Source organism: Carettochelys insculpta, chromosome 5, assembly GCF_033958435.1.
Source record: "Carettochelys insculpta isolate YL-2023 chromosome 5, ASM3395843v1, whole genome shotgun sequence".
Lineage (NCBI taxonomy): Eukaryota > Metazoa > Chordata > Testudines > Carettochelyidae > Carettochelys > Carettochelys insculpta.
The window spans coordinates 33,800,492-34,088,849 of NC_134141.1; the positions used below are offsets into that span (position 1 = coordinate 33,800,492).

Sequence of the window (288,358 nt, forward strand, 5' to 3'; positions counted from 1 at the left end):
TTCGAAGGGGGAATGGTAAAGTTTGACGAGTAAAGGGACTTCGGAGTAGCGTGGGCACTTCGAAGTACCCGCGTCTGACCTGCAGCTGCACGCAACCCAGCACTTTGAAGTTTCAAACTTCGAAGTTGCCGCAGGGGAGATTTAGCCTAATGAAGTGCTGCACATGCACCGCAGCACTTCATTAGTAATCTCCTGACACCCTAATTACTATGCCTCCTTCGAAGTTGGGGGCCAGTCTAGACACAACCTCCAAAATCTTCATTCTTGTAAAGACACGTAGAGCATCTGATGAAGGCAATTAAAATTCTAAGACAAGCTACATGGAACATAGTCCTATAAAGCAGAAGACCTGTGTTTTATTCCCTTTTCAGGCACAGACTTTCACAAAAAGCTTTCTGTACCGCTCAGTGACCTTTCCTTATGGAAGTAGCTTTACAGATTAACTCAGCAGTGTCTATAGAATGCTTTAAGATCCTGAGATGCACAATGCTATAGAAATGCAAATTATCATCTGTAATTAGGGTGATCATCCATCCCATTTTGGGTTGGACAACACTATATTTCGGGCACCATCCCAGTGTCCTGATTTATTTTGCCAAAGGGGCTAATTGCTCCATATTCCACTTTCTTACGAAGCAGATGGCTTCCCCCCAGTTCTGGCTTCCATGTTCAAGGAGCCAGGAGTTGAACCTGTGTGGTGGTGCAGCTGCTGCCCAGCTTCCCCCAGCTAGTGGAAGCTGGGAGCTTCAGTGCCAGGGTAGCAGTTCCATTCCCATTGCCCCAAGTCACGGGGCAGCTGAGAGCCACAGCTACCCCTGCAGGCCCCCCAGCAGGGTGGCAGCCCCCACAAGGTAGCCACCACCTAACTCCCAGGTAGGATGACCATCTGTCCCATTTTCCCATTTATACCATGTTTGGCCAAGGGATATGGTCACCTTAAGTTTGTAATTAACTCTATGGGGTGATTTTAAGACAAGCCTTTGTGGAAGAACTGGTGTAGGACAGAGTAAAAGGACACCTGGACTATATGGTCATTTAAAATGAGGCATAGAAGGGATTGAGAACTGAGAGTTCATGCTTGATGTTATAGTTTTACAGAAGTAAAAGAGCTGATGGAGGACAAATTGGTATGATTTCTCTGTTTTGGTAAAACTTCTAAAAAAGTAACTTGACAAAGACTGTATGTTCAATTAGTACTTAAGAAAATAATTGGTTTCTGTATCAAAGGCACACAATACTCGTGAGTGAAAGCAGTTGGTTGTGGGAAAAGTATGTATTTGGGAACAGGGTGGAGGGCATGTGACTACAAAATGAGAAGCAGAATGAACTAGTTTAGCTTTTAAATACTAGTAATCTTGAGTAAAGAACAGCCCATAATGTGATGAAATTTGATCTTAAGGAAACTGTGGTAGGGCAGTCAACACATAGGGACAAAGCACAAAAAATCATACTGCCTTAAATAGGTGATGAGCAGTAATCATAAGTAGCTTACTCTATTCGTGGTAGGGAAAATGTTAGTAATGATTGCAGGGACAGAAGAAATTAAGAGTATCTGCCTTGCATGATTATAAAACTGAAGCTCAAAGGGTATCTAATAGTGGTATAAATGTGCACTGGTCTCTTTTAGTCCAAAATGTATATTTCTACACTATGCAGTAAGTCTTTATGTTTTTGGAATTAAACTGCAAAGCTGTAACAGTGTACCTTAAGTAAAAAATATTACACACACACACACACACACACACACACACACACACACACAAAAAATGTGATTTCAGGGCGACTAGATTCTGTCCATGGTTTCCAGTACAGACTACTGATTCAGCATAATTGCACATTCTGTGATTAGGGTATTACTCACATGGTGTTTGGATGTGAATGACATTAAGAACCTCACATCCCTTGAAACATGAGTCTGCATTTTCGTACAGTCTGAAAGGATAAAAAAGCAACCACTCAGAAGTTACAGATAGGATTGTAGTGCCTCCCCTGCTCCAGATTTGTCTTACATTTGTTCTCACAAACCACGAATGGACACCTCATAAATAAAGAACAGAATTTTCAAACATAGGACTCAAAAATAGTTTCTGAAAGTTGATAAATAGGTATTTGCAGGCAAAAGTTAATGGCTGTCACATATAAAAAAAACTTTTCTAATGTTTATTATTATTTGTGAAACCAAATCCTTAAGAGTCAATTCAATTATTCAGCCAAAAGACAATGGGATTTTTGCTTAAGTAACAATTTTCAGATTATGCCGATTACAAACTTGAACATTTCTTCTCTGATTCCTGTCTCTGAAATATCTGGGTGCATTTTATACCCCAGCCTGCTACAAAGGGAAAAGCACTCTCCTACCCTTTCATTTCTAAATCAGAGCTGCCTTGTTAGATGGCTCAGACTTCCAGTAGAGCACTGCCTAGGTGACTCCACAAACCTTTCATGGATATTGCACAAATAAAGGCCACATGTAGTTACACAAAAGTAGAAGGTCAATATAGTTATTTAATGCTTTGCATTATTCTAAAATACTCCAGATAATCATGGGCAAATAGACTAGTAACCTGTGCAAACCATTGTGACCCCTGGAGTACAATCCTGCAGTGCTCATCAATTCAAGGCAACATGCCTTATGTTTGTCAAACCCATAAAAACAACGCAAGGTGTATAACACCTTGAAAATCCCAGAGGGACAGCTGTGTGCACCAGTGACAAAAGGACTATAGAAGTTGTGGAGGATGAGGCAAATGTGATTTTGCACCTGTAGCCAGAGAAGCCACTAGAGAAATGAACCTATGGAGGATCTCAAGCCATAGCAGGAGGAGAACCTCAAAGCTGGGAAGTTACAATAGACCACCATCTTTCCCAGTCAGCACCATTTCTTGCTCTAGTGCTTCATTCATGCTATTAAGTTCAGCCCCCCCTGCACTCCATCCCACCCCCAAATGGTCTCAGAGCAAGACAGCTTATATTGATTTCCAGTGAACCACTACTCGGTGTAAGGCTGAAGCTATGTCTTAAAAATACATTCTTAATGAGCTATCATTGTGCCTCTGTGTCTACTGGCCAAGAAATGCACTATCAGGCAGTGATAGCTCCACAGTTGCATGGCCCAGGGGACAAGAGAATGCACATTGAAAAGGTCCCAGTTGGGGGTAGAACAGCTGTAGAGAACTTTGACTGTAGAGTTGTTTGTCTAAAGTAACAGCTGTCTTTTGCCCATTAGAAGATAGTTTCGGTGCTTCACCTATCCACATTCTTGACTTTACCAACTGTTTTCAAAAAGGAGTTACACAAAATGTGATGTGGGGATGGCTGAAGTGGACGGGAGGTGAGTTGAGTTATGTCCAGGAAGGTGGTGGGAACACTTGGATTGTGGGGAGAAAAAGTTAGTCACAGCAATTCTTTTCTCCCATGGAAAATTACAAAATTGTTACAATCCCTGTACCTTTATTGAGCCACACTGCACAAGCTGGGGGGAAATGGGAGAGAGAGAAAGATCTTGTCTGGCAGCTGCACAAACACTTTATGGTGTCTCTGCAGTGGAAAGGTGAGAGATCTGATGCATAAGGGAACCAGATGGAGTTGTGGCTTGTCTTATTCTTCCCCTGTTCTTTTCACCATTGCTGTGCGGACACAGGGGAAGACTTCCTAGCGATCCTGGGGAGTAAGTAGTTTTTTTGGTTCTCATCTTCCTTTGCACAGAAATGCCATATGCTAGTTGAAACTAGAGTCTCTTTCCAGTTAAATTGCCTCTGTACATTTCTGCAGATATCTGGGGTAGCAGAAACTTCAGATAGGGCTTGAAGTTCAAAGGCAGTGCAAATCTGCTTGGTTCAGCCTCAGAGCTGATCAAACTCCTCTTTTCAGCCATATGAGGTTTGACGTGTATCTGCAATAGACTGCCTGGAAAGTCACCTCTTTTTTCTATTCTGGTACTTGAAAATTGCTATGGTGTCCAAACGATGGGCAGCCTTTAAACAAGAAATTGCAGACTGCTAACCTAGTGTCTGGAATTAGCCACCCTTCCTGCTCCACTCTACCTTGAAACAACATGAAAAAAACACATTAGTACATTTATCCACCACTTTCTCATGGGCTGCAAAAATTGTCTGGAAACCCTGGATCATCTTAACACTCGCATTCCTGGAATACTGAAGAGAGTTCAAATTTGGGCTTTCTACATCAAAGTTATATCATGTGGAGGAGATTGCTCAATTTCTTCCAAAAGAACAAAAATATATTCTAGTCTTGTCTTTGAATCGTCAAGACATTTAGCTCCTTAGAGTGAAATCTTTCTGGCAGGAACATCATCCCAAAGACACCAGAAGCAATTGGACAAGAACCCTGGAAGACCTACTTGGAGGGATAGACAAGAAGAACCAAGAACCATTTGAATTGCTGTGGGCACTGGAGGACATGGTTCTTCAGAGGACAGTTTAAAGAACTGGTCCATGGAGCAAGAAGCACAAAGGGATTTCTCCATTGCCTGATGGAGAGATTCATGGAAATTGTGACCAAAGTCAAGGATCACCTGCTGCCATGACCATGACACCTGTTCATGAAATGCTACTTCCTGCTCCAGCTGCCACCCAGACTGTCACTGAACTAGCTGACCCAATCTCCTTGAGTGACTAGAAGAAAAACATGGAGCTTGAAGTATTACTGGAACTATGCCCTCCATCTGCACCCAAAATACCTCAGTGGGAATTCCCCCACCCAGGAGGGAACACTGAGTCCTCAGGAGTCCCTGATTGCTACCAAGTGGCCTCCTCAAATTTTCACAGGAGCTAACCCTAGTTATCCTCAAGAACCATTTCCCTGTCTTCCACCATCAGGAAAGGGGCAAGGAGACTGAGCAGAGACAGGAAAATTAGTTCATTGTTCACAGATTCAGTCCCAACGTGTTTCAAATAACGTTGGTGGACACTTCAAAAACATTTTTATTACTTGTTCCCTATATTACTCTTAATAAGCTACATACATTTTTGTGAGGTGCATGGACCCTCCTTCCAAAGTGTGAAGAATTTAAAATATTTTCACATTAATGAATAGGCCCTATACCTCCATGGCACATGAATTGGAATAGTATCAATTATTTTCATGTGTTATATTGCAAACATTTTCTGTCTATCCTAAACACACACTCGGCCCAAATATCCAAGTCCTAATGATACCTGGGCAGGATGGAGAAAGTGCAGTTAAAGTTGTAAGCTTACAGAAAGCATGACTCATTTGCAACACAGGTAAATCTCCAACACAAAAAATGGGTAGATAAGACTTTTTATGTTGACATGTAGAACATACAGGCATCTGCCACTGGCATTTTAAAAGGTCCTTCCTTAATCCCTCTATCCGCCTCACCCTCATAACTTGATCAGTTTCCAGCCATAGTAGTGGCTCCACAACAACTGCTATGGGTAATTAGACAAAGAAATGTTTATTTTTAAAAAACGAGTACACACACCACCCTAAAGCAAGTGTTAAGGTCCTAAAGAGAGAGACTGAGTGCACTAGATAAGAGGTTTGTAAGCAAGTCTGAACCATGAAGACAAAAACATTGCACAAACACTCTCATTACAACTCTGCCACCCTTTTTCTTAGTCAAGCCCAACCCTGAAGAGGTAATTCAGGGCAAGTGCTCTTCTAGAATTGTTTTAATATGTGAGTTGTCCCCATGAACAAATGACCCTCCACTATGGGTAACAAAATCATTTTCAAACTATGTAGTCCTACAAATACATGCCAATGTTCTATCACATGCTTATCTAGCAGCTGCACAGCAAGGCCATTTCCCTAATAAATGGCCCAACAAATGCTAATGACATGCGGATGTAAATTTTCAGGAAGGAGGGGATTCCAGACAATGATTTCCTTCTGGGAGATCCCCCAGGGGCCACGCCTTTACATGCTGTTTTTGGGTCTGGAAGAGCTTCTTCCAGACTCCAAATCATGTGACCCTATGCTAATGAGGCACCAGAAATTTACATCCACACCTCATTAGCATTTTTGGGCCATTTATTAGCATGCCACTTTTGGAGAAAGTGTCATGTGTAGAAATGGCCCAAGAGAAGATATCTCTTGATGCAGGAAGATGTCATCCTCTGCCTCTCTGCTATACCACGATGTGCACATATAACCCTGATTTCCCTGGCTTGCTAGAAACTAGCAGCCAGTGAGTATGTGGGTAGGATCTGGCTAATAGTACAGTTTGCAATCCAGCCTTAGCCAACTTACGGTGAAAACATTCCCCTGTCCTCACAAACGCAATGGAGCATATAGCAGGCAATAGTTATATGAACAGCATGTAACACATTGTGCGTCTGTCTGGATGCCACGCAACATAACAAGACATCAGTCTACTAAGAGCACATTTCATAACCTTTCTGCAGTTACTGGGTTTGTAATTCAATTGTAAGGGAATGTCCTGGAATGATTTCAGAAGCCACATTAGGAATGACTATGCATGATCCCCCAAAATAGCAACACAGACACCATTCAGGAAAAAGTACCACTTTTGGGGAAAACAAAGTGTAATCCTGACCTGCTTAGTACCCCGCTGTCAAACCTTTCCATTGGTTTTTACAGCTGTATTCATGAACTTGCCTCTGTCATTCACTAAGCAGAACCTTCTATGTTTCACATGCACATTTGCCTCTTATAATGACCGACGTGCTGCTTGGAAACCCCACTCACCCAAATATCGCTATTTCTGAAACTTTTCTTATGGCAATCACATGTTGGTGGAGGACAGTATTAATTGCAGTGGACCTTCCAACCCCATGAGTGGTTTGCATAGATCTTTAGCAGCGTACTTATTTCACAGGGCAATAGCCACCTACTTTGACACTCACATGGCTTCCTTCATTTGAGGGTTTGGTGCAAGCTCCTCATACATCTCCATGGAATTCTGTTTTCTTTTTCAGAAGTTCTGCACCCACTGAAAGTAAACACATATTTCCAAAATTATATACTCTCACTACACAATGCTGGGTCTTGTGCAACAGAAGCAGTGGTCCACCCAAAGACACACACGGCAATATCAGCATTTACCACATCTATAACAAGTGGGTTGGAGGAAATGTTGAATGAAATGAAACTAACCATCTAATGCAGGGTTTTAAAATGATGCTCAAAACACCACATTCTCTAAATCAAATCCACAGCTGGCCTTCACTTTGTTTTGCTCCTTATTTCCCTTGAAGTAGTTGGGTGATTTTTTTTTAACCTTTTATTTTCTTCTGCTCTCTTCTTCCCAGCATTTGTACACTAGTGACCAAGCATGCTCAGTTGTTCTGCGTCTAGTTTTACTATTATATTCCTCCTTCTATAAGGGGATGTCTACGCTACAGAGACCTTCTGGAATAGCTTATTCCAGAGTTGTTATTACAAAATAAGCTATTCCGGAATAATGCACCCACACTACAGGGAAGCCCCAAAATATGTAAAACTTATTCCAAAATAGCGTGTCCACAACAATAAAGCACAATAGTTCTTCCAAGAGTGTTAATCCAAAAGACTATATCTACACAGCAGCATTATTTTAGAATAAACTATTTCAGAATAGTTTATTCTGATATAACCACTATTCCCTGTCCGCACAGCCCCTATTCTGAAACAGGTGCTATTCCTCATTGAATCAGGTTTGCCAAATTTAAAATAAGCCAACCACTGTTTTGAAATTAGTTTGAAATAGAAGTTACATTACATAGATGCTTGCAAAGTTACTTCAGAATTGCGGCCATTTTCTAAAATAACTTTGCTGTGTAGACACACCCCATATGTGTGAGAGAGAGGCATTAGTTTGCATTTCACATTACCCTTGGGCTACTTCCAGTTGATAAATCACATCCATGCAGTGGATGTGGCATACAATGTTTTTTAGAAGAACCAAAATTAGTCTGAGGTTAGTGGAGATTGGGAAGTCCTTCCAATGTAATAACTAAACGTATTTATTAAGAAGGATTAAGTTCTCATAGTGCTGCAGAGAAAGGTAGTTTGTGTACAGCTAGCCTTGTGATAACAGATAGACAATGGAAATCAGATCTTTGGAATTCAGTTTAAAGCAAATCTCTTCTCTTGCACTGAGACAGGAGGAACAGGAGTTTCTCAGAAAGCCACTGTAATCCTACTTTACCCTGCTCAAATATCTTCCACATATTTACAATAACCTCTGCAAATAACAATTCCATCAACATAAGCAAGTGTACAGGCAAAAACACACGTATCTTGAAGTTAAAAGTGACAGACTATACACTAAGAAAAACTCTATTCTCTCTCATTTTGATGTACCATTTTAGATCTTCATTCCTAAAGTTTAAAGGTTTCGTTTCACTGCGCATTTAAGTGAAATATTTGAAATCCCACATGTTGTTTTATCATATCAGACTAGTCAAGTCACACTCATTTGAATGAGTGAGATTTGAAACATTTGGAGTGTTATGTTATTTCCTCATTGATATATGTGGTGAATCTATATGACTGCATGAAAAGAATTCCAAAAGTAAGAGAAGACAGCTCACTTGAAATGAAAGAAGCTGAATCTGTCTGTTATATGTTCTCTCAGGTGCTCAGACCTTAGCATTTCTAAGCAGAGGAGAATGAGGGAGTCAAGAGTTTTTCCATGGATTTCCCCAGGAGATTCCAAGCCTGGTCTCCAGGACAAAAAATATTTGGATAAGGAAGAAAATCTGCATTATACAGAAGAAACCAAGTTTTGGATTGATATCTATGATGAACAAATACCCATGACTTTTAAGGCATGAGGCAATGCTGAGAGAAAGAGCTGTCAAACTCATGGTCCCTTAATAAAGCAATGCTTTCCAAAGCTCACCAGAACATAGAGAGAGTGTCTGCCTTGGAAGGTGGAAGCATATGCACCCAGACATGGCAGACAAAATCCACTGACTTCTGAGCAGAGAGAACACTGGCCCCACATTCTCCCTATCCCCTTTGCTATGGCTACAGCAGTGAAGAGCAACCTAGGCTAGCAAGTGGGCGATATGAGTGGCCCCCCTTCATTCCAATTGCAAGCTTATTATAACTAAGACAATCTCCCAGGATAAGGTAGTTTTGCAAACTGTGGTTGTATACCTAGAATTTGCAGGGTGTACTGATTGAACCATAGAAATACCTTGACAGCAGAGGGAGTGCACAGCTGTCCCACTCACTGTTGTGTGAAATCAGCACACACCTCACTTCACATTCATATCACTTTAGTAATGCTGGTAGGAAAAAAACCTATGCAAGCGAAAACCAGCAGAATCTTGTGCATGGGTAATGGTAAACAAATGTCTCATGGACCATGTGGCCCTCAGGCCACGTATTGACTACCACTGGGCTAGGGTCTTAGAGGGTGCTAGCAGTAAGCCAGTCACATCACTCAAGAAAAGGTAAGGAGTACCATGGGCTTGGCCCCTGTGTGGGTTGTCAGGGTAGAATAGCCCCGGGGTGCTAGTGGAGCCAAACAAACAATTCATTACATATTTTAATCTAAACTTGAATCAATATTTTTACTGATTTTTTTAAAAGTTATTTTCAAGTGCCTTGTGGTGGAAAATGAGATTTTCTCTACCAACACAACTACTGATTTTCTCTTCAACAACCAGGAGAGGGAGATGTTGGCATTTGTTTTGTTGTATCAGTTGACTTTCTTGTTTTTTGCTGCTTAATTAATTCAATATTTGAAATCAAACCACTGTTTAAAATATAATGGTATTAATATGCAAAGGTAGACACAAACTTGGAGGAGAAATTCCTTTAAAACTTTCTACACACCACAAATTTTTAGTGCATTTGTGGAACATCTTTGGAAAGTCCAGGCAGCAGACATGGTGGCTCTCATAACTAAGCCCTCTCAGAAGTGGATTCATGCTCTGAGGAACTGGTTCAACACTTCTAAGACTGAACACAAATCAAAGGTTTTTCTTAGGAAGAAAGGATCTGACATGAAGCAGTTTTTACTTGATCCAAGAATGTAAAATACTAATTTAGAGAGGTTTGGGGGGATACTAAGACTAAGTAGCTAAAATGTAGGGCATATTCAAAGCCAGACTTGTGAGATCAAGCATATATGGTTAGCATTACCCGTCAAATCTTTGGCCAGTTTCTTGGCTGATGTAAATCAGTGTAACTCAAAAAGATGCAATGACCAGTTATACTGCCTCAGAATCTGGTTCTTCTTATCTATTATCCTGTACTGAGACTGTCTAGAAATCTAAAATTAGGACGAGGCAGTAGAAGGCGTAAAGTGACCATCCGTCCTATGTTTGACGGGATGGTCCCATATTTGGGATGCCAAAAAGGCATCCCAAATTTATGTTTTAAAGGGGACTAATTGTCCCATATTTAGGCCCTGGGAGGGTGGGGGTGGGGCCGGGAAAGCCTGTGGCTGTCGTTTTCCCCGGGGGCTCTAGGCCGGCCGCCACTTTCCCAAGGCTGGGGGAGGGAGGGGAGCAAGCTCCCAAGGGCTTGGTGCAGCAGGGAGGAGACACCCCTGCCCCCCCCCACAATATCTCCCTGTCCTGTATTTGGGACAGGGAGATATGGTTGCCCTAGGAATGAGTTACCAAGAGAGGTGGTGGAATCTCCATCCCTACAGGTTTTTAAGTCCCAGCTTGACAAAGTTCTGGCTGGGATGACTTAGGGTTGGTCCTGCTTTGGACAGAAGGCTGGACACAATGACCTCCTGAGGTCTCTTCCAGCCCTGTGATTTTGTGTAGTTTTCCATTCTGAAAGGTTTAAAAATAATGCTAATGCTAAAAGTAATGCTATTTCTTTTTCTTACCTTAAAAAGAACTATCTGAATGTTTAATTTGGCTTTAGACCAGGCATGTACAACCTGCAGCCCATGGGCCGCATGCAGCCCTGGACAGCTAGTAATGCAGCCCACAAGATCGTAAACTTTTAACATTATTATGTGATTTATATACATAAACTATATTATATATTTTATATGCAGCCCAAGACAATTCCTCTTCACTCAGTGCAGCCCAGGCAAGCCAAAAGGTTGGACACCCATGCTTTAGACCTTAAACTGAAGTGGACAAACAGGGTTCACTTCTAATCATACTTAAATCGGGTTTACACTGGTATAACTTCACTGAAGCTGCACATGTTGACACTGATGTTAAGTGAGATTAGAATGAGGTTCACATACTATACTAAGTCCTACAACCTTTAGTACCCAATACTTTTCCTGAAGGGGCAGAAGGGCTTTGTGTTGATAACTCCTCTTTCTCAGCCACTCTGAAGACCTACTCATGAGTCTGTTAACCTCAGTTAAGGTTGAGCATGGTGAGATTAACCAGAGAAAGAGAGAGAGAGAGCGGGAGAGATTGATTCATCTGGAATTATTTTACTTTCAGAGCTGGAAAGTACATTGAAACAACCTTTTTCTTTTTTTCTTTTTTTTTTAAATTCTCTGCCATTAGATCCTGAAAAATGGATTTTCTTCAGCTGTAAAAGAGCTGAATGGACAAAAGATTTCTTCCAGTTACCACTGCCATTAAAAAGCAATTATCTGAAAACTACAAGTATTAGATGAGGGATTTAGCCACTATATATAGACACTATCAGATAGCCCTAACTGAGCAGATATAATTAAATAACTGATCATGGGCATTGCTGGTCTCTAAGGTGCCACAGGACTGCTTGTTATTCCTGATCATAGAGTCATTCAACCAATTCAAGTTCATTCTATTTGCCATACTCAATGGTAAGCAACACCACTCTTTTGATGTCCTACGTCAATACTTGTGAAAACACAATTCTGTTACTCAATAGTAGGTGGTATTTCACTGAGGTATAAAATTAGTGCAATTTTATTGCCCTTTATATTAATGTTAAACTGGAGTAACTCAATGGAGCTACTCCACGTTCTGATTAGTATAACCAAGAGCAGTATTTGATCCAGTATCTTGGTTTGCAGTAGTGCTAGCAGCCACTGCAGGCCTGAGGGCAAGGTGGGAGTGGGGCTCATCTCCTTGCCCCTGGAAGGAGCAGGGTTCAGGGCAGTCAGCCTTGGGCCCCCCCATGCTCTCTCAGACTCACGTGCAGAGTGGCAGCACAGCACTCTGTGTCATTTCAAAGGGGCCTGGAGGTCCACCTGCTGACGCTGCTACTTTGGCAGTGGTGGCGGCCAGCGCTCTGGGCCCTCCTTAGGCTTCCCTTTGGTGGCCCATCTACTTGCAAACAAGTTTCAATATGACCGAGGTCAGTTTCTATACTGGGAGAGATGGAATCTCAGGATCAGTCGGCATCACACAGTATGCAGGAGGTAAAACGTGACACAAACACTGACACTGAAGCAGGAACACAAGTTGTTTGAGGGCAGTGGTTTTCATATTAGAAACAAGCAGCTACAGCATGGGAGTGGGAAAAGTAGAAAAGAAACAGCTGTACTGGACGAGTTCGTTCACTGAGTTCCTGAACTGAATTATTTTTTGAAAGGAAAAATGTTAAATATATGACTTAAGGGTGGGAATTAGCTTCATGTGAAGCATTAATTTTAACTGAAGCTTTAGATTTAAGATCTCTCTTGAATAATAATACAAAATTAAATTTAAATTGTAAATAGTGTCCAGATTTTAGTTGTTTCCTGGCTCAAATTCTTCAGCACATATGGCATTAGCATAAGCTTATGCCAGTCTGCCTACTCTGGGTAATTTTGCATGCGAATAGTTTAGTGGCTATGTTGAGGTGCTAGTACATGTTTAGTACACTTGAAAATATTTGCATTGCAAAAGGAGAGCTAGTCTCCTGAGGAAAATTAAAATTGATATTTCGTTTTAGGAGAGTACTCTGAGTGTTGTGTGGCGCTGTTCTATGGAATAGGAGAGTCACAGTAAAGATTGCATTTTTAATTGCCTTTGGCTTTGCCAAGTTCATAAGCTATTGGAACACCCCCTAGTTTTCATTCACTGTGGTACTCTTCTGCTACTTTGAATCTTTCCAGATAATTTCATTCCTTTCTGACAAGACTATTCCTTCTAAACAGGTTTAGTAGTGATTGCTACATTAAGTAAGTATTCACAGGGCAGATAGGTGCTGTTGTCTTTCCAACCAATGATTGGCACGAATAATTAGCACAGCTGAGGCCACTCAGGCTTCTAGAAATGTCTATTTCACATTGGAATTCTCAGAGGCTCAATCCATAGCTACCTCTGTGCTTCAATAATATTGTCTCATGATCCTGCTAGGGGTTCAGAGGGGTAGCACAGAGCTGATAGCACTTCATTTGTGGTTTTCATCAAGTTCCCCTTTGCACAAGTACTACTCAGTGAGGAGGCTTGCGTCTGTGCTATGGCCATTTCCAGCAGAATGACTATACATCTGCCCCCAGTCATTGCAGCTTCAGCATCCTATATAAGAGGTCAATGGTTTTATAGGCAAAGATTAAAAAAAAAATACAACAATCCAACCTCTCATCTTTCCAATAATTTATAATCAGTTTCTACCAACTTTTTCTTTCATCATTATATTTACACACAAGACATGAAATTATAGGCAACCAATTGCCTTTCAATCTTCACATAGTTTCTTCTTTATTTAGAGATCTTAACTCTAATACAACTAGCTGTACTTCCTATATAAGAAATGCACGTGGGTCCAAGAGACGGCTGCTCTGTGGAGCTGGCATAAATATGCCATTAAGACAGGGCCTACGCACCCAATGGGATACCCCTGAAGCAGCACCTCCAACTTCAGGGGAATTTGAGGTCATGGCCAAAGGCAATGTGGCCAACCATGTGATTCACAACCCTGTAGTGGTCCTAATAGAATTTCCTTATTGAATACAGTACAATTAATGTAATATTCTGCATATTATTTTATGGAAATGTCAATTTATTTTATACTAGGAGACATTTCCAGTTGTCAGTAGCTATAGCTTTTTGTTTGTTTGTTTGTATACTACAGTGTAATACTGTACTGTGGTAAAGAAATGTTAGCAGGAACCTGAAGGTTCTTAACTTCTGCATGTTCAGGGCTTCCGGCATTTAGGAAGGCATGAGAGTTAGGTGTGGTTTTCAATTACCAGTTATGGAACCTGGTTGTGGTGATGCTTCTCCAGTTACTGCCCTCTTTTGATAGAGGACAAAAGTGAAGTTGAATTCCATGTTACTCATGCAGCACCTCCTGAAAACAAACCTTTTTAGTTTATGGGATTAACATTTCTGTTAAACAGACAATGAAACACTCAATATGTTAACATTTACATTGTCAGTAAGCTTTTGAAATCAGAACTTTGAAAAATTAAACGGGGTCAGTTCAAAGTCCTCTCTACATTAATGGTTTGAGCAGTTTGCAAACTCAGGCAGGAATTACTGCAGGTCAGCAATTATTAACAATTTGAAATTTTTCAATCATTTTTGAATCATCCCGTCATAAGTTCACATTTTGAAAGTTCTCTTTACCACTGTGAGACAAGAATCAATTTAAAGAAAATAAAGCTGATCTTCCAGAGTACAATTATTCAACAGCTTTAAAAAAAAAAAAAAAACCCACACACCCCATCTCAAATACGCAGCCATGTAAGCAGGTGGATAATGACATTAATGCATGCATTAGCATAAATTACTGTGGAAGTATCATTACCTCATCATTAGTATATTCAATTCCATACTCCTATCTATCCATGCTTGCAGCAAGGGGCTGAGCTAACCACAAAGATTGATGTGGTACAGCAGTTGTTCATTTGGAGCCCTCAAATGACCTTCCTGATTTGCTGGAAACCAGCTAGTTTAGAACGTTGGACTCCAAACGACATGCATTTCTTGTGTATGCCATCAGCTGTGCTGTTCATAGATGCATTACCTCAGATTAGGAGTAATGAAAGGATGATCTAAGTATTGACTTGAGAGCCAGGATCTCCAAGCTCCAGGTCTGGCTCTGACATTGGCTACTCTGTTACATTTGGCAAGTCACTTAGCCTTTCTGTGCCTAAATTGTCCCATCTGTAATATGGAGATAAAACTAACTGCTTTAAAGGCAGTGGTGAGAATTAATTAGGTCATCTTTATGTGACAGAGAACGCTTTCCTTTCCCTAGCCCCCACAGTCATGATCTCCATCACTTCTGGCCGTGACTATTCAGTGAAATGCACAGGATGCTCATCAAAGAAGCAGATAAGCTGAAATCCCCATTTTAGTAAATCAAATTGTGGACTTCTCTGCCTACACATCTCTCATCTGCTGATAAATGATGCCAGATGGAACGGTAATAACTCCCATTGTTCTGAAATGGCTCTATTATTTTTGGGAAAGCACAGTTTAAGCAAATTGCTTGCGGAAGGTGCCTATGTTGCCTTAAAACCGTTGCCCATGTTCTAGGGCTTTCTGCAATATTTTATTGTTTTGTCTCCGCCATGGCTAACCACGTGCCTGGTGTAGGATTCAGTTTCAATGGCTAGTCAGTGACAGGTACTCTACAAGGACCAAAAGGAACTCATTATAAACAGAAGAGTAAGAAAGAAAGGTCTGATTTAGTGTGTTTGTGAAACGCTTGTCTGTTAGCAATTGACTTCCTTTTAAAAAAAAAACAGAAACAGGGGGCCTCTGTTGCCTGAGGGAAGCTGGCACATCAATCCACCCCCCTAGGTAAGTAAATAAAGCAATAAACTAAAAAGTAAATCATTTTTGAATTCCACAAGCAAAAACTTTACACATAAATTACCAGACTGAAATGACTCATGAATAGTTTGGAGGTTGCAGTGTGTTTTCAAAGAACTTGGGCAGGGCAGGGGGAGGGGAATGGGTAAGAAGGGAAGAAAAAAAACAGCAGCACAAATTGTGAAACATTCCTCTTTCTTTGATCCCCCAAATCCTTCTTTACTTTCTCTCATTCACACCCTATTGGGAAGGGAGGGAAACCCTGCAGCACACTTCCCCAGCACAGAGGGTGGGCAAAACAGCTGCATCCACAGCTGATGCCAGTGTTAGCTTCCTCTGCTTGCTCCACTAGCTGAAAAGCACATACTAGCTCCTGGCTGGCACACAGCACTGCACTTCAAGCAAAGCACTGAGCTTTCCAGGTGCTGCAGCATTCAGTGTCTTTGCCAGAAGACACAATAGGCATATGAAATTGGGCCGCATAAATAACTCATCTCTGCGGTTGGACAAAACAAAGAAATGGTACTTTTGGTGATTGGTAACTTCGGTAGTATCTATATATATAGCCCAATTGGACATTAGAATTGCTCTGTTTCAGTGGATTTGTATGTTGATTAAAATTGAAGAGGTCAATATTACATTTTAAATTTAAGGTTTGCAAGTGAACCATCTGATTTTTGGGAGAAAGGGAGAAGACAGTACAAAAGACTATTTAAAAGCAAGTCTCAAGATTTTAAGGCACTGAGTATCTTCAACTTCCAACCAGAATTAAAGCAGCTCAGCCCTTCTGAGGATGTGTAGAGCAATGCTAAGTAAGTAATACATTGCAAGACACTTCTCAGCGAGGTGATGTATTTTAATTGTAGGCAACTGGCATCATTTCCAGGATGCTTACTAATAAAGTGGCATTACCGTTGATTAGAAAACAATGATGAATTGAACAGTACTCTAAAGTGCAATTCTTTATTTGCATTTAAATATTACAGGAATTGATACTTTTGTGAATTGGACCCTAAATTGTTTTAGTGACACTTAAATACCCACTAATTTAACACCAGTTAAATTGGCAATAAAAACACCCCCAACTGTGTTAAGCTGTCATCCTATTTATGTAAAATAGCTTCGAATCTTAATACTAACTGCACCAAACAATGCCACTGGGATAAAATTGATGATGCATGTGTGTAGTTTTTTTCCCCCAGCCAAGTTTTATTAAGTATTATTTTAAAATATGCTTGCATAGTTACTTCCCTGAAAACAAGCATCATGGTCTCTTTTTTTTCCACTGACTTTGAAAAAAGTCTTCACGGGCAACACTTTCCAACTCACATCATCCTCTGCCAAATTTTAATGAGTGCCTCTTTGCTACCTTGTAGCTCTGCACCTTCCTCAGCAATTTGTCAAAAGAGAAGCTTCTAGCATAATGACCTTTAATATCCGACTTTCAAGTTAATCATGAATTGTTTCATGTTCAAAAGGTGAAAGGTTTAGCGGTTAGAACAAGTGACCTAGAGTCAGAATTCCTGGATTCTATTCCCATCTTTGCAGATGAATCACTGTGTGACTTTAGTAAACTCATTTAACTTTCTGCCTCTGTTTGTTCATCCAGAAAAAAAAAAAAGAGTGTAACGATAGTTCTCTACAGTACATGGCAGATGTGTCTTGAAAAGGTAGAAAAGATGAACCCAAAGCTTTGTATCTGACCAATATGAATTGTGGTTAAGTAAAATCCCAACCTAAACCTTTCATTTTACATGCAACAGCAAAATCAAAACCACTAGTCTGAGGCACCCTGAACTGTGATGAGATTTGTCTAGAGATACAGATCTGAATATTACAGTTGATGCCTATCACTAATATCAATCCTTCTTAAGTGCTTGGAGATTTTTGAAGGAAAGGTGTGATTGTGCTGCACGCAATATGGGAAACAATATGCATTATATTACAAACGCAACTGTTAATTAATAATGTTTATGATCATTCACTTTCTCCAGACTGATGTATTTTGCATTGGGGAAGCTGGTTTTGATGCTCCTGCAAACCAAGAGCTGCATGTAAAGAGCTCGTCCATTGCATCTTTGACTAAAATAGGATTCTTTGTTGATATCAAGAGACTGCATAGGTGTTCACTGTAGATAGCACTTCAGGGTAGTGAGCACACTTAGTTATTGATATTCTTTACCCCAAGGCAGTAGCCTGACTTCTGTCAAGCTTCTGTGTGAAGTGGGGAATTAAAGTATTACCAGCTTCTGAATGAATCCCCACTTTCCCTAGAACAGTTAAGGCACCAATGATTGAAGTTGATCTAGCTCTGCTGTAGCAGATTTGTAGACACATTTGGAGGATCAGAAAGAACGTAAGTAGTGATAGAGCCCTGGGAATTCTTCCGGGGGGGAGGAGAGGGGGGCTGGGGAGAGAACTACACATAGCTAAACCTCTTGCTTTCTCCACACCTCCTCCCCATCCCCAAACTCAGATCTTAACCCTTCTCCAGTAGAGGTTGCTAGTGTACAGGCAACTATCACCTTCCTATGAAAGGCTAGGGGTTTTGTTTTTCCAATAAACTTTGTGCTACAGGCATGTTCCACCCATCAGCCTGAAGACAGAAGTGCTGGAAACTGTTGTGCTTTCGTTCTTGACCTATGGCATGGTTAGGTTGTGCCTTTGACACAGCCAGCTGGTAAATTGCAAACGTCACCTGCATCTATGATCTACTTTTTGCATGAGTGTTAATCGTTTGGGTTTATTGAACCTAGGAGTGGTGTTTTCAGAAAATAAAATAAAGCAAAGCACCTTAGCATTGACTCAGGTAAAAATCACAATCAAAAAGGGGTCTTTTCCCCTTTCAAATAAAAGAGCCAGCATGAGGAGCTTCACATTCAGGAACGTTTGCACTACAACAGAAAGCATAGAAGGAGTTTTAAAATGATGGTAAAGAAACTGATTTCATGTTAAACATAAGTGTTTGAAGTAATTATTTTAGAAATTTGGTTAGTGAGATACCACTTTCTCAAGATTTCAACATGGCCATTTTGAAATCAACCTGAAACTCTAGGTCCCAAGGGGGCCTCCTTGCTCTAGGATTCTTGTTGTATGGAGCGGTCATTATTTTCAAGGGACGTTCTGATAATTTCACTTTACATTGACCTTCCTTGTTTGCAGTGCCATATCCCAATAATGGTTTGCTTTTAGGGTGGAGGATGGCTGACGAGATTTATTAGCAATAACGTACTTGGCAAAATTAGATCATGCTACTTACCCTCACTCAGCAAGTTTTTCTCAGAGGAAAAAATCCTAGCAAATTTACCACAACACACAATTCCAAGATACCATACAAGTACTTCAGTGTTTTTAACTGCAACTTTAAAATATATTTTAATAATTCACATCAATAAATTCTAATTGAGACGTAAGCCATTCTTGAATCTTACAGAAGTCTATAGGTTTACTTCTGCAAACCCCCACTCAATCAAGTGAAAATTACTTCTGTGCTTGTAGAATACTGTGCTTAACATGGTTTGGATTAACTATTTGTGATTAATTGATTTTTATTCTTAACCTCTGTACCTGTATCCATGCAGGTACAGAGAATAAGAATCAGTCTTTTCCTCAACGAATGCCTGTACATAATGAATTGTGTTTAGCCACACTAGGCCAAAACAAAGAATCAATTTCTTTCTTACCAGTTTTGTGTGTCAAAGCTTTACCATACCACATTTGAAAAAGAAAAAAAAAACACTGTTAAAAAGGTAATTTCTACTATGGTCATGGTTCTCCAAAATTGTCACACTTACTTTTATGCTACCTTCAAAGCTGTGCTCCAGGTCAACAGCAGCTGCTTACCAGCCACCCAAATCTGAAGACAGCACCTCAACCACCAGCTGCACTGAAATAAGGCCAGCATTACCATACCCCTACATGATAATCTTGTGATTCTTTCACCACTCCTTTTGTGATCAGGACCCCTACAATTACAAACACTGTGCAATGTCAAATTTAAACATCTGAAACCTAGACATTTTTTAAAATCCTATGGCTGTGAAATTGACTCAGATGGCCAGTGAATTTGGTAGGCTCTATATATATGGCTCTCTCACACAAAGAGGAAACCTTTGTCAATGGATAGTAATGGCATATAGACTAACATGCCTCTCTCTCTATCAAAACAAAAATGCAGTCCAGTAGCACTTTAAAGACTAACAAAATAATTTATTAGGTGGTGAGCTTTCATTCTGAAGAAGTGGGTCTATTCCACAAAAGCTCATCACCTAATAAATTATTTTGTTAGTCTTTGAATGCTACTGGACTGCTTTTTTGTTTTGTCAATGGATGTTAGACCTGAAATTCCTTGTATTCACAGTAAACAATTCAGAGAAAGATCTCACCAACAGTTTACTGGAGGGATTAGTAGGTGGATTAAGGGACCGTCTGGACTTTTAGGCTGTCTAAATTAAAGGGTTTTGTTGACAAAGCAGCTGTCTTGTTGAAAAAAAAAAAAAACCTGTGGAGTGTCCAGATTGCCAAGCACATTCTCACAACAGTAATTTGACAGAACACAACACTTTTGTCAACAGCTGTACCCAGTTCACCACAAGGAAGAATGCCACTGTCGACAGAGATCTGTTGATAAAATGCTGGTCTGGACATTCCTGGGGGCCTTCTATCAACAGAAAAGGCCTCTGGATGCTGTACAACCCTGTTTGCTGTGGTTCTGGGGGGCTGTTTTGCCAGTGGAGTGGCTGGGCAGCCTGGATGCTCCCCATCAACAGAGCAGATAGCTCTTTCGATCTGCCCTGCAGTCTGGAAGGGATCTGTTGACCGACATTTTGTCACAAGATATCTTCCAATACAAACTTATGCTCATAAATCCCCCTCGTCTAGACATAGCTTTCTACACCAAGAAGTCAAGTGGGCAATGTCTCTTATATCATTGTAAAGGAGTTCTGCACTCTGGTATATCTTCTAGCAACTGCAAGCTAAGATTTTTGCCCTCTTTCTCTTTCAGAAGCATGTGAGTATGAGCACAGCAGTAGCAGTTCTTGAAGCAGATAAGGACTGCAGTATAAAAGGAGAGGGAAAGAAAATGTCTAGCATTTCTAGGAAGAGTTACTACAGCTCTATCATCCAGCAACCACTAGCACAGTGAATTTGCCATTTCAGGTTGAAGGGATTTGTCCAGTTTTCTACTCAGTCCCAAAAATATAACCACTGTTGGAGGAACATACATTAGCCAATAATATATAGTAGTGGAATCTTGGAGGAGGATCCAGACACAGCCCAGACTAAAAGTCTGTGGACGGGGCGAGGGCTATGGAACAAGATTTTTCTTTAAGTACACCAGGAGAACATTTTTAGAGGGAGTGAAACTTTCTTTAAAAAATACCATGATAAATTCTTGGCCAGCCAGAGGCAGAGTGAGAAGAAGTGTGTAATGAAAGATGTACCTTGTACCAAAGAGGGTCTCTATACGTTTCAATAGAAGACTGAGACATGGCCATAGCTGACCATATGTCAGATGGCTCAGGATCATGGGGCTAAAAATTGCAATGTAGATGTTCAGGTTTGGGCTGGAGCCCAGATTCTAAACCCTATGGGGAAGGGGAAGAATTCAGAGCTTGACCTCCACCTCAAGGGAGAGCCTGAGACAGTTGACCCAGGGTCAGAGAATTGGTGCCATGAGTTGTTTTGGTTTAGTTGCAGTATAGACATACCCTGTGATAATTTAAAGAAAAAAGAAAATCAGTGAAGAAAAGTTCCATAGCCCTCACTTTGCTTCAGTCTCCCTTACTGCCTCCTTATTAGTTACCTATTACTGCTTAATGTTCATGTCACAGTAGCATTCAGAAGCTGCATGGGAGACTATCTCCCACTGTAAGGGGTGCGGTGCAAAGGAAGAAAGACATGGTCCCTGCTGTGAAAAGTATTGTTTGTTGCTCATAATGCTTTTCTCCCACTGCAGACCCACAATAGAATTATCACAGCAGAAGAGACAGTGCAGCACAAACACTATACTCCAGAGAGGACTTAGCGAACATACTTTACTCACTGTGCTTTCCCCAAAGCACTATGGTGTCTTACTCCAGGCTTTTTGGCAAGATCTGAGAAAGATCTTGTTTTGAAAATAGACAATTCCCTCATCAATAGGATAATGTAATGGCTGTGTGCTGGAAGGACTATGCATTTTTATTAACCACTTGAATTTTCAGGGAAAAAAAAAAAAAGAGAAGAACCACCCCACACTGTCTGCATTCCTGAAACAATTGGGTACCTCTTAAGATTTTATTTACTTCAGTAGAATATCAGTACAGAACAGCCAGTTCTGCACTTGGTTCACCCAATGCGGTCACCGCCACCACCAAAGAGAATTTAATGGGGATACCATTGCACAAATATGCTGCGAAGTATGTAAAATTCTATATCCATAACCATGCACACAAACCAGTGACAAGTTTAACATCTAATATCAGTTAATCCAATGGTGCTAAACTTGGAAGTACAATCAGGGCTGGACAGAGCAGAGATTCACAGCACTAACTAGCTTGCTCTGGAAGAGCCCAGACTGATATATATGATATGAGCATGTATGAAAAAGCTGGTTTTGGTAATCTGAGAGGTTTTTTGTTTTTTTTTACTATTGGCGCAACATTAATTTTTAGCACTTGGAGGACTCTGAGATATCCATCCAAAGAGTTGACAGCATCCTGATTTATGGAAAGGCTATTCCAGATAGCCTGTAGACATTCAAAAAAATTAACATTTTTCTCTGTCTGAATAGTTAAACTCACAGCACTAAGGGAATCTAGTTTTCCATGGGGAAAACATGAAAAAAAAGTGAATTAACATGAACATCTAAAGAGTTCTATTATAGCTTTTCTGTAAAATACACTGTATTAAAAGAAAAAGATTCAGCATGGCATAATTGTGCTGCTGGCCCTCCTATGCAGGAGAGGGGTAAATATGGCTATCTCCAACATATGCCAGTAAAGAGGATCATCACAAAAGAGAACCAATAAAACCTTTCCAAAAATGAAATATATTCGTATTCCTTAAAACTAAAGGAAAATCTGAAATTAAAGAAGAGCAAAGTTTCTTTTAAAAAAAGGCTTACAGTCAGCAGCCAATGGAAGGCCTCCCCTGGAGGCAACTCCATTGCTATTAGCATTGGAATTGGGCTAAACAAATTCTGGAAACTGTTTCAGAATTTTGAAGTTGTTTGCATTTCAGAAGATTAAAAATCAATGGATTTTTCCATATTGTTGTATGTTTTTAGAAATTATATTTGATTTAAAAGCTTAGACTTATTAAAAAAAAACAAAACATTCCCTCCCTTTGCCACTGACTATAATACGAGAAAAGGTTATCCAGGGCAGATTTCCCCATACACACATCATCCACCACCTGGCCCCACTTTTTTTCCTTTCTGTAACAACTCAAAACTTTCTACTTCAGAAAAAATCTGGATGGGCAGAATTATACAGCTGGTTTTTTAATGGTCACTCTGATTTTCTGAATATTGGGAAGTTTTGGAACATTCCAGAGTAGAAAAAAGAAAATAGAAGAAAGTGGAGATTGCATATACTCATGCCTGTGATGAATCACCACATAGGTATCTCTTACATGGAGAAAACAAAGCTGCGCAGTCCTCCATTGTAGGCTGTCTGCAGTTCCTATACACTTGCTCTGATGACCATTGAACTCATGTACGGTGCCCCATATTTAGCTCATGACTGCTACTGGATCTTCTCATATTGTAAGCATGTACACTGCCCTGTTGTGAGTATTGCAGACAGCAGGTTGAAGTCTGAATTTTTATACCCAGACATTTTTGGTATGTGTATTTACTGCTTAACTGGCGTGCAATTGGAATAAGCCCCTTGAAACACTTATCACTATAACTACTTAATACCAGTGCATCGTGAATGACTGTAGCTCCCTAATCACTCTTTCTACACACAGATTGCCTTACTGAAGAAGTTGGGTGTGTTCACAAGATAGTGGCAAGGAGAAAGGAAATCTGTAAAGAATCTGCAAGGTTAACACAGATTCCTCCAGGAGTATGCAGTGGGCCTGTGTTACATTTTAAAATGGGCAGGATTAGAGTGGTCAAAGGCAGTTTCTTTTCTAGGGAGCAAGAAACCCTTTGATCTGCATGCTTTCTATTTTACAACTTCAGAAATCTAGAGTCACTGTGCCGATATCTGGCTTTCTCTATTGTTTGTATTGGATATCAAACTTGAATGCTGCATTGGGAGATTATAACAGAAAGCCTCACATGATCAAGTCTGTCTTTGTGCTGTGGCACAGCATCATAGGTGAGGGAAAACAAAGCAGAGGTAGCAGAACTATGTTTGAAAAGTCTTTATTGGCTTTCTTCACTTACTTTACATATCTCAGTCTGTGGCATCCTTGCTTTTCTCCCTTCTTCTCACTCCTTTCCATTTTGTTGGTCACTTTGATTAAAAGCTATATTTAAAATTTGGCTGTTATTCACTAAGGATTCCCTCCCGTAAATTTCAATGGGAATATAAATACCTCCTATCTATCATATGGCTACTCTGCACACCTCCTACACAGCTGACTGTGCGTGCAGCTCTGGATAAGGAATGGACTTCAGGATTTTGTCCTTAATAAGTCACTATATAGATTTATGTAGAGATTAGGGGACAAAATCTGGTTTTATCTGCAACCTGCATCTGTCTAGTGACTCCAATGAGATTTCAGGGAATGATAAACTAGAGTAGAATTTGTATAGCTTGGTTTGACAAAAAGTCACAGATCTGTCAGTTCTAGTATCTGCTGAAGTTTTATGTACTTTTTAAAAACAATAAGAAAAAATTACTACTAAGGCAAAGTAACTCTTCTGTATTAAATGATGCATTTCTCTTATCCCTAGTTGAGCTGGTGGGACATGAGATTTTCAAGGGCAAATCAACAGTCTTCAACACCTGAATACAATCTTGTACCATAACAATCCACTTGGATTTTATTTTATCAGGCCACCTTCCATACTTAAATATGATGAATTTAGTTTGTTAGGGACCACCTCTTCCTCCTATAGCTATTAATGGGAGTTTTGCCATTTAAATCAATACGCGCAGGAGTCAAAAGGATTGGCACTTGGAGCCCTGAGGAACATTGTTTTCTCCAATCTGTGCTAAAGGCTCGCTCCTAATCCACTATAATGTATGGCAAAAATCCCATTGATGGCCATGGCAGCAGGCCTCAAAGTACAGTCCCTGTACTTACTGTTTTTAAAGTGAAACACAGAAGGTTGTGTGCAAAGAAACCACAACTGGTTTCTAATGTTAACACAGGCCATTTGTATTAAAAACACCGAGTACTAGGGTAGTTATCAAAATTCTGCTGGGTTTCAAAGAAATTCACCCTGGCACAGTTAAATAGCAAAATAACCCTCCACTGTCTGCCTAGGCATCCAGTGATATGTGAACTATGCATAACAATGCTTAAATCAGCATGACAGTTACATTTCATATTAAGTGGTTTGTTATTTATCTCAAGATTTTAATTGACAAAATATATTAACTGCAAGCTTGCAGCTATTCTACTTCAGGGCTTTTCCCTTATCTTCTCCACCTGAATTCAAATAAATAAAACCAACCAGAATTACGCTGTAACCTTTAGCACAAACAAACTGTTAAAAACCTGCTTCAGAAACTATGCACATATTAGAATTAATTCCACTTGATTGAAATCAGACTTTTTTTGCCTAACATTTTGCATAACCTGTTACGAGGTTTTGCCAAAAGAATATGAGAAAAAAAACCCTTCTTCCTCCTAAAGAGCTTCATATTGTTCCATTTTTGTTGCTATTTAAAGTAAAAAACTCATTAAAATATTATGAAGCACATAGCATAATTATATGTCAGCATTTGCCAATGAATAACATCTGCAGCAATGTGTATGTATATTTATATTACAGTAAACTTGAACCCGCTCATTTATTTTTTTCTGCTTTGCCTCTGTTTTAAAATTCTTTGTCCCAAGTAAAGCACTAGGCAATTGTATAAACCACCAGGCTACAGTGCAGCCATTGTTGCTGAGTTTTATCTGCTGACCAATGCCAAATGTTATTATTCCATCATTAAACTACGGTTCATGCCAGGGTAAACTATACTGCCTCAGATGTCTGCAAAGTGTTATTTGCTCTCTATATATTATTCATATTATTTTAAACTTATCTATATTGGGGTTGCATGTGTGCATGCACATGCGTATTCAGTGTCTGGGCACTGTATCCCACAGAGACTGCCTTTTTGAAAATCTGCAGATATACTCACTATTCTCTGTCCATCTCTCACAAAAACAAAAGCTGAGCCCTTCTTGTAATAAAAAAGATTGAGAGCAAGCATCTCACAAATATTTACCTAAGTACACTACCAGTTTTGTCTATTGTTATTTGTTAAACTGAGTTAATGGCAGCATGATTCTAAAACGAAAAACACATAAAACACCAAAAATCATTTGGGGCAGGAGCATGAGCGGAGGGGAAAGCCTGCAGCACCAGAAAGAGATGATAATTACCACAATCTGTGTAACAGAGACAATAGAACACACAAATTCTTTTTAGCTAGATGCATGAAGCTACCTCATCTATAGCATGCTGTATGTGGGTAGATTATTTTTATTTTAAAAACCTAACAAACAAGCTTGAGGTAGTGGGTTGTCATCAGAATTGTCATAGTGCTAAGGTCCTTTCAGGACTGTGTTCTCTTTCTCTCCCTGACACCACCCGAGAGCTGCAGTATCAACCGTTTGCCAAGAATCTGACACACACCTACCCTTCACTTAAATCTGTCCATCATTTTCATGCTTATAAATAAAAACACAACTCAAAACACAATTTAGATCTTCGGACAACTGATAACAGAGCTTAAAAAGACCATGGTGCAACTCTGGTTTATGCCTTTTATTTCACTATACTATTCTTCCTATTGCTGCAAATATTGTCCTTTGGAAATGTTCTTGGAGACTAGACTGTTCCCAGTTTTTCCTCCTTTGTCTGCGAGTTGTTTCTAGATATAAACCATTTTGCTAAAATTACTACCATATGCATTTTTAAAATAGTTTTTTTATTGAATTAAGTATTAAAAAATCTAAAAGTATTCCAAAGAGGTTTGCATTCCCTCCACAACATGCAGTTAGATTGCTTCAGTAAACAGGAAAAAAAGAGAGCCGGCAACAATTCCATATCGCGTATGTTTAGGAGCAATGAACCTTGCAGGGCTGACCTAAGCTTTCTGGTATGTTTCAGCCAAACCCAGATTAAAGACTATTCATTTTGAAAGTTCCATCACCCAACTTTCTCAAAAATCATCACCACAATTCCCTGTTTGAATTTCATCTGGACTGTCTTTGACAGCCCTAGTTGACCCCAACCATTTCCTTCACTTATTACTAACATGCCTTTCCCCACACGCACACATCGTATGATACTTTTCAGAATGAAAGGGTGAAGTTATGGGGCTCTCTTTTTGTTCCAGATGTAGAACTTTTACAAGCAAAAGCAATAGAAAAACAGAAAGCTAATCTTGTAGAACTGTGTACAGAAAATGTTAACTTGCTATTCACAGATTTAGGAGAATTAACTGACAAGGACCCCTGGTCATAATTCTACTTCCTGACGCAGCTGGCGTGTCAGAGCTGGTTATGGTCCACAGAGCTGGCGAATGGGGCGCGAATTACTTTATTTCGGTGTGTGAGTCCTAAAACAGGAAGTGCTGGAATGCACTTTTGGAGCTATTACTCAGTATAGGAACACCTTTCTGGCTCCGCAGAAAAGTTATGAAACAGTGCTCCAGGGCATTCTGGTATGACTCAAGCCTGCTTTATATATCTAAAATGTATGTTGCATTTCTATAGCACTTTTCTTCAAAGGAAGTATTAAGTACCAATTAAGTAATTGCCTACCCACTCAAAAACCATAAGGCCACTGGAGAATATACAATGATCAGTGCAAATACCATTGCTGGCATCAAACACAGCACTTTCCAATGCCACAGGAATAATACCAAGCAACAGATAGTATTAAGGGAGGAGGAATGCTATTGCTGATGGGGGGGAAAGAATCGTGGAGGGTTTAGAGGGGTGGAAAGTAACTGAACATATGAAAATAAGTCCAGAAAACCAGAAATACCCTTTATCTTATGCAAAGAGCTCTGGGCTCATAATGGCTATACCATTTGATGTGATTGTTCATAAACCATAAAACTAAGAATATGGTTTAAAAATATGCTTAAATATGCTTTAAAATAGCAGAACAAACCCACAATCAAACTGTAGTAAGTTGTGCACAGGGCAATATGAAAGAGGAAAGAGCAGGAAGATACATGTCACAAATACTGACCAAGTACCAATAGAAAAATCAAAAGGATTACTCCAGAGTTGAGAGATTTGAGTTACTCTGGATAAGCTCCCGAAATGTCTGATACTAATCAGAAGTTCTGAACCCCTTGAAGCCTCTTGTCCTCTCTTCTGCTTTTTATTACCTCTTTCAGGACTTCCAAGGTTAAAGATTGGAAAACAGCAGCTGGCCCATCACAAATGGCTAGGTTTAGTGAGATTCCATAGATTGAATAGCAGGAAATATTTGCTGATTGACAAGGGAGTTATCAAGTTATCAAAGATGTGTCAAAGACGTGTCACTTTCTGGCACTTGCCTGAGTCACAGTAAGTGAAATTGAAACGGGCAGGGGGAGGAGGGAGAGAAAGTGTCACGGTGGGGAAGAAAAAGAATCTTGAACACAGACAGAAAAGGACAAAAATAAGAAAGATTTGGGGACCAAAGTAAAGTGAAGTAGTTGAAGACCAAGAGACAATCTTGGTGGAAGTAATTTTGAGCTAAAGAGCACTGTCAAAGGATGTGGTGCAGTGAAGGGTTAAATTCTCAGCACAATATGTGGTAAGTAAGTGAGAGAAAAAAGTAAAAAACAAAATCTCTTTTTTCCCCTCTTTTCTATTCTATGTGCTTTCCTTTGAAAGGTCAGCAGTGTTGTCAGCATGGGATATTGCATATTCACCAACTGGGGAAAAATGCCAATGGAAAAGTTTGGTGTGGTTCTTCTGAACAAGTGAAACGCCAACTTGCCCCTCAGCATGCTGGCGTAAGTATGGTGGAAAGGAGCAGTCTTATCTTTTGAGCCTTTCCAGCAGATTCAGAACTCCTTGACGTTACATTTTATTGAGGGAGTGGAGGGAGGTAGAATCTTTTTTTCACAATCGTAAGCATTTAAGTTTGCTGCTCAGGTCTTTCTGTTGGGCTGTGTCCCAAGATGTAATTGGACAACTAAGGAATGAGTAAGGATGAGAATGCTTTACAACAGACACAGCAATATTTAAACAGACAGCAATACTTATGCTCTTCGCTGGCTACAAAAAGGGCCATTCTGTAAAACTTCACGCTGGCAATCACTTCTGGAAATCTGAGTGAAGATCTGGTTCCAAATTTTCCCAAAGCTTAGAACCAAGTCCCCAGGCTCAATCAAGAGACACGAGAGGAACAATGTAAAAACAAAAACCAAACAAACAAGAAAATTAAACAGGCAGTATGGAGAACAGTAGTCAACTCCCAAGGGAACTGGTGAGATACCTTAAAGTCAACCTGCCTTAAAGTGAAGTTGAACAGTTATCCCTGACATACAAATGACTGCCTGTTCAAAAGATAACGCATCTACGTGCTCCGTCTCCTTCTATTAGCAAATTATTACCGGACTTTTCAGAAGAAAGCAGCATACATAGGCACAATTATGTGTTGCACCAAACCCTCAGAACAGGGGAAGAAGATCTCTGGTGACTTTAAATAACTTTTCTGCCCTCTCAATTCTGGAATGCTCCAGAGGCTAGAATGGCCTCCAGAACAATTAAGACAGCCCTGAGGACCCAAGTTACAACAGCATCCCAAGATTGCTCCAAGAACACTGACCTTTTGTGCAGCATACAGAGGCCAGAGCAGAGGAGAGGCTTTTATCCTTCAAGGCCAGTATCTTCCCAGGATTCCAGAGGTTTCTAAACACATGGTACTTTGGTAAAACACAGGCTACCAGATGGCTAAGCTCAGGAAAATTTTATATAACATCTCCTAGCTCTTATGTAGCAGCACTTTTTGTAAGTAACTCTCAAACAGCTAATAAAGGGAGGCAAGTGTCAGCCCCATTATACCTATGGGGAAGGTGAGGCGACAGAGGGTTAACAGACTTGCTAAGTGTCACCCAGTACGTTCATCTCCTCATGTACTTCCATCACAAAGAGAGGTTTTCACATATTGGGTACATGACACAGCCCAGGCTGTGGCTCCAGCTAGCTTTTCCATTCTGCATGTTTCCTTCAGGAGCTGGCAGACCAACAGACATCCTCGCATTTGTGTTTCATCATAGTCACATGTCTGGATCTTTGAGATAACCCCGCTTCCACCTATTGCACATCAGCTCTTGCTGGGAACCAATTTACAGATCGCCAGATTGCCCCATCGTTTTCTGAGCCAACGTGAATGTGTCTGGCAGTGCTGAAATGTATGTCAAGGTGCAGGTGCCACATGTCTAATCATGCAGCAGTGATTTTTTTTAACTTGTTCTGTGGATGCTAGGAAGCTTTTCTGCAATTTCAGGCAGCTAACTGCTGCAGAAAGGCCATGTAGTCGATGTCAGATAATCATTCTGTTTTACTTGTGACTGCTCTCCTGATATCTGGTGCAGTGATTCCCATTAGCATATATAGTCTTTTCACATTTGTTGGTTTTATACATTTTGGGATTTTCAGCAGATGTCATTCAGAACAGGGTCAGCTTCTTTGCATGAGTTGAACTTTTACCACACTGGTCATAGGAATTCAGCTGGCAAGTAGCAAAGCACAAGTGTGGTGACTCTTGACACTGCTGAGCAAATTCCACACTTTGAATTTGCAGTCTTCCTCAATATGCTGTTCTAGGCGCTATCTTTGCCTTTTATCTTCTCCACACATGCCCTGAACGAGCACATGCAGACTAGGGTCACTCCAAGGTAAACAGGATTCTAGCAGTCGGCAATTGATACTCCTCCATTAGATGATGCTGAGTTGTCTATTGTCTTCATAATTCTACACCTGGAAAAGAGTCACTTGCATTTTGGCTGGGTTGGCATGCAACTGACTCTTGCTGGAATTGACTGAGAGCCCAGACAGTGCTGATGTCTGCATAGCTTCATTCTATGCAAAATCCTTGGCATGGCCAGTGATGCACAGGTCATCGTCTGCATAGATGAAAAAAACTTTCTGCGTCAAGATGAACTCATCATTCATATAGATGTTGAAGAGTACTGGCAAGAGTATGCTACCCTGTGATAGGCTGCTTTTTGTTGTTGCTGTTGCCACTATCTCTTCCACTTTCCATATACTTGGATATAAAAATCCGACAAGGGTTAGAGTTGCAGATTTACGTGGTAGAAGAGTACTCATTCTACATCTGGAAGGTGGTTTACAACACTTCAGTTCCCTTGCTGTGGAGGCTATATGCTAGTTACTCACTGTGGGACATGGAGTTCTGACATCTTCTTACAAGAGAAGATGATGCAGCAGGGCAACAGAAGAGCAGAATCTAGAACCTAAATCTCCTGAATCCCTCCTCACTGGTCTAGCCATTAAGAGAAAGTGTCTAGCTCAAATCTCATATATTTAAGGTTTGCCATTTGACTAAATAAAAATATTATATTGTTTGTAATTTATGATGAAACATTTATATAGTATTGAAATTACACAATTTTATAAACCATCTCTGAATTTCCTGTTCCATTTTACAATAACAATGTCTTCACTTTGCTAGAGTTAAAGAAAAATAAAAAAAACCTGATTCTAGTCCTGAAATTGAGTCTCAAAAAGTTAACTAGTCAAGAAATAGGCTAACAATGGAACATCCTCATTGCCTTGTACATCCAGCCTATATTCGCTGCCATATGAACATCCATGTTCAAAATTGCAACCTTGCTTCAAGAGGTGGGCAACATTTCTCAGGAAATAGTGATTAACAAGCTGAGCTGTGATGCCCTTTCATTTAAGCTATAGGTAAAAAAATGTTTTCCTCAGCAGGATTTTGAAGAAGTATTTGAGTCCCACTGGAGTACTATCCCCATGTGTCTAAGAATGTTCAAAGAGGTAATCTTCCATGTGATTCATTTCACTGTACAGTGATGAGAGAAGGATAAGCCATTCCTATATCATAGTCATTGACTGTACTGATAACACAGTGACAAATTTTGCTTCTAAAGAAACTAGTTTAAGTGAAGAGCAATAACCCTTGCAGATTTAGGACTGGTATATTTACACTCAAATTCCAATGTTTGTGTTTCTGTTTTCATTTTACTTTCAACTTTTTGCGTAGATAGTGAGGTTGGAATACAGCTCAGCTACATGCTCTCATTTCACATAGCAATCTCATCCATTCAATTGTATTTCTAGTCAGAATAGATCACACAAGATTCAATTACAAATAGTGCCGTTTGCATTTTAGGAAAGTAACCCAAGCTCTTCTACCTTCATGAATTTCAGTTAAAAAAGTTGTACTTGTTTCAAACATCTCAGAATCTGGGGCAACTGGTTCCTATTTTACAAGTGATTAGATTGACCGAACGCTTCAGCAGTGGAGCCATAGAAACTCCTGGATGCTCTGTGGTCAAAACCACAAACAATGGGACTATTGTCGAAACAGTCTACAATGAAGACTTTACAAATAAAGTGCACAATGTACAATATAACACAATAGCTAGAAACTTTATTAGCCACCTGAGTCAGTTCTACTACACCAGAATGCATATGTCAGTGACAATTACAGTAGTTTTGACAAGCTGATTTAGAGCTAAAACAGTATACACAAGCAAGACACAAAAGCATTATACTTTGTTGGCTTAAAAATTACTTTAATACATGGGGGCTTCATTCTGCTCTTTTAATGCAGTAAATCAGAGCTGACTCTATTGAGGTCAATAGCATTAAAGAAGCAAAAGCAACAGGAGAAGCAGGCTCTCTGTGTGTAATTTGTTCCTTTCCCACAGCAAAAACATGTCTCATGAGTCAGTTCACCGCAGTTACAGGAAAACGGTGTGAAAGTGGATAAAGCTGGTGTGATGCACAGCACCACCGCGTCAAAGCTATTGAGAAAACAAAGAAAAGGAAAGGGATAGACAACTGACACCACCAGGAGATTCTTTCCAGAGGCTGTACATCTGGATCCCACAGCTGCTGTGCTCACAAAAACTGACTGGTTCTAATACTGGAGGTGAAGTACAGCAAGCAGCACATCCATAGAGGACTTTTAAGAGATTTGGGTAGGAGTGTTTGTGTGTTTCTGTGCTGTATATTCCAGTCTGGTTTGAAATAGTAAAAGTGCATGTGTTTTCAGACACCATTTGTGAGAGGAGACTGAAGCTATGTGCCAATACACAGAAGCCTACCACTCCTAGAATCCAGAAGGATAACAGCAGTTTATCAGTGTCCACTTTTCTAGAGCAGAAAAATGCCATTAACATATTATGAACTGTCACTTATGAGGACAGTGATCTGGGATGTCATTCTGCGTTTCCATTGCCATAAGTGCCATTGGTAGAGTTGGTCCAAAAACACACCCTAGGCCTAGAAATTTAAACGAAAACATAAATATTTCTTTGTCAAAATTTTCAGAGTAAACTTTTCAATGTCAACCCCTTACCCCATCAGCCAAGAAGACCCCTCCCATCCCCCACACATCTGGAAACCATACATTGAAAGCTAGAGGGCACTTAAGGAAAAAAAAAAGCCACAAACAGCATAACCTCTGCTGTCCAGGAAAAAAAAAAAAAGGTAATATGAAAACTGTCAGCTAACCCTACCTCATGATTTCATTTGACTTACTTCTGATTTACACTGGTGAAAGATAAGAATCAGATAATGATCTTGCACTATTTCCATGACACTCAAATACTGCTGCACAGGTGGAGTTAAGAATATGGAGTTAAGGATATGGTTTTGTTTTAAACCTATGATTGTTACCTTTTAAAAATAAAAGCACACCTCCTCAGGTAGGTACAATCATATTCTGATTACAAAGAATGTACTTCTGGAAAATACATATGTCCTCTCAATGTTTGTGGCTTTCATATTCCCAAATGGACTTGGAAGTAGATAAGCATCCTCAGTGGTTGTTACCAAGATGTTCATTCCAAGTGCACTGTTCAAGACCAAAAGTGAAATTAATGTTTTGAACTGAGGTAATAGCATCCATTAATTTCCTGAAAGGATATGGCTAGGTATTTTCAAATAACCTTTTTGTGTTACAACCAGCAGAGTCAACAGTCACCTTGGGCCCTGGGCCAAGTGGGAAGGGGGCCTGGCTGTATGTGCTGGGAAGGGGTGGGGCCAAGGGCAGTCACCCTTAGCACCACTGGGGCAAGGATGGGGACTGGAACTTCAAAGGAGCCTGGAGCTCTGGCTGCTGAACTAGCCTTGGTGGCGGCAGCCACCAGAACTCCAGGCCTCCTTGAATGGCTGAGCTCTGGGCCAAGTACCTCCGCTTGACCCCTTCCACACCCTACATTGGCAGGCCTGGTTGCAGCCACTGTTATTTCAGTTTGTGGTCATGATCAGGGCAATGTCAGACCCAATACAATTGTGTATAGCATGCAGCATGGCTTGCTTTGAGTGAGAGATGCAATGGCCTGAATTATAGAACACTGAATGGTACAATGCAGCAGTCTGTGACAAATGCTTCTATTGTAAGGCAATCGGGAATAAATGCAAATAGACATCAAAATACAACTCAGTTGTTAGTAATTCCCTTTTATTTAAATATCACTTTCAATCTTTTTCCTCACCGACTGCAGGGAATGCTGGAACTGGCCCCTTATGGGTCTAGCTGCATTTGGAGTATTTGTAACGTTCCCCCAGTTTATAGGATTACAGGTACCATGCTGCTTACATGCAGACAGAGTAATACTTAGTATCTTTATTGTACTTTGTATATTCAGAGCACTGCACAGATTTCACAACATCCCAGAGAGGTGAGTATATAAAATGGAGGTCATAATGCTGTCAAGGAAGCAGTCAGAATGGTGACCTGTCTTCACCAAGGCCACACAGTGAGCGTCAGTGGCAGAGCCAGGAACAGAACTCAGGATGCAGACCATGGATAATGGAAAGCTAAACACTATTTAGACAGAACTCGAAGTCACATGTGGGCATGTAGAACAGTCGGACATTTCTAGTCTTGTACCCATGTAATCCTCATTGCTTTCCTGCCTAAGAACCTCAGACATTACATTACTTTTATCCTCAACACTTCTGTCAAACATGGAACCATTATGCCCAAAAGATGAAGCCCTGGGAAGATTAAGTGAGCTGCTAAAGGCCACAAAAGAAGTCTGTGGCAGAACCGACCCAGGGTCTTCAGTGTTCAAGTCCAAGCATGGTGCAAAGTTCATTGTAATAGGTGGGAGGGAGGATGAGTTCTCTTTTGAGAGCTGGCGTGAAAGAGATTTTGAGTAGGTTCATAACATTTGCCAGTCTGGGGACTGGAAGAGGAGGTGAATGATACTAATTTGCCTATTTAAAGCATTTTGTATTATATTGTTAATCAATGTCAGGTACCTGTAGTCTCCAGATGGCCCTTCTTTTACATTTAAATGGGAGTCCTGTCCTATGTGCATAAGAGGAAAGCAGCTGAGCAGACTTATAGTGGGGTAGGGAGAGACCCTGGGAATCACTCAGTCAATACAGTACATAGCCAAGTGAGTGCTAATGAAAAGAACAGCCAGAGAAACAGGACAGAAGCCTCAGGCAGGAGCAGTTGTGGGAGAATAGAAAAAAAGCGTAGGAAGCACCTCACACAAAGATGTTCTTTATATTCATACTGTAATTCAAGTCTAACTACAGCACCTAGAATATTTGTGTTGTGTATCACCTGCCAGCTCTCAAAGAATCATTTTTAAATTAAGAGATGTCAGTGAGGGAGTGTTTATTGGGGACCCAAAGATTAAGACGTCTGTGAACCCTAGTGCTTGGAATGTCTATAATGTAGCCTAGGAGCTACACAGAGCTAGGATCAAAAACCAAGAACAAAAACTTCTTACCCCAGTGTTCATAGTGACATCTCATTGTGGGGCCAAGTTACCACTTTTGTATACTTTATGAATAGCCAACCAAGTGTACTGCTACTATAGGTGTGGACTGAAAAAAATACTCTACTGTATCATTGTCTTTCATATTTTATTTGTGCCATGCATCTGCCCATTTAAACTGATGTAGTCCACATTTGGTTTTGATTAAGAAAGCATTAAAACTACCTTCCTCCACAACCTATGGAGCATAATTGGCTCACTCATCATTTTCTTTCCTTTCTTAAAGCCAATCAGCTTGATCCAGCCAAAATTATCCAGCCTGAACAGACCCCTCTCTGCCTCACATCAGTCTTACATTCTTCTATTTCTCTCTCCCCTTCTGACAATATCAATGTTATTACTACTCTCGTGCCCATATCCTGGGTTTCTGATTCCATTCAGAAATGGTAATTAGAGAAAGATATGGTTTATTTTAAAAATGCATTCCTGTACCATGCTGCAAAGAAGAATTGCTGATTTGAAACCAACTGCTTGAACTCATCACCACCTGGTTTATATTTGTTATCTGTCCCTGAAGTATTAGGGCCTTGTTCTAACTTCAGATGCACACATGGAGCTCCCACTGAAGCCTTTTTTTTAGGTCTGTACATGCGTATCAGAGATTTCATACTTTGGCTCAATAAGTACACTCCCAAATAACTTCAACAAGCAATAGGTCATCTGTCCTTTTTGTTTTGTTTATTCTCTGGTTCACTTTACTTCATAACTTACTTGTTAATTTGCATCGTGAGCTGCACTTATGCTGAGGAAATTAGCTCTAAAAATGGTTTCCGTACAATAGAATGGCTCCTTGTTTGTATTTAGTCACATATTTAATCTTCTGCCAAACTCAGTTTTTCTCTTCTTGTTCCAATGAACCCAACCCAGCGATAGGAGAATGAACATTTCTTTTCTTATCCATTCATTACCAACAAAATCATTAACTGAGCTCCAGGTGTAGCATCTTTTGCCACTGATACTGGAACAAAGTAATTCAACTTGGCTTTCAGAGTTTGGTTGATTTTACAAAGGTGACAGCTAAAAATAAATGAAAAGGGTGGTATACCCAGAATCTAGAAAAGCAATCAATGTAGACTCACATGACCTTCTTATCAATAAGCTAGGAAAATACAATGTAGATAAGGCTATTATAAGGTGGGTACATAACTGTTTGGATAATCATTCTCAGAAAGTAGTTCCCAATGGCCCATAATCATGCTAGAAGGGCATTACCAAGTGGGGTTCCATAGGGATCAGTTTTGGGATGGTTCTGTTCAACACTTACATCAACATTTTAGATAATGGCAGAGAGAATATGCTTATAAAGTTTGCAGATGGTGTCAAGCTGGGATGGGCTACCAGTACTTTGGGAGGGTAGAATGATAATTCACATGACCTTGACAAACTAGAGAATTATTATGAGGTAAGTAGGATGAAATTCAATAAGGACAAGTGCAAAGTACTCCATTTGGGAAGGAACAATTAGTTGCACATATACATAATGGAAGAGACTAGCTAGTAAGGGGTACTACAGAAAGGGATCTAGAGTTCACAGTGGACCACAAGCTAACTATGAGTCAACAGCATGATGCTGCTGCTGCTGCTGCAAAAAGCAAAACATCATTCTGGGATACATTGACAGGAGTGGTATAAGCAAGACAAGCTGTAATTTTCACTGCACATTGTGCTGTTTAGGCCTCACCTGGCTTTTTTACCTCCAGTTCTGGGCACCGCATTTCAGGAAATGAGGAGGAGGGAGAAAAATTATTCTCCATCTCTTGTAAGACAAGAAGCAATGGAATTAAATTGCAGCAAGGGAGATTAAGGTTGGCTATTAAGAAAAGCTTCCTATTTGACAGGGTGATTGTGCACTGGAATGAAATTGCCAAGGGAAGTTGTGAAATCTCCATCATTGTAGATGCTGAAGAACAGGTTAGACAAACATCTGCCAGGGATGATCTAAGTGGTTCTATGTCCTGCCATGAGTTCAGGGGACTGGACTTGATGACCTCAAGATCCATTCCAGTTCTAATATTTTATTATTCTATTAATTCATCCAGCTTCTCTTTGGTTATGTCAACATAAGAGGCTTTTCCTGCCAAAACTAGGCTTTTGTTGGGAAAAACCGCAGAGCGTCCCACATGCAAAATGCATTTTGTCAACAGTTTGTTGACAAAACCTGTCATATCTGCTGGCAGTGTAATGAGCGAGCTGGGAAGATGCTAATGAGGTGCTCTCATGAATATGCAGTGCCTCATTAGCATAATGGCAGTCACATGCAATTCAAAAGTGCCACTTTTGAATCACACACCACCAGTGTAGATGGGGGCCTTTCAAAAGGACCCTCCAGACTTCAAAAGCCCCTTCTTCCTAAAACCAAATAGGAAGAAGGGGCTTTTGAAGTCTGGGGGGTCCTTTTGAAAGGCCCCCATCTACATGGGGAGTGCATGATTCAAAAGCGGTGCTTTCAAATTGTGTGTGGCTGCAATTATGCTAATGAGCATCTTCCCAACTCACTCATTACCATGCTCCTTCTGAAAGGAAGGGGCTAGTGTGGACATAGCATAAGTGTGCACTCACTGACCTTTTATTTCAAGTCACCTCCACTTCCCTGCCTCCCTCCACCAATTTTATTAGTCACCATGCAACAGTTTGTTTACAATATCTATAGTGTTTCTTTTCTCTCTCTCTCTCAGACCTAAGATCTCCCTTCCCTAAGATCTCTGTACGACTGGGTACAGTTAGAACTTGTTCATGTCTTTCTCGTGCCTCTATCAGACTTGGGCGATGATCTAACTGATTTTTTTATCCAACCCAGCAGACCTACATAGTTAGATAATTACCCAACTCAGCCTGCTTCGTGCAACTAAGAAGCATTGAAGTGATCAGAGTGCAGGCTCACCTGTTCACTCCTCACACAAATGGTAACTGCTAATTTAGAACCCATCATTATATAGTGTAATTTAGGCTGCTGTGATCACTGAAAAGGTCTCTTTAACCAGCTGTTGTCATTGAGTTGAACAAATGTATTGAGGTGTGACTGCCCTCTCTAAATTTATTGGAATAAAACACTAGGGAGAGAAAGTTATTTAAGCTAAAGAATAATGTTGACACAAGGACTAACCTTGAATAATTTTAAGATGGAAATGAGAAGGAGGAGTCCTGGAACAGCTTTCAATAGGAAGAGTAAGGGTAAACAATCCACCTACCTTTCTTAAGATAGAGCTTAATAGTACATGATCGGCACAATGACCCAAGAGCTGCACCTACGCTAGCATGGTCTTCCAAAAGATAAATCAAGATCCTGGGCCTCCTTTGAAAGAGTGTACTAGATCAGGAAGAACAGCCCTTTTTGAGGGACGTTTTTAAAAAAAGAGTGTAGATGCTCCATGTCCCACTCTTTCGAAAAAGGAGTCCTCTGTGGTGCTGGCCAACTGGTGTCCAGAGATGCCCCAGATGGCAGCAGGACTCTATGATCTCTGCATCCAGCTGCTCTTAAAGCTGCACAAACCTAGAAACCCTGTGACAGGAAGCTGAGAGCATGTTAGTAACAGGAACAGCATGAGCTCCACACAGCACATCCTCCCAGCTGTCCCCAGAGGCCAGACCAGGCAGATGGACAGCAGCCAGCCCTCCGGGAGCTCCAGGGTCCCCCCTCAGAGACCTCACAAGGCTCACAGAAGCCTAGCCAGCCCACGAAGAAGTGGGCACTATCATGGACAGATCCAGAGCTGCAGGACTTCTTAGGACTGTGGCAGGAGGAGGAGGTGCTGCAGGAGATTGGCAACAAGCACTGCAACATGGCCTCCTTCACCCAGCTTAAAAATGGACTGACCACCCGGGGACACCCTGCCCACATGCCTGACCATGTGAGAAGCAAGGTTAAGGAGCTGTGTCAGGGCTCTGCCCATGCCTCAGACTCTGCCAGCCACTCGAGTCAGAGCCCACATCCTGCCCCTACTACAGGGGGCTATGCAGCCTCCTGGGTACCAGTGACAGCTCTACCCCACCTACTGTCCTGGACATCACAGCAGATAAGCCACACCCTGGGGACAAGGAGAAGCCAGGGGACAAGGTCTGCCTCATGCACCTTTAGCCAGAACTGGCCACTGATGTTTCCAGCAAGGAGGGGAACCTCTTTATAGACCTCCCATCCCAGCCATCAAGCCAGGCGATGGCCAGCCAAGCATCATCAGACCTCAGCGAGGGACCCTCCGGTAAGTACCCAGGGGGAATGCAAACCCCAGCTCATGGGGAAGAAGCTCCACAGCTGCCAACAGCCCATTCACACACCCAGTGGACCTGCGCCAGTCCAACTGGCTGTGGCTCCCAGAATACCACAATGGCCATCAGCAACACTTGGCACCCACCCCATGGTCAGTGACCTGAGCTGCATGCATGGAGAGCAGGTGGGCAGGGCTGGACTGCAGGCAGGGACTTCTCCACTTGGGTGAGAACCTCTGCAGTATGCATAATACCCCACATCCGCTTGCTGCTGGAGGGGGGCTGGTGTCTGCAGGGGGTTGGCGAGCACAGCCCTCATGCCAGTACCAAGGGTCTGACCATCTCTTCCTCTCCATCCCTGCAGTCATGCCACAGGAGGATGGGGAGAGCCCTGACCTGTCTGTGGCCCCAGACAGCCAGTGGAGAAAGGGGACCGGTCACCACCCCCAGCACCACCATGAGGGACCTGGAGCAGGAAGGCAAGATGGTGGGCCAACAAGATGCCAATGCCACCCATCACAAGGCAGAGGTGGTGGAGCAGTACCTCTGCATGCATGAAACCCACCATGCATAGCGGAGGGCCTTATGGAAGGACCTGATGTACCCCTTACAGGACATAACAGCAGTCCCGTGAGTTTCCTGCTCAACTGTTTCAAAAGAGTGCCTGTAACTGTTTCAACACTCTTTTGAAAGAGCAGAGCGGTCTTTCAAAATGGCGGATCAAAAGAGCAATCTACTCGTTGTGCATGGACATGCTCTTTCAAAAGGTGATCTTCCAAGGGATATCTTCCACGTGATCACCTTTTCAAACCACGCTGTAGTGTAGATGTAGCTAAGAAGTCCCTTCTAGTCCTGCGTTCCTTACTAGGATCAGTCTAGACTCAATTTAAATTTAGTAGATTAGACTTTCCTGGTTGCTGTCTGGTACTTCATGGCTGCACAATGTAGGACACAGTCCAGGTGGAAAAGACAATAGTCTCGTATTAACATTTCACAAGGTATGCAACATATCTAGCCAGTAGCCGCTTGATATGACAAAGCAAGAAGTTCAGACCAGTGTTGCAAAGACACCTCATTCAATTTCAAAAGCAGACTCCCTTGCTGGTCAATACTTATGGTGGAGAGAAGTCTAAAGCAAGATCTTATACTATTTGATCACCAAGAGCCAGCAATCTGCTTTTATGCCTCCTCCATCCCCAGATTGTCTTTCTTTTCCTTTCATTACCCCCTGCAAGAAGTCAAGCTGGGTGGAGCACAGTATGCAAATTTAGCACATATCATAGAACCACAGGGTTGGAACAGATCTCAGGAGGTCATCAATCCAATCCTCTGCTCAAAGCACAACCAAGCTCAACTAAATCATCCCAGTTAAGGCTTTGTCAAACCAGGACTTAAAAACCTCTAGGGAAGGAGATTTCACCACCCTTCTATGTAACCTATTCCAGTGCTTCACCATCCTACTTGTGAAATAGTTTTTCCTAATATCCAGCCTAGACCTTTCCCACTGCAATATGAGACCATTGCTCTTCATTCTGTCACCTATCACCTCTGAAATCAACCTCTTTCCATCCTCTTTGTAAATCCCCTTCAAGTAGTTGAAGGCTGCTATCAAATCCCCCCTCACCCTACTCTTCTGTAGACTAAATAAGCCCAACTCCCTCAGCAGCTCCTCGTAAGTCATGTGCTCCAGCCCCCTAATCCTTAGTTTTGCCCTCTGTTGGACTCTCTCAAATGCATCCACACCTTTTTGGCCTGAATTGGACACATTATTCCAGATGGTCAAAGGAGCATAATCACTTCCCTAAATCTGCTGGCAGTGCTGCTACTAATGCAGCCCAATATGCTATTACCCTTCTTGGCTACAAGGGCACATTGTTGACTCATGTCCAGTTTCTCATCCGCTGTAATGCCCAGGTCCTCTTCTGCAGGATTGTTGGTTAGCCACCCAGCCCTCAACTTGTAGCAGTATTTGGGATTCTTATGTCCTAAGTGCAGGACTCTGAACTTGTCCTTGTTAAACCTCATCAGATTTCTATTGGTCTAACATTCCAGTTTGTTTAGGTCATGCTAGACCTTATCCCTATCTGCCAGCATATCTACCTCTCCCCCTAGCTTAGGGTCATCTCCAAAATTTCTGAGTGCAATCCATCCCCTCAACCATGTTATTAACAAAGATGGCGAACAAACTGGCTCAAGGAACAACCCTTGGGGGACTCTGCTTGATATCGAGCACCAACCAGACATTGAGCTGTTGATCACAACCCAGTGAGCCCGATGATCTAACCAGCTTTCTATCCACCTCACTGCCCATTTATCCATTCCATATTTTTTTTTATCTTGCTGGCAAGAATACTGTGAGAAACTATCAAAAGCTTTGCTAAAGCCCAATAATACCACATCCACCACCTCCCTTCATACCCACAGACCCAGTTACTTCAGCATAGAAGGCAGTCAAGTTGGTCAAGCATGATTTGCCTTTGGTGAATCATAATTTGTAACAGATCTGCAACCAGTCTAATTTAAAGTTGATACCAATAAATGCCTTGGTAATTTACAACTTCAGTGGGGTTGGTTCTGAGGCATTCTGCTGTGCTTCAGTTATACTTTAAGATGCTAACTTTAAAATTAGGAAAACAAGTGTCATTTCAACCCATCCTTGCCCTTCGAGAATACCTTCCCACAGGATACTTTGGAAACTAGGAAGAGTGTGTTTGAAGCATATGGATTGATAAATGTAATCTATTGGGGGGTGGATCTTTTTGACTCTTACATAAATCAACTGCTCTCACACAATGCTTTCAACAGTCAAGATTCAATGATTTGTCAAAAAAATAGAATGAAAAAGAAAAAGAAAAAAGGACCATGTGTTTTTTTTAGTGCTAATTACTAACTTGTCACAAAAACCCAACTGAAAAGAAAAAGTTTTCCAAAGTCATCATTTTCTTCGTTTTAACATGGTGTGCTCTAGATCCCAAAGCCTCTAGCATATGGTAGAGGCAGCATGACTCTGTACCTGATTAGGTTAAGCTTTTACTTACAGGCAAAAATGTCAGGTGTGTGTTACATTTGCCTTAAGGAGTGTGAACTTCACATGCTCATTACTTTTCAATCTGTGTCTTAAATGAAGAAATAAACCATCTTCCAAGAGGGAGGAGGATTGGATGTCAGTATGTCAAAGTTGGCACTTTTTCTCTTCATATTCATCAAACATGATTTTTTCATTGTTTTAACAATTACAAAGAGTTTTATGAATGTTTAGGCCTCAAGATCAAACAGAAGTCCTGCAGCACCTTATAGACCAACAGATATTTTGGAGCATAAGCTTTTGTGGGCAAAGACCTGCTTTGCCAGACGCATGGGATGAAATGGGTCATTGCCCACAAAAGCTTATGCTCCAAAATATGTTAATCTATAAGGTGCCACAGGAGTTCTGGTTATTTCTGAAGATACAAACTAACTCAGCTGCCCCTCTGATACTTGGGCTCAAGATATTCACAAAGTATGCACAGCAAGCATTGCCGCAAGCAATTGAGATTTGGAATCCAATATCCATTCTGTTCAAATAGCCACTTAAATAGTATGTTATGGTTTTATAACCCCTGATTGGAGGGCTTAATCATTATAAGCAGAAGCTGTGGGTAAAGACAATATCAGGGCCCTGAAATTCTCAGGAAGAAGTGAGAGTATACTTTAGAGCAGAGGGTGTGCAAAGTGGGGGACCGACCCCCTCAGAGGGGTATGCAATTTCCTAAGAGGTGTGCAGCATGATCGGCTGCTGGGTCTCAGGCTCATCCAGCTCATTCAAAATGTTGAAATCTTAGTTTTTAATGTATGTGTATTCACATTTATATATGAATTAATAAAGTTTTTCCATTTTACATCAGCGCAGAGGGGTAGCTGTGTTAGTCTGTGTCTTTGCAAAACAAAGCAAGCAGTCTTGTAGTACCTTAAAGACTAACGATATTTATTAGGTAATGAGGTCTTTGAGGCACTACAGGACTACTTGTTTTGTTTTACATTCTACATACTTATTTTCTTACAGATGTTAAAAGTCTTTTTTTTAAGTATATGAACATAACCAAAATTTCCATCAGTTTGCAATACATTAGACAGGTTGAGGGGCCCTGCTAATTGCAGGTATGAAAAGTGGGGCCCAATGTAAAAAGTTTGCTCGCCTCTGCTTTAGAGAGAAGCACAAAGAGATTTAGCTAATTTTAGAACATTTAAAATCTTTTCCAGTCCACTTTTGCACATGAAAGCTTCCTATATTGGCTACATATATGGATGCCAGATTTTAAGTATACCTGTTTTCTTTCCAGATGGAGGGAGAGAAAGAGATAAACCAGATTTATTGGCTACCTAGTATGCTTATAAGGCAGTTTTCTTGCCACACTGTAGCTCCCAGGTGGATTTTGTGGACAAAAAGTAAAAAGGCACCAAGGTCACATAAAAAGGACTCTTTAAAAGGGACTAAGTTAAAGGTACTTAGTTGTCCACAATGCTGCAGTTCACGCCTCCCATAGTCTGAATTTAGATAATACTTTGGGTACCAAGGTTAGGCACCAATCTACAGAATACTGTATTTGAGTATTGAAATTACCAGATCTGCAGAAGCCCTAACCAGCTACAGCTCCTACTAAAATATGCGGGAATCGCAAATCAGCAGAAATTCTGAATATGTTATAAATTCCAGCACAGCAACTCATTGTTATGAATCTCAGAATACGAACTACCAGAATAAGTATTTTTGAAGAGATGGTGACTTGGAATACATAAATTGTATGACTTTATACAAAAAATATAATATTTTCCTGGAGACTCAAGTCTATATAACAATAAACATTAAGAACAGCAGGGGCAACCCTAAACCTTCATAATGATTCAGGCATCCCAAAATTGTGTGATTTAAAAGAATAAAAATCAAATTGACCAATTTTAGGATTTTTAAGCCATAGTTGAGTTTCTATTTATTTGTCTCCATTTTTGAGACTTTAGCGTGCCCTCGTGTCACATGTTAGAGTTTTATCTCTGAAACCCAGTGGGCTAGAAACACAGTTTAAAAAGAAAGTTTTCTTCAGGAGCTGGATCTTTAAGTTAAATGTTAAATATTGTGAGACTTGCAGTGGAGTCACAGGAGGCTGTGACTCTGGAATAGTTCATTAGCTGCTTCACAATGTCGACTGTAATTTGTGTTCTATCAGCATGGGATTAGCATTTGTTTTACTAAGACAATCTTGTTAACCTGGAGGAGCACTTAGAAACTAAGCTTAGCTTTGTAATAGAATCAGTGCAATAGATTACAGTTACAGGACAACTCTATCATGTATCTAAAATCTATTTCTGATTTCTAGCTTTTGCTGTGTTTCAGTGAGAGTGGCTGTATATTAACGTGTGATAATTTTATTGAAGTTTCATTCCACATGCCCTCATCTCAAAACTCATGGAAGCTGATTGAGACTAGTGAAAAATGGATAGTTTTTGAACAGCTGAAATGGCTCAAGGATTTGAATTTTGGCAAAGGGATAGTCTGCAGACATTAAAAGGTACTTTTTGTTCTTGTGAAATTCCCACCCAGATCTGGCAGACATGGAAGCCATATTTGCACATGATCAGTAGATACCCAAACTTGGCCTTGAATTTTGGCACATTTCATCTGTACTGTATATGCTCTCAATCTTATTCTCATGGGTCACATGGAAGTAGTTAACATTATCTTCTCAAAACAAAAAACAGAATCCTGTAGCCCCTTAAAGACTAGCAATATTATTTATTTAGTGATGAGCTTTCATGGGACAGACCCACTTCTTGTTTTCTCTCCTCCTTTCCCCTCTTCCTTCTTCTCTAGCTAGCTGATTCATTAGTTCCCCCCACCCCCGGTCATTTTTTTCAATTTCTCTTCCTCTCAGTTATCAGTATTCTCCAGCTCTGAAGAAGTGGGTCTGACCCATGAAAGCTCATCACCTAAGAAATAATATTGTTAGTCTTGAAGGGGCTACAGGACTGCTTTTGTTTTGTTTTATAAAGATAGAGACTACCTCTCTGAGATTATATTCTTAAGTGCATTAAACAGAACTGAGAAGGGAAAGGACCTAAGGTGAAGGATCTGCTGTCCTTCTCTACAACCATCTTAACAAGGGGGTTAAAGCTCATCTCTCCTTTGCCTTAAGCGACTGGGGGAAGGGAAGAATAGGAATCTCAATGTTTCCAGCAAAACACACAGTTAATGCTTTACTTTAAGCTTGCCTGAACATTAACTATAGCAGAGATAGTGTTCTGCCATAATTTTGATATATATGTATTTCTTTGTCATATCTGTACTACGTGCAGATGCACACACGTGTGCAGAAACGTGTTAAAATGACTTCTTAAACCATTTCATTGGATATAATTTCTGAAAGTCAGCTAATAGTGGTGGCTACCCCAAGCATACTGTAGCCCAAGAAAGGTGTATGGTATATTCTGTATTTGGTGCATCTATTTAGGAATTAGGGGTTAGATGCAAAAATAGCCAGAGATACATAAAACCAGTGGTTAGGCACCAATGAGATCTTCAGACCGCCTGATTAGCTGCCATCAGACCCAACATGCAGCTAAAATCCTTAGTTACCCAAGCTGTTACAATCCAAGCCTCCTAGGTGCCTACATTTCTGCCAGTGAGTATATGAACAATCATTCGTCTAGGCATCTGACATCTAAATATGATCTTCAAACTAGGCATTGCCCTCCCCACCACTGATCTTGTCTCTGCCCATGGTTCAGTAGGCATATTCTGAGCCCACATAAACTCAAGCAAAACAGCCAGGGAGGTCACCATCGCCTCCTTTTATAGCCTTAAGCCTAGTGCCCTGGGTGAGTTCCATAAGCATGGGACACTTGGGTTCTGCTCCTCACCCTCAGCCACCTGACGGTGAGAAGGGATTTACATGTAGGTTTACCACCTCTTAAGCGAGTGCCCTGCCACTAGACTTTGGAATCCCTTGATGAGGGTCTCTCAAGTCTCTCTTGTTGGCTACTGAACTGAGAGAGTTGCTCTCTTTTCACAAATTTATACTTAGTATGTAATAATGCAACAAATTCCACAAGAGGGACTGAGTGAGACCCACATCAAAGGATCACACTGTCCACTGGCAGGGCACTCACAGGAAAGGTAGGACACCCAAGTTCAAATCCTTTCTACCCCATCCACTTGAAAGAATTGAACCTGGGCCTCCTTCAGCCTAGCTGAGTGCTCTACCATTTAGAAATAATTCAAAAGACTACTTCCCCCACCCAAGCATTTCTTGGGGAAAAAAATAGTTTGGACACTAACTCCAGCTCAAGATTCACGTCTGAGATAGCCAACTCCCTCCAGTACCAATTTCCCTTCTCTACTAGACATGATAAATCCACCCATGATGGACTGATTGCAGCCCATTGATCTGGTGGGTAGTATGGGCATGCCCTTACGTGCTTAATGCTCTTGTACATTATATAGGGATCTATGAGCTGTGTATTTCACTGGGTGGCAAGACACTTAAGTCCCTTTATGGATCTAGCCCTAGAATACTTATTTTCTTCTCCATTACTTACTACTCGACTTTGACTCAATTGATAGCAATTATTTTCATATCCATTATGTGCCTTCATGTAACGCTATGTTATCTGTCAGTAGGACCTGCAACAAAAGAGCTATTAATTACAGCGCCACATGTGAACATGAGGTCACGTGTTTACGAGATTGTTTCAAGACAATCATAGGCCTGCCCACTGCATTTTTATGTGAGACAATTGCTTTATTTTGGCCCTTCTTGCTTTTAAATACATAAATGTTTGCTCAACATGCATCCAATTAGTAGAATTCAGTTAACATGCATGCACAAGTTTCCCATTTTTAATTAAGCACTCAGACTTATTTCAGAAGTAGCATAAATATGCAGTCAACGGTAAGATAAATCAGTGTTTGAGGTTAAACCTATTTTTGGACTTGTGGACAATCTACTATTTCCACCAAGATTCCCCCCAATGACTTATAGCTGTATTTAAAGTTAATGAGCTTTTTCAATTAAAGCCTCAAATATTTAGCCTTTGGATAACATTTAGATGAACCAGGGAGTATCTAATTATGTTGGGTGAATTTTTAAGAGGCTCTGCATTACTTCATTCATAACAAGCACATGTTAAGTTGCAGACATGTACTGGACATAATTTTAGGCTGAATGCAAATCACCCTTCAGAAAACAACATTACAAATCAGTCTGAGAGTTCGAGGAATGACTGCACTAACAAATGACTTTGAGAACGTGTACAACATCAACTACTCTGTCTGGCAGGAAAACTGGAGTTGCTTTCAGGTCCAAAACTAGCCAAGGAAAAGGAGACTGAGCAAATCAGGGGAATGTTGCCTAAACTGGTCAAAGCATGCCCCCAAAAGATTGAAAAATTGCTGCTTGCTTAGACAATGGTTTCAATATTGGTCTAAGGGGACTGAACAGAAAAGACCATTCAAACATTATCAAAGGGAATGAAAGATGGCCCGGTGGTTAAAGCACTCAATTGGGATTCAGGAGATAAGTTCCAAGCTTTGCCTTGCACAAGTCATTTAGTCTCCCCATGCCCACCATGACTGTACCTTGCTACCTCATGAAAGTGTTGCAAGGATAAAGCCAGTGAGAAAAGTGAAGCACTAACCAGTGATAGGGACCATATGAAGTATATACAGCCACAACAAGACATATCCAGACCAGGATTCTGAACACTTCAGAGCTGGGGGCTGTTGAGGGTGTCCAGTGTTTTGGTTCAGCTGCATTATAAAAATAAGAATTTGCACATTCTGGAAGATTAAGATAGGAGTTCAGATTTCAAACCCCACCACCTAGGGAAAGAGTAGTCAAATTTGGAGTCAGCAGCATCTCTAAAAAAGCATGGAAACTCTGTCAGCTAAAGGACAAGCCAATCATTTAAAGGGGGATTATAATATTGCCCAAATAAGAACATTCCATTTGTCTCCTAGATTTTGTGTTCTTACAAGTAAAATGTTATGAAAGATACCCTAGCATTCTTCTTAAAAAGCCAAAAATTGACACCACAGATTTCTGATACTGTGATGCGTATGAATGATACTTTCAAATTTGTCTCATTGGTGTGTGAACTGCAATATAATTAGCTTTATTTCTATTTCAAGCTTAACAATTGTTGCTTCATGATGAATCAGAGGATATGTTTGATACAGAAGAAAATGACACCATTTCCCTCAGTGAATATGGCTTTCCATGGCAGAAATGGAAAAATTCCATCCTCTGGCCAGAACTGTTAATCTATGGCCATGTCCTTTCCACCAAGGAAAAATGCCAATATTTTTACTGAAAATTGAACAAAACACTTTATAGAAATCAAGAAAGTGCTATTTCATGACATTTTTCTCAGTATGATCCTCTCTACTACTTAGGCCCAACCACCTGTCTTGACATCTCTCTCCACTCCATTATCTTCTGGATCATGGAAGTACATTTAGAAAGGTGGTGATTTTCATATCTGGTTGTGGCAATTGAGCCATATTTCCTGTGGCAAACAATGGCTACAAAGAGTGCTCCCTTTAAACCGTGCACTTCTTTGGTCACCCAGGAGAGATGAAGATGCCCTTCAGCTGATTAGCAGAGTGTGCACAGCTAAGTTTTGTTTCTGCTGGTGGTGCTCATTCATGTGTACATTGGTGCACAGAAAATATTTATTCTGCACGTAGATGGGAAAAATCCACACATGGATGGAAAAGATTCAAGAGAAGAAGTAATAACTCACAATGACAAATTGATGCTTTGTCTCACACCATCATAAGATAATTTAAGTCCCCCCGTATTTGTGCTTGATTCTTAAGACTAGCTCTAATCAAGTTGCAATGTAGAGTGCTAGAGGGAGGTCAGCTGTCAGAAAGAAATTCTATATACAATTATATTTGAGAAGCAACAGGCCTTCATTTATGCCTTCATTCATAATCACAGATTGGCTTTTTGAAATGTTTTGTGTGATTTGATTGCATGTAGTGAGCTACTTGGCTTTTTCTGGCTGGTATATGGACTGGAAACAGAAATAAACAAACTAAAAAATGTAAGCACAGTTGGAGTAACAAAGAAGTGAAAAAGAAGCTTTAACAACCTACCAAGGTACCTTTGTCATTCTTTTTTGGGCTTCTGTCCCAGTGATTTCAGCCTCAAAGCATTAAAATGAGTTCCTTATACATGTTTTGCAGGTGAGGGTTTTTGAGCTTTAATTTGCTGTTTGATTCGCCCCAGGATTTTCAGGTGTTGCATGAGAGAGTAAAGAACAGAAAGTACCTCAGTTCTTGGTTCTGAGCCATTGGACGATGGCCATAGCATTATTAAACCATCTAAGCATGCTGGGTCTCAACCACAAAATTTAATTTTCTCTACTGCAGGGACTAATCAACTACCACAGGCTTTAAGACCTGAGGAGACTGTTTTTATCTTTTTTGTTTTCTTTCAAAGACTGAAGTGGAGTTAATTTTACTGTTTTGACTGTCCTCGGGGTTACTAACAGTGACAGAAATTTAGCTTGATGAGAAACAGATAAGAGGTGGAATTTATGCTTATGCTATGTCATAAATAAAGATAAAAGGGGCAAGGTAATTAACGGCACCTCTGTAAGGAGGCTGGGAAGACCCCACTTCCTTTTGAGTGAAGAAAAAAGTAAGACCACAGAAAAGCAAGTCATGCTGAATGGCATCAGCAGTTAACCTCCTTCACTGGCCGAATGTGGGCTAAGATGGTTTCTACTTCAGGAGCTCAATGCTCAGAGAAAGCCACCTCCAGAAAAAAAACTAAGTTACAGCCCTGTGGGTTACTGAACTTCAGTCTTTGCAAAGCCCAGAGTAAGCATACAGCATCATTTTAAAAGTGAAGTTTGTACTGTAAAATTCACTGAATAACTTCCCATCTCCTTCTTTAAATGGCTCCTGACATTTTCCTCTGCAGAAACTCCATTTGTACCATCTCTACCCTAGCCATATAGCTAAGAAATTGAACCATGCAGGTTTCACTCACAGAGAGGCATAGCTTTTTATACCAAAAGGGGAGGAGGGAGAGAAATACTGCAGTTCAGCAGCACCACAATATTAATCTACATTGGTTTTAATCATGGGAGCCATTTCTTGGAGTGCTCCCAGGACTGATGAGGGGGGTTAAAAGAATCCACAATGAAATAATGATCACTTAAAATGTACCAGTCCTGGTGATAAAGGCTATACTACACACATGCTAAATTTATTTAAAAAAGTGGTTTTACACAGCAGTTCACATGATTAAGAAAGGATTCTTTCAAAATGACGGTTGCTTTATAGGAAACATTAGCTTTAAAAGAAATTTGGAAAGAGAAGTTCCTACCAAAGAAAACAATTATAAATATTCTTAATTGACTGGAAATAATTTGTCATACAAAATTGGACCAAGATACGTTTATACAAATGCTTCAGATACACTGATGTTGTAATGCCTGTTAGGAGCCCAGCATACTTTTTCCACAGAGTGTTCAAATAACATGTTCAAGAAAAGGATATGACTTTCACTTTTATCTTCTGCCTCCCTGCCACCCGCTCTCCTCTCACCATCCCTCTTCTTCCCCTGCACCATTTTTTTTTTTTTTGGGGAAGCATAAAATAACTGGAAGACTTAGTAACTGCTACTCAGTATATTTTATTATTTCAGGAATTCATTCCAAGCTGGGCTGCAATTACATTTAAAACTGGAGAATAATGGGCTATTGACATGTATATGGTTTTAGAAATATAAGGCCTCATTTTCTCAGCTGGAATTTCCCCACAATGTGCATTTGCATTACATTAGAGATGCTCTTTTTAAAAAGAGCATCGCATGCATTCAGACGTTTTGACATTATCTGGGTCAGAGGCAACATTTAAAAGCAATAGCCCTACATCTACTGTGAATCTCTAAGAGGCAGGCACAATGCATTAGTGAAAATGAGGGAAACACTGAGAGGTTCTCCATATTAAGCCATAGTTTATGACAAACCTGCCTGCACCAGACATTAATCTACAGGAGATAGATTGTCATGGTCATGGTCCTCTGCACCACTCCAACTGCATATACATTACCTAAATTGAAATCTGTACTTCTTCACGCCATGTGCAGTTTGATGTGACTGTACTAGAAATGGTAGGGTGCATAAACCAGCAGTTTTCATGGTGCATATAATCTTCATTTTCCATGTATTTACCTACACATATAGCAGCTGCAGGCTTTTCCTTCCAGCTTGACAATGAAGGCATTATTCTCAGTTACTTAGCTGAAGTCTAACTAGCTTGTCAGGCTCAAAATTGCACAGCACTGGCCAGATACGTAAACAGCTCAGCACCCTTCCTATTCCCAGAAGTGCCTAAGACATAATGAAAAAGGAATGCAGAAGTTCTTCACCTGTTCTAATTGTTTTACAAAGCCCTTTTCAACAAATTCTTTGTCATTTTCCAAGATTAAGTCAGTTGTGAATGCCAGCGGCTATGAGTGTGAGCTTTATATGAATAGACAGGCCCATCTAACTGGTGTGATAATGCAATAAACACCCACTGGTATCACACAAAATATCTTTACTTCTCTAATCTACCACTTCCTACATTTCCAGATATTGTTTTCCTTGCACTTACGTTTCCTTTTCTGAATGAGCATGAGCTCCTCAGCTGTATTGTCCCCATCTGTAATTACTGAGATATGAAAGTACTTAACACCCATGTCTCACTTGTACCCAGTCCCTCCTCCAAGTCTTCGCCAGCACATCTGCCTTTCCTTCATGTGCTTCTGCTCCACCCACACACTCCCTTTCACTTTCCCTAGCCCCAGCAAGGAAAGGCAAGCTTTGTCACTGGCCTCCTTCCCCTTAAACACAATTCAAGTGAAAGGATGACCCTGACAGTTCCCCCTCACTGCACATGCCACTCTGGGAAGCCAAGGACACAGAGAAAAGTGGTGGATGTGGGGAATTGAAGCGCTCAGGATGTTCCCCTCAGCTACAAACTGTATATGTATCTAACCATGTAGGCAAAGATGCATTTGACTGACTAGGAGCCTGTTTGTGGATATGAACTCCTATCAGATACATTTATTCCCTTATCCTCTTTTGTTCTCTGTACTATGTCCCATCAAGCAAGATGATGCAATGTCACCTTGTCACATGACAGCAACACCCAGGACAATATATTCCAGTAGGACTGCTGAGCTTCCTCCTCCTATTTTTATCTTCAATCACTGTACCAAAGAATCACCTGACAGGCCTGAATGAAGAAAAGTGACCCTGTTTGCAATGATACACTACAGCCTTTGTGAAAGGAGAAAATCCTGGTCAGCAGAGTCCTAAAGCTTTGAGGCCTGTGTTCAAAGGTTTAGGATTTGATAACCTAAGTTTTAAAAGCCTAAAAATTTCCAAAAAACTTTCATCACACCTGAATTCAAATTGACTAGTGGGATTAATCAATTGTGCTCAAACATTTCATTCTGCCGTCAACCTAGATATGCATGGCTCACAGGAGGACTGCAGTCACCTACCTGCAACCAAGTTCTTGCAGCCGATATGTCAAATTATAATGAAAAAGTAGAACATTATTCACCAACAAGGAAATGCCTGCTTATTTCCACAAGGTACACATTTTTCCTGCCTACAACATAACTTCTTGGGTGAATCTAATTCCTTGAAGTCACTGATTTACTACTAATTGCTAGTTTTATAAGAATACATGAACTTCATAATCCCAACTAAAACCTATTTATACCAGAAAAGTGGGGGGCAGGTGTTAGGCTCTACATACTGTTATTTTAAGAACTAGTGGTAAGCGAGCCAAAAAAGGCCTTCAAAATTCCTGACCAAAGGGCATTATTGTGGACATCAGACAGTCTTCCCTGTAAGACAAATGGTGGTATTTACCTGCAGTCCTGAATGTGAGGCAGTGGGGAGCTCCAACAGCATTTGCACCTCATGGAACAAGATGTCGTGCTCTCCCTCGTTTGCCTGTCCAGCTCCAAAGAGTATGTGGCCTCATTCCCATACACCTTGGGTTTCATAGACAGACTCTTCACATCCTTCAGAACAAGAACTCCTAGGGATCTTTGCAAAAGTTAGGACCAATAACTCTCTGCATCTTTCCATTCCCCCTCCTTCAATATACTGCACAAGGCCCAGCACCAATGTTCTCTTAAGTATCCTAACTGATTCCTCCCATCCCCTCCCCAAAATCCCCAAAGCCATGAGGGTCCCTGATGGATCTTTGAGGATTTGGAATGATGCAAAACCAAAAATACATAAATGCTCTCCATCTGCTCTTAGGTAATTTAAAACTCTTTGTAAAATTGTTTAGGACAGAGTAAATCATGGAAGATTCAATAAGTGTACTATGGTCTCGGACGTCCTGGCTATGATTACATGTTACTTAATACTATGACTCAAAGCTACTTATGTTAGAATTTTAAATGAGCAAATGCTGTTACTCCCAATGCAGATATTGGTATGGTCTGATGCTTAGAGAAAACTGGGGAGTTTGACTCATAGGACTAAAAATTCAGATGGCATGTAAGTGATGGTGTTGCTGAGACAGGTTTCTGTTTTGTTTTGTTTTTATTTATCATATTTCTAAGTATCTGTCATCTAGAATATTCACATATAACCCTAAAAATAAATGTTTAATTTCAAAATGACTGAATAACCAAGTGTTAGCTCTTTTTAAAAAAACAATAAAAAAACCTAATAGCCATACTTTTTAGTCTAATTCTTAACCAGGTCATTATTTATATTTAGCATAAGTAACCTAAAATATTGTAAACCAGGTACAGCATAGTAGATGAGTATACATTATAAATTTAACTGGTCATAAAAATGCTGACATCCCCTTAAAAGCACCATTAACTTGTTTAGGCAACACCTGTTGTTATGTCTCCCTGGTATCATCCAGACATTCTAAGAAACTATTGGTTTAGACATGGTCTTCCAAACATAAGCTATATCAGTCTCTGCGACTTAAAGAACCATCAGTTCTAGCGTGGCTGGTGGTGAGAGGATGACAGTGAGGTTTTGTTGTGTCACTTTATTGGCATAGCAGAGCTAACTTTCTCATAGAGCCTATGGGACCTATGCCTATAGAGAGCAGTGCCTGTGTGCTACTGTTTCCATGGACTCTACATCCCTCAAGGGTAGCATGGCTGCTATGGGGAAAACTGATATGAGCCAATGAATGAGTTGCTGAGAATAACAGTTTTTAAAAACTTTTAATCAAAGCAAAAACAAAAAACAAAAAGAAAACCAGAGCTACCATAATAATAATGGATCAGATAGAGAATGATTTTTCTACTATGAAAGGCAGAAATACTAGCTTGTCTTTGCTTTCATCTAGAATCTCCATTGTGCCACAGACTTTCCTCTCTCCCTGCAGACTCTTTATGCCTGATCCACAGCCTAAAGTCAAGAGTCCCACTGACCTCCAAGCACTTTTAGTCACATGTTTTGAAATGAGACAGGTTGTGCAGACTGTGAATAGTTACAAAAGGATCCCACAAAGCTGGATGACTTGATAAATGCATTTTTGTTGCCTAAGCTGAATTTTATCTGTAAAATAATGCACACTGGAAAACAATCCCAACATGCATATAAAATGATTGGGTCTAAATTTGCTGTTACCATTCAAGAAAAAGACCTTGGGGTCACAGTATATAGTTCTCTGAAAACATCTACTCAATGTGCAGCAGCATTTAAAAAAATTGAACAGAATGTTGGGACTCATTAAGAAACGGATAGATAAGATGACAGAAAATATATTGCCTCCATATAAATCTCTGGTACGCCCACATCTTGAATACTGCATGCAGATGGGGTCACCCCATCTCAAAAAAGATATATTGGAATTGGAAAAGGTTCAGAAAAGGGTAACAAAAATGATTAGTGGTTATGGAACGACTACCATATGAGGAGAGATTAATAAGGCTGGGACTTTCCAGTTTAGAAAAGAGACAACTAAGGTGGAAATATGATAGAAATCATGACTGGTGTGGAGAAAATAAAAAAGTAAGTGTTATTTATGCCTCCTTCCCATAATACAAGAACTAGGGGGTCAGTAAATGAAATTAATAGGCAGCAGATTTAAAAACAAAACAAAAAAGCCCCCCCCCCACCCCGCATATGCGCACAAAGCACTGTCAGTCTGTTGAATTCCTTGCCAGAGAAGGTTGTGAAGGCCAAGACAGTTAACTGGGTTCAAAAATAGAGCTAGATAAATTCATGGAGGATAGGTGCATTAATGACTATTAGTGAGGGTGGACAGGGATCGTGTCCCAAGTCTCTGTTTGCCATAAGCTGGGAATGGATCACTTGATGATTACCTGGTAGACTCATTCCCCCAAGGGTGCCTGGCATTGGCCACTGTCAGAAGACAGAATACTGGGCTAGATAGATCTTTGATCTGATCCAACATGACAGATCTTATGTTATGTGCTTTCCTGAGTCTAGGAATACTGGGTTTGCTTTGGTCCCCAGCCCTACAGAGCTTTGGAGAACAGGGAGCTGCCAGGACACCAGACTGCCCAAGCCACATCTACCCATTCCTCTTTCCTCTAGATACTGGGAACTCCACCACCACCAAAGGCCGCCTCTTTGAACTGGCACAGAGAGGCAGTGGGACAACCACACATCAGTTCTTTTGAAGGGGTAGTACGCACAACATGTTAGGTGCTCTATAGACAGACAACAGGGCACCATCCCTGCCTGAAAGAGCTCACTATCTAAAACAGATGAGACAAATTTAAAGCAAGACGTCTGCATTTACAAAGGTATCACATCTGATTTTCTCTCCCCTATATCATCCCTTTCCATTTCCCCCTGTGTATAAGTGGCCAAGCAGGCTAGTTGAGGCTCTGTTGCTCGAAATGGCCCTTCCTTCTAGCACCAACTTGACTACCTCAGCATCATTAGGTATGGAGATATACCTGTCTCTGGCTGTTTCTACATATGTGACTTTCTCCAAAAGTGGCATGCTAATAAATGGCCTGAAATATGCTAGTGAGGCATGTATGTAAATTCCTGGTGCCTCATTAGCATAAGATCACATGATTTGGTGTCCAGAAGATGATATTCCAGACTCCAAAACGGCGTGTAGATGCACAGCCCCCGAGGGGGGGGCGGGTCTTCTTGAAGAAAGCCCTCCTCCTGGAGGTCCCTTCTTCTCGAAAATTTCCGGACACCAAATCATGTGATCTTATGCTAATGAGGTGCCAGGAATTTGCATACATGCTTAATTAGCGTATTTCAGGCCATTTATTAGCATGCCACTTTCAGAGAAAGTGGCATGTGTAGAAACAGCCTCTTAGAGCTGGAGGGAACCTTGAGAGGTCATCAAGTCCAGTCCCTGCTCTCGGCAGAACCTACCACCATCCCTGACAGATTTTTTTTTTAAATTACTTGCTCCAAACCCCTAAATGTCCCCCTCAAAGATTTAACTCACAACCCTGGGTTTACAAGGCCAATGCTCTAACCACTGAGCTATCCCCCCCCCCACAATTCATGTTTGGTGTAGTAGCTTGAGGTGGTGTCCATGTAAAGAAAGACTGCAAAGGCAGGCACACACTACTGAGGCAGGAATCCATTTGACTTACCCTGCCCCCCGTTAACTGCAAAGTAACTTCTTGACAGCTGCTGTAGACCCGGGATCTGAATTCCAATGATGAAATAGGGTGAAATCCAGGGCTCACTCAAGTCAATAGGACTTTCTTAAATGCGGCCAGAATTTGACCTCTACTGCAAAGAACACAACTTATCTGTCTCTAACATCTATGATTGTGTTCTTTCCCATCTGTGGTTTTGGAGTAACTTTTGTCAGCCACAAATGGCTTTCTTTTCCCCAGCTGCACTGCAGCTTCTGGCGGCTGTCCTTTAACTCTGTGCCTCCCACTGTACCTTGCTTATTGCTCTATTGTGAAAACATTTTTTTGACAATCTTCCTGGACTCATCCATCACCTGCTTCCCATTCACTCAGCTAGAACAAAATGTTCCCCTGGTCGGATGCTGCCTTAATTAATAATTTTTAGCTAAAGTTCTTTTTCTGGCAGTTTATTCATGAGTCCCACTTCTTTTGGGAAGGTGGAATGGAGTACACGTCATCCTCCAGTACACGCCTCTGGTATAAATTTGGCCCCTATAAGTCTAACTTCATTATTAAATGTAGCTGTTAGCAATAATTTCAATTTGGATGAAGTTCATATTTTCCATGAGGCATTCACTAACCTCAAAAGCCATAGCTGCAGTCCCATCAAATGTTGAGAACTGGCACAGTGTTTCAGATGCTGTCACAAAGGAGGCGAAGTATTTAAAAACCACAAATCTCAAAAAAATTGTACTTTTTAATCCATCTTTCTTCAAGGAGGGTAACTCCCAACTTTTAGTTTCTTATTCATGGATGACAAGTCCTCAGGAAGGAAATAATCCTTCACTGGGGTAATCAGAAGCGATTCATCACGAGGATGACACTTTACAGCACATTATTGTTCAGTCAGAGAGTAACTACTAATTCTGAGGGCCCCTTCCCTTCTTGCAGTCACTGTGTTTTTTCAAGGGAGCCATTTGGCAATTGTGAAACGTTAGCCTTTATTTCTAGGTATAAATCACAGGGCTGTCCCTTGGGTTGACAGTTTCTGTATAAAATCTGAGACTTGCAAGTGTTCCAGTGTATGAAATTTAAGAAATTGCAGAACTCATAAATCTAAACTTTTTATACCCAGATCAATTACTTGCTTTTAACATAATGCAGACAGGATACAAAGGTGCCAAGAGTGACTGGGTGCAGTGTAAAGTAAGAACTATATTCAGAATAAATAGCTTTTTTTTAAAAAGCTACCCAATTGCCAAATGACAGCAATGTAGAAGGATGTTATAGATGTGGACAGCCAGCTTCACAGGGTCTATTGGTCATCTAATTAAAGAGAAAGAAACATTCAAATATAAGATCCAGCTGTAGATGGGAATGGAATTTAATTAACTGTTCCCCATAATATTCTGGTCAGCAAGATATACCCCTTCCCCAGGGGTACTGGCTGGACTGGTTCGACCTGTTCTCCCCCACATCTCCCATTCAAACGGAGCTAAATAGGCTTCATTAGGAGCCTCTTTTTTATTTATTGAGATAGAGCTGTGTTTCCGCTCCAATAACTCAGAGTTAAAAATCACTGGGAGCTGAAATCACTGGAGACAAGGCAATATTTCTGTACAGCCCGAAGAAGAGCTAAAAATTAGGAGATATGCAAAGGTCACAGCTGAGAGGTCAATAGCCACAGATGATGAAGGACAGCCAGCAACATGCTAGCAGAGAGGCAGGATGAGCTGCCAGGTGTCCAGTGAGCAGCCAGCAGAGTGACTAAAATGCCTCTTCACCTCTCTCCACCCAGGGTGTGAGGTGAACTCTGGGGATACACCTCTGAACTCTGGGTGTGCACTGGCCAAGAGCAGTAACTGTGAGTGGGGTGAAGAAAAAGGTTGGGCTTGTGATGGGGATGTTTAGATTGCTAGACTTCAGAACCTGATGGAAAAGAACACTGTCCAAGCCACTTGGGGTAGAACTTCTATTAATGGTTTATGTTTCTGAGCCTTATTTGTGGGTTTTCCCAAAGTAATGCCATGTCACTTCCCACCCTTTTAATAAATGCAATTTCTACACATAGACTCTGCTTGTGGGTAGGGAAGCACTGCCTATCAGAGGTGTCTTGGATGTAAATTTCCCAGGTTACTGGATTGGGGCTTGAGCCAATTCTGTGTTGGACTGTTGGAAAGGAAACCCTAGATACGGAACATAGCCCTGGTTGCTGCTGGTTTCAACAGGCAGAAGGGTTACAATTGCATATTTTGTAACCAAAATCTTATTGATCAGGTTGCTAGTTCTGTGGACTTCTTTTCCATCCTATTTTGAACTTACTGCACATGTTGTGTTTTTCCCACTATAAAAGACTGGATCTGAGGAGTTAATACATCAGACTATTTCATTCATTTCAGGCTAGAATTTTAACCTACAAGTTCTGATCTCAAGGAGGTTGATTGGGTTGGCTGTTCGATTCCTTTAGAATAAAATTAGAATACTGGCCCATTGAATTTCATTTTCTTACCTCGGGGCAGAACAGAAAATATTTTCTGGATAGATTACTGATGAAAAATATTGTAGGCTCTTCTTAACACAGAATGGGCTCAAAGTTCTTTTGCTCTTTGAAGTTAAATGCTTCAGTGACTTCCTATGAAGTATATCACCCATTATCCATGCAATACAACATTTAAAACACAATTACAATATCTAGTCTGTTATAAATTACAATATAAAATAATTGTCTGCCCCCTTCTCATGGTGGAGAGGTTTGCATGGGCTAAAGACCCTCCAAATTATCTGGTCCAGAGCTGTTGTGCTGTTTGTAGGGGTCCCCCCAGTGAGCAGATCTGAGATGAAGCACATGAGTAACCACGGTCTAAACTTCAGAAGACCCAATGCTGGATTGGGTGCACATAGAGGACCTTCTAGTACAAAGAAGCTTTGAAGGCAAATGTGGGTTGGAGCAGGAGGGAAGTTAGATTGTCTTGGATTGCCTTGTAACTGGGTCTTGGTTTTCCTCCTGCCAAGTTTTGTATGATTAATACCTGTGCACTGGTTCCCCTCCATAAAAGATTTCACAAGCACGTCTCTGCCAAAGAGTTCACACCCACATAGAGTCCTGTGGCATCAGATAGGTGGTGGTGAAGATGGAGCCATGACTCTCTGGGAGTCATTACTCACAAATTTTCATACTGGCAGCAGCAGCAGCAGCAGCAATGACTGAGAAGGCCTTTTCAAAATCCTCTGCTCACCCCAAATGTGGGATGCTAGAAAAGGTGCCCCAAACATAGGGTGTCTCACCCTCTTCCCAACTGGATGGCTGTACCCATTGGGCTCATTCAACTCTGCAACTGAAACTAGAGATAAGACAATCAGTTTCACTATCAGAGTGACTGCACCATTAAGGGCTCTCAGCACAGTGAACGCTAAGAAAGAATTGTCATAACTGCCTGAGAACTGGCAAGACTCAAAAACTGAAATTGCATCTATTAGTGAGATTTGATGACAGCCAATTTAAAGAAAATGAAGGAGACTACAACTTCTTTTGGAAAGGAAACAGTCACAGGATTAGCTTTGCCATAAAAGTAAGACCACCAGTCAGCTTCTGGAGCTTCTTGTTGGGATCAATAAGCATCTCATGACACTTCTGCTCAAGCCTGGCAATAATCAATATGACAGTCAAAGTGCATATGCCCCAAAACTCGAAGAAGATAACAAAGAGCAATTTTGTAGAATTATTAATGCAATCCTTACAACCACTGCTAAGGCAAACAAACTCATCTTCCTGGAAGATTTTAATGCCAAAGTCACATGGGATTCCCCAAATCTGGAAAGGCACAATTGGAAAAGATGGGAGATGTAAATGCCTAGTGTATACTCCTCACCAAATAGATGGAACATGACCTGCTCATCACAAATACCAACTTCAGTCAGAGTAACAAACTTAAGACTACCTGGAAATATCCTTGGTCCAGCCCCTGGCACCCGCTCCACTACGTTACAGACTATACTGATATCTGTATAACACAAGCCATGAGAGGTACCAATCACTGTTGGACAGCCCATTGATTAGCAAGATCAGTCATGTAACCCATAGTTTGCTCCACCACATGGTCAACACCCAAAGACTAAGCAAAAGTATCCAAGCACTGCCAAACCAAGACAATTGGGAGATATCTGAGAAACTCTCAAACCTGCCTAACATCATCATTGACATTCAAGAGCACTGTGATCAACTTAAATACCATTCACAGCCTGTACGCTGAAACCAGAGCATATTTCACTCACTGGCCCCAAGACAGGTTTGACTAAAAACAATGAGGAAATCCTAGCATTAATTCAACATAAAATAAATGCATTTCATAACTGGCAAGATAATTCCTCTAACAACAGGCAGTTTATCACCTGCTTACAGCCAAAGTCCAAAAGGAAGCTACGTGACAGCAAAAAAACAACTGGTGGCAAGATCCAGGTTTTCATAGACAAGAACAAGACCAGGAGCTTCTTTCACGCAACAAAAGCTATATATAGACCAGTCTCCAAAGGCACAACCCCTCTTAAAGGGGTTGGTTACCCTCCTTAAGAATACTTAATGGACCACTGACAACCTACTAAACAGTGAATCCACGGTCTCTGAAGAGAATATCAAGTTTATTACACAATGCCCTACAATGGAACACCTTGATGATCCCCCCACCTGAGGAAATCTGGAATTCCGTCATGCAGACAAAAATAAATCAAAAGGCAACAGACCCAGATGGTATTCCAGCTAAGGTTTTTTAAAGCTGACAAACTTTGGCAACTCTTCAAAAAATCTGGACCAACGAAGAACACCATCATTGTTACAATATTTAGGAAGGAGAACCAATCTTTGTGGCATGATAGATTCAGTAGAATTACAGAGATCAACATCAGGAAGTGCTCATGGCATTTGTCAATCTAACCCAGGCCTTTGGCTCTGTCAATCATGATGCCTTATGGAAGGTGCTGTGTACATTTACCTGGCCACATAAACTTGTTTCGACCATCATACCATGATGGGATGATTGCAACAGTTCAGAGACCAAACTATTTGTCATTTGCGAAAGGTATGAAACATGTCTCTATCATTGCGCTAACGTGTCTCCATTTACATTACCATGATCCTGATTCTTATTCATGAGCAATTCCATCAAGAAGGTGAAATTGAACATCATATGGAAGGCCAACTCCTTAATCTCTGACATCTCCAAACACACATCTAAGATAAAAAAAACCTGGCATTACTGATTTTAATTATGACAGTGTCAGTCTTGCACACATGCACACATACCGCTTGATCTGCAAAACACTGTACATTTTTCGCATATGCCTATCACAGCCGGGGCGCTCTCAACATTGCGAAAACCAAGGTACTCTATCAACCATCACTTGCACAAACTATTCTTCATACTCCGTAAAACACCTCAGGTGGTGGAGAACATCTGGAAAATCTGGACCATTTTCTGTACCTTAGCAGCCACCTCTCCCAAACACCCAGCACTGATGTTAACTGAATACAAGATCCACTGCACTAGCACATCTTTTGGAAGACCACTCAAACAAATTTTCAGTGATAAAGATCTAAAAACAGGATCTAAAGATAAAGATCTAAAAACAAGATCTTGTCATCTATAGCCTTCTCTATGGATTTGAGACCTAGGTAACCTACACACAACACTTCAAGTGGCTGGAGTGGTTCCAGCAGGGCTGCCTCTGGAACCTGTGAAATCTGTGGCTATTATACCAACTTGCAAGTATGCTAGATTATATCTGGTTATCTATTTCCAATTCTTTTCTGCTTTCATTTACCAGGTAATGCTGCATTCCAAATCCCACATACAAATAATTTATTTCCAGTGAAGTCTAAGGCTAGACCTATACTACAAAGGAAATTGGAATTAAGATACACAATTCCAAGTATGAAATTTGCACAGTTGAAGCTGGTGTACCTTAAATTGAATCTAGCACGGCCCCACTGTGGAAGATCGAGGGAAGTAAGGAAGTTGATGGGAACACCCTCAACATTTGATTTTAGCATATCCCCACAAGGCATGCTACATCTAACCCTGGACGATTACTTACATGAAGATTGATGGTCCAGAGGTCACAGGTGCACCCGTACAGTAGCATAGCAATTTTTGGTATATTTTATTTAGAAGTTGATTTGGAATTATTATTTGTATTGCTATATCACTTATAGGTACCAACGAATATTGCGCTAGGTAACATACAATGAAATAATCTCTCTGCTTTTGCCAGGCATGTGCCACCAGTGTGGGATTGGTTTCTTTGACCAGCAGGACTTTCCCAGAGATGTTTTTGTCAAGGTATTGATAAAGCTGAAAACGTGGACAGAGAAAACTATGCTTAACAAAAATCAATTCATAAATTTAAATCTCTAATTTTGAAGTTTATTGTTGTCCACAAATGTACTTTTAACAGATTAAATTTCCCTTTCTAATACTGCCTGTGCTTGCTTGAGCTCTTGATCTGTCTTATGTTGTTAGCTGAGGCCTTATGAGCTATGACTTTCATGTAATTTGTCTGTTTATTGTTATTTTGGGGAAGGATGTAGAAAGTTTATTAAACCTCGGAGCACTCCTTGACTCTGCACTATACAGAACGTTCATTATCTTGCACATTACATCTCTATGCTTTATCTTAACAAAACAAAAAAGCAGTCCAGTAGCACTTTAAAGACTAACAAGATAATTTATTAGGTGATGAGCTTTCGTGGGACAGACCCACTTCATGGCTATGATCTGAAGAAGTGGGTCTGTCCCACAAAAGCTCATCACCTAATAAATTATTTTGTTAGTCTTTAAAGTGCTACTGGACTGCTGTTTTGTTTTGATAGTATATAGACGAGCATGGCTATCTCTGTGTTACTATTCAATGTTTTATCTTGTTTTTGTTTTTAAAAGTAGAGTATACTTCTTTCCTACTTCTGGCAATGTCACGAACATAACATATTTCGTTCAAAATTTTTAAAAAGCGCAAATTCATAAAAATGATAGTGATTTAGGAGAACAAACTGATGTCTCCAGAACCAAGTGACTTTTACCACCCTTATATGCCTCATCCACACAGGCAAAGCCTGAGAGAACAAATAGGCTTTGAAGTTTAGCTTGAAACTCAACCTGAATTTAAAAAAAATTAAGCTTGTTTCTATGACCACAAGTGTAATTTTAAAGTAGTTGCTGTATAATGGATCCCAGAGCTGAACCTACTGTCATTCTAAATCTGAGTTCCCTCTTCAGCTACACAAATGTACTCTATTTTGGAGCTACTCAGTCTTCAGACTTGTTCCTAACCTTCCCACCAGAACAGGAACAGAGAGGTAGCCATGTTAGTCTATACTCAAAGAAACCAAAGCAGCAGAAATGTAGCACTTTAAAAACTAACAAAATGATTTATTTGGTGATGAACTTTTGTGGAACAGACCCATTTCTTTTGATCTGAAGAAGTGGGTGTGTCTCACGAAAGCTCATCGCTGAATAAATCTTTATGTTAGTCTTTAAAGTGCTACATTTCTCCTCCCACCAGATCGTTCAACTTAATCCATGCAAGCCTCATTCACTTGTCACTGCACCAGGTCAAAAAAGGTGTGTGGGGGGTGATTGTACAGAAAAAGTCATGAAAAGTTTTCTAAACTTTCAATCATTTGAAATCTAGAGGTTTCAAAAAGGAAAGATATTTTCAATACATAATCAATGTGGTTAGGAAATGCTCAGTTATTGTTATTGTGAATGGTTGGATTTTTATTTTTATTTTAGTTCCCCCCCTCCCGCAGCACCCTTTTCCCCTGGTCTTTTCTTATTTACATTCTTGCACCTAAAGAAGAAGAGGGGAAAACGGGGGAGTGGGGAGGGAAGGACCCTCAAGAAGAGTCTACCTTTTTTGTTTTATATTGCAAAACCAAAAGATAATTTTCAGTAAAATATCCAGTTTTAGACAGTCCCTTTTCCAGTAAAACATTTTGGATCTGAAAAAATTTAACCAACTGTAAACCTCACTTTAAAAAGACAGATGCAGCATTTTCTCCAGGTCTTTCCAGGAAACAAAAAGTTAAGTTCGTTTAAATACTCTAAAACTTTTCAAGCTGCTTGAAGCCCAGTCCCAAGAATTCAGAAAGGACATAGGTGAAGTTGAAACTAGTAAACCTAAAAACCACCCTTTGTTATAAATGCCTGTGGTAACAGAGGTTTATAAAATATTTGCTGGAAATATTGTCACTCTCTTTGATACATCTTTAATTAATTATGCACTGAAAGCACCAATACTCCTCAATTTTCTGTTACATTTTTCCAAAATGAATATATTTCCAGAAGGTTGGTCTGGCTACAGACTAGGAAGATGGGGTAAAACTCTTTGGTAATTACAGTCACTAAAATTCTGAGCCTGACAGAAAGGAAAGGAACCTGTAAAAGAAGCTGACACAAGCTTTGCTTTCTGTGATAGATTCTTCCCCACCCCACCAATGCTTTATGAAAAATGTGTTATGAATAACAGAATCTTTGGACAAAATGCCTTTTGTAATCTAATATTTTAATGGTATAAACTTCCGGATCTGTATGTCTTATTTTTTGTGCATCGATCATTTTGAAGTTGAGTATTTTCTATGCATTTGTATTCCAAATGTTTGCTTCTGTAAAAACCTCAACAAGAGGTGTGGCTACCCTATCGTAAAAGGATGACTTGTCAAGCAAATAACAGAATTTAACTGAGAGATGATCTTAAAAGATGCCAATACACATATAAGGAACTTTGTAGTTATGGCAAAGACAAGCACATGGGCAATGTCTGTAGTTTAAGAAAGGGATGAATCATATACAAACAGGTGACTTGCTCATGTGATAATCTCCATCCTGAAGTATACTTTTACCCAAAGACAATAATACAGTTCTCTCAACAAGGGAAACATATAAAGAGAGACATGGAGCTCCTCCACCTTTGTCTTCAGTCTGCTTTGGAAATTGCCTGACACCCCTAAGAGGGAAAAACAGCTTTACAGTGTACTGGAGACCTGGGTTAGGATAAGAACTTCTGAGCTAAAGCTTTCATCTGATGTAAGAACAGCTGTTGAGGGTAAGAATTCATAGGAAACTAGAGTCTTAGAGGAACAGACCTACCTATGCATTTTCTTTTATTTTAATTTGGAAATATACTTTGAGCTGTCTTTTTTTTTTTTAACCGACAACCACTTAAGTCCTACTGTTTTTGCTTACTTTATCTCTTTTGTTTATAATCAACTTCAGTGTAAACAGTTATTGCCTGAGGAGAGTTACCACTGTACATCTCTCACTTTCATTGATAAAGAGGGCTTAACTGATGACCCATGCTCGCGCAGATCTTTTGCACAGGCACAGATTCATTTGGTGTTCTGAACCCTTCTTAGAGGTGGATTTCCTGGGTGCTGTGCCATAGAACTACATCCTCCCAGAGCTGTAATAAATCAGTGTCTGAACTTTTCTGCAGGGGAGTGATAACTCCAACTCTGTGCCTGGGCTGTGGGAGACAAGAAGATCTGACTCAGCAGGACAAGGTGGTGGGGAACCCCAGACAGCAAGAAGTCAGGTGTCAATGGCATGATCAGCACACCAGAGAAGACCCAAGGGGTCTTCTGTGATTGTACCTGGTCATATGTGCATTACCAAGAACCAGTATACGGAAGCTCAAGGAGTGCTAAGAGCATACACTCTAGAGAATGATTGTTTAAAAGGGGACAAATTCACCCCTTAAAGGGCCAGAATGTAGTCTGAGCACAAATGTACCCCATAGGCTTTGTAGGTGCACAGGAGTGAATTTCACCCACTTCATACAACCATTTTAAAAAGCAGTAGATGCATGGGCCTGTTCCTAGGAATGTGGGCCCATATCCAATCCACATTTAGTCCATAATAGCAGCTGCTTTAGGGCAAAACACTCATCAATATATGCACAGATCTGAGAGCAGGATCAGCCCCAAAATGCCTAGGTGAAAGTATGCATTATTAACGTATGTTACCTCACAGCAGTTGTGTACAGTGAAGAGTTATGTAACCTTTTTGATTTCAGCTGCCACTTTCATTAATGCAGTAATCTTGAATGCTATTATTTATTTCCATTTGGCTTCTTACCAGTTGAAACTGTGACTAGTCCTATATATCTTGGCTAAGAGTAGATGCTAGCTTAGTAATTTATATATCCTGTTTGCGTTCTTTCATTTTGTTACTAGACTTCCTACATGCTTATACAGTATTCTCTCTCTCCACCCTTTCCCCCACACCCACAACTATAAGAAATACGACAAACACTAGGTGTTGATGAAATTCCAGTCTCAGAGAAATGAATGTCAAATTTTAAAAGTAAAATTCTGCATTACTTTTAATAGGATCGATTACATGCAAACCTAGAGAGCTTCATTGCTCAAACAAGCAGAATTAAAAAGACACGTTTAAATATTTTCAGGTGAAAAAAGATGTATTGTAGAACGTTTAATATTAAAGAGAGTCATTCCCAACCTTCTCTGTCAGGCTGCGTCCACACTACGAGACAAATTTGAATTTAAGGTAGTTAGCTCAATATTACCAGGTGACTGTCTTCACTGAGATGTTTAGAGCATGAGCTTTCGTGAGTTAACTCACTTCTTCAGATGCTCAGTTAACTCACGAAAGCTCATGCTCTAAACTTTTCTGTTAGTCTATAAGGTGCCACAGGACCCTTCGTTGCTCTACAGATCCAGACTAACACGGCTACCCCTCTGATACTTGTCTTCACTGACTATACCATTAGCTCAATTTAGGGTGCACTAATCTCAAAATAACAGCATCACAGTTACCTGATGGGTACAGCATCAAGCTCAGATTCAGAGGTTCGATTAAAGGCCAGTGTGGAGCACCACGTCCTAAAATCAAATTTATTAGCCCCCACAGGTGTCCCCTATCCATTCCACAATGCTGTGTGTTCTGCACCTGGCTCCCAGCTCCCCACTACTAATGGGTGCTGGAAAACTAACCAGGCTGCTGCACCTCTTCTGGCAGAGACCAGGCACTCCAATGCTGGGCTGCTCCAGCCACCATGAGACCAGGCGCCCATGGGCAGGCACCCACCCCACAGACACCCTTGGCCACCAGCGCCCCCAGCCAGCGGGCTGCAGCAGCTTTTCTACCAGAGCCAGTGAGTAGCAGGGGTTTGGAGTTTTTTTGGAGAAGGTTTTTGTGTGGAGTAGGGGTGTGTTTTCGGGGGGAAGTTGGGGTGGGACTGGGGATGGGGAAGCCTGTGAGAAGAGGGAGTAAACCCTCACTTTTAAGGGACTATGGGAAGAACAGACAGCCCTATTAGTCCATTAAATGGACTATTTACTATACTAGCGGAGCTGGGAAATTGACCAGCGCTGCTGCACTGTCAGTCTCCCCGGGCCCCCAAGCTGTTGGACATGGGAAACCAACAGCGCTGCTGCTGCTGGCTCAGAATGCGGGGCTGAGGGAACTGTGGGATAGGTTCCTAAAATGCACTGCTGCTACAGTCAGTGTTTGGCGAGTTCAGTATGGAAACAATGTGTCGAATTTTTTGGGATTCTGTGGGAAGTGAGGATATTCAAAATTGAATTTAGAAAAACTGGCATTATAAAATTGATTTTAATACATTCAAATTTATCTTGTAGTGTAGACATAGCCTTACTCTGTACTTAGAAATAAATCGATGGATAAAACCACATGGTTAATGTGACACCTATGTTTGATTCCCCTAACCCGCCCCTTCACGCATCCCAAAAAGTCTCCAGAAAAGAGGGCAACTAAAACAACTACTTTTCTTTGGTTATACCTCAATAGAAGCAAAGTCATTTTTATCACTTTGGTGAAGCCAGCTGCTGCAGCTTACCACAGATTTGTAAGAGTTGTGTTCTAGTTTTTGTAAACAAAAACCTATCGCAAAGCACTAAGGGTGTTAATCTGATATGTAAAGCTCTCTAGAAACTAGGCCCTGAGAACTTACGGGTCTGTTATTGCAAGGTGCTAAGCACCCCAATAGTGCTAGATCCTTTGCAGAATTAGATTGCACATGATTTCCACCTCATGCACCTGATGAAGCGGGTCTTTGCCCATGAAAGCTTATGCTCCAAAATATCTGTTAGTCTATAATGTGCCACAGGACTTCTTGTTGTTACATGATCTCCATTCACCTTATCCCCTACCAGTGTTTACTGTAACATTGCACCCAAAAAAAGTTTGTCGTCTGCAAAGTAATTTTTCCCTTCCTTCTTTGTGCTAATTGGGAATTATTCCTGTGTGTCAAATGGATGGTCCACTACAGGATTATTGGGTTTGCCCTTGTGTCAAATTCATTTGATTCTGGTTAGTCAGTCAAGACTGGCTGGGTCTTTAACTTCATGTTTTGTATAAAAATTTTTATATGGTACCAATGCCATCTGACGGGTGCATTACACACATAGTACAGGTTGAACCTCTCTAATCCAGAGCACTTCCATCTGGCAACCTCTGTAATCCGGCGTCATTTTAGTTAGCTGGATGACCACTTATCATGGGTGTGGCCAAGTTTCCCTTGCTTCTATAAAATTTGTTTGCAGCCACCAGTCTTGGCTCTCAGTATTCTGTGCTCTTATTTAGCTGTAATTTATCCCCATATGTCCTGTAAGCAGTGAAAGTGCTGGTAATGTGCTAGACAATATTGACCTCTCTTGTCCAGCACTGGTCAGGTCCCAGGCATGCCAGATGAGAGGGGTTCAACCTGTAGATGCTGTCTGGCATGACAAAATATTCTAGATAGAAAATCTGGAAAAATACATACAAAATGTGAAACCTCTAAAGCACATAAAGTTCCAATATTTGCATATGCATTACATTGTGAATGTGGAAATATGAAATAATTTACTCTCATTCGGAGAAAACACACATTTCCTGCAACAGAAAATGGAAAGGCACAGTTAGAGAACTGATTTTGTCCTAACACTAACCTTTTCCATTTCTGAATATCTCTTGCAAAGAAAAAAAAGCAAGCCATTTTTCAAGGGGAACATGATACATCATATGATATATTTACAGTAGGATATGAATGTTTGTGGCCATAAGTTTGTAATGGGGAGACCATTTCTCCTTCTCCAGTACTATAAGATTTCAAATGGCGGATTATAATTTTTGGATGATGTTCAAAATTCAAAGACTGATGACTTAAGACCCCTCCATCTACAGTTTCATTTAATAGGTCTTGGCTATATTACCTTTTTAATAGCTATATTCTTTGCTGCCTTATTACTGTATTTGCTAGTCAGCTCAGTTTATAGAAAATGTATCCTATTAGCAAGTTCATTACTTCATTAATGAGCTATTGTGCTTTGGTTAGTTTTTATATATATATATTCCTTTGACCACTCACTGGTTTAAGCTTTTAATCACACACACAAAAATTGCGAAGTGCCCAGAATTTCAAATGCTTTCTTGAGTGCCAGAGAAATAAAATCAGATAAATTATGGTAGCATTTAGCAAGCAACAAGTCCTTCAAGGAGTAGTATCCCATTTGTTGGGTTTTGATGTATTAACCCTTCAGAACCTTGATGCTCTATTTCAGGCTGCCAGTTCTTTTCACTATTTAGGAAGATATAAGTGCAGGGATTGAGGTTAAAGGGATCAAGCTAATAGAAGAAGGATGTTCTACCTCTTTGGCCCCAGGGAGCCTTCATCCCTCTAAAACACTTGCTATCCAGGTGGTTTGAGAAGCCCACATCACCAGAAAGAAGGTAGAGTTAATCAGCCCTCCTTAACTCCCACATTAAGTGCTAACCAGGCAGCTTCTTATTCTATACACTTGAATGGGAACAGAATGCCCTCTGCACCTTTCCTTCCTCCAGTATGCAAGAGTCTCATTAATGATATAGGTGCATACTGCAAGTTAGTGGAGAAGTCATAGGAAACAGAGCCAACAAAAAGTCAACGCACAAGGCTTGAAGGATCCCAACAGATGAAGTGACTTCCAGACAGTGCTCCAAACGAAGCTGCCAACAGTACACCCAGAAGACGTTGAAGAACACTGGTGTCAATTGAAAAATGCCATCACTGGAGCTTATGGAGAAACCATTGGCTACCAGACCAGGAAGCATCAGGACTGGTTTCATGAGAACAATGTGAAAATTGAATACTTGACTAAGGCAAAAAGGAAAGCCTTTAGGGCCCGGCAAAGTGATATCAGTTGCACAATTAAGAGAGAAGTGCATGCCAAGGCCAAGGCAGAAGTGAAACCAAGGACTCTGAAAAACCAGTGGCAGATTGAGAAGGTGCATGAACACCAGTATCTCACAGACATCAACAATAGAAGAGGTTTCTTCAATGCTACCAAAGCTGTTTATGGACTGAGAATGCATGGACTCAATCTCCCGAGATCAAAGTAGGTATCCAAATCTTAAAAGACAATGACGCCACTGCTTCTAGCTGGAGGGAGCACTATAATGAGCTCTTGAACTGCTCTTCCACTGTGGTCCTTAAATTCCTTGACCAAATCCCTCAGCAACTACCTAGAAATGATCTTGCAACGCTTCCTACCCTGAGTGAGGTCCAAGCTGCCATCACAGTGATGAAGTGCAAAAAGGCAACCAGACTAGATGGAATCCCCACTGCAATCTTTAAAGAAGGTAGGCCAGAGTCCCAAGATCTGAGATAGGGAGCAGATGCCACAAGATTTCCTAGACACACTGAACATCTGTCTTTTCAAGAAGGGCAACAAGTCAGACTGTGGAAATTATCATGGCATCTCCCTGCTGGCAACAGCAGAGAAAAATCTTAGCTTGAATCCTTGCAAACCAACTCCTGCCACTCTCAGGAGAAATTCTCCCAGAATCCCAGTGTGGCCTCCAACCATTCCGGGGAACAGCAAACACAATCTTCACTGCCCAACAACTGCAAGAAAAATGTTGCGAATACAACCAAGCCTTATACATGGGTTTCATCAACCTGACCAAAGCATTTGACTGTCAATCATGGCACTCTGTGGACCATCCTCTCAAAGATCAGCCGCCCAAAAATTCATTAGCATTTTAAGGCTGCTTCATGACAACATTCCTGCCACAGTATTGAGCAACAGTGATCCGAAAGCGACCCCTTTGAGGTCAAAACGGGAGACAAGCAAGGCTGCATCATTGCCCTATCACTGTTCTGCATCTTCATCGCCATGACCCTTCACCTCATTGATGGTAATCTTCCAGAAGATTGTCTATAGAATGAATGGGAAGCTTTTCAATCACAGGAGAATAAAGGCTAAAAGCAAGATCTCCACAACCTCAATCATGGAGCTTCAGTACGCAGATGACAATATGATTGTTGCTCTTTCTCCCACAGCCCTTCAGACCATCTTAAGTGCCTTCACTGAAGCATACAAGAATCTTGGCCTCACAATGAACATCAAAAAAGACCAAGGGTCTCCACCAACTTTCATGAACAGGACAATCTCATGCACTTTCTGTTAAAGTCAGTGGAGAACTGCTGGAAAACATGAAGCACTTCCCATACCTTGGAAGTCATCTTTCCACTAAAGTCAACATTGATGCAGAAATCCAACATCATCTGAGCCATGCAAGCTCTGCCTTCACCCATTTGAGACAAACAGTCTTCAAGAACAGGAAAATCTATCCCAAGACAAAGCTTCTTGTATACTGTGCAGTGATTGTTCCAATGCTACTACATGCAAGTGAAACCTGGACAACATAAAAGTGTCATTTGAAGACACTTGAACAATATCATCAGCACATTATCAGGAGAATCCTATATATCTACTGGGAGGACGGCATCCTGGAAGAGTCCAACATGAGTCCAACAAGATTGAAGCCATTATCATTCTACAAGAGCTCTGTTGGGCTGGTCACCTGGCTCAGATGTCTGACCAGCACCACCCAAAAAAAGATTCTGTTTGCCGAATTGGAGGAAGAACAAAGGAGCACTGGGGGGGCCAGAGGAAGCAATATATGGACATGCTGAAGCAACACTTGGGGGAACCTTGCCCAAGACCATCCACAGTGGAGAATGGTAATCTGTGAGGGGGTGGCGCAATTTGAGAGGTTCCACCACAGTGCAGAGGAGGTGAGGTGGAGAAGAAGAAAAGAGCATCCAAAAGTGCCCCATGCCCACTCCAACAGTTACTAACACCTGCCTCTTCTGTCGTAAGATCTGCAGCGCCAGAACTGGGCTGATTAGCCATCAAATGACTCACAAATAGGAGGGTGACATGAAGACACCCTACTTGTTATTGAGTGACCACGAAGGAGAGTGTGATTATAGCACAAAAAAGATGTTTAATCTAGCTAGCATGGGTAACAATAGTAGCATAGATGTGGCACCATCGGCTAGTAACCCTAATACACCTCTCCCATGCAGCCTGGGAATGTACTGAGTTCTGCTGATAGTCCACACTGAAGTTTGTTCCACCACATCTTTAAGACTACTGTTACCTGTGCTAGCTAAAATAAGGAGATTTCCATTCCAGTTTGGTTGAATTCACACATGAAGATACATTTGTTTCATAAGGACAACCCCAGAACTCAGCAGGAATGTTTCTGAGCACATGGGTAGCTCATGTTTGCATTGGGCTTAGCCTGGTAAGGCACTGTAACAGCTCTTGGAGCTGCTGAGTCAAGGGGACTAGAGAGCTCAATACATCCAGAAGTTGTAGGATCTGAGCGTTGTCCACTCTTACAATATTGTCATACATCTCGTTATCTTTGTTGTGTGTTTTTTAGTTGTCGTCATTAGCTTAGGTGAGGATCTCAGCTTTCATTTGAGATTTTAGAAAAAAGTGTATTTAGTTGTTATAGTTGTGGAAGAGAGCTTATAAAAATACAATGGTTTGTGAAAGCTCATCATTTCTGTGCCAATTGCATGATTTTGCAGGTGCTTGGTTCATGATTTTTAGCAATTCTGGGACTGTTCCCATGACACAAAATTTATCCTAGGGCTTCATGCCTTGTGCATTATGTATGAGCCTAGTCCTAAAAAAACATTTAGTAGCTTCAATTCCCATTCATGAGAAAGAAGGTGAGGGCTGCATAGCACTTCCCAGTCGGCACAACTCAGCATCTTACAAAATCAGAGTCTAAATCTACTTTTTCAGGGAAATATACACTACAGACAAAGACAGACCCGAAGACATAGCATTCTGGGTTATTTTTGATGGGCAAGAATCACGAGTGTACGGTAGTCGGGGAAGGAAAGCAGGGAAATGAAATGTAAATGGAAGACTGCAGTGCTATTTCACATTGCCAAGGTTTAGATATTGCAAAGTTTGAGTTTTTTATTTAATCATTTCTTTTGCTAAAAACCCAGAACCTTGTCATTATTGTGCTATTGCAGATAAAGAAGAAACTGGCCAGCCTAGATTCATTTTTCTATCTGAAGTGCAAAACAAAACAAAAAAAACCCAGCATAATTGGCCTCAGAGTGAGATGTGTTGAGAAAAAAAAAATCTTACATTTATATTTTCCCTGTCAGTTCTCACACCATAGCAGTGAAATGAGGTAGAGAGGCAGATCTGTGAGCAGGAGGGTTGGAACCCAAGTCCAAATGTTCTAAACTGAAATTTTATAGCCCCATAGCCCAAGTTAGCAGACTTGAGCTCTGAAAGTCAATACTGTGAGTCTTAATCACAGGATAGATATAATTTCCTTTTATGTAAAGTATCTGAGGTTAAAGAAAAATACAGAATCCATTTAATTACAATGCAAGTGGCACAGCTCATCTGTATCTTTAAGAAGAAATGTAAATTCTTGGCACCACTGTTTCCTGCCTGTTTCTTGTCACAAGGCAGGATACTACAGGCCTGAACTGGTGACATGGCACAGTAGAGACAGAGACTTAGGCTGTGTTCCCAGGCCCTGGACTAATGGAGGTGGGAATTTCCAAAGGGGTTTGCTGGAGGGGGCAGCCGGGGCGGGGGGAGGATGTGAGGGAAAGGGGCACATTATGAAGCAGATGCTCTCAGTCTCGGAAGGAAAGCTGCTATAATCAGCATACAGCATTCTCTCAGACAATCCACAGCTTTGCGGGGGGAAAAAAAAACTCTTTTAGTTCAGTGTGTAAATGTAAGAGGATTGTCAGACTAGGCATGCAGGAGTCTATCATGTTAAAATATTATTCAAGTTTAAAGTAAAGCTTTGTTTAGATTTTAATGGAAGCATCAGAATTTTAAACAACAGAAGTACTGTTCTCTCTCCCCCCACCCCACCCCCATTCTGTTTCTCTTCCCCTGCACCTGCTTCCAGTTTTGGCTTCTTGGCAATGATGCTTACAGAGACATCAGCTGGCAGCAGCAAACTGCTAAAAGCTCCCCTGCAATGCAGCTTTGCAAATGCCAGCCATTTATCCACTGGTGCATGCCAGCTTCACACAAGGTCTGTCTCCTCTCCCTTCTGTCCTCTGAGGTTTCGCTTCCAAATGACAGTAAGAGGCCTAGTTCTGTGAGTACCCATTAAATGTGGTCACTTCTATTTACTCTGGTTGTAACATTTTGATCCAAAGAGCATTTCAGAGAATTTGCACTGCTGTACAGTTTATTCTATGCAGAAACAGCTATGGGACAAGCTTTTTTGTTTTCCTTCTACCATATGGTGGGATAGTTGAGCTCTGAGTTTTCCTTTAATTTTCAGTTTCCTGACAGCTGGGGCCCCAAAATACTAAACAGAAAACCTAGAATAGTTAGGGTCAAAAAGGGTAGCAGCAAACTTACATGTGCAAACACAAATGTTGTTCTGATGAAGCCTCAATTACCACAGTCCAAAATTCCGTTCTCTAATAAATTGATGTATCTACTGGCCTCAGCTTTACTGAAGTTATCCTGGATTTTACACAAATGTCACAGAAAACAAAACTGGGCTCAACTCTACAATTCCCTGACTTTTTTTCAGCACAAAGAAGGAAAAGATCTGCAGAGAACATGTGAGAAATTCAACATATTTTTTCTTGGAAATTAGAGATATCTGCAGTATACAGTCTGAAGACTTGTGTTTCTAATAAACTAGACTATCTAGGGAGTTGATAAAGAATGTTACTTTCATAAGCTGAGCTAGCAGAACCTTTCACTAAATCACAAACTTTCAGGCAGCCTACAGATAAAACTGAGTGGGAGTGAATTTCTCCAAAGCTCTTAATATGGGTAGGTTAAAAAACAAGGGGCTGCAACAGCTGTTTCAGCTACAACATGGCATGGTGCTGCACTTCTAAAGAATCAGAAGCATCCTGGGATTCCTGATTCCTAAGTGACTGAGCCAATTCTCATTAAAAGAATCAGTGGAAAGACTCCCATTGATTTTAATAGGAGTTGGACCAGACTCCACACTGGTGGCAGCCAAACACCTTAAGGAAGTGATGCATCAAATGGGATGAAGGAAAGGAGCAAGCAAGAGCAGTGTTTTGGAGTAGAAAAAAGGGGTGTCAGAACAGCCACTGGAAACAGGAGCCCAAGGAAGTCTAGACAAGTTGAAGGAAGGAGAAGTGTCTTAGATAGATGAGGTAAAGAACAGTTCTTTCTGAAATGCTTGGGAGGGGCCATCGCTAAAATTAATACACAGTTTCAGTGTGGAAATATATCATGAAATTGCACAGGTGCAATCAAGAGAGTCTGTGGTGGTGAAGGGATGCATTGGTTACTCTGGTGGGAATATCCTTTTCAATGCAGTGGCAGAACTCATGCAGTCTCATGCCTGTTTCAACCAATTACTATGAGCATAAGAAACTAATGGAGATGCCTGGAATGGAGAAAGAGAGGAAGAAAAACAACACATGGCAAACTCTGTCCCTGTGTCTGAATCCTGTAAGATTCTTATGCCCACTTTGAATCAGAGTTTGGGAATGGTGTAAAGTTTTGAGCGTAACTTTTTGTGATGTCAGTTGTCCTGCTAGAAATGAGGATAGCCTCTTTAATCACACTCCTTCTTACAATTTAGATTTGAACTAAGGTCCCTAGCTGTTAACCCTAACATTACAAGGTGAAAGAGAAGGTGTACCATCAGCAAACAGATTTGACTTTGTTTACTGGGGAAAAAATATCACATTAAAATTATGTTAAAAGAACCAAATTTCTTAAGTTCTAGTTAAGCTTATATTAAATCTATTTCAGAGTTGCAATTGCCCAAAGAGTGCACTAGTAAATATTGCAAATGCATCTTTTTTAGGGTTTTTTTTTCAAATACAAAGTAGATAAACTTTTTGCTACCTTTGACAGGGCACAGATTTTTCAACATGAAATTCTGTAATTTCATTTTGACTTTATATCAAAGCCATGTGGTCATGTATTGCACCTCCCAGGTCAAATAAACCCTTCTGAAACTCCTCAATGCAGGGAGAACCTTTCCAAACCTAAATGCAGTACAGCACGATTAAGAGAATTGACTAGTTTCATTTTGACCATGTCTGTGTGTGTGGCTTTTGCCAGGAAAAAAAAGAAAACCACCATGAAGTGTCTACACAGCAAATGCTTTTTATGTACAGTTTGTTGCCAAAACTCAGTACATCCACCATCAGCATTATACCTCTCCCTGTCCAGGTATAACGCTTCTCTCAACAGTTTCCTGTTGACAAAACAGCCTTGTAGACACTCTGGGGCCCAGTTTTCAACAGACAGGGCTTCCAGTTCACTGGGCAGTCCTGTTTGCAGAGCTTCTGGTCAGCCGTTCTGTTGAGAGAGGGCCGGGTAGTCTGGCTGTCAACAGAGTAGATTGCTCTTTCAATCTACCTTTGTGTGTAGATGCAATGAGTTGGCAGAAGTTTTGCTGGGGAATCCCTTCTAACAGTGACATCTGTCGACAGAGGCTTCTTGTGTAGACGTGGCCTTTGACTTTTCCCTTCACCCTATTGGCTTGAAATGTAATTTAAATGTACAGTGAAATTCAAGGAGTATGAAACCCCATGAACACATAAGCTGCGTCTACACGTGCACGCTACTTCGAAGTAGCGGCACTAATTTCGAAATAGCGCCCGTCACGTCTACACGCGTCGGGCGCTATTTCGAAGTTGAAATCGACGTTAGGCGGCGAGACGTCGAAGTCGCTAACCCCATGAGGGGATGGGAATAGCGCCCTACTTCGATGTTCAACATCGAAGTAGGGACGTGTAGACGATCCACGTCCCGCAACATCGAAATAGCGGGGTCCTCCATGGCGGCCATCAGCTGGGGGGTTGAGAGATACTCTCTCTCCAGCCCTTGCGGGGCTCTGTGGTCACCGTGGGCAGCAGCCCTTAGCCCAGGGCTTCTGGCTGCTGCTGCTGCAGCTGGGGGTCCGTGCTGCATATACAGGGTCTGCAACTAGTTGTTGGCTCTGTGTATCTTGCACTGTTTAATGAAAGTGTGTCTGGGAGGGGCCCTTTAAGGGAGCGACTTGCTGTTGAGTCCGCCCCGTGACCCTGTCTGCAGCTGTGCCTGGCTCCCTTATTTCGATGTGTGCTACTTTGGCGTGTAGACGTTCCCTCGCTGTGCCTATTTCGATGTTGGGCTGAGCAACGTCGAAGTTGAACATCGACGTTGCCAGCCCTGGAGGACGTGTAGACGTTATTCATCGAAATAGCCTATTTCGATGTCGCAACATCGAAATAAGCTATTTCGAAGTTGGGTGCACGTGTAGACGTAGCCATAATGATGAAAGCTAGTCAAATCCCCCAGGGACCAAGGCCAGCAAATTTTACACAGCTTTAGTGTCCTTCACTATCTTGCAATGCAGTAATACAACACATGCATATAAGGCCCAATTCTGGCTATCTAGAATAACTCTACTGAAGGCAGTGCAGACTCACTTGGATAACGAAAAACAGAATCAGGCCCAGCGTTTTGACTGTCTCCTATGTGTAGTTCTAATTCTAACATTTATTTTAATAGCAGTACTTAGCACAGGAAATGGCTGCACAAAATGTCTTGTGAGGTACAATACCCCTGTCAAGATTTTGTCTCCTTTGTGTATAATGAAAAATAAAAGCATGGTGGATTGAAATGCCACAACTGCACAAAAAACAATTCCATGCACAGTCACATGTAAATCTTAATACGGTATTTCTATAAAAGCTACGTGACTGACTACATGGTCTGTCTCATGTAGTGTCAAGGCTAGCATCACCTGAGGTGTTCAGATTCTACTGTAGTAACACATAGTAAAACTGATGGTGAAATTACTCAGGCACAAACTTGTCAAGTTTTTTAAATGCATGTTACACCCATTAAAACCAAATATCTTTCCAGAAAATCCTCTTAACTATCAATGAAACTTAGCAAGAAAAGTTTAAAAAATGGAAACAGACAGGTTCTACTGGCTTTGATAAAGCTGTTTCATTCTTTCGCCTAAGAAAAACAAATTTCTCAAAAGTGAGAAAGACTACACAGACTCGGCACACAGAAAAATGACGTTCAAATGCTGTCTGTTGCCCTTAATGATGTCTAGCATGATATGCACAGGACATAGTCATATCACAGGTATGGAAGTTGAATGGTTAACTAGTAAGTCTACTAGTAAGCTTTTGGCATGCTCTTACCAGTTAACGTGAGCAGTGACCAATCTCACTGGGCCAGAGCAGGCATAGAGGAGCCGGTGGGACCCCACAGCCACGGTGCAACCAAATGAACTGGTAAAGTGCTATTTTTTAAACCAATGAATTGTTTTAATATCTCTAATAATCGGATAACACAGATCAGAGGGGCGGGAGAGAGAAAGAGAGAGTCACACACGCGACAAGTGTTAAGCTTTGGCAAAAGCTATAAAAGATTAGAGACTCCTTCCAAGAAGCAGCGTAATCTTATCTGCACGTTTACTCAGAATATTACTGAACTAAGAGAATCAGCCATCCAGACTTCAATGTATGCATTTCTGTTAACATGAAAAAATACAAAATAAAAGGATGCCTTCTAATAAATTGGCTTTCAAGAACCCTTTGGAAGACCTGGTGTACCTTTAATCCCTGATTTTAGCTATACAAGAGTACAAAATAACCTGACTCAATGCAGTCTTAGAGAGGAATAGGGATTTCCCAAAGAGCTTTGGAGGCAGAAAGACTGTATAACAAACATTTACAGCATAACCCTTCACGGCGCAGTACAATGACTGAGATTTTTAAATCTATGGAAGTGCTCTTATCCTATTAATGTGCATTTAAAACCAAGCACATTGCTAACTGACTTGTGTGGAAAAATGTCAGATGATAATTGGGTAGGAATGCTGAAGAACTGGGAGCTATCAGAACAATGAAAACAGTGGCAAGATAGGAAAGCTCAGGAACTACAGAGCTATTATATTATTGGAAACCAAACGCTGTTTTGAGAACAGAATGGTCATAGATGGAAAAGGCCAATCCTAAATGAAGTATGTGTTATTTTCCAGGCCCTCAGTGTACTAGCCTAACCCAGTGGCAATACCCTGCCTTCACTGAAACCAATGATAAAACTCCAATTGTTTTCAAAGAGGCTGGGATTTCATCCTGTTCTCTTGGTGAAATTCCAAACGAAGTCATATTTCATCTGCTTGCAATTCCATTATACTTTCAAAATGCATATGGCATTCTTCACTGCGTCTTAAATTGTGGTAGAGCATGACTGCGTATCACTAAATAGTTACTACATTTTATTAAACAAGGTACCTGCACTTCAGCAGTGGCCCCAGAATTCTACATGATGCTTTCTACAGCACAAATTTACAAAGGGACATAAGAATATAAATTAGACCAGGGATCTAGTGGCTACTGGATAATGGACACCAAATCACTTGGCAATAGACACATCACTAATACAGATTGAACCTCTCTAGTCTGGCACACTGATCTAGCAACATCCATAATCTGGCATGATTTTAGTTAGCTGGATGACCACTTATCATGGGTGTGGCCAAGTTTCCCATGGTCCCATAAAGTTTGTTGACAGCCACCAGTTCTGGTTCTCAGTGTTCTGTGCTATTATTTAGCTGTAATTTACCCCTCAGTGTCTTCTAAGGGCCCAGTAAACAGTGAGGTGTTAGTAATGCTGCTAGACAGTATTGACCTCATGTGGCTCTGGTTCTCTATGCCTCAAGTGTCTGGTTCAGCATCAGTCATATCCAGAGAGTGCCATACTAGAGGAGTTCAATCTGTATTTCAAAAGCTATTCAAGGCACGTTGACTAGTCACATTCGAAAGTTGCAAGTGACAACATTTTTGTTTTATTCCAAATGCTTTCAGGACATTTAACTTGCATATGTATTCAAAGAACAGCATTAACTGTCTCATTCACATAGCTTTGCATTTTGAAAAGCCACTAGTTCAGGGCCTACACACCCGAGAGGGAGCCACATAAATACATCTCCCCTTTTCCAAGTGGAAATTTGGGTGGGTTCAGCTACCTCTGCAGTTCTCTCTTCCTGGGACTCTGAAGAAAGTTCTCACTGGATCCAGCATCCGTGACTGGGGAAAGGGCCAAGGGAACATACACTCTGCTGTGTAGCACATCTACAGGGAATCCACTCGTTAGTTAATGGTGCCTGGGGTCCCTTCGCCCAATGTCCTTTCTTCCCCTGTTCAGAGCTAGTCTAGTAGGTGTGCTCCTGGTTGAAAGAGCAGACTGGAAAAGGAGAAGGCCACCCTCAAATTACCATTGATGTGGCTCAACACATCAGCCAATAGCTCTTCCCCAACTCTGCCCCGAAGGAGTCAAGCAAGACTAGTAATGATCCAATTCCATCAACTCATTCTTTCTGGGAATAAATTGAGGAGGAGGAGGAGGAGGAAGAGCAGGGGAAAGAACTATTTTTGGTAGCTCACTGCTCACATATCTCCTCATGCTGGACGTTATTGGTTCTCCAGGCTGCATGACTGAACCTTCCCTTCCCCCACCTCACTTTTTTTTGAGTTATAGATACTGTATCTGGCATGTTTAAAGCTTTCAAACTGAGTAGCATGAAGTCCTCTGCAGTGGCCTCTGCTAAACCTCACTTAGCACATGGTTAGAATCTCAAGGCAGTTTGAATTTCCTTTGACCCTCCCCCCACTCCGCAAGAAATCAGAGGCTGTAAAACGACTAACCTTTTTCTGAGCACAGCATTTTTAAAGAAGAATTTATCACATTTTTTACTGGGGTCTGAAGGGCCCAAAGATAATCTTGTTTCAATATGTATTCTACAGAGCTCTGTGAAATGTTGTACTTCTGTATGAAACCCTGGTCATTCCACAATTATTTTCATTTATATTTAACTTTCAAGCACTTCAGTTCAGCTCTAAGCAAACAATCCATCATTTCTCATGTAATCAAAACAAGGTAACACTTAAAACTTCACTGACCAAACAAAATCCACTGCTCATGGGGATGAGGTTTTCAGCTCTCATGTGTCTCAGGTGTACTAAAAAGCTATCCCAATTTATTTTTACATTAACTACTTTAGATTTTATAGTATAAACTCTTGTTGATTCACAATTTATAATTGAAAAGGACACTTCAGTTCCACCCATGAAAGGAAAAAAAAAACTATTATATCCTTTAAGAGAAATATATCAAATCTTGACTCCTCTGCCATATCAATGCCAATACTTCAATGTAAGAGGTGCAATAGAAACAAACCCTGTCTCCTTTTATTGACTATTTCTATTTAAACCACTTGCCCCAAAGTTGCAGTTCAGCTACCCCAATAACACTAACTCTCTGCATTACAATTCTGCAGGAAGGAGTCAGTTTCACTCAACTCTGACAGGATGCTCAGAAAGGTCCTTTGAAAGAAGTGATAAATAACCAAGGGCCAGTTTCATTCGGTTTTACTCTGGTGTTTACACCAATGGTTCTCAATCTATTGAAAACTGTGAGCAACATGCAACATGTGTCCCTTATATGGGCTGTATACACACACTACATGGATGGCCCAGAGAATGTCAAATGGGCCACAACTGTGTCCTGATAGGGCCGCAAGTGGCCCAGCTGAACAGTAATGTTTACATCAGTACAACAGATCAGAATCTGGTTCACATTGTGTCGTCCTCCTTTTTTCTGTAAAGCCTTTTAAATGCCATCAACTCTGTTGGAAGACATTTCCAGTTCCATGTTATAGGGATCTTGCTTTTCCTGTCTTTTATTTAAATCCCTACGTATAATGCATTAGTGAAAGCCAGATCCCTATAAAACCCAGCAAAATCACTCCTTGGATTGGTGTCCTCTTATTTAAATTCACAAACTTTGGTCAGGGTCATCCTAGGGTGTTTTCCAGCTAGAGCAGGCCCTTCAGGAATACCATTTCCCCTCCTCCCAAAACACAGCTCCCCAGAGGGAAGTGTTCTACCATCCCTTCACTGCTTTGCCTCAACTGGATGAGGATTCACACAGAAGCAGCAGGGCGATATAGGCCTTGAGGATGCATAAGACGTCTCAACCACTTTTTGAGGTGTAGACCTCACCTACTTGACCAGCTGACCTGACCAAACCAAAACACTCCAGGGAGGGAGATCAGTGTTTGCCATTTCCCCAGACATCCATAAAAAAATCCTTGTACCTCAGCCTGCCCCAAGCTCTTATCTTTTTCCAGTGGGGGAAAGGGGGCAAATTCTCTATCTTATCCACTGTTGACTCAGAAACCTATTAACACTAAGGAAAGATTCCCACTTCAAGATGCTTAGGATCTTGTGCATAGTTACCCCTTCAAGCAGCTGATTTGCACATGGACCATCAAACCATAACATCATGTATTTAAACATTGAACAAAGTCAAAATTGTATACCTTTGTTTTTATTTCTATATAGAAGACACGGTTTGGTATGGACTATCATTTAAACCGTACAGAGTAGAAGACAGTATAAAAACACAGCCATCAAACACTAAAATAATTGTCCCTATATGACGCCTGTTTCATTACAGATTCATTGAGGAAGGGAAGCATTAAACAGGGATATAAATTTGGGTAGAGTACATACCATCATTTATAGTGTTATGCCTTTGAAAAAGGTTACTAATATGAAATGTAAGCAGATTTCTATATTGTGTAAGGACAGGACCTGAACAGACCAGTGTGCAGAAAGCAGTAGCCTACATTTACAGTGTCTTTCATTGTGAATGTACTCCATGTGCTTTAACTATACATAGCTATATATAATTTTGTTGAAGGGCACATGGTCAAATGACTATTTACATGAAAACCATCAAAAGATCTTTAACTCCCATACACAGTAGCAGGCCTGCTGACAGAAGAGAGCAAGGAGTGCAACTGCCCTGGGGCTTGACAATTCAAAGGGAGCCAGGGCTCCCATCTACCACTGCTGTTACTGCAGTGGCCACCAGAGCCTCAGACCCTTTAAATTACAGCTGAAATGCCAGGGGCACCGTGCAGGCTAGGGAAAGAAGGTGGCATGGAACAGGAATGAGCAAACTTTTTACATCAGGCCCCACTTTTCTCCCTGAAATAAGCAGGGCCCCCTCGAACCATAACATTCACTATGTTAATATAAGAAACCCTTTCAGCACATGTAAGAATATACATACATAGAATGTAAAAATGTTATTAATCAGTCTGTAAATATGAATAGACATACATAAAAACGGTGACATATTTCAACATTTTTAGTGAGATGGATGGGCCTGAGACCCAGCAGCCAATCATGCTGTGCCCCACTTAGGAAATGTCACAGCCCTCCCCAAGCCATTTGCTCACCCCAGCATTGAGGACTGGCTGCCCCCAGCCCCACGCCTCCTACTGAAGGCCCCACCTCTCGCAGGGGTACAGAGCCAGGCCACCCCACCACCACCACACGCACACCAACATACGTACGCCCAGGGCTCCCAGAGACTTTCAGTTTCCCCACAGAATGGGCAGCAGGACCTTTCCAGTCTTCTCTGAAATATCGCATCATCACTATAAACTGTATAAAACAATTCACCTTCTTTAGAAAGATGAAAGCCAGAGTTGATCCTGTCATAAATTGAGCATGTAGTTCCAGGTCTTGCAAGTCCAATGTTTAGCTCACAAAGCTACCCCCATGCACTCTATCCCAATTCCCACAATCCCCTTCAGGTACCATCCATCAAGCCTAGGAGACAACTGACTAGAGGGACAAGTGTATGTCACGCACATCCTGACTAAGTTAATCTGGGCCTGAGAGGCCAATTAACATACCTGACAACACCTGGGAAAGAGTGTGAGCACATGCATGCCAGGCTTAATTGATGATGAAGCCCAGCTGAGGAGAGACTGAGTGGTGATTGTAAAGCTAGGAAATTGAAAGCAATGGGACTTCTAAGGGGGTGAGCCCGTAGTCACTATGTGGGAATGGAGAGGTAGTGAGGATGAAGTCCAGGGAGGGAGTATGAGCCTGGAAGAGGCTGAGGAAGCATAAAGCATCCACTGAGGTGTAGCTTGCAGACTTTGCATTGTTAGAAGAGAAAACCCAGGAAGGGGTGGTCTAAATTGTGAGCCACCCAGAAGACTGAGTTATGGGAAAAGAGATAGGGGCAGTAGACTAAAAGGCAGCTGCTATGCTGTGCCAGGCCAGAAGGGACACACTGCAGTGAGTGAACCCCTTCCAAAAGGGTAACTGTCAATTAAGCAAAATGCTCCTGTCTCAGCTGGGAAGCACGCCCTGCACCTGTGATATCCAGGAGCCAGAGCTCAGGAAAGTAACAATGTGCTTCCCCCTGCAGAGCACTGGCTACAGCTGCTCGTTAACTTTATTATTTTTAAATAATAATAGGTGCTTCTTCTTATCAAGTACTCCTGCAAGAGCCTCTATCTTTTCTTCATCTCAAAGGCAGTCAGAGAGGAGAACAATATCTCCTAACAGCCATACGTAGACAGACTCAATAATAGAGGCATATCTATGTATTCATTACCTCTTCCTTCCTGCATTTTTATTGTGTTTAATGCAATACATATACTTACATGGGGTGTAGGGGTAGTACCTCTGTTGGAGGGACTTGTCTTACCCCTTTGGGGGTAGTCCGTCCACTTTGGTCCCTGCCTGTCACTCAGCTCTCACTTGTGGCTCCAAGTAGCTGCAGCATGCGCAGTGGCCACACCCCGGGCAATGGCTTCGACAGGCCAGCCAAAACAGGTGAGTGTAACCGATAGGGCTCAAACCTTCGGGGAATTTTCGGATGTGCCTACCCAGCATGTGAAGTCACTTCCGGCAGACTGGGCGGAAGAGATCATTTAGATCCAACGGCCAAGAAGGTGGTTCTGCAACACTTTGTGGAAAGTGAAGGGCTTGACAAGGAACGAAAGACATCAAGGCCATCCACTGCAACCAAAGAAGTTACCAGTCATGACGATTCTACGTACCACTGGTGCCTGGCTTCCAAGGTTGAGAGAGTGGGATTGCTCCCGTGCAATGGCTCTACCACTTGAAAAGCTTTCACGCACAGGTCCTGTGGAAGTCATCATATCATCACATCACCCAAGTCCTGCAGCAATGGGGGAGGGGCAAAGCAACAGGTGGAGGTTACCACTGGGAATTTTAGTCCCAATCCCGCACGTAGGCAGCCTATGGACAAGTGGTTGTCCAGCTCTGTACCTGGGGCAGCAGAGTTGCCCGGCAGCATCCCAGGCATCTGAGCAGTCCTCTTTGGGACAGCACTGCTCACCCTAGTAAGGGGGAGCCTAGAACAGGTGGCCTAAAAATTGCCTGCCCTACAAAAACTGGCCAGCAAGCTGCGGCTGGCAGTTCAACCCTACTTGTGGTCGAAACCAAAAGAAAAAATTGAGAAAACTTATCATTGGTGTATGGAATGTTCATACTCTCGTGGGTCGAGAAGCTGTTGCAAGACCTGAGAGAAAGACAGCTCTCATTGGTTGTGAACTAGCCTGCTATAACATTGATATAGCAGCATTAAGTGAAACAAGGTTGGCTGGGGAAGGTTTCTTGAGTGAACCAGGAAGTGGTTATACCTTCCTCTGGAAGGGTAAGACTGAGACAGAGGATAGAATACATGGAGTCGGTCTGGCAATAAAAACCTCATTGATGCGTCAACTCCCAGACCTCCCAGTGGGTATCAATGAAAGATTGCTGAAACTACGCTTCCCACTAAATGCCAAACGTCATGCCACCATCATCAGTGCACATGCACCCACTCTAACATGCCCTGACAACTCAAAGGAACAATTCTATGAAGATCTCAACAGACTGATCAAGGCCACACCTGTAACAGACAAACTACTCCTACTTGGAGATTTCAGTACCCGAGTCGGGGCTGACAATGAGAACTGGAAAGAAGTAACCGGGCCACATGGTGTAGGCAAAATGAAAAACAATGGACTACTCCTTTTGAGCCTTTGTTCTGAAAATGACCCGACTATTACCAACGCTCTGTTCCAACAAGCAGATAAATACAAAATGACGTGGATGCACCCTATGTCTAAACAGTGGCATCTGATAGTTTATGCCATTGTCAGAAGGCGAGACATCTGAGACGTACTGATCACCAGAGTAATGTGAGGTGCAGAGTGCCAGACAGATCACAGATTAGCCAGGATGTCTCTTCAACTTTACATCGCTCCCTCTCAGCACAAATGCCTTAAGCATGTGCGACCTGCTTTTAACATAGCCCTACTGAAGGATGCCCAATGCTTCAATAATTTTCAGAAGAATCTTGATGACAAATTAACATCCCATGGTCAGCTGATCGGTACTGTAACTGAAAAGTGGGATCAGTTCAAGCAGATAGTGACTGACACAGCAATAACATCGCTTGGACCAAAGAAAAGAATACATCAAGATTGGTTCCATGAGAACTAAGAAGAAATATGTTCAGCACTGGAAGTAAAGAGAAAAGCCTTAATGGAATGGCAGAATGACCCCTTCTCAGCCTCCAAATGGGACCATTTCAAGCACCTTCAGAACAAAACACAGAGTGACCTCCGTCAGATACAAGACAGCTGGTGGGAGAGCAAAGCCAAAGAAATTGAGCACTATGCTGAGACCCACAACTCAAAGATGTTCTTTAGTGCTATTAAGACTCTCTATGGACCTTCTAAACCAAGGACTGCCCCATTGCTCTCATCAGACAACACAACGCTGGTCAAAGACAAAGAAGGCATCAACAACAGATGGCAAGAACACTTTAGCAACCTCCTTAACAGACCATGGACCATGAATAACAAACGTCCTCAATGAAATTCCACAACAACCTGTCCTGACAGATCTTCACTTTCCACCCACTATAGATGAGATTAAGAAAGCTGTTAGCCAGATGAGTTGAGGAAAAGCTCCTGGAAAAGATGGGATACCAGCAGAGATATGTAAAGCGGCAAGTCCAGCAGCACTAGCAGCGTTCCATAGCGTGATCATCAGCATTTAGGAGGATGAAAACATACCACAGGACCTCCGAGATGCTATTATTGTCTCCCTTTTCAAGAATAAAGGCAGCAAAGCAGAATGTGGAAACTACAGAGGCATATCCCTCCTCTCTGTTGGAGGGAAGATCATTGCCCGCATCATCTTGAACCGCCTAATAGCCAGTATTTCTGAGGCAAATCTACCTGAAAGTCAATGCAGTTTTCGACCTGGCCAGAGTGCAGCCGATATGGTGTTTGCTGTCAAATACAAGAGGAGTGCATTGAACTGAACATGCACCTGTATGCTGTCTTCATAGATCTGACAAAGGCGTTTGATACCGTCAACAGGGAAGCCCTTTGGACCATTCTAATACGACTTGGCTGCCCAAGAAAATTTGTCCAGATTATACGGCTTTTCCATGATGACATGACAAGTGAAGTACTGTCTGATGGAGCCACATCAGCCCCCTTCAACATCACCAACGGCGTGAAACAAGGATGTGTTCTCGCTTCTGTCTTATTTAACCTGTTCTTTGCATGTGTCCTTAACTATGCAATGAAAGATCTGGACCGAGGTATATACTTGAAATACCAGCATGATGGTTCACTTTTTGACCTCTGTCACCTGAATGCAAAGACTAAGATAGTGCAGAAACTCCTTTCTGAGGCACTCTTTGCCCTTATGGCTCACACTGAAAACGATCTTCAGCACATTGTCAACAAGTTTGCTGAGGCCTCGCAACTTTTCAGACTATCAGCCTCGGAAAGACAGAAGTTCTCCATCAACCTGCACCTGGATCAAATGCTCCTGTCCCAAGTATCTCCATTGATGGCACTCAGCTTAAAGTAGTGGAGAAGTTTAAATACCTGGGTAGTGTCATATCCAGTGACGGATCACTGGATAATGAGATCAACACGCGAATATCCAAAGTGAGCAAGGCACTTGGCTGTCTGCGTGTCAAAGTTCTAAATCACCATAACATCCAGATGTCAACAAAATTGCTTGTGTACAGAGCTGTAGTTCTCTCATCTCTTTTGTACGGGTGCGAAATACGGACATTATACAGGCGTCACATCAAGCAGCTTGAAGCATTCCACATGCACTGCCTCTGTAACATCACGAAGATCCGCTGGCAAGACAAAGTGCCCAATCGTGAGGTCCTCGAGAGAGCCCAGATGACAAGCATCAAAATGATGATTATGAAGTCACAACTACGTTGAACCAGTCATGTCAGCCGCATGGATGCCAACAGAATCCCTCGCCAGCTTCTGTATGGTGAACTCTCCCAGGGCATCCAGCATGTAGGCCGTCCACGGAAACGCTACAAGGATACCATCAAAGCCAGTCTGCAGTACAGCAGTATCAAACCTAGGGACCTTGAGGACGCTGCCAGTGACAGAACACAGTGGCGTACAACAGTCAAATACCTGCATTGCCTTTGAGGAAGACCACTGCCAGCATCTACAAGAGGCACGCAAACGATGTCACAGAGCATCAGCAATGCACAACCCACAGATTGCAAACTTCCCATGCACCATCTGCGGCAAAATGTGCACCTCTAGAATTGGCTTATACAGTCACCAGAGGGCACACCATAAGACCAATAACAGATGATCTGCACAGATTTGTCATCATCGGATCGATGGACTACCATTACTTACATTGAGAAGTGTTGTAGGTATGCTAATGGAGGCACTCCAACAGTGGGGAAATAGATGGTAATGTGCAAAGCAACCAGAAGTGATTTGGAGGGGAGTGAGGGTGGAAAGAACATCACTACCAATGGGAAGGAGACAGGAGATGTCCAGGAGAGGTGAAGCAAGGACAGTTAGTTTGCACAGAGTTGACTGCTTCATTAGCCAGAGTTGGAGAGCTGCCAGCACATTCCAGAGCAGCTTGTTTGCCTTTAGGACCTCCTTGGTTTTAAATTTTTTCATCTCCTTCTCATTCCCTTTCTTTCTCTCAGTTGAAGAGAGGGTGTATATAATGTCATTTTTCGTACTACCGTGAACCCTTTTCTAAAGAAGAGGGTGGGCCCCAAAATGAAATTTACACACTCACTTCCCTCTGAGAGCAACTTTTCATTTCAGCCATCTCTGCCCCCGTCCCTTCCTTAGTCCCATCCTCAGCTTTGCATTTCCATAGTCATTTCTGTTTGGTTTCCTCTCACCTACCCCTCTCTTGAACAGTATTCAAGGGACTCAATAGGATCAGACCAAAAGGTTGCTTGTTCTTTTCTCTTTCCTCAGGGCAGTTTGTTCAGGGTGTTTCTGTGTACAGTCTGTGTGTATCTTGTGTATGCACATCCTGTTTTGTAACAGTAAGCTTTGCTGTTGAACTGAGCTGGTAGTGTATTGATTTCCCTTTCTCTCCACTCCCGCCCCCACCCCCCGCCACATTCACTTTCCTTCCTCCTCTTTCTCCAGCCCCCTGTCCCCATCCCCCCACCCCTGTGTGCTTCCCACAGAAAAAAAAAATTGCCTCCAGGACTCCATAAGTCTGTGTTGGCGGGACTTCTCGTTTGTGCTGCAGGTGTGCCGGAGACCTCCTCCGTGTCGTCACCACAGCAACCCGCCTGTCTAATCTGCTGAATATAAAAAGAAGAAACAGAAAAAGGAAAGCCACCCACCCCCTTCTGCTCCATCTATGAGCCCTAAAGAAGGATATCGTCTCCAAACATTCCTTAGAATCCCCCAGCCATTGCCCAGGCAACAGCCACAAGGAACTGGCGGGCCCTGGGGGAGAAAGCAGTCCCTATCTCTCGTTCATTCCTCCTCCAAAACCTCCTCTCTCCCCCAATGCTTCTATGTTTCAACCCTCTCCTGCTATTCCACCTATACGTACTATATTCCTCCACCTCATTCACCCCTGGCTTCTACCCAGCAGGTTGCAGACAGTGACTACATATATTTCATCACTCCAGACTTTGGGTGACCCCCTCATCCCACAAAACAAAACAAACCACACTGTCTCTCTCTCTCTCTCCCCCCCTGCCCCCCAGAATATTTCAAACCCCGTTGCCCTGATTGTATGTTTGTTCTAAATTGACACCATGTCTCTGCTATTGTGGCTCATTTAATGATTCCCAGTAGGCAATTACAGTGTAAATGTTAGATCTAACTTTGCAAAGTTCGTCTCCATAGGAAAAAAGAAAACAGAATAAGATTTATACTGCACGATAATTGTTGAGTTCATATGGAACAGCAGCCAAATACTATGGTGATAGGTGCTTTAGAAATGTCTTCTGAGAGCCGGCTAAAAGAAAAGAGGGAGGGAGAGGAAAGAAAACTTTAAAGATATGTAAATCTCCAGTCACCTTTCAGATGAGCTCTGTGGTGCTACAAGTGTGTTTATGTGCTAGAGAAAGGGTTAGAGGATTCTTCTTATCAAAGCCAGTAGTTTAAAAGGCAGTCCCTTGCAGTTTCAGTTATGACAGCTGTTTCTGGGATATGAAGAGGTTTTTCAGAGCTGTGGGCTGTCTATCCCCTGTATCCAGCAGTGAAAGCTCTCATTTGTCTTCCCACCATCATGTTGATGCAGCTGGGTTTGACACTGCTTACCTCAGCACTTTTTTGTTAAAAGACAGAAGGCTTCCTTGTGATCCCAGCCTTTTCCTATCAAATGACACTCAGCCAGTGGTTTTGGTGACTTATTTACTGGCAGCAGACCAGTAAAAACAAAAATGAACATTCACAAGTAATAAATTGGAGTATAGATAGCTTCAGCTACACTAGAAGGATTACATCAAACTGTCCAGAATGATATGAAAGTGCTCCCTGGGAACGTGAATCCTAGTAAATGGGGGCAGGCAGAGGTAAGAGGGAAGATGCCTTTTTTTAATACACCACATCTTTGACACATTCAAATACGCTGTGCTTTGATCATGCACTATACTTAATGGATGAGTATGTCTCACTAGCCTTACAGTATACACAAAAAGAACGCTTTCTCTCTGGTATAGACCCCTTCACATATTCTGTATTGTGTGCTAAGAATAAACAGAGGAATGATTAGGCAAATGGGAGGAGAAACTACAGCTTTCTCTCCTGCACTGAAGGATACCTTGCACAAAAGCTTACCTAATGCAACTGTACACTGCACACTACTGCATACTGGCTGAAGGTCACTGTCCCCACCCCATTATCGGAAGCAATGCATTCCTGTGATGCTCTGGTGATTAGAGTATGTGGCATTATGTGTTTACTTTCTTATCCTTGTAACTTTGTAACAAGGCCGTGTATAATAACCATCTTGGACTGTGTTTGGCTCTCCATGACTCTAAATGCAGCTCGCCATAAAATCATTCCACCTTGTATTTGTTCTAGTTCAGGAGGGATGGTGCATATTTTGATAACATTGGCCAAGCATATTTACACTGACACTATCGTTTCTATTATCTTCCAGCTACAATTCATTAGATGATGCGTTAAACTGTGTGGAATTTGGCAGGCTGGGAAGTGGACCTCCATGCAGGGTGTTATGTTTTAAGTTAGGGAATCGCTCTTGCAGGTCAGTGAGTATGTTTTATGAGAAGGTTACTCCCTTGGAAGCTCATCAGATATAGACTGGGATTGCTTGCTGTCCCCTGGGGTTCACCAGTGGCTCTTGTTAGGGCAATGGTAAGGAAGAAGGAAATAACCAGGTTAACCTTGATGCCAACAAAATACTATTGGGGAGGTCAAGTAACCTCCTCTACTTTTTACAGAAAAATACCCACCAAATGTTATGTGAAGAAATTACTCCTCCTCTGCCACACAAAACTGGGTATGATCTCCTGAGCATTCGCCCTTATACCATGGAATGAAGGAGAAAATATAATTGTGCCTCTAAGACACATTCCCCAGAAGGGATACACAAGAGGCTTCACTTCAGTAGATGTCCCAGGAAGAATTCTGGCTTCACCATATTTTTTCAGGATGAGTGCATGATGCAGCTGGAGTGCTACCACCAAGTGCACGCACAAAATTTTAAAGAGACTAAAAATGCGTGTAAGAGACAAGAGCCGTGTCTACACGTGCACGCTACTTCAAAGTAGCGGCACTAACTTCGAAATAGCGCCCGTCATGGCTACACGTGTTGGGCGCTATTTCGACATTAACATCGACGTTAGGCGGCGAGACGTCGAAGCCGCTAACCCCATGAGGGGATGGGAATAGCGCCCTACTTTGAAGTTGAACGTCGAAGTAGGGCACGTGTAGACGATCCGCATCCCGCAACATCGAAATAGCAGGGTCCGCCATGGTGGCCATCAGCTGAGGGGTTGAGAGACGCTCTCTCTCCAGCCCTGGCGGGGCTCTATGGTCACCGTGTGCAGCAGCCCTTAGCCCAGGGCTTCTGGCTGCTGCTGCTGCAGCTGGGGATCCATGCTGCATGCATAGGGTCTGCAACCAGTTGTCGGCTCTGTGTATCTTGTGTTGTTTAGTGCAAGTGTGTCTGGGAGGGGCCCTTTAAGGGAGCGGCTGGCTGTTGAGTCTGCCCTGTGACCCTGTCTGCAGCTGTGCCTGGCACCCTTATTTCGATGTGTGCTACTGTGGCGTGTAGACGTTCCCTCGCAGCGCCTATTTCGATGTGGTGCTGCGCAACGTCGATGTTGAACATCGACGTTGCCAGCCCTGGAGGACGTGTAGACGTTATTCATCGAAATAGCCTATTTCGATGTCTCCACATCAAAATAGGCTACTTCGAAGTAGGCTTCACGTGTAGACGTAGCTAAGAAGAATCATGATGTTATAGAAATAAAGGGGATGAGTATTTTTGCATTCAAGAAAGTAGATTGGCATTCAGGAGAGCTCTGCTGGGACCTCTATACACAGTGATCATAGAAATGAGTTTAATATCCCTAACTGAGAAAAAAATCCAGTAACACGCCGAAAGGGATAAATATAGTCCTGTAAAGAACATAAAAAGAAAGACTTTTCTTTCATATCCTATGTTTAAAATGTTGCTAAAATGTGTTTCTCAGAAATATGGAAACTTCAAGTAAAGATATTAACTGACCACATATAAGAGTAAATATTCAACAACTCAAAGCAGGTGCACAGTGGTTGATAAGGGCTTAGTATCTAAACAATAAGCACTTAAAGACTGTCTTCCTTAAACTACCTTTCCAGAAACTTGTTCCTTTGTGGGAATCTTCATCACCTACGTGTAGAATGGAAGGAAGGCATGTACTTAACAATTGCTTTTTTTTCATCTAGGGTTAATTCTTTCTCATTTAAGCTTGTTGAGATATCCATGCAGACCAGACTAGCATGCCAAAACTCGCTGGTACTAGTTATTACCACAGTAAAAAGAAAAAAAAAAACCCTTAAAGTAGATTATAATAGTGGCATTGGAAAAACATGCCATGAATACCTATGCTGTCATATACAAATGTTAAGTTATATATTTTAACCAATTAAGTAATAAGCCATTTAATTCATCAAAACATCAAATTTTCAAATTTCAAAGAGATGTTGAGTTTCAAAATTCCAAAAAGCAATAAAAGAAAATTGGCAAAGTTCTTAATGTTTGAGCAGGTATAGAACTGGTCAAAAATCTCAAACTAGTTCTATTTTCATCTGGTAAGATATTCACATTCCCTTTTTAAATGCACCTTCTTCCTATGGCAAAATGCATTACTCATAACGTTGAAATCTATCCAGACTGAAAAGAGTTCTGGCTTTTTGTTTAATGAGTTGTGAGTGGGCCAGCAAGACAAGACCAGACCTGCCCACACTGAAAAAAGGGACATTTTGTAGCAAATACAGACTGCTGAACTCTGGCCACCATACGTTTGAGTAAGACAGGACCCAGGGGACTATCAGAGGAATGGTGCCAGAAATGGCTGAAAAACTTGGTGTGTTGTCACTGGATCTCTGCTGAGCTGGTGACAAGGGAGTCACCCACCAACAAAGCTCTGGTAGACAGGGTTCCCTGGATTCCCCTACTCTGGCCATCACATCCAAGGGTGTGGTCACCTGGCCTGTTGCATACTCACTCTGGCCATTAGGCAGCACTACCCTGACTGCAGGGAGATTACTCTACTGATTCTAGCCATTAGTGCTACCCTGGCTCCAGTCATTGGGCCATACTACACCAACCATAGGGTAATATTCTAATGTCTCTAGCCACTGGAATGCACTAAACTGAATGAGGAGGATTATTGTAGGGATGCAGTAATCGATGTGGATGCTGAGCTGCCTAGTCCGCAAATGCAAGATACACTTTAGATGGGTTTGCGGGGCTGAGATGTGTTTCTCCCCCCCCATGATGTGCGACGGGGTGTGACAAACACCCACAGATTCCAACTGGAGAGCAAATTGTTCCATAGCCCCATCTTGCTAATTTGACTGCCCTGATGTTCATTAGGCTGCCTTGGAGATAATGCACACATTAGAATTAGGATGGGATTAGTACTCCTAATATACCTTTTATGCAAAAATCACTGGTGAGCAAACTCAATCAGTGTGCAGAGATGACACGTGCAGAGGTGACACATATATCTAATTTGTGCATCACCCTGTGCTGCATATATGTCAAGTGAACCAAGAAGAAAAGTGAATCTAATACAGATCTTTGGTACCTTAAAATCAAACAGTTTCAGTTACAGAATCCATAACCTTAAATAAATGTTGGCACTCAACTTCACTTAGAATTATAATTCGGCATGTGAAGTCAGCAAAGTTCAATGAAATGTCCTCACTGCCTAGCAGCTCTGTTTGCTATCAATCATTCCTATCAAATGCTGCATTTGGTCCTAAAGTGCTTATTCAGCACGAGAGTAGTGGCAAAAGGAACCAGGAGTAGAAACAAGCAGAAAGAAACCAGCAAAAGGAAAAAAAATTCTAAAAGGGGTTTGAACTAGAAAGTACAACATTTGCTTTATACACTAAGCTTTCAATAGATGATACACACACAAAAAAAAGCAGGAGGGGTGTGTGTGTGTATGTGTGTGTGCACAAAGCCAAATCCTTGTTCAGTGCACAAACAGACTATAAGTAATGCTTATGTAATTTACCAGAAGACTGTTGGAAAAACTCTCCCAACCTAGAAGTACAAAAGACACAAACAGTTAAAAAAAATGGTTAGGGTTTTCATTATTTTAAAGAAAATTCTTTATATTGTTTTCTTTGTACCCAGATAAGCACTGGGCTGTTATATTTGAAAGAGATACATCAACCTACATCTCAAAAAAACCTCCACTATAGTGTACCTGTGTTAAAATTTTCCACAGTATTTCACAGTGGGAAAAAGAATGAGTTTGTGGTTAAGGCAATGGACTAGGACTCACAAGATGTCAGTTCCATTTTCAGTTACGCCACAGACTTCCTGTTTAGTCTTGGGCCTCTTGTGTAATCTCTTTTTGTCCCAATTGCCTGTCTGTGAGAAATGGGGATAACAACACTTCCTTTTTCCTCATCTTCATCTGTCTTTTCTATTTAGACTGCAAGCTCTTCAGGAACAGTTTTTTATGTGTTTGTACAATGCCTAGCACAGTGGGGCCCTGATCTTGGTCAGAGCCTCGAATGGTACTGTAATATGAATTGTTATTGTTATTATTATTAATAATAATACACACAGATGCTTCCACAAACTTTGTTGAATGCTATTACCTTCTGGCATATGCAGGTTTTATCCCACTCCAAATGGTTGCCTAGGCTTTGTCAAGACACGTTCTGAACTCTCATGTTGTCCACACAAGTTCAGCAACAAGGTTCCAAAGCTGGTTGTGATGCAAGGGGTGAGCCATGCCTGACACCTGCCATCAAATATAGGAAATTTTACTGTGGACATTGTCTAAAAGACAACCCACTACTCCTTTAACATACATCACAAATATAAATGAAAGTCATCTTTTTTGTTAACAGAAAAGTTTAGAGCATGAGCTTTCGTGAGTTAACTCACTTCTTCAGATGCTGGCAGCATCTGAAGAAGTGAGTTAACTCACGAAAGCTCATGCTCTAAACTTTTCTGTTAGTCTATAAGGTGCCACAGGACCCTTCGTTGCTGCTACAGATCCAGACTAACACGGCTACCCCTCCGATACTATCTTTTTTGTTGTTTCTCTTTTTTGTTTCTGCCTGTCTCACTGTTGGAGACAAACTGAACAGCTAGTGGAAATGTTAGGAAGTCCTAAATGTGGCTCAGCCAAAGCCACTAAAGTCAATGGTAATCTTCAAGTCAGGGAATGCACATGATGGAGTGATGTTAGCAACCCATTTCATGCCTTCAGTTCTCACCATCATTGTGAAGAACTTGTGTTGTGAATATAAACAAACGTAAATCTCCTTGCAGTTAGTGGAAAGAATTCCATTGAATTTGGCTCGGGCAGACATAAAAGTAATGAGAATTAGGAGATCTGTGTTTCTCCCAGCCTCAAAAATAACCTTTATATTTCCTGTCACAAGACACCCTACAAAAAGGCGGACACAAACAAATCATTAGGCTAAGAAGCTTAAGAAAGCTGCTTTCTTAAGCTAAACTTCTGCACAATCTGCAGGCAGTCTGTATATACCTGGGCACTATGAACATGTACTCTACTTTATCCAAGGCCACTCATGTTACATGTGTTAGTCAGGTCAAATAAAAGAATGTCCGAAACGTTGCACAATCTTCCATCTGAATCTGCTTTAAAGATATGAAAATATTTGGTCATCCCTTCCCCTTTGGTCACCTATCACCCATCCCTGTGGTGGCAGTCAGTGCCTCTCTTCTGGGAGTGGATCTCTTCTTCAAATGAAGATCCAAGGGACTATTACCCACCTACCTATATGACCTTATGACCTTCAGCAGGGAGCCTAGTAATGAAGGTGCTTGGGTCACAGGCCTCTGAGCCTCCCCTGTAAAAAGGGGGATGCACCAACACAAGGTAGATAGTAACTGAGCCTCCCCAAAAACAACACAGGTAGAGGAATCATGTCTGATGGGTCAAGGGAGATTATGAGAGGAGGAGGAGGAGGATTTGGGTGGAAAGGGAAGCAAACATATGGATATTACCAGATCAGCATCTGAAAGCTTGGGTGAAAGCTAACCCAAACCCATGAACCATCTGCTGGCAACAGCAATAAATCAGGGTACTCCCATTTCCTCAGTTAGTATTTTGCTGCAACCCTATTCCGTAACTAGAATGCCTAACTAAGAGTTAGAGTGTGAATCAGTCCAGTGTTATTAACACTGTCAGTGTTGTTCCCCTTACCCTGTCAGCAGTCACAAAAACATGAGCTCTCAAGTGGCTGACCAATGCTATGCCCATGCAGAGTGAAGCCAGTTGAAGAGGCTTGTGTACCCAAAGACAAAATTTGACTTAGTTAAGACATTTATATCACGGCAAGCTGTCACACAGTGCTTGACTGACACCCAGGGAAAGAGCTATATTTAGGCATGCTTTGCTAGCCACTATCACACTACAATGATGGAAATTGTAAAGTGAGAGAAGCCAAGAGACAGTTTCATTGGACATATTACTGTCCCTCATCCCTTCCTCTTCCCAAAAGCACAGGGCAAGATTATTTTCTATGGTACCATTTAGATCAGTTTATTATTTGTATCAAAACGAAAAAGCAGTCCAGTAGCACTTTAAAGACTAACAAAATAAGTTATTAGGTGGTGAGGTGTCATGGGACAGACGCACTTCTATATTTTTTTGTTTTGACTCTGCTTTCTCCTAAAAGGACTTTCACGCTAGAGTAAATGTGGACGAAGGTTACACAAAACATAGGCCAGTATTTTGTTGTGTTCCCTTTTGCTGCAACTTACATTTCAATCGGTGATTTCTTCCTCGGGACTGAGCTGCTCTTCCTGCTTCTTTCTGCACCATATCTGTTATACCATAATGCATTTATTGAATCAGCCTATGGGTGCAATGGATTGCTGCAACAACTAGGGCAGGATCAAACAAGACATGGAAGGTGAATGCATACGGCCAGAATGTGGCCTGAAGGCATTGGCCTTGGATGGGGGTAATCTAGCCATATCATCATATTGTGAGGCACAATCTTTCTTGAAGATGGGAAATGCTGGAGTCGTGCTACACCACACTTAGGACAATACAGCCTGTTCGCTTTCTTAACAGAGCTCCCAGGTTTCGGATGTGGCCCTTCCTCCTCCCCCCCAGACCCTATGAGGATGTGAAGATGAAGTAGTTCCTCCTTTATCCTTCTCTTCCTCTCCTCCTAGGGTTAGCAAATATGGATTGGCACAACAGTCAGGAACAATCTGTCCTGGGTTAATTGGCAAATGAGGTAAGGAACATTAGGGCAAACTACGAGAGGTTTTGTTTGTCAAATATTCATAATATGCTTATCTTGCTTTACGTTAATAGGGAATTTGGGGCAGAATTGGTTTACACATTCCTAAGCTTGTGACCCACACCATTCCACCCTCATGCCCAGTGCCAGTAATTAGGATTTTTGTGGTGGAAGCATTAGAGGGTTTTTAAAATGTGTGCTTACAACACACGTCTTCCCTGTTCTCTCTTTTGGGCACTTAATTACTAGCATAGTATTACTGCCCCTAGCAAAATATGCCAAGGCAACTCTCCTCCATTCCCAAAGCACTGGTTCGAGGATATTTTTCATAAAACAGACATGCCACTGCAGTCACTGGAGAATAAACTTGGGCATTTAGAAAAGCATGGATCTAAGTCTTGCTCATTCTACACTAAAAAGAAATCTGTTAGCAGCAGTACTTACACATAAGGATGAATAGTAGTTTCCCGGGGCATCTGGGACAGGAATGTATTGTCTTTTGCTAAGATCTGTGCCAGTAAAATTGTGCTTTAGGTCATGTATCTCAAGAAAAAAGCAACCTACAGTGATAACGGAAACTACGTTTGAGCTTACTAGTGACAATTGATGGAACAAAGAGTGTTCAGACTGATAGTATGCAGAACAGAAGGACCAGGACTCATGTTCATGTTCAGCAGTATCAAAATTCGATGGGCAGGTGTCTTTCAAGGTTGAGGCAACATCCAAACCGGAATACCAAAACTGGCTGGGTCTGACATAAGACCACATCCGCAGACTCAAGTTTGGATATGGGACTTCCAATCCAATCACCCTCCCTAGTACAGGTTGAACCTCTCTAATCCAGAACTCTCATCTGGCAGACTTCGTAATCCAGCATGATTTTAGTTAGCTGGATGACCATTTCTCATAGGTGCGGCCGAGATTCCCGTGGTCCCGTAAAGTTTGTTTACAGCCACCAGTTCTGGCTCTCAGTTCTCTGTGCTGTTATTTAGTTGTAATATACCCCCTAAATGTCTTCTAAGAGCCCAGTTAGCAGTGGAAATGTAATGTGCTAGAAAATATTGACATCCCATTTGTCCAGCAGATTCTCTTGTCCCACACCGGTCAGTTCCCAAAGGTACCAGATTAGAGAGGTTCAACCTGTACCTACTCCACCCTTACGCTCTCCCGCCTGCCTAAAAATAACATTCAGAGGGGGTTGGATTCTAGGCTGTGGTCTTTCATCCACTTAATTCGGAACACAGTTATTGTAGGGATGATTTTAACCATACTGCAGACAGAGCCGTTGTTCCAACATCTGAAGTTAAGGTTTCTAATTTCATTTATGGATCTTGCCCCTGGCTCTCTCTTTGCTTGCTTTTGTGCTGAGTTATGCTTCTTCCTGATCACCAGAAACAGAGCTGAAATAATAAATCTATATTAAGGAAAGGTAAATCAAATGAAACAAAAAAAATACTGCACTCTGACTAACAAAATAACCAACTGCCTCAGGAACATTCATTAATTAGAAGTAAACATGGACACCAGTAAATCATATGGAGAAAGGTAACAAGGGATAAATTGAAAAACTCTCACCTGTTCTTTGTAACACTATATGCTATTAAAATAGAGGAGTATATATCACTGGCAGGTTTGAACTTTTCTCTTTCATGTGATATAATTCCTTGAATTAGAAATAACCTTTATGATATCTGCTCCTCCTAGCGATGAGTAACTTTAGTGTTTCCCCCTTAATAGCATTTTACACTCAGAAAGAAAGCGCAGTTCTGTCTCAAAGGTGACATAATTCTCCAATTTGATCATATATTCCTCAGAACTGTTCTTCTTTGGAAAACTGCAGCAGCAAGTGGCTAATATCTCAAATCCAGGACAATCACAGCCCACACTCCCCTCTGAGAGTATGACTGCATTTGGAAACCAGCTCAGCATACTAAATTTAAAGTCAACGTTTGGCAGGTTCTGCAGGACTTGAGCTTGGCAGGCAGAGTATAATAAACAAAAGGGTATTACTTTTAATTACATTTAAAAATATAACTCCTCACAGATTAAAGGATGCTATGTGGAAAGAGGCCCCGTGTTTGTTTGCCCTTTTCGCATAGGGAGAGAACCCACTTTATACAAATAAACTTTGCTTTAACTAGTGCGGCAGCAGTTCCCTGTTTTGACTCTGTTTCAATTGTTTGTCTCCTCAGCTAAAACTGTCCCCAAAAGAAAATTCCCCACAAAGTCTAAGAAAAGGGCTAGTCAGTGACTTCCCTTTCAATAGGAGCTTTTCCAGACGGACTCTGCAGAGCTGTCCGCAGGGAGTGAGTTGTCGAGCTATTATTACTTGAATGGTTTTCAGCTCCAGTGATGTCTCCCAAGATTAACAAGATAGTTCAGTTAAAAATAACATTAAATACAAGGAGGGGGAAAAAATCCAGCATTTAAATATATCAGGGGCCTGGTTTAAACTGACAAAAGCCAGGAAATTTAAAGCTAAGGCTAAAGCTCCATCTTCAACTCATTCCATTAAGAAGAAAAAAATAAAAGCACAGTGGGATGTGTTAAGAATGAAGTACCAGCCTAAACTTTGAATTTCCTGTCTTTTGGTAGTTTAAGCCAGGCCCTTCATGATATTTAAGCAGGAGGGTTTTTTAATAGTAACTTGCAAAGAAAAAAAGAGAATGGCATATTATTTATTCAGCATATATGTCACTCTCTCTGATAAACACATTTGTAAACAGAGCTTTAGACCTCTTTATGTTCATTGATTCAAATATAGGAGAAGCCCAGGGGCATTTCCCCCACCATACCAAATAATTTTGTTCTCCAATTATAACATTGAGACTTCCCAGCCCCAGGGAATTCACTTGTCTCCTGTTTATGTATTTCCTGCAGTTTTATTATAATTTGCTCAATGCGCACCCAGTTTTGCTCCTTTTAGTTATTGGCAAAGCTCCCATTGATTTCACCACATAACAGCTAGCAGTTCCATAGTCTTTTTCCCTCTACAGAAGTGAATATCGTTATCCTCATTACAGGTGTGGAATAATCTGAGACACTGAAACTTAAAGTGATTTTGTCCAAGGTCACTAATGAACCAATAGCAGTGACAGGAATAAAATCCAAACCATGTTTTCTGTCTTCATAGATAGCGCTGTACGTACAGAACAACAGGCGCATAATCAGGCCCTATATTAGGACACATTGTTTACTTTAGTTCATATTTTCAAAACAGTAATTCATGCACCCCTTTCTTATTTTATATATCTATATCTATCTATCTATCTATATATAATCTTCCCTTTGTCTCCTACCCAGCTTGGAACTTTTACAAACTAATGAGTGATTATTTTAAAGATGTCCTGTAGATTTTGGAGCTGGGCACTTGGTCTCCATACAATCTATTAATTTTGTTTGATATTATGAACAATGTGTGTACTTCTATCACACTACCAACCTCCATTTTGTTTTCTAGGCAGAATTTATAAGAATGATCTGTGCCTGACCAAACACCCCATGCCTGGAACATGCAGATGGTGTCAGGAGAAATTCTTCCACCTAAAAGAGGGCTAACCATGGAGAATAGTTAAACCTCAATAATCATCCATTCAAACAGAAGCAGCTTGGACAAAGACTGGGTTACTGTCCATGGTCAGTTTTTCAAGTTTGTGACAGACTACCTGATAGGGGTTTTGAGGCTGACAAAGAAAACTGGAAACCTTAGATAAGATGGAGTCTCAGACCAACTATTTTAGAAATGGAGAAGAGACTAGAACTAGAAAGCAAAGCTGTGCAAAAGGAGAATGGAAAGAGAAACAGTCCTAGGTCCTGTAGATGTCTCTGAGCAAATCCAAAAGAATACTCGAGAGTACAGTATGAGGAAATTGCATGTAAATGTTTCTTCTCTTACACAGACCTCTCTCTTTCTTGGTGGTGTCTAAAGCAGAGTGATTGTATTTAGAAATCCTTTTGCAAAGTCTGTGTCATGTTCCTTCAACTATCACATCAACATCCACAAGAACGTAGCACTAAGAAAAGGTGTGCGTAAGCTATTGGGGAGGCTTGGGGGCTGCTCAGAACTGATGTAAGCCAGCTAAATAAGTCTCAGGGAGGGAAACAGACTGAGAAGACTGTGCTCAGGAAGTATGCCAGAGAAGACAAAGGCAGACACAATGCTGGAGCTTACGAAACAACCAGGGGGAGCTTAAAAGCACAGGGGCCAAGTCAGTGAGTCTAAACACAGCCGCCCAGTGAGCATCCAGAAGGGGAACCTGACTACAGTGGTGACAGGAGCATTTCTGATTTAAACCCACTGGAGAACACATATAGTCCAACCAATAAGGCCAGTCCATAATTATTGCCATCTGGCTTCTTTCTTTTTGTGCCACTTTGGCCTTAAGAATGGAATAGCATCTTATTTTAACTTCTAAGGGTCGTTAACCCTGGAAGCTCTTCCAGTCTATCATAATTGTGCCTGTGAAGTAGCTAATAAGAGGAGATAGGGGTGGAAAAACTAAACAATACTATGAGCTAATTGCAGGTCCAGTTTTTTGTTTTTAAAGTTTTAAAAAAATTGAATTAATGGATGAAGTTGAGAATATCAAATCAATGGGGCTCCAGCCATGGAAGGTGCTGCTTATCTTGGAATCAATAAAAATTGAATGGTCTCATACCATACAGGTTTGGGCCTTTAATATTCAAAAATATTTTTGAAGATATTGCTGTACCTTAACTCAACCATGTGATTTTAAAGGGAGATTTTAGGTACTTTTAGCCTAAGTATATTCATTATGGTGAACTTCAGAACCCCTAATAATAGAACATTTATAACAGAAATACTGGATTTGAAGCATGGTGAATGGCAAAGTAATTTTAAAAGTTTTAAAAACTAATTTGTTCCATATATTCCCCTTCCTACAGGTTTTAAGAATGGTTTCTCAATGGAATAGGATTGCTTATATTAGTAATAACTTACATTTATAAATCCCGCAGAGCTAGGGACAGTCAAGAGACATAAGTTCCTGGCATTGTTCTTGACTGCACTGTGACCTTCATTAAGTCACTAAACCTCTCGGTCTCCATTTCCCTATTTCTAGAGAAACTTAAGGTTAATAATATTTATCTTATTTTTGTAGAGTGTTTTAAGGGCTATAAAAAAAGAGTGCCAGATACTGTTATAGGTATTATTATATATTGGTTTTCCTCTTGAAAGCAGGCAAAGTGCTTTAGGAACTATTATAATAAGCATCCTGTATTTGCAGGAATCGTTTTGCTTCCCACTCAAATACACCATATATTTCAGGGGGAAAATATTATACCAATCTGATAAATTTAGACATGAACTCTGAGCATAATATAATTAGCCAAGCTAGAAGTAGGGCTAGACATTGTGGCTATACTGTGTGTCCTTGTGAAGATTTGTCACAGGATAATGAGTGATCACATGTGGTCCTGATCACAGTTTGTACTTTTATCCAAAAGATGATACACCCTGCAGGAAAGCTGGGGTGCATATTCAATATTAATGCACAATGAAGAGTGTCACCTGCTAAATCTCTAGCACCATTTCCTGCAGTACTCAGGGGCTAAGTCTACACAGCATCCTACATTCAAAATAAGATATACTAAACAGCACCAAATGTCGAAATAATGCACTATTTAGAAGCATCCTTTACTCTTCCTATAAAAATGAATGTATGAATGCCAAAATGAATGCACCCATTATTCCGGAAAAATATTTTGGAATAATGGGCACATTTCAAAGACATGGAGTAGCTGAGGGATCCCAAATAGCTCTGCCATGTGCATATGGCCAGAGTTTCCCATAGAGCTCTCCAATGCAAGGACAATCACCATTCGATCAGATACCATAGGTGCACATAATTTGGACACATCCTCTTTTTTCCTGTAAGATACTGATCTTCATAGCCTACTGGAGTTTATGAGAGTTATGGGCATAAATTCTCAGAAAATGCCAAAACACCTCAAAAGTTGGTTCTAAAAGGAACAAGGCTTCCACAAGTACCCAACCGTTCTTGGCTGCTGAGTAATAGAAAGGAGCAGATTTGGAGTCTGACAATTCATCCATCATCCAGTGAAGTATATCAATTTATAGACTGAACCTGCATTATATCTATTGTGGGTTTGTGTGCCTGCATGCATAAGTACACACTGGTACAGTGTACTGGTACCTTTTCTGAGAGTAGGACTGGGAGCTGGAGCCCCCACCACTCATCTGGCAGCTCCAGGGATGGGAACCCAGTGGGAGAGGAGGGTAGGCAATGAGCCGTACCAGCTCCTTTTTTGGGAAAAAAAAAAAAAAAAAAAACCAAAACACACCACCGCACTACACACACGCACACCAACATGCTGACAGGACATCTCACTAGGCACTCCAAATACTTGGCCCTTCAGGTTTTTGCTTTTTGGGGTCTAAGAAACAAAGGATTGTTTTACTAGGACTGCCAGAATAAAACAGTACAATACTATACTATGAAAAATAATGCTAAACATGTAACATAGTGTGATTTTTTTTCTGAATTGGTTACTCACTCACCCCATCATCTGATTGATTAAAATCTACTTTCTCTACCTTTCTCCAGTCAAATTTACAAATTTGCATTCTTTCTGATCCCAGCTATGATATTTCAGCTTTAAGTTATTAAGTGCAATCAAAATTCACCGCACAGCTTGCTAGACTGATTGGCTTCCAGAGACATATTACAGGACTCCTTTTAAAGAACTATACTATGAGAACATTAATGTTGCAAGGATGAACACTAAAGACTCAGGAAATACCAGATTTATGCCCATGGAACACACAAAAAAATGCACACTTTCACTATTTTTTTCCATATACAGCTATGTTGGTTATACATTCAGCATGGCCTTCATTATCTGCACCCAGTAAGGGTACAGTGCTATTGTTATACATTTACTGCACATGCGCAAAGCGCAGCTTACAATGGATCATAATTCAGTCAAATCAACCCCAATTTCCAATGGAATAATCAAAAGCACTTTTCATAAAAACTATTTCTGTGCCAGATTTTAACTCTGACCTGCAGCCATTTTGCACTAAAGCTCTTAAATCAACACTGGAAAAAGTATATAGAAGAAAGTGGAGTTTTTCCACTGTCTTGTACCAAAGTACAGTTAATTTGTTTTATTTCATTTCTAACAAAAATGACCAGGAAAATTTCAACCATTGAATTCAGCAGTGCTCCTCCTGACTTACAGCAGAGTATGTTAAGGTAAGGTCCCCATTGTTTATATTTTCATTGGAAGTTCTCTCACCTCCACATGCCTTTTTCCACAGTTTCTCTCTATTTATTTTTCAGTCTACTCTGTTTCTTCCCTGCCGCCACATATACAGTCACTCCCACATTAAATGTAAACCCGCAAGCATCCAAGTCAGAGTTTCTTCTGCAGAGCATGTGTACACAAACAGCTGCACCCCAGCTTTCCATGTGGTAAGCTCTACACTGCTCCAGTGTTCTGCGCATTACCTGGGTATATGGACTCAGATGTTCCTTGCACTAGGGAACTTTGCACACATCAGTAGAGTGCAGCTGGACAATCAGTGCACAATTAGGGCACTGTTAATTGTGCTTCAGCTTGCCACACAGACACACCACCTTCACTCAGAGGTGAGCTCTAAGGGCCTGAGCCAAAACCCAATTTTTAATTGTGGTAACAGGAGCCATATAAGTGAATCTCAATCTTTTATGCATTTATTCTGTGACTGGACAATCCCATATCCTTATTTTGCAGATGGTGAATTGAAGTATTGAGAAAACTTACACTCAAAAAAAAAATTCAAGAAGAACAAATCCATAACAGGAAGTCTCAGATCCTAGGTCCACTGACTATGATGTAAACTTAGCAGTGTAGATGTTCCTGCTCAAGCTGGAGCCTGTGTCCTGAACCCCAGGAAGTAGGAGAGAGTCTCAGGAATCCAGCTCCAGCCTGAGTGTGAATGTCTACACTGCTATTTAGCCATGCAATATCAGCCCAAGTCCATTGACCTGGATTCTAAGATTCACTGCCACAGAGCTTTTTTATTGACTCCCCCAAAGATAACAAAGGCGTCTTCAGTGGCCCAAGAAACTTAACCAAGTCCCAGACTAGCGACCTAAGCACCGGACCACCCTTCCTCTTTCAAAAGCTGTGTCTACACTACAGCAATCCTTCAAAAGAAGTTCTTCTGGAAGGGATTGTCCAAAAAATCTTCTTTTGAAAGTTCGCATCCACACACAAAAAAGTGGACTGAAAGATCGATCCACTCTTCCGATGGAGAGCATTTGATAGAATGGGCCAGGGATCAAAAAATCTGGTGCCATGAGGACTGCTCTTGTGAAAGAACGGCCTGCAGAGTATCTACACATGCTTTTTTCTACAAGAATCTTGCAGAAATAAGTATTCTTCCTCATTGGGAGAGGAAGAGGGCTGCTGGAAAAGGGGCCACATTCTTTCAATTTCAGATCAAATGAGTGAATTTTGTGTATAGACACTCCACAGGGTTTTTTGTTTGTTTGTTTGTTTTTTAAATGCCTGGCTTTTCCAAAAAATCTTGCTATTATAGATGCAGCCTAAGTGAAGTCAAAGGGAGACCTTCCATTAATTCCTAGGGGATTGTGATAAGGCCCTAAATTAGACACAATTTAGTTACAAAACTAATATGGCTCATCTCTATTTTTAAGCAAAAAAAGTGGAGGTCACAATTTTTAAGTTTGGGTATCTAACATTAGGTAACTAAAGCTATGTCTCTTCTGCCTCACAGTTTGAGCTGCGGAGGAATTGGGGTTGATGAACCCTAACCCTCTTCAAACAGGACTACACTTATGTACTAACCTTTTACTGCTTTTCTGCAGTGTCCACACACAGGGAAGTCACACAGAAGTGCTTTGCTGCAGCTACTCTTCATCCCCCCAGCCTCCTCCAACTGTAGTAGTTTTATCTGTGGAGCAGTGTCGACATGGCCTGGGTAAAAGTGACTTAGCATCTCTGAAAATCAGGCCACTTAAATCCTGATTTCAGCAACCCCAAACAAAAGGCTACACATAAGCCTCACAAAGAATGAAGAATGAGGGAGGCATAGTAGAGTGGCATCACGCTCCACTTCCCACCACTAAACCACAAAAACAAAATTACTCAAGAGGCAACATAGCATGCTGTCTATCAAAATACACCATCTGTGCTGCTCTGAAGAACATAATCTGATTTTCAAGCACTGTATTTTTCTCTAAGGAATGTTCTTGTTTCTACTTTGCGTAACAGATTCAGGAACTGACACATATTTCCAAGAAAAAGGCTGTGCCCGTTTAACTTAGCATCATGTGCAGAAAATTCCCAGGATGGGAGGAACTTCCTTTCACGTCTCAGCTCTGAAATAGTTTGGATAATGGAGCATGCAACTAGAATTAGCATTTCTGAACCTACTACTTCTAGAAGCCATCTTGCTGAAAAATGATAGCAGCAATGTTTACTTTGGATTGTCAGCAGCAACTTTTTGCAGCAGCAAAGTAAAAATCTGAGGCATTTACAATTGGAAGGCCAGACTCTGCCACTGTTGTCACAGTGGATACACTTTTCTTTATGACTTGCCCAATTAAAAGCAAAGGTGCTACTCAATGCAAATATGAGGGCATAGATGCTACGCCAGAATTAGACATATTATAGAGATGGATGACAGAGGTTTGGAGGAAAAGTACAAAAGGATCTGGATTACAGAAGTGAAGGATCATTAGATATACTTACAGCATTGATACACACACACACCTTAATAGTTCCCTTTATTGTCTTAAAATGTAATCAGAGTTAGGATAGAGGCAAGATGGGAGGTCAGTGAGAAAAAAGGTGGCCAAAAGAAATCTCCTCTGGGGAGGGCTTTAGATGAGAAGGAATACTGCCCAAAATGAACAATAAACCAATTTCCAGCCAGCTTCATGTAGTGGTTTAATAAAATAAAAGATCTCTGTGTGTGATGGTGGGAAAGAAAGACATTCTGGCAGCCACAGCAACTCAAAAACATGCACATCTGTTTTAATGTGCACTACTTCAGAATTCCAGCAATGGTCAAGGGTGGGCACATGTCACTGAAACAATAAACCCAGGGCATATTGTGAAAAAAATTATGAACAGAGGAATATGAGCAGGAGGCAGTAGTGCTGGTAATTTCCAGTTGACAGATGTGTCCTACAATAGATTCACTAAAAGTTAGGATCCCATCCAGCCAGGTAAGGCATTTGGTGGAACCATGGCTTATAAAAATTTCCCCAAAGCAAGTGCCTTTCTATCAGCTTCTCTCATTTCTATTAGTCCATAACCACTTGGAGAGCAATGCCAGCTGCAGTGCAAGCTAGCCAGGGTATATAATAATTCATGACGTTAGAAAAACATTCCTATAGTCAGTACAGAAACGGTAATTCATCTCTTGCTTGCAAACTAAAATCACAGTGAATTCCCTGGCCTACATGTCATCTTCGAAAGCGCTGTAAATGCTCCACTTACTTCCAGATTACAGAGCTCATAGATTGTACAGTTAGGTAAACATGCTTTCCGTGGTTAACCTGAAGGAATGTCTAATTAAATCTATCCTGTAACCAATTCCTGACTCCTTTCTACAGCTATCATTTCAGCTGGAAAAAGGTGCTTTATTACTGCCATTCAATATTGGCCAAAGATTCAATTATTGGTATGAGTGTGTACACTTAGGTTTCTCTCATTAAGTTGATTTAAACAACCGTTGGCTTTTAGATGGAAGTTTCCTGTGGTGGAGTTCAACTAAGAGGTAATTAGAAAACTGTTCTCCACTGAGACTTGGTGCTCTTCAAATCTGCAGTAATCACTGTTAAAAGGAGAGACCACTGTCTAATGGTAGGAGATACATCAAACTACGCTATCTCTGCAGGGGCAGTACAGGATGTTACATGTAGCCCAATTACGGTGACTGGGGGAGGTGAATAAAGAGCCTTTCATATGCAACACTTCACACTGGATTGTGTTTAGATGCAGAGTTGTTATTCAGCGGATGTAGGGCAGCATAGCTCTGCTGACAGCTAAAGAGCTGATCCATAATGTCTATACTTGTTCCATGCTAAGCATACATACTATGATAACCTTCATAAGGATGTTATCAGTATTTAGGGTGACCATATTCCCCTAGGCTAAATACAGAACACCCTGGAGTGGGTGGGGGTGACGCCTGCCTCGTGCCTGAAATAGGGGACTGTCCCAGTCAAAAGGGATGGTTGGTCACCCTATTCAGGCAGTGGCTGCTCTCTGGGGGCTCCCACCTGCTGATAAGGAGGGTGCCCCCTGGATGTGGGGCGCTGCTGCAGTTCCTGGCTGCTCCATGCCTTGCAGTGTCAGTAACGAGGCTGTGGCCCCACTGATGCTCCTCCCCCAACTGATGCTCCTCCCATCTCCCCCGAGCCATGGGGAGCCAGGAAAGGGACAGCAGCCACACTAGTGCTCCTCCCAGCTCCCTCAAGCGGCGGGAAGCCAGGAGGCAGGCACAGCTGTGGTGGTCCAGCTCCCAGCTCCCCTGAGCTGCAGGCAGCTGGGCAGGAGCCATGCTGCTTCTGCTCCTGGCTACCCAGAGCTACAGGGAGCTGGGAGCCAGGCTCAGCTGCACCAGTCCAGCTCCCAGCTACCCTGAGATGTGGGAAGCCTGACAGCAGCTGCACCGGTCCAGTTCCCAGATCCCACAAACTTTGGGGAGCCAGGAGCCAGTCAGCAGCCACTCCCCTACTCAAATATGGGGCAATTAGCACCTTTGTTAAAATAAATCGTGATGCCTTCCTGGCGCCTGAAATTCAGAGCTGTCCCAGCCAAAACAAGATGGATGGTCACCCTAACAGTATTGCTATTCCCTTGTATTGAACCTTACCACACACACACCCCCGCCCCAACCAGATTGGATTAAAGCATAAGATTTTTAAAATACTGAATTCAGCATTTTTATTTACCTTCTCATTTTTTGCACCTTTAGCTCCACAGTTTCAAACTGTTCTCTGTAACTAGAAGGGTAGAAATGTACTTTTTTTAAATATTGAAAACTGAGATCAGGATGTCATCACATGCTTCCAGGCTCAAATGCCTTAAGGAGGCCACCAAATACTCTGATATTAATAAGTCTCACAAAAGTTGGCAAAACTCTATTGAATCTATTGACTTACTGACAGATTAAAAATTTGACAATACCCATTGGGGAAAAGAGAAGCCTGAGAAGGCAAAGATTTTATGTAAATGCCTGTCTTAGTGCTGACAAAAACAACAAGGAATCCTATAGAATATTAAAGACTAACAAATTTATTTGTGCATAAGCTTTCCTGGGCTTGACCCCATTTCATCAGGTGCCACAAGACTCCTCATTGTTTTGTCTGAAAACTAAAACAGCTTAATATTTGACACTCTTTAGGTGGGGCAAATGAGCAGGTTTGTTGTCCTCTACTGCCAGAAGGTGCAGTTATTCAAAAGTGAACCAAATTCAGTACTTCACATTACTGACTCCTATTGCTAAAGGAATGGATCCAGCCCAGTGTCAAACCTCATTGTTTCTATTGTCTTAAATAGGCAGGAGCAAGGCACACAGAGAAGACTGTGTGGCTACAACACAGACCAATAGTATTAGTAGTAACCAGAAAATGACAGATCATCAGTACTGGAGTAGTCAAGACCTACAATATTGACTGTTTAAATGACTTCCAGAATATTTTTAGTTTAGTGCAGCACAGTCTGAAGGTTTTTTCATCTAGTAATCTTACATGCCAGAGCACTAAAATGACTTACATACATGTCTCCCTTCACAATGACATAGCCATCTCCATGGTAGAACACAGCAGCTATTTAAGCACTGCTCAGCAACATGGCACAAAAATCAGAACTTGTGGTAAAGACCTGGGGCCAGATCCAGGAGCCTTCTCTGTCCTTTTTGTGCTGTGGCAGATGGCTACCCTGCCACCCAACTGCAGCCTGCAATGTAAAAACCATGTCAAGAGAAAGGAGGGAACATGCTCCAGCTATCTCCAGCGGGCATACAGCTCCTTGGGAGCCATTACGAGCTGGCAGAGTTTAAAGCAGAGCCCTTTTAGCTCTAAACTCGCCAAGGTTCACATAAAATCAGCCTCCAAATCAGGGAACCATAATTCACTTCTTGATAGTTTCCTCATTCCTTGCTGGGCTCCATGGAGACTGAGCACAGCAGAGCACCTGGCCCACAGTATCCAACAAACTGCAAAGCTACAAATATGGCAAACTCCCAACTGTTTGTGAAGAAGTGGAATCTCTCTCCATTGACATGCCAAACAATAAGATCTTTCATCCTCACTGACCATTTGGAGCAGTGTCTTTTCAATCAGTGGGTACAAGTAAATGGGCCTCATAAGGCAGTGGTTTGTGTTTTGCTTTCTACCTGGAAAAATCAGCACAATTCTTACTGCACTGGGACCCCAGGAGGGTGGAAAGAAAAAGTTTCCTTCTTTGCTTTCACTGCTATTGTCTGCCGCCTCACTACAGGGTTCCATGACCCTCATATCTGCAACATGCTCTCCTACAAGGGGAGATGCACCTTTCCACAGAGAGGAAGTATCGTACAGATGGCCAACACCCCAGGGATTGAACTGGAGACCTCTGCTATGCCTCCTATCCCTCTGTGATTAGCGCAGAAGTGGCCCTGTAACCCACACTCAGTTAAAGGCACATACTTCATTTTCTATGCAGCAACCCCAAACTACCTACAATTCCTTGCCATAGCATATGAAAGACAGACAGTCTAGCTGTAGAAGACTGCAGGAGTGTGACACAGTAGGTAGCCATGCCTCTTTTGATGCTGGGTGGGGAGAAAACTGAGAAACTTCTGAATCGACCTGGTAAGTTTTCTCTGCTTCCAGTTTCTAACCCGAATCAGAGCCAAGGGGAACAAAATACTGTGAGAGTATCTGAATTTCTACTTTCAATGGAATTAAAAGTGTAAAAAAAACCCCACAAATGAATAAGAGAGGCAAGGTGGGTGAAGTAGTATCTTCTATTGGATCAACTTCTGTTAGTGAGAGACAAGCACTGGTGCCGCAAAGAGCTCTTCTTCTTTGAAAGCTTTTCTCTCTCCCCAGCAAAACTGGTCAAATGAAATACATTACCTCACCCACCTTGTCCCCCTAATATCCTACGACCAACATAGCTACAGGTACGCTGCATATAAAAATACTAGTAAGAGAAGCCTGGAATGACAATATTGTGAGAACAGAATTAAGAAGGCTGGATGCACTTCAGCTAAGCACCTGAAATATAGGTTCTCGTCTCAACAAAACGTGTTTTGATACCATTCACTATTCTTATGTCCCAGGACTGTGCTAATTACCATTGCCCAATTAAGTGGTAAAAGAAGTTTGCAAATTTTGCATGAAGCACTGGTTCAAGAATAAACAACTGCCAATTTTCTTTCCTCCACAGTGCAAGTAAAGTTTTATAGCTAAAAGCTGAATTCCTTCACTGTTAAGTTTATGGGCTATATGAATCCACACGAGCAAGGAGGCTCCAAAGTGGTGGGGGAGGGAGTTTCTCAGGAAAGCACACTTTCTGAATCAGGAGTACATCAAGCAAAGGGGCCTGAAGGGAATTAGCTAACAGCCATCCTTCCAACTATGTAAACAGGAAGACCAAAACCCCAGCCCCATATGGGAACCCTAACAGGTAAAAACATTAAATAAGAAATGCTCATAAAATTAACTTAAACATTGCTTTTAAAGGTATATGCACTCTATTTCAGTTTCAAAATTTGTTCTTACAGACAAAATGGCTTTATTTTCTACTAAACACTGGAACTGCCGAGCCAGATGTTTTTATCCAATACGCTTTCTTAACTAGCTTCCTTGCTAGTAAAATCTAGCATAATTTAGCTACTAATTTTCAAGACAGAAGCTATTATAAACTTATCTGCCTGTCTAAGGAGAGCCCAAAGACTCCAGATTGCCAAGGAGAGTGTAGTATGTGCATGGGCAGATGTCATGTAAAATTGCTTCATTGCATACTGACAGCTACCTCAGAAATTCTGCTTTTGATGAGCAGCTGCTCTCAAGAAGGTTGTTTCCAAAAATATCTTCCAAAGGTCAGCCTAGAGATGTAGTGGCAGTATAAAATGCAAATACACAAGAGGCCCTGGACCCAGAGTAGGCTCAAGTACGACACAGCCACTAGAGTGATTTTTATCAGGAGTTGTACAATGTCCAGTGCTTTTCTTCAAAGCCAGCTTGTGGATTCAAGCAACTGCATGAATCTCAGCTTACATTTAAAAACAAGTTGAGTAGACTCTTCTTTATCTGGCATTTGATCAATCGGAACTCTCGGATAACCGGCATAACTCTGGCAAAGCCTGACCCGCGACAAGGCATCCCCCCCCGCCCCTTTTATTTTTCTTTCCAGACAGTCCCAAGTTGCTGCATGCCCCCCCTGCCACCCTCCAAGGTGAGCAAGTATCTCAGCAGGGACATGGCTGTTACAGAGACAGCGGGTAGCTCTCTGCTCGGAGCTCCCAGGTGAGTCCTGCTACACTATGGCTGCTCCTCCCAGCACCAGCCAGGGAGCCCACAGGTCCCTGGTGTCCAGGCAGTGGGTGCGCTGCAGGGTGGAAGTCAGGGGCTCCTCACATCACGTTGCAATGTGCAAGCACTGCCAGCGGCTCCCACTGTCCCCATCAAAAAGTAAATGGGACAGTGGGGAGGGGTTAAGCCAGTGCTGGGTGGGGTTGGGTGGGAGGAGCTGAACTTTCTTAAGGGGAGGCCATGACTCCTGTCTCGCTCAAGCTGCTCTTGATTAACTGGAATATTTCCATATCCAGCTATCTCCCAGTCCCACAGTTGCCAGATACAAAAGAATTTACTGTAAGCTTTTACCCATTGTGGTGATGAAGAAAAGCTTGAAAAATGAGACGGAGGCGCGGCTTGACAACACAGAGGGCAAATAAAAAAAGGAAAAGGTATTAACTTTTAATGTTGCAAGGGACCTGCTTCAGAGCTTTGTATGTTTGGTATGGGCAGGTTTACCAAAGGCTCCCCATTAGCTGCAATTGCAGAACCAATAACTAGACAGCATAGGACGGAGAAAAGGCTATTACTTGGTTATATACATCTCCAAGCTTGGACAGCTGGTGTAGCCACTTCTGAACCCACCTATCTCACTCCCCTATAACCATCCTCTTCTCGCCTATTTCTCCCCATAGAATTTTAAATTGAGACTAATGATGACTAACACTTCTGCATATACCATTTGAGAAAGTGTTGTCCAGTGGCTAAAGCAGAAGAGCAGGAGTCACCCTTCAGGGCTTTATCATCCTTGCCGCTTTTGTTTGGAGGCAGCATTTCTATTGTTTTAATTCACTGGGGGGAGATGTGAATGGTACTTTGCTAGAGCTCAGTGGAAAAACCTCTAAGAGAAGTCTCCATATGTCTCTTCACTAGCCAGTCACCACATCTCCATTCCCCTAAGAACCGATCTTAATTTAGAATTCTTCAGCGGGGGGGAGACGGGGAGGAAAAGGATGGTTGTGCAGGTGTGAGAGGGGTGGGCTCGGAAGAAGTGGCTTCACCAGCTTTTCAAGCATGTATATAACCAGCTTTAGCAAGCTCAGGATGAGAGTCATGAACTCTCTAAACCAAAAGCTCAGGTGGAAATGGAGTGGAGCTTTGATGCTTTGGACAGCACTAATCGTTTGGATTCTGTCCCCAGTTCTATCTTTGACTTACTCAGTGACCTTAGACAAGTCACTTTCTCCATCTGTAAATGGGTATAAGAATCGCCAACTCACAGGGAATGTTGTGTCAACATAGCACAATGTCTTGTGGTCCTAGGATGCAAAGCACTCTAGAATTAGATGGTTATTACACACAGTTTACTGATTTGCTCCTAAATGCAAAAGCAGTATGTAACACCTTTGGGGGGTGGGGGGAACCAACAAGAAAACAAAATAAAGCAGAAAATCAGAGGATGAGAGAAAAAGAGGCATAATGGATTTGTCTGTCCTGTTTTCATCTGTTAGAGGAGGCATTTGAGAATTCAATACAGAAGTGTCACCCTTGAACTAGCTCACCTCAGCTGTGCTTACTAAATATGTGGACAAACTTGCTTAGCAAGCTCAAGAAAGATGACCCTCCCCTGAAAATTTTCAGGCACCAGAGATTCTGGTCCAGACATAAAGACATAGATGTAAATGCGCTTATATCAGTATACACATGCTTCCATGAGATGCGCACACAAAAGCATGGTCAGCCGTTCACAAAATAACTTGCGCAGTGACAATCATGGATGCGAGTACAGGAACGGCACATAGAGTTCTGTTCACAAGCCAGTCTCCACACTGACTATCTGCCAAACTACTCTGCATAATAAGCTGCTTCAGCCTTGTAATCAATGAGGGAGAAACCAGAAGAGACCAGATTGAAAGTTGTGTTGTTTTGTTTGTTTTAAACAAAACAAACACACAATTAAATAAAAAGTCAGAACGATCAGAGGCAGGAAACAATCCTCACAATGAGAAAGTTTCTGGTAAAGAAATAGTTCACAAGATATTTTTCCCAGAAACTCTCACTTCATTACTCTCATAAAAAGTTAAAATTGCAGAAGTACCTTCAGCCATTGTAGTGTATGTCTGTTTATTTCCAGCTGCAAATTGTATAGAAAAGTACAGTGTCCAAAACTTGGAATTTATTAAAAAGCGGTTAAAACAATGTGAATTCCAGCCAGTTGAAAAGAAATGCCATTAAACTTGAAAATATAGTTATTGTGACCTCTCTCTGCCCTATAATTTCAGGCCATTTATTTACAGAGGCCTTAAAGAGACATGATCCAAGAAAGATAATGCTTTGGTACTGCTGTCAACTATTGTTCTCATCTGGAGAGCAGAACTTTATTGGGGAATATATATCTCTCATAGCTGTCAAATGGTGTTGAACAATCCCCCAGTCCTTGAACTTTTGTGTGCATTTACGTGAATACAAGAGAAGTATAAAGGGAAATCTCTCAGCCTTTTGTTTAAATAGATGGTCTATGTGTTTCCCAAGAGTAATGAGTTTAACTGAAGCAGCCTTAGCAAAGCAATTATAAACTCTTGTTTTATAGGCCCAAAAACTATATCATATAAACTTCCAGTTTGGCAGTATCATTCTGGAACAGGCTTTACATTAAAAATGTGGCAGTAAAGCCAACACATTTTGCGAAGCTTATTACCTAAAATACTCTCAAAGCGCCCACCCCTTCAGACTGAGCATTTTTAACCCCACTAAAATCCTCAAGTGTTTTTTGTCTGAAATTGTTGGTTATTTAAAGAGAGAAGATTTTTCAGAATTATTCTATTCTGTTAATTCCTTTACAGTACTAGTATTTGAGTGACTAAGAAGAAGAATATTTAAGTAGGACCACAAAGCAAATGGAGCAAATGACCTCTGATACATCTTCAGAAGTCAGATACCAAGACTAAGCTACAAGTCCACCAAAACTGCAGGTCTTCTTCAAAGTTGTTCACAAATTTATCCTGTTGCACTGGTAATACTGTTAGACAAATAAATTAATGTGGACACACATTCAGGAAAGTGTAAACAATTTTATTATGATTAACATTGCTAAGTTAAATGTTGCTATTGTAACACACTCCTGCACATAAATCTATACAGTATGCACCAGAAGACATGTAATTGTCATAATATTTTTTGCATTCAATTTCTAGAAAGAAAACAAATATTACTGGCTAAGAATTCTCCCTTATTTTTATTCTTCTCTCTTGCCCTTATCCCTTCCTGCCATGCCACAACTTTCTTTCCTTGTACTTTATGTCTTGGAATCTCTTTCCCTGCATCTTTTTCAATTTTTGTTTCTCACAGTTTAATTTTTCTATAATATTTTATCTTTTGATATTGTCGCAAGGCCCTTGCCTGCCCTTTAAGGGTTCTGCGCTTCCAGGAGGCTCCTTGTGTGCCTCAGAGACTCACAGAGACCCTGTTCATTGCCCTGGGACTTCCCGAAGGCAAGGGACTCCCTTTACCAAGCCATTTTTGTCACAGACCAGTCTGAATTTGGGATGGAGCAGATTCCTCTCCTCCAGCCTTGAGCTGCTCAGGCTCTGCCCCAGTTGGTCTGACCTCCAGGGGAAGTGTTGGGGGGAGTCCAGTCCTTCCCACTGCCCTGGACTCCCACCCAGGGACCCTAGGGAAAGCAACAACCTTTCCCTGGGCCTCTTCGCCCACCACTACCCTCTGCGGTCTTTTCCTCCCCCTGTACTGTGTGGCTGGGGTACCTGGCCATGGTCTGGTCTGGTCTGGTCTGGTCTGCCAGCCTCCTTCTGTCTGGGTACCACTCCCCTCTCCTCCTGCTGCCATGGAAAGCCTTTTATAGAAAGCCTGGAGGCCTTAACTGGCCCCAGGTGCTTTAATTATGGCCTGTTGCTGGCTGACTCCTGATGTGCCCCAGCTGCCTATCCAGCCTGCAGGATTGCACCTTCTGTGAACCTATAAGGAGAACAAAAAGGGGTTCCTCCAGCACCCAAACTGTCCCCACCTCCATCAGGCACTGGTCAGCTGCAGTCTGTGATCTGCCATAATATGTTCTTTGATTCTTCCTCCCCATTGCATTTCTTTTCTCTTTCCTCCCTCTGTCATCTTAAAAGGCTCAGTTTTATCCTTTCCCATTTGGATGGAAGGGCATGGAGTCTTGCATATTTCCTTAAGCCTAGCCATTCTAATGCTTCTTGGAGAACAGATCTTTACTCTATTAGCGATATCTGGCCCCAGGAAACATCGAGACCTGCTGCTGAAATAGATCTGCTACTAGAGCTCTACAACATCTTCCAAAAGCAGAATTAAGATCCTTGCTTATTGTACTCCTGAAGGGTATGCTACACACTAGAAATGATTAAGTTAAGAGCAAAACAAACAACAGCCAAAATATAAAACTCCAATTTTTGGACATTAATGCAATTTCTACTACAATTTCAGGGTCAAACATCCAAACTGAAAATGGATTTTAAGATTTGCTGTATGTGAAAACAGAAGCCTGCATTACTGTTGCTATGAGTCAACAGAAAAGCAACATACCACCTCCTCACCCCTCAACTCCCTCATTTATATCTGGAGTGGAATTACTGCCAGTTGGGCTGTTTCTTCTCACTATCCCCATCTTTTGCTCATCCACGCACTAATCAGTCCAGATTCTTTTTCCTCCCCCACTTTAGTACAGATTTACTCTGGTTTCACATTCTTTAATCTTAATTTTCCACATCTCAGCACTTTGTAACTTGAGCTCAGATCAGTCATCAAAGTCCCAGAACACACACAAGAAAGATCGTTACTGACCTGTCCATACCCAGAAAGCTTGTAATCTCACAGGAAAACCTAATCTCATGAGACTTCTTGCCTTTGCTCTAGACTATGATCAGCTAACATGTCCCCTTCCTAGTGAGCCTCTAGATTTTTAAAGGTTCATCCCTCATCTTCATATATGCATCTCCCCAAAACTAAAACACTTTAGTAAGTCAACTGATCAAGTAACTCAATTACCATCCATTTGATAAACTACATTTATTTAAACACAAGAAACCTGCACCTAATTTTGGAATATGTTTGGAATATGTTTTATGTCCAGAACTATTGGCAAGAACATACTTTTCTAACCCTTCCATCATCATCCTTTCACTTCTTTTTGTGCCTATATCTAATTAGTTAATGCTAATTTAGAAAATTTGGATCATAAATAAGTAATCATCACCACATATCCTGACAAATAAGCTACACACACACACACACACACACACACACACACACACACACACAATTCTTCTACAAAAAAGAATGCATTGCATGACAGAGACACTTGTGGAAAATGTATGTAACTAACGATATGTACACCAACCTATTCCAGGGTGCTTATTATTTTAGTATCAAGTAATTTTTATTACAGCTTATGCATTGAGAAAATTCAATGAGGACAAATGTTAACATAAAGATCATGCCATTTTTGCACATAGCTGAGAGAGCAGGCAATCATGTGTGTGACTGTATATATAGAAAAGAAGAAAAAGTAGCATTCTCTCTGCCAAAATGCTGAATGACAGTAGGTCCCCTACAGTGTACTGTACAGTTATAACTAGAACCACACGTCTTCCAACAAACAGAAGATGACCTGCTAATCCTGCTTTGATTTTTCTCCCTATTCTGAGTAAAAGGAGTCATTTCTGTAAAGATCTCATCACAGATTTTCCAGACCTTATAATACTTTAAAAGCTTTCAATCTCCTATGTAACTGATGAGAAAGATTAAAACATTTTCCAATCATGCCATATGTTAAATGTCTTTTTCCCCGGTTGATTTTTTATAAAATCACTCCAGAGGCAAAACAGCCTAAAACAGTTAACAAATCTAACTTAAAATTTCTTTTCTGCAAAGTAAGGCTCGCTAGACCGATTTCTACTAGAACACCATTGTGACAAGTTCCATTGCTGGGAACCCATGGGGTTGTCACTTGATGTTCTGAAATGCCACTGATTCCACTTGCGACAGAAGACCATTTTGGGATGTTCCCTGGTGTACTGACCATGGCACTGACACTCACCTTCTTCCTCTCTAGGGCTCCCTTTCCCCTCTGTCCTGCTGATCCAGATCCTCTGGTCTCCCCCAGCCACAGCACAACCCTCTGCAGAGCAATGCGGACACTGTTTAATCTCAGATTGGGGCAGAAGCAGTTCTAGGACACAGCACCCAGGAAATCAACCCTCAGAAATGATCAAACCCTCAAATAGCTGTCTCTATCTCTCTATGTGAAAGATTTGCACAGGGCAGGCTCATTATGTAAGCCCCTTTATCAATTAAAGGAAGATATGCACAGTGGTAGTTCTCCCCAGGCAAGAAAAATTTACGCTGGGTTTGATTACAAACAAGAGAGTTTTTATTAAGCTAAACAGAAGGTTTTAAGTGGCTATAGATAATGACCAGCAAATCAAAATGAGTTACCAAATCAAATAAAAGAGAAGGCATAGATAATTCTATTGCTCTAAAAATCTACTATCGTGTGAGATCTTACCCTAAACAGTTGTTTTTATGTCAGGTGAATTCCTCATGTCAGGAATGAACTTATTCTGACCTGAGCCTCCATTAAAGTTCTCTATTTTCCTTAGGATGTGTTCATGTAATTCCCTGGGCAAGCTCAAGAATAAGCTGGAGCAGGCTGGAGACAAAAGATGAAGGAACCAGGGTCCCTTTATATCGTTCCTTGGTGGGGCGAATTCCCTTGGTCTCTTTGGCTACATCTACATTGGCCCTTCCCTGTTGAAAGCAAAAAATGTTTTGAAAAAAATTAGGAAGAAGGGTGCTTTCGAAAGCAGGGCTTCCTTTTGGAGGAACCCTGTCTACACAGCTGTTTTGGCTTTCAGAAACAGCACTTTCAAAATGGCAAGTGACTGCATTATGCAAATGATGTGCTGAATATGCAAATCGATGCCTCATCTGCATTTTTGATCATCCTTTTTTGCATGCCCATTTCAAAAGGGAAGGGCCAGTGTAGACGTAGCTTTTGTGTAACAGTATATTTCAAGATAAAACCTATCACATGTGCAGGTCCCTGTCCAAGTCCTTTAATGGCAATCAGCCATTGCCTTTCCGCTGGTCTGCATGTTCACAGACAAGTTCCACCACAGGCGTATTGACACCCATTAAACTGTCTAAGCACTGCTATTCCCTCCCAAGCCACACCTCCTACTGAGATCTTCACAGAGACCAACTTTTGGAATATAAATATGCAGACAATATGTATAGCTTCAACTACAAAAGAGATACATGCACAACAGTAGAGTTTCCAGATCCAGCAGGGTGCAACATTTAAAATGACAGGTCAAAAGCTACCTTTTGTTCAAAGCATTTCTGATGTATTCATATTTATATTCATAACCCATTTTTGATAAAGCTTTGCGGGGGGAGTTCCATCACTTCACCTTTTTGCCCTCACCAATGCCCCTCAACTCTGTCCTGCTGCACTAGGACAAGCCCATTGTTTTAGTTTGACCCCCCCACCCCCACCCTGACTGACACACACACACACACACACACACACACACCCCTGCTCCCAGCTACTCAGAAAAGTACACAGTTTAAGATGTGTTCCAATATCTGGTGATATGTCTCTGAAGTCCCCCGTTTCCATACTTCACGTGCTGACCAACAAGTGCACAAGATGGCTAAGCTTCATTGTCTCTGCTCATGGACCCTCAGAGCCCTGAAGTACCATTAATGGTCCTCACACATGCTTATACTCCACATTCCTAACTTGATCTACAAGGATCAAAATCACATTCAGTAGATCATTACTTTTCCAATGATGATCTCTTACGTGCAGTATTTCAAATAACTCCTGTTCCAGTTATGTCATATCCATAAGCATGTTTCCATAATGCACATGGAATGTCCTGTCACAGCCAGGACAAAAATACAACAAACAGCCCAGGAGATAGTGAATGTGGGAGAGAGAATGGATTTCAGTATGAAAACAAGACATATAATAGACCAGATAATATGAAAGACAATGGCAATCATTTCCCAGAGAGTTATTTGTTAGATGAGCAGGGGTGTTCAGTGCTGGAGTACCAACAAACAATAAAACAATTTTACGTCCAAGCAGTGTCTGAAAATAAATGATCGGCCTCATTTTACACCTAGTGTGTAGATGAGTCCTTTTGGTTTAATAATAGAAGTAATATGGCACAAAGGTTTAATTTAGATCTAGGAGGGATCTACAACATGTATATGTATTTCTGCTCATGGCAGTCAGGGAGCACTGGGAAATAACATCCTCTGGTTTGTATCTGCTGCTTCAGGTATGGTGCAGACAACCATAATGTGAGTTTTGTCACTTGTTCTTGTCAGTGACTCCGAGCTGATAGTAGATCATTACCACATGGCCACACCATTCTGTATGGCAATGAAAGATATTAACTGTGTCAGTTGCCCTTTGCTGTATTAAGTATGGCAGTTTTATAAAGCAGCCCTAAAATCTACTAGAGAACTGAGCTGAAAGCAGAAATTCTGTACTAATCAGCTTTGAAAAATATTTCAGATGAACCCACTTCCTTCTAATGGATGAAGGGTAAGGCAACTTTACAGTCATTGTATCACACTATGCAGTAGCAGACCTAGTGGTTTTATTGTATGAATACTGAAGTTAAACTTCTGATATGGTAAATTAGGGGGGAAATCATGGACTGATCACAGTGAAAATGGCAAAATCAATGGAAGTTATAGGAAACATACATATATAACTAAGTATAGGTACTTAGTTTTTTTATATACATATATATATAAACTAAGTTATATATAAGAAAAAAGTCACAAGAAGTTGCTGATAACTGAGATGTAAGAGACCAAACTATCAATTTAGATCACCTATGGTTTGGATTATTAATTATTTATTGTAACACAATCTTTATGGTATTACGCAGCTGAATATAAGTTAATATCCTTGTCCTGGGAAGTTTACATTTTTCGGTGCCAATTTTGGTATGGGGCTCCATGCACACATACAGAACAAAAGGCAGAAATTTTATTCTTAGATCTACATAAGGCTTACATCTCCTTCTTCAAAGTTACCTCTGCTGACTCCATGAGCCAGATCCTCAGCAGTGTGCCAATGGTTCCAAGTGTATGAAAAACTGGATAGGAAACTGTCAGATAGGGATTCTCGTTGCATAAGAAAATCACACTTCTCTCACAGCACCAGAGACCTACCTTCATTTTACCTGTTCCTGGGCATAACAAGCCCAGAAAAGGGCTTGGCCAGAGCATGCATCACTTCTGAGATCTCAGGATGGCAGAACAATACTACCAATGTACTTTAGGGCAGTCTTGAGACTAGTTTTATTTGCACCACAGGTTAAACTGTATCTAAACATTGAAGGCGGAAGGGCACCTGTGAGCCCATGCTCAGGTATGCTGAGCCCTATTCCTTTGCATCTGACAATAAGGTCCCAAATGGTTTTAAATGCCAAATCCTCCAGCATAATGAAAGACCCCCAGAAGCCACACCATGAGCAAAATAAGCTCCTTTGTGCAAGAAAGGGTGCGATAATGGGGAAGCTTGTGAAGGGAATCCACGACCCATGCACTATGGAGACCTCATTCTGTCCTCGAATCATGGAACAGCCAGGTGTATCACAGCCAGAGAGATCCACAATCAATATCAGTTTAGAAGGTATTCTTTTCCATGGGGAGACTATGCCATTCCCTGTGACTTAACATGTTAATGATAAGCTCTTGGAAGAGGAGCAACAGCAAATGTGGTGGCAACTGCAGTCTAGCAGCTAACATAGTGCCTTACAGGAAAGAGTCCTTCCTCACAAGTCCTTCTTCCCTCCCCTGATGTAGACCATTTGGAGGATGGGCTCTAGAAAATGGATACCATGGTTTATTAAACTTATCCATATTACCCCTGCAACCTGCATGCTAGACCTTAACACACCCATGACAGGCTGGTGTCCACTGTCGTAGGTTTACGGGGCACAGGCTGCAAGACTATAACCTTGCAATGTAGACATCCAGGGTTAGGCCGAAGCCCAGCTTCAGGCCCAGATTTACATTGTGCAGAGGCCACACTCCAGTCAAGCCTTGACATCTACATTGCAGTTGTATAGCCCTGCAGACCAAGCTCTCCAAATCCAAGTCAGATGCCTCAGGCCAAACATGGGTATATTTTAGTGCTGAGTAGAAATACCTTGGGAGCACATGACAAAGTTAGACATTGTTTATTCCAGGTACTGAGGGACAAAGACAAAATCACTGTAGTGGGAAAGGAGGTTCCGTTTGTTTCCTATACTGAAATTCAACTTAATCCTGTGATTTTTTTAACATGTTTTCATTACTTGATTTGTGTCAGCATAGGCAAATTCAGGAGTGCACCATGCAAATTTAGTGGTTCATGTTCTATACATCTCTCTCGCAAAAGGTATTCATATCCTTTTTAAAGATCTGCCCTAAACAGGAAAATAATAAAACTAGTTTGGACAACTGGGAAGTTTTCCAGACCTTGTAAAAATAGCTTTTGAAATGAAATGTAAAAAGGGGAGTACTTGGAAAATAAGAATATGTGCTAATCAGTGGGTCTGCATGATATGTGTCCTAGGTTATTAAGGATACATTGCTTATGAAAATGAAATACATCCAAGAACATTACAGCAACTAAGTTAGCTAATACATTAATCAAAATGGCTTTGATCTGAGCATGGTCCCTTTGGCTGACAGCTACCTGAAGGGCATTTTTGATGGGAAAGGAGGAATTGGGGCTTCATGTCTAAAATGTGAGGATAGTTCCACGCTAATTAGCCCCATGAAGAGCAAGAGGTACTTTCTTCCATCTGACTTTCAGGAGAAAGCGTACATAGCAGTGCCAAATGTTCCAGGAGCATGCATCGAACTCCCAGGAATAATTAAATTAGCTTTTACATAATGAAATTTCAGGTTCTCTATTTGCCTCCTGGTTTTTGAGCCTTTAGGGTTCATATTTTCAAGTTTTTCTCTACAAGCATGAGGACAAGAAATTTACTAGATATATAGAATTTTGGGTTTGGTTTTTTGTTTTTTTTTTTTAACTGAAAACAGAGATTCTCGTAACATTACTCTGTGAGCTAGGTCTTTAAGAAACAAAAGTCTCCCAATAAAATCTTGAGAGCTGACAGCATAAGAATGCTATCTGGGGGAAGAAGGGCCAGTGTCTTGAATAGAGGGAGAGGTGGTCTTCATGGGAGAAGAAGAGCAACCTGCGCCCCTTTACTTTCCTAAAGGCTGCTGCTGTTTCCAGCTGCTAAGGAGAGCCTACCCACACCTCTGCTGCCCCAGAGGCTAGGAAGCACATGCTATCTCATGCACAGAATACCTTGCTCATTCATTGGTTTGCTATATTTGCAAAGCTGGTGTTCTTAACTACAGGTATTTATTCATTTAATCTTGTTAAAGCTGTGATCGTTATAAAAGCTTCTTCTTCCTGAATATATAGTGGTACCCTCAGGCATCTATGCATGTTCTCCCACTCTGCTTAGTCTTGACATGAAGGCAAGTTCAGACAAGACCATCAAGACTATCCACTTCACCTCTTCAGAAGAAAGGCCTCACTTTTTTCCTCTTTACTCCTTAATACCCTTTCTTAAGCAAGATTAACAAACTCTATTTCCTAAGAGTTAAATTAATGCCACTCTGTCTGGTAGCCAGCAGTGAGTGCTCACAATGTAGAAAAGCATCATGATCTATAACCCTCAAAATTTATCAGCCTTACTGAACTTTAGGTCACAGTGCAATACAACAAACAGGTTAGGTAAGGGAGAAGAGCTAGGACATAGAACAGCAGGGAAACAAGGATCCTATAAACAATGAACAAGCTAGTCAGTGTGGAATTATTTCCCTCTTTTACTCAACTCTCCTAAAGGGGTCTTGAAGGAAAAGCAGTCAGTCCCAGAGGAAGACCTTTCATGGCTTGGAAGGAGAAAACCTCTGAATTTTTAGACATTCAGATTGGATCCATACTCAAAAATCCATATGCTTTACAAACATGGACTGTTTCTGTGGTAGAAACTGGGCAGTTAATCTGGGCAGTAAAGTTGTGAGAGACCCAAAATTTTGGTCAAAACAATAGTACAAGAACAGTTTCCATCCAGGTACTTCAAGTTTCATCCTAGCTAAAATCAGGAAATGGGAGGATTTATAAAAGTTACCTCTAGAAATGTTCTTAGCCACTATGCTTGTGTCTAGGGCTGTCAAGTGATTAAATATTAAATGTAGTTAATTGCACAATTTGTTGCACTGTTTAAAAATAATAGAGTACCATTTATTTAAATATTTTGGATATTTTCTACATTTTCAAATCCTTTCAATTACAACATAGAATACAAAGTGTATGCTGCTCACTTTTTATTTTCTTTAATTACAAATACTTGAACTGTAAACAAAAATAGTATTTTTCAATTCACTTAAAACAAGTACTATAGTGCAATCTCTTTATTATGAAAGTTAATCTTCCAAATGAAGAATCTTGCATAAAATAACTGCTTTCAAAAATAAAACTATAGAAAACTTTACCACCTATGGGTCCACTCAGTCCTATTTCTTATTCAGCCAATCGTTCAGACTGCCTGCTTGTTTACCCTGTCACAGGAGTTCACATGGGAGTGTTATAAACAGTGTCACAAGATATTTATATGCCACATAGGCTAAAGATTGCCTTCATGCTTCAATGACCATTCTAGAGGACACTGCATCTGTGCTGATGACAAGTTTTCCTCAAACCAAAGTAATGTGGGCCAACACATGAATGAAAAATTGCCTGTAAGGTAAGACTGAAATAACTGAGTTTGTTTAAATTGGAAAAGAGAAATCCGAGAGGGGCATGATAACAGCTTTCAATTACAGCATGGTAGTACATTAGGCAAAACCTTCATAACTATTGGGGTAGTTAAGTACTGGCATAAATTGCCTAATAAGGGAGTGGAATCTCCATTGTTGGAGATTTTCAGAGAAAAACACGTATCAGGAACGGTCTAGATAGTGCTTGGTTGCGCCATTAGTGAAAGAGACTGGACTTAATGACCTCTGGATTCCCTTCCTGTCCTATGATTATGATCATCTATGTTCATTTTCATCACCTGAGCCAGATGCCACTAGCCAAAGTGCTCATACATGCTGAGTTGTCATTTGAGACTCCTATAATAGGAAATATATGGCAGAAAGCAGATAAAACAGGGCCAGTGACATACCAATCACTCCCTCTGGGAGTTCACTCACAAATTTAATTAGCATTTTTAATGGGCATCAGCACCCAAAAAGCATGTATTCTGGAAAGCATGAAATGGCACATGGATATTTAGCATATCTAACACTTAAATATCTTACAACGCCCACTATAAAATGCCATGCAGATGCCTGTTCTCACTCTCAGGTGATATTTGAACTGAGAAGCAGGCAGTATTATCTGTGGTAAATGTAAATTAACTTTGTCTTAGTGATTTGCTGAAAAAGAAATAGGACTGAATGGAGTTGCCAGAACTATCAGGAAAGGGATCTTGGAGTTATAGTGGATAGTTCTCTGAAGACATCCACGCAGTGTGCAGCGGCAGTTAGTAAGGCAAATAGGATGTTAGGAATTATTAAAAAAGGGATCGATAATAAGACCAAAGATATCATACTTCCCCTATATAAAACTATGGTACGCCCACATCTTGAGTACTGCGTGCAGATGTGGTCTCCTCACCTCAAAAAAGATATATTGGCATTAGAAAAGGTTCAGAAAAGGGCGACTAAGATGATTAGGGGCTTGGAAAGGGTCCCATATGGGGAGAGGCTAGAGAGACTGGGACTTTTCAGTTTGGAAAAGAGGCGATTGAGGGGCGATATGATAGAGGTATATAAAATCATGAATGGTGTGGAGAAGGTGAATATAGAAAAATTATTTACCTTTTCCCATAATACAAGAACTAGGGGACACCAAATGAAATTGATGGGTAGTAGGTTCAAAACTAATAAAAGGAAATTTTTCTTCACACAGCGCACAGTCAACCTGTGGAACTCCTTGCCCGAGGAGGCTGTGAAGGCCAGGACTCTATTAGGGTTTAAAAAAGAGCTTGATAAATTTTTGCAGGTTAGGTCCATAAATGGCTATTAGCCAGGGATAAAGTATGGTGCCCTAGCCTTCATAACAAGGGCAGGAGATGGATGGCAGGAGATAAATCACTTGATCATTGTCTTCTGTTCTCCTTCTCTGGGGCACCTGGCATTGGCCACCGTCGGCAGATGGGATGCTGGGCTCGATGGACCTTTGGTCTGACCCAGTATGGCCATTCTTATGTTCTTATGTTCTTATAGTTTTACTTTGTTTTGTTTTGAAGTACAGTTATGTACCAGAAAAGCTGTATTTATAAATTGTGCAGTCATAATAAAGAGATTGCATTATAACATTTGTATGAGGTGAATTTAAACTGAAAAATGCTATTGATTTTATCATTTATACAATGCAAATATTTTAAATAAAATAATATAAATTGAACACTGCATATTTGGCATTCTGTGTTATAGTCAAAATCAATATATTTGAAAATGTAAAAAAAATCCAAAATCCATAAATTTACATAAATTTAAATTAGTAATCAATTGCTTAACAATTCAATTAAAACTATGATTAATTGTGATTGACTTTTTAATCATAACTAACTTTTGATTTACTCTCATGAGTTAACTGTGATTAATTGACAGCACTCCTGTTCCTTGCCGCTGCCTGAAAGGCTAGAGAAGAATCACGCAGTGCGAGAGAATTTGGAATAACAGCACTTGAGTGAAGAGGATCTTGAAGGAGTCACATCCACCATTTTTCAGTCAGAGGGCAAAATCGTGAAGTTTTATTCAGTTTTAACTCTCCTTAGTGGAAGTCTGAATGTGCAAGAGCTAATTATAATTGAGATGTAGACTTCAAGATTTGTCTAAAGAGGGTTACTGCCATATAGGTCTTTCAAAAATCAGAGTAGAAAAAGATAAATTAGAGAGAAACATGGGACATGAAAGAGTTAGTAAGAGAAAAAAATGCAGAAAGATGGGGGATGTAGAAGAGTTCAAACGAAAGAGAGCAAGAAAACACATGCCCCCCATGAAAACCTTCATTGCAAGCCAAACTGCTCTTTTGAGTGAAAAACATATTTTTTCTTATACGAATAATATATTGCTATGAAGTTGTTTATCAAGTTTACTCTGAATAAAACATTTTTGGAAACCCTGCCATGGTCTCTGAAAGTTGTCTGTGACATGGTGTTCCAGGATGCCTTGGAATGCTGACTGAGTCTGGTGAGAGCAGTGAAGGGGAAATTGCTGGTGCTCCCAAACGTATCACAATATTTTCTCCCTTGAGAAGCTGTTCAAGAACTTGCTGTATTGTAAACAAAAAGCCAGAACTGCTGTGAAATCCCACTTAACCATGGTTTAAAAAAAATAACAAAATAGTTCACATTGGATTTTCAGGATTGAAGACAATTGCATCAGCTGAACATCACATGTAGCACAAAGATATGCTTAACTAGCATCCTTACCAGCAGACATAATAATATTGTTCCCTATATACTGATCAGTAATTTAGATAATATTTTTCCAAGAATATGCCTGAAAATATACAGCTTTGTGGGAAAGACCACAACACTAAAACATTACAAGAAAGGAAGCAAGAGGAATGTATGTGTTTTGCAGTTTAAGGCAACATATGTTAAGACTATAACATCATTACTTCATTTCTAAATACAGGATTTTAAGAGTCCACAAAGCAAGTAAAGAAAGCTACGACATCAAGCTTTTGAAAAGGAAAGGAAGCAAAGGGTTTCACTGCTGTTAAAGAACTAATTAAACTGTTTTTAAATGTGCAGCGCCTTATTTTGGGGCTGAATACTGCTTCGCTAGCAGATACGCCTAGGCTACCCCGTGGTCCACAGAGAGGCTAATCCAAATCTAGTAATGATAAAACAGTCCATTAGGGTCTGATACTGGAAATAATGAACACTGGTGCCAAAGGCATGGATACAATTCAGCTGCCACAACTTCCAACCTGGTAAAATCACTCATAGATACAGCCTTTGGCCTACCATCATGAGAGGTATTGTGGCTCCATTTTAAACTCCCCAGGATCAGTCCATGTGGCCCCTGGCAACTTTTGAATGCTATATGTGCCTTTTACTAGGCTTTCCACTAATGACAGCTAAATGAATTGATTGGAATAAGATGAGAATTCGAAACTTATCTACAATAGGTGGAGCTCATGCAGCTGTAAAATGGAGCTTGAACACTTGAGAGCAGATTCTCCCTTAATATTAATGATATTTCACATTACCTATGAAGCTCGAAACACCAAGAAAACAGCTTTTCATGGAGGATTTTGACAGTCGTGATGGAAACCAAAAAATATAGAAGAGAAAGAAGTCTCAGATTTTCCTTTCTGGCAACCACTTGACTCGCGTCAATTCTTTATCTGAACCAATTCTGCTATCCCTATTTTCCATTTTTCAGAAATACATCCCTTTGACATAGGCTGTGTTCTCTCTTTGTCCCCCCCGCACAACATCCCCAAAAATATCAGAGCAAATGCTCGAATTGGAAAACTTGAAAACTTTGAGCAAAGCAAAATATAGTCAGAAAGTGTCACTGCTGATGTCATAGTTCCCTCTGGACACTTCAGGGTTTGTTGAGGGCATCCCACTTAGGTCTCTAGTTTCTGCTCTCTCTCTCTTCTCAGGATGAGAACCCACTTTCTTTTCATTCCAGACGGAGTGTTTAGGATGCAATTCCTCCTGAAATTCACAGATCATCTTACCAAGTTTGATTTGAGTTCAGAACCTGCCATCCTGTTCTTGCAGGGCAGTGGCAGGTTTAGCCTGTGACTTGCCAACCCATCAAAAAGTATTATTTATTCAGATCAAAAGCATTGGCGAGACATATATCATTAAGCACCATGCAGGTAAGCGGTCTCTTTACCAGGTAACGCCTACATATCACATACAAGCCTGGTATGTTTCAAGGTCCTTCACATTCTTTCAGCAGGGTCAATGCTTCCCATTGGGAGTCTCATGGGTTAGGTGAGAGTGGCACCCCAACCCACAAGTTCGGCTGGGCACTTTACGCACTTTTCTAGTCCCTTATTTGACAGGTTTCCCCAAAGCCAGTCTCTGAACTTTGCCCCAAAAGGGCAGAGTTTAACTTTTTTTTTTTTGTGACAATGTATAAATTTTCCTGTGGGGCTCCTAACTGTATGTAAAAGTTTCTGAAATGATATCCCTGTGAGGTAGCATCAGACCCATAATTTACAATAATCACGTTTCTGATGACAGTGCCTAAAGAACAATCAATAATGGATCCTCAATGTCCTCACAAATAGAGCAGCAGGTGAGCCCTGCCTCAGAGAAATTCCAGTCAGAACAAGACGATGTAGGTAGGGGAAGAGGTGTCACACTCATGCAGAGCAAATAATGTGATAGCAGGAAATGGCATTTGAGTTCCATTTTTGGCAGGGAGGGTTCCTTAGGAGTCAGTAAAGAAAAGGGAAAGGAAAGGGTGCTAAGAGGAATGGGCATAAAAGGACCAGGGGTGCAGTGAAACTAAACCAAAGAGACTGTGAGAGAGTGGCACAAATATCAGCACAAGACACAGAAGTCCCAGAGTCCCTGCTTTGGCTGCTTCTGCTACCAGCTAGAGTCTCCAACTGGATCCTCCATGAAGTTTTTTTCCAATGATCACCAGTGGACAGAAAGGGAGGAACCACTTGGTGCCCACTGAGGAGTCTCCCCTGCACAGCTGAGAGTCCACAGAAGTGAGTGAGTGGGTGGGATGAGTGACCTTATCTGAGTTTCAGAGCACCTCATCTGTACCTCCTCTAATTCCTGTTTTGGCCACTTCTCTCTTTCCTGGGGAAACTGAGGCGTGGAGAGATTAAGTAGATTGAATAAGCTCGCACAAAGTTTAAAAACACAGAAAATGAACCTAGTGCTCCTGCTATCTAGTCCAGTGCCTCAGCCACAAAACCCTCATTGTAAGACATTTTGTCATTCTTATTATCCATTTAACAAACTTTAACTTATCTATAAATATTTTAAGAAATACTTTTAATGATAGTCCATTGATCCGATGATGACAAATTTGTGCAGATCATCTGTTATTGGTCTTATGGTGTGCCCTCTGGTGACTGTATAAGCCAATTCTAGAGGTGCACATTTTGCCGCAGGTGGTGCATGGGAAGTTTGCAATCTGTGGGTTGTGCATTGCTGATGCTCTGTGACGTTGTTCGCACGCGTCTTGTAGACACTGGCAGCGGTCTTCCTCAAAGGCAATGCAGGTATTTCTGACTGTTGCATGCCACTGTGTTCTGTCACTGGTGGCGTCCTCAAGGCCCCTAGGTTTGATACTGCTGTACTGCAGATTGGCTTTGATGGTATCCTTGTAGCGTTTCCGTGGATGACCTATAAGCCAGATGCCCTGGGAGAGTTCACCATACAGAAGCTGGCGAGGGATTCTGTTGGCATCCATGCAGCTGACATGACCGGTCCAACGTAGTTGTGACTTCATAATCATCATTTCGATGCTTGTCATCTGGGCTCTCTCGAGGACCTCAAGATTGGGCACTTTGTCTTGCCAGCGGATCTTCATGATGTTATGGAAGCAGCGCATGTGGAGTGCTTCGAGCTGCTTGATGTGATGCCTATATAGTGTCCATATTTCGCACCCGTAAAAACAGATGAGAGAACAACAGCTCTGTACACAAGCAGTTTTGTTGACATCCGGATGTTATGGTGGTTTAGAACTTTGACACGCAGACAGCCAAGTGCCTGGCTCACTTTGGATATTCGCACGTTGATCTCATTATCCAGTGATTCATCACTGGATATGACACTACCCAGGTATTTAAAGTTCTCCACTACTTTAAGCTGAGTGCCGTCAATGGAGATACTCAAGACAGGAGCATTTGATCCAGGTGCAGGTTGATGGAGAGCTTCTGTCTTTCCGAGGCTGATAGTTAGTCTGAAAAGTTGCGAGGCCCCAGCAAACTTGTTGACAGTGTGCTGAAGATCGTTTTCAGTGTGAGCCATAAGGGCACAGTAGTCAGCAAAGAGTGTCTCAGAAAGGAGTTTCTGCACTGTCTTAGTCTTTCCATTCAGGCAACGGAGGTCAAAAAGTGAACCATCATGCTGGTATTTCAAGTATATACTTCGGTCCAGATCTTTTATTGCATGGTTAAGGATGCATGCAAAGAACAGGTTAAATAAGACTGGAGTGAGAACACACCCTTGTTTCACGCCGTTGGTGATGTTGTAGAAGGAAAAAGTGCAAGAAAAGTCCAGATCCTTTTTGCCTTCTAGTTGTACTACATTGATCCCCTTTAGATGCATTGATGTATGCATCTATATGAATGATGACATTAGCAGCCAATTTCTCAGATAGTTCTAAAACTGCAGATCACAAAGACCAGCTCAGAAGATTATTATGGATGGAAGCTAGATTTCTTGATGGACGGACTTCCCCACTCACCAACAAAATGCCAAAAACAAAAAGACGGATTACAAATGATCAAGAATACTATCCCTGATGTCACCACAGCCAATCTGGTGTCTGACCTCTATAACTTTGTTCTCACGTACAATTATTTCTGATTTGGGGACAATTTATACCTCCAGATTAGTGGAACTGCTATGGGCACCCGCATGGCCCCACAATATGCTAATATATTTATAGCTGACCTGGAACAACAATTCCTCAGCTCTCGTCTCCTATTACCCATCTTCTACTTAAGATACATTGATGATATCTTTATGATTTGGACCCATGGTATAGAGACTCTAGAAGAATTCCAGAGACTTTAACAACCTGCACCCCACCATCAACTTATGCCTCGATTACTCCATGCGAGAGATACATTTCCTGGACACTACAATACAAATCAAGAATGGCCTGATCGGTACCACACGTTACTGGAAACCCACTGATCGCTATGCTTACCTACATGCTTCTAGCTTCCATCCTGCACACATAACTAGTTCCATTGTTTAGACTCAAGTCCTTAGGTACAATCACATTTGCTCTGATCCTACTGACAGAGACCAAAAACTACAAGATCTTTACCAAATATTCATAAACCTGAACTACCCACCAGGAGAAATAAAAAAAACAAATCCACAGGACCAGACGAATACCCAGAGACCAGCTGCTCCAAGATAGACCCAAAAAAAGCCAAGAACAGAACACCACTGGTCATCACCTACAGCCCCCAACTGAAACCACTGCAACACATTAGGGACCTACAACCTATCCTTAATCAGGATGCCACACTCCAGAAGACCCTAGGTGACAGGTCTGTTCTCTCCTACAGACAACTTCCCAACCTTATGAGGATTCTCACCAACAGCCACTGTCTATACCACAGGAACACCAGTCCTGGAACTTTTCCTTGCAACAAAGCCCGCTGCCAGCTTGGTCCACATATCTTCTCTGGAGATACCATCACTGGACCTAACCAAGTTATTCACAGAATCATGGGGACATTCTCATGTTCCTCAACTAACATCATATATGCCATCATGTGCCAACAATGCCCAGATGCTTTGTATATTGGACAGACTTCAAATTCTCTTAGACAAAGATTAATGGGCACAAAACAGACATAAAAACACTTCTGATCCACAAACCGGTCAGCCAGCATTTTAATGGAGTGGGCCATTCTGTTAATGACTTAAAAGTCTGCATCTTACTGAAGAAGAATTTTCACAAGAATCTTGAAAGAGAGGCTGCTGAATTCTCTTTTATATTCAAATTTGACACATTAACACGTGGCTTGAACGGGGATGCACATTTTCTGGGTCATTATAGGGGATCTTTTGCATACTTGGCTTAATCAAATTCTTGAATTCCCACCCCTCGCCCCTCTACTCTCTGATTTGCTCATCTTGGTAATATTTTTTTCTGATTTGTCCACCTTGATTACTGTTTTGGTTCTCTGTGCCTTAAATATTGAGTCTGTTCTGGTCTGGCTATGGTCTGAAGAAGTGGGTCTGTCCCACGAAAGCTCACCTAATAAATTATTTTGTTAGTCTTTAAAGTGCTACTTGACTGCTTTTTTGTTTCAACAAAATACCACTGATACTGTAGCAAAGCTTCAATCTTTGCTTTGCTTTTCTGTTACCTATTAAGAGGGATGAATATTAAAAAAAAAAATCAGAACCAGGTGTATCTGTGTTCAAGCCAACCAAAATCAAAGGCAGAACACAGTATTTTGTCAGATTGATACCTGCTGTATGGTAACATATCACAACACCAAAGCAGAAGAGCCAACAGGTGTCCATCTTCACAGTACTGAAAGAAAGAGAGAGAGAGAGCGTGAGAGAGCGCGCGCGTGCAGGACCCTTCCTCTTGAAGCAAGTCCTCTCCTGTCACTCCCATGCCATTCCTGGAACACTAACTGACATGCCTCTGGGGCACTGTTACCATGACTCACCTTCAAACATTGCAAAACTGATTGGACTTTTCATCACTTCATTTTACAGAGCACATTTCGGTTCTCTGGAATTTGTAGAGATCATCCATGCCCTTAAGCATTTGCTCAGACCTAGTAACTCTTGACAGGTAATAGCATTTAATTATATAGAATCATAGACTAATAAAAATAGGAGGAGCATTGAAAGGTCATCAAGTCCAGTCCCCTGCACTTATGGAAGTATCAAGCACCATCCAGACTGGCCCTGACAAGTGTTTGTCTAGCCTTACTCTTAAAAATCTCCAGTGATGATACCTCACTTGGCAATTTATGCCAGTACTGAACTACTGTGACAATTAGAAAGGTTTTTCCTAATGTCCAGTCTGAATCTTCCATGCTTCAATTTAAGCCCATTACTTCTTGTCCTAACATCAAGAATCTAGAAGAACAATTTTTTTACCCCTTCTTTGTGATAATATTTTAGGTACTTGAAAGCTGTTATGTCCCTTCTCAGCCTCCTCTTCTCCAGACTAAACAAACCCAATTCTTTCAGCCTTTCCAGATAGGTCATGGTTTCTATGCCTTTAATCATTTTGTCGCTCCTTTCTGAACCTTCTCCAATTTGTCCAGGTCTTCCCTGAAATATGGTGTCCAGAACTGGACACACCACACCAGCTGAGGCCTAATCAACACAGAGCAGAGCAGAACAGAATTATTACTTGTGTCTTGCTTACAACAGTTCTGTTAATACATCCCAGCATTGTGTTCGCTTTCTTTACAGCACTGCCACACTGTTGATTCATAATTAGCTTGTTGTCCACTATGGCCCCTAGATCCCTTTCTGCAGTACTCCTTCCTAGATAGTCACTTCCCATTTGGTACATGCATATTTGATTGTTCCTTCTTAAGCAAAGTACTTTGCATTTGTCCTTATTGAATTTCATCCTATTTACCTCATATCATTCCTCCAGTTTGTCCAGATCATTTTAATTATAATCCTGCCTTCCACAGCACTTGTAACACCTTCCAACTTTGTATCATCTGCAAACATAATCAATGTCTCCTCTATGCCATTATTTGAATCATTGATGAAGATATTGAATGGAAATGATCCCAGAATTGGTCTCTGTGGAACCCCATTCTCTAATCCCTTCCAGCATGATTGTAAAACACCAACAACTACTCTCTGGGAATGGTTATCAACCAGTTACATACCTACCTTATATAGGTCCTTCTAAGTTGTATTTCCCTAGTTTGTCATGTGAGACTACCAAATGCCACACCAAAGTCTAGATATAAAACATACCCCCACCCACATCCACAAAGCTTCTTATCATATCAAAGAAAGCTCTCAGGTTGGTTTGACTGTGATTTGCTCTTTACAAATCCATGCTGACTGTTATTTACCACTTTATTATCTTCTAGATATTTGCAAAAGGATTCCTTGATTATTTGCTCCATTAACTTTCCCGATACATAAAGTAAGCTGACTGGTCTGTAATTCCCTCTGTTGTCTTTATTCCCTCCTCCTCTTTTTTTTTTTTTTTTAAAAACATGAACACTATATTTTCCCCTTTCCAATATTCTGGAAGCTCTCCATTATGTTCTATGGGTCAATTTTAGACAGAGAGTACACAGCCTGAGAAATATGCTGAGCACTGAATCTCTCTCTCTCCCCGCATGGAGGATGTGGGGAAGAGCAGAAGGTTGAGGTAGCTTTCCACAGCACCACCATTGCCCTCACGATAGCAGTGAGGACCTCTAGCAGATTATTTCAGTCTGTTCTGACCAGTCCCCATCTCCTGTGCCTAGGTTATGAAGCGATCCTCCTTGAAGGTGGTCCTCTGACCAGCTGAGGTTTGTACGCCTTCTATGCAGCATTCCAATGTACAATCCACATCACGAGAAGGCCCAGGAGATTTCCATGACAATGGAGATAATGTGCTTTTGTATTTCATGCACTGATTAACATTGTGCACATCTATTACACCCAAGCCAGCCCGTGTCCAGCCAATCATGCCAACATGGATCAACCAGGAATATTCGTCTCTTTTGTGTCTAAAGGCAGCAAGCCAGCCAAGCTTGCTCATGTAATATATAGCACTGTATAAGTTCAGCTGAGATCACATTTGTCTATCATCATCTACAAATCCTCATATATCATCACTTCTGTCTTTTTTTTTACAAGACTTTATTTACTATTTCATAGCAAGTTAAGTTGTGAAGAGATGTGTAGTTGATGTTGCTCTTTCAGCAATCAATCATCCATATTCTCCCTCAAACATAAAACCATGAGGAAACGCTGAACCAGTTTCACTGAAAACTATGACACGGAGACAAAGAGAGACAGAATAGGCTTCTGTTTTCCTCTTCCAACCCTGTACCCCAAATTTGATTTGACTTTTGTCCTCACCACCAAAGCTCTATTCCTCACTACAGGCTCTCTCTCATTTTACCATCCCTAGACTGTACCATGGATACTATTCGTTACATCTATTTGTATGCTGCTCCCGCAAATGCCTCAGTGCACAGGGACCAACAGCCAAGGTGGGCCCAGGGCAAGGTGGGAGGGTGCCTGTCCCCCAACTCCAGAGTGAGGCTAAAGGCAAAAGGAGCAGGGCTGAAGGCAATCAGCCCTGGCTCCACTGCCCTCCCCCACATGCTGCCTCAGAGTCACATGAGGAGCTGCCGCAGCATTTCAAAGGAGCCTGGATCTTCAACCACTGCTACTTCAGCAGCAGCAGCAGTGGATGGAGCTCTGGGACCCTTTTAAATGCTAGGCCAAGACACCTGCCCCTTTTGGCCCCCTCCCTCCCATCAGCAGGCCTGCCGCTGTATGTTATTCCTGACTGTCCCTTCTGAATGAAGGTCTCGCATAAGGCTACTACAGTCTCCTTCCAAATTCTTCTCAAGACCCACTCCTGGTTTGAAGCCTTCAGTCAATCAGCCAGATCCTGTAGGGTAGCTCTACGTGTAGCCTGGGACAGTTAAAAGATCATATCCACAATTGTACAGTCTCTCGCACAACAGATCCCCAATGTTCCTTAAGAGGCTTAGGCACCACCATAATGCAAATATATGAAAATAAGCCTGAGACTGTTTTTCATTTGGTCAGTACAAATATAAGTGCATTTGATGACATCTCCATTGTACTAACACAGACCAGAAAAACATGGATTTGGAGGCAAGCACATCTTGGAACCATGGATAGGATCCCTCTCTTTTTCTATATCTATTACTTCAATTTAGGATTTACTGAGAAAATAGAACTTCATGAAGAGCCCCTTTCAAAGCCCATTTGAGTCTTTCCTCCCTGTCAGTAAGGATCTACTGACCCTCTTAGCTGGATTTGCTGATGCCTCTATTTCACTGGTTATCACAGAGTCAGTAGTTGCCATACAGAGGCGTCTGTAACACTTCCCTTGGGAGATAGTGGTTCAGTGGATGGAACGCTAGACTAGAACTCAAGAGACCAATGTTCTAATTCTAGATCTGCCAGTAGCTTTCTCAGTGACATTAGACAAATCCCTATGCCTTCAGAAGGCAAACAAAATGGAAGTAATTGTGTTTCCTTTGTGAAGTACTCAGATTCATGGATGAAAAGCATACGTAAGAACTAAATATTATGTTAAGATAGAAACTGTTTGCATTAATAGCTGGTAAAGCTTACTGCCTGAAAGATTTCCATTGTGTACCTATCACTCTTTGGGCATATTCATTTGGTGGGCTAATGCATTCTACAGGGTGTGATTTCTAAAGTGCACTAATGTATTGTGCATTAATTGATCTGCATAGACCTGTGCAGGCTTATGCAGATTGCATCTTAATGTATTTGACAATCTAGTCACTTTCACCATTTCCACTTTGTAATCAATTTTCCCGGTCGTTAGTAGGAATCCTTCTCACACAGCCACAGGAGAGAGAAAACATTTTTTTTTTTAATTTTGAATATAAAACTACAGCAATTGGGACCAGGGGCACTTAGGTTTAATACCTGAAGTTATTTTAACTTCATTTTCACACATGTAGTATATTATAGATAGTGCTACATATGGTCAGCTGAGGTCACCATGGGTCTACCACTACCTACAAATTAACTCCAGGTGCATGGTGTCCTTTTAAAAAGGCTTTCACTAGTGATATGCAACCTCTAAATGGTTTGCAGGTCCATTACATTTATATCAAAACTTGGAAGTCTAGGGGTCTTCAGGTCTCACAGATATAGGATTCCTTATGGGATCTGTGGTACTCCCACTTCCAGTTCTCCCCAAAATAATATAGTGGCACATACGTGAGAGGAAAAAGATAATAACTTTGTAAAACTTCCAAAAAGCATTCCATTAAGCAAAGTGAGGAGAGGCTGGTCTTGGGGCAGGGGAGGGGTTTCGCTGTGCTGTACCCACCCTGTACAAAAGTGAGATGGAAATACATAAAATCAGCCAAAGCATCATTCAAACCTGCAAACCCTGTACAGTGGGAATGTTCCAACTTAGCAGTATAACATCGGGGCATTCCACCAGCAAGTTGTTGGTGATCAGTTTCTCTCAGCCCTAATCTTCATTCTCTGAGTCTGTACTCCTCCAGTCTCCTCACATACCACTTCTTTAAATTACCTCTCACTGCTGTTCCTTCCAGTCACAAATCTCAAAGCCCATTCATGTTGGTAACACATGACTTTCCTGGGTGGTAGGTTATCCTCATTTTCAGACATGAGGAAACTGGCAGCACAGAGCGTGCAGAGCTAGCCATAGAATGCAGGCGTCCTGACACCTGGTTTTTCATTTTCACTGAAAAACCATCTGTCCCTTCTTTCTTCGAGATGTTTTGGCTTTTCTCCCTGGTCTGCTTTTATCATCAGTGTTTTCTATCTCTTTCTTCCCTCACAGCTTGTCTCAAATTTTCTGAACTATTACCACCAGTATAGAACTGTAAAATTAATATTAAGTATTAAATTCTCAATTAAAATTATTTTATCATATTCAAACAAGACCTGAAAAACATTATAATATACACCTAAACCATAATGTGTAATAATAACTAATTACAACTTTCTGATAGAAGTAAATTTTCTTTGGTGGCCCTAAAAGCTATCAGTTCTCATTTGTGCAGCCCTCAGTAAGCTTTGAGTTTGCCGTGCCTGGCTTACCTAGTAAAGCATAGAAGCTGAGCGTATTTATTTTATCTGTAAATTTAGCAGGCAATATTATCCCTGGTGTAAATGTAATTACATCAGTGGAGTTAAACCAATGATTAATTTGGTTCACTAACATTAGCAGCTCCTCCTACACCATTGGCAGACTGTCCCCCATTCCAGTGGCAGTTGGCAACACACTGCCCCATTGGGTATATTCAACTTCCTGTTGCAACTTTCGCTTATGGGCCGTGTCTACACGTGCCCCAAACTTCGAAATGGCCACGCAAATGGCCATTTTGAAGTTTACTAATGAAGCACTGAAATGCATATTCAGCGCTTCATTAGCATGCGGGCAGCAGCGGCGCTTCGAAATTGACGCGGATTGCCTCCGCGCGGTGCGTCCAGACGGGGCTCCTTTTCGAAAGGACCCCGCCTACTTCGAAGTCCCCTTATTCCCATGAGCTGATGGGAATAAGGAGACTTCAAAGTAGGCGGGGTCCTTTCGAAAAGGAGCCCCATCTGGACGAAACGTGCGGCGGCAAGGAGCGTCAATTTCGAAGTGCCGCTGCCACCTGCATGCTGATGAAGCGCTGAATATGCATTTCAGCGCTTCATTAGTAAACTTCGAAATGGCCATTTGCGTGGCCATTTCGAAGTTTGGGGCACGTGTAGACACGGCCTAGGTTTGATTTTCTTTCTTTCTTTCTTTTCTTTGTACAGATCCATCTCTCATTAATGAAATTATTACAACAAATATTTACAGAACATCTCAAAACCCCACAAAATACTGGCCAGTACCTACTTATAATTGAAGCAAACCAGCAATTTAATAAAAAACAACTCCTCCAGAATGTAGCCATAAGGAAAGAGTTTGCACAATCTGTTCATCTGCATAATTAGTAATTGAAGACCTGAGAACAGTTGGAACATTGCTGTGGGAGACCCAGGTCACATCACTGATAACATAAATAACAAAGACACAGCTTTCCAAAAACTGAAAACATCAGAATGTAACTAACAACAATCCTAATACAAGCATACAAAACAAACAGAAAGAGAAGAAACTCTCAAAGCCCTGAAAGGCTATAAGACTACAGCAGAAAACAATCATTATGCCATAAATTCCATTTCAGCTGTAAGAGAATAAAAAATAGAAAGCAAGAAAAAATAACATAACTGAATTCAGAAAACACAACAACTACAGATATAGATTTATACTAAAAGGCATATGTGCACACACACGTGAGCCAATTGTGTATTTACAAGCATTCAAATTAAGCAATAAAAACAATAATACATCCCTTTATTTTTATGGCTGTCTTAACAGGAGTTATAATACTGGGAGCAAAAATTCTGTAAGTCATAATGCAATCTCCTCCCTTCAGTTCGGATATTGCAGAAAAAAAGGGTATATGACCGAGTACAAGAGCACCTGGCACTATAATGAGTGGAGTCTGAGAATCAGATTGTGCATTACTTCATCTTCTGAAGTGGGGGTGGTCAGGAAATTGCGTGGTGGATTTGCTTCTCTCTCCAGCACTCACTTTAACTGAAGATGGTCGTGCACTGGACCCCTCCAAATCCAAGTTCTTCTAACGTATCTTGAATGCTGCTCCCTGCTACCACCTTTCTCAAGGTGAACAATCGCCCTCCTGTCTGTTACTCAGACCTATATTGCAGGTATCCTCTTTGATTTAGACCTGAGTCCCTACATCTAGGTTGTCTAAATCTTACATATTTCTTCTGGACAACATATCTGAGTTATGGCCTATCCTACTTATCCAGACAGCTACAATTCACTCAGCATTTCATCATCTCAATCCTCAATCACTACAACATCATTCTCTGAGGACTTGATGCTTACAATCTTCATATCCATTGAGGATACTGCTGCAAACTTTTTTTAGCCTCTTGCTTCACTATGGCACTCCTCTCTTTGCAATCTTCTGCTGGCTCCCCTGTTTCTATCCCATCAAACATAAGCTATCCTTCTTCACAGTTCCGGCCATTCTGAGCTGGCCTATGCTCCCCCTACCTATTAACTCCCAATCACTACTGAAGTATCTACTCCACCTCTGGTCAGCCGATAATGTCAACCCCCATTGCCCACTTGTTACACTTTCAAAAAAGCACCTTTTTACTCCCTCCCATGCTGCCTGTCCTGCTTGTGAGATGTTTCCCACAGGTCTTGTGGATGTTAATTCATTATTCTCCTTTTAAAACATCCATAGAATTCTCATCTACCGACAAAAATAAAAATTAAACAAAACAAACTTGTTGACAGGCTACTGACATGCTGAAATCACTGGCCATTATGCTGACCAATATTAATCTTATTGTCCTCTTGTACACCTCTGTCCGTCTGTCTGTATCCATCTGTTGTCTCATCTTATACTTAGATTATAAGCTTTTTAGAAGAGGAAGTGACATTTTTGTTCTTCGTTGAACACCTAGCACAGTTGGGTTCCCCTCCTAAGCACTGTGGTAGTACAAAGAATTAATAAGAGTAATATCCAAACTTCAGACATGGTCACCCCAGCCCATCACCTCCTCAGAGGTCTCAGACCAAGTTTGTAAAATAGTAGTTTTACCAAACTAAACTGGTCACCATTATCTACATTTATTTGTCCATCTAATTCTGATTTCAGTTACAATGATGTAAATAAGAAATTATTTCAGTGGGAGTATATCAATTTACAACAGCACAGAACGGTATGCGATCAGAATTAAGTTGAATGGAATGGTTCACAAGGCCCAGTTACCACAGGTAAAATTGGCTTTTGAGGAACCAGCTTTGGGCATCTTATGCCTGATTAGCAGAGGTGCTCAGGATTCTCAATGACAACAGGAGAGAAAGCAGGCCTTTCTCAACATCTCTAAAAGTCAATTTGGGGGTCCAAAAACTAAGGCATGGTCACATTGGTGAATTCTGGCCTCTGATGGGCAGCGTAAGACACTATTTCTGTTGTTTCCAATGGCATTAATGTTGCATTTCCTGTACATTACTTACATATAGTATCTTTGATCCATAGTGCTGAGTAAAGAGAAACAGAGGAACTCAATAATAAAACAAATAATATTCCTCCAAAGAGGAAAATAAAAACCATGTCAAACCATGGGTCCAAATGCAAGCAAAATGAGTGTTATTTAGCCAAAGACTATCACAAAATACTACAGTGCTTTTACATAATAGCATAGACATATTTATAGAGCAACCACAATATAATGTGTATAAACTCTCCCCTTCCAAAAAGCTGCCTCTTCAGTTTCAGCTTTGCTATGTTGGGATTAAAGTCAAGGTGTTATCTTCTGCAGTTTACTTCTGGAGTAAAATAGAATTGTAAGCCTGCAAAGTCATTTGAAGAAAAACTAACACCTACTCTGACATAAATAATCATAATAATTAACATTTGCACTGCATTTTTAATCTCCAAATTCCTTTAGAAACATTACACAACTGATCAAAGAGCAAGAAACCATTTCTCCTAGGTAAACTAAGAATATCACCGGAAAGGCTGGTAAACTTGCAAAAGAAGGGAGCAATAAACTTAGTCCCATATAAGTGAATACTGAAAGTTTGAATGCAGCCATCAGTCATGAAGAAAATTCACAGGATTTCATGTCAACCAAATCTCAACTTTACAGCCTTACCAGAACACTATGGAAACTCATTTGAATGCTGTGGGCCAGATCTACAGCACATGTACACTGGCTTAGTTCCATTGGTTTCAAAACAATTTGGCTTCATCTACACTACAGCGATCTTTCGAAAGAAGTTCTTCCAGTAGAGACCTTCCAAAAACAAAACTTCTTTCAAAAGAGCGCATCCACACACAAAAAGGTGGATTGAAAGATCGATCTACTTTTTCAATAGAGCCCATCCACACATCTCTCATTCTTCCACAAGAATGGTCCACGGATGGAAAAATCCAGTGCTATGAGGACTGCTTTTTCAAAAGAAGGGCCTGTGCAGCATCTACACATGCTTTTCTTGAAATAATCTTTTGGAAAAAGGCACTGTTCCTCATCTGGGAGAGGAAAAGGGCCGCCAGAAGAAAGGCCGCATTCTGTTGATTTCAGATTGAAAGAGCACTTTTAGGCCGTTTCTACACAGGCCACTTTCTTCGAAAGTGGCATAGTAATACATGGCCCGAAATATACTAATGAGGCGCAGATGCAAATTCCCCACGCCTCATTAGCATACAGTCACGTCATTTGGAGTCCGGAAAACCGTTCTTCCAGACTCCAAAATGCGGTTTAGAAGTACGGCTCATTTTCGGGAAGAAGGGGCCTCTGGAAGAAGGACTTTCTTCTGGAAGCTCCCCGGGAGCTGCGCTTCTAAATGGCATTTTGGGGTCCGGAAGAATGGTCTTCTGGACTCCAAATGATGTGACCGTATGTTAATGAGGTGCGGGGAATTTGCATCCGTGCCTCATTAGCATATTTCGGGCCATGTATTACCATGCCACTTTCAAAGAAAGTGGCCTGTGTAGAAACCACCCTAGTGTGTAGACGCTCTGTGGGTTTTTCCAAAAAAGGCCCAGCTTTTCTGAAAAAAAACTCACTAGTGTAGACGCAACCTCTGAAATTTACTGCAAAGGCATGGGCCAAAGTAAAGGCCTGGATCTCAGCATCTCAGAACATTGAATATGAAATTCAGATTGAATTTTGTCATTTTAGCCCCTCCCTGATCACAGTTATGCTATATAAATTACTAATGGCTGTTTGGATGAAAACTAACAAAGACGGCTGTATTTTGACTAGAACCACAAGCTGTTCTGAGCAGGGCCTGTCAAACACACATTGTAAATCATGCATAAAGACTGACAGTTATTTAAACAAATATATTTTTCAGTAATATATTTTAACTTAATGCCTTTTAACTACAGAACTTAAAATGGTCATTTTAGACAGTGATGTCCAGTCTTTTCAACCTGATGAAGATTATTTTGGAACGACCAAGAGACAACAATCAATCCAGTGAGGCAGATTCTCCGCCCTGTTACATTCCATCATGTTACTGAGACATTGCAAAGGGAGCAGAAACATTGTGTGTAGCTATCCCACAGTTCCCTCATCCTCATAGCATTCTGGGTATGCTTACTGGTCTTGACAACACGTTCCCCCGTTACATTTCCATCATTCCCCTCCCAACTCCTGAAAATATGTCAATCCATTGGAAATAATGTAGAAGATACTCAAAATTACAAGAAAGAAATTTTGGTCTCTCCACACATTACATTCCCTACACTAGTGAAGTGACTGTATTCTCAGCTGGCTATCCATCCCATCTCCCATCACTGTCAAAACATGATCCTGGACAATAATGCAGGGACCCGGAACATGTCTTTAGTTTCAGAAGAATGTAGGAAGAAAGAACGAATGTTTGGTTCCCCCCAATGTAATTGTGAATAGAAATGGTTTTTGGCTTTCCAATGCACTATAAGACTTCCATGCAATGAGTGTGGTCTCCACTGGCCATCCAACTCACCTCTCATCATTGCTGAAATGTGATCCCTGAAAATCATGCAGGGGCCTGGAATGTTAGATTCAGAAGAATGTATGAAGAAAGAATTTTTGGTTTCCACCTACACTATATTGACAACACGGGTTCAGCAACTGTATTCTCAACTGGCCATCCACCCCACCTCCCATCATCGCTGAAAAAATAATTCTTGATTTTCCCCAACTGCAGCAGCAAGCCCAGGCATGGCTCATTGGAGGGGAGGAGTGTAGCTGAATGACCACTTGAGCTGTTCCTTCCCCCAAGTCTTAGTATCTTAACCACCAGGGGAGACTTCCCCATGGCAGTAGCAAAGCCCACAGTATCTTAACCACCAGGGGAAGACTTCCCCACAGAGGCAGCAAAGTCCTCTCTTTCGTGAGCAACTGGCAGCATTGCCAGCAACAAACAGCAGGCACATCCTTTTATTGGGTTGAGTTGAGGGCTACCCACATAATGTCCCTGAGAAAAGACCCAGACTGTGTGGCACCTGTGGGGGTGGGGAGGGAAGGGGGTTCACACACAAATGTAAACCACTGAGAAGTTTCTCAGCATGTTATGCAACCACAACCCCCAGCACAGCCTTGTTGACACATGGTACAGTGGGGCAGGCGCTGGTGTCAGGGAGCACAGAAAAAAATAGCAAGTGTACAGACAGCTGTGAACTCCCTCCAGGGGCTTTTTGAATGGGTAGATGCACATGCCCCACTAACAGCACAGAAAGAAAGAAGCAATTTCTCATGCTGTCATAAAGTAACATGAGCCCACAGCTGAAGGCTCGCAACTCCCCCTTGGAAAACCAGGCTCTTCTTGTTACTGGAGGGCAGCAGCCAGAGTGTAGCAGTGAGAAGGGCACCGTGGGTTACATACAGGACATCTCTGGAGGTCAATACATTCAATTTTAAGATGTGGCGCTACCATGCTGCCCTTAATCGAACTTCTGAATTCAAGCTTGACACTGCACATGTCAGGTAACTGTGATTTTGTAATCTCAAGATTAGTGCATCCAAAAAAAAAAATCGAGCTAATCATCTTTACAGTGAAGACGATCACAGGGTAAAATCATGCTGAGTTAAATTCCAATTTCTCGTAGTGTAGACGCAGCCTTGCTCTTTTGGCCAGAATTAAGAGCTTTGAGGCCCACAAGTGTTTCCTCAGGCCTAAAATTGGTGTTCCTGATGTGTTGGTATGAACAGTCTGTGTATTCAGGCTCAGGTCCTCATCTGATGTAAATTGATTTTATCTCAGTCAGAGAGCACCGACCACCTTGGTAATGTGACTGTCCATCCAACAAGGAGCAGACTGGCAATACCTCTGCTGAAGTAGTTTACATTTCTGAACAATCTTCTTTGAGCTAAGCTAAGCTGTCACCTGAGTTCGGGGAACTCAAGGATACCAAAGCCCCAAGAATCGGAATTAGGAACTTCCAAATGGACTTATGGAAAGTACCACTTTTCTGTTTTCCTGGAGTCTCTAGAAGCCTGGGAATGAATGGGTGTGACTGGAAGGAAGAGGCAGCAAAGACTAGTAATTGCTACGTGTCCTTTGAATAGAGTAATTGTTTTATAAGGACCTATCTGGACACAATTAGTATTTAAATAAAAATGTTTCTGAATTTTATTTTCCCACTGATTGCAAACAGATGAAGGCCACCATCCTCTGTTACCCTCATCAAAGCAAATTTGCCAAAAGACCTTCTGGTCAAGTTCTCAGTCCCCTGACTTGATTACTCATCTGCTGAGCCAGTCAGCTGTTTCAAAGAGTCAATGCCAAGTGAACAGATTTGATGGCAAGTGGATGGGGTTCCACCCAGTTAAGCAGCTTTCAACTTTCAAGCCATAAAAACGAGTTTCTGGGCCCTCCTCTCTTGTGTACACAACAGCAGAAACATTTTCTAAGGAGTATTGTTTACCTGTAACTAAATTATGGGATATAAAAACTCATATGCACGACTTAGAGATTTTGTGTGGGTTTATTTACTTCATCAGTGGAAATTGGCATGAGAAAAATAATGGTGATCACAGCAGAAGATAATCCCGGCTAAGATGTCCACTGTCAAAGTGAGTCCATTGTGTATCCAGTAAAGCTTTATCTTTGGAAAAGTTAGTGGGAGGTATGAGCCTGGTCTTCCTCTTGCCAACAGCTGCTACAGGATCACATTCTGATCTGTAATAACACTGATACTAGTTCTATCTAAATATTTGGGGTGTCACATGGGACAGAATCCAAGAATGATGCCAAAGAGTCTTTCTTAATGTTTGGTTAATATTACTCACTACATCCTCCACATTTATCAAAACAAACTGGAAAGTTAGATTCCCATAAGGAAAAAAATATTTAATATTTCAGTTCAGAATCAGCCAGACAAAACCAAAATGGAAAAGGCAAAAGAAGGTTTTCTTAAGACCTGGAGGCATTGCTATGTCAGGCAGTAGTGCTAAGTACAATGTACTTGAAAGAGCTGCTCCACTCCAGAAGCTACCGTAGAAAAGGCTAGAATCTCTATGCTGTCACAGTAAAAATATCAACGTTTGGTATGGGAGGGAAACGTAGTGCCCTTTTCTTTAGAAAGGAAATTGATTGACAATGGCAATCACCTTTAGCTTGGGTATAAAACAGTGAAACATTCTCAGGGACATATGGTTTGTTTTCCACAAAGCTGGCAAAAAATCAGGGAGAATGAGGAGTGCTCACCATTTTTGGTTTGGCTGGGGTTTTTTTTTGTTTTTGTTTGTGCACAGGTCTATTGCTGGATACCTACTGAATACGGTCGGAAGCATGTAAGTCAAACAAACTCCATCGCTACTCTGCCATGACTGAAACGGTGCTAAAGAAGGAGTGATTTTTTTTTGTCTAATAGTTTCATCTCATTAAACAATCTGGATTTGGTAAAACTTTTACTTGCAAATAAGATTTCTTTAAAACACTACCGCTCTTGTCTTTATAGTTGGTGATCCATTCCTGATTTCTTCTAATGTATTCTTATTTGTAATAATTTACAGAATAGTTTTGACTATAACGGGTTGCTGTTTCTCACTGAAAAATAGTGTTGAGATTTTTTCAATCAGCTCTACTTGTACTTATTTGCTAATTGTTTTCAAAGTGTACTTTTTGATTTTTAACCATGTTATACAATTGGTCACCTAAATCACATGGAATAGTTTATGATCCTTGACTGGATAATCAAATTTTTAAACAGGACATAACAGATGAGAAATAATGAATTTTCCAAATAATTATTTTAATAAATTTTGCTTAAGAACTCATGCAACTATTGTGAATCACACAATATTTTTATGGATGTTCACATGTTGTCCATATACTTGCAAACAACTTAACTAGAGCAAACTACACTTAACAGTTTTAGTCACAAAACATTCATGAATCTGATTTTGGGGATTTGTCTATTTTTTACACTTTTGCCAGCCCCAATCATCTGTGATGTGGAAAAGCCATTAACCTGTACTAATAGACAATGAGTGTATTATATCTATCAAGACATATATATGCATACTATATGCACTGTGTAGATCAAGGAGTAATTGTTGGTTAGTTTAGAGCATATTCATATAAATATCAGAGATCATGCTGAACAGAAAGCAGGTGAGAAAAGGAAACTGCTTCACCTTATGTACAGTAACTCCTCTCTGTGTCTAGCAAGGTGATAGGTCATTTTTATTCTCCCCATGCTGTGTACTCCATACTCTGAAAAGGAAATGCCACAGAGCCCACAAGTCATTGAATAGACATATACAGGGCAACTCCACTTAAGGTGGTCCTGTTCAAAACTTTTGGAAGTTAGGACACAACCAACAGATTCTGGACTCTGATCTCTGGGATCTAATTCACAGCCCTTGGAATACAGTGGAAGGTTCCCTTTGATGTCACTGGCCTTTGGATCTGTGCCATTGTCTCACAATGCTGGAGTGCAGAATTCAAAGCCTGGCAAAGTTTGGAAGATGCCAGACCACTTGCCTGTGGCAAGACAACATTGGAGGCGCTGCAGTCTCCCAAGCCCAGAATGCAGTGAAGACAGGTGGCCATAGTCAGCCAGCTTGCCAGGAGGAGAAAATCACAGTCTGGACATGATGGCTCTGGAACACAGTGGAGACAGGAAGACACAGCCTAACCCCAAAAGGCCTGTCCAAATTTGGGCTAACAAATTGCTTTGGTTAACTAGGGGTTAATTAATTGGAACTGTACTATATGGCAAAATAAACTAGTATTGATTATATGACTTTTAAGACACTTGTTTATCTTGAATACACTCATCCCTCGCTAAATGAGCTCAATTGGTTCCGAAATTTCTGCTTACAGGCAAAAACTCATAAGAGTGATACTAAATTCCCATTAAACTACATGTAAAAGTCTCCAATTTGTTCCAAGTGCTTGTAACTTGACATGAACCAGTTGAATTTAGGTACTTTTCTGATGTATTTGAATAGTTTAGCACCAGAAATAAGACGTAGCGTATATATGTAGAATAGGGATTCCCAGCCTATGGGTCGGGACCCAATTAGATTTGTTAAAGTTCGCCAGCTGGGCGGTTCCCAGCTGCACGTGGCTGTTAAAAAAGCCATTTGCAGTTTCTTAACACTGCTGCCTCACGCAGATATCTACCAATAAAGATAACAATTATCTTATGCTTCACCCCAGAGATGGTTGCATGTCAATGAGGATTGAATTCATTTCTTCATACACCCAGTCAATGAAGAACTTCGAGCAATTTCTGCATAAAATATCTTTTATATCACAAGGTGTTATTACAAGTATAGCACAACATGCAACATAGAAAGAACCTGATTCTGTTCTTACATCAGTTTTATTCTGGTGTAACACCATCAATTTCAGTGTATTTAATACCAATTCATAATCTTTATCTGTACAGTGTGTATCTGTGTACGTGTTTATTTGCCTGCCTTTTGTCTCTCATATATATGTTATCTTGCTCACATGCATGTATACACACACTAAGCATTAAGTTGGAATGACCTTCATTTAGGAAGCAAACTTGGTGGGTGGCAATTTTAAAGTAGCTTAACACAAAACACACAACAGAGCTATAAAAAATCTTCCGGTTACTCTGTTTGGCACTTAATGGTTTGGATCCATCCCAAAGCCAAGCCACTGGAAAATCCTCCCACTCCAAGGGCTGCACAAGGTGACAAAGCCTCCACTAAGAAACATAAACTTTACTTGCACTGCTCAGCCTGCCAGTGGTTCTCATCTAGTAAATCACAGATCCTGTGGACGGGGACTAGCCTGGGGGAGGAGGAGTGAAAAGTTAAACTGTGGTTTGGTGAAGCAATCTCTGGTCTTGGAGGCAGAGCACACTGCACAACAGAGCAAGCATCCTTTAAACATTTTGCTCAGCCAGGCAAGCAGCACCAGGAAAAATCATTTTCCAATTAGTCAGCAGGTTTCAGCTTCATTAGCTTCTAGATCAGATTTGCTACCATTCAAAAATGCATCAAGAGACAGTGCAGGAAGAATTAAATATCTTTACTGGAATCTGAAGTCTGTAAGGAAGTGAAATTAGATTAGCTGCATGGAAATGGGAAGGGGTTACATTAACAGAGGGGCTCTACCTGTTCCTGGGCTTAACAGTGAACGCCGCCTTTGGCATACAGCATTACAATGGATTAGTGATCAAGTGTGATTAATTCTAATATATCCTCTTTTTGAACCTCAGTGGCTTGTTAGGTGAATAAAAAAAAATCTGCTCTCCCCAGTGTGTCAGGTGAAACGCTCCTCTGAGGTAGGACTACCATGTGGAGCTGTGCCTCCATCTGGTGACTTCCCTTTGTGAGACTCAACCAGAAGGTGTTTTAATTAGGGTGTTTTTTTTTCTTTTAGCAGACACCACCTGCCACTGATCTTTCTTTCTAAAAAGATGTAATTGAGGGTTGGTTTTACAGTATGGCTCCAATCCTAACCTTGGGAATTCATCTAGAATGCAAATCCGGGTGGGACACAGTAAACCTGAAATGCCATTTTGGTTTAGAGTGAAGTGGTTATACAAATTTGTGGTTGGCTAATTGCAACCAGTTATATGGTAGCTGCCCCTTTTTCAAATGGGTTAATACATGTGTCATCTCAAAATTAAATATCTAAGCTGATGGTGACCATATGTCTCCATTCAGTTCCTTATGTATTCAAGAAATAGCAAAATGTAGTAGGTTCAAAGGAGTGGAAGGATTGCAGTACTAAGGTTTAAATGGTTTTGATTTCTTGTCCGCACTCCATCTTACGAAAGCTGCAGTCCAAAATGGGTTTAGTAAGTAACTATTCACTTCCTTGTCCTCCTGTGTCAACACTACACAATAAAGCCAAATTGAAGGCAGTTAGCTCGATTTTACAATGTCACGGTCTTCACTGCAAATATGTCAATTTTAGGCAGCACTAATATCAATAATATAACACCATGAGAAGCAAAGTAGCATCAAGTTCATATTTAAAAGTTTGAATTAAGACTAATGTGGAAATGCCATGTCTTTTAATCAATTTTATTAGCCTCCAAAAGTGTCCCATATATAACCCCCCAGTGCTCCATGGTTGTCCACTTTGACTGCTTCCATCTCAGCTGCTCTCCAGGTGAGCAGGAAGTAGGTCACAGGAAGCCCGCAAATTTGAATTCATCACCACCAAGTCTGGGAAATTTAAAGGGTGCCCAGAAGCTGAAATTTCTTCTAGCCATCACATTGGTAGCCATCCCATCTCATCAGTAGCCATTGCATCAGTAGCCATATCGAGCCGTCAGGAGGACTCAGGTTTGTGATCTGAGTTCTCGAGGTCACAAGAGCGCTCCAGCATGGACCCATCGGGAGATTATGGATCTGCTTGCTGTTTGGGGACAGGAGTCAGTGGCAAGCAGCATTCGAGTGTCCCGGCAAAATGAGAACATATTTGAAAAGATTTCACACAGGGTGATCAACAGAGTTACTCCCAGGACTCTCAGTAATGCTGGGTGATGGTAAAGAAACTCTAGTAGTTCTATCACAAAGTCCGGGAAGTCAACAGGTGTTCCAGATCATCTCTAAAGACGTAGCAGTATTATGAACAGCTGGACACACTCTTAGGAGGGACTTGATCACATTGCCCATTCTTAATTGGGCTTTTCAGGAGGCCTTGTTCTGGAGTCCAGGGAACAAGGAGATGAGCCTAGTGGGGGACAACGAGGAAGAGGCCAGAAGAGGCAGAAAGGGCAACCAGCAGGGGCCGAAGGAAGCTGTTCCCACCAGCCTGGAGCTCTTCACCATCGACATGGAGCTGGTCCCCTCTATCCCAATCCCCAAATCCCTGGGGCCCAGCTGTTCTGGTGAGTGATTTTTTTTCCTGAATGTTACAAGCGGGTTGTGGCCGAGTATAGGTATAGATATAGGTTTTCTATGGATCTATGCCCATCAGAATAGCATGTTAATATTTCCAGGGATGGAGTGCTTCTCCTTTCTCGCGATCTCCAGGAACGCCTCATCCAGGTATTCTTGTATTGTTTGAATGAGATTTTTGGGTAGGTCTGACTTATTGCTGCTTCCATGATAGCACACTTTGCCATGCCAAGCAACCAGATAGTGATCCGGTATCATGGCACCACACAGATTTGGGCAAATTTTCCAGGCTTGTTCTAACACAGGATGAGCATCTCCTCTTGCTCATTATCTGTTATTTTTAGGAGCGTGATGTCTTCTTTGACAACCTACAAAAGCACGGGCATTTGGATTGGATTCCTTTGCAATGCTCCCTGCCCTTTTACATTTTCCTGGACCACACTGCTGTACCACATGGCTGGCAGACACACCATCTTCTCCCTCTCCATATGGCTGTCAGTCTCTCCTGGTCTTCTCCCCTCCCACCATGCAGCTGGCTTAATTGGGAGCCACCAAGAAACATTTATCCCCCAGCATGCAGCTGGAAAACTTCCCCCCAGCGCGCACACACACACATTTCTTTGCACTTTACAGTGATGCCTCCCCACCCAGCCATCCATGCAGCTGGAATCAAAACCTTCACCCTTGCCACGTGGCTGCCAGGCATGTCCACCACTGGGTTTCTGTGCTTTAAATGGCCTTTCCCCTGATGAGGGCTGCTCCGGGGACTACCAAGAAACTTCTTCCCCCACCATGTGGGGGGAAGTTTTCCAGGTGCATTTCTTTTCACTTTACAGGGATTCCTCCCAACCCAGCCATCCATGAGGCTGGAATGGAACCCTTCCTTGTTGCTGCATGGCTGCTGGGCTCTGAGGATCCTGCTCCCAGATACCACCATGCCCACCACAGACAGGTTTTTCTTGCAGAGGATTACTCCAGGGAACATCCAAAAAAAACTTTTTCCCCTGATCCTGGACACTGGCTGGCTTACTCTGCTTTGCACACACATGCACACATACCCTGCAACTAGTAAAGCGGACAATAGCTTACCATATCCACAATGAAATGGTCTGGATAAGTGATGGCTTGTGCACTTCAGAGTTTGAATCCTTATCATCCTACAGCAGCCTTGCATTAAGAAAATTTTAGTAATTTACTGAAAGAGACCCACTCAATGGGTAAGTGCTTTGTGTGAATTGTATCTCACTTTTGATCTTCACTTTCCAACAGATATCCTCAGTGTGGGAGGTGGGCAGGGAAATGCAAAAAGTCCAAGCAGGACCTTGTCCTGCAGCACTTGGAGTGGGATGACACAGCAACTTGTGCCAACAACAGGGACACAGCACAGTGGCGGCAAACTGTGCTAGAGGTCAGGAGAGAGGAATTGGCACCTGAGAGAGGATGCAGCAAAGGTCATAACGGCTGGGACAGACCAAAGCAAGGTCCTGCATGCCATGTTAGAGCTGCAGAGGGACTCCCTAAACAGCACTGCAGGCTCTTCTCCCTGCTGTCCAGATTCCCCTGAATTCAGGTCACCCACCCCCTGTTGTTGTGGTCCCCAAACATGGGGAGGGAGGGCAAGGACAGTCTGCCACTCCACCCCCTGGACCCACTGAGAAAGGTTATTCCACCTTCCTTGATACACGTTCTTTTCCCTGCTGCTTAACCTGCTCCCCACAAATAAACATATTCTTTTAACGACAACCATGGTGTGATTTATTGATACCCATCCATGATGGGGAAGCGGCAGTGTGTGTACTCTCTGACCTACAGCCCCAGGGAAGCAGTGACTGCTGGCGCTCCCCACCCCGGGGTCCCAGGGAGTTCTTGATGGCAAATCCTACTCCATGAATTCGTATTTCTTCCTTTGGGGTTTCTTCCAGGAAAAGGTGTACCATCTGCCTTCTTCTCTTAGCTATCCTTCTTCTGGTCTGTGTGTTTCTGCCAGGCAGCTTTATCAATGTTAAATGGTTGCAGCTAGTGGGTGATAATTGATGTGCATCTTACAGGTCGCTCACTGAGTTGTCCATTAGAGTCTGAATATTCCATGTTCCAAAGTTTACTGTTCGATTTTGACCACATGAAGGTGAACTCACTCGATGTGGTTTTCCAGTCAGGGGGACTGAGGTGGACTATGTTTAGGACACCCTTTCTAGCCCCCTCACCATGTGGGGTGAGCAGAGTGGATCCTAAATGGGGCTGCTCAGTCATGGATGCAGCATCTGGACTGTCCCACCACCAGAGTCGTTGAAACAGAACAACTAAAACATACATCCTCCACATACATGCTGGTCCATCAACAAAAGTTTCCAGAATTCACAATCCTGCTCCCGTCACCATTTGCCAGTCGCTGTTGGGCTTAAGTTTAGGACAGTAGTACACAGAGGAAGACACCTGTGCATGACTTCTTTTAATGTGGGGAGACTGTTCCACTGCAGCCACCATGCAGTTCTTGACAGATAGAAAACCCAGGTCCAATGGCATGGACTCCACAACAACTCCTGACCGTGCAGCCTTCATTCATCATTACCGCCATTGTAGCGTTACCTTTGCTATCTTCCACCTGTTCTGCCACTGAGGACTTTTAAGATGGTTGTTCATCTGGATCCTCCCCCTTGATCTTGCCACCATGGGTGACCCTGCTGGGAGCACAAGACTCCCTGCAGCATTGCTGTCAGGTTCATTGGAACACACAAGCCCTCTCACCATGACAAGGTAATGATCTGGAGAGTAGGATTTATATAAATAGATATATATCCATCCCTCTTTCAGGCAGATACAGATACAGACGAGAAAAATTCAGGCTGAACTGTGACTATTTCAGATAGTTGTGACTGAAAATAGAGGGTTAGAATGAAAAAGGTTGCACAAACTTAACAGGAGCTGTAATTAATGCCTCCGGTATAGCATATACTTACGTGGCAGATGCCACTTGTTTCATCTGGCCTTTGAAAAGGGGTTGAGGGGTCAAGCAATAAAAGTTGAAGCATGAGCAAGTAAACACCTGATTATGTGCTGCTACTTGGTAAAAGGAGGCGCTTTCTGAATTTGGCTTTTGGTTATGTATTTTTTAAAAAGAGAAATGGCCTTTACCAAATCCAAAGCCAATTGACTATATATTTGAATTTGTCAGTCCAGCCATTTAAGAACTCCTCCCTAACAAAATTCAATACAAAGCTTCCTCTTAAGCAAAGCAAGTAAGGGATTGGTTGTGCTAAGAATGGGATTGCTTCTCAGAAAACCATGCAGAAAAGAGACAATGATTCTATGAAAGACACTAAGCATGTGAAAGGGCCTGACTGAGGGTGTTCCCTCTCACCTGTCCACAGCTGCCCCAGCCAGAGCCTCCTACTCCTAGGCACCCTTTACAGAAGGGGAGGGCTGAAACACACTCTCCTCCCCCACCCAGTCTTTATGGGACTTCATCAGTGAGTGAGGGGAAAGTGTACACTTTGCTTCATTCCTCGCTCTAGCTGGGGAGCACAGAAGGCGGACAAACCTGGATCTGCCCCAGCTGGGTGTCACACACCTCTCCCATAGCTGTGCCTTTTGGAGCTGCAACAACCATGGAGAGGTGCTTCTGACTTGGCCTCAAGCTGCTGTAGTGAGAGAAGTAGTCTCGCTCCCTGAGGCATCCTGCATCCTGCCCCATTGTCCACAGCCCCACACCAGAGCAATAATTTGAATGAACAAAAACTACTTTGGTTAAGGAGCTGAGCAACACCAGGTAAATCTTCCAGTAAATAAATATGAGATCTATGGGAATCCATGATATGTTTTATGGCAGGTATATAGTGGGCATTGCTTTGATATTCCAGATATTTGAGGCAAATTTATGTCTTACAAAATGACAACAGCACATAACTTGCTCCTCAAGTCAGTATAATATTAAAGTTTTCATTTAGAAAGCACGAGGACAAGCATTGCTTTGAATAGTGTTCATTTCTGTGGTATGCTCCCCAAAAGGCAAGAATTTGCATAACTTTAATGCTGGATTTAACTTGAGCCCTCGGTAATAGGAGTTTAGCCAACTATACCATGGAGCAATCCAAATTACTTTCACAAGGCTTGTAATGTGTCGTTCATTAAGCGACTCTCCTGGCGTCCTGTGTGGGTGTCCTCTTGATTTCCCAAAGAGCCTGAGGGAATAAGAGAGATGCCAAGCCACTAAAATAGCTGAGCAATTGAAGCCACTGTGGTCACAGGGCTAATGCCAATCCCGACAGCATGTATCAACCAAAGTGCAGATGTTAACTTTGGCTTTGTAGTCCAGCATGTGGGCCTTTCAGAGTAAATTAGCTGAAAAATAAGAAAAGTTTTCCTCCTTTCGCTCGTGTGTTTAAATGGGCCCAAAATTCACACTTGCTCTACTTAATCTTCTAATTTTTATTCACCCCCCTCCCCCTCCATACACCTTTTTAGCACAATGATTTTTACAGGCTCATGTTTTACAGGGCTCTTGTGTTAGGAATAATTGCCGTTTTTGCATGTAAGTACTATGAGGCAATATATACCCATGCCCCTCCCTTTAAGAAGGGGCATGTTAATGAGGCACTTGCATGCATATTCAGTGCCTCATTAGCATAATGGCAGCCAGTCGCGATTTGAAAGTGCTGATTTCAAAACGCAGACTGGCCGTATAGACGTGGGCACTTGGAAATAAACCTCACACTTCGAAACTCCCTTATTCCCAATTTGTTTTGGCAATAAGAGAATTTCAAAGTGTGATGCTTATTTCAAAGTGCTGCATCTATACAGCCTGTCTGCATTTCAAAAGCAGCACTTTCAAAGTGCGACTGGCTGCCATTATGCTAATGAGGCACTGAATATGCATACAAGTGCCTCATTAACCTGTTCCAAAGTATCTCATTAGCATGCCCCTTCTAAAAGGGAGGGACACGTGTAGACATGGCCTCACAGTGTTGGTAGCATACCTCTATAGAGATGAGTTGTTACGGTCAGTAGCATAAACACAAAACTGAGATGCAGTGAAATAACTGAACTCAATCTGCTCTGTTAATTCTTTTTCTACAGACAATTCAGTATTCAAAAGGCATACATTTTTATGTGGGATGGTGATCCTACTCTCTTTATTTTCCTGAGGCACTTGGGGGCAGGGTAATAACTCCAATGAATTCAGTGGAGTTTCAGCAGGAAAAAATCAGTATGCAACGTTTAACATGTTGATCATGAGTTAGCACACAAAAGATTAGAGTGGTAACAAATAACTAGCACCAATTGAGTAGTCTCGAACAAAAATTTTAGTTGCTGAATTTGGCCTGTTCCTGCAAGCAGATGACAATTTCCTTAAATTCATCTCAGTCAGAATTCTCTTTTTTTAATTTTAAAAATTGCTTTCAAACCCTTATCTGTAAGTATTTGATTTTTTGCTATTTGGTTTGTGCTCATTAGTAAGTCATATAGTATTGGCTCCGTTTCCTGATTGGATGAATGCCCATGTACTGCCAACATGAAATTTCACTTATGTGAATTCTAAATATTAATTTCTGCAAATTGCATATGACTGATGCTTGCTTTTTAGTCATATCACTAAAACCCAATTGCACAAATACTGATTGGAAATAAACATGAAAATGGTCTGATCACTGCAAAAGCAAGTTCTTTTTAAACTGACAGCTTAGTATGAGAGGTATAAAGTATGTATAAGGGCTGAAGCAGAGATAAGCTTCAAGTGATGACACCCAAGGATTACACAAGCACACAGAGAGATATGTAGTATCTTTGGGATAATTTCATGATCCATGTTTACAAGTGAACAACTGTAGCCTAGGCTAAATAAACTCTAAAGCCGAATGCCGAGTTGTTTGTCAGACCAGGCTATAGATATTAATGGATTACCAAACTGCATCTTCAAGTTATTATTATCCTGAACACTGCTCTTCCTCCATCTGTCACATTCTCTATTACACAGAAAGGCTTAGTTCCTGTAAAAGGGCCAAGTCAATACCCGACACTCAAGAGAGCACAAAGGGCCAGAGTCCATGTTCAAACTCACCTTCTTCTTGGAGTATGGTTTTTTTGATAACTCAGAAATAATAATACAACACACACACTTCTGCCATACTCTGAATTTCCTCCTTAGACTTGACTGATTCTAAGATTTCTCCCTGGGAACACATCCAATGGCTGCAGATGGTCAAATTAAGTGGTGGGTTCTACAATTCTCCCACTGACCACATTTGCAAAATTGAAAGGCAGAGACTGTGATCTGGAGTGGCAGAGATATGTTTTTCTAGGAGATAAAGATTTGTGGGGAAGTGGAAAAGAGAAGGGTCTCTCCGATCTCCCAGCCCTTCCCCCCTTCCAAATGGAAAACTGGAACATTATAACGGAAACTGTGAGGAAATACAGAGTGTACCCATTCGTGAGCTCTTTGCTGTTCATACCTAGTTCCAACCTCTCCCTCTCCAATCTAGGTGTTACCCATGGGCAGTGGGTAGCAGAGGCTGGAGAAGGCAATGCCTTTCCAAACTGCCCCGCTGGCTCCACCCACACACCAACCCCAGTCCCCACCCATTCAGTGCCACTCCTGCCTGTCTCCTGTGGCTGGCCAGGCTCAGTCCCACCAAGGCTGAGCCCAGACTTCCTGTGCTCTAGAACCAAGTAGGCCACCCACCATGCTCCAACCGCCTTCTGGGGTTGGTGGGGGAGGCTGTGGCTGTGCACTTCCCACTGGGGGAGGGGTGGCCTTCCCCTACACTGGGGTGGGTCTTGGCTCCCACAAGGGCTCTGGGTGGCAGGGGCGGGGCCTCAGGCAGAAGGAGCAGGGCTAGGGGCTTGCCATACACAACAACCTCCAAGCTCAGAAAACCAATCCACGGGCTCAGAATTCTTCATCCCCTATGCCACCAGCACAGGCCCTCTCCACTTCCCTGAAGAAGCCTTCATTCCCTGTGCCGCAGGGAACTCAGTAGCTGGCTGCAGTGACTCTACAGAATCTCATACTTTTATTGTCAGGTCTGCTATATTTGAAGTTACTTCTGGTTTCACAGAATGTAACAATTCCTGGTTTCACATTTGTCAGAGCCACCCAGAGCCTTGATAGAAAAGGTGGCCAGCAGGCGGGAGTTATGAAAAGATGTGGGGAGGGGGGGAACATGAAAGAGGACCTGGGGAGTAAGTGGGGTGCAGGGAATAGCAGGTGAAAATGTGAGAAGATGCTTTAAAGGAAAATGGTTGGGAATGGGGACAGAAGAGAAATGCAGAGGGCCGGTTGGTACTAGAGACTGGGGGGGAGCTAGCAAGGAGGGACAATGTGAACAGTGGGAGGAGATGGGTTGGGACAGAGTATGAGAAAGGGAAGGGATAGTGATAATAGGAGAGGATGGAAAGCTACAGCAGCAACAACCCCACCCTGAAGGTTAAGAGAAAGTGAAATCTGCCTTAGTGCTTCCAGCAAGGGTCTGCACTGTTGCATGTGCATGGCAGATTTAACATCCAACGTGGAATCCTTTTACACACTGTGAAGTGCAGCAATTTCCTCACAATTGCTCAAAAGTCAGAGACCAATTAAAAGCCTGATTTATTACAGTTTTAAAACAATAACATATTAACCCAATCCCATGATTTTTGAATTCTCGACTTTGACAATGCAGCTGCTCTCTGCTGCCGAAGGCATGCCTACTCAGAGAGTGGGCCACCCAGCCCGAGAGGACAGATTCATGCTCATGAGGCTCAAGCTAGTTTGCTAAAAATAGCCAAGTAAATGTTGCAGTTGGGGCTGTAGCTCAGGCTCTCAAGAGGTTAACTCAGGGGCTTGAGAGCCCAAGCACAATGGCTCCATAGGCAGCTATTTGTAGCATTCTAGCTCAAGCCTCGTAGCAGGAGTCTGTCCACCTGGGCTGGGAGGCTTTCTCCCAGCTGCAGTGTACACACATCCTGAAAGGCTAGCCCTATGGAAGCTGCTGTTTCTTAGTGCTGCAGCAGTTTCCAAGTGACAATGCTGGACATCCCAAAGAGGTAAACAGGTGTAACTGCAGGGCTAGAGTGCTTCTCATCCCCGAGGACCATAAGCATCACCAACTGCAACTAAAATATAAATTGGATCTAGATCCTGTAATTGCAGATTTTACAAGTCATAAAGCAAGAAAAAGTACCTTTATAGACATTTTGCCCTTAAGTGTTTTATTTTATTATAATAAAAATTATGAATTCATAAAAACTGTTATTATTTTAAATTTAGTGAGTAGTGTAGGCCCATCAAAAATTCTCAGATCCAAGCCCAGTAAGACCTTAATCTGGCCCTGAGCTCATGCACTATTTGAAAGATTTTGGAGAAATCCAAGTGATAGAAACCCCCCTGCTTTGGAACATTTCAAAAGAGTTAAAAATGCCTAGACAAAGCAAAATGGGAATGATGTCAGGGAGTGTCATGTAGTGTCAGGGAGATGGCTTAGACGAGCTAGTGGCATTTTGCAACTCTGTGAATCTGTTACTGAGGCTTTTCTTCTCTTTTTTCCCACAATTCATTCCTGTATGAGGAGATGGAAGTTCTGGTGCAGTTTGGGATCAGTAGATTAAGATCTAAATGTTTCAGAATACTCCTGATATATGATGTCAGGTAATTTTTTTTCTTCCATTGTGTTCAGAAATAAATGTGAAATTTTCCTTTTGTTCTCTGTTTCTCTCAGTATTAATCCCATGGTAGCTGTTTCCCACCTGTCTCGGTGCTGTATCAAGCAGTTTTCTTTCCCCAAAAAGGAGGCTTCCCCAGCTGATCCTGGATATTATCTCCATATGGCACAGAGAAGGATTTTCTTGGAGTCAAATGATAAACTTGCACTACTGTTTCCAATGGCAGCTATCCAGCACCAACATAAGGTTGAGCATTACAGTGACAGGACTGTCCAAGCTCTGTTCAGTTGGGTTGCTGTGTACAGTAGTGCATCTGGAAAGAGTTTTCTCATTGTTGTGCCCCAGGATTGCGGTCGGCCTCAAATTCCTGCACATGTAACTAAAAATGTTTCTGCTTTAGCCACAATATCCAACACAAATTATGTTTCTCTATTCATCTCAAATACTGAAGAGATGTTGACCCTGTCAGCAAAGTCCAAACCCAGATGGTGAGAGGGTCCATTCTAATGAGAGACATTCAGTCATCATAAACAAATGTCTTCTCCAACCTGCCATTCTGCTTGTAGTATCTTTTTCTTCCTTCGCTAAGTTGCCATTGTTTGCAGATTCAGTGTGAAGAAGCTTGTGTTACTCAGCAATGCCCTCGAAACGTTATTGTGAAGCTGAACTGCTCATTTGGGGTGAAATTCAGCCCTGTACAGTGGGTTAGCACAAAGTCTGTGCTCCACTTAAGTCCAAGTGCTCAAAATGGAACTGAGGTATAATCTGAGTGGTGCATAGGCCTAATGCTTTTTATTTATTTTTGTCATTACCTCAACTGTAAAGTTTTGTACATTCTGTCCATCACAGTTGCTTAAATGGAGCCCTGCATTTCAATATCCAAGCACCTTATGAATTTCAACGCATTTGCTTCATGTCACCTACATGAGGTGGGTTATATGCTATTATTTACAGTTCACAGAAGAGAAATGGAAGCACAAAGCTAAGTGACTTGACCAAGATCATAGAATCTGTGTGGCAGAGCACAAATTCAACACAAGGGTCCCCAGTCCTAGGCTAGTCCCTGACTATCAGGGCATCATTTCTTTCTGTACTGCAACACAGTATTCAAAAACTTAGAATTAATTGCAGAGCCCACAGTTTTAATGGAAGGAGTTGATATGTCAGATGCTGAGAGAATTACACTAATATCACCAAGGCGCAGTGAAAAATTAAATGTGTAGATAAAAGTTTTTTGGTGGCTAGACTCTGACAAAGTGAACACGAACTCTATAATAATCACTAAAGCAACCCACAAAGTGGCCCACACCAGCCACAGGTGTGTGAGATGTTGCAGCTTGGCAAAGACAACACACTGATTTTCCAGAGGAAAAAAAGAAAAAGTATACAACAGTGGCTGATGTTTAAGGCAAGGGGCCAGAAGTGATACATGTGATAAACACTTCTTTCTGCTGTTCAGAGTTTATTTTGAGGAATTTGAGATGTTCTAAATTGAAATTTCCTAAATTGAGTGAAATACACACAAGGCCACCTGTTTATCACCATCAGCTGAGTCAGCAGGACACTTATGCAGATTCATGTCAGGAATTAGAAATAGAAGAGCCTAGACTCCTGTTATGCTGCCCTGCGGTCTTTGCATAAGTCAACAGTGCAGGACACAAAGCTGGAAGACTCCAGCAGCCATTTCTTAAACATCACTTACAAATCTAATTCCATTTGATTAGACTAGACATAGCAAAAGAAGGGGATGAAATACAGCACAGAGTTAGAAAGCCCACAACATAAAATTCATGATTTGTATGCCTAAATCAAAGGGTGCTGGGTATGAAATTACAGGGAAGAAAGGAAATGGGGACTAGTAACTGTTGAGAAAAGAATGAGGAACTGTGACATACATGGTTGATGTAAATTGAGCAATAAAGAACAGAAACCTCATCCAAAGCCACTGTAGACAATGGAAGTCTTTCCAAGGACTTTGGCTGAAGTCTATATTAACCAGTTATGAAATAATTTGGAAAGTAGAAAAGGAATAGAAATCGATAGTGTCCGGGTAAAGTTGAAGTAGGAATTTTGGGCTGTTTTTTTTTTCCCCATGACAAAACACAATAATTATGTTCATAAAGAAATTTAATTTAAATGTGAAAATGTTACTGTCCCTCCACACAGATAAAATTGAATCGAAGACCTGACAAAAGACTGGTGTGTGGCAGTTTTCCAATGTTCAGTGACTGTGTGTGGTTACGGTGCCTTTAAAATCTGAAACACTTTGGGATGCAAAGTTCAAAGACTTCACAGTTGGAAGCCATTACAGCTGACATCGGATGGGAGAACAGAAGTTAGTGTGGGATGGATGTATCTTGTAAATAAGAGCCCACTGTGTCAGAAGACCTCATTTTTTCCACTTTATTTTTCTAGTTCAGAGTAGCAATAAATCATTATGGCTAAATAAAAATGGTATATGTGCGTACATGGTGCTGTATGATCAATGGGCATACATTTCTGCCCTTGCACAATACCCGTTATAGCAAAAAAATATATAAAATTGCTGAAATAACAGCGATTGTAGGATGCGCTGCCACAGCACTTGACAGCTAAGTTATATTCCCCATTTCATTTCACACATACAAACAAAGAGCACAGAAATCAATAAAACAAAGATTCTGGTACAAGAAAGAAGCAGCAGCTGAGTATTCTTCCTACAAAGTGGGAAATTTGAAGTCTAATTTCAAAGTGCTGCTTGTCCTCACCCAGGTTCAGATTGCAGGTATAATTAGTCTTAATCAATGTGGCAAATAGTGCAAATGATGGGGTTCACAACTGCCATTAAATTATATTTTGCTAACCAAAAGCAGAGAGAACAACTTGCATAGAGAACATAATTGTACATTCTTTCCACATAGCCACATTCTCCATGCTTTATTAATCTCCGTTCCACTGACCCCATGGAACAGCAGATTACAACCAAGATGGTGGCATTTTTGGAGCTTTCATCCTCCATTTGGCTGTGATCCATTGGCCTTAGGAGAGGAGATAAGAATTTACATTTCTTATCAGTCACCAGATGGCTTTTAAAACCAGAGGCTGTCTGCTAGGTCTTAAGTTAATGAACAAAAGTGCTTTTATGAAATACTGATATGTATAGTCAGATGTGGCTCTGGTTATTCAAGACGGTAGAAGAGAATATATCCTCTAGTATTTAAACAGCTTAATCTAGCAATTGTATAACAATATCTATGACTCATTTTTCATAAGCATTGTAGCTACATGAACAAAAATGGAGGCAACTAGAGTGTTTGCAAAGCTCTCAGAATTGTGCAGAGTTTAGATTTAAACAGAACTTCAGTGCTTTGCTACGGTTGTTGATACAGAATTTTATGTCTGAAAAATGTTTTAAAAGAGAACTAAAACCAATTGTTTATTATATCTCCTTTTCACATAAGGAAATCATGGCTGTATTTTTATCATCACCACAAAGATGTGCAATACCTGTTTCTGAGAGAGAGTGTCACAAATCTCGAAGTTAAGTAATAGAACGACCAAAATGTCTGTTTGTACAAATAATAAGCAATACAAAACAGGACAAATCCTAGCAACAACTAGTGCTGTCCTGAAGGCCAACAGAATGAATATAAAAAATAGAAACATTTTCTGGAGCGGTTCCCTTCATACAGTGTTGGTGAAATTTGTTAAGACCATATGTTAGTCATATTGAGGGAGGCATGGTTTGATTTTATGGATTTTGGAATCCTCCCAGCAAACTTTCAAGCTCTGACGTCTCTCAAATTTGTTGAGCTGCTCATGTAGATTGTGGGTGAAACGTAAAGAAAAAGTAGAGGAACAGATAGCAGAAATTAAAATTGCTTTAAGTAAAGTTTTCAATCACCTTACTGGTAGCTCAATTTAATAAAAGTGCCCTGATGTGGAAGCTACCAGGGGTACTCAAAGCAAAGAATATTTTTTCTGCAAAATTTGAAGAAATTTAGTCAAACTGTTTTGCATTTTGGTTATTATTCTGGTTTGAGATTGTGGGTGGTATATCTTCTTTCTTTCTGTCTCTTTTGCAAAAGACTAGATGTGTGTGTAAACCAGATTTGAAACCAAGTTGCAATTGCACACACGTTTATTAACGACCATTGCATTTAAGTGAAATAGTTACAGATTTTGTTCAGTAGTTTCCACTCTAATGGTTGACTGCATCTCAAAACAGAGAACAGACTCCTTCCATTCTTTATCCATTTAAAAGAGGTCTCCCTTTAGCTCAAATAGAAACCCAGGCATTTTTAGACTACAGTGGTGAGATTCTCAAATTCCCGTGGAAAAATAAAATAGGTCCTCTTTTTTCTGAGTAAACAGTAGCCTACATTCCTGCTGATCTCCCATATGCCAGCAGCCACTAAGCCTGGTTCTTCATGGTCTGTACTTCTGATGCAAGCTTCTGAAGGCTATACGTGTTCTAATTAAATTAAGATTTAAAAGCATGTGTAAAGTAGGAAAAATAAAAACAAACTTCTGTCCTTTACTACAGAGGGTCATGTTGTATTATTGTAGTGCTCATAGTTGCTAGGGCCACCACTACGAAGTGTGGAAGAGAAGCTGGTTTAGACCAAGTACATGTGGGAGAATGTTGCACAGGAGATGATATATTTCTAAAAGGACTTAGTGACAGATTCTCAAGATATATGTTAAAGAAGGGAGAATTCCAAAAGATTGGAAGACATCATGGACTGTTCTGCCGAAAAATGTGATCAAGAAGACATTTGCAACTATTGACCCATCTGCCTGCTTTCTCTTCCTTACAAAGTTTTTATGAGAATGATCCATGCCCATGTTGAAGATAACCTCAATGAAAACATGAGAAGGGAACAGGCATGTTTTTACAGGGGAATCTCCACAGTGGTTCACATTTTTGTGGTCACACAGATGGCCCAAAGGTGTGCAGAGTACAAGATCCCACTGTGCTTGTTGTTCATTGACTTTAAAAAAGCCTTTGACTCTGTGGAACAAAATTAACTTCTAAATGTTCTCCTTTTGCAAGGCATCTCTCAAGTATATGTTAGATTCATACAAAACTCCATGACAGATAAAGCTATGGAATCATGTTTTTTGATGACCTCTTGAGCATCAAAGTTAAGCAAGGCATAATGAAGGGGGATGTTTGTTTGCCAAAGTTTGCCAGCATCTAGAAGATGTCTTGCAGAAAACTGAAGTGAAAGATTGATTTCTGATTGTTGGCAAGGTTCTTCAGATGCTCCTTTTCACAGATGACATCATTCTAATTGTGTCAAAACCCAAAACACTGTGTATCCTCAAGGACATTGGCCTGACCATCCACACTGGAAAAATTAAGTGGATGAAAATTGCATATTGTTCAGAGTTTGTCATGCAGCTGCATGGACAGTCCATCAAGCTGGTGGATCAATATATATATCTTGGACAAGTATTGCAGAAGGACAATAAGTGAGGTCTGCAGTTGAGCGAGAGGAGGAGGTCAGGTTGGACTGCCTTTGGGAATCTGCACACTGTCTTTGTCAATATGAAACCTTCTGCCACCATGAAAGCCCATCTCTTTAATACCAGTATCCTTCTGATAATGCTGTATGATGGCATATGATACTCACAGGAGAAACAAAGCTGCAAACTACCCAAACAAAAATGGAAAGAAAGTTGGTGCGTTTAAGTCAATTACAGCATGTTGCTATTGCATGCAGAATTTGCATATTTGCATATTGCATAATTTGCATGTAGAAGCACTATCAATGATGTCATCCATGTTATGTATGACTGGAAAAGGAGATGGGTTGGTCATGTTGCTAGACTGAGAGACAATAGATGGATAGCACATATATGCCATTGGTAGCTACACAACTTGAAAAGAGGGTGCGTTGTTTATGGAGGATTCATGAAAGGACATAGAAAAGAGTTGTGCAAAACAGGAAGGTGTGGAATAGCTGGGATCTCCATTAGTGGAGAGACTATCCACATCAATGAAATTATGGAGCTTTCCAATTATTCCAAGTAATACTGAGGGATATTACACTAAAATGCTTTTTATGGTGAAATAATGTGTCTCAAATCATCCTTTATTTGTATTTCTTCAAACAGGTTTGCCCCAAAACACTCCAGCTTTAGCATTATTGTGTAATAATTCATGCTTAAGTGCTGCAGTGGTGTTTGGCCTCCAACTCTGTGCTGTATAGCACATGAAGAAATATAGCTCAGTCATCCAATTCTTGTTGTTCAATTAAATTCCATATTGTGGTAACAATTTTTAGATCACCAAATGTGATCCCAATAAAATGACTTAAAATGTTATAAACTTTTCTATAAAATGCATAAAAAAGATATGATAATGAAGTTCTTATAGTTAAATTGTATGGAAAAAATTTCAAAAGTAAATGCTGTTTGAGTGAGGTTAACTTATCTTGTGCATTCTGTGCTGCTGTGCACGTTGATACATCTTTGTATGTTTTTACACTTAGAATTGGGAAAAGGAATAGAATACGTATGTTTACAGCACGGCTGCAATGATTTTGCCAGAGCACCCCAAATTTGGGGAATTTCCTGACTTTTGAGCACTTGAGTTCACAACCCTATCATTATATTCCCTACTCTAGCCCATCCACTTTCCTTGACTCAATCACCAAGGCCACATCTATTCTTGCAAATCCTGCCAGAAAATCAAGCCCTCTTCCAAAAGAGCACGCAGAAGATCTAACCACAAAATGCACTGTTTCGCTCAGAAATCAAAAGAATGTGGCTCTTCTTCCAGAAGCTGTCTCCCAGATCAGATTCTTTTGGAAAATAGCATGTATAGATGCTCTGGGGGCCCATCTCTTGAAAGAGCAGTCCCCATGGCACTGGATTTTTCAATCCCTGGCCCATTCTTTTGAAAGAGTGGAGGCTGTATGGATGTTCTCTTTTGAAAGAGCACATTGCTCTTTCAATCCACTTTTTTGTGTATAGACTGTATATTCCAGAAGAGGCCTCCCAGAAGACTGACTTTCAGAAGATCACCATAGTGTAGACGTGGCCCTAGAGTGTTTTCTCTCTGCCCTTGAAACTAAAACATCTGGAGGTAATCTGTTTCCAAATCTTACATAAGAGCCATAACTTCATGCTTAATTGCTATCAGCTGCTTCAGTCTGCACACCTCTGCTGCCTTTTCCTACAGAGCTTCCAAATTTCTTCTTTTGCAGCTATCCCCCATACATGAGTATTGTATAAAACTTTACCAACAGAACCTGTACATCCTTTGAACCAGTAACTGCACAATCAGGAGCAAATCCTGCAGCCTTTTTATCGAATTAAGCACGTGAAAGACATCATTAATTAGTTTCCCAGGTGCATGTATTGTATCTGTATTTAAGGTTTAAATCCTGGAGAGTGACAGTCTGAGAACCAAGCTGTGCTTTGCTTTGCTACATCAGGGGTAGGGGAAGGTATTCTTTCCTATTGGAGAGAATCTGCTCCACAGCCATTACTTTAGCAAACTTCACTGTCCCAGTCTGCTAGGTAGAGGAAAGGATGGAAGGATGCTTTTAGCAGTGGCTCTTCTCTGTACCTGGACATCTCCCAACCCCATCACATATCACAACCCCCTGTGCCTCTATTCATCTTTGTGCTTAGAACCTTCTTCACAGCTGAGCACCTCATGCAGGGAATGAGCATCACTTTCCACAATATTGTCCTACTGCTATTGTGGGTGGCAGTGAAACCCCAGATCTGCAGAGGCAGGACTTGACCTTAGAGGCATAACTATAGTCCTAAGGAAATGTTCTCTTGGGCAAGTTCTGTTTGCAAGTTTCAGACTATTATATTTTGTTATGTTCTAGAAGGCTTGGGACCTCTGTGGGCATTCATACAGCATGCTATGAACTATGCAATATGAATTCTATCCATGATCAATCAAGGGATGAAGACCATCCCAGATGAGTGGATAACTTTGTATCATTATGCTCCACTGTATATTTTAGTTAAGTGCTAATGTAGATAAAAGCAATTAGAGAGAATTCTTTTGCATATTTAACAGTGTATTATTTTTCATATTACTGTGCTTATAAACCAAAGCTTCCATATTAAAGGCTTTGGCATGCCAGAAAAAGTGAATCAATTTTTAAAAACTTCCAGAAAGATTCAAAATTGCTTTTCTGTGCGCCATTGGCTTGATCTGAAACATCAGTATCCTGTGAAACACCAACCAACAAATGCTACACAGATACAGAGTGGGTCACTCACCAGCAGACTGGTGCCACCTCCAGCTTCCTCTGGGGGTTAGCTCAAAGTCAATGTCCTTGGTCCACTGTCTGAACACCAGCATTTCTTCTCTGCAGTCCACCAGCAGTCCCTCTCACAGCGTCAAGAGCTTCATTCTCGTCTTCCTGGCTAAGTCTTTTGTCCATGTCATTTCCACATTCTCTCCCTCTAGAGAACATTTAGCTGTGCAATAGTCCTGCCAATTCCCCAGTGGCAAAGCGGGCACCTGTCTTCTTCCATCGTCAAGTTGGAGAAACTGATGGACTAAACCCAAAAATCATCCTTGAGAAGGCAGAGAGGAAGAAAAATAACAATGAGGAAAGTGAAGAGCTTGGTGCACCTTTGATGGCTAGAAGGAAATGGCTTTTGGATCACTTCCCCTTTCCATACCTCAGAATCCTCTACAAGGAGACGTTAAGACATAAGAACATGAGAACAGCCATACTGGGTCAGACCAAAGGTCCATGCAGACCAGTATCCTGTCTGCCGACAGTGGCCACTGCCAGGTGCCCCAGAGGAGGTGAACCGAAGGCAATGATCAAGCAATTTGTCTCCTGTCATCTGTCTCCAGCCTTTGACTAAAGGCTAGGGGCACCATACTTCACCCTTGGCTAATAGCCATTTATGGACCTAACCTCCAAAAATTTATCAAGCTCTTTTTTAAACTCTGTTAGAGTGCTGGCCTTCACAGCATCCTCTGGCAAGGAGTTCCACAGGTTGACTGTGTGCTGTGTGAAGAAAATTTTTCTTTTATTAGTTTTGAACCTACTCCCCATTAATTTCATTTGGTGTCCTCTAGTTCTTATATTATGGGAACAAATAAATAACTTTTCAATATTCACTTTCTCCACACCATTCATGATTTTATATACCTCTATCATATCGCCCCTCAATCTCCTCTATTCTAGACTGAAAAGTCCCAGTCTCTGTAGCCTCTCCTCATATGGGACCCATTCCAAACCCTTAATCATTTTAGTTGCCCTTTTCTGAACTTTTTCTAATGCCAGTATATCTTTTTTGAGGTGAGGAGACTACATCTGCACGCAGTACTCAAGATGCGGGCATACAATAGTTTTACATAGGGGAAGTATGATATTCTTCGTCTTGTTTTCTATCCCTTTTTTGATAATTCCTAACATCCTATTTGTTTTACTGACTGCCGCTGCACACTGCGTGGATGTTTTCAGAGAACTATCCACTGTAATTCCAAGATCCCTTTCCTGATCTGTTGTATCTAAATTTGCCCCCATCACATTGTATGTATAATTGGGGTTATTTTTCCCATGGCATGGACAAGCATTCTCATCAGATGCTGCTTTTTAAAGAAATTTTATAGATTGATTCTGGGCTTGCCAGTTTTGTAAGTGGAAAATGCAGGGGCAAGTCTCTCAAACAGTGATGGGCAAATACAGTACTTGTGGAGACAACTGCACTAGTAACTATATTAATTGCACACGGTATATATACAGACACGGACAAGGTAAACACTTATAATAGCTCTGTGTGTTTGTGTGTATTACACACACAATGTGATACTAAATGAAGAATTACCAAAATACAAAGATTACTAATCTGGTGATATTTTGGATCATTTCAGTAAAACAAGAATAACTTCTGCAACCTGAAATAAAATGATGGCTATTCTGCACCATCCCCCTGCATGTTCAAACTTGAACACATCTGCCACCCCAGTTTTTCTTTGAAAAAACCTGTTTTAAGTCCTGCAGGTTTGACTCATGGGGATAGAACATCTGTGACTCACAGCAGAAAATGGAGAGGAATATATGCAAAGCTAGCAGATGATATCAGCTGCTAGCATCTAACAACCATTGCACTGCTTTGTAAAGCTTCACAAATTCACAAATTATGAATGCACAGCTTAGAGACCAGTAAATTGGTCCAGCTGCACATTCCTAGCTTCTGCAACCTAATCTGGACATTTGCTAACTTTACATACTGTTTTCTATACATTGGGAATTATTCCATAATCTACGAACATGTTCTTCATTTACTGCTTGATACAATCTACAAACCAGAGAGAATTCTTTGGTATTTACATGAGAGTGCCAATCGTCTTCCTTATCGAATAGATTTTAAAATTAAACTTTAAAAACATTAGCAAACTTTGATAGAGTAACCTATATTTTAAAACTAACTATAAATTATTGCACAAGGGCCAAAAAACTGCTGTTGGTTACACCCATGCAATCTTTTACAGTATTCAGCACTTCTAACTCAGCCAAAAATCATGTTGGCAGTAATAGGACAGAGCCTGAAGCCCTTACTCAGGCAAAATTAATATTAATTTGATTTGGTTATGCCTGAAGAATGCTGTGAAATGTATTCATGTATAACTCATTACATGATATGCCCAACATGTAGACACATAAATAAAATAATCTGATTTTCAGAAGTACTGAGTACACACAAGTGCTACTGAAGTTGATGTTTAGCACTTTCTGAAAAAGTCACAATTATTTAGGTTTCTAAGTTTTAGTATTAGGACAAAGTGTTCAAAATAATTTAACTGTTTAGATGTACAATTTCATTGGACATTGGTGAGATTTGCGCCTCTGTAGTATGTAAATATTTTGGAAAAATCCCACTCTTAAGCATTTAGATCCTCATTTTTGAAATGCCTATAATAATCTATGGGGATAAATATTAAAAAGTCAATAGTGACTTCCAAGATCCCATAATTAACTTTATAAGACTGGAGAAATATTGCAGTACTTAAGATACTATACAGTGACAGCTTCTGATGACTGGTGGTCAATGAAGCGTTTTTGATGGTAACCATAACATCAATCATCAGACTTTTAGAACTGATTACATGTGTTTCATGCCCTGCAATGAAACTGTTGTAGATATATTTGACACTCATATTAAATCCACAGATTATTTTTTCTTGAAACAATTTAAATAATAGAAAATATATAAATATGGGATTAATATTGCATGTCAGTGTTCCACTATAATTGGTGTTAAAATCCAAACTTCCAGTATGTTAATACCTGTAATAGCTCAGAGATTATAGGCAACAATACTATTTTAAGAAGAGGTATTAAAAGATTAGCCATAAAAAGATATCTTTTCTGTAAGTGGATGCAGTTCCACTGCAGCCAGATAAAACTGGCCTTAAAATTGTTATATGGCTAATTATCTATTTTTAGCTCCTATTTTGTCATTCTGTAGAATTCAGGAGAAGGGGTCTTGCAATTATTATGTATGAAGGCCAAAGCTTCCTTTTTTGTAGTATAATAGCAAATCTTAATTTTCTTCTGTACCAAACTTAATTAGCCATCCCACTTCCAAGTTATACATAGTTTTTGGACAGGACAATATCAATGAAGCCTAAAAGAATTATACTGCTAAGACTTTCCATAGCTGAGAGAAAAGACACCCTTTGGGGAAAAATAAAGGACAGTGCAGCACTATGTGCTGCAGTTTTTATAGTAGCTAAGCACAAAATGGTCAGCAACTTTTTCCCAGCCCTTTTCATCTGCATACAGCCCATACCTCTCCACTCTGCAGACTGCACTTGCAGTCTCATGCTTAAGCAGCCATAGCCATAGCAAAATACAAGTGACTCAGAGGGCTGATTTCAGGCGGCAGAAAAAGACTGCTGCTGAAATGTCTAATTTACCATCAATTTTCTATAGTAAATTGAAATCTGCTGCTTATCTATGATAGCCTACATAGTACTATGACTTCACCCAAACTATTAACACATTTCCTCACTTAACATCTCCTATTGGGGAATCTGCGGATCTGCTGAACACATTAATTTGTTAATGGAAATTGGCATTGCAGCATCTCAAATCCATTGCACTTGCTCACATACTCAAAATTAAGTCTGTGCTTAACTAGTTTTCTGCATCAGGGCCAGAAAGCTCAGACTGGGCAGCATTTATTCATATGAGACATTTAATAGAATTATCCATGTGAACAACTGTGTTAATAAGTGGTTTGCAGAGCAAGTCCACAGCCTTGTAGGTCCCTGGGCAAGACTTGTGGGCAGCGCAGGAAGGGGCTGCTGCACACCTCTGGAAGGGCCATGGACTCCACAAGGTGGGTCTGGGACTAGGCAGTCATCAACACTGCCTGGAGAGGGCTACATTTCCCTGACCTCTCACAGCTCTCAGTGCTGCCTGCAGCATGCCACTCAGTGCTCTGGCAGTGATTTAAAGGGCCTGGGGCTCTGGCCACCACCACTGTGGTTGCTAAGATCTCTGGGTCCTTTTGTACCACAAAGCCCCAGGACAGCTGCCCTGTTTGCTCCCCACCCTCCATTGGTGGGCCTGGGTTTGCAATAGTGTACAATGTTCTAGAATTGTGGTGTAGCACTGACATGCAATATTAATGCCATAATATATCAATTTTCTAGCACAAAAAATCACTAGTAGCTGAAAACTTCTATAATGTCATTATCGGGTGGCATAATTTTTTTTTAAAATGTGATGAACTAATGGAGAGTGTTCCGAAAAGGCATACACGCTCCAACAGCTAAGATGCTACTTCATCTTTATATTTATTCAAAACTACATTCATGCTGGGTTAAGTTTAAGAGATTTTAAGGGCTTGTCTGCATGATGCAGCAGTGCGCTGAGAGGACTGTGAATTCTAAAATGCACCAACATGTCGTACACTGATTGGCCCCAGTAGACCTTATGAGCACACCCTTGAAGCCTCCTAGTATGCGCAGCATACTGGTGCACTTTCAAATTCATGTCCTTCCTGTGCACATTGCCACCTCCTGTGGACAAGATCTTAGGGCTTGCATATACTATGCAGAAGATCAATCAGTTGTTTGATTTTGCGGATCTGGCAGAGATGCACAATATCGAACTATCTGGGGTTGACAGTCTATCCCTGTACGCCTCACTATCACAAGGAAGGAAGGTTGAGGAGAGAAATTCCCTCAGTGAGGATGGCCAGGTAAGTCAATTGCTGTAGCTAGAATTGAATATCTGCAATGGACTTACCTGCCTAGTATAGACCAGGCCTCTGTTTAGAAAATTAACGGTTCCCATTTGCCTGGGCTAAACGTAGGGGAGTGATCTTGGCACTCATCTAAAATCCAGATCTGAAATCCAACATTTTCTCTCTCTAAAAATCTTCCTATTTTTTTTGACCCACAAACCATAAATTACAAGAAGCTCCACATTAACATGTGATAAGTCTGTGACAGTTTTAACAGACTGTTTTCATTAACGCTAATGAGAGTTGTGCGTGTTCATCAAGAAAAAAAAATATACTTCCTAGTTATGAGCATCCCAAGAATGCACCTTCTCTGATTGAGATGAACACTTAAATATTTCTGGTATCATTTGCAGTCAAAAGAAAACCTTCCAGAACACAAATACTTTTCCACTCTACACTGCTATTTATCAAGCAGCCTTAACAGGATGCACTATACCTAACTTTTGCTGTGGATATTCTGTTTGCAACAACAGTTCTATATCATCATACCAGCCCAAAATTGTTTGGGTTGCATTTTTTTCTATCTGCTTAAAATATTTTAAATCCGAGTCAAACAGATAATGGGTATTGTGAAATTTGTGCTTCAAAAAATGTAGTTCAACTGAGAAAAATGTTTCAGTGCAGAGCTGAAGTGGCATCCCACTGATAGTGGTCTCCCAGGAAACAGAAATGACAATTTTTTTCGGTTGAGACCCTCCCACAACACTGACACTGACGGGTGAATTTCACCCAAGATGTACACTTCAGTTTTGAAATTGCACCCTTCATTGACATTAATTACCCTCTTAATATGGGCCCAAGGGTTATTTGAGTAGCTTTTAAAACCACATGTAATATGTAGTGGCTAAAATTGTGGTTATGGATAGAAAATGACTATGTGAAACTGCCATCTTTTCAGGCAACAGATCTTTTCATTGTGAGCAGTGTGACTCCTACTGCTTTGTGTTCTGATCTTAGTATGTTTTTGCTTCTGTTTTACTCCTGGAAGACCTGCCAAGCTGCTCCAGCTACTGGGAGAGTGGGCTGGATTTTAGCTAATTCATGATTTGCAGAATTCTTGATGAAGTTCCAACTGCAGGATGCATTATTGACCAAAGTTATTGACCTTTCAGATCCCAGGCTGAGGCCGAGTTTTCAGATCTGAAAGTTGTGGGGGAGGAGAGGGGGAAATTGTTTTAAATTAAGCAAATTTGATCCAAAAATCAACAAGAAACTGAAATGAAAGCCCACACAGCCATCGTTGCAATGTTAAACTGCCCTTAATCTTAGCTTGTAAAAGTTGATATTAGGATGTCATGGAACACGCACTGTACTCTTCACCAGACCCTTTGTAATCCTGGGCAAGCCACCTAAAGGTATATCAAGGTACGCATGCACACAATTTCTAGTCACTCTTGATACGGGTGGCCTTAAACTCGATACACCTCAGTTTCCCTGTCTATAAACTAGGTAATCTGATATTCTTCATAAAGTGTTTATGGACAAAATATGCAATATAAAATGACCTTCAGCATTTCTTTCTAGTTTTAAAGATATTATAGCTTTCAGAACCATTTGTTGCATTTAAAGCAGAGAATACCTTCGGAAGCACTGAAATTTCTAGAAGGTGAATGAACTTTGTGACCACACCTTCTTTAAGTGCTAACTACCAGATTGGGTCTCAATACAAGATGTATCATGTCATTTTATATTCTGTAAGCATAGATTCTGATGATGTGCTATCTTTAACAGCTTGTTAATTTGAACAATTTTTGGAAAATTTTGGTTCACCTTTATAGCAGAACTCCACCCCGAGGAAAACTTAATACAAGAATACACATAGCATTGTTGACCCAAAAAAGGCAAACATTTACCTTGTTGTGATATTGACTTTAATGAGATAAATTGAGATTGTGGCAAGGTGACCTCAGTGCTCTACAGTAAATGTTTACTTTTAGTAATGGCTAGGGCCGTGTTAATTCTGCAAAACATTTTCTGTGAATATTATCAGCTCATACGTTAAAAGAAATTCGCCTCAGCTGCACTCATGCCCCTTTCATGCATGTAATCCATGTGCACTTATGTGACTGATTTTTCTGGTACTAATTTTCACAGAAAGTAAATTTCAGCTTTGCCTGCCTATCTATTTACACAATAGGAATCTTAACTGTTCAGCATATGAAATATGTAGGGTGACCATATGCTGATTATAGGACACCTGGTAAAATTACTCACATGTAATTACCAAATGCATGGGAATCAAGTGTACAAATGTTCAAATTAATATTAAATAGATGGAACCTCTGTTAAAAGGAAATACTTTGTAGTGGGATTCTTTCATTTACCTTTTTATCTGTAAAATCTTATTGGTCATACAGGGAAGGGTTTCTCTCTTACATACACACACAGAGGCCCTATCCGAGGGGGCCCAGGAAAGCCATTTGGCCTGGGCCTCAGGAGACAAAGGGGCCTCAAATTTTGACAATTTGTCTACAAAGTCATTTTCATGTATTATCCACCTTGCATTTATAACAGAGACATTCAAAGAAGCTATATACACCTGCAAAAATTGATTAAAATTATTGTGTGACCTCAGGCCTTCGCCAATTTTTCAGTCACATCCAAATTTTCATCTGTGGGACTGGATATGGAAACCGCTTCTGTGATTAGTGATTCTACGTTATGAAATGTTGTTCACAATCTTTGCACAGTTCAGAGGTTTTGAAAGTTGTAATTAATTCTACAAATAACAAGCAGTCCTGTATCACCTTGAAGACTAACAAATGTAGTAGGTAATGAACTTTCATAGGCAAGCTCACTACCTAATAAATGTGTTAGTCTTTAAGGTGCTACAGGACTGCTTGTTAATAACACAACTACCCCTCTGTAAGTAATTCTGCTACTGTAAAGTGATTTTGCTTGGTCTGAGCGGGAGTTTCACCTTTAAGTTTGATGTTTCTCTCTACATATGAGATTTTCACTTTCCTGTTTTCTCTTATGTGTCTTCATATACTCAGCTGTGAGCTACCCCTTCATCCAGTTTTAAATTCACCTTTAAAGGCTTTTTGTGATGATAAGCTTGTAATTCTAGTTGTTTAATAAACTTTATATCTAATCTGGCAATTGCCCCATGTTCATATCACAAGAACACATCAGTTATTAGGGGAATTTAATAATGGGAACATGTTAGAAGATGAAATTTCAAGACTTTGAAATCAGGCTGTAAGGTCAGTAGCAAATAACATCCCAAAACCATTATTATATATTATTCATTGCAAAGTCTATACAGTTAAAGCTTTGTACAACCAATAATCTTTAGTGAATTAATTTATTGTGTGTTACTGTGTTTTAAAAGAACCCCTTTATAAGAAGGTAGCAAAGATTTGAAAGTAATGAATGTAAGAGATGGCAAAGCAACACAATGAAGCAGCAGTAAAGCGTTTAAAGACAACAACAGTATTTCTCATAGAAAAGATGCCTTGGCCATTACATGGTGACCATCCTGACAGTGACACTTTCAGTTCTGATGAAGGAAACTTTGTACCCACAAACGAAATTTCAATTTCACTGCCTCAAAATGAGGAGGTCATCAGTCAAGTTAAATAAATGACAACAGTAGCAATGCATGCTGAATCTAAGCTAACTTTCGAGGCTGTGCAGGCAAAAAATCAGGAGCGTGGAGATGTTGCACAGCAAGAGCAAGAACTTATGACTAGCACAGGGACACAGTGTAATAACAGTAGCATCAAGTTCTGATACTGAATTCCTTGAGAAGAACAATGTTGAGCAAAGACAGCCATTTCTCAAAGTTAGTTGTTTTCAGAATCCAGGTCATATACTGCAAGATGCTTAATATTATGCTTTTCCCACTTGTCGTCTGACAAAAGCTCTTCCAAATGGAGAGATCTACACAAGAGCCTGGCTCTGCTGGAGCATGGAAGAGTAGGCTCTGTACTGTAGATGAGGTTTCATTTTTCATAGACTCATAGGGCTGGAAGGGACCTCAAGAGTCCAGACCCTGCTTCAAGCAGGATGAACCTCAACTAAGTCACCCCAGCCATGACTATGTCAAGCCGGGACTTAAAAACTTCTAGGGATGGAGATTCTACCACCTCCCTAGGCAATGTGTTCCAGTGCTATGCGAATCGTAGTACTTCAAATGCATCAGTACTATCTGATCCATTCTGAAAGGCTTCAAATTAAATTTTCCAAGTCTGCATTGGCCAAGCCTATGGCAATGGATCCGATGTGGCTAGGAAGCACAAGAGAGTACAAGCAGTCTTTGAGCAAAAGCTGAACTGTATTTTCTCCATTTATGGCATCCACACCCTAAATCCTATCAGCATTGATTACACTGAATCATTCAAGGAGACAATCACATGCTTTGGAACAATCCAGCAATTGTACAACCTCTTCAGTAGCAGTCCTTTGAAGCGGGAAATTCTGAAGCAACATCTGCCTGTTTCCTTTCCCAGCATGTTGACAACAAGAAGGTCAGCATGAATTGACACCATTAAACCAGTTGCACAGCATTTGGACTCTGTGAAAAAGTAGTAAGTGAGTTTGAATCTGTTAAGCTCAGTGCTAGCCTGTGCTGTAAGAGTAAGTCAATTCAGAAGTATACACACAAATTTGAATGCACTTTAATGTCATGCATGTGGATGAAACTGCTAAACATGATCCATGAAACTAATCTTGTAATTGATGCATGCAATGCCACATTAGATGTTGAGGGGGTAATACGGAATGGCTCCTTAAAGGCATTCAAAAGATTCATGATCTATGGCACACAATCCTTTCCGAGTCCGAATCAGTAGCACGGGTATTGACATTTCATCTGAATTTTCCACCAATTTTAGCCTAACATCTCAATCTGATGCAGAAAGGCACTATCGAGCTAGTGTTGTTGGAATTTTTTGTCATTATTGACTCCATCAAATCTGGTCTTACACATCAGTTTGAGTCACTGTGACAAATTTGTCCTTTTTTTTTTTTTTAATTCCTTTGGGAGTTCAGAGAACTACGCAATGAAGATCTATATTCAGCATCTGAACAGTTTCAACAAAGGTTCAACAAGGAAATCTCAAGAGATCTTTAATGAGATAGTCTTCCTTAAATGTATGCCTTCCACCAACTTTAAATCTGACTGCAAGCCAAAAGAACTGCTTCAAGAAATATTTGATCCTGGCCTGCCTATGTATTTTCTAATACCACAATTGCATTACGTATAGCTGTCATCTCCTTGCACCAGTGACTCCAGTAGAATGCACATTCAACAAGTTAAACGAAGTAAAGAGCTATCATCATTTGACAGTGGGCCAAGAGCATTTGAATGGGCTTGCAATGCTTAACATTAACTGTGATACTGCATGTAAATTAGATTTTTCTTCCATTAAAGACGAGTTTGCTCACAACCAATCCAGAGCAGCATTTCTAAAAATGAAGCATTTTTGCGTGGAGTGGAAACTCATAATTAAAGCTACATTTTTAATATACATGCTGTTGGTATAAAATCTTCATTTTTAATAAATACATGTCTCAGGAATTCATTTTCATATATTCTTTTGGTTCCAGTCGGACCCTGGGGATGGGGCCTCTAAACCCACAGTGACCCAGGGCCTCTGTCATTCTCTGAGAGGGCCTGCGCACACATTTTCACTCTCACAGTGACGTGTGTGACCAGCCAGCCCAATCCTCCTTCCTTAGCACTCTCTATCTTCCATGCCTGTCTGGACACTTGAGATGGACCCTCCTTGCCTAGTACCTGACACTGCATCTTCCCATGGGGGGCGGGGGCATGCAGGGTCACATGCCACTCCTACTCAAATTTCTGCCAGAGGTTGGGTCAGAATGTGGCCACCAGCAGCCTCTTCGTACCCTGCATGAGGGAAGGAATGGGAATTGCTTACAGACAAAGAAAAGGGTGGGAGGGGAGAGATGATTGGCCTGTGTCTTTGCAGAGCTCATCCCTTTCCCATCCCCGCTGCTCACAGGTCTGGAAACAGCTTGTCCCTTCTTGCCCATACAGTGTCAAAATCAGCTAGTGCCTCCAGGCTGCTGCTGGCAAATGGCAATCCACAGACTCCTCCTGCTACGTGCAGGCAGGAAGGGATAAGCCCTAAGGCTGCATTGTGCACCAGGACCCCGGAAGCCTGACTTCAGGGCTTCTGGAACTAGTCAGAGGGGTGGCTTAGCAGGGGACAGAGCAGCCCTGTGCTCCCTGGGGGCAGGCCCCAGGAGTATGTGTGTGGGTATATATAAAGACTGCTAGGACCCTGCTCCTAGACCCTGCTGTGGAGCTTGTAGGCTCAGGATGTGAATGGGCTGGAAATTGCTTTCCCTCCCCACCTCTCCAGAGCTTAGCAGAGGGGCAGAGAGGCTTCCCCATGCCAGTAACACGGAGTGCTCAGCTCCTCCTGGCCAGCACCCTGCCCAGAGGTAATAGGAGAAGAAAGAATCCTGACAGCCAGGCAGCTGATGCTCCACCACAGACTGGTTCTCCACACACTGCTGGAAGCAGAATACACACGGCCGGGGGGTTATTGAGGAACAGTGGGGTCACGGGGAAGGACAAAGCAGAGAATGGACAGCAAGAGGGGAAGCATGTAAAGGGCCAATGGGTGGGTAGCAGAGGTGGCTGTGTCAGGTGCTTGATTGCAGGTCACCAGCCACAGCAGCTGGCAGCCAGCGTCCACTGGAAATGGAATGGAAGCCAGGGCCCTTCAAGTGGAGAGCTAGAATGAGCAGGGGCTGCACTGCTGGACCAACAGGAGAAGCAAACCGCCCCACATGCTGTGTATTCACCATGCCAACAACTTTGCCCATGTACCCCCTTCACTGGACCCCACTGCTGGGCAAGCAGCTGCCAAGCAGATATGGCCAGCAGTAGGAACCACCAGTACCGATGGACGGAGATAAAAAATATGGGACAATTGGTCCAGTTTTAAGAAAAAGTGGGAAACTGCAGGAGGGCTTAAATATGGGACTGTCCTTTCAAAAACAGGACATCTCGTCACCTTTGCAATGTGCATGAGTATTCACACTCATTCAAGTGTTTCTGTATATATCCAGCTAATGAGGCCAACAGAGTAGTGCAGAAGGAAAGTCATCCATACAATATTGCTTCTGCAGATCAAGTTTCTCTGTAAAAGGAGCAATCAGACCCTACAAGTAAGTAAAGTACTACCAGCTTTCCCATTTGCCAGCAGAAGGAAGCCTTGTCTGCTGTATATAGGTCTACAGCACTCTAATTAAAACTGCTTGAAAGGATGAAAGTACAGAAATTCTGAGTTAATGAAACTGCTTCATGGAAAGTCCAAACTGTTATCCTATGTTACTGTAGAGGTCCTTTAAAGGTATGCAACATGGTATAAAGGAAATTTAGTAGCATGTGATCCCCAGTAATAACAGTGAGCTATTACACAACAATGAAGTGATTACCCAGGGTTAATGCCTCAAACAGTGTTTTTATGGATTTCACTCTGAATTTGTCTTGCTTTGGCTCAAATGCAGTCCTGGTGTAATTCTACTGGTGTAATTGATGTTAGAGCACAATTTGGATTATTGGGTTTAGGTAGAAGATTTTTTTCTTAAATGTCTGCTCTTGAAACATATGCAAAAAATAATTTCATCTGTCAAAATCAGTAGAAATAAAATTTGTCAGCCAAATTTTGTGAGGTCTCTAACAATGAAAGTATTTCTGTTCTGGCTAGTTCTCTTTCTTCCCCCCACCCCCAATGACAGCTAAAAGAGTCACATACCTTCATTTCAGTGTAAAAATCTGTTTTCACAACAGAAATAGAGAAGCGTGTTTTCCTGTAAAAATATCTGCTTGACTACAGCTGTACAAGGCTGTAGTCCTGACCAGTCTCCTGTATGGCTGTGAAAGCCGGACCTTGTACAGACAACATATAACACTTCTGGAGCGCTTCCACACATGCAGCCTGACGTCAATACTGCACATTCGATGGCAAGACAGAGTTACGAACCTGGAAGTCCTGGACAGAGCAGGAACCACGAGCATCAAAGCCATGATTCTGAAAGCCCAGCACGTCATATGGATGGAGGAGTCAAGAATCCTTAAGCAACTTCTCTATGGTGAACTTTCCCAGGGCAAAAGGAATCAAGGTAGGCCTGACAAGAGGCATAAGGACTGCGTGAAGGCCAACATTGCTCATGCTGGTTTAAAACCAGATCAGGTAGAGTGGCATGCAAAAGACCGATCAGGCTGGCGTGCTCTTGTACAACACACGTATGATGACTTTCAAGAGCAGCAAAACGTATGCCTCATGGATGCTTGTGAGAGAAAGAAAGCAACAGCAGCAGCCACACCAACAGAGCCAGGATAATTCCCTTGCCCCCACTGTGAATGTGAATGCCGTTCAAAGCTTGGATTCCTCGGCCACATGTGAGTCCACAACTGATGAGCCTGTGCAAGCGCAAGATGTCATCGTCGCACACAATTGTCTACCTACAAAATCTGCTTGGCAAATTGCTGCTACTTTGACAAAAAGAGAAGAAAAAGTAAATTGCAAAAGACGTAACTCGCAAATGCATGCGAACCAAACATTGATCATTTTGCACAGCTCTAATCTCACAATGCTGCTGCGCTCAGATTTCAAACTCCATTGCAGTCAAATATTACCTCCCCTGCACACACACATTCTTCATGTGCCTCCTTGTACAACAAAGTCATTTTGAGCAAGAGTCAGATGCACAAATGGACAAATTTAAGCATGTTTTGGACCTTTGTTAGAGACTGTGCTATGAAAAGAGAAAAAGTGTAATAAGCAGGCCTCAGTTTGTGAAGGACAGAATGACACATTCATTCAGTTTATGGGAAAAAGGAGGAAAAAATGTTTTCTGGCGTATAGAACCCTGTGAACCTCCTTAATGCTGTATAGCAAGAGCACAGAGCATGCCATATGAGCCTCACTGGGGAAATTCAAATAAGGAGCTCTAGCAGTGTAACGTGATTTGGCAAGAGCTGGATATGAATGTGGTTGTGAGGTCCCCACAGCAACATATGCTTTTACTAAGCTGCAGTATTCCTTTCTTTCACAGTCTGAGCTTTTAAACCATTACTTTATATTTTTTAAGATTATATAGTTCGAAGCCAAACCAGAGCTGTTAACTCTGGATAAAACCATCATATTATGAAATCAGAGCTCATCCTCAGGAAGACAAAAAAAAGAGAGGATATTTAAATCTGACCTCTAGAAAAAAAAGGGAAGAAGGAGAAGAGTAAGATGCGGGGGGAGAGGAAGAAACAGACGTCTGCTTTTGATTATGAGGTGAACGTTGAACTTTTCGTATTGTTCTGGCCAAGGATTTTTGAAAGTGAATGGAAAAAAATCTGTTAAGGTATTTTAAAGGGTGTACTGGAACATACAAACCTTTTCCTTGCTTTGTGGTTGAGAATAATATGCATTTTAAAAATTAGAAGAAAAAACATCCTTCCAGATATGACTATTTTGAAACATGTCTCAAAACACGTTGTTCGCCTAGAATTTGAAAATAAAGAATTTTCCTTAATCCTTCAGCTTCCCCTCTGATGAGTGGGATGACGGTGCCATCCAGTAAAGTTCAGACATGTCCTCAGATTGCTCTACATTTTTTCATTTCCTGTTTCTTCATCAGGGAGAAGCTGACAGCCTTTCCTTTTTAAAATCAGATTAATTGTAACCGTGTAAATAATATCAGCCTCGGTTTTTTATTCATTCCTGCTCAGAAACCTGCCAAGACAAGAGAGGCCTCTTTAAAGGGCAAGCTGCTAGCATTGCTGCCAAACCAGCAGAACAGTAACTCTACCTCCATTTTGCTTTCCAGTGAAAATATCAATCACAGCTTTTATTCTTTAGAGGACAGACAATACTGAAAAGATATACCCCAGGGTGAGCACTTGAAAATAAGTTGGTGTTTCCGGAATAAGTGGCATGGATCCCTATGGATGATCTGGGGCAGGTCTGAACATAGGCTAGACCAGCAGTTAGGGTGTTACAGAACGTAGTGAGACCAATGTGCTCCCTATGGTACCTGTACAATCCTGTATACACTACAGTCACTAACCCACAGGCCAGTCCTGGATCTCAAGTCTTTTCCATTGTTTGCTTCAGCACTTCTGCTGCTGCATTGTCAAACCCCATCCCACTGCTTGTAAGCTAGGTCTACACTAGGGAGAAAAGTTGAGCTAAGATGTGCAAGTCCAGCTACGATAATTGTGTAGCTGGAACTGATGTATCGTAGATCGATCTTCCTGGCCGCTCACACAGAGGGAGGTCAACAGGAGGAACTCTTACTCCTTGAGACAGTGAAGAGTACCAAGGGCAACTGTAAAGCCCCGATGGTTCAATCTCCACTAGGCGTACTAAGTCGAACCCCAGAACATCGATCCTAAATAAGTCACTCTTCCAGTAAGTGTAAACATGCCCTTAGAGGGCATTTAGGAACTGTAAACAACTACGCAGAAATAGGGAGGTATTTGAGAAGAGAAATAATGACAGATATGGGTGGAGGTAGCGCTGTAGGAGGAAAGGAACAAGGAGGCATGTAAGAAGAGCATCAGATTCAGTCTCTGTCAGGATGCTGATACACCTAAGGGTAGCCTCTAATGCAATCCAAATAAAAACAGAAAACTTCCGTATGGTAACATTCTGCACAGTCTCACACTCCAGTTCATTTGAAATGAAAGACAAAACAGATGGTATGAAGACCATATGACTGAGTTTTGATGTATCTAAATACTTGCTGGCATACCCATGGTAAAGTTCTTCCAAAAAAGGAACTGGTGTAAGCAAAGATGTGTTAGATGGTGTCACCCATGAGCATACACTCATGAAAATGAGTAGCAAGCTCCTCGACATCACAGAAGGATGAGAGGTAACCAGCTCTTTGTGGATTTAGTTATGTTTTTGTCAGTCAGAATTCAGCCCAGGTACAGGTGAGCCAACTGTTTCCCCCACTGGATAGAAGATTAAAGAGAAAAAGCTGGATAATGATACTATACCACTCCTCCCAGTGTCCTAGTCAGCACTGAATTTGTAGGATCACTTTGAAACGCACAACTCTAAAAAGCCAAAAAGGTATCAGTTTGTCCTCTGGTCTCCATTTGTAAAAACAGAGATATTGAACAGCCAGCTCTACGGTACCCATCGGAAGGCTTCCGTTTTAAAAATCCTCAGACTGAGCACCCAACTGACACCACGGAAGTTCAATCTTAACCAACATGAGGGTCCACTTTATGCATTTGATTAAAAGCCCATGATGGAAATCACACAAACTATGTATTTGTATTTCCATGGCTACGTCTACACGTGAAGCCAACATCGAAATAGGCTATTTCGATGAGTAACGTCTACATGTCCTCCAGGGCTGGCAACGTCGATGTTCAACTTCGATGTTGCGCGGCACCACATCGAAATAGGCGCTGCGAGGGTATGTCTACACGCCAAAGTAGCACACATCGAAATAAGGGTGCCAGGAACAGCTGCAGACAGGGTCACAGGGCGGACTCAACAGCAAGCCGCTCCCTTAAAGGGCCCCTCCCAGACACAGTTGCACTAAACACCACAAGATACACAGAGCCAACAACTGGTTGCAGACCCTGTGCCTGCAGCATGGATCCCCAGCTGCCGCAGCAGCAGCCAGAAGCCCTGGGCTAAGGGCTGCTGCCCACGGTGACCATAGAGCCCTGCAGGGGCTGGAGAGAGAGCATCTCTCAACCCCCCACTGATGGCCACCATGAAGGACCCGGCAATTTCGACGTTGCGGGACGCGGATCGTCTACACGGTCCCTACTTCGACGTTGAACGTCAAAGTAGGGCGCTATTCCGATCCCCTCATGAGGTTAGCGACTTCGACGTCTTGCCGCCTAACGTCGAAGTTAACTTTGAAATAGCGCCCGACGCATGTAGCCGCGACGGGCGCTATTTCGAAGTTAGTGCCGCTACTTTGAAGTAGCGTGCACGTGTAGACACAGCTCATATGTCCCAATGTGGACCTAAACATAAAAACCTGTACCTGAACACTCCTAAATGTTGGGAAACTTCAGGTCCACACATCTGGATCCAAGCTGACTTCTTTCTTCTCAATGAGCCTAAGCAAGACCTTCAATCCAAACACCTGAAAGTTTTGGGGAAAGTTTAGATCTGAGTCCAAAATCAGCAGCTTATGTTCATTTCCGTCTATAATGCACATACTTATCATGTAACTGGTGGATGCAGTTACCACTTTCAAAACAAAATTAACATAGATGCAATGGACTGCCAAAAATTGACAGTGAACAATCCCCAGATTAAATGGTAACCACCACTAAGAAAAGGGGAAGTGAAAACTACAACAAAGAAGTCATTTAGAGTCACCTGCACAGAAAATTTCTGCCCTGGTTAACTGCGGAGGAAATAGACAGGTTTTGCACTGTGCCCTCTGTTAGCAAAGTCAGGTTAGTGATGTTTAATGGAAGAAGACAAGTTAAATCCTCAACAAAAAAAAAGTCTAAAATTTTGAACTGCTGCTTCTATTCTTTAAGATTAATAGTTACTAATTAAGTTGATGTGCAGGTTAGCAGACCCATCTCCGCCCTCCTTATACACATACATGGTTGTTTAAAAGGGGATATTTTATCTCTACAGATTTGTCATTCCTTCTACGGATGTGAGTTGCTCTCTACTTACTGGTCACGGATATTAGAACAGCTTAACTCAAATATGATTAGAGACCAAGATTTTCCCTGCATTGTCCTCAGTAACCATAGCTGGTGAAGAAAAATATACAGAGAATACAATCATAGCTGAGGTTGTAGACTGACCTCTTTAGTCTGATACATAGCTGAAACTGTTCAAGAGCAGCTCATCCATGGGAAAATATGGGTCCTGTAATACTGCCAGGCTCAGTAAAATCAGACCAATGAACTGTACAAGTGCTAGATATGTACATATAAAGGACAATATTAAAGTATTTTTCATATTGTTTTTCTCTCCATTGCTTATCATGTCCTTTAATATTTCTTGCCTTTTATTATTATGTCCTTTTCCATATAGCACACTCATTATAAACTCCACATGGAAAATGAACATGCTGTTTTTTTACTTTTACTGCCTTCATTATCAGTCAATCATCACGTTGATTTCAGCAACAGTATGGAAATAGCATATTAATTAACCGGTTCAGTGGTCTGAGCCCAATACTGGGGATCATTTGAGCAAAGTATTATTCCCAGCTTTAAATGCTGATTCGCTGACTTCTGAACAGACCCCTGTAACCTTGAGCAAACCACAAACTCAGCTAAATAAGTTTTCCCATCTATAAAATGGGCTAATATTACCCACCTAGCTCATACAGCTGCTGTGAGGTTGAATTCAGGAATGCTTATAAAAGGCTTTGAGATTCTCAGATAGATGGGGTATAGACATATTGCAGATAGTGCAGCAACCAATTGCACAGATTAGCTTGTCTGACAGCTAGGGAGTGAAGATTTTAAATCTGTTTGTTTTTATAAGCCATATTTAGAATCGGAGAACGTTCCCTGTTAGATTGCACATTGTATAAGACACTGTAGGGCAGTACTCATAGCAAGGTTTCTGGGATCAAATTAAAAACACTGAGCCCAATATTATTCATTTTAAACAATGTATATGACAAATTTCTGCAGGTATCAAACTTTTTAATAAAATCATTCAGCCAGCTCTATGTAATGTGCAACTGGCTAATTTGGCTCAGGTTTCACTTTTCTGCCCCTTTTAACCTCCTTTATTAGCATGAGGTCTATTTCCTTAAATCTGTAGCAAGAGAGTAGTTGGGGAACGTTCTGGGCCAAAGCTGTACAGTGAAACAGAGAGAGAGGTAGGGTGGATTTCTGGAGAATCTATTTGCCTTTTTTGATAAAGTCCTTTGTTTGGTGTTAGACAAAAACAATTCATTCTTTGATTCTTTAATATTGTGATATAGCAACTTTCTCATCCCTCCTCTGGAACAAAATTGGCAAGCCTTCCAGGACTCAATTTCTGAGACGAAGAATACTGCAGAAAATGGATTATTGTGCAACTCAACTGAGAGGCATATTATATTTTTTCATTTAAATTATGTAAGACAAAAAAAAAAAGAGAGATTAAAATATCTCTCACCAGACGCGAGGCATACAATGTTAGTCTGTTTAAGAATGCTGCCAAGCAGTGGTATACGTATGTAATATTTTTGGTCACAGATTTCTGAAGCAATAATGAAAAAGCACTTTGATGCTAACTCTGGGCTGCATTAGGTAAGTATTATGTAAATCTAGCCAAAAAGCTGAACAAAATGGTGTTCGTAGCGTGGTGTTTAAATGGCATTTTTACCTCTCGGTTTTGTTCTGTTCAGGAGTCAGCAAATAACTCTTAAATTCCAACATTGTAGATTTGAGCCAAAATCTGAAAGGCAAGCTGAGTGTTCTGTCCCTCCCAGTCCCTAAATTACCAATAGCAAAGACTCTGCTAACAATTAGCTAACAATTTTTCATCATTCCAGAGGCAGAATAGACTCCAACTCCCTCTCTTCCATATCCCAGTATCTAAACTTCACTAGAACTTACATGTTTTGCTTAATTGAGATTGACTTAAGCACACACAAGTTGCATCTACCCAAGCAAGTACATTTGGAAAATCTGCCCCTCTTTCAAAAGAGCATGCAGCGCACCGACGTACAAAACGCACTCTTCAGAAAGGAAATCGGAAGAATGCAGTACTGATTTCAAAAGCACTCCTCTGATACCATAGTAAGAACAGCACTCTCTTTCAAAAGCTTCTTTTGAAAGAAAAGATGCGTAAATATTCCATGGCCCACTCTTTCAACAGACAAGTGCTCCATAGTGCTGGCCAGCTGGGGTGCAGAGATGGCCTTGCTGGCGGCAACAGGGCTCTATGATCTCTGCGTCCAGACGCCCTTAAAGCTGCACAATCCCAAGAACCCTGTGGCAGGAAGCTGACAATGTGCTGGCAGCAAAAGCATGAACTCAGCAGTCGCACGCCCTCACAGCTGTCCCTGAAGAATGCAACAATGACGTGGCCAGCAGCCAGCTGCCAAGGGAGCCCCACACCCTCACCTCAGAGCCCTCACAGGGCTGTCAGAAGCCTAGCCAGCCACCAAAACAAAAAAAAAAAAAAAAAAGTCTCCCTCATGGACAGAGCCAGAGCTCAAGGACCTCCTGGCCCTCTAGAAGGAGAAGGAGGTCCTCAGAGGGATCAGAGGCAAGTGGCAGAATGTGGCCACATTTGCCCACCTAGCCACTGGACTGGCCACCTGGACACATCCTACCAGTACCCCAGACTAGGTAAGGAGCAAAGTAAAAGAGCTCCGAAAGGGCTATGCCCAGACCTGGGATGAAGCCAGACATTCAGGGCCAGGGCCCACAACCTGTCCCTACTACCAGGAGCTCTCGAGCCCCCTGGGTCCCTGGGACTGCTTCCTGCCACCTGCAGTCCTGGACACTACAGTGGATGAGCTGCTCCCAGAGGCCAAGGAGGTGCCGGGACAAAGCAGGAGCTGGACCCACTCCCGGAGGGGTCAAGCAAGGCAGGCAACCTCATGATAGACCTGCCCTCACAGTCGTCCAGCTGGGTGACAGCCAGCCACGTATTGCCAGACCTTGGCAAGAAACCATCTGGTAAGTACCCAGAGGGGCACACGCCTTGGCTTGTGGGGCACGGACACCACAGCTGCCAGCAGGCCACCCACATGCCCAGTGGCCCTGAGCCAGACACATCCCGACTGGCTGTTGCTCCTAGCATGCCATGATGGCTGCTGGCAACACTCAGCACCCGCCCCCCACATACAGCTCCATGAGCTGCATGCGCAGGGAGAGGATGGGTGGGGCTGGACAGCACCTGGGTACTGTCCCACATGCTCTCAGTGCCCACAATACTCCATGGCTGCCATGCCATTGAATGAGAGTGTGGGGGCTGCTGCCCACAGGGGGTTGGGGGGCATGGCCCTCAGGGCAATACTGAAGGACCGACATGCAATCCGTCCCTCCCTTTCTATCCATGCAGCTGCACCATCAGAGGGCTGGGAGAGTCCTGTCCCCTCCATTGTCCTGGACAACCCATCAGAGGAGGTGGAGAGAGCCCAAGCACCTCCCCCACCAGCATCATGGCTGACCCATGCCCAGAGAGCAGAGAGGTGGTCAGGGGATGATACCACCAGCCACCACCACCTAAAGGCCATGATGGCCATCCTGAGGGAGCACGTAGCTCATCTGGACCTTCTTGTCCCCCACCTGCCATCACTCAGCTGAACCACCTGCTGAGCCCAACTCCACTGAAGCCCTTCCACAGTCCTACCTCCCCTTGCTGCCTGCCCCATTTCAGCCCTGCTGTTGACCCTGAACTCTGGGAGGGAGGGGAATCCAAGGACCAACAGGGCTCACACCCTTCCACCCCTGCCCTGGATTGATGCCCCTTGCTTCCCCCCACCCACAGAGGTTCTTCCCGCTTCTCCAGACCCCCTATGTACACAGTTTACACCTCCTTCCTCATTGTAAATAGTAAATGGCACTTTTTGTATTAGGACAATCACAAAAGTTTTCATTAAACATTTTATTTTCCACCATCCCCATGTCCCGTGGTCTTTGTGGAGGGATGGTGAGGGGTGTGTGTGTGTGGAGGCCCCTGCATGGGGTGGCTGTGGGTGGAAGTTACTGGGGCCCATGAGTGAAGGTCTCACAGAAGGTCTCCATCATGTGGACCCTACCCCGTGCTCTGGTGACTCGGAGCAGTGGCTGGCTGTTCATAGCCATATCTGGACTCGGATGCCCACCCCTGGGGGAATGCCTCACCCTTGCCCTCCACGATGTTGTGGAAGGCACAGCTGGGGGGATATTCTGCAGCCCGACCTCCAAGTGCATAAGGCAGCAGTGGAAACAGCCCTTCAGGTGCCCAAATGCCTGCTCCACCACATTGCAGACCTGGTTCAGGCAAGTGTCAAATAGCTCCTGCATGGGATCAGGGTCACCACTGTAGGACCACCTCAACCAGGGCTGCAGAGGATACACAATGTCCACCACCATGCAGAGGGGCGTGGTGATGTCCCCAACCAGGAGCTCCCATGGGGGGACATATGTCCTGGCCTCCATGTAGTGGCAGAGCCCAGAGTTCCAGAACACATGGGCATCATGTGTCTAGCCTGCCCAGCCCACATAAATGTCCATGAAGTGGACCTTTCAGTCCACCTTTAGTCCTGGAGTGCTAATGAGTAGTAGCCTTTCCTGTTCAGATATCAGCCAGTGCTGTGTTCCAGGGCATGGATAGGGATGTGCATCCTGTCCAGGGATGTTTTTGGAGAACTATCCACAGTAACTCCAAGATCTCTTTCCTGATTAGTTGTAGCTAACTGAGCTCCCATCATACTGTATGTATAGTTGGGGTTATTTTTTCCCAATGTGCATTACTTTACATTTATCCACATCAGATGGAAAATTAAATTTAATTGCTCAAATCACTCAGTTTTGTGACATCCTTTTGAAATTCTTCACAGTCTGCTTTGGTCTTTGCGATCTTGAGCAGTTTAGTATCATCTGCCGACTTTGTCACCTGACAGTCTACCCCTTTCTCCAGATCATTTATGAATAAGTTAAATAGGATGCTGGGCTGGATGGACCTTTGGTCTGACCCACTATGCCTGTTCTTATGATCTAAGTCCATCCACCTTGTACCAGGCTTGGCCCTTCATGGAAACTGTAGTCTGAACAAGTTGTCACAGCCACGTCACAGCTGGCAAGACCTAATAGAGGCAGTGTTGGTGGTTACAGGAGTCAGCTGAGCCAGGACCCAGGAAGTCAGAGTCAAGAGACAAACTCATAGTGAGAACCACAAATCAGATGCCAAGATTACACCAAGGCAGGATGTCACCAAATCAAGCCAAGGAAACAGGAAGGGAAAGTACACAGTCCAGTACAGGGTGGACGTCAGGTGTTTAGACAGCTTTCAGTTTGTGCTGCTGGCTCAAGTATGGCCAATCAGCTGCTAAGGGAACTCACCAGAAGGCTGCAGAGGAGGAGCCTCAAACTGGCATTGGGCTTCATGGGTTGCAGATAACCAAGCAGCTACAGGCTGGCAGATGATGGGATGGAGCATAGCTGCTCTTGCAGACCCAGGTTCAAGACCATTTAGGACATGTCCTTTTGGCCTGACTGGGTATTCTGATCAGAGCCGCTATACCTTATGCCTACAAAACAAACTAAACCTGGCGTATGACCCTTCCACTTTTCCCTCGTTTGTCAGTAAGCTTGACACTCCTGTTCAGATCCAAGATGTTGCCTTTCTCTTGCCGCTGCCAAGTAAAATACATTTGGTAACATTTAATTAAGGTTCCCATTAAGATTAGAGAGAGTCACAAAGCTACGAGCAGGGCTTTAGCTGCCCAACTCCCAGTTGCCTGGTTAAAGCTTCGAATTCCAAGTTGGGAACATAACCCTTCATTTAGATTTAATATGGAGTTTTAGTGCAACTTAAACAATTATCAAGTGATTATTAACATTTACCTAAAGATTAACAAGCATTATTAATTACATACTTGGTAACCCTCCATAATTATGTCTTTTGTAGTCAGTTGGCGTTTATTCAATTAGTCCTACACAGCATTATTACAGCTTTGTACATAGTTACTATTACACAATTGTTTAGCCTCATTAAGGATATTTTAATAGTCTTTTGTTATTTATATTACCTGAAATAAGCATCTTAATTAATCTGCATTTAATGCCCTTTTGGGAACCAAAATTCAAAGTGCTGCCTCCAAGCCTCTCAGCATCACATAAAGTTAAACAAGATGCATGTTAGGCTAGAGCACAATTATTGGAGTGTTTGTTTTGCACAGAGAGACATGTTTTATAGTTCTTGTTTGTAAAAACATTCGTATGGGAAAATGTTTTACAAGGAGAGGGCCAGATTTAGCTAGATTGTGAAACACCAGCTATTGAATATAACTGTATCTGGTGTTTCACCATTTAATACTGTGGATTTGATCTGATGCAGTTCAAGCATAGAGTGCGGCACATAGCTGTATTAAGTGCAACCCAAAATATAAGGAGCTGCATGGAGAGTGAGGCAATCTGAACAGAAGCTTCATGTAAGCACTGTAGCATGGCCAGCAAGTTACTCCTGGCTGGAAGCAGGAGTGAGGTTAAGAGGGTCTCAGTGAGCACCTCATTTGTACACTAAGGGGGTCACAACCAAACCCAAGTCTTCCCAGACATACCTATTCTCTCCGAACAACACTTTCTTGTCCTGTTCTCTTTTAGTGAAGGACGCAATACGTAGACTTCCTGAGACTTCCGCTCAATGGAGAGTGCCCACTGCTATATATCTGGGTGCACCTACTTGCACTGGACACAACCACTAAGGCAGTCCCTGTTGCACAATGTCTTGCAAGATCCTGACATACTAAATCCTACGGTGCAGCCATCACATTCACTGGGATGGATTACCCATGGCTGGAAAGAGAGGCAGAATTAGCCAAGCATGAGATCCCTCTGCGGAGGGTCAGCTGCTGGCAAACATTGTAGGGTAACCCAAAAATGTCTGAAATTGCACCTTCCAACTGCAAAAAGGAAAATGCAGCCTCCAGTGATCCTGTATCTGCTTATTTTCCTTCTCTTTCAGAGAATAATGATGCTTACAGCACCAGTACTATAATGTAGCCATATGGGTCAGAGGTGTACAAGGTGGGAAAAACTTGAACATGATTTGTGTAATGTAACACCCAGTGTCACTAGCCGGAACAGGTGTCCTATCATGCTGTGCATAGACAGAGTAAATAAATGGCCTAGTACTGGTTTTTCTCCCTTTTATCTCAATCATCTGGTACTGGCCGCTGTCAGAAATGGGAAACTAGACTAGATGGACCTCATATCTGATTTTTACACACACACACACACACACACACACACACACACACACTCTATATATTACTCTTAGTTTGGCAGTCCTGCCATGTGTCATACAGCGATCAGTACATCAGACTATGGTGACTTCTCAATATGTGGGATCCATCCTCAACCTACTTCTAAGCGGGTTGATGTGGCTCATGAGGCACCCATTCATACCAATGCAGTTCCATTCTGCTCTTGCTAGCTCCAGTTGAAAACATTACCTATATAAGGATGTGGATTCAAACAAGTTGTCCCAGCCCCAGAATTTTGTTATCAACTAATGAAATTACATCATCAGATGATGACAGACCCAGCACTTCTGAGACTGCACTAAGCCCTAAAGCCATGCAGTATCTCAAGCACAACTGTCTCAGACTATGGCTAGTGACAGCCTGGAAGATTTAGAGGGTGGAAAATAAATAAATCTGCTTTCATTTGGCATTGAAAAAACTAGACTAATATTTAAAATGAAAATTTCTACCTAATTGAAAGCTACATTTTCTCATTTAGAAAGGCTTTCCATATTCAACTAGCTGACTGATTAACGGGCAGCGTTAAATTACTGTATTTTAAATGTTGCAATGTATGCAAGTGTTGGCTTGCCTTCCTTCCTAGACCAAGGATATGAAACACATTTGAAAGATTGTAAAGATGCTTCTAAAAAAGTAAAGTAAAATAAATTGTAAAGACCAAGTGGTCAAATCATCTTCTGGCAGTAGGTCTGATTAGACATAGCAATTGAACACATTTGAGACCTCATTTTTGGGGGAGATAGGACTAAGGAGGAAAATAAATCAGCAAACAGAATACAGAATTTCTACACTAGCTAAATAAGGGGCAACACCCAGAGAACCAGTAACAACAGATAAACTAATGGATTAAAAAGTCAGGACCATAAAAGTGAGATAGAGAGTAAATCATATATGTAAAGAGTACGCTGCGCAGGGATTAGTTTCACAAAAGTAGCCAAGCCAATCCCAAAATGTGTCATGTGTTGTAGTGTATAAATGTATATAAAGGAAAACGTTTGGTGCATACGTTTGGATATGTGGTATGCCCTATGCTCAACCCCTCACACAGAATAACTTTGTTGTATACCAAAAAAAGTAATAACACCAGAGTCAAACTGAATGGAAGAGGTCTTGGAGGAATTCTACAGCTGGAGAAATAGTGTGATCTGAACTAGTAGAGTTATCTAGCCCACAGTATCTGTTTATCAGATGAAAATCAGATATGAGAGAGAGAAAGAGGAAGGTTCTAAAACTATTGAACAAGAAAAGAATATTCAACAATGGTCCCACAAGTAATATACTTTAAGTCCATGTGACACATGCATACTGACTTGACCAGTTACATACACCTGATGGTGGAAAAGCCAACTCGGAAGTTTTCCTGAAAAGTCTGAATTCGCAATGCCATAGCGTGGCAGCCTAACTTGATAGAAATGCAGATGTTAAAAAATGGAGAGACTGGAATTAACCAAAGAGAAACACTTTTTTTTGTTAATAAAATATCTTCTTATATTTTGAAAGATAATCATTAACGGACAGCAAATCTGAAATCCCTCTTTATGCAGTGTGTTGATTTTCCACACATTAAAAAACCCCAAAACTAATCAAATAACTTTCACTATATATGGAATGTTATTGTGAGGTTAGTACATATGTGGGTCACCTATACACAAAAACTGTCAGAGCTCTTTAGCATTTACTTTGCTAAAAGAACTGTTTTAATGACATGTTTTCAGTTGTTCTTTCATATTTTACAAAGAAAAATGGAAAAAGTGACTTTCTGTTCAGGGCATCTTTGAATCATTATTTCCACTTTTAGGATAGTAAGTTCTGAAATAAGTAACTTTCAAGAAGTTAAATTAGTGTCATTTACGTGTCTCATATTTGGGAAACTCAGGCTAGTTATCCTCATTTAAAAATCAGTTCAGTCTAAAACAAAGATTTTTGGGGCATGTTTTATTTCAGGAATAGGTCAGAATGAGACAATGTGGTACATTAAGTATTAGTATGAATTGTGAACAAGGTAGAAAAAAGTTGATGGAACTGCTGACTGAAGAGTTCAGGATGCCAAGGTGAAACCAACACGTTAATTTTCTGCTCAGACCTTAAGTCATATGATCAACAACATAACAATAAGCACTGACCTCACTCACTACCTTAAAAGGAGCACTTAAATAGTTAAAACTGTATACCCCATGTTTTCATTTTCTCTGACGTTTCTACATACTCAATTTTAATAGATATTTCACTATTTGAAGTTGAGTTAATCATTGTACATTGCTTTGAAAAATGTCAAAAATGCTACCACAAATAGCCTCAGAGGAGAAGCTGTGTTAGTCTGTAGCTTCACAAATAACAAGCAGTCCTGTGGCACTGTAAAGACAAGGGCTGCTTATTATTTATGATGCTATCACAGAGTACAGTGTATGTAAATTAGCATTTTAGTGAGTTATATGTGGGAGATGGCAGGTATTCCAAAGAAAAGCAACATATGAGTTTGAATGCTGCTGGAGCTCTCCTACTGCTGGATCTTTACAATCTCCATTAAGCAAGTTGTTCTAGTTATGAAACTGTGATGAATATGGCCTCAGTCCTGAAAGCAGTTCCATGCACATCCTAGCCCTATTGCACTGTTGCACAGTGCGACGTGCAAAGTAGCTTGCAAAGTAAAGGACTCCAGCTTCTGAGCACTGGATTTTAAACCTCTAAGATCTCTTCAGAAACAACAACTCTTCTATTCTTGGGAGTTGCTGCAACTTGTTATGTAGGATACACATACATGGATGCACACTGCTCTATCATACAAAATTATTTTTGTTCTTTCTTGACCTTTTCTGTAACTTAGAATAAGACATTTCAGATTGAAGGTAGATGGCTAGCTTACAGTCTCACAAACAGGCACCTCTCAAACTTCTTTTATATGGTAAACAGCTGTATTTTGGAGCTATGACTGTGAAATAGTTATTCTTGTGTATCATGACCCCTGAAAACTAGAGACTGTTGGCACAGTATAAACTAAACTACAGTTCACAGGGTTTAAGTCTATTTCTTATTGAAGCATCAGTAGTTTCCAGCTCAGAAGTGATGGTTATGCAGCATAATAGACATACACAGTACAAAGATTAGTCATCTAAGCATGTGGTTTATGCTGAATAAACTGAGATTCTTGATAAAATTTAAGAGCTTGACGTTTTTCATATGTAAAACTTTCCTTTTGTAACTGCTGCTATGATTTGGGTTAGGAAATGAAGTTGAGGAGGAGGGAAGGAAGATGCAGCAAGATAATGTCTGAGGTTACACAGAGGCTAATAGTTTCTCCAGAAGCTTGGATCTTTAAAATAATACAAATTAGCTGAGGATTTTTTTTTTAGAAGTTCTGGAACCAGAAAAAAATGAGATAAAACTACATTTGTTCCTAAAAATCAAGTCATTTTTCTAAAATATTTACTTGGTTCATCCAGGCATTCTAAATTACTTAGACTTGTGCAGCTGTATGTGTGTAAAAACTTAGTGTCAATCTTCTTCAGCCCACAACTTTACGGGGTTTAAAACTGTACCTTTATTCTTCAGGGTTGTTTCTCCCTGCCCCCCCCAGTCAATGATAGCAGTATAGGTTGGATGGTCTTAGGGACTAGCAATGAAATACATTTTCTTCCACCTCTAAGTCAGGGGTGAGCAAAATTTTTTCATCAAGCTCCCCTTTTCATACTTGCGATTAGCAGGGTCCCTCGCCCCCCCGTCTAATGTAATCCAAACCGACGGATTGGTTAAATTCAGTTACGTTCATATGAAAACAACCCCTTTCAGCAAGAAAATAAGTACAGGTTGAACCTCTCTTATCCAGAATGCTTTCATCTGGCAAGTTCTGAAATCCAACATGATTTTAGTTAGCCAGACGACCAATTATCATGGGTGTGACCAAGTTTCCTGTAATTCCATGAAGTATTTTTTTACAGCCACCAGTCCTGGCTGTCAGTGTTCTGTGCTGTTATCTAGTTGTAATTTACCCTTAAATGTCTTCTAAGAGCCCACTAAGCAGCAAAAGCATTCACTACACTGCTAGACAATATTGACCTCCCGTCATCTGGCAAAAGTCAGGTCCTGAGCGTGCCAGACGAGAGAAATTCAACCTGTATGTATAACGTAGAAAACTTTGTGTTCATATTTATATACCAACAGTAACATTTCAACATTTTAACAAGATGGATGAGCCTGACACATAGCAGCCAATCGTGCTGCATCCCCAGTTTGAAACTTCACACCCCGCAAGGGGACCCATCCCCCACTTTGCTCTCCTCCGCTCTAAGTCATGTGAGTATGTAATATAAATTAGTTAATGTCTAATGAGAACCACATCATTTTAAAAATATACTACATTTGCCAAAAAGGGTGAGACTCAAATAGATGTTTGAGAATAAGATGCTCTCTCATTTCTAGAGGTGATCCCTCCATCAGTATTATTGCTTAACCTTGCTATGGAGTGTGAAGAGCTGAATCTCTTGGCAAATAATTAGAGGATGTTGGTGTCCAAGGGCTTTCAGTCTGGCAGCTTCTATAAACACAACATATTTGTGTTGTCTTGCTCCCTCCCTCACACACACCCCTCCCTGACAGAAATCAAGAAGAAAATATGGAAAAGCAGGCCAGACTAACTAACCAGTCATCCAGTCCTTGTACTAATTTTGATTTGTGTCCTCAAATTGTGAGAATGGCCATTAAAGCAAAAGAAATGGCTAGTTAGAAAGTGGATCACATGAGAGATTTCACATTCCTCAGCGATTCCACCCATCCCCATTATGGTGGGATTTTTAATTTTAACTCAGAATAGGGGTTCAGATAACAAAGGAATTCACATCATAAGGAGTTCATGTCCATGGGAGGTATTTATAGAGATTTCGGGGTAGACCTTTAAAAACATTTCTCCAGGTAAAGTCTTTGAAATCTTAATGTAGATTTGCTTAAAGCTGTGGCACTAATGAAATAGAGTTAATGTCCTGAAAGAACCTAAAAATATGTGATAGCTGTGTCCATATCAAGGTTATATACTAATTTAACTTTGTGTATTAAAATTTGCTGCCATAGATTTTTCCACCTAGGAAATTTTTCAGCACTAGGCCCCAATTCAAGTGCTTCACTTTAAGCAAGTGGCCAGTCTTGTTGACTTCACTAGCACTACTCACTTGCTTTAAGTAAGCATGAGCTATAGGAGAGTTCCCAAGCTAGATCCCTGAACAATTCCATCCATACTTACCTGTTGGTATAGTGCACCTAGAAGGAGTGACATCAGTGGCTGGTCTTCACTGAAGCACACAGCACTGATAGCACCAGAGCCAAAAACTTGATGACAAGATAGCTCAGGTGTAGCTGTTCCCTACTTTCAGTTCTTTACAACTGACCACAGCTATTTCGGAGCTCTTCTCAAAACTGGTTTAGATGACAACCATTCTAGTACCCAGAAGAAGAGCAGGCATGGACTGGTGACAAGTTATAAATCATTTTAGATGTAATTCCTGGCAATAAAATGAATAACAATTAAGCATTTTATAATACTTTTCAGGGGTGGATGAGGGAAGACAGGTCCTCCCCACCACCACCCCCTGCAGCTGTCAACTGTTGCTCATGAGTCTTGACTATTGAAAACTATTTGTCCCACAGGAAACTAAAATGGTTAAAATGAATGGCCAACATTATAAAAGAAGTCAGAGTCAGGACTAGAACTTCTAGCTTCTCTATTGAAACCAGTTCTGATTGTCACTGTGATTTCAATATTTAGTCAATTATCTCAAGTTTAGTTTAGTCCATTAGCTCAAGCTAAATGGGTTAAAGTGTAACTTTTTCAGGAGAAACAAAAATAATGCATACCTAGTAATGTAGTGGAGCAGGCCTCAAAGATGGTTTCCAAAATCTTGCATCCTAGGCCAAGTTTATACAATCCTTGAATATTTATTTACTGTCTTTGAGGCATTTCCTCCAACTAAACAGACTGGTGCATATTCACAGCCACTGGGGATCTGGCCACAACTTTTTGTGACACATAGGCTGTGTCTACACGTGCACGCTACTTCGAAGTAGTGGCGCCAACTTCGAAATAGCGCCCGTCACGGCTGCACTTGTTGGGCGCTATTTCGAAGTTGAAATCGATGTTAGGTGGCGAGACGTCGAAGTCGCTAACCCCATGAGAGGATGGGAATAGCGCCCCACTTCGAAGTTGAACGTCGAAGTAGGGCACGTGTAGACGATCCGCGTCCCGCGCCATCGAAATAGCGGGGTCCGCCATGGCGGCCATCAGCTGAGGGTTTGAGAGACGCTCTCTCTCCAGCCCCTGCAGGGCTCTATGGTCATCGTGTGCAGCAGCCCTTAGCCCAGGGCTTCTGGCTGCTGCTGCTGCAACTGGGGATCCATGCAGCATGCACAGGGTCTGCAACCAGTTATCAGCTCTGTGGATCTTGTGTTGTTTAGTGCAACTGTGTCTGGGAGGGGCCCTTTAAGGGAGGGCCTTGCTGTTGAGTCTGCCCTGTGACCCTGTCTGCAGCTGTTCCTGGCACCCTTATTTCAATGTGTGCTACTTTGGCGTGTAGACGTTCCCTCGCAGCGCCTATTTCGATGTGGTGATGCCCAACATCGAAGTTGAACGTCGACGTTGCCAGCCCTGGAGGACGTGTAGACATTATTCATCGAAATAGACTATTTCGATGTAGAGTGCACGTGTAGACGTAGCCATACTTTCCCATCATCCCTTCCTATCCATAATGAGACATGGGGACTCCAAATGAGAAAGTCAACAGAAAGCTCCACTTTATATGAAGGTAGAAACCCTAATTTCTATTTGCAGCTTTCTAAAGAGGAGCCCAAAAGCATTATTTACAGTGCTTAGAAATAACTGTTAAACACAGCCAAGCTGGGAAAACGGATGTGTCTTTTAATTAAGATAAATCACTGAATGTATTTGCTTGCTTCAGTTTTACCTATGGGCTATGTACTTTTCATGGAATTGGGCCACCCAGTAAAGAAATCCACCTCCCTCCAGTGGAAACGGTTTATTCAAAATCCCCCCAAGAACAAAATCGTTGCTACATCTAGACAAGTACAGCAAAGAGGCATAATTGTTTGGTCTCACATAACTTACACATTTTCTACTAACCCTCAAAAAAAAATTAAACTTTGGTTTGCTTTTCCTCTCTGCACTTTTGATGTTAGATCAAACATGACAAACCTTATCAGTCAGCAAAATGAGCTGAACTCATTCAGAGTCAAAAGCCTGAAGGGCAAGGGATTTCTTTAATCATATTCAGGCCAATTATGAGGATTTCAGCTACATGCCGAAATGTGGTTCAGTACTAACTGTTGCAATGTAACAGCGCAGAAGTGGGGGAGGAGCCCCCACTCCCTTTCTACGGAAGAGAGAGGGATTAGTGAAACTCATGAAAAAACATCTGTACGCAGCTGCACCAATTTTCTTTCATGTAAGGAACCTGAAGTGACTTCTACACTGTTGCCAAGAATACACAGGGACTTTTATACAAGGGAGCCAAGAGTAAATCACATTACTGAATTTTCTAAGTCTGCAGAATGGGGTCTGTAAGGGTTTCTTCAGACTCATTGGTGTCTCCCTCTCTTGGAACCAATGCACAGCGGAGGCAGCACTAGCAGTTGAAGTTAGCCTCTGACAACAAGGTAGCAAATGGCCAGCTTCAAGACCTCCTGAAAGCCAGTGAACACAATGGAACATAATTTCAGTGAGTTTAAGAAACCCATACAGTTTCTATTGCTGTTGGGGTGATACAGCTCGTACAGTAAGCATGAGTGAAACCAAAGGGCATGCCAAGCTTCACTTGTAAGAACAGGCTGACAGAGCAATGAGGGGAAAAAGTAGCTTGAGTACAGCCAAACAGCTCCTCCGCACAACGAACTAAACAGAGTCACCCTTTTAACCATTCTGATGCCCTAAGAGAACACTGCCCAAATGATCTTCAGGTCGAGCTGTACTGAGTGGACTGTACTGCTGATGCTGGAACAGGAGGCAGGTAATCAGTTAATATTCACAAAACAAATGTGTCAGCCAATCCCTTCCCCTCCATACCCCAAAAGCACCACAAATGTAAAATGACTTGTGGAGCTGCTGAGGACGATTGAGGCTGAGTCTAGACTTACCTAGAGGGTTGACAGCTGCTACACAATTTTTGATACGCCAATTGTGTACCAAAAATCAACTTTGCAGCCTTCTACTTCTGTGCCTGTCATCATGGCAGAAGGTCAATGGGAGCACACCTCCCACTGAACTTCCTTAATACCATGCCACTCAAAAGAAGTTTCGAGGTCAACATTCATCCTGGAACATGCCATTGTGCAAAACAGCACCCCAGAAGATCGAACGTAAGCATGAAGTGCAGACCCAACCTGAGAAACACTAGCAGAGGGGTCAGTGGTTTAAGGCTTAATCTTGAATTATTTAGGCTCCCTATAATTGTCTTCAGATCACAGCTGGATGGACTTTGATCATGAAATGATGATTTCATCACCCTAAGGAAACGGAGGAGTGAGAGCAACAAAATCAGGACAACAGGAAAAAAATTCAGAAAAAATTGACTAGCAAGCCCAGACAACTTGTGGGCCTGGTCCCCCATGGGGAAAAGGATTCAAAAACAGTCAGATTCTAAGGATTATTATTAAAGGCACAGCAGCCAACCATTCTAGTTTAAAGCAAAAACAAAATAAAAAGCCCAGGTATGTACCAAGAGAATTAGGCAGGATAATATTCATAGCGGAGAGGCTGAGTGGTTGCCCATGCTGCTGTGGGGACACTGCTATTTTTAGGTGTTAACTAAAGCCAACCCAACACAGATATGTCTACAAAAGCTGGGAAGCACACCTCCCAGCTCAAATATATATATAACGCATGTGTCACATGGCAGAAATAAATATTCAGGGAGACTGTATTATATGAATGAGAACAGATTAAATCAACTCTCATACTTTGGCATCAGGAGGAAGGAGATCCCCTCTTTCCCTCCCCAAGAGTAACAAACAGGAAGTTGGTATGGCTCTCACCTGGTTTGGGGAGATAAGCCTGAGCCCTTGCTCTGCCTGATTCAAGCCAGGAACTTGAACCTCTGTTTCCTGCATCTCAAGTGTGTGCTGTAAACACCATGCTCTCGGCCAGTGTTTCTTAAGCTACATTCCACCAAACACTGGTGTTCTGTGAGCAACTTGAAGGTGTTCCATGAGCATCTGACACTTTTTTGATATCCTGCACTGATCATAGAATCATAGAATGATAGAACAATAGAGCTGGAAGAGACCTAAAAAAAGCCATCGAGTCCAGCCCCCTGCTCTAAGCAGGACCAAGCCCATCAGATCAGCCCCGCCAGGGCTGTTGAGCCAAGAGCCAACACCTCCAGGGATGGAGACTCCACTACTTCCCTGGGTAGACCATTCCAATGCTTCATCACCCTCCTAGTGAAAAAGATTTTCTTAACGTTCAACATGGACCTTTCCAACCGCAACTTGAGACCATTGTTCCATGTTCTGCCATCCGTGACCACTGTGAACAGCCTCTCTCCAGCCTCTTTGCAGCCTCCCTTCAGTAAGTTGAAGGCTGTTATCAAGTCGCCCCTCTGTCTTCTCTTTTGCAGACTAAACAGTCCCAATTCCCTCAACCTTTCTTCATAAGTCATATGATGGTATATATTTTCTGTTATTAAAACCAGATAGAACGTTACTTCTTCATTGCTATGATACCTGATTAAATTACTTCATTTTGGTTTTGCTATGTATGTTGCTGTTGGGTTTTTTGGTTTGACACCAGCTTTTTTGGGGGGAAAGGGGGAGACATTTTTCATAGGTGTTCTACATAAAAGATATTATTGTTTGGTGTTCCATGGCCTCATAAAGTTTAAGAAACACTTCTCCTGGCTGCACTGATTGTCTTCTGTTGGAACTGCTCCATAGCAGTATGGGGAGCCACTCGAGCTCCCAACACCAAATATAACTCTATCCAATTCCCTCGGTATATACTCAGGCACCTAGCACTCACTATGTTGGCACACTGCTATTTTACGCATCATCTCAAGTGTGCATACATCTATGCAAGCTAGAAATAATGCTTCCAAGCTCAAACACAGATGTATCCCTAGACATCAATCCACATGAAATTCCCAAAACGTCATAAAGTAGGAAGGAGAGAAACACTGACAAAGTTTCAAATAAATGTTTCCTGCTAGTCTCCCAATATGAGTGTAGGAAACTTTTGGGCACAGAGAATATATCTGTATCATATACAGCACTGAGTACATTTTAAATATTTAAATAATACCATTGGGCTGAGGGAGAGGGAAATCATGACCTGATCTTAAGAATATCACCATCAACAGCATTTTTTTTCATATGTACTGAGATTTTTCATAGACTAAACTGAGAAACTAAAATTGTTCTCAGCACATGCTTCCTGTCTTTCCTGGCTGGATCCCAGAGACAAGATCCTCCCTAAAGGCAGATTTAGGTATCAGCCTGACAGTAGAACATTGAGGCCATGGCCACACTAGCTTCTCCTTTCAGAAGGGCTATGGTAAATGTGGCACTTCGGAATATGCTGCTATGAATATGCAGCGCCTCATCAGCGTAATGGTAGCCACATGTGCTTAGAAACGCACACCGCCCATGTAGCCGAGGGCCTTTCAAAGCAGCCCCCTGATTTCAAAAGTCCCCTTCTTCCTGTCTTGTTTTTGGAAGAAGGGGCTTTTGAAATCGGGGGGTCATTTTGAAAGGCCCCCAGCTACATGGGCAGTGTGTGTTTCAAAACCAACACTTTAAAAGCGAATGCGGCTGCCATTATGCTAACGAGGCACTGCATAGTCATAGAAGCATCTCATTAGCATATTCTGAAGTTCTGCATTACCATAGCCCTTCCAAAAGGGAGGACTAGTGTGGCCACAGCCTGAGGGTAAGAGGACCTTGAATGGAACCAAACAGCTGCTGAGATGAACCAGTGCAGTAGGCTGCTGCACCCCTGCAGAAAGAAACTGGCAACGGAGTACAACCATTCGAGAAGTGTCTTTAAAGGCTACATCTAGATAGTCAAACCTTAAAGTGTCGGACCTACTTCAACAACATGAAAAACAAAACAAAAATAAAAACCTAATCCAAATATACTTTCCAATAACAGTTTGGCATAGACAATCTGGTTCATTCCACTTAAATCCCCCCCAAAACAGGAGTACGCACACCTGTAAAAATCACATGGTGAAGCAAAGCATGACTCTAATTTGTGAATGTTCCAGGTCTGAGTTTTAAAACTAGATTATCCACATCTTTCAACAGGCAGACTGACTTCTCTCTAAGGTAACAATGTGCCAGCTAGTTTGCTTTAGGGTGTGCACTAGCAATAGAGCTGGTCACAATATGTAATTTGTATCCAGTGAGAAATTAGGCAGGGAGGGAGAGATGGATAGCTCAATGGCCAGAGGATTGGCCTTGAAACCCCAGCATCATGAGCTCAGTCCTTGAGGAGGCCCTTCAAGGTTCTGGGTGAAATTAGATTTTCGGGGGGGAAAAATGTTAGTGATGGTGATAGGCCCTGCTGTGAATGCAGAGGACTGGACTCAATGACTGGGTCTACATTACAGAGTTTTGTAAACAAAAGTCACTCTTGGGACATATGAGAACAACAAGAAGTCCTGTTGCACCTTATAGACTAACAGATATTTTGGAGTATAAGCTTTTGTGGGCAAAGACCCACTTCATCAGATGCATGAGTGGGGGGGTGGTTTTAGAGGGGTATTTAAAGAGTGGAGTCCCAGTAAAAGGGAGAGCCAGAGCTGACAAAGTCTATTGAGCAAGGTAGAAATGGCCCAGTATCAATATCACGTATCAAAAGAGGAAAAATAAGTCAGATCAGACAGGGGATATGTTGGGACATATGTCCCGACAGACCCTTTGTTGACAGAATGTATCCACACCTAACACCGGTTCCCCCTGTCAATGCCCTCTGTAGACAGAACAGCCAAGCTCTGCAAACAGAGCCGCCCAGTGAGCCAGAAGCCCCCTCTGTCAACAGAGGGCCTCTCCCCACGCCCCCCCTCCCCCAGAGCAGCTACACTATTCTCTTTTCAACTGAATCTGTTGACTGAGGCGTTATGCCTCAAACCAGAAAGACAGGACTCTCCCAAGAAAGCTTCTGCGTTCTGTCGACAGTTTCTCAACAGAATGCATTTATAGCGTGGACACTCCCTGAGTTTTGTCAACAAAATTCTGTAGTGTAGACATGGACAATGACCTCTCAAGGTCCCTTCCAGTTTTATGAGATATGTATATCTCCACGTTTAAAAATTCTAACATTTTGTAATTTGTTTTCTTCAAATTAGAAAGTCAACCAGTCAAAATTTACAGTGAAATGAAAATTCAGAAATCATTCAGAAACATCTAAATGTTTCATTTTAAATTAGGTTGAAGGAATTTTATACAATATAAAACAGGATGCATTAATTTTATAATACAATCAAAAATAGCAAGAAATTTAAACAATGGGAAGGCTGAAGCAATTTCTCATAACATTTTTCCATCTAAAATTCTGTAGACTATTACATATTCCAATGGAACATTTTGATTGCCATGAAACTGCCTTTTCTGGCAGAATCCTTCCATCAGAAAAAAATTAACCAACTGGAACTAGCAGTTTCACACCTCAGTGAACATTCAGATTGCCAAGTACAAACTGGCTCAATTTTTAGGGTATCTCTTTGAAAGTGGAGCAAATTGAATGATACCTTTTGAGTGCTTATTGGTTTAACCAACTCAATCAAGTGTAGGGAACACAGATACTTTTTGGCTAGAAACTAAACCTTAGGCTATACTCTGCTAACCACCTCCTTTTTAAAAAAACCACTTATTTAAAAGGAAAATTATTCAGAATCCAACAAAAACATTTTAACCTAGATAGATTAATAATTTATATATTGTGGCATGAAAAATGTCTGAGTAAAAATTTCAGTTTCACAAACTGGGCGGATTTAAAGTGTTAGATAATTACTTTCCTTCTTTGAGGATTGCCAACTTCAGGACCAGCCTCCCTCTCTCATGCACCCAGCCTGTGTCGCTAGAATCTTACTTCTCTTTCTGCTGCAGTGAACCTGGTGTTGGGGCTGTAGCTAACTAATCCAAAAGTGCACCATACCCACTGTGAACTGAATGACAAATGAGGTGTACTTGGCCTACAAAGAGAGGGAAGCTGACACACGCGACTCTCCCATCACATATGGAGACATGATATAAAACTTTCTTGTGTTGAAACAAAAGACATATTTTTGGTGGTCTCACACATTTGCATTCTCTGCTTCAAACAGAACACTGTTTGTTGGCCCTTTTGACCCAAACAGCTAGCCAATATTCAGGGTCCCATGTGTTGTCTCTGTTAGAAGTTAAAATTGATGCAAGAGTTTGGCATTTCTTCAGGTAATCCTATTTACCATGGAATGCACACAAAGTCCTGTTTGCCAAAACACAGTAGTAAAATAAACAAACAGTAGGCAGTTACTTTGCTCACAGTTTCGAGCTTCTTTTTAGTCAGAACTCTGTCCTGGCCATGTTTCCAACCCTATTCGTGCTGTCTGCCTGGCTCCATCTCCCCCTGCCTTTTCTCTGCCTGCTCCTACTATTTCACAAACACATACATGCCTCTCTCAAACAATACACAGTAAAACCTCCTTATCCATATCACTTAGTTTCTGAACCACCCTGCATTTTGCCATATGTGATAGCTCCTATGGGTTGAACTATCTAACTCCAGGAAGGAGCTAATCTACTTCTGATATTTATCCTGAATGTGAGGTGGCTGTCACCGTCTCCAATTTCAGCAGTTTTATCCAATCATTTTCATGATTATATGCTGAAACACAAACTCAGTCTGTTATCCTGAGGACCCCACACCTAGCCTCTCTTTTTTTAAGCTTCCAGGTCTTAGTTCAGTAGCTACTAGAGCCTCTCCATTTCTGCTTCTAGGGATCCATCTCTTGCACACCTTGATAACTCTTCTGGTTTCCCAAACCTTTCTCATCTCCTAAGCTTCACAAATGCTCATTAATAAGTGGTTTTTGCCTATGAAAGCTTATGCTCCAATAAATCTGCTTGTTTATAAGGTGCCACAGGACTTCTTGTTTTTGTGAATACAGACTAAGATGGCTTCCCCTCTGATAAATGCTCAATGATGTTGACCATACTACCTTCCAATGTCTCCGCTGTTTGATCTTCCTTCCCCTTCATATCTACATTATGAAAATAGAAAAAAAACCATAGACTTGAGCTATCTCTGCCCTTCTAAGATAGCTGGCTAGCAATGAACACAGAGCATTTTAGTTCTTTCACAAACCTTCCCAGAAATTTTCTGTTTTTTTCTCCCCCCAAGAATCCACCCTTCTTTATAGCATTGCTGTAGTGGACAGTGGTGTATTAAAAAGAACTAAAGAGGCCAAATTAGCTTCAGCATTCCTGTTTCCAAGTACTGCGGTAACAAAACAAAAAGCAAGCAATTTTTCATGCTGATGCAGAACTTCAAGCCGATGGCAATCAATTCCTTAAAGCAGGAGTGACAGCAGCAACAACAAAATTCATCTTTTTATGATGTTAATTTCTTAGGCTATGTCAAGAGTTACTTTTTTTATAAAAATAAGTAGCACTGGAAATTTCTACTGAATGTGCAAAATAGGAGCAAGTTGGTACCAATGAACAACCCTCTAACCAACAGCAGCAAAAACAGAATATAGCCCAATATAAATATAACCTGTTTATTTGCAATGCACAAAGAGTAAAGGGTGCGTGTGTGTACTCAATGTATAGCACCAGGTTTGTTTGGCAAATCATACAAAATGAGTTAAAAATGGAGTAGCACTGGTATAATGTTACTATATGAAGTAGCAGGGAATGAAACCACTTCCCTTGGATGATATTCGCAATGGGCTATAATGTCCCGATGACGTCCACACAGTCAGTATAAACAGGGTGATGACATCCAACAGCAGGTATAACTTCTCTGTAAACACATCTTTGCAGTGGCTTTTTGGATATGGTATTTCAAACAGCGGTAGAAAGTTTCACTTAAAAAAATAGCCCAGCACAGGAAATTATTTGAGGTGGTCAGGAGGGACTCTGATCTACCAAAAATGAACACTTACATCATTGTCAGTTGTTACTTTTAGCTTGCATTTAGAGCATGGAAAAGAGATTTGTATCCCTAGAAACGTTAACAACAACAGACTATTTTAATTCTTCAAGAAGGAATTGCAGAAGGCAGCACCACATAGGAATATTGGATTTAATAAATCAAAATGAGCTGTGGGCCTGTGGCAGATACCAACATGGCAAAATGGTTTTCTTACCATCTGAAATCCTGCCATTAAAAACATCCCCTTGCAAATCCGCTGGGCTGAACTAACTGAACCTGAAAAGGGACACAAAGAGATATCTGCAAGTTGCTTAACTAAATGACAGTAGGCAGCACAATTTTGAGGTGCTGTTAGCAGACATGCCAAGTCTACTGTTATTCTCAGCCAACTGCTGTTTTTTGGCTCTTTCTACCAGTCAGGTTTCCCAGCAAATCTATCATGTCCTTTTTCTGGTGCAAGCTCAGTGCAGGGGGGATATCATGAAATCAGAGAATGATTTGTGCTCTTTTAAAACAACCCAACACTAAAATATGCTAAAGCAATATCCAGTTCCTTGAATTCTCTCTCAGTTTAGATTATACGGGTCTCTGACAGTGCATAGCACTAAGAAAATACTCAGGGTGGGGTATTTTTCTTTTTAACAACCACACTTCCCATTTCAAGTGGAAAACATTAGCCATGAGAACTTGTTCGGGCAACTTGTGACTTACTAACTTTGCTCACTGAAAGCCAAAGAACAAATTAACATTCTAATCATGTAAGTGCAGAATTGTTGATGTGTTTCTGACATTCCTCTATTTCCTTTTAAGCTGTTTTTGCCTTAACCCATTTTAAAAAAAAGTGGACACTACTTAGGAGTGTCCAATTTTCAACTTTGATACCTTGGATGATTCTTCCCAAGGACCAAGCACACAAAATTCAACTCAGAATGCTCATCGCTTCAGCTAATCAATCCCCAAAACTCTCAAGTTGTACACTTAGTAACCTACAGTGTTCTTCTGAGACTGAAGTGTTCATGTCAGTGTCCATCTTTGAAAATGTGGGCCTGAGTACAATATCCTAAAACCCTTAATCATGTCAAATAGTACCTGACACCAGAGAAATGAATGGATCTTTTGTGAAGGAAGGCACTACTCAGAGTGAGTAGAGGTATCAAAACTGAGTGTGTATGCTACAGATAGTGCTAACTGGCATTCACTCACATCATTACCCACTCTGTTAGAATTTGTCACCATGGTAACGAGAAAAGGAACAATTTTGGAAATATGGCACGGTAATATACGCAATGATCTCCCCACATTGGGATTTTGTAACATTTTAACATTAAAATGGCAAAGCGTTGTAATGTTTTTTTGCTTACATTAATGCAAATTTTAATCCTACTGTTTGTTTTGGTTGGAGATTTTTTAATTCGAGGATGTTATGAGGTATGTAGTTAAATTAATTCAAATCAACACTCCAGTCCCTCTCAGGAGCCTGTAGAGCAGGTCTACCTACCTCCTAATTCCAGTAAACCAAACACCGTACAAAATTTAATTGGGCAACCAAATATTTAGCACAGAATTCTATGCTTATCCATTGCTCTTTGTCAGTGTCATCATGGGATATACATATGCTTTTTACAATGCTCTCAAATTTACCCAAAATATTCCCTTAAGAGATAAAATAAGCCAAAGCAGAAATATACCAACAGTGAAGTGTGCTTGCAGGTGCCACTAAAATATTCTGCCTGCAGATGTTGCCTTCTAGAAGCAAAGTCCCTTATATCCATCCCCAGCTAATTAGCACATCTGAGGCTACTGATAGCCATCCTAGAGATAATTCCAAACCCCACCGTTCAGATACAACCCTGAACTGGAATCTCTCTATGGAGGTTTCTTCATAACTGAGCATTTATAGTTTGGGCCCACCTGTAGCCAACCTTCTAAAAAGGTTTGAGATATCAGATTGAAATTACTGAACAGACTGTCCTGAATGCTGTACAATACACAATAATTTAACCCTTGCTGAAAAAAAAATGCAACCCTACAACTTAACCTGAACCATAAAGCTTGTATGAGAGGCTAACATCTGCCCTTGCTGGACGTGGCTCACACTGATTGTTCCATTTGGAGCACTAAAGCTAAACAATAACATGCCAACATACAAACTGCTTCTTCCTTTGCAGGGCACATTTTTTGTTATTTCACCCCCCAGAGCACAGTATAAAACATGGTCTTTGCGGGGCAGGGGGGAGTAAGGATGGAAGTGGAATGGGAGGAAGAGAAGAAAAATGTAATGCCAACAGGAGAAACACACCAGAAATACTCCAGAGGTATGTTGGGTTATAATTAATGGCATGAGGTTACAACTTGCAGCTGACATTGGTAACAGTGAAAGGTCAGCCTCCTGCTGCACTCTGAATTTGCTGTTTGGAAAATAGCCTGAAATAATCTTCTCCCACACATACATATACACATGCACTCCCCTGGGTTTTGCTGTCTGTCTGATAGCTGCAGTATTCTTTTCCTTTGTTTCACTGTTTTATCCTTTTCACATTTTAAAGAGCAAGCAAAACTGACAACAACAATTTAAATTGACACTGTTCAACTCTTTCTGCCTCTTTCCCCCTTTCCTTTCACCATCCCTACTCCATATGTACTCTTCGTTTACCTTGTCTATTTAAATTGTACACTTTTGGACAGGGACTCTTTTAGTATGTGTAACTGAAGACCAGCTCTCAGTTGAGGGTCTCTAGATACTACCATAATATAACTAAATAATGTTCAGCAACTGCCTTTTGACTGACAGCTAGAGGACAAAAAAAGTCGGGATGGAATGTTAGAATGAACGCCCCCCCCCTTTTTTTTTTTCTAGAATAGGTAGAATGTTCACTGTCTGGCTCCAGACAGCAATTGCCGCATCAAAAAGCTTCCCTAGAAGAACAGAAACTGAGCATTCAGCTCTCACTCACAGTTATTAAAGTTTCCACAGCACTGTTATATACCTGTTACATATAATGTTGTTACTACTATGGCAGTGCCTGGAACAGGGTCATTATGTTAGAAGCTGTACAGAGACATAGTAACAGACAGCCCCTATGCTGGAATAACTAAATAGAGCAAACAAAAGGAATAAAAAAGTACGTATTGCGAGCTATATGTAGACAGAGAGAACTGAAGCACTCAGAGAGTACATGCTTTACTCACAGCCATACAAGGCTGGGTAATGAACTGAGGTATCCTGTAGATATCTCTACCTTCTAGTGTAATCCCATCTCCAGTAGATAGAGTGAGCAGGAGATGGCTTCTGTGGTCGTTCCCTTATTTTGAGAGCAGTTTTGCCATGAGCCTGGTGGTTTCACAGGCAGTTTTTTCATGGTGAATGCACACCATGAGTAACAAGTGTCACCATCTGCTTGAAATTCAGGACAAGCCCACAGTAATCAGAACTTTTTATTGAGTTCAGCACTACCAATTTTAAAAGATATCAAACTAAATGAGGCAAATAAAAGGTACAAGAAAGTACTCATACAAGTACAATACAAGAGTACATGTAGTAAGCCAGAAGCATCACCAATAGACGCAATGTCTGGCTGCCGGAAAGCTAATTGGTTTGCAGCATGCTGTTGTGATGTGCAACAAGGCTCATAAAACCCATGAGCCATGTTCTTTCGTGTGAGCTGCCTGAGATTCTGTTTGGCTTCAGTAACAGGCTAATTAAGAATAATGTTTACTTGGAAAGATAACACTTTTTATCCATGGTGTATTATAAAGGTCACACCTATATTGCATTAAATACAGCACACTTCATCCTCAATACAAAAGTGTGGCTGAGGAAGACTGCAGGTTCCAAAATGCAGTGGTTCTGGATGGAGCATTACTTGCTAAAGCCCAGAGACACGATAGGTTCTATCTCCATACAAAAGATTCAGATGACAACAGGTCAATCTACTAAGAGTTGCCATTTTACAAAATAAGTTCCATTGACAGCAGGAGAACATTTCCTCTTCCAAACTGATACAGTTTCAGGTAAGGGACACTCTCTAGTTCAGGTTACATTCTGGATCATCAGAGATGAGCAAACCTCATGTTTCAGGACAAAAGCTAACCATTAACTTTGAGCAGGAATATATGCATCTCACAAATTGCAGGGTATAAAAGTGTGGAGTAAGGTAAATAATGGATGCTTTCTACTTGAGGTATTTAGAAATCATTTAAAAACAGAAAACTGATCTGGGTATGTCACTCATCAGTTCCTGTTCAAAGTTCTTACAATTCAGTTACAGAAACATTCTAATGATTTGTGAAAATGTGGTCCTGTCCAGTCCCTGAAAAAGCAACTTTTAACAAGTGTTGGGACAACACTGTTTAGAGCAGATTGTATCTAAGGAATCATGAGTTCTACTTCTAATTAATGAAATGACCTGCCATGTGATGATGTTGGTAGGAACTAATGACTTTTAAAAGGTATGTAAGCACCTAGACATGTAGATAGGCCTCCAGTGAGGCTCCCAGATGCATTGGCACTTGACCCCCTTTAGGTGCCTAAAGATTCTTCAGCACTCAATTTTTAAACATCTATTGCTTAACCTCTCTGTGCCCCTATTTCTCCACCTGTAAAATTAGAATATAATGCTTCCTCATTTCAAAAGTTTTCTGTCTTAATTAGGTCTTAATTAATACACAAACGTTCTGTATAAAATGTTTCTAAGCCAAAACTAACATAACACTGATATTATTTAAAGAAACATTTGAACCAGGATTACCCAGTGCACATAGTGTATCTGGACTTTCAAAAAGCCTTTGACAAAGTCCCTCACCAGAGGCAGTAAGCAAAGTAGGCAATCATGGGATAAGGAGAAAGGTCCGTACATGGATAAGTACATAGTTGAAAGAAAGGATAGGAATAAATAGTCAGTTTTCACACTGGAGACGAGTAAATACTGGAATCCCTCCATAATCTGTAGCAAGGCTAGTGGTGTTCAACATATTCATAAATTATCTGGAAAAGGGAGTGAAAAATGACATAGAAAAGTTTGTAGATGATACAAAATTACTCAAGATAGTTAAGTTCAAAGTGACCTCACAAAACTGGGCAATGGGCAACAAAGTGGCAGATATAATTCAATTTGGATTCAAAAACGATGTGTTGTAAATTAGCCATTACTACCCCAGAAAGAGATCTTGCAATAATTTTGGATACTAAGGGGATGTATAAAAGATTTACATGATGAATGATATGGAGAAAATGCTTCCCCTGTACACTATTTCCCCCTTCACATAGCACAAGAACCAAGAGTCACCTAATCAACAGGTTTAAAAAATCATAATGCAGGACTTTCTCACACAATTCACAGCCAACCTGTGGGACTCTCTGCCACGGGATGCTGTGAAAGCCAAGATATAACTGCATTCAAAGTAGTAGTTAATTTCATGGAAGATAGATCCACCAGTGGCTAGCGGGCAATATTGGCAGGGATGCAATCCTGAGGTGTGATTGTCCCTAAAGCTATGACTGCCAGAAGCAGAGACTGGGCAATAGGGGATGTTGATGAATTGCCCTGTTTTGTTTATTCTGTCCAAAGCATTTAGTGCCAGCCCCTGTTGGAGACAAGGTACTGTGTCTGATGCACTATGGACATTCTTATGTTCTAAACAGAGAGGACTGGAAAAGTTAAGACAACCAATGCCATGTATCTTCTATTCCCCCCCATCTATATATACGCATCTCATTTTTAGTTCTGTCATCATAAACAGAGCATATCACAACTTTAATACTGCTCTAATATAGGTACCAGCCATCCAGCACATTCTTCTCTAAATTCCACCCGCTCACCTCTACTACACACAGACAAGAATTCTTCTGCCTCCCCTCAATCCCTTCTATACATTTCTGTTAAACTATGCATGTTCTGGTTTGGGGCAAGAGATATTTGAAGGTTATCAGTCATTTTTAATAATTAAATTAAGTCAGCTTGCATTTTTCTGCTGTTTAAGTCAAACAGGTCCCAAACTCACATGTGAAATATGGGGGGGAATTAAACTCAAAAACCAATCAAGCAATTTTCTTGAAGAACCTCAGAAAATTCAAACTTGAACTTTATATTCTGGAAGTTTGTGGCAAATAAGCTATGCTTTTCATATATAGCCAATTGTTTGAACTCTCACTTTAAAGTTTGAAACAGAACAAATGAATTATGGCATTGCAACATCTCCTCTGTCACATGAAGAGCAGTGAGATTGATAGCTGAAAGACATTATATTAATGCAAACTGTCATCGTGGTTAATGGCTCTGATCATATGTTAAGGATCGCTATGATCTCTTAATGTCATCCTCACTAGTGATCCCTCAAGGTTGAGCATGATCTCTTTCAAAGGTTTTATTTTTCATGGGTCTGTGACTGAGGTGTCCAATCCTCAAGCCACAGGACTGTTTGGCAGATGTTGCAGGTAGTGTTGAACACCAACTTCGGCCATCATTGCTACATAACAGTTGTCTTTCCTTTCTTTTCTGGCACATTTTTCCCCCCTTCAACCAGAGCAAGGTGGTTTTCATCAAAAGTAGACATTCCCTATCTGACAAGTCTTCACTGGTTCTCTCTATCTTGGGCTACCAGTTTGCAGAACAGGTACCACATCACTTGATGCCTCTTGAGTGTGTCTTTCGGACTCCCCATTTCCTTCTTCCTTTGGTAAGTTGGCCATACTACAGTTGTTTTGATAAGAGTTTCTCAGCATGCACACAGTGCCTGTTCCACCTCAGCTGGTGCTGAATAATCAGAGCCCCAGTACTGAAAGTGTTGGCTTCTGTGAGGACAGGAGCATCAGTGTGACAATTTTTCCATTTTATGCTGAAGACCATCTGAGGAAAGTGATGGTGTTCCATATTTTTCAGGGGGAGGTTGATAGATCACCCAAGTCTCACACTCAAGCAGGAGCGCTGGATTTGCCACTACAGTATAAAAGCCTAGCATGTATTTTGATGGTGTGATTGTGGAACAGCTGACAAGACAGTCTGCCAAAGGCAAGACTGTTGAAGCAGATTCTGTGCCAAATCACCACCTCTATCTATCTCTGCCCTCTGTGAGAGATGGCTGCCAAGGTAGGCAAACTGTTCTACAGTTCTTCTTTGTCAGCGTAGCTACTCCTTCTGGGTCTGATGATTGGTAAGCCAATAACTTTTCTTTTGCTGGTGTTCAGAGTTAGCCCTAAGCTTGTGTAAGCTTCAGAGATGCAGTTAAGGTTTGTTTGTACATCCCTCTCTCAGTGTGCAGCTTTTGCATACTGGAGTTAAGTTGCCAATATTACTTTAGTTCTGGCACTGAGACAAGAGAGATTGGACAAGTTGCCAGTAGTCTGATATCAGATGACAGTAGATACCCTATGGTAGATGGTCTTGGATTAATGTTTTCATAGCTGCTAAGAAAATGGAGAATCAGTTGGGTGCCAGGACACAGATTTGTTCTACACCAGTTCAGATGATAAAGATAGAGCCACTGCATGGGACAAAGACAGTTATCTAGTTGTGGAGTCATCTTACAAGGGTGATAATTTGCTTAGCATCCTGTAATGTACGCAGATTTAAATATTAATAGTAGTCAGGGGGTGAGCATTGCTAAGGCAATGCACAAAAGGACCTGGTCCAGCATTCTCTCAGGCTTAACTGGCTTTGGACCAGGCCTGAAGGGACACTCACCCTCACTGAACAGCTACTCCTCCACTGGCCAATTAAATGAGCAATATTTCAAAAGATTCAAATTAATCTTTTTCCAGGAGAGGGTGGTGGTTGCCACAGGAATCTAAATGGTCGGAACATAAAAAGGAAAGGAAAACAAATGAGAGATGTAGAAGGACAGCTTCTATGGGCACCCCCAGGCAAGGTGTGTGTAGCAGGAGCCCCCTGGCTACATGCTCCCAGAAGGGGTGGGGCAGAATGGGCAGGACCAGTGACATCCAGCCCTCGGTGCTGCCCAGTGTGTAGCACTGTCCTCCAACTCCAGCCTCCAGAGTAGTGCAGAGCACACAGCATAATGATTTAAAGAGGCTGGGGCTGCTGCTACTGCCACTGCCACAGTAGCAGTCATGATCGCCAGAAGCCTGGGCCCCTTTGAATTGCTGGGCCTCTGAGCGATTGCCCCTTTTGCCCTCCCACGTCAGCGGGCCTGAGCCTAGAGGTCAGCAGAAGATAAGGGGGAAAGCTGTAGGCAGCAGTGTTTGACCAACATAGCAGACGTCCAGTACAGTACTAGATCGTTTATCCAAAGCATTTCAGAGAGCTGAAGGAGCAGGAAACTAAACTTGCAAGTTGGACATGTTGGTATTTTAGTGGTCTAAAGTTCAGTATCGTGGGGTTCGTTACAGGAAGTTATAGCTCATTAACTGTACCTTACGCAGCTGAGCCTTTCAAGATCTTGCACCCCACAACTTCTGCCACCTCCTCCTCACTTATTCTTTTTAGTTCAAGGATATCATACTTAAAGGCAGATTGAAAACTACAAGCACGACATCTGCTGCGCTTCAATTCTGTTCTAACTTAATTAGAAAGACCCAGCTTGGAGTTAAGCTATGTGTGTCACTTTCTGATATTTGGCCATCCCCTTCCTTCCTTCTCTCTCTCTCTCTCTCTCTCTCTCTCACTCACACACACACACACACAGATGGAATGGCTGATTGTTGTGTTGGGGTAGTGTCACGTGCCCGAGGTGGCTGGGAAGGAGTCACATAATTAAGTAGACTCCTGCTGAGAATGTAGACCTTTTCCCCCTGTCTTTTCCCCTTTCAGTAGGGGGGGTTTCCCCCTCCAGAGCCATTATTAACTTTTACTTAACTGTAGTAAATTGCAGGGAGTGGATAACTTCAACTCTAACATGTGGAAAAGCAAAGGGAAAAAAACTCCCCTGTGAAGAAGAATTCTTTTAAAAAGTTTTCATGTACCATAACAGAACATTAAAACTACATAGAGTCCCTCACAATGAAAACCTTGTGTTGTATTAAAAAGAAATCTTGCTCAAGGCATCCATTACTCATTTCCAGATTAAATGGCAAACCTTCAAGTTTTAAAGGACTATGGGCCCTTCAGCTGAACTGTACCTGGTAGCTCTGATAATATGGCACTTTTTGGATAGCTATCTCGGTATTTTGCAGGGAGGACGTTTGTTATTGTTCTTGTTTTGACCTTTTTGTTGTTTTTGTTTTGAAGGGTAGGTTTTTTTGTTCTTCTTTTTTTGTTGTTTTCTGGACAGTCAGGATTTTTGCACCAAATCCTTGCCACAGTAAAAGCAGAAGTGGGAAAAGAGAAAAAGTGGAAACTGGCCCTAAGTAAGATGCTTTCTCCCTCCTTGCTGCTGGGCATTGTCATCACATTTGTTCAAGTAAAAAGCTATCATAAATGGCGGAGGCTGAAAAAAACCTTTGCTGAAGGTAACTGATGAAATAGTTCGGCAAAGACAGACAAAGTTGCCTTGCATGCCTAGGTTTGTTCCCAAACCAAAAGTTTGAAATGAAAAATTATGACACTCTTCAAAGTCAGTATGCAGAGACATGTGGGAGACTCCAGGTAGCAAACAGTAAGCCTCGTGCCAGTTTCTCATTTAGACTGTGGAACAAGCACCTGGTCTTCATTAACATTGCTGCTATAGTTAATGTGTTGCAGGTGTGAAAGTGTGTGGTTGAAATCTGACAAAAACACCTGTCTTTTGTGGCACCATTATATCTATCTAGCATGGGACATGACCCCCTCGGGTGTGCTTTATCCTGCCTTGAAAGCCACAGTAAGCATGGTCCTGTAATTACAAAAATCAGAGTCATCATTGCTGGGAAAGAATTCTTTAACAAATTATACCTAATTAGTCTGAAATTACCTTTAATTCCTGATGAAACCATAGACTTAACTCTCTTCTATAACACCTTCCTTTTTATCTCTATGCAAATATGATTATACACTATCAAACTGGCACAACTAGGCATAAAAACAGCTGCAGCTAGTTCTCTGGTTACTAAATGGGAACTGGACGGGTGCCATTTATTATGTTTTCTGGAATGCTGCATCAAAATGTATCATTTGTTCCCAGAGAATTCAATTTTTCTCTCCCACTCAAAGCAGGGGCACTTGGATCTGAGATTTTGGTTCAACCCATTATACAGAGAAAAAACAGCAGGAAATTTTAGCTTTAGACCTACTGTTTTCAAAGCTGAGTGGGGTCTGCAACTGGAATTTTAGTTTGGATCCATATCTAGACTTACTGTCACAAGAAGCCAAAATGTACTCTACCAGTTTTGCTTAATAAGTTACTTGTTGCATTAGATGTGGGCTTGTAAATGTCTCAAGTGTCCCAAGTTCCCATGTGTTTTATGTAATTAATTTTGGCCATGGTACGCCTGCCAGAGGACATGTTGTCATTAACCCTTCGTGTACCGCTCACAGTTCTGCCTTATAACGCAACGTATTTCCAGAATTTAATATGAAGACAATTTTTCAAGATATTTCCCCATCACATCTATACGCAATAAATAATCCTTCATTGCATGTGTATCACATGTTCTGTAGCACAGATAAGGCTAAGTCAAAGCAAAGACAAACTGGCATCTTCCTGGAAAAGGAAGATAAGGGTAAATTACTTTCTCACTCTGGAGTCTCTTCCCCAAAATACTCCTTTTTCACATCAATGTTAGTTGCCAGTTATACGTGGCACACAGAAGAGAGATTTTCCTTTAATATGGCAGGTTCATATCATTTTAATAACTTGCAGTCCCTATGCTGAGGCTGACTTAATTTTATGCAATATAAAAGCCCTTTGCCATGGAGATGGCCTACTACAGCAACAAAGAGACTGACAGCTTGGCTGCTAGTGTACCAGAAAAGCATTTGGCAAAACAAAAAGGACTGTGTTTTCTGCTTATATAGATTCCAGCAAGAGAAGGTCCCAATCCTGACTGGTGTTTCTGAGCACTACTGTAACAAATAATACCAGATACATCATGTTGAAGCACCAATGTTCCACTGGACATTCGATGCTTAGGAATAAACCCTAAGCAGTTTTGTGGAATATAGTAGTGATGCCATTACAATAAGGAATGACAATAAGGCCTCGACTTACTGTTATTTCAAGGTTCATTATTTAATTTTTAAAAGATGTTGGCTTTTAGATGGCTCTTTGCAGTGCACCCTGAAGTCACCAAGCTATTTTATTTATGGAGTTCCTTTTTCTCCACCATGACATACAGCACAGCTAATAAACCATAAATGTGATTTCAGAGTCTTGTTAATGAAAACACTCCCTTCTCATTTTATGCTTCCAATGCAGGATCATGTTACCTTTTTGTATAGCAAAAAATGTCTGGTAGTTAAAGTCAAATACATATAATCCCAAGCCACCCTAATCACACATGTAACCTGCCACCTAGATAACCTGACAGTTTCTCACTAATTAAAGGATGGTGTTAGAAAGAATGGAAATTCACTATGCTATGTCCAACCAGAACTAAAAAGAGAAAGAGAACTTGTCTTTATATAGATATAACCCCACTGTGGTGAGCTCATCTGTGACCAAACAACACATCTCCCATTCTTTTTGTTGTACCTTTACTGTGCCTCCTTTCACATAAGTCTGGTTGAAGAACCATTTACTGCTTTGCATCTGCAGAATTCAGGCACTTGCAGATCTGTTACCAGTTTGGAGCAGAAATCAATGGCAAGGAGCCAACAGTACTGTAATGTTTTTCTTTATAATGTGTTTACCAGTCCTGTTTCCTGGATCTAGGTGCTTATACATTACTAGTCACTAACATGAAAGCTATTAGCAACTTTGTCCATAACAGAGTTACCCATCACCCTTTCAGAAACCAGCAAGTACTTACCATGATTCATTGATGGACAAATTGGCTCTAAAAATACAATTGCCTTTTACCCCACCAACTGCCCAACAGTTTTCCCATATCTAGAATCCATTTCAAACAAAATGATTTCACTTCAGGTTTCCAGCCTAGAATCACAAGCCCTAACACACCCCAAGGAATGCTGCTCTGACATATTTCCAGACATCACAAGGATCAGAAATACTACAAGCCCAAGGAGAAAGCTTTTCTGACTTCAACGTCCTCTTTGTTGGATGCGTATGCATGCCTGAAATCTGTTCCTTTTAAAGTTCTCTCTAGAAAACGTGTTCTTTCTGGACTGGCAGAACGTGCTTGTCTCAATTCACATATCTTGAAATTTGTTAAAAGTCCTGCCTCTGATAGCACTGGCTTTTTCTTTTCCTGTTAGCCCTCACCAAGGCATGCCCCTATTTTGTTATCCAGTAATCTCCAAATGTTCTAAATCTGACAGTGATACTTCCCCATTACACACAACTAGTTTCAAAGTGTCCTTGGGTAAGTAGAGTACTTAGAGGTTTTCTTTACTTTGGCCAGGTTAAAGTTCAGGGCAAATATCTGTTAGCCTATGGCAGGGGTGGGAAATAATTCTTGGTGAGAGGTAAGTACAAGACTTTGGGAAGTAGTCAAGGGAAGTGCTCTTCCATGATATGAATGGAAGAGGTGTGGGCTCTAGGATGGAGGGTGGGTGCAAAACTAAGCTTGGGGTAAGGGAGGGGGATGCAGGAGGGAGCGTGGAGTCTGGGAGGGAGTTGGGGTGTGGGGGACAGGAATGGGAACAAGGGTTTTTGTTATGACACAAGACAGGGAATTGGGGGGTACAAGGGTCTGGGAGGGGGAAGGGGTGCAGGAAGAGCTGCAGAGGGAGGCTCTGGCAAGGAGACTTACCTGGGTAGCTCCTGGCCTGCAGCCCTGCGGCAGACTTTCTGCCTGCTGCAATCCCAGAGCATTCAAAACTGCGGCCTGCTCCCTGTAGCTCTCTGATTCAGATGCCGAAGGGGAGATGGATGCTCTCAACATTGCTTCCACCCCTCAGAAAAATCTCTGCACTCCTATTGGCTGGAAATTGTAAGCCAGTGAATGGGAGCTGGGATATTTTGCAAGGGGGTGGGAGCAGGGTTCAATGACACCCCTTCACTTCAGACATCGAAAACAAACTGCTACAGGGAACAGGGAGCTGCTCAATGCAGCAGCTGGCTGCTCAGTGCCTTACATGGTTCACAGGCCAGATTCAGCAGCTTGGTGAGCCAGATTTGACCCACAACTGAATCTTTCCCACCACTGGCCTATGGCCATCCATGAAATTTTAGGTAGGACATATCCTGGAGGACCAAGCTCGTCTCTACCAGCTACCAACCAGTGGATTTTCCTCTTAATTTTTAAATGTTTTCTGGTTGCTTCCATAACAACCACCATTCAAATATCTACTATATATTTTAGAGAGAGATTGTCTATTTGATTGAGAACTCCTCCTAAATGATAAGAGTTAGGATCACGAAACTGGGTATACATAACTTAAAGCAACGTAAGGGCATGGTTGTGCCAGGAAAATGTAATAACCCTAGGATGGGATTGCATCTCATAAAACCAAAACAGAAAAGATACAATGACCAAATCAAATACAGTCCTCAAAATTGACATAACTGAGTAAATGTCGAAAGAGACTGAACCAAGATGAGCCAGAAAAATAGGATGAGCCTGGTATAGAATGCTTCTCAATAAACCTTACAGAAAAAGAGAAAAGTCAGAGAAATTTGAAGTAGTGGTCTGTACTGGCACAGCTAAATCAATGTTTAAGTTTTGAAAACAAGAAGAAAATGTTACTGGAAACCGATGATAAGAAGTCATAGAGATGAAGACAAAATACATGTGATGGCATTCCCATTTTAAAAAATGTAGTAAAAATATGAAACTGATAAATATTAATAATCCCTATTTTAGGAAATCCAAAATAAAGATTAACTTCAGAAAAATAAAATAATTTAAATAAAAGCTGTTCCTTTTCCTTTCACTTACCAAAGGGAAAAAGAACCTTAACCGAGTTACAGACGCAAGCACCACCAGGTAAAATCTGGTTCCTTTCCCAAGCCACACCAATAGTACTAAAATAACCAAGGGCCCTGCTCTATCATACCAAGGATTAGTTTTCTCTGGTGTATTTTTTTATCTGTCCTTGAATATTCCAAGTTAGTATGGTCTTCCCAAACACTGTAAAAATGCATAGTGTTACTTGACTTTTCTCCGATCACCACACAGCATGACAACCTGCCATATTTACTTAAGTATCCATTGTGTCAGAACATGAACATACCCAGATAATAGCAAAGCAATTGATTCTGGTTATCATATAATGGATGGGCTTTTAAATAATTAATTTATTAAGTAGATGAAGATAGCTTAGAAACATGTCAATGAAATGCATATTATCCTATGGTAGAAACAATTGACCTGAACAGCCCAGTGCTGTAGCAATCACAGGACTTCCAGGCAATGTGAACGAACGTAAGAAACAATTTCTCAGGAGATTATGAATAAGATACAGTAATTTGTTCTGTCATAGTTTTAAATAAACAAATTATTTTTCTTTCCAATTGTAAGAATGAAGTTGTGGGTTACCAGCTATAGGATAAGTGGGGTATAGCTAAGGATGCCACCAAGAGTGTTCTCACTCTGAAAATGTAATGTATTCTAAAGAATTGATTATTTGAACTGAACGGTAATCAGTTGTCCACAGAACTAGGGAAGGGGGTCTGTGGTTATGAACTAGTACTTTTAAACTTAATCAGGCTCCCTATCTAGGAGGCAGTGCAGTCATCCAATTCAAGATGTGTCTTGCCATGTGTAACACATTGTTCTCTCCTTTTCATGGGAAATTATACACACTTCTCCTTTGTTTCTTTTTTCCTTAACATGAAGCAAATGTCATCCAGACTGTAAGGTCATGTTTTGGTTTTTGGGTGTCACATTATAACTTTGTTTGAGAACCCCTTGATTTCTTTAACAGCCTGAAATACTACACTAGTAATTGGGATGCAAGAAGTTGTGTTGACCTGACAGTGAGCTGTGGCATTTTAATCAGAGTAAATTTACTTTCAATTTAATTCTATTTGCTCCTAATTTGACACCAGGACTCACCCATCTGCAGAATGAGAGATCCACGTCTGGAAAATGGCCCAGTATCCATACTTGTCAGCATACATCCCAGCAGCTTCAACAGAACTGTGGTAGAGTAGTGAATCCATTTCACTGAACAGCAGAATACGCAAAGAGGAAAAACTAGGCAGAAATTTCAGAAGTGTCCTTAAATAATGACTGGATGAGGCCCAAGTCTTATTTTAAAGACATGAGTTCTATTCTTAGACCTGTCTGTAGCTGCCTTGCCCAATATCTCTGGTGTTTTATCTGTATGAGGAATGAATTCCCATTACTTTCCCTCAGACAGGCCATTTCAGAACTTGGTTAATAAGAGTTGTGAAGTGCTGAAATACTAAAAACAGTTAAAACAAGACTGGGCTCTTGTCTTGCAGCTCAATGCACCTTGCCCTAGGCTACAAGTTACTGACACATACAAGATGCATGACACTTGACAAATCTTTCCTCCTGAGAGCAGCCAAGCTCTAAGCTGCCCTTGCCATGTGAAGGAGGACTTGGAGAAAAGAAAAAATATCAAAAAATGCATTACTCCATCCAAGAGATACATTTCCTGGACACTACAGTACAAAACAAGGATGGTCTGATCGGTACCACACTCTACCGGAAACCCACTGATCGCTATACTTCCCTACATGCTTCTAGCTTCCATCCTGCACACATAACTAGATTCATTGTTTACAGTCAAGCCCTTAGGTACAATCACATTTGCTCTGATCCTACTGACAGACCAAAAACTACAAGATCTTTACCAAATATACATAAACCTGAATTACCCACCAGGAGAAATTAAAAAAAAAAAAAAACCAACAGGGCCAGACGAATACCCAGAGACCAGCTACTCCAAGATAGGCCCAAAAAAGCCAAGAACAGAACATCACTGGTCATTATCTACAGCCCCCAACTCAAACCACTGCAGCGCATTATTAAAGACCTACAACCTATCATTAATCAGGATGCCACACTCCAGAAGACCCTAGGTGACAGGCCTGTTCTCTCCCACAGACAACCTCCCAACCTTATGAGGATTCTCAGCAAACAACCACAGTCTATACCGCAGGAACACCAGTCCTGGGACTTTTCCTTGCAACAACGCCCACTGCCAGCTTTGTCCACATATCTATTCTGGAGATACCGTTACTGGACCTAACCAGGTTAGTCAGAGAATCATGGGCACATCCTCATGTTCCTCAAATAATATCATATATGCCATCATGTGCCAACAATGCCCAGATGCTTTGTATATTGGACAGACTTCAAACTCTCTCAGACAAGAGTTAATAGGCACAAAATGGACATCAAAACACTCCTGATCCACAAACCAGTTAGTCTACATCTTAATGGAGTGGGCTATTCTGTTAATGACTTAAGAGTTTGTTCTTACTGAAGAAGAATTTTCACTCTGCTTTGGAAAGAGAGACTGCTGAACTCTTTTTCGTATTCAAATTCAACACATTAACATGTGGTTTGAACCAGTATGCAAATTTTCTGGGATACTATAGGGGATCTTTTGCATATTTGGCTTAATCTAAATCTTGACTCCCCCTCCCCCGCCCCTCTGCTCTCTGATTTGCTCACCTTGATAATTTTTTTCTGAATTGTCAACCTTGATTACTGTTTTTGGTTCTCTATGCCTTAAATATTGAGTCTGTTCTGGTATGGCTATGGTCTGAAGAAGTGAGTCTGTCCCACGAAAGATCACCTAATAAATTATTTTGTTAGTCTTTAAAATGCTACTTTACTGCTTTTTTACTTTTGAATATTAGCTCTTTTATATTGTTTTATTGGCTTTTTTTACTCACTCCTATCAATGCTAACACGTCTCAAGCGTAGTTCAAAGTTGTTGATCACTGGTTTGGTATGCTGTGCTAACAGCCACATGCATATACAGTGTATATATGTATGTGTGTATGCACTATTTTATGCACATACACACTGAGCTATGAAATCACTATTTTGTATTAGGAAGAGGTTAAAACAGTATCTGCTTCCCCTATCTTATGCTACCCGACACATTCATTTTACTTTTCTGTGGGTCCAGGAACTACTTGTGCCAATAACAGCTTAATAACTAAAGTTCCAATTAGTTAGAACATTCCTGCTTGAGCTGATGTTTGGCAAGTTGTTTTCAGGCTCCAGCAGAGTCAGAAAGATTTTCCAGATGGCTTTTATGCAAAATAAACAGTGCAGAGGTTGTCAGCAGGTACCCCAAAACATTTTCAGTATTTTATTGCCTAAGGGTAAAAGGGTCTCCAGAATTCTTTCCTCTCCTGTGTGTCCATCGGAGGTTCAAAGGGCCCATTTCTTGTCAAGGTGTGGCTCATTCCAGAGCCCGTCAGCCAAAAAAAAAAAAAAAAAAGAAAACACCATCGTCCAGCCAAACATTCTGCTTTCCCAGAACTCCAGCCTTGGAATGAGGGGCTAAGCTCTATGCATACTTGCCAAGGTAAGGTAGATAAATTTAGCCACCAGCTACCACTTCACATACTGGCACTCAGCACCATTCTCTGACAAAGTAACCCAAGTGTGAAGTACTGGTAAACCACATGCCAAGTTGTTACTGCAGCTCATTCAGCACAATAGTTTAATTGCATTGTGGTCTTTCTCAAAGCCTTTGATACAAAGTGCCAGGGATGCTTCCTTTTACTATGTGGTTTGGAGCTAGGCAGCGGGTGGAATGGAAAACTGCCCAGAGTGCTGTGACAGACGTGTAATTAAGGAATCAGGCATGATAGTGCATGTGTTACAGTAGGTTACTGTCCACACCTTGAATGTCACAGCTCAGGAAGTTTCAACAGTTTGCAATGTGGAACTCTCTTAAAGAGACAGGCACAAATTCTCTATGTTTTCACATGCAAAATTATTAGATATGGGATGGTTAACATAACTCTTAACATTTTTATTTTTAGCACGGAATAGATTTCCGGAGGCAAACTCCTAGAGAGTCCCATCCTCAGAATTCTAAAGTGAATTGTTACACTTTTACACCTCTTCCTTCTCACTGTGATTCTACCTCTTCCCACTCTTCCTCTCAGATAAAGAAGAGCCTCCCCATTACTAAGGGTACACCTATACCTGCTGATAGCTCAGCACTGCTGCAATTGCATTAAGTCTGGTGAAGACATAAAATCAATGGGAGAGCACTCTCCTATCAATGTATTTACTCTAGCTCCCTGAAAAGCATAAGGGAAATTGACAGAGTAGCATCTCCTATCAACACAGCACAGCGAAGATGACAACATAGTAAGTAGATCTAAATGTGCTGACTTCAGCTATGTTATTTATGTAACTCAAGTTGTGTAACTTAGATCAATCCCCTCCCATCCCCCCCACAGGGTAGAACAGGACCAAGATACCCTCTTCTCTTCATCAGTGTCTTCAGCTGTGTCTGATACAGTGAGTCTATCTGAATCTTGCTGTTTTCTGGGCTTCAGGATGAAATGTTGGCCGGTCACTTTGGCACTGGGCTGGAGTTAAGATGCACTGTATTCTGTTCCTTATTCTGACACTGACCTTATTGGGTAATCCTGGCAAATCACATTCGTTCTCTGTGCCTCAGTTTCCTGGTCTGTAAAATGGCTATAGTCATAGTTTCCATTGAGATCTACAGATGTACAATTTGGTATTATTAGGAAATTGGACAGATGCATGGAATTATGGAAGATCATGCACACCCACGGGGCAACCTCTTTGTGGTATGGGAGCAGGAGAAGCCAGCCAGTAAGCTTGATAGAATGCATGTCCTAGAATTAAATAGCCTAGATTCATACTATTCAGGCCCACTGATGGGGTGGGAGGCAATGGCGATAGTTGCTGCAGAGTGTGGGGCTCCCCTCTGCCATTGCTCCTACTGCAGCTGCAGTGGCGGCGACCGCAGCCCTGGGCCTGTTAAATCATCTCTGGAGCACCATGCGCCAGGCAGCATGGAGACCTAGTTGCCTCTGGCCCTGCCCTTCCACTTGAGGCCCCACCCCATCTGGGAGAATGGAGTCACCCCCATGCACACATTTTGCCCAGGGGCCCCTAGAGAATGTCAGCCTCCAACTTCGGTTCATCTAAAAGGGGAAGTAGCAAACAGCCAAATGCGAGATCTAACCATCAAAAAGGGCAGATAACACTCCATACAGGAGTCCCAAAATATGGCTGGAGTTAGTTTAAAAGGATAGTAAAAGTTGAAGACAAATCATTTTAGCATAAGCACAATAGAATAGCTCCTTCATTCAAAATATAAACAAAACCAAAGATATTTTTAATATCACAGGCCAAAGAAGCCTAACCAATGCTGTTTCTTACGAAAGGGGAGAGAAAACACATTTGACTTACTGATTTGGGAGGAGCGAGATTCATGAAAACAGACCACCCTTTCCCCTGGATATTAGTTTCGGAGGCAGCTGAATGAGCATTTATCAGTTTCAAAGTCTCGGTGGGGTCACATGAATACAGACTTTATTAGGCTTTTCTGATACTGTTTTAAGTGTATCCATGTGAGAATAAGGGTTAAATGAGAAGTGAGTACACACCACTCATGTGAGTGTATTGAGATTCCTAGCTGAACTCTGTTTTTAGCCAGGCGCTTTTTCACAGCTGAGTCACAGGCTACAAGGAGGGAAGGTGTGCTGTGCTTGCTGCACAATGGTGGCATCACCAGACAGAAAGGCCTTCAAGAACCCTCCCGAGGTTCAAAGACTACCATACACTTCTTTCCATGCTCAAATCTGAAAACTCCCCCTACAAATCAGCAGACTGCTAATGTACAGCTTCGCTGAACAATGCCACTTGTTCTGAGGCACGGGGGGGGTAGGTTATATTCCTAAATAATGCAACTAATTCCTAAGTGCAGGTTACATTCCTAAATAATGCAACTTTTAGTGAAAGCACTTATAAAGAGGAAATAATATCCATAAGGAATAATGTCATTAGCTTGAGATGCATTCCCAACACATACAGTTCAAACACGTGTGGTATATGTAACCCACAAAAACAATAAAGAGCAATACAGCAGACCCCTGATTTACATGGAGGTTGCGTTCTTGCGCAATCCCACATAAGTCAAATTTCACGTAACTCAGGGGAGCCAGGAAACTGACCAATGCAGCAGCGCTGGTCAGCTTCCTGTCTCCTGTGAGTGGCAGGCAGCTGAGACCCTGGCTCTGGGCTGCCCACCACTCAGAGGAGAGGAGAAACTGACCAGCACTGCTGCACTGGTCAGTTTCCCCACTCCTGTGAGTGGCAGGGAGCTGGCACCGGGCTCCCGGCTGCCCACCATGTGTGAGAGCCTGGAAACTGTGCTGGTCAGTTTCCTGGTTCCCATGAGTGCTGGGCAGCTTGGAGTCAGGTACCAGCTCCCCATCACTCAGAGATGCTTTCACCTGAGATACATCAACTCAAGTGTGCATATCTTGGGAGTTCTATTGTAGAATAGAAATAGATAAAGACACAAAGATAAACCAGCTCCCGCCAGTCCCCGCCTGCTCCCTGCTGGTTCCCCCACATTCCCCAGCTACCTGCCGGCTCCCTGTACATCCCCCATGTCTTCAGGGCTCACTTACAGGGCCTCCGCACTGTAGTGCCTGCCACCCAGACACCACAAAGCTCTGCTGCACTCCTGGCCTATGGTCCCTTGGCCCCTAAACAAAGTAAGTAGGGATCAGTGTGACTTATAATTAATCTGTTTTCCTTAATTCCTTAACAATGTATATGTGACACGAGTTATAGTGAGGAACCTTTGTGATGGATTTTGAAAGGCATACAAAGAAAGGATGAACTGCTGTATCTCTGCCCCACGTACGTTTATACAGGACAACTCAGAGAATAATAGAAGTGGGATTTTCCTAGCCTGGGACACAAAGTATGGGAAAAAAAATCAATGGAAAAGAAAATATGCATGCTTCCTAAAGGGAAGCATGAGTAATCCACTGGAGAAGTCATTCAACAACAACAGTTTATCCTGGTGAAAATATTACTTCTGTCATTCTGCCAACATTGGTGTCAGTTTAGGTTATCTGCTTTGGAATGCCAGATATTGAGTGAGAGATCTCCCCAGTTACAGCTGGATTGACAGGCACTTACTTCCGCAGAACATTTTCATAATGGCAAGGTCTAGCTTCGGTTTCATTTGCTGATTTGTTCCAGTTCTACTTTTTTTTTCTTTTACTTGCTTTTTTGCCTGCAACTTCCCTCCAAACATCTATCACCACCCTTACTCACTCAACTCCTATTATCAAGCATCAGTGGAAAATAACTTGAGGTGAGTGACCAGGATAATTTCTTTTCTTATGACTGAAACTATGGGGCCTAAAATCAAATCTTTTTTCCCTACAGTCTGTAGCACTGCATATACAATCTACACTAGACATAATATTCTTCTACAGGAGCCATAATGTTCCCCGGTATTAACTCCCACACTTCTATTGGATTCAGCCCATAGCATCCCTTGACTTCACAGAGCAGTGTAGCTGCATCTCATGAAAAATTCAGGAGCTGAAAGCAAATAGTTCTTAATACAGTACCAACACATTGGGCCCTAGATGCTGGGACTAGGTATACTGCAGCACCCCCCTTGCTTGATGTGTTTTCAATTATATGCGAGTTTGACAGTCTGGTTCAATGATTTTCAACACCCCCACAAGAAAAATTGTTCTGGCACTCTGCATTGGGCTTCCCTTTCTTCTGGCATAAATCAGACACAACACCACTGATGTCAATACAATTACACCAGAGTAAAATTGATATGAGATCAAATAAAGCCCATAGGCTTTGGCCTGCTTTCCAGAACATGTAATCCCACAGCACCGAGTGCGCAACAACCTCTGTACTTGAGAATTGGTGCCTCCTACTAGTGGACTAGCTCCTTCTATTCTTCAGTACATATTTAAATGCTGATTGACTGGCTAATCTGTGGATTTCATAGATACTTGGCTATACAAACTACCAGTAATCTGTAGAGTTCATAGATACTTGGCTATACAAATTACCAGAGGCAGATGTACCAACAATTCTGGTAAATTTCAGGGAACACATTTGCTTATTTCCACATTTATTAGTTGAGCAGAAACCACTCTTTACTGCACCATCGCCCACTTGGGAGTGCTGCTGTATTGAGAGGGGAAACTGGTATCTGCAGACAAAGAGTAGGAACAATAGCAAAAAAAGTTAATAAAGCCTTATAATAACTGCAGCCTGGTCAGCAATCTTGAAATTCAGTTATTCCCTGAGAGAAACGGAGGTATTATGATTATTTCCTGCTCTCTTCTACAAGCTCTTTGTACACCCCCCCCAAAGAGAAAAAGTATTTTTTCTTTAATCAATTTGTGCAGACTAAATAGTGCACCAATGAAAATAATATATTCTCTAAACCTAGATGATGGCAGTTCAAAAATAGACTCATAAAAAATGGAGTCTGCTGAATTTAACTATTAGAAACAGCGATATACATATAACTAGAAGGGACCTCAAGACCTCATCAAGTCCAGTCCTCTGAACTCACAGCAGGACATATCACCATCCCTCACAGATGTTTTTTTAATTTAATCTGCTCCAAAATCTTGAAAGGACCTACTCAGGGATTGAACTCACAACCCTGAATTTAAAAGGCCAATGTTCTAGCCACCAAACTCCCTGACTGTCAGAACTATATTTTGACAGTAAGAGAAGGTGGAACAAGGGAGAGAAGCAAATCATAACCAAGACTGGCTCCACCTGTCCAAGGCAGTTGTTTAACCTCTTTAATACAGGAATGGGCATATATTCCAGCTGCTGTTATCTAGCGGTACCAATCCATTTTCCACTGAATGGAGGCTGAGAAGGTGAGAAGTCAGTTAAGTAGCTCTGGATCTGTGCATTAACTATTGGCATCATACTCAGCATTGAAACAATTTACAGTGATGACATTTAATTAAGCAGTGAGCAAATCTTTCTCGTGAGTTCAAAGGTTCTCTATAGTTGGGTTTAGGTAAGCATGTGGGATATTGACTGGAAGTTCTAAACTGAGGTCTTCTGCTTCCCTCCAGCAAGCCTGTCCAACTCCTTTCCCCCCAACTCTCTTTCTGCTTCTTCCTTCCCATCACAACACCAAGGCCACCCCGTTCTCACCATATATTACCCAGAGTCCAAGTGCCTACTCATGCTAAAAGTAGAAATGGAACCACTTCTTTTGACTGAATCCACTTAGCTGACACTAGTCAATTTTTGGAAAGAGGGGTAGTACTAGGTTAAAACTCAAATACAAGCTGTACACAGCTTGTGGTTTGTACAGCCCTCCCCCAGGTAATTGCATGAAGGTCAATTGCAACCCTGGTTCCCCCACTCCTCAATTTCTCTCCCCATTCCCACTTCTTCTGTTTTCATATGCACTTTACCTAGGGCTGTTGCCACACTCCCTGGCTTGAAGTGTTTTCTGTCATGTACAAATTTGTAATCTGGCTCAATGGCTCTGAGCACCCCAACCATCCAAACTGTTCCAGCACCCCCTGTCTGTTTATTCTCTGGTTAAACCTTGTTCTTGTTCAGGCCCCACTTCTGCAAATGCTGAAAAATATGCATAACTCTGCTACAGAGAATGGTCCCCGCTGAATTATTCTGCCTACTAATAGGAATGAGATTTTATTCAAAATTTAAATGTGTGTAGGATCCAGGCTTTGGCTCATATGCTCTTCATGGCAAAACCACTTTAGGGAGTAATACAAATAAATAATAATAAATATTGAATGCAAAGGTTATTTGACTTAAGAGGACAGAGGTGCAAGAATGAACACATTCACTAAGAATAAGAACACAAATCGCCTCTAGCTACTTATACAGGACTTGCCATGTTAATACTGAGCCCTACCACCATTAAAATAAAAAGCTACTGTCACTCTGCTGCACCCGTATCCATCAGATAAAATGGTTAAATCTGCATGAGTCATTTGTTAGAATAGAAATAATGTAATTGTAATAGAACATGGTCAGAAGAACAATACTTCAAACAAACATTTATGCATTTATGCAGCAACGGGGGACAATTAACCTGTGACAATGTTCTATTTCATAAGCATTAGCTCTTCATTATAAGTCATTTTAGACTTTTCTGCCAATTAGCGATTATACCAAAACTATTTTGTTAGAAATAAAGGGTTTATTAAGCAATCTTGTCAGCAACATACTGCTTCAGTGTGTCAGTAACATTCCCTTTTCATAGAATGAGGCCCATGGTGACAAGATGAGTGTGCTGAGAATTCTGGGATGTGAAGGATCCAAATGGTAAAGTTGCAGGCTGAATCTGTACTTACCGTGAATAACGACAGCTCCTACACAATTTTAGGTACGCCAATTGTGTACCAAAAACCAATTTTGCAGGAGTCAATATCTGTCCCTGTCCCCACTGCAGAATGTCGATGGGAGCGCTCGTCCTGTCAGCAGTCCTTAATCCTTGCAGCTCACAAGGAGTTCCAGGGTCAACATTGATCTGGAATGCGCCATTTCACACATGCGCAAAAGAGCATCCCAGAAGATTGAACCTAAGCATTCAATATTCCGCAGCAAGTATAGACCCAGCCTCAGACACTTATTCATTGCTATTTGTCACAGTACCTTCCAAGCTATGGTTTTAAATATCAGAGGGGTAGCCATGTTAGTCTGTACCCACAAAAATAACGAGAAGTCCTGTGGCACTTTATAAACTAACAGATTTATTGGCGCATAAGCTTTCATGGGCAAAGGCCCACTTTGTCAGAGGTATCAAGTTAAGGTTTGCCATTTTACACTGCGTTGTATACGCAGAGGTCTCCCCCTCTGTCTACGGAAGACACTCTAGAATATCGATGGGTAACCAAGACTAGTGAGTTGGCTACATGAGTGGCCCTCCAGCTCATTGATTCACATGATTAGCAATGGTGGGCAACATGGGGCCCACTGGGGTTCCACTTGTGCCCACTTACCCCCTCCCTACATGGCGGCACTGGAGCTCCACACTTCTTACTCCTCTGCCTCCCTCCCAGCACTTTTGGAGCACCACAAATCTGCTGATTCACACACACTGTCCCTGCAGAGCCTGAACAGCAGCGAATCAGCCTATTTGCAGCATTCTAGCTCTTGCAGGGATGTGGAGGAGCGGAGACAAGAGCGTGGCTCAGCAGATTCATGGTACTCTGAAAGTGCTGGGAGGAAGAGGAGTAGGAAGTGTGGGGCTACAGGGCCCCAGTGTGTGAGAGGCACTCGTGTGGGAGGGGCAGACAGCAGGTGCATGGACTGCAGATGGAATCCCTGTGGTCTGCATGCCCCCTGGAGGCCAATGGTTGCCCCCCACTCCACCCCACTCCTCTAACACAACAGTAACACACTGTTTTTCATTGGGATGAAATTTCCTATGTAAGTTAACAATTATTCATTAATTTGCAGAGTCATGTTCCCAGCCTCCCTCTCCCTATCAAAGCAAGAAGAGTTCAGAACCCTCAGAGTGCTTTTGGCTTGGACCCTTTCTTCATTATTTGGGTCAGTGGTGTTTGTTTCATTAGCCGTGTCTACACGTGCACGCTACTTCAAAGTAGTGGCACTAACTTCGAAATAGCGCCCGTCACGGCTACACGTGTTGGGCGCTATTTCGATGTTAACATCGACGTTAGACGGTGAGACGTCGAAGCCGCTAACCCCATGAGGGGATGGGAATAGCGCCCTACTTCGAAGTTGAACATCGAAGTAGGGCACGTGTAGACGATCCGTGTCCCGCAACATCGAAATAGCAGGGTCCGCCATGGTGGCCATCAGCTGAGGGGTTGAGAGACGCTCTCTCTCCAGCCCGTGCGGGGCTCTATGGTCACCGTGTGCAGCAGCCCTTAGCCCAGGGCTTCTGGCTGCTGCTGCGGCAGCTGGGGATCCATGCTGCATGCACAGGGTCTGCAACCAGTTGTCGGCTCTGTGGATCTTGTGTTGTTTAGTGCAACTGTGTCTGGGAGGGGCCCTTTAAGGGAGCGGCTTGCTGTTGAGTCCGCCCTGTGACCCTGTCTGCAGCTGTGCCTGGCACCCTTATTTCGATGTGTGCTACTTTGGCGTGTAGACGTTCCCTCGCAGCGCCTATTTCGATGTGGTGCTGCGCAACGTCGATGTTGAACGTCGACGTTGCCAACCCTGGAGGATGTGTAGACGTTATTCATCAAAATAGCCTATTTCGATGTCGCTACATCGAAATAAGCTACTTCGATGTAGGCTTCACGTGTAGACGTAGCTATTGAGTAGTTATTTATCTATAACTTGAGACAAAAGAGCAAGACAGACACATACATATTTTAAGTGTAGTGGTCACATTTAAGGTTGAAAAATAAATATTAATATGAATAGTATATACTCTTCCTGAATGAGCACTGTGTGCCTCCATAAACATTTACTTGAATGCAATAGTCAAATCATTTAAAAGACTGAAAATGTCTGATGGAGCTCATGATGTGATTACAATGGAAAAAAACTTACACTCTTTGAAGACTCTAGCATAAATCTAATTCTGTGGAAGCTTGGTTTCAGTATCAACACATGTTGCTATACAAAATTAAAATACACACTATTGTACTGAAAAAAACTGTAAAATTCTGACACAAACCTTTCAAACCAAGGAAAATCAACACAGCCTCTTTGGGAGATAGAATATCATATGTGCATCTCTCAGGGGGCCTTGAAATAGTGGGTAATCTTACATACCTCTCATACATACCTGAAAACTTGCATGCCTGGCTGACTGAATTTTTTCAACAAATACATATTTTAAGGAGAAAAAGACAACTAGATGATAACCAGCCATGTAACATGATCTTATAATTCCAACCATCTAGGGCTCTATTGACATCATAAACCATGAGATGAGATCAAAGCCCTAATCTCTCTTTCCAGCACAACTCTGGGAGCGATAAAGCAACTCCCCTTGAAGGCCATACTAAGAACTACAGTATCCAGCCCAAAGATGATCTTTGCTTATATAGTATTGTCTCCTATTGACTTCTCTCTCTCTCATTGGAGCTTTTCAGAAATGGTAAAAGTTGCTTAAACTTGCATCCAAAATGTTCACCAGTTCACTTCCAGAGATTCCGCACCTACGTTATTCTACTTTTCCACTGAGTCTCAAGAAGTCATTATGCTTTGTATCCAAAATACAAATAGAAATAGAGCTTTTGCTCAAAATGTTGCTCAAAATAGTCTGAGAGGATATGAAAGTGTTATCAGCACTTAAGGCAAGAAGAGGAGATAAACAACAGAATACACGGGAGAAATCAGAACACTAGACTGGAAGGGACCTTGAGAGGTCATCGAATCCATTTCCCTGCCCACATGGCAGGACCAAGCACCATCTAGACCATCCCCAACATATGTCTAGCTAACCTGATCTTAAATATCTCCAGTGATGGAGATTCCACAACCTCCCTAGGCAATATATTCCAGTGTTTAACTATCCTGACAGTTAGGAAGTTTTTTCCTAATGTCCAACCTAAACCTGCCCTGCTGTAGTTTAAAACTCCTTGTTCTTTGTCCTATCCTCAGGAGAACAATTTTTCTCCCTCTTCCTTGTAACCCTCTTTTAGGTACTTGAAAACCGCTGTCATGGCCCCTCTAAGTCTCCTCTTTTCTAAACTAAACAAGCCCAGTCCTTTCAGTCTTCCCTCGTACCTCATGTTCTCTAGAGCTTTAATCATTCTGGTTGCTCTTCTCTCAACCTCCTCCAATTTCTCCACATCTTTCTTGAAATGTGGTGCCCAGAACCGGACACAGTATTCCAATTGAGGCCTAATAAGTAGAGCGGAAGAATGACTTCTCAGGCCTTGCTCACAACACTCCCATTAATGCATCCCAGAATCATGTTTGCTTTTTTTGCAACAGCATCACACTTGTATTTAGCTTGTGGCCCACTGTGATCCCTAAATCCCTTTCTGCAGTACTCCTTCTTAGTCAGTCACTTCGCATTTTGTATGTATGAAGCTGCTTTTCTTCCTAAGTGGAGCACTTTGCATTTGTTCTTATTAAACTTCATCCTGTTTACCTCAGACCATTTCTCCAGATGATTTTGAATTATGATCGTATTCTCCGTAACAGTTGCAACCCCTCCCAGCTTGGTATCAATCTGCAAACTTAATAAGCGTACTTTCTATGCCAATATCTAAATCGCTGAAGATATTGAATAGAACTGGTGCAAAAACAGACCCTTGCGGAACCCTACTTGTTATGCCCTTCCAGCATAATTGTGAACTACTAATAACTACTGTCTGAGAATGGTTATCCAGCCAGTTATGCACCCACCTTATAGTAGCCCCATCTAAGTTGTAATTGATAAAAAGATCATGCAACGCTGTAACAAATGCCTTATTAAAGTCTAGCTATACCATATCCACTGCTTCCCCCTTACCCGCAAGACTGGTTATCTTGCCAAAGAAAGCTATCAGATTGGTCTGGCATGATTTTTTTCTCCATAAATGCTGGCTGTTACCTATTGAATACTCTATACACACACACACACACACACACAGACACAGACACACACACATATAAGCTGTTAGACGTCCAGCCACTGAATCATTATAGATAGCATAGTGAGGGCATTAGGGTAGAATTAGGATGGCTTTGAGCAGAGGACTTTAGCCACACAATAGAGTACCTTAAGGACTTCTTAGATTTTGTTCCATTACCATTCTTTGGCATAAGTTACTTATATACAGTTACAACCTTCCCTGGTTGGTTTCAGTCAGGCAAAAATAGCAAAGTAAATTCCTCCCAGGCCTCACGCAGTTCTGCAAGTTGTTCACTTGGTCAGGACATACCAGCTGTGGATATGAGATAGGAAGATGGGGGATAGATGACTGGAAAGAATAGATAGGAAACGGAAAGGGACTGAGGAGAACATATGGATTATATGTGGAGATGGCACAGATACCCTTACTAAAAGGGTAGGGGATACTGATGAATAAATTAGAAGGGATATTTCTCTTCTTTTACGGTAAAAGAGATTCTACCAGTTAAGAGCATTGGAACTAGCTCCCCTGTGTAGTAATGACTTTAGCAAACAGACTACAGGTGAGTGAGAAATTATTGTACTAGAGCAACCCTGCTGCTGTATTGGACATGTTGTCTTACCTTCATAAAATGTTCTGCCTCATGGCCATGATTTAATAAAACATTTCACCACATCCTTAAAGTCAAGCACATTGTTACATCCCAGCAAAGTAGGCTTTGTTGAATAGCAAAAGTTCTGAAGGACTGGCACATATATCAATATCTTTCTAAATTGCAGCCTATGGCTACGTCTACACGTGAAGCCTACATCGAAGTAGCCTATTTCGATGTGGCGACATCGAAATAGGCTATTTCGATGAATAACGTCTACACGTCCTCCAGGGCTGGCAACGTCGATGTTCAACATCGACGTTGCGCAGCACCACATCGAAATAGGCGCAGCGAGGGAACGTCTACATGCCACAGTAGCACACATCGAAATAAGGGTGCCAGGCACAGCTGCAGACAGGGTCACAGGGCGGACTCAACAGCAAGCCGCTCCCTTAAAGGGCCCCTCCCAGACACACTTGCACTAAACAGCACAAGATCCACAGAGCCGACAACGAGTTGCAGACCCTGTGCATGCAGCATGAATCCCCCGCTGCAGCAGCAGCAGCCAGAAGCCCTGGGCTAAGGGCTGCTGCACACGGTGACCATAGAGCCCCGCACGGGCTGGAGAGACAGCGTCTCTCAACCCCCCAGCTGCTGGCTGCCATGGAGGACCCCACAATTTCGACGTTGTGGGACGCGGATCGTCTACACGGTCCCTACTTCGACGTTGAACGTCGAAGTAGGGCGCTATTCCGATCCCCTCATGAAGTTAGCGACTTCGACGTCTCGCCGCCTAATGTCGAAGTTAACTTCGAAATAGCGCCCGACGCGTGTAGCCACGGCGGGTGCTATTTCGAAGTTAGTGCCGCTACTTTGAAGTAGCGTGCATGTGTAGACACAGCTTATAAGACTATCCCTGATTATGGCTACTGCTCCATAGTCACGGGCTCCCAACTCCTTTGAAGTCTGTTGCTATAATTTACACATCATGTGGCCTATAAAACCAACTAGAGGCAACATAGTGATCATCTTCTACCAGCTTCAAAAGCCAATGTCAGCAGGAAAGGGAAACTGGGCCAAGAGTTAACACCTTGACACATATGCTTGAAACCTAGAAGTTGAAAGGAATCTTGCTGAAAGCTGTTATGAAGTATGATATGCATCTGTGCAGCAATTCCTTACATTCAATGAGGCAACTTATCTATGCAGTGGCAACCTTAAGTCTAAAACGTCCAAGCTTTGGTAACTGTATGTTAGAACATTAAAATGGTTAATAAGATTAGTTTGAGGGCCTCTAATCACTCTGGTATTCAATACTAGGAAGTGTAACAGAATGATGGAACTACAGCATTATCATTTTGTCATTTGTGATAGATGTGAAAGAGAAATATAATGGCATTTAAATAGTTGCATCTCTTATGAAAGCTACTCGGAAAACTACAGTACTTCAAAGCTACAGTTTGCTATAATCAGCCTTGAAGGGGGGCCAAGACCAGACATTCGAGATCTTATTGCATATCAGGGATAAAAAATAAAAGTCTTATGCCACTGGAAATTTTGGAATTCTGAACAGTGCTTTACCTTGGCAACAAAGTCATGAGCTGGGAACAGAGAAAGAAACATGGCACAGTCCTTTGTGGTAAAACTCTCCCCCTTACTCCAAACACGACTCTTGCATCAAATCCTACCAATAATTTCCAATTGTATTTGACCTTAAACATTCTAATTACTAGCTAGCATTTTCTCATTAGATGTTGATTTTAATATCTGCCATCTCGAACATTACAGGCACAGATCAATTTTTTTTCATTTGAAAGTTGATATAAAAAAACTTCAGTTGTACAGTATTCCCCATTAAATGCTTTTAAAATATGTTCGGTAGTTAATATTATTACCAACAGAGTATCTCAGTGTTCCCTACTCACTAGGTACTCATGGTGCTCAGTATAAAAACACTAAAGATATTTATTTATAAAGACAAGTTTGCAAAGACTCTAGAGTTTTTAATGACAGACCCCAGGTTTTTAAGTTCTAGCTCTATCAGTTTTTGAAAAATTGCTGTTATAAATTCAACTGGGAATAGAAAAATAACAGCAATCAGCACAATGTTGCTATTTTAATATCAGATATACTGGGTCCTTCCAGGCTCAGATAGAATTTGAATGGGTCTAATAAAATATTTCTAAACTAGCTGACTTTCCCAAGCACTGGTCCTAAATTAATTATAAAAAAGAAAAGAAATTGAATCTGAGTGTGTGTTCAGTCAAAGAACTATGCCTGGTACTCAAAATTAGGCATTCTAGGGTTTGCATAATGATGTCCTTGAATGGTGAAGATCATGTGAGATGACTCTCTTCCATCTCTTTTCTTTGAGTATAGCAACAAGTACAGTGGCAGTATTGAGAATTAAGAAAAAAATACACCCCCCCATTGTTAAATGATTGTATTTTGCAATGTTGGGGTACACTGGAAGCTAAAAAAATTGTGGTTCTCCATCTTCTCATGCCTCAGAGTTTTTGCCTGTACCAGTCTACTTGTCATTTAATGCATTTCTGTTTCCAGACCGCACCCGCCAATGGGATCCAGGCACCTCACAAAAATCAAGATGCACCTTGGTTCTTTCAAAAAGAGATATGCATCTTCCTATTTTGTAAGTTCCAGAGGTTTTATAGTGGGCAGACCTCTTTCACACAAAAAGCATGGTAAACCAAAAAGTGAGCACAGAAAGCCAATCTGAACATGGACTGCTGAGCACCTGGAAAACATAACTGGTGATATTTTTAAAAATCTTTATGAATGGGTGTTTCTTTTAAAATGCTAACCAACATGTGGAAGTCCACAGCCTTGATTTAGGTATAAATCTTAAGTAAATCCATCAAGAGAAGTGGTAGTGTCAGTGAGGAGAATCAGGACTACTGTATGTGTGTTTTATCTTTATGTTCTCCTAAGCAAAATGTCCAAAAGAGGCAACATTATCTACTGAAAGATTTTCAATTTGAATACTTCATAATTTTGTTGCTCACCAAAAATGATGGAGAGTGGCAAGTGGCAAGTCTGTCTAATCTTTACCAAACTGTAAAGGACTGAACAATCTCCCCTAATATCATCAGAGACTTAAAAAAATCCAAGTTATAATGTACAAAAATGAAATACTGCTGCAAATAAAAAGTTCAATCTTCCTTTCCACTGCACTGAATTACACAATCCAGGAGTCCTTCTTAATCCTAAAGAAAATTCTTTTCTCCTGTATTTCCATTTAATGTAGAAAAAAATTAACGTTTCAATATTGTGAATGCAAAAAGATGACAATGACATGAGGAATCATGAGTCCCTCTGATAGCTATTGAAATGTCTGGCACTCAAATGGTGCCAACTCTTCAGTTTTGGCACCCTCCAGGATGCTTAATCATTCAATTCATGCATTTAAAGAAAAAAAAATAACACCCTCAGTGACTTCTTATCAATAGTGAAATTCACGCAAGCCAAGTAGACACGGACATGGTGCATTCAGAATGACGACCAGAGAAGTCATGATAACACAAAGCAGCACAACAAGGCAGATGTGCTGTTTCGAAACAGAGCACGGATCCAACACTAGGTTCTCTTAAGAAGCTGACTTTGCAATGCTAACCACTGACAAACATGCATGGCATTCTACAAGGTGTGTAAGAAGACCAAGTATCTTACCCTAAGAGACAATACAATGCACCTCCTGATTCAAAGGATGTTTCCTTCTCAAAATGAAGTGCAGATAGTTCTCATTTTAATTTCAGGGACGGATGAGAGTGCTGTTAACTGAAGTGGGTTAAGGATTATGGGAGAAATTAATTTTTAAAGAAAATTGGAAATGGAAGAGGTTATTTGCTGGGAAAAACGGGACAGGGATAGGGCTCTGGCCATAGGCGTCACTGTGGAAGCAAGTTCATAGACTGATTTGGAAGAGAGTGTAGAAATGGGATTCGCTGGACAAAAGAAGATGTGTGCATCCAAGAAATGAGAGCAGAAATGCAGGAAGAAAAGAGAAACATGATCGAAGCAATGGGTGAATGTGGGATGACCTTGTAAACAAACTCTTTTGATGGCCATTCACTCCCATTAGGTATATAGCTGTATCACAGCTTCAGGCTCGGTTACTGGAATGTCCCTCACTCAGAGGTGAGCTAGGAGGCTTATTATGAAAGGACACTTAACAGACCAATTCTCAAAGAAACAAAAACACCAATTGTAACACTCTTGTTAATCCTGTAGAATTAAAAGTGGGGTTTCTATTTTTCTCGTTTACCTAAATTTTGCAAATCAGTTCCATGACCATTTCTCCCAAGACATCCATTTCCCGCCCCCCATGTCTTCATATACAGCCACCTAATACACTTGGTCCAGCTACTTCTCTGTTCTGCAGTTCCAATCCCCAAAATCCAGCAATGAGGCCTGTTCCTTTCATCTCTTTCATTATATAAGTGATCTGTGATATTGTAGCTCCATGATAGAAGAGCAATGCACTAACTTCTCTAAAAAAAATCCTGAATTCAAATTAAGTTTGGTCACAAGTGAAAACAAGCTTGTTGCTCACCAGCACATTGACCTGTGTAACTTTCAGATAAACATACATAATTTCAACTACTTAACTGAGCTTTATTTGAGCTATCAGAACTGCTCTGATATGTGGAAGTGAGCTGAAAAGTCAGCAAGCGCAGGTTTCCTCAAAAAATAAATATTTAGATTCCGAGGCAAAAATGGGCCTATTTGATCATCTTGTCTGACCTTGGCTACATCTGTGCTACAGTGGTCCTTCAAAAGAAGTTCTTCTGGAAGAGCTTCTCCAGACAAACTTCTTTTGAAAGAGTGAGTCCACACACAAAAAAGTGGATTAAAAAATAAAATGATCCATTGTTTTGGTAGAGTCCACACAGCCCCCCACTCTTCCAAAAGAATGGGCCAGATATCAAAAAATCTGGTGCCATGAGTACTACTGTTTTGAAGAAAAGGGCTCCCAATTCATCGGCACACATTTGTTCCTGAAAAAAAATCTGTCAGGAAAAAGGTGCTCTTCCTCATCTGGGAGAGGAAGAGGACTGCCAGAAAAAGTGCTGCATTCTTCCAATTTAATATTGAAAGAACACATTTTGTGTGTGTGCTCCACGGGATTTTTTGAAAGAGGCCCTGTTTTTTCAGAAACAACTCTCTAGAATGGACGTAGCCCTTGTGTATAACACAGACCAGAGAGTTTCCCCCAAAGTAAATCCTTAGAGTTTTTTTTTAATCCAATCTTAATTAAAAAATGGCCAGTGATGGAGAAGCCAGTATGACCCATGGTAAATTGCTTCAAAAGGTTAATTATTCTCACTGTTAAAAATATTTTCCTTGTTTGTCTGTATTTGTTTACCTTCAACTTCCAGCCGGTAGATCATGATATACTTTTTCCTGATACATTAGAAAGTCCATTATGAAATATTTGTTCCCTCCATGTAGCTACTCATACACTGCAATCAAGTCATCCTATCTACTTTTTAAAAACATTTCCACTGCTCCCTATATCTGGTCCAGCTAATACCACTTATAAACAATAGAGCCTGTTTTCTGAAATGGAGGCACCAAAATATGTGAACGTCGCATACTCAATCATATAGGTGAAAGAAGAAATTTTCTAAACTTCCTAAGAACTCTAAAAGATCCAAACCAGCCTGTCTCCTTATATGGCCCTCATCACATTTCACATAGAAGAAACCAATAGGATTCTACAGAAATGATTCTAGAAAGCTGTGGACCTCAATAGAAGGATTTCTTTTCTTCTGCAAACTATCCCGCAGAATTCTATAAAGTCTATAGCTCACAGATTTTGTTTAAAAAATGGTGTAAGTGTGCTGTTTTCTATTAAATGCTATAGGACTTTGCTGATTAGCAAAATTCTATAGTACTTCCTACCAAGGAGTTTGGGTTAATTGAAGGCATGATCAAATTCAGGTTGGTTCTACTATCAGCATTCCCAATCCCATTTATTCCTATAGAAACCACAGCTGACACAGTCAATAGCCTTTGCCTTGGAGAATTCTAGGGCTGGAACAGCCCGTGGTTGACAGGGTTGTGTTGGCAGAGCTGTGTAGGGATGCTAGCACCGTACCTACCTGATATCTGGCACCTGTCACTTCTAGTACTTCCCTGTTTTCAGTAACACTACATTTACCCAACCAACCAAACAGAAATGAACCAATAATCAAACTGCCTCTATCACCATATTATTCTATAGCTGAAATAGCATGGGGAGGCCACTGTGCTCCAGGACCAGATCAAGCCAACAACATCCCTGTCTTTTTTTTTCTTTTTTTACAGCCACTTCCCCTCGGGTGGGCTTGACCCAACCACTCAGGACAGGGCACTCGCTTTCCACAGACCTTATACACCTATCCCCTCACCTTTCACCTCACTGATGGGACTCTCCTGGGTTCTCACTCTTTCCTGCTCTCTGCATAAATCTTGTTCCCCCACTCCTGGAAGGGGCACACTTTCATAACATATCCCCTTCATCCACAGACATAACACTGCCGCAGTAAGATGTCTGGCCTCCTGACCTTGGGACCTCACTTCTTGCCCATGCTCTCTGGCCCCTGCTCTCCTTCTAGAAGATCTTGACCAAATAATGGTATTCTTCTGCCAACTGCCTCAGGCATTCCAGGGCGTGTCTCCATGCTTCCCACTGTTGCCAAACTCTCTAAAGTAGCGCTGTCCAAAAACAAATGAATGGATGGCCACATACACCTCCCAGGATCCACACCCCCAGCCAGATGCCCCCCACCCCCGCCAGGCACCCTACTGCCCACTGTAATGGGGCTCGTGGGTCCCCAAGCACTGCACCCCATCCCACAGGCAGGAGTGACAATCATTCAGCAGGTAGAATGGGAAGTTTATTATTCGACAGAGGCACAGGTCAGTACAGAGGCAGAGGCGTCAATACAGCAGGCAGAGATAGTCATTCCAGTCCATCCTGGGGAGAGGAGCCCGAGGGGTGCCCCATCTGGGGTCTAGCTTCCCCCTCCGCCCAGGCTGGCTGTCTTCCAACTCTCTTTCCCCCAGCTTCCAGCTGCCAATTCAAACCCCAGCTCAGCTCCTCCCTGCTCTTTGTTCAGGGACAGAGATGTTACTGGCCATCTTAGGTTACAGCCCCAGGGGGTCATCCTTAGCTGCTGTGTGCTACTCTGCCTCTCACACACACATCCAGCCTGACACTGTCTCACACACACAGCCCCACTCCATCACACCCATCCCTTCCAAAAACTGCCAGTGACTCGCCGGAGCCACACCACTCTGAGCCGCCCATCCCCAAGGACAAGCCACCCAAGCTCACCAGCCTCGAGTTGTGCCACACCGCATGAGCTGCCTGAGTCGTGCTGCACAAATCGCCTCAGTCCTGAGCCACCCGAGTCCCGTGCTGTCCAACAGCTGGAGTGAGCTGCAGGAGGAGCCACCTCCACTGCTGCCACCAAGCTTGTCTCACCAAGGCTGAGGGGGCTCCACAGGGGCGGCTCTAACGAGCCACTTCACCCCACCACACTGACCAGTTTGCCACACGTGCCAAACGAAGAGTGCATTGGACACCACAGCTCTAAAGGATCTGGCAACCCTGTAGGTTGCAACCCTCTTCAGTTAGAGTGACAAGTCCATCCTAGGATGATACACCTGCCCTCTGCCAAAAAGGCCTCCACACATGGCAGCTCCATTGCCCTACAACAGCCTTTCCCATTCCCCTTTTATCAGGGTGGCCATCAAACAGTCCTGAATCACTCTCTGTCCCTGCCCTCAGGGGCAACTACATGTCTGCATTCTCCACCTTGTGTGAGAGGGAGCAACTCACCCCACTGCACCTTCTGCCGATCATCTTGTGGATCAGATTCACAAGTCAGTATCCAGCTCACAGTAGCATCTTACCGGCTCTCCTTTCTGCTCCTGAAGCAGTGCTGCTCCAAGTGGCACAGCATCCTCTTCACAAGGCAACCCTCAGGCTGTGCCATACTTTGCATGCCACCAATGGGGGTGAGGGGCAGGGGGCAGTACTGCAGTCCAGCTGTCCAGATGTTTCCTCAGTGACCCTAGCCCAGAAACCCTGCAGATGGCAGCCATATGCTGCATCTTCTCCACCCTCTCAGTACATTTCCCTGGCACCCTCATCACCTTTATCCCAGGACCTTCACATACCAGTCTGAGCAGCCAGCTGGGAGCTCTCTTTCACTACCCTGTTCACACTCCAGCCAGGATGCTAGCAGTCTTCTGCCAGCAAAGCAGCCAGTCCTCCCTCCTTGAGCCACAGGAGGCCACTGACCCTGCTCTACCCAGCAGCTCTTCTTATATGTGCCAATTAGGCCCTGAAGGGCTGCACTTCATAGCCCCTCTCCCATTGGCTGCCTTCTGCACAGCTTCTGTAGGACTCCAATAACCTCTTACAGGCCAATGTGGTATGGACACCCCATCAAAGGCCCTAAAATGGACTACAGGGTTAATGGTTCAGGGAGTAATTCAGAAATTTATCTTTTTAACTATTAAAATACTCAACAGCCTTAGATTTCCCTTACAACGAGTCATTTCTCTCAGGTACACATAACACTCTCTCTTGCTCCATCTCTTTCATCAAATAAGAGCTACCAAAAATCTGCACTCAATTTCAGCTGCTTGGATGGCTCTATCCAATCCAAACCACCAAAATGTTAGAGAGTCTACTTCATTTGTTTCACCTGTGCATGTAAACATATAAATCCATTTGATTAGTATTATGTCCTACAAACTAAGTACAAAGATTACAACTGACTTTCTATTTGTCACCCTGTTTTCCAGTGGATTACGTTTAGTTTTACCTGACTCTTTGTACTTTGAAGGTCTTCTTTTCGCCTCTTAAAATTATATTCTAAAATGGAGGCCTAAATAATATTGTAACACCAACCAGCAATAGCCAGGAATTTGAATATGGAGCTCTTTCACGCTCTCAACTCAATCCACTGTGCCTTTGTTTCATTTATAGTGACATGAATTATGGCTTTAACTCCTCTGATTTTTGTCACTTTAGGCCATAACCTAAAATACTAGCCATGTGATTTTTTTTTTTTTTTTTACTGTACTTGCCAGGACAGTTTAAATTAGCATTATTATTCACCACAGCAGTGTAATCTCTCACAGCATAATAATGCTATTCAGCTTGGCCACAGCAAAGTGCACAGCTCCAAGACTGACAGTGGTAGAAATTTAATTTGCATGGAATTAGAAAAAAGATGAAAACCCAAATGTTGGGACACAAATCCTGTGTAATCCAGTGGTGCATTCAGGAACAAAACTGGTTTCTTTCTCTTCTATCTTCAAAGGGTTAATATTATACCAAACTAAAATGGCATTTTTTACCATGTCTTCTGCATGACTGATACTGCAATCGATCTGCAGCGGTTCATTTTCTCTCTGGAATCTCTGCCTACTGAGAACAAACACAAACACATGTGGAACCAATAGGAAGCAGACCAAGGGGTTTAAGAGCACTGTACCAACCCATGTCAGAAAGTTCTAACTTAACAGATGGGGCAATTAATAAAACAGTCAAGTGGTATGACTGTGTCAAGGTGCCTTTAAGTGCTAACAATCCTCTTTTGTCTTACTACTGTAGTGTACAGATGGATTCCAGTTCAGAATAAGCACTACATTGTGCCTATGTTTGCAATCGTACAGTATCACAGTATTTATAGGGTGCCAGGTGTCCAGTGCCTTTTATTTTAAAGACAAATAGAATACCAATTGTTCCCCCTCTAGCCTCTTAAGTGCTGACGTGACCACTAACCTGTATAGAATTAAATCTACAAGTAAATCAGTCCTTTTATCAATTTGAAAAGGAAGGATTTGCCATAAAATACTGCTGACACAACATAGCCCTAGTTGACACGTATCTTTAACGTATATTGATTCTAGTTATATATGCATTTTACAGGTCTGTTGATGAACAATTTCTGTTATGCCTGTGTGCTGAATTTTTAAGTTAAACCATATTTTTCATCCGGTCTTAAAGGTGAGATGTAAACCACTGTCTGCTTGCCATTTAAAATTTAGTGGCGCTTTGCACAAAAGTGGGAATATTAAATATCCTAGTTCTGGACAAATTCCCATTAAGGTATCTTCTTTCTGCCTACCCCACATCCTACTCCCCCTCATCTTTTTTTCCTATTGTAACATTTTTTTGTGTAACTTTGCTGTACAGATTGAATCCTGTTTTCCACTCCAAAGGTGGCTGTATATCAAACTTGGACAAATTGCTTTGGGGATAGAACAATTATTTATTATTATTATTATTATTATTATTATTAGTGACGGTAGTATAAAACAGAAACAAAGCATTGGCTAATTACATTGTTGCCATTGTGATTTCATTAGTGTTTCATGGAGTGAAGTGAGAAATAAAGTGACAGTATGTTGGTATTCTACTCCACAATTTCAGGAAAACCTACTTACACTATTTACAATTGCAGTATTTTCCCATCCCACAACCCATATTACTCAGCTACAACTGCAAGCCAAGAATCAAAGTTACTTTGATGTCACAGTGGAAGCATAGAGCATTTCAGCAATTTTGTCCTTTAAATTTTGCTTTTGCACTGGAGCATGGAATGGAGCAGCAAAGTCTAGGGGCGTGTCTACACTAGCAGGAAGATCAACCCAGTTAGGGTCGATCTTCCAGAGTTTGATTCAGCGCATCTAGTGGAGACTCATGAAATCGAACTATCTGGGGCTAGCAGTCAACCCCTGTATTCCTCGATATTGCAAGGACTAAGGGAGGTCAATGGTAGAGTTTCTCCTGTTGATGTCCTTCTGTGTGGACAGCCACAAGTCGATCGCAGATAAGTTGATTCTAACTACACAATTGCTGCAGCTAGAATTCTGTATCTGCAATCAACTTACCTCCTTAGTATAAACCAAGCATAGTAGAAACTGCCCGTACACCATTTCGAAATGTGAGCGAGCGCTAGGATTCCAGATTACTACTATCTACAACTGTTACACAAAAACATCATTCAGAAGTTCAGAAGGAAGCTGAAAGTATGTCAGGAATTTCACTCTTATCATGATCAAGCCAGAAATAAGAGACAATGCCTCAGACCAGTTGTTTTCAACCTTTTCAGACAAGTTTAATACAAGTAGTACTACTAAAATACCAGTAATACATTACAGCATTAAGCAGTGAGTTAGCAAAATCACAAGGTAGAACTTATATTTATAGAGGGGCGGTTACTAAGGCAGAGACTGATTTCAGAATCCACAAGCTGCAGTGTGGAAGGCTTTTGGACCAAGGCGTAGAAAAACTACATAGTGAAAGGAATCAGTCTGTGTCTGAGTTGTAAAGAATTACTACAGATGAGCAAACAGGTCTCTCTCTTCTTTCTTATCAGTTCACAGGCAAGTTTTCTGCCTATACAGTGTTGATAATATAGCTATTCAACTGTTTGATGTTTTTTCTTCTTTAAATAATTATTGTTATACTTTTAGCAAGGATAAATACCAGAAAAGTCATAAGCTTGAAGTAGCCTCTCAGAAGGCAGAATTTCAGATTTAGAAAAATTCTGCTGAAGTTGAAGGTAAAAAGAAAACTTTTTTGCTTTTGAACTTTTATGGGTTTAGTTTATATATGACAGTAACATGGCCTCAAACTATTTTTCATGCATGGAGCAAGGTTTGCAGGATCAAGTCCTGACTACTATAAAATGTAATGAGTCTGTCAGCTCACCCAAAATTGATGAAGTTGCCCACACCCATTTGTGAAATCATTAAATTAAATGCCAGTCAAGAGAGAAACCTCTTAACTAAAGCTGAGCAAATACGACACAAGATTTCCCATTAATAGCTGTTCAAATTTTTAAACACATTTGCTTTAGCTGTGTGTGTGTCCTTTTGTGTTCAGTTGGGGTGAACATGCCAGCTAATGAGTTCACTGGAAGGAATGTTGAGCAAACAGCAAGCATCAAATGACTATCAGAGAACATCTGTGGGAAACAAATTGTGCATTTGCAAATATGAATGTTCACACCTGAAACCTGATTCTGAGAACCATACTCTTCTAATTAGAGAACATAAACAGCCTATGATATCTCCATGTCCAATTAAAGTTAACCAATGTGACTAGATATTCAAAAACCACTTATTTTCAATAAATAGATTGTGAATAATCCACTAATCTGAACTGTTCGCAGTAATTTTCTGTGTAGGTTTGGGCAGCCTCCCTCAGGTGCCCTCTGGATGCAGTGCTGCATGGAATCTCTGCAACCCTGAATGATATGACACCTTCTGACAGGCTGTCCTGGCCTTTTAAGGGCTAGATGCCTAGGCCAGCAAACCTTGATTGCTAACGCCGCACACCTTAGCAAGGATCATAAGATTCCCTTATCAGGGCAGAAGAATACTGTAATGAGGTGATACCATGGAGGCCATGGCTACATTAGCCCCCTCCCCGCTTCAAAAGGGGGATGCTAATGAACCACTTTGATAGATGCTAATGAGGTGCTGGCATGAATATGCAGCACCTCATTAGCATAATGGCAGCTGCATGTGTTTCAGAAGTGTCACTTTTGAAACACACGCTGCTCGTGTAGACAGAGACCTTTCAAAAGGACCTCCCGGACTTCAAAAGCCCCTTCTTCCCAAAACCAAATGGGAAGAAGAGGCTTTTGAAGTCCCGGGGGGGCCTTTCGAAAGGCCCCTGTCTACATGAGCAGCGTGTGTTTCGAAAGTGGCACTTTTGAAATGAGTGTGGCTGCCATTATGCTAGTGAGGTGCTGCATATTCATAGCAGCACCTCATTAGCATCTGCCAATGTGCCTCATTAGCATACCCCTTGTGACAGGTCGGGGTCTAGTGTAGCCACGGCCAGAGAAATGAATAAAGGAAGCTGTAGCAGAGATTACAGAAGAGCTGCAGTGGGCAGGAGAGCTGGGTTTTGGACACAGGGTTGAAGGATATAAAGAGTGATGTAGGGTGGCCTGTCAAGGTAGGGAACTGCACTAGAGAGCAAAACAGGCAGAAGAGAAGTCCCAGGAATGAGTTTTGGAATTGAATCTTATATCAATAAATTGAACCAGGGAGAAGAGCATTATAAGACTAACTATCAGAGAGGTAGCCGTGTTAGTCTGTATCTTTGAGAACAAGAAGTCCTGTGGCACCTTATAGACTAATAGATATTTTGGAGCATAAGCTTTCATGAACACACACACACCCCTGCAACTCATGCATCTGATGAAGCAGGTCTTTGGCCACGAAAGCTTATGCTCCAAAATATCTGTTAGTCTGTAAGGCACCACAGGACTTCTTTTTATAAGACTAAGAAGCTTCTGTGGCATTTGATAGGCCCCTTGATGGAAGCAGCTGGTGCCTGGTGCTACAGTGCCACCCCGACCTTCTAAAGGAGGCCTGCCCAACGGCAACACTCCGCCCATTCTCCTGTGCAAATGTTTGCACGGTGGTCCTCAGAAGGTGACTTTACAGGGTGAAGGGCAGTAGCTTCTGCAGATGTTACTGAGCATGCTCAGTTTGTTCAAAAATGCAAAAATTCTGTTCTGCTTCCCCTGACACTTTGACTGGCACTGGTATCAGTGCACCAGGTCACCACTACCCACTCAGCCCCTGCCGTAGAGCTGTTCCTGCCGTGCCTGATGTAGAGGAATCCTTCCACAATCAGAACCAAGCACGCATAAACTCCTTAATACTGCCCCTGCCCTCTTACCCAGAGTGGAGTAAGAAGCCAATGCTGAGTTATTTATACCACAGGAAGGAATCCCACATCAATTTAAGTTTCCTGCATGAATAATACTTGTTTGCGCCTGTTTGGGGATCTTTGGCACACATTGCCTCAGCTAGCTGAACGATGGGTCTTTAATCAAAACGTCATTTGATACATGGAACATACCTTTGTATAGTGAAGAGGCTTTTGTAACTTTTGTTGAAATGGCCTGTTTTCCTCAATTAAAATTCAACTTATGATAAAAAGAGTATAAATGCCCAAAGATGCAGCTATCTAAAAGCCAATGCAGGTTTGTTCCATGGTTTCATGAGAAGTCAGTAGTTGAGCAATGTGTGCATACCCCACACTCACTCAGAAAGCAGAGGCAGTGCCGGAAACCAGTTGTGACTTCAGGATCCAGAGTCATCTGGCTCCCAGGGTAAAGCTCTGAAGGGACTTTGTGCCAGGAAGGATAGAATATGGTGGTGCTCCACTGCATTCTTTCCTCTCCCTTGGTCTGAGCCATACAAACTGGGTGCCTGCATGAATCAAGAGATAGTTAAATGACTAAACCATTCTGTGGACATGGAAAGTCCCAGTTAGCACATGCAAGTGAAGGAACACCACATGCCAAATCTGGATTTAATAGACTAGTGATTTAAAAAATTCTGGGCCAGCAGTACTATATTGTACCAAGTTACACACTAACTATTTTTAGGAGGAGGGGCCCATTCTGAAAGGCTCACACCATTGGTACTTTCTACAAAAAAAATCCCTTTTGGACAGGGCAGGTGCCCAGCTGCAAAATACACTTTACACACTACCAGCAAGTCCTTCTGTCCCTCTTCATATTATCTATCCATTTTTGTTCATAATATAGTACAGATGATGGGCCAGATCCTCATCTGGTATTCCTCAGCATCACCCCATTGAAATAAGTAGTGTCACACCAATATACATCAACTGTGTTCTGTAGGGTTTTTTTTTTTAAATGAAACATTAATGCTTTTATTTTTAACCAATGATTAGAGGAACCACTTTCTCACTGCTATTTATATATGATGTTAAAACCAGTTTCTCCTCTGTTACCATCTTTGCAGCACTAATATCTTGATAAGAGTGTTCCACCTGGAATTACACAGAAGTATACGCTTTTTCAGCTATATTAAAGAAGCTTTTAGGTTAATATTCATTCACTACATCTGGGAGAGCTTGAATTACCCAATAACTATAAAGAAATTCATTGCTATCTTATTTCCCATTATGCTGTTGCTGGAACTATCTTTTCATCTCTCCAGCTACCCATTTTCAGCAGTAAAATCTAAGAAGTCATAACATACATACCAAATTGCTAGTTTTCTCCAGACGTAAGAGTCCACATCTTTAGGGACAAGCAAACTAGCAAAGCACAGTTCTACATCTTTCAGTGCAGAGCCTTTCAAAGAGAGAGCTGCAGTCTTTCCACTCCCTTTATGAGAACATTTCTGTATTTTCTTAAATTTCAAGATCAAATTCTGGCTTATTCCCTTAGTCTCAGCTACTGCCATCTGCATTTCTTAGTTACCTGATGTTATTTAGCATCTCTGTTCCTTTCATTAGAGTTACCTTCGGCAAGTTCCCTTTTGACCAACACCTTATACTTTTTACTGATCCTCTATATATTATGTCATTGAGGTCAGTGTTCCCTGTAAGCTGTACACTTGGGTGGCCACCCAGGCAAAATTCAAATGCCACGCAGCGGATTGGCAGAAGGCGCATAGCCGCCCACAGCCAGTAGCAAGTATTTCCATGCGTGGTGCACACCTGTGCATGCCTTGGTGCACATAACAAAATGCATTCGGCACATGGATGGAGAAATTAGAAGAAACATTGATTGAAATTCATTATATTCACCCAAGACTAATAACTAGCTAGGATAGCGTACATGTGTGCATTTACTAGAGAAGGGTACAAACCCCCACTCAACTTTTTCAGCCCTGAAAATACAGTCTTCACACACCAATGTTTTTATTTGGTTGCATCTTGTGCATATAGCTGAGTTATCTATCTACACTAATGGAGCTTTACATAAAGTAGGTGTCTTACAAAGTCGTTTTGGATCCTTTCCAACCCAAGATGTCACAGATACATTCAATAGTATTGTATTGGCATGACAGTGGTGGCACAAAGTGTTTGCAAACTGTCCTCTGTCTTAGGGCTTACCACCACGCAGCACAGTAGTAAAAGGGAGTAACTGGCTAAGGGATGTAACCAAACACCTGGGGGCAGGCGAGGTGGGGAACATGCTAATACAACACATCCACATGCAGCCTTTGCCAGTGGTTTTTCTTATGAAACCCCCAGCAGATATTAAGGCCACCCCTCTCTTACCAGAAGTCTGGTGGAATCACCCCAATCTACCTTCAGATCAGAATTCCTTTGCAGCATTAGCAAATCAAATGAGAGAACATCACTTCCTTATACTAGTGGGGATGGAGGTTGAGAACAACTCACACACAATATCGATATTTGATAACTATTGTGTGTACTATGGTCTTAGAGGCCAAGTTTCAGTACAGATCCAAGTTTCATCAAAGCTTGGGTAGGTTCAGATCGATTATTTCAGTTCAAGAACACACCAGAGATGGGCCGAAACGTAGCTCATGTTCTGCACCTTAGCAGGAAGCAGGTACATTTATAACATTAAGTATATCAAACCCCAGTTATATCTTGTGCAGACACAATTCCCACAAACATACATGTACCCCTTAACCCACCTTAAAAGACTAAGCAACCACCAGTTTAAATGACTCCTTCTGTTTAGTATCATGCTATTGTTTTGAGAAAGAGAGTCTATAGCCTTCCTAATGTCCATCTTCCCCTTCCCCATCAACACCATTTCCTGCCAATCATCCTGGAACACAGAGTGCTGGGCACTTAGACAGGATGTTTGTTTGCTAAAGCCACGGAGCCAAGTCACAGGTCTCACCATTTACTTTTGTTGAATTTCCATGCACAAAAAATGGCTTGGACATTTATTTTAGTGCATTAATAGGGAGCGCTTATGGTCTAAAATAGCAACAGGTTATCTTCCAATGAAGCAATTCTGCTGCTGGCCCCAAGGGCTTATGTACTGAACTGCCAGACTCCAGGATAATTGTAGAGCAGATGTTCCAGGATGCAGTGAGTCTCCCTTAACAAAGATTGCCCCGGTCTACACTAGAGGGGTTAATTTCAAAATAACTAGTAGCTATTTTGAAATAAAGTAGTCCTTGTTTTGAGAGAAGTAAGTGCCTATTTCGAAATTGCAATAATGTGCATGGGTAGGGGCTATTACTTTGAAGTAATTGGCTTCTAGGGCCTGGCACAGCTGCAGACCTGACCACTCTAGGCACACCTGCAGCCAACTCTATTGCTTGCCCTACTGCAGAACCTTAACAGGAGCTGGCCACAGGCAGAAGGGCTGGCTGCACACGGCCTGCCCTCAAGCCAAGAGCTGCAATGCAGGGTAGTCAGAGGGAGCCATGAGTCAGGCCAGAGCTCCAACTGAGCCCGATGGTTGGCAGCACTGCCAGAGCTGCTCCCACAACAGCTAGTGCCCCAGGACACAGGTGAGTGCTGTCCTGAATTTGTGCAAAGATCCTTGACCTTGAAGGGATCTGGGACAAGGACAGTGCTGTCCAGGATCTCCACACCAGGCAGCAAAATGCCAAGGTATAGAGCCAGATCGCTGCAGGCCTAGTAGAAAGGAGCACACTTTGATCCTGGAGCAGTCCTGGCTCAAAATTAAGGAGCTGCTCCAGAGCTACCACAAGGCATGGGAGTAGTCCAACAACTCTGGTGGCACTGCACTGGTGCTGCTGTTATGAGCAGCTGAATGCCAAGGCGGGGAGGGCATGTAACTCCCCACCTACAGTTGTGGAACCCCTGGGACATCCTGATGTCACCCTCAGATGCCAGAGAACTGAAGATGGGGAGGAGGAAGCACAGGAGCTGGAAGAGGCACAGCTACTCCACCATGCCTGCCAGCCAAGAAGTCCTGCTGACACTGGAGCTGTTCCCCCACTCCCAGGACACCCCTTGGGATCCCAGCGAGGGCACTTCAGGCGAGTTAGGGACTTTCTCTATCACCTCGTGGGCAGCCAGTCAAGGGAGGGGGCATGCTTCTCTCACAGCCCACGTGGCCGGTAGGGGGTCACAGAACATCCTGGCTACCTGTCTGGACATGGCCCTCCAGTGCAGAGTGCCTGCTGTCTGAGCAACATATGGCTGTGCTCAAAGCACATCACCAACTTCTGAAGCAAGACGTTTGTTATCAACTCAGTGATTGGGTCTAGGCATTATACACAGTCCCCCATGATTACAGCCCTCATAATCTCTCTTCACAGCTGGACCAGCTGCAACTGTGGCATGCCCCCCCTCTCGCATGCCATCCACCTGCCCACATGGGAACTGCAGGAGGAAGTGCTCCAAGGACGACCTGCTCCAGGATCAGATGGCCTGTCTGCAGACCATCATGGAAGCCCTTGAGGAGGAGCAGAATAAGGACTAGGCAGACTGGGAGCACCACCAGACCACCTGGGCAGACCTGATGTGCCAGCAGGACACCGAGGCTGCAGAGCAGAGTGCCTGAGGTCCTGCACAGAGTGAGCCATTGGCCACATCCATGTCCCAACCCATTCTTTTCCTCCCATTCTCCACAGGTCCCAGAACATGAGGCAGTAAGAGCCACCAGGCAGCCACAGCCTCCCCCTTTCCTGGAGGCAGACAGCACTCTCAGATCCATCCCAGAGCTCTTCCCTCCCACATTTCAGGTTCCTGTCCTGCTTCTCTTCCCTGTTGTATATCCCCCCAATAAACACTCCATTTTGTTCCAGAAAGCGTTCTTTATTATTTGTTCTGTGGGGGGTGGGGCAAAGTGAACGATGGGAAGGGAGAGGTGGGGGATAAAAGGTACAAAAGAGAAGGCAGTGGCTCCTTGTGGAAAGGCATGGGTGAGAGTCTCAGAAGTGGCTCTACAGAAGACTGCCCTTCAAGGCCTCCCTGATGAACACCTCCCCTTGATGTGCTCTGTGTATGGTACCAGTGTCTGACTGCTCACAAACCCTGGCTGGACGATCTGCCTCAGCCCTCCGTGCTGACAGGAAAGCCCCCCACTTGTTCTAAATGGAAGCTGTAGAGAACACAGCAGGCCACCACAAAGGGAATGTTGTGCTCACTGAGATCCAAAGAGGAGAGGAGACACCAGAACCCCCCCTTGAGACATCTGAATGCACGTTTCACCATCACGTGGCACCCGCTCAGCTGGTGTTAAAGTCCTTCTTGCTGGGTTTCAGGCTGTCTATCTAGGGATTCATGAGCAGGGGGCAAGGGGTAGGCTGTGTCACCCAGAAGGATGATGGGCACGTCCACCTCCCCAGTTCTGATGGTGCAGTAGGGGAAGAAGGTGCCAGCATGCATTTCAATTAGAGGAAGGCATTCTGAAAGATACATCCATTATGAGCCTTTCCTGGCCATCCCATTCTGATGTCAATGAAGTAGCCCTTGTAGTCCATGGCTACGTCTACATGTGCACGCTACATCGAAATAAGCTATTTCGATGAATAGTGTCTACACGTCCTCCAGGGCTGGCAACGTCAACGTTGAACGTCGACGTTGGGCAGCACCACATTGAAATAGGCGCTGCGAGGGAACGTCTACACGCCAAAGTAGCACACATCGAAATAAGGGTGCCAGGAACAGCTGCAGACAGGGTCACAGGGTGGACTCAACAGCAAGCCACTCCCTTAAAGGGCCCCTCCCAGACACACTTGCACTAAACAGCACAAGATACACAGAGCCGACAACTAGTTGCAGACCCTATGCATGCAGCATGGATCCCCAGCTGCAGCAGCAGCAGCCAGAAGCCCTGGGCTAAGGGCTGCTGCACACGGTGACCATAGAGCCCCGCAGGGGCTGGAGAGAGAGCGTCTCTCAACCCCTCAGCTGATGGCCGCCATGGAGGACCCTGCTATTTCGATGTTGCGGGACGCGGATCGTCTACATGTTCCCTACTTCAACGTTGAACATCGAAGTAGGGCGCTATTCCCACCCCTCATGGGGTTAGCGACTTCGACATCTCGCCACCTAACGTCGAAGTTAACTTCGAAATAGCGTGTACGTGTATACGCGGCTCATGAGGGTCTACAGCACCATGAAGTATCTGCCCTTGCAAGTGACAGCCTGGCGGGTGGGGGCAAGAATGGAGATGTGCATGCTGTCTGTCCCCTCTTCCACACTTGGGGAAGCCAAAGACAGAAAAGCCATCCCAGGTGGTGTCCACGTTTTCCACGGTGATGACTGTGCACCAGCACCTGGTAGATGGCATGGGTGACGCACAACCCTGACTGTGGATTTCCCCATGCTGAACTGGTTTCCCAGCAGAGCAATGGCTGTTTGGCATGGTGAGCTTCCACAGGGCAATGGCAATGTGCTTCTATACAGGGATGGCAGAATTCATGCAGGTGCCATGTCACTGAAGGCAGGGGCGAGCCAGTCACAGAGCACCTGGAAGGTGGCCTTCATCATGCAGAAGTTCTGCAGCCACTGATTGTCCCAGCAGTTACAGCTGGTATCACACCTGCGGAAGCAGTGTGTCACAGTGTGCAGGGGATTGAGAATACCGTGCAGGAGTGTGAGGGGTCCAGCTGGTCTGTGTCATCATCCCGCTGAAGCAATATGTAGATGGTTTGCATAAAGATGCAGCATGAAACCCAGGAGCCCAGCAGTGGTTTGCAACCACTCCAGCTCCATGCTGTGAGTGCTATGGCATCCATACAGGCAACCAGAGCACAAGGCTGCATGTGCCGAGTGCACCCCTTTTATGTCCTAGCAAGGGAGGGTAGTGGTGGAGTGACTTGTGAGAGCTGTTGAGAGCAGCTTCCCTGACCAAGCAGCCACAGGAAGTACCTGCCCTAGCGCCCTCCTTGGAGTTGTTCCAGGGGCTGTAATCCAAAATAGGCTCTCGTGTGGATGCACTATTTGGGAATCAGTTTTGTTTGTGTGTAATGGGGACGCATTAATCCAAAATAACTATTCTGGATAACAATTCCAGAATAAGCTATAATGCAATAACACTGTAGTGCAGACATGGACACCACTGTGTCCAGAAAAGCATCTTCAGTAATACACAGGATTAAACCAACGTTCCTCAGCCTGAAATATTTTTAAAAAACCACATTGAAATCTCTTGGAGTTATAGAAGTTTACAAAAAAAATCCCTGTTTAACGTTCCATGGTTATATTTGCCCTCTGATCCTAAGTTACCGTTGTGCAAGGACATCAGATCTTGGTACATTACCATGATGCAAAACATGACAGAACAATATCAGGAATGCCAGAAATACTTGGTGGCTCTCTGCACCTCCATTTAATGTACCCTATGCTCCCCTTTCCCCGATTACTGGGGGTGGGCTAGTGTAATCTCCAGCTCCACCAGCACAGGGAAGTGCAGCTATCCATTTGATTTGCTAGCACTGCAAAGGAATTCCCATCTGGAGGGACAGCAGGGTGTGATTTCACTAGAGTTCTTCTAAAAGGAGGGGTGGGGGTGGGTGGCCTTAATAGCTGCTGTGGGTTTCCACAAGAAAGCCACTGGCAAAGGCTGCATGTGGATGTGTTGCATTAACACGTCCCCACAGATGCTTTGGATGCATCCTTTACCTGGGCGCTCCCTTTTAGTGGAACACCAGGTATGAGAATGCTCCCTGCCCTGCCTCAGAAGAGTTCTGGGCATGGCTGCTGTAGGGGTGGGCAAAAGCAGTAGCTGCACTGGGTCTCAGAGATTTTAAATGGCCTGTGTCTCCCTCTGTCACTACCATTGCAGGGGCCAGAGCTCTGGGCTCTTTTAAGTAGCTCCTGGAGCCCTGAGTGGTGCAGTCCAAGCAGTGAAGAACGGCTGGCAAGGGGAGGCTAGCCCACAGCCTGCCTCTTCCACCCAAGGCCCTACCTCTTCTGAGAGGGACTGGAGGCAGCTCTTCTACCTTTCCCGGGGCCGAGGATTACTGTCCTGGTGCTACGAAAACAAATGGAGGCTCCGAGGAAGCTTTCCGCCCTTCCAAACATCCAAGAATGGATTAAGAAAAAGTGACAAGGAAGACAAAACTTCCCTTTCAATGGGCTTGGTTCCTACTCTGCTTTGCACAAAACACATGCTACAAGTTACTGTCCAGCTCCAGCTTATGACTTGGCATGAGGCTTTTTTGGTAACTCAGAGCTGTAGAACTACATTTATCTGTTTGCATTGTGACAGTTTGCATAGTTCTGTGTAACTTTGCTCAACCACTCCTGTTGCAGTCAACCCAGCAAGTTGATGCAGTTCGACACCAGTTGACAGGACAGGACAAGAGAAGTGCTTCACATTTCATGCCCATGCCCTCAAGTCTTGTGGTCCAAAAAATGGCCTGGGACTCAGGTGAGCAAGGTTCAGTTCTTTTCCCTGACCCAGATTTCCTATGTGAATTTAAATAGATCACAAGCTCTCTGTTACTCAGTCCTCCACCTGTAAAATGGGGATAATGCTGCTTCTCTTCTCAACCAGTTTGACTATTGTAAGCTCTAGGAGACAGGGACTGTCTCTTACTATCTGCTTGCACAGCTGCTGTTTCAGTTGGGACAACTAAGCAGTACTATTAGTACAGGACCCAAAGACAAGGCATCGTTTTTGCAGAACTATAGAAAGCCTTCCTGGAGATCAGAATAAGCTCTAGGCCAGGGATGGACAATGTGTGGCCTGCAGGCTGGAAGCAGTTGACTAGGATTAGCCCCTGGAGGGCTACCAGATGCTTTGTTTGCCCAAGTTTCTGCAGGTATCGACACATGCAGTTCCCATCCTCTGGGCATGGTGAACACCAGTCAATCGGAGTTGCAAGCAACCATATCTGTGGATACTCAAAGTGTCTTGACAGCCTGCCAGGGGCTAACCTGGGCGAATTGTGTCGGACTTGTGAGTGGCTTATTGCCCACTCTTGATCTAGACTAACCATTCTTCATTGCCCAATGTAAGATCAGTTTTCCCAGAAGTCTCCCCAGACTTACAGAAACTGGAGAAGAACAAAAAGGTGGTGAGAGGACAATGAGGAAAGAATAAAAAATGGCACCTCTATATTTTTATTTAAAAAAAAAATCCAGTCATATTTATAGTCAAGTTTGCTTGTGATTGTATTTTTATGCTCCTGTTACATCTTGGCTTTGGACACTCAAATTCTTTGGTGATTCAATCTCTATAAATACCTAAAACAGGTTTTTTTCTAACTGTAGATATCCATAAATATGGTCTTTCAACACTGAGGGATCTGCATGCTGGAGACCCTAGAGGTCATTGTCCATATTGTTCTTCACAGGCAGGATACTGTGTATATCCCAAAAGCTATACGGGTGAGTACTTCACAGCTGCAGAGGAAACTGCTTTGCAAGACACAAAATAGAATCATAACACAAGCTTTAGAGCAGAAAGGAAAGTAAGTGCAAAATTTAAACTGTGGATCTAAAAACTCCTTTTAAAAATATGTTCATAAAGCCACAAGCTGTTGAAAATATACTAATTGTCAGAAGCAAGCTGTTACAATTGCATTTCACAGACCACACAATCAACAAAAGCAACAACACAAGGAACTGCCTCTTGAAGTAAATGTGGCTTTAAAACAAACGAAAGAAAACCGGAGTTCCTTTAGTTGGATTTTGTTTTGTTCCTTACATAAGTTTGGTGCTGTAAAATGTGGCACGTTTTGTACTGTATGTTCCCTCAGAAAGCCAAACAGAAACTTGTCATCATGGTTTTGAGAGCACAAGGCCTCTCCTTTCTCATGTTTCAACTAAACAGCCTCCACTTGGGCTGAGGAACGTATCATATATCATAAATCACTCTCTGATAGATATTTGGCAGCCAGTCAGCACCCCAGGCTATGCAACATACAGTATGGAACATTTTTAAGGTGGACTCTAGGTTTTGTAATTTAAAGACTGAATAGCATTTCAAAACATTTTACTACTTCCTGTTACTAAAAAAACCAGGAAAGCAATATTATCCGTATAGTTTAGGTTCTCAGTAACACGTATACAAAATAAGCCACAGAACTTGTAAACCTTCAGGGCTTGTTCAGTGGACAAAAGAAATTAGGGAACATGATCACGGCTAACACTGAAAACAGTGCAATAGCAAGGAACTTCTAGAATCTGATGTTTGTCTACCAGCAATTTTAACTCATTAATTACCTCTGAAGCCAATTCGCTCTCCAGCATATGTGAGCTGAAGTCAGGCATGGACATGAAGGAGAGATGACATTTTTTGCTTCCATGGCTACAGTGCACAAATACAGTTGTTAACCCTCTGCCACCTAATGCTGTATCCCAACATTAAAATCAGAAATGTTCTCTGTGGATACAATACAATGGTGTAAGACTGTAGTGGCCTATTGAGAGAATTTTATCCACCCTAAAGATTATTTAATGCTCTTGTCCACCCTCACCCATCACCTACCAGCTTCCTTATGAACACCTTGCTTTTCATAAATACAGTACAAAAGATAATTAACTCCTTCACTGCTACATTTCCTTTGCCAGCTCCAGGATGTGTCCTTTAGCACAACACCATCAACATCAGTGTGCAAGTTGAACCTTTCATCCAGCAATATCCATAAACTCACATGATTTCAGTTCGTCAGACAACCACTTATCATGAATGTGACCAAGTTTTCCGTGGTCCCATAAAGTTTTTTTCACAGAATCATAGAATCCCAGGGCTAGAAGGGACCTCAGGAGGTCATCAAGTCCAGCTCTCTGCCTAAATCAGGGTCAACCCCAGCTAAATCAGCCCAACCATGACAATGTCAAGCTGGGACTAAGAGATGGGGGAAAGCCGATTGGTGCAGAGAAGCATGTGGATTGGATGGAGACTTCTCTTAGGCGAGACTCCATTGATAGAGATTCTCTAGAATTCAGTCAGAAAGAGAAGAAGGGAGATGATAGAGTATGGGCCAGATCAGATGAGAAAAAAATCACATATAAAAGAATCCAATACGTCAGGGAAGGGCAGGCATATGAATAGTGGTAGTTTTTTGAAGTGCTTTTACACAAATGCTAGAAGTCTGTCTAATAAGATGGGTGAATTAGAGTACCTTATATCAAAGGAGGAGATTGACATAATAGGCACCACAGAAACCTGGTGGAATAAGGACAAACAGTGGGACACTATCATACCGAGATATAAAATATATCGGAAGGACAGAATGGGTCAAGTGGGTGGTGGAGTGGTTCTGTATGTGAAAGATAATACAGAATCAAATGAAATAAAAATACTACATGAATCAAAATGTTCCATAGAATCACTATGGGTAGCAATTCCTTCTTCTGATGGGAATATAGCACTAGGGATATATTATCGACCACCTGACCAGGACAGTGATAGTGATGCTGAAATGCTAAGGCAGATTAGAGAGGCTATCAAAATCAAAAACTCACTAATAATGGGGGATTTCAATTATCCCCATATTGACTGGGTACATGTCACCTCAGGAAGGGATTCAGAGAGAAAATTTCTTGATGCCTTAAATGACTGCTTCTTGGAGCAACTGGTACAGGAACCCACAAGGGGAGAGGCAATTCTTGATTTAGTACTGAGTGGAACACAGGATCTGGTCCATGAGGTAACTATTACAGGACCACTTGGAAATAGTGACCATAACATAACAACACTTAATATTCCTGTGTTGGGAAGAACACCGCAACAGTCCAACATTCTGGTATTTAATTTCAAAAAGGGGAATTACACAAAAATTAGGAGGTTAGTTAAGCAGAAATTAAAAGGTAGAGTAACTAGAGTAAAATCCCCACAAGCTGCGTGGAAACTTTTCAAAGATACCATATTAGAGGTCCAACTTCAATGTATACCCCAAATTAAAAAACACAATAAGAGACCTAAAAAAGAGCCACCATGGCTTAACAACCATGTAAACGAGGCAGTGAAAGAAAAAAAGGCATCTTTTAAAAAGCGGAAGTCAAATCCTAGTGATCAAAATAGAAAAGAACATAAATGCTGCCAAATTAAATGTAAAAATGCAATAAGAAAAGCCAAAAAAGATTGAGGAACAGTTAGCCATAAATTCAAAAAACAATAGTAAAATGTTTTTAAGTACATTAGAAGCAGGAAGCCTGCTAAAAAAGCAGTGGGGCCCCTGGACGATAGAGACATAAAAGGAGCAATCAAGGAAGATAATGGCATTGTGGAAAAACTAAATGATTTCTTTGCTTCCATCTTCATGGCTGAGGATGTTAGAGAGATTCCCAAATCTGAGCCATCCTTTACAGGTGACAAATCTGAGGAACTGTCCCAGATTGAAGTGTCATTAGAGGAGGTTTTGGAACTAATTGATAAGCTAAACAGTCACAAGTCTCCGGGACCGAATGGTATTCACCCAAGGGTTCTCAAAGGACTCAAATGTGGAACTGCGGAACTATTAACAGTGGTTTGTAACCTATCCTTTAAATCAGCTTCAGTACCCAATGATTGGAAGACAGCTAATAGAATGCCAATATTTAAAAAGGGCTCTAAAGGAGACCCTAGCAATTATAAGCTGTGTCTACACGTGCACGCTACTTCGAAGTAGCGGCACTAACTTCGAAATAGCGCCCGTCGCGGCTACACGCGTCGGGCGCTATTTCAAAGTTAACTTCGACGTTAGGCGGCGAGACGTCGAAGTCGCTAACCTCATGAGGGGATCGGAATAGCGCCCTACTTCGACGTTCAACGTCGAAGTAGGGACCGTGTAGACGATCCGCGTCCCGCAACGTCGAAATTGTGGGGTCCTCCATGGCAGCCATCAGCTGGGGGGTTGAGAGATGCTCTCTCTCCAGCCCCTGCGGGGCTCTATGGTCACCGTGGGCAGCAGCCCTTAGCCCAGGGCTTCTGGCTGCTGCTGCGGCAGCTGGGGATCCATGCTGCAGGCACGGGGTCTGCAACCAGTTGTCGGCTCTGTGTATCTTGTGTTGTTTAGTGCAAGTGTGTCTGGAAGGGGCCCTTTAAGGGAGCGGCTTGCTGTTGAGTCCACCCTGTGACCTTGTCTGCAGCTGTGCCCGGCACCCTTATTTCGATGTGTGCTACTTTGGCGTGTAGACGTTCCCTCGCAGCGCCTATTTCGATGTGGTGCCGCGCAACATTGAAGTTGAACATCGACGTTGCCAACCCTGGAGGACGTGTAGACGTTATTCATCGAAATAGCCTATTTCGATGTTGCTACGTCGAAATAAGCTATTTCGATGTTGGCTTCACGTGTAGACGTAGCCCTAGACCGGTAAGTCTAACGTCAGTACCAGGCAAATTAGTAGAAACAATAGTAAAGAATAAAATTGCCAGACACATAGAGGAACATGATTTGTTGAGCAAAAGTCAACATGGTTTCTGTAAAGGGAAGTCGTGTCTTACTAATCTATTAGAGTTCTTTGAAGGGGTTAACAAGCATGCAGACGGGGGGATCCAGTGGACATAGTATACTTAGATTTCCAGAAAGCCTTTGACATGGTCCCTCACCAAAGGCTCTTATGTAAATTAGGTGGTCATGGGATAGGAGGAAAGATCCTTTCATGGATTGGGAACTGGTTAAAAGACAGGAAACAAAGGGTAGGAATAAATGGTAAATTTTCACAATGGAAGGAGGTAACTAGTGGCACTCCCCAAGGGTCAGTCCTGGGACCAATCTTGTTCCACTTATTCATCAATGATCAAGAGAAAGGTGTAAGCAGTGAGGTGGCAAAGTTTGCAGATGACACCAAACTGTTCAGGATAGTCAAAACCAACGCAGACTGTGAAAACTTCAAAAAGATCTCAGCAAACTGAGTGACTGGGCAGCAAAATGGCAAATGAAATTTAATGTGGGTAAGCGTAAGGTAATGCACATTGGGAAAAATTACCCCAATTATACATACAATATGATGGGGACAAATTTAGCTACAACAGATCAGGAAAGGGATCTTGGAATTATAGTGGATAGTTCTCTGAAAACATCCACACAGTGTGCAGCGGCAGTCAGTAAAGCAAATAGGATGTTAGGAATAATTAAAAAAGGGATAGAAAATAAGAAGAAGATGATCTTACTTCCCCTTTATAAAACTATGGTACGCCCACATCTTGAGTACTGTGTGCAGATATGGTCTCCTCACCTCAGAAAAGATATATTGGCATTAGAAAAGGTTCAGAAAAGGGCAACTAAAATTATTAAGGGTTTGGAACAGGTCCCATATGAGGAGAGGCTAGAGAGACTGGCACTTTTCAGTCAAGAAAAGAGGAGACTGAGGGGCGATATGACAGAGGTATATAAAATCATGAATGGTGTGGAGAAAGTGAATACAGAAAAGTTATTTACTTGTTCCCACAATATAAGAACTAGAGGACACCAAATGAAATTAATGGGTAGCAGGTTCAAAACTAATAAAAGAAAGTTTTTCTTCACACAGCACACAGTCAACCGGTGGAACTCCTTACCAGAGGATTCTGTGAAGGCCAGGACTCTAACAGAGTTTAAAAAAGAGCTTGATAAATATTTGGAAGTTAGGTCCATAGATGGCTATTAGCAAGGGGTAAGGTATGGTGCCTAGCCTTTTGTCGAAGGCAGGAGATGGATGGCAGAAGACAAATCACTTGATCATTGTCTTCGGTTAACCTCGGGGGCACCTGGCATTGCTTACTGTCAGCAGACAGGATACTGGGCTAGATGGACCTTTGGTCTGACCCAGTATGGCCGTTCTTATGGACTTAAAAACCTTTATGGATGAGGATTCCACCACCTGTCTTGGTAACGCATTCCAGTGCTTCACCACCCTCCTGATGAAATAGTTTTTCCTAATATCCAACCTATACCTCTCCCTCTGTAACTTCAGACCATTGCTCCTTCTTCTGCCATCTGCCACCACTAGTGCAGTCTCTCTTCATCCTCTTTAGAGCTCCCTTTCAGGAAGTTGAAATTGCCCCTCACTCTTCTCTTCTGCAAGCTAAATAAGCCCAAATTTCTCAGCCTCTACTCTTTAGTCACGTGCTTCAGCCCCTTAATCATTTTTGTTGCCCTCTGCTGAACCTGCTCCAGTGCATCCATCCTTTCTATAGTGGGGAGCCCAGAACTGTATGCAACATTCCAGATATGGCCTCATCACTGCCGAGTAGAGGACAATAATAACTTCTCTGGACCCCTGCTGGAAATGCTTCTCCTAATGCACCTCACCATGCCATTAGCCTTTTTTGGCTACCAGAGCACCCTGTTGACTCATGTCCAGCCTCGCATTCACTGTAATCCCCAGGTCCTTTTCTGCTGCACTGCTGCTTAGCCAGTCAGTCCCCAGCCTGTAACAATTGCTTGGGATTCTTCCATCCCAAGTGCAGGACTCTGCACTTCTCCTTCTTGCGCCACAAATTTCTTCTGGCCCAAACCTCCAATTTATCTAGGTCACTCTAGACCCTATCCCTAACTTTCAATGTATCTATCTGACCCCTTAACTTGGCATCACCTGCAAATTTGCTGAGGGTGCAATCCATCCCCTCATCCATGTCATTAATAAAGATGTTGACCAATACTGGCTCAAGCTCTGATCCTTGGGGCATTCCACTTGAAACCAACCAGACATTGAGCCATTGATAACCAACCATTGGACCCGTCCATCAAGCCTGCTTTCTATCCATCTTTCTAATGCATACTGCCTTAACTTATGGGCAAGAGTGCTGTGGGAGAATGTATCAAAAGCTTCGTGAAAATCAATGTATATAACATCTATTGACTTCCTCATGTCCACAGAGCTAGTTACCTCATCATAGAAGCTAATCAGATTGGTCAGGCACAACTTGCCCTTGACAAATTCATGTTGACTACTCTTGCTCAGTTTCCCCTCTTCCAAGTGCTCCAGAATGAATTCCTTGAGGCTCCCCTCCATAATTCTTCAAGGAACTGAGATAAAACTGACCAGTCTATAGTTTCCTGGATTGTCCTTCTTTCCTTTTTTAAAAGACGGGCACTACATTTGCTTTTTCCCCAATCATCTGGGATCTCTCCTGATCTCCACAAGTTTTCAAAGATAACAGCCAAAGGCTCTACAATGACATCTGCCAATTCCCTCAATACCCTTGGATGCATCAAATCTGGACCCATTTTTACAGCCACCAGTTCTGGCTCTTGGTGTTCTGTGCTGTTATTTAGCTGTAATGTAGCCCCAAATGTCATCTAAGAGCCCAGTAAGCAGTGGAAGTGTTGGGCAAGTGCTAGAAAGCATCGACCTCCCATCATCCAGTAAATTCTCTCATCCGGCACCAGTCAGGTGAGAAAGGTGCCAGATGAGAGAGGTTCAACCTGTAGTGGCAGCATATAGTGAGTCCCAGGGTTATGCAAGAACTGCTTCACCAAGTTTTTGTATTGTGTCTAGGGGCATTTATGGGGGGCAAGCGTGAAAGTAACTTACATTGCTTATAGGTTCTGTCGTATTGCACCCCCCCTTGGCAGGTGAGGGCTTAAGGTAGTGGGTGAGAGGGAATGCAGGGGAATCAAAATCAGGGCAGTGGGTTGGAGTATGTGGGATACAGGAGTCATTACAGAGGGGTGGGGAATGTAGGGTGAGACAATACAAAGGGTGGGAGGGTTGGAGCTGGAGCAGCCCCAGTTAGGGACACAACACTAGAGCAAGTATCGGAGGGGTGGCCGTGTTAGTCTGGATCTGTAACAGCAATGAAGGGTCCTGTGGCACCTTATAGACTAACAGAAAAGTTTTGAGCATGAGCTTTCGTGAGTCTGTGCTCACGAAAGCTCATGCTCAAAACTTTTCTGTTAGTCTATAAGGTGCCACAGAACACTAGGGCAGTCATGGTTGCAGTCGGTTACCAGGTCCCTGCCCAGGCTGCCCCTTTTCCCAGTCAAAGAGAGCAGGCATTGCACGCAGACAATGGCAGCAGTGTGTAAAGACCTTCTGACACTCCTTGCCCTGCGGAACCACATACTGCAGGGACTGCATATGCCTTAGCTGCATCCGGCCAGCGTAGCAAGGGGCCAGCATAAGAGTTGGGGAGCCCCACCTGGAACCCAGCTGAGAGTGTGCCCAAAAATAGTGCCCCCCTAGCTGGCTCCTTTCACAGCACACATGTGCATGCTGCTTCCAGCTCGTGCCACATGGGCCAGCAGGACAGGCTGGGAGCTGCTGGGAGCCCAGTACGAGTGCACGCCTTCAATCGGTGACAGAGCACAATTAACGTCCGCCCCTTTTTCACCCATGCAGCATACCTGAGCAAACCTGGCCCAGTTCACCTTTGCTTATGGGTTGACATCATGCTTTCTGGATCTGTCGTGGCATTCTCAATGCACTTCCACTGAGCAGGTTTAGAAGGGCTAAGCGAAAACGTTGGTAAATGCACAGAGTGTGGCATGGGGGTTGGGTTTTCAAAGCAGAGAGGCATGAAGAACAAGCAAAAGCAACTGAACAAAAATCACAGTAAATGCAGAAGAGAATACGTATGAATTGTTACAAATTATTTGAGACTTCAAATTAGCATAAAATGTTAAACACCATTTGTAGTTTGATTTAAGCTCACATCTCATTGACCTTGGAGAGTGAATATCAAATTACACAAAAGGAGGAGGGATACTTGCTGGTAGGACTGTGTCTCCTTTGTTTACTTTTGTTGGTTTTTTTGGTTAATAATTTTTATAATCCTTTCATTTTATTGTTCAGCTTCTGTTGGGCCTAAATCAGTTACTTTGTTTGAACCAAAATGCTCCTGTTTGCATACTTAAATCCAGCCACAGACTGACCACCTTATTTTAAAAGTCAAGGAAAGAGTATCCATCAAGTACTGTGTTTGAAATACTGAAAAACAAAACAAACATTTTGCATACAAGTTCCTGTGCATTACTTTTCTGAAATAAGCAAAACAAACGAAAGAGAATTCCAAAAGCATATTTCTAAAACAGCTAATATGAGACATAAAAGATTATTATGGGAAGTTGTGGGAACAGAGACTAACAGATTTATTAGAGCACAAACTTTCATGAGAAAAGACCCACTTTGTAGGATGCATGGAGTGGAAATTCCAGAGGCAAGTATAAATATACAGGAAAAGAAGGCAGTACCAATCAAGAGAAAGGCCTGAATTAACAACGTCAATTCAGGCAGGTAGGATGTGGCCCACTCTCAGCAGCTGAAGTGGGGTTTGAATGCTAAGGCTGCGTCTACACTACAATGATCCTTTGAAAGAAGTTCTTCCAGAAGAGATCTTCCAAAAAATCTTTTTTTTGAAAGCTCGTGTTCACATACAAAAAAAGTAGATCAAAAGACTGATCCACTCTTTCGAGTGTCCCTGCAGACCTTGCTCTTTCAAAAGAATTGTACAGGGATAGAAAAATCTGGCACTATGAGGACTGCTTTTTTTGAAAGACAGGCCCCCAGGAATTCTACATACACTTTTTTTTCAAAAGAACCTTTCAGAAAATGGTGCTCATCCTCATCTGGGAGGAGAAGAGGGCCACTGGACAAAGGGCCATGTTCTTTCAATTTCAGATCAAAAGAGCACGTTGTGCGTGCAGACACTCCGCAGATTTTTTTCAAGAGAGACACGGCTTCGCCGAAAAAACTTGATAACGTAGATGCAGCCCAAAAGAGGATAAACTTCTTTTGTAGTTGGTCAGCCATTCCCAGTTTTTGTTCAATCCTAAATTAATGGTGTCAAATCTGCAAATGAATTGTAGCTCTGCAGTTTTTCTTTGCAGTCTGTTTTTGACATGTTTTTTGTTGTTCCTTTTAAAATTTGCTCCTTTTAAAATTTGCTACTGAGTGTTCAAGGAGACTGAAGTGTTCTCTTACAGGATTTTTGTTACCATTCCTGATACCGGGATTTGCATCCATTTTATTCTTTTAGGTAATTATATGTTCAATATTGTGGCCCTTAGTCTGACGAGCATCAGGGAAGGGTGTCTGCAAAGCAAGGGGTGTTGTTTTAGGTAAACATTTAAAGTAAAAAAGACCAAAATTAAAGTTATTTCAGAGATTCTGTAGTTATGTGAATGGCCAGCCCATTGCTTACCTTGTCAGGAGAATAAAAGCTGTTGCTAACTACTGTGCTTGCAATTCCTTCAACCCACAGCGCATCTGGTTAACATTCTGTTCCAAGTTTTACAGTTGTTCCACTTAGAGCTGCACGTGCACACGCAGGAGAGGCAGTAACTGATGTTTCTAGGGTTGCCCAATAATGTCCATTCTACCACTCTTTTTGGTCACTCAGAAGTACATGAAACTCTCTCCAGGAAAGACTCACCTGTAAGCAAAGCTCAAGCCTGGGAAAATTAAATCCTAAAAAGTGACTTTTTAGACTTTATTCTTTCCAGGCCTGGTTTTGCCTGAAGGCGAATATGTATTTACTAGGGTAGCCAAACCATCCTCAGTCTCCTGTGAAGGAGTACAGATCCCCTAAGAACCTCAGGACTAGCCCTGAGGTATTTAAAGATGTAGAGAAGAGCAGTATGTATGTAGCGGTTACTCACCTTGTGCAGTTAGCATAGTTCTTCCCAATGTATATCACTCTTCTTGTGGCTCCTCTTGATTGTAAAATTTTAATTAGTGTCTATTTGGCCTGCCCAGACTGCCCCTCAATTCCTTCTTTTCTAGTAGGAAGAGGTTTCCCAACCCTTCCATAAATCTCATTGTTCTGGGCTGAGCAAACAGAAATAAACCTTTGATAGTAGTAAGAAAGGTTGTTAGAGCTACGGGCTGAATTTTTGACAGAAATGAAGGATGGTCCCAATTTCTTAAGCTACATCAGGTACTCCAAAATGAGAGGAAGTAGGACAGATTCAAGAAGAGCTTTGCGGAGTTCAGACCAGTGGCCAAACCTTGTACACTTCTAGAGGTAAGAAGTTCTGGCCAAAAATGTTCTACTATTTAATAGTATGTGTTGTACCTCTTCAGAGCACAATTATTCTAGCCACACAAACCATCTAGGAACCACGCCTTGAAGCAATGACTGCCCAAACTATTTCAGGCACCCAGTATAGGAACAATTGAGAGGTATAGAAGAATAGACAGAGAGGTGAAACAGGCATGGGAATGGTGCTTGCCTTGACCACAGCAGGACTATCAGTATGAGTCTGGCCCGGTCTTGCTTGATCCTGTTTATCACCTTGGGGATGAGGGTCAAAAGGAAGTCATAACAAAGTCTGCCTGTCCAACACAGCAGGAAGACATTCCCAGCAGGCCTGCTTCGGGGATGGAATGGTTTGAGGGCTCAGCGATTCAAAGGAGCCCAGAATTTCTGGGCACCACAAATACTACTGTGGTAGCAGTGGTGGCTGGAGCCATGGGCATCTCCATGCAGCTTTGAGGCTGGGGCAGGCCCTAAGAGCTGATCCTTTGTCCTGCCCCTTCCAGAGGTGCAGAGCTGCCCCCCCGCACACACACCTAGTACCAGGGCCTGCAATGGCTGTCAGTCCCATTGTCCTCCAGTAAATTGTGGCCTAAACTCTTTGAGCAAAATAGGTGGGACTGGAATTGTGGCAGTTCTACTACTGCAAACACCTATGTCTGAAAGATTCCAAGTAGGATCTTGAATCCAGATCCCACTCCTATTCTTGGGAGAACCATCTGCTGATCATATCAGCTGTGGCGTTCTTTGCGATGGGTCCGTGGCAGTGGAGGCTACACCTGCACCCACAGCCGTTGGTGGCAGCAGCAAGGACTGGGGCTGGAGTCACACTTGATGGCCATGGGGCCAGCAGCAGGGAGCTGTCACAGGCAACTTCAAGGCTGGAGATAGGAAAGCTGGAATTGAGGTGGAGATGGGCTGGGGGACGATGGCAGAGGACCTCCACTGGTCTGGCCAATGCCCTCATTCTGAACTGATCAGGTCCCAAGGGTGCTGAACCTTGGAGAGCCAACCTGTACTGGAATACCACTAAAAAATGCCGTCTTTTTCCTAAGGTCTTAGCCATTCTTATAACTTCCTCCCTTGCTTAGGTACTACATGAGCAGATGTTTCTAGAAGGAAAAGGATACAAACTTTCTCTATTAAGAGCAATGACCCATGATAAAAATAAAATCTCTCACAAACTGTACACATAGAGACTCTTGAGGCAGACTCCAGCTCCTGCTGAAATCAACTGGAGTCTTTTTTGGTATCTGCCAATCATATAAAATAGCTGGCAGCATCCCTGAAGTTCACACCTTGCTCTGTATCTTCCAGCTGATCCCTCACTACTGCCAGCAGTCAGTGGAATAGCTAGTTGTAGGAGCAACAAATGCAGTTGGAGGATCCCTGTCTACTCAAGGGGCTTGTCTACACTAGCTCCCTACTTCCAAGGTAGCATGATAAGCAAGGTGTCGGGAGATTATTAATGAAGTGCTGTGCTGCATATGCAGCACCTCATTAAGCTAATTCTCCCCCACGGCAACTCTGAAGTGTTAAAAATTTTGAGGAGTAAAGGGACTTTGAAGTTGCCCAGGCACTTCGAAGTACCGGCGGGTTAGCCACAGCTACACGCAAGCTGGCACTTAGAAATTTAACACTTCAAAGTTGCCACAGGGGAGAATTAGCTTAATGAAGTGCTGCATATGCACCACAGCACTTCATTAATAATCTCCCAACACCTTACTTACCATGCTCCCTTCGAAATAGGGAGCTCGTGTAGGCGTGTCCAAGTAGCAGCAAGATTCTTTTACCAAACATCAGCATATGCAGCAAGTTGACAAAACAATGCATGTGAAGGAAAGGCAGGATGCCACCAGAGACTTTGGGATCATGATAAGATAAGTAAAGGGTGACATAGGCTAGATTGGCAATTTGACTAGGCAGGTTGATTAGCAGGATGTAGAAAGGGATCACTTCAAAACTGTGAAGCAATAACTTCTTTTGCCTGTGGGTTTGAGATGATTATTCTCCTGTTAGAACCTCTGAGTCACACCGGAAATATATATAAGTAGGGCCCTTTATTTTCTTTTTCTACTGAAGATTTCTAGGAGGGGAAGACTAAAGATGTTACGCAGGTTTTATGGATGGATTTTCACCCAAATTTTGGACCAGATACATGAAATGCAAATTATGTTGAGAAAATCCAATACATGACATTAGGTTAATTTATCAATACATCTACCTCAATGTAAATGGTAATCTGACCTTTAAAGACAAATTAAAATCTGTCGTAATACTACTAAAGTCAGTGGTGTTTCACCAAAGATGGATTTGCTTTGAAGGTAAGAATCCCAAAACTTCTCACTAGAGTGCTGGTACAGAAAAAAGTTAAAATGAGCCAGACCATAATCTCACTCCTGTCCTCCCAATTAGGACTGCATATTGGCCTGTGGTCATTAGATTATAAAGTCTTCTGGTAAGGGGAAGTTTTGTTTTGTTCTGGCTTTTTTTAATGGTACTTAGACAGCAAAGTCCTGGTCCATAACTGAGGCACTCTCCTACATCATGACAGTGCTTAGAAGTAATCATCACCATCCATGTTTGTATTAAAGTGAGGAAAGAAAATGAATAAATGTAAAAACTACACATCCAATCTTAGAGCAGTGTATTTTTCTAGGAATGAGAGTTTAAGAAAGGCTGAGGTAGTCCAAAGAAAAAGGTTGAAATATATTCTAAAATTCACCAGCACTGCTTGTCTACTCTTTCCCTCTTGGAGATTCAAAAACTACAGGGAATTTAGCAAGCCCTGCTCCTGGTCAGGAACAGAAACAGTACATGTGGCCAATCTCAGCTTATCAGCAAAGCTAGCCTTTGTAGAGTGAGAATCAAACATTTACAATGAAGTGTCATAATCCATACACAGAGTGTAAAAACCAAATTAGGAAAGAGGGAAAAAGTAAATGTGAACAAATTAATTTTAATGATAAATTTAATTTCAGCCAATCTGAAAGCCAAAAAAAAAAAAAGAGAGAGACAGAGTAAGGAACTAGAGGGATTTTGTCACCTGAAGATGAATGCTGACAAGTAATGGGATTTTCAGAAGTTCCTAGGGGCCAATCTGTATTTTTAGGCCCCTAAAAGCTTGACTTTTCCAAGTAGGTGAAGGAATTAGGGACCCAATCCTCTTGAAATTCAACAAAACCTGGGCATCTCACTCACTTTGGCTCCTTGGAAAGTCCCAGTTTAATATCTACCGAGTGATTTGCTAACTGAATATTATGTACTCAGTTGTATCACAACTCCTAACCTGAAACAGAGCACAGAGTAAGTTGTCTCTGTAAATATTCATCTCTCGCACAAGCCTTTGGAGGCTGTTGCTGATAGTAATAAAATAAAATCAGCAAGCTCACTATAAATGAATATACTGTAATTATGAACTCTGAATTTTGATTAAGTGTCCCATTTAGCTTTAATTCCTCCCCCCACCCCACCCCCCCAGCGGCGCACATAACATCTAATCAGAAAAGCCCAAAAATATATCCATCAGAGAGGAGAGATGGATGTTTACACTGAAGCAGTCATTCAAAGCGTTAAATACCATCTTTTGTCTCTTAAATAGTCGTCCTGATGGCTAAAATAGACTTGATTGTTAACTGCTTCAGTATTAATTATAAAATAGACTGTGTAAAAGGACAACTGTGAGGCTAATCGAATTTCTGAGCTGTACTATCAACTATAATTCATTAGCCATACTTTGAATTATTAAAGAAAAATAGTAGCATGCTTCCAGACACTGAGGCTGTATAAGGATTTCCCAGGGTCATCTTCAGTTTCTGCAAGAAACAATCTTTGGCATTGTTTCTCACAATGCATGAAAGACAGAAGGACAAACATGTTACCCATTTGGAGAAACTGCTTGTACATTTGTTTCAGTGCCATAAATTGAGCATGAGTGATTCCAAAGTCTGACATATTTATGCAAGGTTTCAAATGCAGAGCTAAAATTTTAGTGTTTCCCGAGTAATCTTAAACCAGTATTCTCTTTAGTCATCTTCACAGGGGGAGATTCCAGCCAACTGCATTCCAAGCAGTGGGAACACTTGTTACAAGATGCTATTTACACATCAGGATAAAGGACACTGGAAACCTGTACAGGCTTAAGATGGACAAGAACACAAGGCTAGAGGGGAAAAGTACAGAAAGTCTTAATTGGAGGACAGTAGTTTCTCTCAATGGAGTTTTAACTTGGCAAATTCTTCATAATAGGAAGGCTCTAGCAAGTCAGAAGAAAGGCATGTGGAAGGTGGACTTCCTGAAGATGAAGTTTAAAGTGCCCTCATTTTAACTAAGGAGGTCTGTTGATATACCATGTTACAGCATGCAGTAGGTCAGGGAAATGACAATGACTTTTGCAAAGGGTATGGAGAATTTGAAGGCACCATCATGTCTGACAGTATCTATGGCTACACTAGAGTGTAGACATAGCCACAGATACTGTCAGACATGATGGAAGTGGACATAGAAGTTGACTGCCAATAGGCAATTTTAGCTATGCCATTTGTGTAGCTAAAAATTGACATCAGTGGTCAACTTTGATCTCTATCTTCACAGAGGAAGACTGATGAGAGTGTTTCTGTTGTCAACCTTGCTTAATCCTCACTGCTCGCAAGGAGTTCCAGGGTCGACTTTGACCCCAGAAAGTGCAGTTTTGCACATGTACAAAATGAAACCCCAGAAGACAGATCCTGAGCAGATCGATCTTCTGCAGTAGTATGGCTCTAGCCGTACTCACCCTGGAATATAGTATAACTGCTTCAACAGCAACTAGCTGTGGTTCCTTTATTTTACCTAAAATGAGTTTAATCTAACTATGCTGATTTACCATCTTGCTATTTTTTTTTAAATCTGCTACTGAACAAACTTGTCTAAATTAGGATACCAAATAACAAAGACTAAATGTGGGTCCTTCTGGGTTTTCTTTTTTTAATATTGTCTTAAACAGTTCAACAAATTATACGTACTTCCAAAAACCTGGGTTGTTAGATTTGGAAGACCAGTCTTGGATATGCTAAATTTGCCAAGATTTTACTTACTTGGTCTACCTCTAAAATAAGAGAGCTAATCTATTACTCCCTACTCTGTTTTTCCCCAAAAACACCCCCGTTGTTTCTATGAATGACACCACAGGGTTGAACAATACCAACTGGGCTATGCTGGGAGGTCATTCTTAAATAAGTATCATCTTCAAGGGACAAACTTCCATGTTTGATAACTCAGGCAGCTTGTAAATGCAATCATTCACCCCAGGTCACAATTAATATCTAGCCCAGTGTGGTGTTGCATGAAACATGTTAAGATGTGACAATTGTTCAGTGGCCTTTGTAAAACAGGCTAATGATCTGAGACCACTAACGGAGGGGTTAATATTTGCACTACAAAAACTACTAACTCGCAAACTCTAACATCTCCAGAAGACATGGCCAAGACTAAATAGGCAAAGACAGAACCTGAACAAATCCAAGTAAAAACTGAGACATACCAGTGAAGAAGAGAAGGGAAGCTTGCTAGTGCTTGTACTTGCTCTGTGGATAAAAATCTCTTTTTAAATTAATTTAAAAAATAAAAACCTACCTTACTGGTTTGTAATGTCCCCACCCTATCACCAAGTTGGGATTTGAGAGATACCCATGAGTAGCTACCAGGTTTGCAAGTTTGATCTTGACTCATCTGTTAGCTCATGGTGCCATTAAATGCTCAAAGAGGCCTCATGCAGTCAGCTGACAGGGCAAAATTAATCCAAGCCCAGTTCTAAATGTGAATATTCAATGAGCATTTTGCTCAGAAAGCCATGCCATTAAGCCAGCTGTATACTCTTCATGTTCCAAATAGTGAAAATACAAAATCTTTATGGTTCCTGAGCAAAACCCACAATCTATCATGTTTTATTGGTTGGAGAGGAAGAAGCAACTTGACCAGATTCCTGGGGGAAAGATAGCCTGTCATATTTGCTGAGATTTATTTATGAAAAAGCACTCAGGATGAGACTTTTTGTGCAACCTGCTCTCCTTCTGTTTTGAGCACCATTAGAGGAAACTGAATTTTAAGGCTTCATTTGAAACAGAAGAAATGAACAGCAAAAAGGGGATTTTCTCCACTAGGTTCATTGGCTTCTCCCCTTCGTTATTTAAAATTTCTTCATAATTATGATTGCATATTTTAACATCATGCATCTGGCCCTCTCTCTCTCCCCATTTGTTTCCCTATTCCCGAGGTAATTACATTTTGACAAAAATTTATTGGGACATCTGTTTTTTGCTTCAGATCTCCAGGTCATTCTGCAACTGTAACAGCAGCAGAGCACAGCATGGCCATTCTTACTAAAGAGGCGGCTGCAGCAGCAGAACAACTGATAGCCAGATCAGGGGGGATTTCAGCATCGACCTGCCAGTTGATTTAAGGTGGAAAGGTGGCAGGACAAAGAAGGATACTTCAAATAAAGCATTTCTGTTATTGCTCCTGGCTTGCCTCTGAAAACCCTCCCAAACCCCTGACAACCATAAAAATCAGTAGTACCAGCAAGCCAGCTCTCTGTGACTGTCATGAAGGGCTGAATTAGTGCAGCAAGAACCAGACATGCCTGGCAGAGGTAAGGAAGTAGGAAGAATTTTCAACAGCCCAGTGGTCAGAATCCAGATTAAGCTTTTTTGCAGATTGGCATCCAAGATTAAAATAATTCACAGAGGAGATGGAGCTGTGTGTCTAAACATGAGGCCCATATGTTTGAAACCACTGCCATAAGGACTGGCCTAAATTTAGAGCTTCTGTACTACCAGGTAAACTAGATTATAATACTCCATATGTTTTGTCTACACTGGCAACCATGCAACAAAGCTTTTGTGGTGCACAGGTGCTTAAAATACATTTCCTGCTGACAAAGCTTATACTTATAGGGAGTGGAAGTTTTTGTCAGGAAAGTGCCAACAAACAGCATTTACACTTCCTGACTTTTAGCAACATGGCTGAGTCAACACAGACACGTTACTAGAAGCTGTGCAATATAGATATATCTAAAGCAAATGCTATTTGTGGGGACAGAGCTTCTCTGTTGGCAAAAGCGCCAGTGCAACCATGCCACTAAATAGGAGTAGTGTAGACAAAGACTTACATGGGCTGAGACTGAAGAGTTCTTACCATAGGCAGAAGAAATGCAGGCTGAATCTCTCTAATCCAGAGTGCTCTCGTCCTGCAAACTCTATAGTCTGGCATGACTGTAGTTAGCCATGACCAATTCTCATGGGTGTGGCCACGTTTCCTGTGTTCCCTTGAAGTTTGTTTACAGCCACCGGTCCCAGCTCTCAGTGTCCTGTGCTGTTATTTAGCTGTAATTTACCCCTAAATGTCTTCTAAGAACACAGTAAGCAGTGGAAGTATTGGTAACGTGCTCGACAATATTGCCCTCCCATTGTGTGGCAAATTCTCTCATCCAGCACTGGTCAGGTTCCAAGAGAGCCAGACAAGAGAGGTTCAACCTGTACTTTGGTTAATAGGCTAAGATCAACTGCCTACAAACACTATAACGTAATGAAGTCTTTAGGATTTCAGTTCTCTTCAAAAGATGTGATGTCCCCAACCCCGCCTAAAAGCAAGATATATATTTTCAGTAAAGATTACCTTTTAATTCCAGATAAGAAAAGAAAGATCCAGAAGATGGAAGGAGGGCCCAATGTGTCTGCCTCTGTCACTTTTTGCCTCTGAATCAAATACAAAATGGCAGCTGCCTCTGTAGCAAGGCAGTGCAATATACAGAAAAGAGAAGGCCAGGTTGCGTTTTGGTTACATTGGTACACGCACCACAAGAGACAAGATACCAGTGGAGCCTTGTTACATGTTATGTTGGTAGTTTGCAAGGTTAGCAACAGCATTGACATGTAAGCAAAGGAAGCAACATATTTGGTTCTTTGCTTTGGTGTGATTCAAAAATGAAACTACTTAGATATAGCTTATGGACAGTTGCAATTTTTAAGTTTGGAGAAAGAAAGGAGCAGTGTCTGGAGCATATTTCCAAAACCGCCTTCCTTATTAAGCACTCTTGTTTAAAACACCACAAGGACACCCATTCCTGTGGCACCATCCCTATGTTACTGTACAGCCATTCATGTTACAACTGGGAAGAACGGTGCTTTTGAAATTGGGGTGCCCTTTCGAAGGAGCCCCAGCTACATGGCTATTTTTATTTCAAAATCAGCACTTTTGAAGAGCCATGTGGCTGTTATTTTGCAAATGAGGCACTGACTATTCATATCAGCACCTCATTTGCATTTTTGAACGGCTGTATTTACACGTCTCTTCTGAAAGGGAGGAGTAGTGTAGCTATGTACATGGAACAAGGGAGTTTGATGAGAGAAACTGTTAGGACAGCCAGGAAAGTCAATTGTAGATAGCTGATTTTATCTACTCAATTGCAATAGCTAGAAGTGCGTATTTACAATTGACTTGAATTTCTACTGTAGACCTGACCATAGTCTTATTGGTTAGCAGATTTATTCCTCTCCCCAGTGTATTTATAGACACCTGTTTTTTAATGGTCTCCATGTAGGCCCAAGTCTGGTTGGACTTATCTGCACAACTCCAATATGCATCCAAGCAAAGTCCCCTGATTTTGAAATATACTGCTAATAAAATAACAGTAATTAATGTAAACCTTATGTCAATGAAAAAACACAAGCACTCTACCTCTGAAGGTCTTGAGGCAGCAGCTACATTCAGGGCGCATGGAGGAGTAAGCACAGGTAAGAGCTATGAACTCCATTTCCCTCTTCACTCAGTTTCTGCTTATATACTGCCAGCTATGCCAACTCACATCAAGTGCATTGGTGATGGGTGTGTAATATTCATAGTGTCCTCAAGGGGTTAGCACAAGAGTCCTCACAAACTCATCTTGGGGTGAAGCTTATTTCACTCTCAGATGAGATCAATGAGCTGAGAGAGGCCCAAAATCAATTTCATGGCATCATCTATCTAGCTTAAGGAAAATACACAATGGTTATTGAGAGATGCTTCTTTCATTTATTTAATAAGGGCTTTTATAAGACCCCAGCTTGATTCACTTTTCCATTAAATTTGCTGGATGCACAGACCTGATGACCTGAACCAGCTCTATTTAAACTCCATTTCACTACTCAGAGAAAATATCCCTTAATTTTCATTGTGTGACTGCAATCAAGTGCAGACTATTTAACTTCATCAAACCTCTGACAGCAGGCATGGATAAAGAGAATGGAAAGTATGTAGAACAAAGCCAAAATCCTACAGTTTATATGCCTATTAAAGCAAGATGTTTTGCTAGCTGCTCAGGTTTGATAACCATTAGAATGACAATGACCACTGTACTGTGGTAATTTTATCTCATGGACCCATTCATATTTTTGTGGTGTAATTCATATAGGCAAAATGTGCAGTTCATTACAATACAAGTGCTTCTGTAGAAGTTTAATGTGTGCTCTTATTTATTAACTCCTATATGTTGCTGTAGCTTAATGCATTTGTTTATGCCACATTTGCTATGGCAACATTTATCTGATGCAAACAAAAGGCATTTTGATTTCTGCATTAACAACAGTGAAGAGAGGAGTGCAATTCAACAAGGGCTATTCAAACAGTGTGAGTGAATTCAATGTTTTCGTTTAAGCCAATTAATAGCACAGCAAGTCTACCCTCTTAAGTGTTTAAAATTGCTCTGTTTGCACAGGTAACAATACTCTGTAAACCTGTGGAATATTATTTGGAATGCAATCAGTGAATGGCAAGAGCAGGAGGAAATACACATGCTGTTATTTTACATCTAACAATTGTGCAATTGCACAATTCATTAAAGGTGACCTGCAATGTCATTTTAAAAAGGAGTTAAGCCTATAATTATGCACTCAATATACCCATTTTATTCTAAAATTTGGTATTTTAAGGGTCTCCTGTAGTGACCCACTGGCACAACTTTCTGTTGTGAGGCCTGATAATTCCTCATCCTTTGGCATCAGAACTCTAACTCAGAACTGCTGGAGAAAAGGCAGGCCCCTGACAGACACTGAGAAGTAGAGGTTGTTCTTTAAATTAATTTGTAGTGAAGTCTTGATTTTTTTAATGTAATATCTCAAAGCAAAGCAAACTGCCCTAAATCCAAGCCAGTGGCCATATTTACAGAAGAAAACATTGTTTAAAGTGATGCTAAAAAAGTAATGTACAAAAAAAAAAAAGTCTACTTTTTTTTTTTTTTTTTAAATCTTGCATGGAAGAACTAAAATTTCATGATAAACACAGCTCCTGGAGCGGTCCCAGGGTAGGTCTCTGGGTGTGGCCATGCCATGCAGATCATCTTTCCAGATTTTGGGGTGGCTGTGTGTAGTCTTACTGTTAGTGACACCAATGAACCAAAAGTTTGGCTAGGAAACAGCACAGAGTCCTGACCCTATCCTCTTTCCTCTGGATGTGCTCTCTAGGCCAGCAGCTATTTTGTCAGTTCATGTAGCCATCTCTATGTCATTCTCTTTGCAGTGGGATGAGCTTTCTTCACCGGGATAGGCCACATCTTTGGTCAAATAGCACCAACAGTCCAGACAAAAGCTCTGTGTATACACATGAACCAACACATAGAATGTGGCACAGTATATTATCTTTATTAATTTGTTTTGTGTTTCCCCTATCGAGGGATGCTGGAACAATCTGTATTGTGGGGGTGCTGAGAGCCATTGAACCACACTGGAAACCCCATATAGCATAGAAACCACTTAGTTCAGCACCACATGAGACACCCCTCCTCATACGCACTCCTTTTGAGCACAGCACAACAAAATGGCTCGGGCCAGGTCAGTTAAGAACTAAACTACTTCTCTAGCCACGTGAAAAGATTCAAACTATTCTAACCCAGGGCTAATCTTTGCACCACTTGTGGCCCTCTGTCCTGAGGATGCAGGCTTCCTTTCCCCTTCCTGTGAACATAGGGTACTTTCCATAGAGCCAAAACAACAGCCACCTCTAGCAACACTAAGAGAAGAGCACAACTGACCTTGATTTCACAGCATATCAGATATGGGAATTACCCATATTCTACGCAATGAAAATATTTTGCTTCCCTACCCTTTAGGGCATAATCTTCCCAGCCAGACTATGAGTGAAAAGCCCAAGGACTCCTCTTTTATAAAGAATCAAGAGTGAGCAGAGTCACATGTGCCAAAATCTATCGCTGAGCCTGGGGAGACCAAAGAACTCAACTTTCTAGACAATGGTCCACACAGCAGTATAACCACCACTGTCTTGTCAAGATATGCAGTGTAGACCTGCCCTAGGAATGTCAAATTAAGATGCACAATTCTATCTATGTTAATTATATACCAAGAGATGACACCTTAATTCAGGCTTCCACTCTGTTTCCACTACGGGAAGTGGACAAGAGCCAACATTCCCACTGACTTTCCTTACTCCTAAAGGGGGGCCAGAGTGATGTGGTCAACAAGGTGCCCTATAAGTTCAATTTAGTGCATCCCCAGTAGGTTTGAATTCCAGAAGATCAGCTGCAGCAGGGTTGATCTTCCCTGTAGTGAAGACATACCCTTATAAGCCAATCAAAAGGACAGTATTTCTTGCTCCATACTACGTAACATCTCAAGTGATGACACAAGACATCCTTTGCCCATTGCTACTATAATTCTGTTACTGTGCCCTTCTCCCAGCAATGTTATTGTGGAAGGGTTTTGCAAAGAGAGTGGTTGTATTTTGGCCTGAATGTTTCTAATTCTTTGGTTACCTCTGATTTTTTATGGAATAGCATTCCACAGTTGATGTTAAGCTGCCCCAGTCCTGGTCCCTACTTCTGCAAACTTCCCCCTACCCTCTTTGGTTGCATCTACACTAGCCGGCTACTTCGAAGTAGCCAGTACAACGTCGAAATAGCATGCATCGCGTGTACACACCCCGTGCACTATTTTGATGTTGAAATCGATGTTATGTGGTGAGACATCAAAATCACTATTCCTTTCTGAAGATAAGAATACCGCCCTACTTCAACATTTAACGTCAAATTAGGGTGAGTGTAGATGATCCATGTCCCACTACTTCAAAATAGCAGGGTCCTCCATGGCAGCAATCAGCTGAGGGGTTGAGACACTCTATCCAACCCCTGCGGGGCTCTATGGTCCCCACATGCAGCAGCCTTTAAAGCACCACGGCCCCAGACTTCCTGTGACAGGAAGCTGAGAGTGTGGAGGCAGCAGCACACACACACACGCTAGCCCTGCACACCTTCTACAGACTCTGAACATCCCACCCACCACCATGGCATCCGGCCAGCCCCCAAAGCGCCCCCAGGGCTTCCCCCCCACCCCCGAGGAGACCCAGGCACCCCCGGCAGCCAAACAGGGGGCCAAAAAGAGACGGGGCCCCTCCTGGTTGGAGGCTGAGCTCTGAGACCTGCTGGGGCTCTGGGTGAAGAGAAGGTGCTCCACGTAATGGGGAGCAAGCAGTGAAACGCAGAAGCATTCACCCAACTGGCCAAGGGCCTGGCCACCTGGGGTCATCTGCCCGCACTCCGGATCATGTCCCGAGCAAGGTCAAGGAGCTGTGGCAGGGTTACACCCAGGCCCGGGACTCGGCCAGCCAGTCTGGGGCCACCCCTTCTGCTTGTCCCTATTACAGGGAGCGCAGGGCCATCCTGAGCCCCCAGGACACCTCCTTCCCCCCGGCCACCCTTGACACCACAGCCGATGAGCCCCAGCAAGCGTTGGAGCCAGAGGCCAGCCCTGCAACCCAGGGCCCGCCTGAGGAGCCCCCGCCTCAGGAGGAGGGGCTCCTCTTAGACCTTCCCTCCCGGAGCATCAGCCGGGCATCCACCCGCTGGGGTTCCCCCGACCGCAGCAATGGACAGTCAGCTGTGTACCCCACAGGGCACACACTCCCAGGCCATGGGCACCAGACATGACTGGGAACCTCACACACCCCCAGCGGACCCCAACCCACAACTGCCCAGCCACAGCACAGTCCCAGGATGGCGGCATGGCCATCAGCGACTGTCAGCACCCACACCCAGGGACAGCACTATGCCCTAACCCCTGGGGCGGGGGGACCATGCAATGGGGACACCCAACAGGGACATCACATCCACCGATGTGGATGGAGACCCAGCACCCAAGGAGTGGGGGAGGGAAAACAGGCCACATGCGAGGGCACAGTACTACACAGCCTTCCCCTCCCTCTCTGCAGCTGCATCATCTGAAGCCACAGGCAGCCAGGCACCCTCTGTGGTCCCCCAAGAGCCCACCAGAGGTCAGCCACCACTAGTGCCTGGGGACACCCCCCAAGGCCAGTGGGACAGGCACGCCACTGCGGGACCCAGGGGATGGTCCCCATGGACCCCCAGCTCCTGGCGGCTCTCCGGCAGCAGACGGAGGTGGCTGAGGAGAGACTAAGGTTTGACTGAGAGGAGTCCACCCAGTGCTGGGTGGCGTGGCAGGAGTTCATGGGGGTATTCCCAGACATAGCCAGGTCAATCTGCGAGGCTGTTGCCCAGCTCCCACCCCCCCATGCCACCCTCCCCACTACTCCACCTGATGGCCCCCCTGCCACCCCACCTGCCTTGCCCCCTGCAGTGCCACCTGCCGCGCTGCCTGCCACCCGACCTGCTGCACTGCCTGGTTTGCTGCCTGCCACCCCCCCAAGGACCAGAGCCCACTGGGGCTGAAGAGCAGCCCGTGGAGGCATCTCAGCCATACCTGCCAGTCCTCCTTGCCCCCAGCCAGCCACACTGGGGACTGCAGATAAGGGGGGGGCGTCACAACCCATACCCGCAAGGGG

General features: G+C 41.9%; 1 long non-coding RNA gene across 2 annotated transcripts; it reads right to left on the bottom strand.

The window, feature by feature from the left end:
• Window positions 1-1,861: 1,861 nt before the first annotated feature.
• On the bottom strand, window positions 1,862-101,816 carry LOC142013483 (uncharacterized). 2 transcript variants are annotated; one of them, XR_012645655.1, is made up of 5 exons: window positions 101,586-101,816; window positions 97,377-97,522; window positions 96,782-96,810; window positions 6,843-6,940; window positions 1,862-1,932 (listed from the first exon to the last, which is right to left on the bottom strand). It is a non-coding gene; the product is annotated as an uncharacterized LOC142013483 (long non-coding RNA). The 2 variants fall into 2 exon arrangements; XR_012645654.1 differs by lacking the exon at window positions 96,782-96,810.
• Window positions 101,817-288,358: the final 186,542 nt, after the last annotated feature.